This window comes from Megascapheus bottae, chromosome 5, assembly GCF_031878675.1.
Source record: "Megascapheus bottae isolate mThoBot1 chromosome 5, mThoBot2.hap1, whole genome shotgun sequence".
Lineage (NCBI taxonomy): Eukaryota > Metazoa > Chordata > Mammalia > Rodentia > Geomyidae > Megascapheus > Megascapheus bottae.
The window spans coordinates 30,379,069-30,610,105 of NC_143513.1; the positions used below are offsets into that span (position 1 = coordinate 30,379,069).

Below are 231,037 nucleotides of genomic sequence, written 5' to 3' on the forward strand. Positions count from 1 at the left end.
ATTATGTTAAGTGAAGTAAGGAAGTAAGCCAGACTCAAAGGAACATAGGCTCAATGGTTTCCCTCATTTGTAACAATTAGTACAAAACTTGGACTCACTTATAAGAGGTTTACAATAGCTCAAAACCTAGATAGGATGAGGCTAAATGAAAGTACCTCCAGAGCTATATAATGAGTGATTGTTGTTCTTAATGTACTATGTTATTTCTCATCTCTTTTGTTGTGCCTTGGTTATTCTCATATTGTTACAGTATCTTACCTTGTAATCTGGTATATTATCTATATGTTCATTTGTTTATTTGAAATAGGATATGGAAAGGGGGAACGAGATGAGAGGAGGGGGTAGGGGAACAAAAGGAAATGAGGACAAAAACATGAGAAGTTTGTGAAGTAATGTTCATTCTATCAGGTAAATATAACTGTAACCCCTCTATTAATTATAATAAAACATTTTTAAAGAAAGAAAGTAGTTGTACACCTGCCTGGTGGTGCAATGTCTTGCTTGCTAGTGCCTTTTCCAGGAATATGTTTTAAGCTTCAGTATATTCTGGATGAGTAAAAACAGCAAGAGTTTTGGCACCTGAATCCAATAAACATATCTAATGCATAAAACAAGAAAAAAGAGAGGAAAAGAAAAGTAAAAGGAAGAATTTTTCTGCATGGCAGATATTGAAAGGAAGGGTCAGAAAACATACTAATTCCCAATTCCTTTTAAGGAAAGAATATTGTTTTAGCATTCTGCTCTTTTTCCTCTACTCCCTATTAGGTTTTCTTGGCAGACTGCCCCTGCAGGTTAATTCAGTTGAAATTGTGCAGAGATGTTATTATATAAACACGTTTCTTCTATTCTTTCTTCTATGTGCCTAGTTAAGCTTAAGTTCAAATAAATGGAAATTCTCTGAGTTTTTTTAATGACTTTTACTAAGCAGCCATAAACATGGCTTAGCAGGTGAGACATATAGGCATTACTCCAACTTTATTTCATTTTATTCCCAGTAGTTTTCCTAAGCCAGGCTATCTATCCAAGGAAAGCAAAGATAGGGTAATTAATGATGGGAATCTGCTTTGCTCTCATAGCTCTAAGTTGCTCCCCTCATAGTCCATTCTTTTTATGTACCCATAGATCCTAGATGAAAGACATGCCTCTCCCCATTGGGCCCATTCTTTATAAGCATCCAAAAATGGAATATGAAGGATTGGTTTCCACCATGTTTTCGCCAGGGATATACAGATAGCAGGCAAGCCACCAAAGATAGAGTGCCTGACTCCAGCAGGGTCATCTATCTAAGCCTAGCTGTAAATCTCCCATTGTGGGCCCAACTGGGAAGCCCCCATATCCCTTGACCCAATGGCTTCTGCTCTCTTGCTTAGACCCCATAAAACCCCAGCTTCCATCCAAGCTCAGCCTCACAACTTCCAATCCTTCAGGAAGGTTGGTGCCCCGTGCTGTTCCTTAATCAACAGTCCTCAACTATTCTTCTTCCATTCTCCTCCATTTTCCTAACAGTTACTAGAGCTAGAAGGGTGTGTGATTCTCATTATGTGGGAAACATGTCAGCAGTCCTTAGAGAGTCAGAAAAACCACCAAATCAGATAGAGAACTAGTCTATGTGTTTGCCCTGAGGCCCTCCTAGAGTTACAGGGAACCCTATATATACAAGGTCACTACATAGATTCAATTGGCCACCTCATTTGTAAAGGTAACCCGTTATAATCACTGAGATTTACACAGCAACACCTTACTTACGCAAAGATCACTTAACCTAGAATGTCATTTGTCCCAAACCCAGGAGCCAAATTGGTCCTGGGAAATGAAATGAGCTGGAACAAAGTTCAGGCCTTGAGTATGTCATTCATGGGGAGAGACCTCCTCCAAAGCCAATCTCATTTCCATCCTATGTAACTCTAGTCAGATGACTATAGGATTTGTCAGCCCACAAAGGGATTACAAATAGTAAGTGCTTATCACTCGGCAGGTAGTGAAAGAAAAAAAGAAAAATGCAGAAAGGTAATACACATAGAGACACCTAGAGGTACCGTCTAGGGGTTAACAAACCATCACAACTCAGTAGTTTCTGAAAATATCTTATTGTCTACCCTATCAATAACTGTCTGTCATTTGTTGACATAAATGTCCTGTCTTTTTTTTTAACATGGCAACTTATATATCAACTTCTCTTAAAATCCCTCTCTGTTAGCTAAACTTGAAGCAATCTGAACGTATTTTGTCTTTTAGTGCCTTTTGTATTTGTGATCATGTTCTTGTGTCGTTTCTTCTCTTACATGTGTCTGCCTCCTTCATTAGACCATTGGCTGCCCAAATCGTTGATTGTCACATTGAAAGGTATTTGAGAAATAACTGTTTGGTGACTAAAGAAACATGACCATGGGAACATTTGCATTCTTTGATTGCAACATGTCACTTTAGAAACATGTCTTTAAACGTGGGAATATACCACAGTAGATGGCTAAAGGAAGTTTGCTTTCTTCTAGGAAAGGCAGAGAAAGGGAACCAAGATTTATTGAGAACAATCAAGTATCAAAAACACTGATCATCACAATAACATGGCATGATAGGTATGACTAGTGCTTACTTCACAGATGAAGAAACTGAAGTTAAGCAACTCTCCAATTTTATACAATTAGTGGCCAAGCCTGAGGCAAGTCTGGGGTCCACATTGTATTCTTGGATGGGAAAAGCTTCAATTATCTTCATTGAAGGAATCACACTCATTTGCTGTCTGGGATTCTGGATGGGCTAGACAGAAGAAATGGGTTAATAAAGAGATTAATTGGAATGGAAAAGGGGCTGGAAATTGAAGTTGAATCAAGTCTTTGAGACTCAAGGCCAGGTTCAAAGGGCAGACATGGGATCATAAAAAAGGCAAAATCAAAAGACAAGAGACCTGTGAATACAGGATCTGAGTCACTTTCAGCCCACTGCAATCTAGCTTGCACACCAAGCTTTCCCCAAACAACTCTTACTTAAGGCCACCAATGACTTCAGCACCTCCAGACCCAGTGCATGACAAGTCTTGGTCATACTTGACTTCCTTGTGATGTTTCAGTTTCTGATCATTTCTTCCTCTGTGAATCAGTGTTTATCCTTTCCTTCCCTAACCACACCTTCTCCAAGTTTTCCTTTTACCTATCGGTCTGTTCCATCTCAGATTTACCTGTCACCTCATTCTCTTATACCTCAAGGGGGTTTTCAAGACCAAAGTGAACCTTCCTAACCTTGAGTTTTTTTAGTCTTCCTTCTTTCTTCTCTCCTCTCCTCTTCTTCACATCTTCTCTCCTTCCCTTTCCTCCTCTCCTCTCTTCTCTCCTCTCTTCCTGTCTTCTCTCCTATCTATTTCTCTTCCCTCTTCTTCTTTCTTCCCCCACTCATTCTGTATCATGGTAAACATATACATATATATATTTTATATATATTGCCACATATTTGAAATATAAATAAAAATTAACAAGTCTTTAAATTTTTATTTCCTGGGCCATGCACAGTGGTATATGCCTGTAGTTGCAGTTACTCAGGAGGTAAAAGTATAACAATCATAGTCCAAAGCTAGTCTGGGTAAAAGTATGAAACCCTGCCTGAAAAACAAACTGAAAGTAAATGGACTGGGAGTGTGACTCAATTGCTAGATAACGTGTGTAACGATCATGAGACCTGGCATTCACATTTCCAGTATGGCCATTTTTTTTCTTTAAATTTCCAATCCTACACTCCAATTCTGAGCTTCAAACTTAATTTTCCAGGAGCCTTCTCAACATTTGTTAGTTGGATATGTCAAAGGAAATTCAAATTTAAGTATTTGAAATATCGACTCATCTCAATTTTGAATATTTTATCAATTATTCCAGTATCTGAGGATGAGCCACTAGAGATGCCTTTTTGAAACACAATGACAATTGTATTTTGTTCCTTTTATAATTATAAAATACTTCAGGTTTTCAACATGCTCTATGCTTTTCCTGCTTCACTTGACTTCTGCCTTGATTTCTAAGTCCATCTGAATCTATGCCAGGTCTGAATGTCTTTGCTTGAGGCAGCAATGACCTCCCTTCAGTTTGTAGAACACATCGTGCTCCATAGAGCTTCAAGGACTTCACATGCACCGGCTCCTGCCATCATGGTCTCACTCAGTAAACCATCCTTCACTTGATTAATTCTTAGATTTCAACTCAAATGAATTCAAAGCCGGGCTTGGTGGCTCATGCCTGTAATCCTAGATACTCTGGAGGCTGAGATCTGAGGATCAAGGTTCAAAGCCAGCCAGCCAGGCACTAAAGTCCATGAGACTCTTAACTCCAGTTAGCCACCAGAAAACCAGAAGTGGCACTGTGGCTCAAAGTGGTAGAGTGCTAGTCTTGAGCTGAGCTGAAGCGCACAGGCTTAGAGTTCTAGTTCCATGACCGACAAAAAAACAAAAAAAAAGAAAGAAAAAGAAAAAGAATTCAATTCAGTTGATTTCTGTACTTTTTTCCCATCATGTGCACATAATAAAATCTATACAAGATCTATAATCAGAGACCCATATATATTATATAGATGGGTTAATATTTTTCTTCTCAATGAACTACAAGCTCTAGAAGGGCAAGGCCCCTATGGATTGCTCATTGTTGAATTCCAAAAGCTAATACAGTCTTTTGCACATAGATGATTCAAGAGTATTTGTCAAACAAAGGAAAGATGCATACAAAGATAGAATAAGGATAAAAGGAAGAGGAGAGGAAGGAAGAAAGCAAAGGAGGAAAGAAGTAGAGGAAGAGAAGGAGGAAAAAGAGGAGCAGGAGAAAGAGAAGAAATAAAGAAGAGAGGGGAGGAAAAATAAGATGGAAGTTATGACAAGGTAAAAGGAGGGACGGAAAAGAAAAGAAAAAGAAAAAGGGAGAGAGATTAGGAGAAGGGAAGGATGGAGGAAAGAATATGGAAGAAGAAAAAAGAAGATGGAAGAAGAAAAAGGAAAGGAGAGAAAGGAAGGAAGAAAGAAGGAAAGAAAAAAGATTCCTGAAGAAGCAAGGAGACTTGGGTGTAGCCATACCAGTAAATGTCAGCTAGTGTTAAACAGAGTTCAGACTTGAAGTGAAAGAGATATAAACATTATTCATGGAGAACATGTGTCATTTATATGTCAATAAATGTCTGACTTCATCTTTATGTTTCTTTCTGTGACTTTACAAAGTTGAATTATTGCCGATCACTTTTGCGAGGCGGGGCGGGGGGGGGGGTGGTCATGGGGCTTGAACTCTGGGCCTGGGCACTGTCCCTGAGCTCTTCAGCTCAAGGTAGCTCTTTAGGTGCCGCCCTACTTGAGCCACAGTGCCACTTCTTGTTTTCTAGTGGTTAATTGGAGATTAGAGTCTTGTGTTCTTTAATGCCTTTGAACCATGATTCTCAGATTTCAGCCTCCAGAGTAGCTAGGATTACAGGGATGAGCCACTGAGCCCGGCTGTGTCATTTCTTTAAAAAAGGGGATATGGAGATTGCTGGTGGTTCATACCTGTAATCCTAGCTGATCAGGAGCTTGAGATCTGAGGATCAAAGTTCCAAGGCAGCCTATGCAGGAAAGTCCATGAGGCGCTTGTCTCAGATGAATCACACACACTGCTGCAAGTAGTACTGCAGTTCAAGTGGAAGAGTGCTAGCCTTGAGAAAAAAGAATTTTAAAAAAAGCCCAGACAGTGCCCAGACAGGCAGTTCAAGCACCAGGATTGAAAAAAAAAAATGAAAAACTAAGCAAAGAGGTGGTAAAATGTCTTCCCAGACTATGCCTTAGAGTTTTAAAGAATGGAAAACAACTTGTCAAAGGTACCATATAACATAACTCTAGATCATCTTGTATTCCTGATTCCAGCTTTTCCTTCCTAAATAAGAAAGACTTATTCAAATCCTGAACACCATCCCCAGTAAATTCGCCTTTCTCATGACAGTACCTAAGTACACCCATCCAACATGACTTCCCTACTTACCCCCATGGGACTGGGATAAGGCCAATCCACTCCCAGCTCCAAGTCAGTGACCCAAACCTGGATAGTCAGAGAATATGCCCTGATGAAATGGATGATTATAGTTATCAAATTCATTGAATTCATGACAAATATTCATGAACATCCTAACATAATTATTTGGGAGCATGCTCATCAAGATATTTTAACATGTGAATATTAATGGACTAAGTAGAATTAATGTGGATAGATTCTCTAGAGAAAACAAAAAAAGAAAAGCCAATGAGTATGTTATAGCAGGAATACACCACTTTTCCAATCCTGGTATCTGGACTTTTAGTTTCATATCGGTAGTACCCAAAATTCTCAGGCCTTCAACCCCAGAGTTGCATCGTAATTGTCACTGCTCTGAACCCTTCAGCCTTAGACTCAGTTATGCTGTTAGCATTTTATGGTCTCCAGCTTGTAGAGAACCTTCTGTGGGACTCCCCAGTTTCTATATCCTATAAGCCATTTCCTCCAATAAATCTTACCTCCCTCCCTATCTATCTGTCCTACTGCTATCTAGCAAAGCCTTGACTAAGCAAGCTGGTTTAAGTGACTACACAGAGCATGACCAACAGGCCAGTGAGATTAATTGTGGCCCTTTGTACCTAATAGGAAAGAGATGGTTTCTTTTCCTCTTTCCTGAGCTGAGCAGCCAGGAAGAATGTCTGATAGCTGATGGCTTGCAGTCCTCTTGATTTCACGAGCTATAAGTGGAGTCAACATACAAAGAAACAGTAAGGTAAGGATTGGGAGAAGCAAGATTATGCCAGTGTACACAATCAGAGAAATGGTACCTTTGTACATCAAGGGCAAAGCCATAGATGTTTCTATAATTGGTCAAGTGGAAAATATTTTAGACCTTATAGATCCTGTGGTCTTTGCCTTGGCTTTTCATAAAGGGGACAGTATATTTTCTGAATGTAAAGATTTCATATTATAAAAAGGTAGGATTGGCCTAGTAGTAGAGTGCTTGCCCAGATTGGACAAAGACCTGGGTTTGATTCCTCAGTACCACATACATAGAAAAAAGCTGGAAGTAATGCTATGGCTCAAGTAATAGAGCTCTGGCCTTGAGAAAAAGCCCAAGGATAGTGCTCAGGCCCTGAGTTCAAGACCCATGACTAGCAAAAAAAAAAAAAAAAAAAAAAGGATTGGGCCAGGAATGTGGCTAGAGGTAAAAAGCTTGCCTAGCATGCACTAAGCCCTGGATTCAATTGTCTTTTATCACATACACAGAAAAAGCCAGAATTGGTGCTGTGGCTCAAGTGGTAGAAGCTAGCCTTGAGAAAGCTCAAAGATAGTGGCCAGGTCCTAAGTCCAAGCCCCAGGCCTGGCAAAAAAACAAAAAAAGAAAAGAAAAGAGAAGGTAGGGTTCTGCTTTCTTGGGCAGGTCTTTTTCTGTCTGTCTCCTCACAGCAGAGGGCCTTAGAGCCAAAAACTAATCTCTACTCCTAGCTTTTATATTCTCCTCTAAATCCTTTAAGGTTTCAATCTCAAGATTTCAAATAGCCACATACATTATCCTGATGATTCCAATATTTTCCCCCAGCATGTAGACTTCCCCCTAAAGCTTATATGCCTATTGAATTACTCAGTATCATCTGTCTGAAGCAGGCTGGGTCCACGTTGAGACTTGGACTTTCCCCCTCCCTAACTAGTCCTTCTGTTTTGCAACTCAGTGAGGAACTCCATCCTGAAGCCTCTGATCAAAACAATCTTGAAGTGGTTTTTGGTTTCTCTTTCTCTCAGCAGCAGAATCCAATTCATCAATAATTTTTGGTTGGTCCTTCAGCAAAGTAAGTTCAGAATCTAAAACCACATCTTACCACCTCCATTCTGCAATCTATTGAGAGGTTGGGATTACAACCTCTTACCTGCTTTTCTGTACTTCATCACAGAGCTGTAAGCAGGATCTCAAAAGACAATTGCGTAAGTGTCTCCTTCAACCTTTCAGTTTTTTTTTTCATTTGCTTGGTAATAAAAACTGAAAACATTACAGTGGCTAGCATGTCAAGACCATGCAGGACTCCCACCAACACTATCACCACTCTGACCTGCCCCCCTCTATGCCCCTCTTTCCCAACCTCACTCCAGTCACACTGGGTTCCCCACTGTTGCTGGGGTATCCAAGACTCACTTTTGCACAATTAGATGCCTCATATTCCCATGCGCCTCTCTGACGCATTTCCACTCCTAGCGCCCTCTTCTCAGTGAGACCCTGTGGCTTGTCACACTTCAGTGCATTCTTTGGGTCCTTGTTGCACAATATCCGTATTTACTGGCCACCACTGGCTGTCCTCTGCCCATTATGTTGACCCTGATGGTGACACAGAGCAGTATCCAGCCTGCAGAAGGCTCTCCATAGGGGACCCACAAGGGAATGCAAAGCCACCATTTGGCTTAAGGAGAATCAGAACTGCTAAACACCATCTCCAACTCAGTCTTCTTCCTAACCCCAAAGTCTGGGACAAAGCAAAGGACTGTTCTCTAGAGCACCACACCCTACAGCTGGTATGAGAGGTGACGAGCCAATAGGTGCTCTCATAGTTTGGGTGGTGACCTGAGAAATATCCAGGTTGCTGCTAGACTTGGTCATTTCTTTGTGTAAAGTACTGTGGGGATGCTGGAGCCTCGCAGAGTGCTCTAGCTGTACAATATTATTTTGACCCGTAATTCCTCTTTCTCCAGATCAGGCAAGTTCCCTAAATGAGAATCCTAGGCTCTGGGATGAGCCCTGCAGTATTTCACACAGGATAAAAGACTCTGAATGAGATATAGCTTCTGCGATTTGCCTTTCAGTCTCATAGCTACATTTTTCAGAAGTAGCTACTTAATGTTCTCCACCACCACCCCCCACCTCCCTTATCTCACCCAGTGTGAGATAAGGTCACTGGCTATCTTAATCTTGATCTAAAATTTGGGCTCCTCAGGTTTCTAAGGCCAGGCAATGGTCCTCTCCCAGAGAAAACAGGGCCAGCTTCCCCTGAGGGCTCACATTGTGGGAAGAGGTGGTGATTAGAGGCTCCAGCAGAACCATGCTTTCTGTCTCTTCAATTCATCCACAGTAATTCCAGTCACAGAACTCCAGGCCAAAGAACCGGCCAGTTTGGGTATTCTGTGGTGGTGTGATATCCTGGGTATTTCTCTGGAAGCTTCCTAGCACCATATTCAAAAGGCCAGTTCTTTCCCTTTACGTTTTTCAGATAATAAGCTGTGCTTGGTAGCCAGAAAGGGCATTGGTGTCTCCTCACACGAAAGGCTGAGAATGGCTTTTCCTCAGTAAGCTCACTCAGCAAGAGCTGAGGGAAGTGGAGGGGGGGCTAAGCAGCCATCATTACTCCTTAATCTCCCTGCTTCAAGGTTCCTGCCTAGACAATGATTTCCAGAAGGACCCATAGGTCTGGGAGCCCAGGCCAGTGCTGTCCTACACAGTCCATACCTTGATGCCCAAGGAGGGAGAAGTTCCCCCCTGGCCACAAGCCTTCCCATGCCCTCAGTTCAAGTCCCAAGACCAGCACCAAAAAAATTTAGTTTAATTTAACCACCCAAAGGAAAGACATGTTTCCCTGAGGGAGAAGGGAGTTCAGTCATTTAAACAATACAGTTGCTAGGTATAGCTCAGGGGCAAAGCTCTTGCCTACCAAGTGCAATACACTAGGTTCAGTCCTAAGACTGAAAACATGAAAAGACAAACTAATAATAGCAACAATCCAGTTAGGAAAAAAAAAAAAAACAACTTTCATGATTCATGACTATAATCCTAGCTACTCAGGAGGCTGAGATCTTAGGATCACTATTCAGATCATGTAGACAAACATATCTGAAAATGTTATCTCCAATGAACCAAACCAGCAAAATGCCAAAAAAAAAAAAAAAAGGAAAAAAATGGAAGCCAGGCTCAAGTGGTAAAGTGCCAATTTTGGTTAGAAAAAGCCAAGCCCTGGGTTCAAGTTCAAGCCTCAGTACTAGCACACACACACACACACACACACACACACACACAGATGCAAACAAATCAGTCTTCTCTAACAAGATCACAATAAAAGACCACACAATTGCCTCTGGCTAAAGCAGAAAGAATTGACTCACTCAGTCCCATATCCTGAAGGCACAAATACTTAACTTACAGGATCTGTTTTGCTGCCAAGAGTCTCAGATAAAACTCCTTAAAATGAAAACCCACTTCTGATCTAGGCAGCATGCTGTAGGCAGGAGGCTTTAGGATTCCCCTGGAGGCAGCTAGTTCTCTCTAGTCTTTGCAGAGCCCTCAGAGCACTAAGTAGCCTTTCCCCATTCCGCATCTTTAGACCCAAGGGTCAAAGCCTTCTTCCTGGAAGCACATGTCCTCCCTCTCACCTATTCTGAAATGCCAGTGCCAGTGGAATTTCCAGAGTGGAGTCAGAGCTGGCTCCCCTTCTCCCCACCCCACACCCCTACAACCGCCCCCTCCCCACCACACACACACACATGAAGAGAAGCCGGATCCAAAGCCATCTCTGAAGAAAAGCAATCTGGGAGCTATTGTACAGAAGCACTGACTGTGCAAGCGCCCTCCAGCCGGGTGCCCAATGTGCCAGTTCCCTGCTTCCATCCCGAGGTCTCTATTAGCTTCCCATCTGCAGAAGGCGTGAATGCGGCCGGCGGATGCCAGCTCACATTTCACGTTTCGATGTTCATTGCCTTTTTCCCTCTTGCAGCTGCTGTAACAAATCACAGTGCTTTGGAAGGCAAGGAACAGTGTGGTCCTCAAAGTTCGTAATTAGAAATCTCACGGGGAAAATCGTTATTGCCGAGTTGTTGCCATTGCCATTGGGAGGCTGAAGGGCTCTTCCTTCAAAAGAAAATAATAATGACGACTAATTCTATGTTTTCGTGTTCCTAGAACCATGAGGACTAATTGAAGGATAATTCTAACGAGGCTAGACTCCAGACCAGGGTTCCATTGCTCTTTTGCATATAAAAATGTTTGAAAAATCTCCAGGGAAATGAGAAAAGGACAGAGACGGTGGCTTCGCTAGTGCCTATGTGCAAGGTGCTGTCTGTACATTATTTCAAGCAATAACTCTCCTGTGTGGCAAGCATTAATGGAATTTATAGTGGAGAAAACTAGCAATGTGTCTGGGAAAGACTGAAAAGGGAAAACATCTGTAGAGTCATATAAACATTATTTAACCAGACATTATTTAAACATTATTTAACTGTGGGCATTCAGGCTTCCAGTTAAATTTAACAACTAATGTGCAAGCTCCAATTTTTCAATGTTTCTATTAACTCAATTGAAAAAAAATTAAATGAGGCCCACAGACCATAGATGTATTCTGAACTTAGCCTGTAGATTATAGTTGTGACTTCCAGGTTTGTGCTTCTGGTAATATCATATTCTTGAAACAATTCCTAATACCTTGCACTAAATTATGGTTATTGGTAAAAAAAAATATTTTCTAAGGGGAAAGAATTGTACCAATTGAGGTAAACTTACTGAGATCCCTGCAAAAGGAAATTAATAATATTGCAAAAATGCTAAAATAAAGCATCCAAAAACGGGATTATACATTTTTTTGTTGTTAATAACAATATTATCTATTTGTCTGTCTATCTATCTGTATCTGTCTCTGCTATCAAACTATCACATCCATCCATCTTGAGACAGGGTCTCTGTATAATCCTTTTGTGTTTTTAGTTGAGCATTTGATTGTTCATTGTCTGTCTTGTTTTACATGAATCAGTTGTGTTTTCTTTACTTTTTTACATAGCTTTCCCCAGTTTTTCATTATACATTTACCCACACAGCCATATCTGCCTTGAAGCATCATTGAATTGTCCCTCAGATAGTACTAGCACCTCAAAATAACAGCAGAATATTCTCAGTTCTTCTCTGTGTCATTATATTGCTGCTGACTCTTACATGTAAGCATGTATTTCTATTTGTGGCTCTAGTTAAATATAATTAGGCTGTCACTACTTTTTAGATAATCTGTTATTGAGTTAATAGAAAGAAAAGTTGAGGCCTCTATTTTCTTTCAGTCATTCTCTGATATTCTTCCTTTATTTAGGTTCTGTATTTTTTTACCTTCCTCTTTCTCTCTGAACAATTTTATTCAACATTTCTTGCAAAGCATGTCTACTGGCAACAAATGCCTTCAACGTTTGTTTTCCTTATACATAATTTCTCCTTTAAAAATTTCTCTTGAGATTTGCATTAGAGCAAAACCTAGATACATAAGGCCATACAGTATGACACTAATGAAAGGACCTCTAGGATATAGAAACAAAAGGCATATAATGAGTGATTGTTGTCCTTAATGTACTATTTCATCTCTCATCTCTTTTGCTTTCCCTTGGTTATCTCATATTGTTACAGTATCTCACTTTGTTATCTGATATATTGGATATATGCATATTTGGTTATTTGAAATTGGATAGGAAAGGGAGGAAAACAAGATGAAGGTGGGGGTGAGGTGGAGGGAAATGGGGACCAAGACATGAGAAAGGGTATCAATGTATGTGAAGTAATGCACCTTCCATCTGGCGAATGTAATATAACCCTTCTATTAAGTACAATAAAAATTATATTGAAAAAATTTCTCTTGAAAATAATTTTGCAGGGTAAAAAAACTCTAGGTTTGAGAGGGTTTATTTTCTCTCAACATTGAATATTTCACTCCACTTCTTGCTTTTGTGGTTTCTCAGGATAATCTAGGGGTGCATTTCATCTTTTTGGCAGATATTTCCTAATTCCACCTTGGATACAGGTCACTCCCTCCCCATGGCTTCCTCCAGGATTTTTCTTTGAATTTCTGAAGTTTGGACACATTTTTTAGGAGAGTATGGACATTTATCTATCTTGTTGTTCTCTGGTCTTCCTAAACTTGTAGCTTGCTGTCTGGTATTAATACAAGGAAAATCTCACTTTAAATATTATTCCTGTGCTTTTTGTCTTTATTCTTTTATTTCAGTTACATGTACTTTACACCTCATGTAGCTATCTGACGGATTATCATGTTACTCTGTTCTCTCTTATTTCTCGTCCTTTTTCCAGTTTGGCATTTATTATTTTATTCAGTTTATTTTTTAGTTTTTGGAATTTTCTGTTAAGATAGCCTCAGGTGTGTAAAGTTCCTTCTTTATCCATATTCAGTTAACTAATAAGTCATTCAAGACATTTTTCACTTCCCTTACAGGGTTTTAAGAAGTATTTTATCTACAGCACTCATTTTTGAATCTTAGATTTTTCTGCTTTTTAGTTATATAGTCCACTTAATCTTGCATACTGTTCACCATTCCCATTAAAAGTGAGGCATTTAACATATTAATTATAGGTAATAAGAAAACAAAACAAACATCTACTCATTCGCTTATTGCTTCACCCTGCCCTGAATTCCTGGGCCCAAGATGTTCTTCTGCCTATCCTACTCCCAGCATTCACCACCACCCCCAACACACACACACATACACACACACACACACACACACACACACACACACACACAACTGGGACTACAGGCCTGCAATATCATCCCTGTTTTTTTTTCTGCCATTCAGTACTCTAGTTTTGATGCTTGTTCAGCATCTTCAACTTATATCTTTCATCATGTAATTTCTTTTGAAAGGGCAGATGTGATGTACTGGGTCAGAGGAGCTAAGAAAAAAGTGGTCTTTAGTCAGGTAATCATACAATATGAGGAACTGAGAGGCATTGCTATAATAAGTGTCAGGCTTACAGAGACCCTGAATGCTTGGACCGGAAAATTTGCACATGCTCTTCAGGCTTCCCTCCCCTCATATAGTACAGGATAGCCAAGGCAGACAGAAGCATATACTTCTTTTTTCCTGAGTAGGTTAGTCTCTGATAAAACCCTAGTAGATCTCCTATCCAAAATTATTATTATACTTGACAACTTGAATGTGCATTTTTTCCAGTTCTGGGGCTCGAATTCAGGGCCTAGGCACTGTCCTCTGACACTTTTTGCTCAAGGCTAGCTCTCACATGTTTTAGACATATGTCTGTATACATACATATATATGTGTATATATATAGACATATATATTGTGTGTGTGTATATAATAAAATATTTTATATATAAGTGAAAAATACTCAGTAGGTTAGGTTGAGTCTCTGCTGACTGTTCGCTGAGAAGCATGCCGATATTTTCCTCAGGTATTCACTGTGAGAATCTTGTAATGGATCCTGAATGTGAATGAACTTCACATCATCCTGTGAGCTAAAGAGGAACTGTTAGATAGAGATAAAAAGTGACAGAAGTAGCAGTGGCTGATATCGTGTGGTTCATTATGGTGATTCTTACTCCCATAGTACCTGCTCAGATGCTTCTTTATATAATGCTGTGAGTTCTAGCTGAATGGAATGCCCTGGGTGCCCATGCAACCAATGAAAATACGTAGGGCATTGCATGTGCAAGTCACCAAACAACCAGAGTAAAGCCAAGAGGAGGAGACATGGGAAGAGCTCCTGTTGTGTTGAAACCAAGGACTCTATTGGACTTATCTTTGGGCCCCTCTCCTGATGGAGGCAGTGTCTCATTACTTTCTTTGTGGCTTTCTTTTCACCTTCAAACACACTCTGTTTACTCTAAACACTTTCCTGCCTTTTGAAAGATGAATCCATTCCCCTAGAGGGCATCAGTCTCCCTGATGTTTCCTGCACTGAAGAATGTCCAGCCCTGAGGCTCAAGCTATGGGCCATTCCATTTTTCCCATACAAGCACTGCTTCCCTTAGGAATGCCTTCTACCAGTTTCTGGACCTGTGAGCTGTACTTCCCCTATGTCTATTCAGGGTGTCTCTGATTTAGTTGGCAAGGATTTTCCATGTGACTTCACTGTTGGATGTAAGGAAAGATGATGGCTTTTCAGTTTGGTCAGTGTTCTACTTGCTGTGTAGGAAGGAATGGCAACCCTGATTTTATACATTCTCATCTGAGCCTCAACTCCAGAGTCAAGGAAGCATTGTCATGACAAGGTATCATGCATGACACCATATTGTCCTGGAGACAGAAGCTGCTTCTTCAACACTCTGCAAGCCATGGGTGAAACCACAACTCAATCTCAAATACCAGTGATTTGACTCAAATGGAAAAGATAAATAGCTTAAAACACTAATTAGAAAAGATGGCTAACAGAATTGGTCTTGGAACTTAGCAGGGGCCACCAGAGGGGACCTGGCCTGCTCCTGTGTGGAGGATTTTTCAAGAATATAGACAAAATACTTTATGTACATGTTTGAAAGTAGGATAAGGAAATCTGTTGAAATTGTTTGGGAAAGAAGGAAAGAGGGAAAATAGAAGGATTGATAGAGGGGTTGAGCACAATCAAAGTTTATTGTGTGCATAATGGCTACACCAGAATGTAACTTCCATCTAGGCACCAGTCATTCACACCTGTCATCCTAGCTACTCAGAAAGTGATCTGAGGATCACTGTTCAAAGCCAGCCAGGGAAGGAAAGTCCATTAGACAATTACTCTCCAATTAACCACCAGAAATGGAGCAGTGACTCATGTGATATAGAGATAGCCTTGAGCACACTGTTCAGGGCCAGTAGGCAGGCTCTGGGATCAAGTCCCAAAACTCCCCCTCTTTTTCTCCAACCCCCCCACCCCAGATTAAGAAACCACTTTCCTCTTTTTTTTTTTTGTGGGTCTTGGAGCTTGAACTTGGTCTGGGGGCTGTCCCTGGTCTCTTCAGCTCAAGGCTACCACCCTACCCTTGAGCCAAGCCCTACTTCCTGTTTTCTAGAGGTTAATTGGAGATAAGAGTCTCAGGTCCTTTTGTGCTTGGACTGGCTTCGAACCTTGATCCTCAGATCTCAGCCTCCAGAGAAGCTAGGATTACAGGTGTGAGCCATCTGCCCTTGAAAAGTAATTTCTGTCAGCCTAGTCAGATAGTTTAAGACAGTCAATTACCAAGAAACTTGGGTACCTACTGAAGAATGTGAAATCACCCTGATTATTTTTTACATTACTATTTGTTTTTTATTATTTTTATTAATATATGGTAAGCCTGTGTGTTAAAGGGTCAGAGGGAAACAATGAAATGTTTGAGGTGCCCTAGCTGGTTGGCTGTTCAGCAAACCCCTCTTTTGGAATCCACCCTAGTATTGTGTCTGTGCACTGACTCTTTTAGTTATTGTTTCCACAAAGCTTGAGATGTCTTGAGAGCACATGAAAGTCAGATCATATCAAAGGACATTACAACCAACAGTTCTACAAAATGTTATTCCTGCATAGAGCTAGGGTGGATTCTGGAATCTATAAAACACCATTTGGACTCATGGTAGAATTTCTTATGTAGTACTAAAAAAAATCACTGTTGGTTAAATTGATTTAGTTCACTATGACTTGTGTCATATTTCTTGGCAGAAGGTTTTAGAGGTTTGTGGTCCTTGTTTAAGAACTTCATCACAGTGGCCGAGAGTTTGGCCTAGTGCTACAGTGTTTGCCTCACACCCAGAAAGACCCAGGTTCGATTCCTTGGTACCACATATACATAGGGTGGAGCTGTGGCTCAAATGGTAGAGCTCTATCCTTGAGAAAGCCCAAGGACAGTGCTCAGGCCCTGAGTTCAAGCCCCAGGACTGGCAACACAAAACAAAACTTCCTCATAGGTCCATTACTTCTGTCTCTACTCCATGGCCCACTGTTGTTTCATATTTGGCTGTTTCTGCTTTTTGCCCTTGTGTTTTATTTCTTCACAAACAGTTTGAAATTCTTGCATGGACTGTATTTTATTTCTTTACAAACTGTTGGAAGCCCTTCCTTGGAATATGTGCAGGGAACCAAATACTTGAGTTCAAAGTGTCAGAGGTTGCCCTAGTTATTAAAACAAGGGACAAATTGTTTACTCCAATTCACAGTGGAAGTTGCAGGTTCTCTGGAAGGTGGGGAGCCCTGTGCCCTGCATATGCCCTGGTAAAACTCCATTGTTCAGCATGCCAGGTACATGACTCAGGCACAAACCATGTGCTTGATGAGATGAGAGGATGGAGGTTCATCTGCTCTAGCAACAGAAAAGGCCAACCTTAGAGTCACACCTACTCTCGATGTGTGGTGCCTGCTAACTCAAGGAAATCCAGAGTTCCAACCAAGCTTGAGAATTAACAGCCAATCTTGTGAAGAAGGGAGGGTGAGGGGAAGTTTCTTCTATATAAGAAGCACCAGGGCAGGTTGGGTTTAGCAGAAGGTATTTTGTTGAATTCTAGTGACATCTTTAATGAACCCACCTCCTCCCCTCCGTCATTTCTCCTACTTGAATATGCATGGTTGGCCCACAGTCAGTGGGCTAACAGTCTTCCAACTCTTATGTGTCACGCTTTTATTTCAAAAACTTCACTTTCGCAAGATAATTTGCCTCATCTATGTGCTTCTGGTCATTTCCCCATAAATGAAATGCTGGGTATGTGAAATTCTCCCCAGGTATTCATGCACGCATTCAACAATTGTTATTCTTGTGCTCTCATCTTGGACAATTTGGAGAACGCATGATAGGATCTGAAAGGTTCTGGGAGCATTTCAGGTGCCTGAAACCCAGGCCACCCCAGGCCATTCTGGCCTGGTTGGTTGGTGTGTGTGTGTGTGTGTGTGTGTGTGTGTGTGTGTGTGTGTGTGTGTGTGTGTGTGTGTGTGTGTGTGTCAGCCGGCCTTTCTGACTTCTTCTGGGTTTGGATGCTAAGGAGGAGGTGGGGGGAGAATGAAAGGGCAGCAACCTCATCTGTGCCATTATCCAAGCTTGGCTCTGGGGCTCAGCCAGTTTCAGCCTGGAGTGGGTACAAATTTGTCTAGTAAACTAAAAGAAGAGAAAGAGGGAAGGGAATCCTGACACACATTTGACTGGAAGTCTCTGGGCCCGCGGAGGCGCACTGGAAATCTACAAGGGCAGGGTCCTGAAGACTTCAGCGTCCCGGGACACCCCACTCACAAGTTAAATCCCCAGGCCACGCGCTGCCCTCCGCGCACTGGTCGCCTCTTCCTCGGTTCTCGGCCCCGTCCATCACCACCTCCAGTTCGCCGCGTGCGGGCATTCATTACCCGCCCAGTTCTTCCTCCCCGCTCGCTTTCCGCTCCTCCTTGGCTCCTCGGGATCCCGGATCCCTCCTCCTAGGCCTGATCCCTCCTCCTCCCGCCCAGCCTCCCCACGCCCTAGCCGGCGCAAAGCTAGGCGTCTGGGCAGCTTCGCGCAGCCTCCGCCTCCCGCACCGTGTGCGCGACTGTGGTCAGGGCGGCCGCAGAGTCGGGGCCGCCGCCTCCGTCGCCTCCTGGATCGGACGATCGGCCACCTCAGAGGCTGGCCGGCGCGGTCACAGCCCCAGCCCACCGTCGCCGGACTGGTCCCGGATTAAGGCTGGGGAGAGGAACCGGTTTCTCTAGGGCAGCTATGCGACCCTTCAGGACGGCCGGCGCCGCGCTGCTGGTACTCCTGGCGGCTCACGTCCAGGCGACTTGGGCGCTGGAGGAGAAGAAGGGTAAGTACGCGGCCCGCCAGCCCCCCGCACCCTCTCCAGATTGCGCTCCGCGATCCTGCAGCCGCCCCGCCCGCGCCCCGGCGCACCGGGCTCGGCGTCCCGCCTTTCCTGTTTCCTTGAGGATCTGCTGCGCTCCTGGCGGGGGCCGTGGGAGGAACTGGACGTTCGGTGTCTGGAACCGGGCGAGTCTGCGCGGCCCGGGGAAGGGAGACGCGGGGCTCGGGGCTGCGCGCGCGGCGTGGGGACGGCCGCGGGAACACCGTGCCCTCCGCCGCTCCCAAACTTTCTTTTCCTGGCGGCTCTGCCTTCCTGCGCAAAACCGGCCGTCCCGGAGTAGGGGTAGGTGCAGGGCTGCGCCGGGTGGCCGAGGTCCCGCACGTGCGCCCCGCAAAACCAAACCGACGGGCCTGGCAGGCAGGAGAGGGGCTTAGCCAAGAGGTGGGGGCATCGCACCCTAGCCCCAAGAGCGATCGAGGAGGGACTCGCGTGGATCTGTCCAACCTCCGGATGTTCTGGGGCAGGCAGCGTCTTAAGCGGACTCTCCGCACCCCTTGGCACCGCCGGAGCCCTACTTTAACCGGGAACATGGATTCAGACCCCAAGTGGCGCCGCACTCCCGGTCCTGGTCGCGGGTCTTCTTCGCTACGACCTGGGAGCTGAGAAAACCTGTGTGGGTCACGAACCACCTGCGGCGTCCGGGAAGGGGTGGTGCTGGTGGTGTGACTGGTTTTCTCGTCCGCAATAAAAGGAGAGTGGGGTGCGATCCTTCGGGCCTCGCTGGGGCTGAACTCCGACTCCTCGACCTGAGAGCCAGCATCCTTCGTGGCCAGGTGCGCCCGACCCCCCCACCTGCCCCCCAGGCTCGGCGCCAGCTTGGAGGTCTCTCCCAGGAGCTCGGCGTCTCCCTGAGTCGGCCCCCAGGTTCCCCTCCTCGCCCCAAATCGCCTGCGTTTTCGTAGGTCTCCCCGTTTCCTGGTGGACCCTGGACAGAGGTGCGAAGATGGTAGCAAAGGAGCGGCTGCGTCTTTGAGCAGAGCTCACCAGGCGCGGGTTTCACCGTGGTCCGCCAGCACGGGCTAACAGTAAACTTTCTCCCCATTATCCAGATTTTTTTTTTTAACTTTTGGCCCTTTCGTCCTCTTCTTCCCCTCCCACCCCCATTTTTTAAGAGTTTGATGTTGAGCCAACCAAAATATTAAACTTAATTAAAGCAGAAATGGATTGATGTCCATGCTTCACGTGTGCCAACTATGCAGATGGGAACATGGACAAGTCTGGCTTCGCGATGGCCAGCCATAAACCCACTTGACATGAGAAACATGCCTCAAAAGGTTTAATTGCCCAATTTCAAAATCCAGCGGCTCAGGTTACAAGAGTCAGGTCCGCACTTGCTGTTGATGTCATTCCTATCAGAGTTGGGGCTTCAGGCTGAGCGAGTTTCTTGAAGGAGAAAAACCCAGAACTGTGCGATTCCCAAACTTCGCTGCTTACTGAAATAAGCGGGTGTGGAGGGGAGCCAAAATGGAGAGAGAGAGAGAGAGAGAGAGAGAGAGAGAGAGAGAGAGAGAGAGAGAGAGAGAGAGAGAGAGAGAGAGAGAGAGAGAGAGATTCCTCCACTTCTAGGCATTTTGTTAGTTCATTGGTATAGGGTGAGAAGCCAAGCAATGAGATTTTTTTTTTTCAAATTAAGGTCTTTATTGAGCAGTGAAGTTTGAGATCCACTGGCATGAAATAAAGATTCCTGGTTTCCAGATAGTCCCTGGGGGTGGAGGGGAACAGTTCTTTTGGATGATCTGGAGTTTAAACCATTCTGGGAACAGGAGAGAGGCAAATGCAGGCATTGTGATGTCAGTAACAAAAGATTCCTCTTTTCACCAAAGGAATCTCTGCAGTTTTCCTGGCTACCTTATTTAGCCTGAAGGACTCCTCCAACCCTCCCCCCCCCCCCAGCTCTTCTTAAGATGCCCAGAAGCAGCTGGCTCCTTAGATAACTGACCCTGGAGTCCTTCTGTGACATCGGCGCCTGCAAAGAGACCTATTCCCTATTTTAAATCAACCCAAAGTGCATCTCTTCTCTCCAGAAATGTGCCTGCCTCTTTCAAACAATTCTATTAGTGGTTTAAAAGTTGTTTCTAAGTGGAGGTGCTGGTGGCTCATACCTGTTACCCTAGCTACTCAGGAGGCTGAGATTTGAGGATTGAAGATTCAGGTTCAAAACCAGCAAACCAGCTCCTGCAGAACCTTGTGTGACTCTGACCTCCAGTTAATCACCAGAATATTCAAAGTAGAAATGTGGCTTAAGTAACAGAGCTCCAGCCTGGAGCAGAAAAAGCTAAGAAACAGTGCCTAGCCCTTGAGTTAAATCCCTAATATCAACACACACACACACACACACACACATACACACACACACACACACACACACACACAAATGCTTCTGAGAAATATGGATTCAAAGCAAGAACTCCTGAAGACAATAAATAATAAGAGTGTCAAACTCATGCTATTTTATGAAAGTAACATAAAATGATGAAAATCTAAAGGGACAATATTTTTTTTAAATATGAGATGGAAATTTTTTTCTCAAAAAGATTGTTAAATAACTCCATTAATTTAGTTAGTTTTGTTCGAAATTCATTTATTTCAATGAGGCTTTACTTATTTATTCTTTGTTCCAAGCTCTGGCATCACCTGTATCTATGCTACTCAAAACTAAGGACTTAGAAACACTGCTACATGTCTTTTTAACCTTTACATTAAGGGTGAGAGGTGGTGTTCTTGTTATCTATGGGGAAACCAAGGTAGAGAGAAGTAAAATAGTTTTCATACAGTTAGTCAGAAGCAGAACCAAGATTCCAATACCCCCAGCCTTCAAACTCCACCGATTTATTTCAGAAGAGTCAGGTCATTCTTGTGTAGTTGTGTAAGGTCAAATGCTGGCTGGAGAAAAGGAAGCAGGGAACAGACATATTGAAACGAGCCTGTCTGGCATTGCTTGTCTGAAGCTTGTAAGAGATGCTTGTTTGTTCAGTGGCCTTCACTCCTGCTCAAGAGTCTCAGTGATCATTCTGATTGCCTTTTATGGAGGTAGCTCACTTAATAAATCTATAGATGTGTGGCTTGATCATGTTGAGCATGAGAGAAGTTAAGGTGTTGCCTACAAGAGACTCCACTGAAGAGAAAAGGAAAAATCTACCAAAAACTTTGAGAAAGGAGCCTGTCCTGGCCACCTCCTCTGAAGACATTCTGACCCAGAAATTCTGAGCTGAATGAAAGAAAAACAAAAGTAGGAATTGTAATGGTAAGGAGAGTGAAGAACCAGCATCATCTTGGAAAATCAAGCTGGGTTGGGCTAAGAAGCCTATTTTACTCATTCTAGCTCTGAATAAATTTGGACAAACTTAAAGGCTCAGACTTCTTTTCAAAAATCATTGAATGCTTAGAATGTTTCAGTCATGAATTAAAAGGGAAGAAAGAATGGTCTTCATAATTTCTAGTATTGCTTTTTTTGTTTGTTTGTTTTGTTTTTTATTGTTTTTTTTTTTTTGGTGTGAATACTGTGGCTTGAAATGAGGATCTGCACATGGCGCTGTGTCTTAGCTTTTTCTTTGAGGCTGGAACTCTGCCACTTGAACCACATCTCTACTTCTTGATTTGGGGTGGTTAATCGGAGATAAGAGTCATAGATGTTCTTGCTCTGGCTGACTTTGATCCTCAGAACTAGAACCTGGGTGTGAGTCATGGGTACCTGATTCTACTACTGCTTTTAGAAAGAGGCATATATGATTTAGCAACTAATTTAATATTAGTTGATTATTCAAATGTAAAAAAGAGACCAGCACCTGGTTGTCTTAGCTTATGCTACGTCTATATTTATTTTAATGAATATACATAAACTGCACAGAGATGTTGTATAAATGAGTCAACACTGGATGATAGCACACGTACAGTCTGAAAATTCACTTACTGGTTTGTATATTCAATTTCATAATCCATCATTTCTCAAAAAACACACTGCGAAGTCCGAAGAAGTCACATAGAAAAACCCATTGTGCTGTATAATTAACTTGGTCCACGTGACAAGGCTCACATGTTTTGAAATGTTTTTAGAGGTAGTCAGTAAAGATGAAGGATTCCACCCTGTTTAGAAAGAAAATATTCTTTGTTTTTTCTTTCATCTGAGCTCAAGGGCTGGCAGCTAGTGTCTAAAACTTTTTGACAGGAGTAACAAATCAAGTCTGATATTAAGGGCAATTGGTAATTATGAATATTTAAGGGATTCTAGCCTTAGGTCCTGAAATGAGGGTGATATCAGGATGTTCATACTATTAAAGGGGAGGGCTACTCATGAACTATTGTGGCCTTTGTGATGTATGTGTATATGTGCACTTAATTTGACTTAGAAAGTACTAAGGAACAGTCCTAATTAAAGTTAAGCTTTATCAATACATGAGGGAAGTTCTAAGTTCTATATTCTCATATAGAGTGTCCCTTTAAACCCAGTTTTTGTCCATTAGGTCTACAGTGGATTAACTTGTTTTCCTCTATCATTTACAGGCATTTGAAATGATGGCAAGAAGCATTTTTAATCTCTGTTTATTGTTACTAGCACTTGCTCAGCTTTGTTTGCTCAGCTGGTGCTATTCTACCACTTGAGCCATCCTCTTAGCCCAACTTTTTACTGGCTATCTTTTTGGGAGATAGAGTCCCCTAGACTTTTCTGCCTAGACTAGCTTCAAACAATAATCTTATAAACCTCAGTGTTTTTAGTACTAGGATTACAGGTATGAGCCACCAGCACCCAATATACTGGTTTGCTCTTGAACCATCAATTCCTACAGAATAAAGTGAGAATCTTACTTGGTGTTCCTAGGTAATCCCTTTGTGAAAACAGTGTCACAAAGAGTCTTCTGATGTTTTGTTTTGTTTTGTTTTTCTTCTGAGAAGTGGTCTTCTAAGAAAATTCTAGCCATTGACTCTTTGGGCTATGTCTCAAGGTTATCTTCCATCAGGTCTATGGATACAAGCCAGTTAGATTTACCTTGGACAAGAATCTAGGCTTTAAGACTTATTCAAATAATTATTTTTGACTGCAACTTTTACTTTTCTGATCATTTGGTAGAACTTCCTGTATATATACATACACATTTTCAATCCAGGTGTCTAGTGTCTCCTCATCTAGCTGAGAGAGGGACTTGGGGACAGCAAGTAGTTCAGGGACATGTTTACTAACCTCTTTCAAAAACTGAGGACTGCATTTGACATTTTAAGACACTAAAGTCCAGTATCAAGTGTCTGGCCCTATTGACTAGCATCAGTGAATAGCTTATACTTAGAATACATTTTAGTCCTGGTGACTTTGGCAGCTTGCTTTAGAAAGTAGAATGTAATATATATCATGGGTGCTAGAATACCCCTTTTACGAATTCACGGGAACAGACCCACAGTCCAAGTTTCCATCTTGATGATATCTGCAACTTCTTATTAACAAGAGGCAAGAATTACAGTTTCAAAGACTGGGTTGTGTAGATGCCATCTTCATTATCTTAAATAAGCTCATAATTACATAGCTACCCATATACTAGCACACATAGCCCAATTTATTACAAATAAATACATGTGTTTTTGTCCTTTGATTGTAAGGATGAGTATTACTTCTTAGACTTCTGTTTACAGGTTTGCCATTATTTTTTAGTCATAGGAAGTAATTTGCACTGTTCTATCCCTATTTTGAGGTGGAAGACTGTGTCAAAGTTGGTACTTCTCCTGGAATTCAGTGAGCAGAAGAGAGAATGACAGATGTTTAATCCAAAAGAGTATCATGGAAGATACAGTATGATTCTGCACAGGATAAAGGATGCCTTCAGAAATTAATCTTTACTTTTAATTCTACCTGGAAAGGAGAATAGGAAGAACCCCCTGAATGCACAGGGTGACATATTCAAGACTTTATTTGGTTGTATGGTGGTTCTCTGGGAGAATGGGATATGAAGGTGATTGCATGAGGATTGTCCACTGCAGCACAGTGCTCAGCACCACTGGTCATTTCAGGGGGCCGCAAGAGAAAAATACAGACATCCACTCCTCTCACTGTGGCTTTGGACCTTCAGGACAGAACAGTCCTACAGAATCCTAAGCTAGGAACTGAGTAATACTAGCTGATGTTTTAGGAAGGTGACTCCATGGAAAGTGGGGGTTGGGGTTGTAGGGTGACACTGAAAACAGAGAGATGGGTGTCCACTACAGGAGCAAGGGAGATTCAAGTCACATGCCTTAGGGCAATCTGTATGCAGAACTGATCTGTAATCTAGGTAGAAAGTTAACAGAAGACAGTAAAGTCCAAGTCATCTCATGACCTGGAAGTCTGGCAGATACCGAATCTATTCACAGAAATTGGAAAGTTGAAGACATTACAAAGAAAGGAAGCCAAATGCAAGTGGCTTTTAACTGTGTTGAGATGCTATAAAATAAGTCAGTCTGGAGCCAAAGAGAAGGCTATGGGCTAAAATCATTGTGTCACTAGATATTTCTACTGTAGTTACTGTCTTTGGTTATAGGACCCCTCCCCCCACCCTGTGCTACTTTCCTGTCAAAACCTGTCACTGTTCACTGTCAGTTCAGTGTAGGGCCATACCAAGGGTCTGCTTCACTAAGTTGCTTCTAGACTAATCTAGGCTTCTGTTTAGTAATCTGATTAGTTCTGGTTATCAGTAACTGATAAATAATACATATAATACATTATGTAAATAAATGTATTAGAAACCATACAGTTTGTAAATCTGCATATGAGATCCTGTTTCTTATTTGAGTCAGCATCAGTTCACTCCATTTTGTACATTATTGACTGGATCACAAAGGGATCACTATTCTTTTTCTTCCTTCCTTACCACTTTTCTTCATCCCCTCCATCCTCTTCCTCCTTCTTCTAGTGGAACTAAGTAAGGTTCTTATGGAGGGCTTCATGTTTGCTAGGTGTGTGTTCTATTATGTTCTACTCCCAGTCTTTTTTGTTTTGTTATATTTTGGTTCAACCCAGGACATGCCTGGACTGCAATCTTCCTATCTATATATCCCAGCTGCTAACCATGATTCTTCTCTCTCACTTCCACCCTAGCCAAGTTCTAAGTAGTTGGGATTTCAGGTGTGAGCCGCCATGGTTGGCTCTGTCCCTTACCTCAGTGGCTTTTGAAACAATGCTATGTTCCTTCTAGCCATCCTAAAGAGCTTCTAAAAGAGAAAAGCATCTTCTGAACCCCAGATCCTTTGAATCAGAATGTCCAGGGGTTGGACCAGTGTTTCTATTTCTTCTTGTTCTCCAGGCATTTCTGGTAAATGATCCCATGTTACACAGGGCATGTAACAAAGAAACTTTGTCTTGGTTTTTAGACTCCTATTTCTTACTCATCCTATGATCTACAGGGTCCAGGAGCAGTTTTGGATTTCTGTAGTAAATAGTCTCAGGGTTGCATTTTATTGCATGAATTAGCCCAGTGGAGGTCTTGTGTGGTGGTGCTCATAATGTGGGTATAGACAGAAGTAGCAACACACAGGAAGCCAATGGAAATGACCCCCCCTTGAATGAGAGCCAAGTGAGCATGCATCTTGTGGAAATTCCTATGCAGGGGAGAAGGTGAAAACCAGCAGTTGCTAAGCTGTACACACATTTCCTGCAGAGTTCTACCTATACAGGAGGAGGAGGAATGGGCCACAAAGACTTGAGCGGGAAGGGAAACAAAAACATTTCCTAGCATTTCAGTATTTTATAACAGCTGTGATTTGGGATTTTAGTGAGAAATCACAAAAGCGATTAATGCTGTGATAGGAACAGTTTTTCAAAGGGACATTTAGCTAAGTCTCAGAAAGATTCTTGCCTGTCCCCTTTCCCCCTCGGGCAAGAGGAAAAGAATGTGGGAATACCAGTGGGCTCAAGCTGCTTCAAGTCTTGGGTTCCTTCTCATCTTTTTAAATGCCTTTGTCTGATTTGGAGCAGATGCTGGAGATTTAGGATTTCCTACTATATTATGTTTACTTCAAGGTCCTCAAGGTGACATAATTTATATTTTGAAATGAAAAAACAAGTAACAATTAAATGGGAACAAATGGCCTATACATTAGATTATAGTTGATAACTGTAAACTTTTGCTGAAACGGGGTGATATTTCCTTAAAACTAGTCATAAATAAGCAAACTTATTACTTCCACATCCTTTATTAACTTCTGCTATAGAAAGCAAAGACAGAAAAGTTTGCCTAATTCCAACATGATAAATCTATGTTGAATCACACTGAGCTTAGCAAATGTCTCCCAAATTGATTGCACAATGGCTATTTTTGTGTTTTCGGAAAATAGCTATAGGAAGTTGTACAGGTTTACCTGAGATCATTTACAAACTCAGAAACTGATTCCCAATAAGGGAGGATAAACTTTGCCTGCAGGTGTTATTTTTCATAACTCTCTATGAGTAGATGAAGGCAGAAAGACCAGTAGAGACCACTGTTTAGTTCATAGACAGGCTTCAAAGTATTCATAAAGGATTTAGATTGAAATCTAGAAGGGTAGCCAGGTGTTGGTGGCTCATGCCTGTAATCCTAGCTACTCAGGAGGCTGAGATATGAGGATTACAGTTCAAAGCCAGCCCAGGCAAGAGAGTCTATGAGGCTCTTACTTTCAGAAGTGGAACTATGGCTCAAGTGGTAGAGTTTACCAGCCTTGAGCAAGAAAAAGCTAATGGACAGTGGCCAGGCAGAGTTCATGCCCTAGTACCTGCACCCCCCCCCAAAAAAAAAGCAAGAAAGAAAGAAAGACAGGCAGAAAGAAAGAAAGAAAGAAAGAAAGAAAGAAAGAAAGAAAGAAAGAAAGAAAGAGAGAAAGAGAGAAAGAAAGAGAGAAAGAAAGAGAGAAAGAAAGAGAAGTGGAGAGAAAAGAAAAGAAAGAAGGCAAGTAGAAATACGATCTTTCCTTGTTAGGATGGTATGCATCTGCACAACTCTGGGTGAGGCCAGATGGCTTTAACAATTCTACTTTCTTCCTGTGATATCTTTATGACCATTTGCTGAAGTCTGTTTCCTGTAAGTACTCAGGTTTTGAATCAGACTGATGCATTACATATGGTTTTTCTGGTATGAGAAAGTGACATTTGTGAATAGACTATTTTTGTTTCTTTGTCCACACTCACATTTTATTATTGTTTAGTATCTCAAATAATAACAAATAATTTATGGGATTTGTGCAAATCCTAAAGAACGTAAGTGTCATGTGAATATCTCATCATGGTATAAATTTTCCAAAAAGAATTTTTTTAAATGTCAGAAACCTGCGTTTCTTTATTTGTCAGCCAACATTGAACACAAAAAAGCTAGAGATGGTCAGTTGTAATGTTTTTTTCTTCATTTTCATTTTCATTTCCGAGTTCATCCTCATGTTCACAGCCATTCTGCATGTACTTAAGGTTATGCTGAGCAGGATAAATTAGATGATCCATTTTAAGTTTGTTTCAGTACTAAATTGCAAATTCCATGTAGAGTTTTGCTTTTATTAAAGTATTTTTTAGCCAAATGCCGATGGCTCACATCTGCAGTCTTAGCTACTTGGGAGGCTGAAATGTGAGGACCAAAGTCAGAAGACAGCTCAGGCAGGAGCTGTCTGTGAGTGAGTCCCTTCTCTTCAATTAACCACCAAAAAGCTGGAAGTGGAACTTTGGCTTAAGTGGTAGGGCATCAGCCATAAGAAAAAAAACTAAGGAACAGTGCTTAGGCCCTAAGTTCAAGCCATAGTGTACAGAAATAAAGTTTATATTTTAATTTAGTACTTGAGAATTAAATAATGATTTTTATATAGAACCTCCTCCAGGATATCTAATTTTACCTACATTAATTAAGTTCATATAAATGATAGGAAAACAAAAGGTTCTCACTGAATAGTTACATCAGGATTTTAAATATGATTTAGTTCTGGACCCCCCCCCCCCCCGCTTTTGATTAAATGTGAGTTAGTAAAGACTCAGAAATGTTCTGGTTATAGTTATGTCTTGAGCTTTTAACATTGCTAACATTTCCTGATGAATTTTTAATTTAGTAGCCTTTAATATGCATAGAACATTTCTTTCTTTCTTTTTTTTTTTTGCCAGTCCTGGAGCTTGAACTCAGGGCCTGAGCACTGCCCTTGGGCTTTCTTAAGGCTAGAATTCTACCTCTTGAGCCACAGCATCACTTCCTGCCTTTTCTATATATGTGTGGTACCAAGGAATTGAACCTGGGCCTTTGTGCATGCTAAGCAAGCACTCTACCACTAGGCCAAACTCCCAGCCCTGCATAGAACATTTCTGTCAGTGAAAATAAAATATTGCTCCAATAATATATTATTTCTTTTTTCCTTCCTTTCTAGCCTCTCGCCCTTTTTCCCTCTCTTTCCTTCTTTTCTTTTCTTTCCTTTTTCTTTTTTCTTTCTTTTTTTTGCAAGCTGTGCAAGTTACTCTGGCAAAGACATATAATATAATTTCTGAGAATTTATACGCAAACTTTCCATGTTCTGGATATTTCTATTTTTTCTTTTTCAGTGGTACAAACTCAGCACATCACACTTTTAAAGCAGGTACTCTACCATTTGAGCCATGTTTCTGGTCTCTTTTTGTTTAAGTTATATTTTGTAGAAGACCTTGTATTTTGCCTAGGGCAGTCTGAAGGTGAAATTCTTTTCCCTTGTAATTAGAATACAGGACTGTACCATCATGTTTCAATTGGTTGTTGAGATGAAGTCTGCCAAGGTTAACCTTAAAATGAGAGCCTTCGATCTCCACTTTCTAAGTAGCTAGGATTACAGAACTGAGCCACCAAGTCAGAGTATTTGTGGCATGACTGACTACGTGTTGTACATTCCCTGAAGATGGAAATTTCTGTCCATATAGGAAGGTGAGGGACCCAGGCAGCACGAATTCTCCAGTTAACATTTAGATACTGCCTGCTTTTCTGGTCAATGCTGTCTCCCAACAATTCTCCCTATATCTCTTTGAGACTTGCAGTGTTTTAGCTACTGATATCTCCTACCACTTTGAATCCTATCCTGAATCAAAAGAATACCACAAAAGACTCCTTGAAACCAGTGGTTATATATTTGTGCCTCCTGTCTCCTCCCTATTTCTGTGTTATCTATTTATGTTCTATTTTGGCTCCTTACTCTGTTTTCCCATTGTTCTGAAGCAGTTTCTCAGAGTTGACTGACTCTCTCTCTCTCTCTCTCTCTCTCTCTCTCTCTCTCTCTCTCTCTCTGTCTCTCTCTCTCTCTCTCTCTCTCTCTCTCTCTCTCTCTCTCTGTGTTTCTCTCTCTGGCACACACACCCACACAAGTGTGTGTGTGTGTGTGTGTGTGTATGTGTGTGTGTGTGTGTGTGTATGTCTTAGCTGATCATTTAATAAGATATAGGGCAATACATTTGTAAATCTTGAAAACAGCATTTTAGACATTAGAAGTATGATTTTTGTTTACATGTTATATCATAACTTGCTGTAGATTTGTCAGACTAAACATACTTAGAAGAAAATGAAGGGAGACAGAATTTGATTTAATAGTTTGTTCAGTTTGCAATACCATGGTAATTCAGTTGCAGAAGTCTTTGCAACATTACTACAATTTAATGAAGTCACACACTAAACTCATTAGGATGTGAAGGAACTACTAAGAAAAAAGAAACAAACCTAAGAAATAGTGTGGTCCTTCAGAACCATCCAATGTCTGCATTAGACCTGTTATTCAAAGCCATTCTGGCTGGGGTGACATTTCTAGGCATTGACTTTTTAAATTTTGTGCCAGTACTAGGTCTTAAATTCAGGCTTTTGTGCTCTTTCTTAGCTCAAGAATGGCATTCTCCCACCTGAGCAATGCCTCTACTTCTGGCTCTTTGATGGTAAATTAGAAAAAAAGAATCCCTTTGATTTGTCTTCCAAGGCTAGTTTTGAATCTTGATCCTCAGATCTCAACCTCTTGAGTAGCTAGGATTGCAGGTATGAACCACAGGCACCCATTCTGAGCATTGATTTTTAAGAAGAAATTGTTCTAGTCACACACTTACTCACTTGGGGGAGCTTCACCAGTTCAATGAGGGGAATGGTGAATGTAGTCCGAGTGAGTGAGAAAAATTTCAGAATGCAATATTATGTTCTTTTTCTAGGAAGTAAGGAACTTTCTCTGATATTGTTTATTCCTGTCATAGTAAAACCTTGACAGGACTCCAGCAAGGATTCCCTCAATGTGTGTTCACAGATCATAATCATACAGTGACATAGAAAAAGTCCTGAGTGTCAGCCGAAGACTTGATAATCTTTTATTGCCCCTGCATGTGGGATTAGGCACTATCACTAGTAGAACAAGCTGATTTTGTTTGTATGTCTTGGAACTGGAAGCTAGTGTGTTGATTTCAGGGTGATTTTAATAATTGGGTCTCTAAGTCTTGCAACATTTACTTGGGCAAAAGCTATACCATTTCACCTTCAGTCAACAAAAGTCTGTTCAGCCAAGATAAAGCAGAAGATTGAGCAATTTGGTGAGATGAATGGCATAAATAGTTAGGTGAGTGATTGGGTTTTTCATTTCATTTTCAGCCTATAGAGAGCCTTGCCTGTTTAATTGGAAAACTAATGGTGTACCTGGTTTGTGGGGAGAGGAAGTTGAAAGTAAGAAAAGTCTCATTTGAGAGGAAGTTCAGTGGTATATTCTGAATCTATCTTCCTTTATGGCATAATATCATTTTTTAAGTCCTGGCTAGTAAAGCAGAGCTTGTAGATGTGTGGGGCAATAGGTACTAAATATTCATAATACTATTTGGTCCCTAAAACAAAACAGTCAACTCTACACAGAAATAAGTACCCAAGAATTCAAGGACTGATCCATGCAAAAGAGCCATGGAGAAATGGGGCGCTATAGTGAGGAGAATTGCCAGTAGCATAGTCTGTCTCTCAAGTTTGGGGGTGTTCATGTGTGTATATGTGTTTTCTTCTAGAACTTTGATTCTCATGATTTGAGGAGGCTGTACATTTCTCCAGCCAGGGTATGTGTTTAGTGAAATAGGATGAGGTGATGGCTAAGATGAGACATTGTGGTGAAGAATGCATGAGTGCTGAATATCGTTCTGCAGAAGTTTTCCAACCTGGAGAATTTTGAGTAGTAGTTACAAGTTGAATTTTTCGTTAAAGGAGATCATCAAAGTACCCAATAATGCTGTCGCAGGAATGCTGGTATCTGAGTAGTCACATGTAACTCATAGAATGTTCTCCCAAGCCATAGAAGACCCTGACTACGTTTGGGGACTACCTTTAAAAGTAACAATGGCTAATGAATGATTTAAAATGAAGCATCAAACACGCCAACTTAGTAGTGTCATCCTTACAGATACAAAGAGAACCATCAAACCATTGCAAGCCTCTAAGGTTTGTTTCATCCTCTGAGTGTCAATTACATATATTTACAACATAGTCGCCACCATTACCACCACTTGCTTTCTTTTCCTCCTCCTCATCTTCCTTTTTCTCTTCTTTGTGATCCTCCTCTCTCTCCCTCACTTTTGCTCTTTTAATCTCCTCCTTTTCCTTTTTTAGATTGTGTTTGAACTCAGGGCCTCACACTTTCTGGGCAGCTTCTGGACCACTCGAGTCAAGTATCTAACCTAACCTAGACACCTAGACATACTTTTACCGAGACTATACATACATACATATATACATATATATGTATATATATGTATATATGGAGCATGATCTGGCATGAGTTAGTCTCTGATCTTCTAGAAGAACCATGACTTAAATAATCAGGATGTAAATAATTAGAATATATATATGATCCATAGGAACAGATAACTTCCTCTCATGCTGTTAAAGTTGGCATTGGCATTTTGCCTGTCTTTTGCCATTATTATCATTATGTTTATTATTATTATTAATTTACAGTAGATGCTTCTGATATTTTATTATTAGTCATGTATGTGTCCAAAGGTCTATTTTTCTGGCTATAAAGTTGAATGCATTGTTATTTATTGAAAATGTAGAACATCAGCTAGAAGTCGGTGGCTCACACCTGTAATCCCAGCTACTCAGGAAGCTGTTCGAAACTAGCTTGGACAGAGAAGTACATCTCCAATTAACCACCAAAAGAGATAGAAGTTTAACTGTCACTCAAGTGGTAGAGTGTTAACCTTGAGCACAAAATCTTAGGGACAGCATCTGGGTCCTGAGTTCAAACCCCAGGATAACACCAAAAAACAAAACAAAAAACAAAACCCTGATTTTCTTTTTGCCTTTTGATGTTATCTTCTGTTTCCTCGTTTTTTTTTAATGGAGACATAGCATTATATCATACTCAGGCTGGCCCCAAACATGAGAATCTTCCCCACATGCCTCCTAAATGCTGAGATTACAGATGTGTAACAATACATGTGACAAATTGCTAGAAATTTTAGTTTTAAGGAATTACAGATTACCAAGAAGTTGCAAGCAAATGGGAAGAAGGTCACAGGGAAATTTTATGTAGTCTTTTCTCAGCCTCCACTAATTAGTAGCATACCAATATATACAAATATTAATGATATATTTCGTTTGACAACTTTATGCTTGGCCAAAAGCCATTTTAATGAGCAAGGAATAGAAAAGAAATCACAGCTTTCCACAATACTATTTGGTCTGGTAATGTCATGATTTTTATTTAGGCATTATCTGTACAGATTATCAAATGTTAATTGAAAATATATGGAGCCATACATTTTCCAGGTACATACATTTTTATTTTACATGTGCGTTACAGTGTAATATAAGTTTTAAGAATATATACAGTGCCTGCATACTCACAGGCAGCTGGTAAAGATTAGAAAAACTATAGGGAAAACCAAGATTTTATTAGGCAAGTCCGAATTGCAAAGAAAGTACTAAACTTTAAGTCAAAGCAATACAACTGATTTTGTTTTGGTATGAATAGCTCAAAGATCTCTTGAGCTCAAAATAGCCCCCTGGATATTGTGATATTGAAAGTAACACTTAGATTTCAAATTATGTACTAGATAGGGTTTGAAATAAGCTAGCAACAAAATAAACTATCCTTCATAGGATAGCAAGTAGCTATACAAACTCTGCACAGCTTAATCCCTCCCAGAATCAGGCTTCTGGGAGACACATTCAGAACCACGCAAGCAAAGAGAAGGAAATACCAACCCAGTGATGCAGGAACACTCCCAATTCACAGAGTGGTGTGGCAGGTTCCTGACTCTCCCTGCCTGTTTGGCATTCTAACCCTTAATGCTCACACCTCTAATGTTGCACAAGTACACATTGCATTTGCTATGTTAGCAGAGGTAGTTTAATTTCATAGTTTGATATAATTTGGCATAAAGTTATATGCATGTCTCATCTGCATGTTAGGTTGGCAATGTTATGGCATATGGCACTAAAAAGCTGCAGGGATATACAGACAGAGGATGATGTTTGTCTCTAAGGGGCAGCCCATCCCCCCTACACCCCCTCCCCATAAAACTAGCAAAGATTTTGGGCCAAGAGTTTGACCCAGTGGTAGAGTGCTTCCTAGAATGCACGAAGACCTGGGTTCAATTCCTCGGTACCATATACATAGAAAAGCTGAAAGTGGTGCTGTGGCTCAAGTGGTAGAGTGCTGGCCTTGAGAAAAGCCCAAGGACAGTGCTCAGGCTCTGAGTTCAAGGACTGGCAAAAGAAAAATAACTAGGAAAGGTTTGGACAGTGAAACTGCATGTGTGGTTGATAAGAAGCTTAGCTCTTAACAACTGTACAGAGTAGTGCACAGTTTTCTCAGGGCCTGTGACATACTTTTTCTCATTTGAGTAATCCAATTAAGGCTTAGCACAAGCATAGCCTCATTCCTTTTTTTTTTTGTGTGATCTCTTGATCAACTCCATGCAGTCATCCACCTTCCAGCTTCTGTGCTCACAAAGGACTGAATCCGTCCAGAAAGATCTGTGTATTCTCTTTGCACTTCATATACTCTAGCACATGATAATTTTTATCATCCACTAGTGGTGAAGCAAAAATTTAGAATTCCTTGAATGTTTTACATCTGGTATGCAACTGTTTTTTTTTTGTTTATTTGTTTTTGTTTTTTTAATGTTTAGAATTAGGGCTATACGCACAGGCTCTTCCTTAAGCAAGGAACGTTGGATACTGAGTGTTCCTGGAATAGGATTGCTTTTTAGTTTTTCTGCATTGGACTTGGAATTTTGTCACATAGGGAAGTTTGAAAAATGATTCTCCAACCTTTCAAGTCCAAGAAATTGGTACAGGAAATGTACAAAGTAGATTTTGCTTCTGTAACTTGCTGCTTGCGCGAATTCACAAAACTAGGTGTGTACACACTATATTTCTTTTTTTTTTTACTGTATTTTATTGTCGAAGTAACGTATAGAGGGGCTACAATCACATTACATTTCTTTAATGTTTTAACTGTCTGGCAGACTTGTAACAGTCTGAGACCTACAGCTAACGTTAACTGAAATTTAGGCTGGGAATGTAGTTTAGTGGTAGGCTGCTTGCCTAGCATGCATGAAGCCCTGGGTTCAATTCCTCAGTACAACATCAACAGAAAAAGCCAGAAGTGGTGCTGTGGCTCAAGTGGTATAGTGCTAACGTTGACAAAACAGGCTCAGGGACTGGCAACCCCCCTTCCCACACACACATAGAGTGAAATTTAGAAATAAGAAAATGGTGGAGTTGGAAAAGCTACATGGTTGTACAAATCCTTTGATGTAACTGAAGATTATTTTTTTCATTAAAAGGAAATTTTGGTAAACATGAAATGAGTAGATTAAACCTTTCCAATTCATTTCACCCATTGCCATTATTATCTCAGAGCTAGTTTGAAATGCTGTCGTGTTTTGTTTAAAAGCACATTTCTTACTTGGTATCTCATCGATAGCTTACTAAATAACCAGAGAGAATTTCTTCACATTTGGGTTTTTTTTTTCGTATTGACTGGTTTTTTTTTTCAAACTACTGTGTTGTTGTAACAACATGCTTTTTCCCAGAAAAATCTCAGGTTAACATTAAATAGGCACTGGATGTTTATCTGATCTTGTTTATAGGAGCTTGAGAAATTTTTAACCTTTGTATATACTTTACGGTATTAAGTAGGTGAGGGGTCACTGCCACATGTAGAATTTTACTCTAAATCTCAAAAAATGATCAAGTAGGGAAAGATAGAAGGAACAAGGAAAGAGAGACATTGATCAAGAGGCATTATACTTATAATGTGACTTTTGGGATTGAAACCCCTTTGTACAAACTACTTAATCAAAATAAGTACATGTAAGCAAATTACCAGCTGAAGTCTATTGGATCGCTCTTAGATGATGTTTGTTATTCATTGAGGATAATGCTTAACTTTGAGAACTTGGTGATCTGTCCTCAGGTTGAAAAGATCACTCACTCTGGACCATTCACAACACTAGAGGATGCTTACGTCAATTCAACATGCATCTCCATTGTGGATTAGTAATTGAGAGTGCACACACAGTGTTAGTCTTTGTCAATGGATGGAAGATGCATAGAAAATAAGAATGAGCCCAAGTCAGTGGGCATTCTGCTTGTAACTCCCAGCACTGTGGTATACACAGAGAAGACACTAGGTGAATATACCAACTGCAGATATTCAGTGAGCCTATAATTCTATTCCAAACAAAAATTTCAAATCCTAACCTACATTCATCCACAGATAACCATCACTGCATTCACAAAGGAAAAATACTTGTGACAGTAACTCACTTCTCTGACTTTAGCTTCTTGAGTAGCTAAGAATGGAAGGATTGTTATTTGAAGACATCACAGGCAGGAATGTTTATGAGACCACTCCCCCTCATCCCCCCACCCCCGCCTCAAACCAAGGATGCTGGCATGTACCTGACATCCTTGCTGTGTAGCAGGCTGAGATTGAGAGGGCTGCCGTTCCAGGCTAACCCAGGCAGAAAAGTATGTGAGGCCCCATAAGAGCAGGAGAAATTGGGCATGGTGACACATGTCTACCTTCCAGCAAAGAAAGGAAGGTGATTCATAGTCCAGCACAAGACAAGAAAACCCAACAAACAAACCTGGAGGCATGATCAGTGATAGGAGGCCTACTCAGCAAAGGCAAGGTTCTCAGTTCAAACCTGGTGCCTCAAGGAGAAAAAGGGGGAGGGGCTATGGTTGCAATAATCTCCATGTTTTAGATGTTCTCATTGACATCTTTATATTTATATTGTAGTAATCACACCTTAAATCTCTTATGTAAAGGGGTACATAGGCATTCTCTGAAAACGTGGGTAGAACAAATATTTTCTTACTCTATTTTCCCAAGAATTAATTTTAATGTATATTCATTTAAAAATGTGTATGTGAGGGAGGGGGCTTGAATTCATAAACTTGAATTCTTGTTCCTCTTACTTGCTTGTGGGTGGTACTCTACCCCTTAAGCCATGTTTCTAGTTCAACATTTTGCTAATTATTAGGAGATAGAATCTCCTAGGCTGTTCTGTCCAGGCTGGCTTTGAACTATGACCCTCCAGGTCTCAGCTTCATGAGTTGTTAAGATTATAAGCATGAGCCACCAAGCCTGGTGGTTTAAAGCTATTTGTAAGGAAATCTCAGGCACTGGTGGATCATACCTGTAATCTTAGCTACTTAAGAGGAAAGCCTGTGAGGCTCTTATCTCCAATTAACTGCCAAAAGAAAGAGAGAGAGAGAGAGAGAGAGAGAGAGAGAGAGAGAGAGAGAGAGAGAGAGAGAGAGAGAGAGAGAGAGAGAAAGAGAGAGGAACAAAAAAGTAGCTCAAGTGGTAGAATGCTAGTTTTGAATTTAAAAAAAAAAAAAGCAGCTCAGTGACAGTGCCCAGGCTCCAAGTTCAAGTCCCAGGGTTAGCACCAAAAAAAGTAAACAACAACAACAAAAAGCAGTAGTTGGGTTATTATTGAGTTACCCTCAAGAAGAAACAAATGCTAACTTAGTGTAATTACAAGTAGAGACCTGTAAACTGTCTAAAGTGTTCACCTCCACTCACTCAAGTAATGTAGGAACACAGGCTCATTGTTTCTGTTAAATTTCTGGTTCATATTAGTAGAAATTGTCAGAGAAAATGATTATGATCATGTGATAAAAGGTTATAGCTATGATAACATTAAATATTGTCTCAAAGAAAAGGAAGTTTGATTTTGATTTACTTTTTAAAAAACAACAAAAAAAATCCCTCTGAACTGGTCTCTCCAGACACAGCAGGAAGAGCAAGCCTGTCCACAGACCTGTGCTGGCAGTCCTCTCCCCGGTGTCTCCCCATCGGTGACAGCAGCACGGTTCATCATTGGATCTGCTCAGCACCCTCAAGACGAGAGGTTCATAGGCACTGTGACCTATTTAATGAAGCACAACCGAATTCCTGGGGCAGGGAAAGCAAAGTGTATTTAACCTTATGGCTCACGTCCTACATATCATGTGCCTTTGTATTTACATGAAGCCCATGACTGTAAAATTTCCTATTTCACTTTGTGTAGATGTAGGTGCAGGTCTCCTCACAGAAGGAAGAGTGGACAGCAGACTATGCATGAGGCACTAGGAAGACATACAGTTCATTCTGTGATATTCTGGTAATTTTCTTGATCATTTCTTTCTTTTTCTTTTTTTCTTTGTTGCTGCTGCAGCAGCAGCTTGAAGTCAAGGCCCTGTGTCTCACTTGGCTTTTTCACTCAAGGATGGTCTTCTTCTGCTTGACCTATACTTCCACTCCTAGCTTTTCCCTGGGTCACGGTGATGAGAATCTCTTTGGATTTCTCATTGTGGGCCAGTTTCAAACCCCAGAACCCTGAAACTAACTTAATAGAACTCTCATTTTGCTATTGGAAATGGAAATGAGTGTAGTGACTTTATGGGAAAGTAGTCTTTATCTGCTCACTTCTTTTTGCTGTTTGCAAAATGGAACAGCCCATTTTATGCTGCCAGGTAGACAGTAAACTAGCATTGTGCTAGTAACAAATACTTGAGTTAATCATTTAGACAATAAGGTCATTTTGGCTGTCAATTTTAGAGGATTGCATCCATGATCCAGCAATCCCTCTGACAGCACATTCTACAGATATGTGCGGTAGAACAAATGTCACTCCACATGACTGGAGTGAAATAGGAAGAGGAAGGGGTGGAGTCTTACCATTAGTATACTTCCAATCATATCAATTCTGCACATTAAGTTCCTCCTCAGAAAGACTCTACCACTTCCTATTTGGAAAGTCCTTGACAGATATAAAACATAGTTCTTTAGTGGCATATGTATAGCCTCTTTCAAACTGAATAGTTACGTAGTGACTATACATATATATGTATACATATATATACATATACGTATACACACATATAATATATAATATATATTCATGGCAGTAGTACCTCAAAGCTAGGAAAAAAAGATAAACCTAGAACTTGAGTTGTCAATCAGCTTAGTGGAGTCCAGAAAAAAATATGGTGTTCTAGACCAGTGGTTCTCAACTGGGTATAATCTTTCCCCTGCTCCCACTCCAGAAGTCATTTGTCTGAAGAAATCTTTATGGGGCCCATTGGGGCATGTTTAGTGGCCTCTAGTGGGTAGAGGCTGGAGATGCTGGCAAACATTTTATAAAATATAGGGCTTGTCACCACTCTGGAGGAATGATCCCTGACCCCAAATACTGCAGAGATTGAAAAAAAAAATCCCTTCTGTAAGCCAAGTCAACCATACTCAGCAAGTTCTTATCTATCTTCTTGAATGTTATGAGAGAATACAGCCGCATGCTTCATTCCAGTTGTTTTGCAGTTAATTATTCCCTTACTAGGTTTTGTGTGTGCCCAGAATTACACAGTAGCTAGCATGAAGTTTGGCATTCCTGCCTGGTTGCACTTGGGCCAACCAACATTCCACCTCCACCTGCACCAGCTTGTTCAACCTGAAAACTTACCAGTGAAAGCAAGAGCCACGTGAAGACTCCATAATTATACCTCACCATAAACTTGCTTAAAGGGAGTCAGTAAGGCCCTGGAGTTAGAAATTGGTTTGCTCCACTGTTGTAGGACAGACTAGGTTGAACATAAAACGTGCTTTTCTCTTTCCTTCTTTTTCTCCAACTTTCTGGCCATGAAGAGGTTATTAGGTAAAGAAATCTTTCAGCACACCACTCCCTCAGAGCCAGAAGAAAAAATCAACTTGTTCTAGCTGAGCCTTGTCATGGAGTGAGGACAGTTGCTCCATTCTCACATAGCCTTTCTTTTGGTAGCAATCTGCCCAAGGGTGAAAATGTATGTAATAGTTAGAGTTACACAAGTGAATGGTTATTGTGAGCCTGTGTCTCAGTTATGGTGTGTTAAAACAATGCTGTTTGTGCTAAGGTTTTGGATTGCTATATCTAATGGCCTAGTTAAAAAAAAAAAATTCCTCTACCAGACAGAGGTTAGTCAGGTCTGGGGCCACTTGCTGGTTATTCACCCTACCTCTGATCATGTTTTGAGATGTTGCCAGAGTCTTAGAATACCTTGAGCCCTGAAGGGGCTGAAAACTTCTCTAGGGACTTTTCGGTACATTGGGTGACCAAGGGTCCTGATAAAATTAGAGGCCAAGTTGAAAACAAAGGGCATTGTGAGCTTGAATTAAAAAACATCCCCACCCATAATGCCCATGTTCCATAAAGTACAATCATTTCTGGACTTTTTGTTATTCACGCTGTTACCATAGCTGACGTATATAACAGGTGCACAGTAAATATTTGTAAAGTTAATGAAGAGTTCAGAACTAGATGGGAACTTTATCCAACAAGCTGATTTAACAAAGGATCAACAAAGTTTTTATGACGGTCAAAGAGGAAAGGCCCCTTTCAAGGTCCTGTTCTTTGTGTGACTTGCTTGGCCACATGAATCAAATCTCCATTGTAGACATTGTGGCCATGTAGAGAGCATGTTCAAATGAACCATGCATTGGGCATTGTCACCCTCTGTGGTCTTGTGTTTGCTTTCTTAAAGAAAATCCAAAGCTGCTTAAAATTTAACCTTCAAGAAAAAAATCTACATCACCATTAGTTTTGCAATCTGTATTAAAAAGAAGCGCTTAGCTATCACAAAAGCCTCACACTTTCTGGCTATCAAGGTGGCCAGAAGGGCCTTCTAGAATCTTCTAGATACTCCTAGATCATGTTCATGGCAGGTTCCTCTCAAGAGACTCCAGTGTCAGAAAGATAAGGGCTGTCTAATCTGGTAGAGGTTTCTCAATGTTTCAGCTGTCAAATGCCACAGGAATAGCCCTTAGGACCTAGAGCTGAAGAAAGAATTGAGGGAGGTGATTTATGGAAAGTGCTTGCTATGTACATAGGACTTATAAATAGCTAACCATTTGATTTTTAACTCTTGAAGTGTGATACCCCTATCATTGCCATCTATCATGGTGGGAGACTTGGGCACATGAAATCTAAGTTAGTCCAGGCAGGGATGTACACTCTAAGTCTGAACTGTATACTGGATGTTTGAAGGCTTAATGTAAGAAAAATAATGTCAGAAAGGAAATCTTATTAAGGGCTTAGGAATAGTTCAAGGGTAGAGCATTGGCCTAGTTTGCTCAAATCCTTATATTCATCACACACACACACACACACACACACACACACACACACACACACACACACACACACACACAAAACCCCTCAGTCATTCTAATAATAATTACGCGGAAATGAAATTACTTTGGGTATATTGAGTTAAATAAAACATAAAAATCATTCTTCCCATCTCTTATTTTTAAATTAGCATAACTAGTGGAAATTTTGCATCCTGTATAGATCTCACTTTATATTTCTATTGGCAGTGAAGCTCAACTTCCTAAGGTCATATTTATGATGAGGAGTCTCAAAATGCACTGAATATTTTGCTAGATTCTTAAACATCTCCTGTCTCATCTACTTTCAGCTTTTAGGCCTGAATGTCATTTGTCCTTTAGGCTTATTTCACTTATATCTAAGAAAATATAATTTTTGCTTGCTTTCAATATTGTACTGTGTCCAAGGGAAGTATGACTTATTAGCCACAGGTGAAGTCACATGCAAGTATTTAATCTCCAAGGAGCCCTCAGAGAAAGCAGCCCTAACAGCATCACCAGCAGCTCACTGCTTAGAGGCATTGGGAGTCATTATAAAGGTCACTATTGGTCACTGAGTCAGTGTTTGCCAGTGGCATCCCAGAGCCCAACATTAGTGTTAATATAGATGTTCCTGGGAGAAGAAAACAAAGCAGCCCGTGTTAAAGTGTGCTTGGAAAGTGCAGTGTTGGGTTGACCACTCTCTGGTATGCATTTGTTATTAAAGAGTCTGAAGAAAAACAAAAATGGTGGAGTCCCTACATTCAATCCTTGACACTACAAAGAAGAAAAAAATTCTGAAAACCCTTTAATAAAAAGGCCTGTGTAACATTGTTACCTCCCACAGTTACTCAAATTTATTTTACCACAGAAACATTTTCTTTTTCAAAGAACACCTAAGAGGCATTTCCTCTAGCCCCACCCTATGAAACACAGTTAAAGAAACTCTCTCTAAAGAAATGAAAAGTCCATTCACATAAATAGTGTCTTTTAGGAAGAGAAATTGGGGTATTTTAAAATTTTGTACTTCATTTATTTATTTTACTTGTTTTCTTTGTTGGAAGAGATCAGTGATAAATGTTTTTCCCTAACAAAAGAATGAAGATACGGGAAGGCAGATTGCTGCTTTGTAAGACTACCCGTGATAGATAATAAAACACTTGGTGTATCCAGTGGTATTAAAAATAGAAAACAACTGAACAGGGCACCGGTGGCCTATGCTTATAGTTGTAACTTCTCAGGAGGCGGACATCTGGGGATCATGGTTTAAAGCCAACCCGGGCAGAAAAGTCCCTATGAGACTCTTTTCTCCACTTAACCACTGTGACACTGTGGCTTAAAGTGGTAGAGCACTAGCCTTGAGCAAAAGAGCAGTGTCCAGGCCCCTGAGTTCAAGCCCCATGACCAACAACAGCAATAACAGCAAATAGATAATCTAAAAAAAATTATGAAATGTCTGCCTTAGATTTGTAACTAGTCTATTTCTTGAAATTGGTTGAGACAATTTAGGGAAGTTACAAATAGATTAAGTCATAGCAGCAGTGTTCTGGAGATGACTGTATAAAAAGGCTTCCATTAGTAACCTTAGATACTCAGGAGGCTGCGATCTGAGGATCACGGTTCGAAGCCAGCCCAGACAGGAAAGTCGGTGGGACTCTTATCCCTTCTAAACTACCAGAAAAGCCAGACATGGAGTTGTAGCTGAAGTGGTATTGCCTTGAGAAAAAAGAGAAACTCAGAAATGGAGCCCAGGCCCTGAGTTCAAGCCTCAAGACAGGCACAAAACAAGAAAGAAAAAAAAAAACAGGAGGCTCAAAGCCAGCTGTGAGCCTTCTCAGCTGTAGTTGAGACTTTTCCCTGTCTTTGTCAGACTCTATGCCTGTTAATTGCTCAATATCTTACTTAACAAGGGGTCTTGGATCCTTTCTTCTCTCCACAAAATAAAGAATCACAGGCAGAAAAAGTGGGTGTACAGATAAAGTTTTTGGAAAGTGAGGGTAAGGCTCTTGAGTTTTAATTAGTAATGAAGAATATTTATAAGAATTTGGAAAATGACACACTCCTTGCTCTGTGACAAGATGTGGTAATATTGTAGTGTTATATATATTGGCCCAGTCATTATCATGGTCTTACATGGAGTTTGGACTTTGTAGATACAGAGTTACAGGTAGGTGCTGCTGAAATTATAACAGCTGGAGCTGTGGTCATGACCTTTGTGTGACCTTGGTCACCACCAAACATTACCATTGGAGATGTACATATATGTCATTTGATTAACCTTTGAGTAGAATAATCAAAGTAGCAGAGTATAAGGGTCAGAGCAGACTGAGGCTGTATTTCACTGGCTCTCTGGCCTTGCTTCAGCTTCAAGCATCAGATTCCTCAGCATTGTGATGAGAGGGCGGGGCTGGTATTGGCTCTTGAGACACTGAGTGGCAGGATTAGATGGGCAACTCAGAACCGACATTTACCATCTGTGGCATGAATACATGATGGATTCAAAATTCAACAAAGATTACAATAAACTAAATGACTTAGAGTAAGTTTTCTTCTTTTGAGCAACTTTATAAATTTATTTATCTTTTTGTGTCCACCCTGTGGTTTGAACTCAGGGCCTGAGTGCTATCTCTAATCATTTGTGCTTGCTGTATCACTTGATCCACAGTTCTACTTCCAGTTTTGGTGGTTAGATGGAGATAAATGTCTTTCTTTCCTGCATTAGCTTCAAACTTAGATTTTCAGATCTCATTCTTCTGAGTAGCTAGGAATACAGTCATAAGCTATCAGCACCTGGCTCAACTTTATGAATTTAAGCAACACCAGAATGCTGGTGGCATCTAAGGGTAGCAGATCCTGTCTAGCTCAGTTCTTACAAAGAGCATAGTCCTGTAGATAACACAAAGAGGCCACATATTTTAGCCACATAAATGTCTTATATTTTCACCAGAGATGAAACTAGATGCTCAAGATGCTATCTTTATTTAAAATTCTTTTAAAACTTTACTTTGCATAGTTATGCAAGAGGTTTCAATTTGACAAGTCAATTTATTAGTAGTATAATGCATCTTGGTCAATATCACTCCTTCCATCATTATTTCTTATCTTTAAGATGCTATTTTTAAATAATGATTTCAAGCCTTTGAAATAAGTAGCAATGCTGCTTATTTTCACTCTACACATGGAACAATATGCAACTCTTCATTCTGCCCATAGAATGTGAACTGTAACACTTTACACATACACACACATATTGATGAAAGAATGAATTCTACCCACCATGGAAATTATATCATGTCTATAGACTAGATACATGAATAACAACACTGAAATTTCCATAGACAGTTCAGGTTTAAGACTTTTGTAGGAAGCACACAGTACCTAGGATTTCAGAATAACTCAAAAGGACTTTAATCTCTTCGCGCAGTAACATTTCCTAACCAAACCACCTCCTTCCTTATGATTTCTCCTGATGCACCGAAGCATGAGTCTGACACTTAACTGCCCTGATGGTGCCCTAAAAAGGGCTAGCTATGTGCTTTGAAGCAGAGAAATGCTTGCATGTATTAATTAGCCTTTACCATCCCTCCAGAGAAGGAAATGTGATAGGTCTTCTGTAATTCGTTGTTGACAGTTGGATTAGGTGTTCTCTTGTGGGCCCTCACATGTGATGAGAGAAGCACACATCCTTTGCTTAGAGTTTGCAAGGAGTGCACAATCTTTCAAATGAGCACAGATCTACAAAGCAGACACCCATCTTTAACATACTTTAACATCCTACGCTGTTTGCCAAAGTGCCTCTGGAATGTGTCCTTTCACCATCACTCCGACCCAAGGCCCGCATCTAACTTGAAAATTGTTTTTAATTTGATAGGAGTCACCTAACATGAAATGTCCCACGTGGGCATTTTCAAGTGTCTCTGCAGTTCAGTGACATGAAATCAATCCACATGGCTGTGTGGCCACCACTGCCATCTACTTCCAGAACTCCTGTCATCTCGCCAGACTGCATCTCTACCCCATGACTGCACAGTCCTCCCTCGCTCTCCCTGGGTAACCACTCTGTAAATTCAACCTGTCCAGATGCCTCATATGAATGGCATCATGCAGTATTTATTCTTTCATGACTGGCTTGGTTCACTTAATTTATGGCCTTCAGGGTTCATCCATGTTGCAGCTTGGGTCAAAATTTTAAGGCCAGATAATATTCCACGGTCTTCCACTTGGCACATGTTTTCATTGAATACATATTGATAAATGGGTTATCTGGGAGGTGGTGCATGCATACTGTGAATTGTGATAAGGATCATGACATCCTCATCCCCATTCCTTACTTGTGAACCTTTTTGATTTCTCAGAGCCATAATTCTTTTTTTTTCTAAGCATCCTTTTGTATCTGGAAATGTATGTTTCCAGATACAAAGGAGGAAATAGGAAAATGAAGCTGGGCTCTCTGGGGGCAGAGTTCTGAGCGGTAGATTAGGCCAGTACCCAATCCTCAGGTACTAAGAACATAAGAGGGGCCAGATCCAATCTGGAAATCCCAGTGCCAGCCAGGCACCAGGCAGGGTAGGATAGGCTGGAGAGGCTTGTAGAGGACTCCCCCCGCACCCTTATACTTAGAAGTGTGGGAAGAAAGCCACCAGGAAGCCTCATGCATCACCTGCCGCAGCACAGGACACAGGACTTTCTCTCCTATCTTGGTTGCTCATTTTGAGCTGACCAGTGTTGAAAGAGCAGAGACAGATCAGAGCCATAATTTTGTGGTTTGGATAATCAGTCCATCAATCATAACCTATGCCACTTGTGTCAAGTTCAGGTCTATGGAACCCTGGGGAAACAAGGCAAGAGCTCTAGAGAAAAATGTAGAGAAACAACGGTCCTAGCCTCATCTGCCCTTACAGCAGTGGAGAGTGGTACAGGGGTGGAATAGTTGAGAAGCTTAGGCCACATAAAGGAGGAGCCAGAACCTTGGGACAAGGGTCCAGAGCACTGAAGAGGAGGAGTTAGGGCCCTGGGGAAAAGGAATCAAGGCCCTAGGAAGGAGGAGCCAGATTCTTGAGAAGAAGGAGGAGTCAGGGCCCTGAAGATAATGAACCCTGGCCTCAGGGAAGAAGAGGAAAAAAAGGAAGAGGCTATTAGGAGTACAGAGGGGAGTTTATGTCAGTCTTGACTCTTCTTGTTCTTGTTCCTGCTTCATTTAAGCAGGTCAAGTCTATAATCTCAAAACCAAAAGAGTGAGTTGGTAAACAGAAGAGGAAGACAGAAAAGATTCTCACCCTCGGGAGAGTCTCCTTCCCCCATTAAAATCTAAAAAATGGTGGGGTTTTGGAGAAAATGGCTGTTATTCTAGCTTGCAAAACTCTCAATGATATTTACTTTCTTAGGTTGAGGAGAAAAATGCAGTCCACTGCACATTCTTCAGGGCAGACTATTTTAATTATTACCAGTTTAATATGTATTTGGGTTATTTAAGGAAAATCCCTGTGGTTCCTTGATGGGCTCCGACTCTGTAAGTTCACATTAGAATAAATAAGATTTCACAGCTCGATTTCTGCAGAGACTTACTTACCCATCCATTTGCAGAATGGGGAGATCTCCTGAACCACGGGAAAGAAACCATGCACATCAAGAAATAAGACTGAGGATGCACTAGAAGTCTCTGGCACATTGTCAACTTCCCACTGCAACTCCAGTGTCTTTTGGCCTCCACATACTTTTCCAGTTTTGACAATCATTTGAGCTGCTCTCCTTTCTGTACATTTTCTATTCCCAGCGGCTTCAAAAAATGATTACAGAGCAACACAGATTTCATTACCCAGCTCAGTTTACACTCTTTTCTACTTGAAACCAGTCAGCCTGGAACTGATGATTCACATCTGTAATCATGGCTACTGGAGAGATTGAGATCTGAGGATCAGGGTTCAAAGCCAGCAAAAGAAGGAAAGTTTGCAACTCTTCATGTCCAGTTAACCATCTAAGAGGCCAGAAATGGAGCTGTGGTTCAAGTGATAGAACACTAGCCTTGAGCAAAAAATAATCTCAAGGACAGTGCCTAGACCTTGAGTACCTGGAACATGCATATAAAACAAAAACTTACGGACCTAGGGAGGAGTCCAAGTGAGTAGAGTAACAACCCCCTGCTAGACCACTCTGAACCCTGGGAGCCCCAAAGATGGATGTACCCTGATATGTTGTAGCCTATCCCCTTCTGCTAAAACTAGGAGAAATTTGGATTATGTAATTGAGAGATACTTGGAACCCAAAACAAAATGAAAAAAATAGCAGTGGCTGCAAATAAAATATGAAGGTTATTGAGTCTGAGAATTCCAACTGCTCTTGCTAGGCCAGGCCTGTTTCTCTGTCCAACCTAGAGGCCCTTTCTCTCCCCTTAGGGTGGGGCATTTCCAAGGAAATTGATTCCCAGCCATTCCCTTTCCCCTCCCTTTTTCGTTCTGTTCTTAGAAACGATCGTCTTTACAGTTAACAAATTTTGTTTGGGAGGGATCAAAGAGGTGTGTAGATGAATGGAGAGAGGAAGAGTGGAGAATACAGTCATATTCCATGTGCATATGTGAAAATGGAGCCCTAGTTCCAAATACTGAGAGGGGAGGCATTGATTGGTACATGGCACCCCTAAACTGGCATGTTGACTGGAAACCCCTTTGTACAAGTACTTAGGAATAATTCTAAAGTAAAAAACAAAACAAAACATTCTTTTGTTTGAAGCAGACAAATATGATCCTTACAAGATAGTAATAATGCCTTCAATCCCTAAGGAAGGGTTTTCAATTTCCCCAATATGGAAAAAATAAAATAAAAATAAAGCCCAGGTTTTCCTCTTTTTCTCTCAGTAGAGAATTTTCCACACATATCAGCAATTGTGGAGTGTGGGAAATGCCAGCCATTTCTGTCAGCTCTAAAGAGAGAAGTGTTAGCTGATGGGCTGTCTGTGCTTGCTCACTGCCTGCCCCATGCTCTCCTCCCCACCTTTTTTTTTTTCTCTGTCAGTTGTGGGACTTGAACCCTGGGCCTGGGCGTTGTCCCTGAGCTCTTCTGCTCATGGCTAACTCTCTACCCCTTGAGCCAGCACCACTTCCAGTTTTCTGGTGGTCAATTGGAGTTTAGTGCCCAGATTGACTTTGAACTGGGACCCTCAGATCTTGGCCTCCCGGGTAGCTAAGATTACAGGAGTGAGCCACTGCACCCGGCTCCCGTCTCTCTTTTTAAAAGGTGTCATCATTCCTGCTTATACCTGGTAGTACAGCCTCACTCCTTCAGACAACCTAACCCCATACCTCCAAGATTCTCTTTACGAATTAACAAGTACTTCAGCCTGCAAAATCAACCCCTACCTTGACCTTGGGTGACCTAGAAAAAATTTTTCAGAGTTTCAACCCTAATTTATCCTTCCTTTGGCATGTACAACGTGGAGTTAAGGTTGCCTAGAAAACACCACTCAAGGATTGAAAACCACTTTTAAGACAGCAGGAAAAGCCATGTTTGTTCAGTCAGGAGGAGCCTATGAATTTGAGCAGAGCATGGCTTTAATTGAGTGATGGCAGTAGTTCCAAAAATTACCCATGTTTTCCTGGCTTACCTATGGGGACTGGGGCTCAGAAAGAGGGCAGCAAAGTCAGCAGTTGGTGTGTGTGTGTGTGTGTGTGTGCATGCACATGCATGTGTATATGTGAAAGAGAAAGAGAGAGAGAGAAACAGAGAGAGAGAGATTCAGCATGGAACTCCAGTAATTACGTACTGACTATCTCTCTTGTTCCTAAAAGTGAGATTGTTCTCATGAACCACACACTCTGCAGCATGCTCTAATGTGAAAATCTGCTTGGTAAAATGTGGACTTGGGCTCAGGGCAAGGCCTAGCCTTCTTCTCCACACGCACACTCCTGGCATAGCGAAGTTTCCTCCTGGCATTTCCATCGCTGACTTCTGTTTCACTTCAGGACTCTCATTGCTGACAGCTTTCTCTCTCCAAATGCTCCTGGTTAGATGACACCTCTGACCCAAGGAGGCAGAGCATTTGCCAGTAACTCAAGCCCCTTTCGTGCCAAGCATTTGTCCAGGCTACTGGACCTGTGCTTGCCCTTTCAAGTTCGGCTTGTGTAGCTGCTTCACTCCTGCTGTGCTCTGCGGATGATCTTCCTACTCACTCCCACACCCATGCCCAGTGCTCTACCTCATCCACCTATAGATCTCCAAGCTGATGAATGCCTACCTGCTCTCACTGGTTCTCTGGGAAGTGCTGTAATGGTCTCTCCCTGGCTCTTTTCTCAGGGCCTCTCTCCAGGACTGCTAGAGCAATCTCCAAAACACTGCTTTCACTTTGATTACATTTTGAAATTACCTGGACAGCCTTTAAAAAAAATTAAAATGAGCGGGACACCAGTGGTTTATGCCTGTCACCCTCGCTACTCAAAAGGCTGAAATCTGAGGATTGTGGTTCAAAACCAGCCCGGGGAGGAAAGTCTGGGAGACTTTTATCTTCAATTAACCACCAAAAAAGCTGGAAATAGAGCTATATCTCAAGTGGGAGAGTGCTAGCCTTGAGCAGAAAAGGCTAAGGGACAGTGCCCAGGCCCTGAGTTTAAGCCCCAACATGCACACACACACACACACACACACACACACACACACACACACACACACACAATCTTTTTTTTTAATTTTTTTTTGCCAATCCTGGGCTTGAGCTCAGGGCCTGAGCACTGTCCTTGGACTTTCTCAAGGCTAGAGCTCTACCATTTGAGCCTCAGCACCACTTCTGGCTTTTTTCTACATGTGGTACCGAGAAATCGAACCTGGGTCTTCATGCATGCTAGGCAAGCACTTTAACCACTAGGCCAAACTCCCGCTCCCCTCCCCCCACAATCTTAAAATGGTCTCACACCTTGAGACTCTGTTATAATTGGTTTGCAATGAGATCTTATACATAGATTAGGGCTTGAACTCTGGGCTTGGGTGCAGTGACTTAGCTTATCCATTCAAGGCAGGCACTCAGCCAGGTGAACCACAGCTCCACTTCCAGATTTTTGATAATTCATTGGAGAGAAAGAACTGTGATGCTCAAATCCCAGTCTGCTGAGGTGATAGGATTACAGACATGAGCTAGCTAGATACCTTTTCAAATCTCCCTAGTTGGTGAAGTATAATAAGAATCAGTTATCACTGATGGAAATGCCAATCTCAGCATATTACCAGCCACTGTAGCCTTTGTCAAGTTTAAAACTGAATGTACCTGGATTCATTGTACACATTTACAATTCTATATTAACTCATTCAATCCACAGGCATGAGCTGTTTACATTACTCGATTACAACAATATATATAAAGATGCCTGTGGTTATTGCCCCATACATCAAGAACATATGAAACTTTAATACCACATCCCTCATCTGATTTCTCTCACTTTCCCCTCTTCTTTACTATCCCAACAACCCCATCCCCTCCTTCCACACAAACTCTACATTAAACCTCATTGTGAAGTTCTTGAAGCTTGAGCCATCACTTACACTTACCTGTGTTTTCTCTGCTTGAATTGAACTCTACTTCCTTGAGCCTAATCTCTTGAGTTTCTTCCATTCATGGTGCTTCCCATGGTGCTTAGCGTGAACTCAGTGCTAAGGAGGTGAACTGTGCTTGAATAGTCTCTGCATTCTTGCCTATGTAATGAAGCAGATCTCTTAGGTTTCTACCAGCTCAGAGCATACATCTACTCTAGAATTAATTGATTTGTGTAACGTTTTACCAATTAAACAGAAGGCAAATGGTCCATTAAAAAAATGTGGGAAACCAGATGGAATGAATAGACTGAATAAAAACATCTCATACCTGTATGGTTGAATAAAAGCAGTTCTGGCAGCTTAAGAACTTTTTGGAAAACTTGTGCATATTTGAAATATTTATGGACAACAGAATTTTTTGTTTATATATAGGTGTCACCTGGAAAATTAACCATCTTTTCTGCTGTGGACTAGTCAGGAAAGCATCTGCCAATGCAATTGTATTAACTATATGTGTATTTGGCAGTACTGGGGCTTAAAATCAGGACTTAAATGCTTGCTGGGCAAGCCACTCTGCCATTTGGGCCATGATCCCCAGCCTTCTTTTCTGCTTTAGCTATCTCTTTAAATAGCTTTTTTTGGTATTTGCTTGGAGTTAGCCATGAACCACTATTTATGCCTGCCATGCAGCTGAGATTAAAGGTATGAATGACCATGTCCTGCTTGAGCCAGGGCCTGCTTGAGCCATGGCCTCACTAGCTTTTTGCCGGGGTTAGCCTTCAACCACAGTCCTCCTGATTTTAGCCTCCACAACAGCTAGGATTTCAGGTGCCTATCACCATGCCCAGTCCACACACTTAATATGAATGACATATTTTGATTTAAAATTCCTACCTAATTATTTCATTTCCACTGATTTTTAAAAGGTATGTGGGGTGGGGGTGGGGTGGGGTGTTGCCAGTAATGGAGTTTGAACAAAACTCAGGGCCTGGCCCAATGCTGTCCCTTAGCTTTATCACTCAAGGCTGGTGTTCTACTATTTAAGCCACAGTTCCACTTCTAGCTTTTTTTTTTTTGCTGATTAACTGGAAATAAGAATCTCATGGATATTTTTGACCAGGCTTTCTTTGAACTATGATCCTCAGATCTCATCCTCCTGAGTAGCTAGGATTATAGGCATAAGCCAGTGGCCCTCAGCTCTCTCTTTAATGTTTTGGAAACTTGTCAGCTTTTGGTATGGAAATACTTTTCTAATATTTGTCGAATGACTAGCAGAATGAGAACTGCCAATTACATAAGTGTGAAAAATATCTGGGTGTTTGGGTTGGATGCAACTTCAATATGAGCCAACAGAGGGGTGTGGTATTTGGAGTCTATTAATAAAAAGATCAGTATTCCAGAACTCATGCCTCTTATTGCGTAGAACATGTGGACTACAGTACTTAATTACATTTCAAGCCACATTTTCAAGGGACCACAATGAGTAGGAGTTCATGGAGTAAGGGCAGCCAGGTGGGTGGAGAGAAGAGTTGGCCCAGAGATGGGGTTCTCATCACAGAGGACAGTTTTGTGTGTGATAAGGCAGCTGCCCTGAGAGCTGTCTACAATGGGGTGTGAAAAGGAAGAGACTTGCTTCCCTGGCTCCACAGAATAGCATTGAGATAAAGGCTTGGCCTTTAGAGTAAGGAATATTTTGGATTAACTTAAAAAATACTTCTGTAAATGACTTGGATGATCCTAAATGAATTCACTGTACACCAAGTTGTGACTATGTCATGATGGAAGTGTCTAAGCCAAGACAATAGCTGTAAAAGTATGGCTCAGATTGTAGAATGCCAGTGTAGCAAGCAGACGGCAATGAGTTCAAACCCCAGTAATGCTAGAAAAAGAAATCATCTCAACTTAAAAAGTAACTTGCTATCAGATCACATAAGTAACATCTCTTCAAATGAACTCCAGGAAATGGAGAGGAGAGTTTTTACTTTGTTGCTCTTTTTGTCTTATTTGTTCATTTATCTATCTTTGGGAAGGTCAGGAGGGGGTACAGAAACATCAGGACAAAGGGTGAAAGAATCCAGGGAGGAACTCACCAGACATCATGTGGAAAATGAACTATACAACTTGTGGGTGGGAATGGGAGGAAAAAACTGGGAAAGAGTGAGAGAAGGGTGACATCATCCATAAAAAATATACTCATTACATGACTTATGAATTGTCACCTCTCTGTAGATTTTTATAATAAAAAATAAAATATTGAAATTAACTTACTTAATATTGATTTAGGAGCCTAAAAATAAACTATGTGTCTGAAGGGTTCTAGTACCCATACAATCAACAACAAAGAATGTGTTCAGTCATGGTATCTAATCAGGGGAAATCAGACTTGTGATCTTCTCTTGGATTCCTTTCTGGGCTTGGCTCTGGTCCTTGGGTGACCATAGAAATCATGTGAGCACTCACCAAAACATGGGATTTAACAGAGGATTCAAGATCATCCGTGACATCTGGGGTACAGTCTTCACAAGGGATAACCAGCATTTCTATGTCCTAGGAAGCCAGTCCTGGCTATAGGTTGTGTTTCCTTTTTGCTCTGGTGGGGAAGAGTTAAAAAAAAAAAAACTTTGAGTGGTCCTGTGGCTCAAGGGGTAGGGTGGTAGCCATGAGCTGAAGAGCTCAAGGACAACACAAGGCCCAAAGTTCAAGTCCCACAACTGCCAAAAAAAATAAAAATAAAAAAAGCCAGATTCTATGGGGCCGGGAGTTTGGGCTAGTGGTTAAAGTGCTTGCCTAGCATGCATGAAGACTCGGGTTCGATTCCTCGGTACCACATACATAGAAAAAAGCCGAAAGTGGTGCTGAGGCTCAAGTGGTAGAGCTCTAGCCTTGAGAAAGTCCAAGTCCAGTGCTCAGGCCCTGAGCTCAAGCCCAGGACTGGCCAAAAAAAAAATCCTTTGGTGTTTCTAAAGTTAACTAATTATTAATTTATTATTAATAAATTAAAGACTTACCTTTTTTGCTCAGTTCTAGGTTTACAAAAAAAAAAAAAACTTGAATGGGTCCTCTCTTTTCTCCCTGTGGTTAACATCTGATCTTAAAGTAGCATATTTATTGCGGTGGCTGAACCAATAGATACCTTATGACATGATGTAATTATATGATTCATTGACTATATAGTTTACGTCAGCAGAGACAGCGTAGACATTCTACTCGGCATGGGTTTCCACAAACGTATTTATCACTATAGTGTCAGACAAAGTCATTTTGGTACCCTAAATTTTTCCTGTGTTCTGCCTAATCATTCTTCCTTTCACTTTTTTTGGTGTATTTATTTATTTATTTATTTATTTCCCATTTTTTTTTATTGTAATTAGTAAAAGGGTTACATAATATTTGCCAGATAGAAGGTGCATTAATTCACATACATTGATACCCTTTCACATGTCTTGGTACCCATTTCCCTCCCCCCCCCACACCCCCCACCCTATTTTTTTTTTTTACTAGTCCTGGGGCTTAAACTTAGGGCCTGAACACTGTCCTTGGGCTTTTCTCAAGGTAAGAGCTCTAACACTTGAGCCATAGCACGATTTCTGACTTTTTCCATGTATGTGGTACCAAGAAATCGTGCACGCTAGGCAAGCATTCTATCACTAGACCAAACTCCCAGCCCAGTGTATCTATTCTTACTCTCTGTCTTACTGTAGGCATACCATCGTGTGATAATACTAGACCACTAGCCTTTTGTACTTGCTCCATAAATACTTAATGAAGAAATATGTGCATGGATGCATGGATAACCAGTCTTGCAAGATGATCATTTTAAGATGACAGTTATAACCAGGTGTTGGTTGCTCATGCCTGTAATCCTAACTACTCAGGAGGCTGAGATCTGAGGATCTCAAAGCCAGCCCAGACAGGAAAGTTGGTGAGATTCCTATCTCTAATTCACCACCAAAAAAAAAAAAAAAAAAAAGCCAGAAGTAGAAGTGTAGTTCAACTGGTAGAATGCTATTCTTGAGCAAGAAAGCTCAGGGACAAAACTCATGGCCTAAGTTCAAGCCCTAGTACGCTCACTAAAGGTAAGGCAGTTATTCTCATGGAGGTATACTGAGAGGGAAATAGGCCAGATCTGTTTCAGGTGAGGTGTTAGAGGAAATAGTGCTGGCGGCACCACGTATGCCTCCCTCCCAGCACTAACAGGGCTCAGGAGTAATGTGCCAGGATCCTTTCAGTAACATATCTATTGGGGGCTAGTGTGTGTGTGTGTGTGTGTGTGTGTGTGTGTGTGTGTGTGTGTGTGTGTGTTCAGATTCTGGGGCTTGAACTCAAGGCCTGGGCACTGTTCCTGAGCTTTTCTGCTCAAAGAAAATGTTCTATGGCTGGAACTATAGTTCCACTTCCAGCTTTTTACTGAGTAATTGAAGATAAGAGTATCATGGGGCTTTCTTCCTTGAACTGGCTTTCAGCCATGATCCTCAAATTTGAGCCTCCTGAGTAGCTAGGATTGTAGGCCTGAGCCATTGGCCCCTGACAACGAATTTATTCTAATTTACTTCTGTCATTCTATGTCTTACAACTGTCCCTTTTATGTCACTTGAAACATTGAGTTGTCCTTGACATGTCATAATATTTCACTAATGTATTCTGGTTGGCTTAACCACTGTTTTCATGGGTTACTTTGTGTGGTTTCCTGACAGGTCTGTTTTCACAAGATTTTTTTTTTCCTTTTGAGTTATTTATTTAAGATCTAGTTCAAGAAGTGAAATCAACAGATTCTTTACAATATAATGTATAATGTACAATTGTATTTCCAAGGGTTCATCTTTTGCTAAGAAAATGTAATGAGATAAGAAAAGTTTAAATTGACCTTTAATATCATTTCCTTCCATCTTTCTGGAATTCCAACTATTTCAAGAATCTAAGAGCTAATGAATGTCTCTTCCTAGGTATAGACATAATAAGTTGTTCATGATTTTGCCTCTATCCAGGAAATCATTCTAATAGCTTTTCATCTCCTGTTATGGAGCCATAGATAGATTGTTATAAAGAGGAAGCTGGCTGTTTAGTAGACAGTAGAGTTTAAAAGACTGGGCTTATTACTACAGTAATAATTCAGTTCCTTGTGAAAAGTCAGTGAGTAGGTAATTGGAGTTTTGGAAGGATGCAGTGGGAGGTTGATGCCAATTCTTCTTGTTACCAATCTTGTGAATGTCATAAATCATGTATGTACTCTGGTTAGTAGAGTATAAGAGCTTATAGAATCATTGTTGCTTTTAGTTGTGTTACTCAGACTTGGCTAAATGTATTACAGTCTCATTTGCCATGTATCAATCTTACAGTGACCCTATAGACGGCACACACATTGGGAGAGACTCCTTATGCAGCTTAAACAAGATGCATGTGCTAGATGATCATTCCATCAGCAATATTTGTATTAGAAAACAACATACTCCGTGAGTGAATGGCTTTAGGACAATGGAAGATATTTAGCTTCTTTTACTTAATAGACCCCCTTCATGGTGGGAGTGTAGGTCTCTTGTGTGGATACAGATTCTGCCTTTTATGGACAATATGGGCTGAAATTCAGTTTTCAGATTCCCAACCCTGAGGAGGCTACAGGACCTTAGCAAACTGGCCCACCCACGAGAAGGAAAGCAGTTGTCCAAAAACAGGATAGCTTTTCTTCCCACTGTTCTCAGCTGCTTCCAATTAGCTCCACTGTAATAGTCCAGTTTGTGTCTTTATCACTACAATTCTCCCATGTCGATGTAGATTTTAAATCACAGAGGGAGAGGCAACAACAGTGGGTCTGATGTTATAACCTAGCTTTCTCCTTTGTTTCACCTCCTTACCCAGCATGCATCTCTTTTCTCAGGGAGCATGCCCTAAGCTAGATTTGCTGTGAGTGAGGCAATCATTTTTCCCTCCCATGAATAAGGTCTCAAAGGACATCATATCTAAATCATCACAAAAATATTAACATGTCTCTGTGTGGGACTTCATTTTCCATATGTGAGGTTTTGGAACGGTGACAAGTGAAACAGGCAAAAGATGAAACATCGTGGAGGTTAAGTTAGCTTACTAGGCAGTTTCTAACTTGATAGACATCATTTATACAGCACTATGGAAAAGGAACCATTGAAACGGCCAGAGTTGCTTGTAAGTGGAGGTAGAGATCCATTTGTCAGGGAATCGAGTGTTCAGAACTCACTTATTGTGGGGCTAGAGCTGAAGAGAGGCCATTGAGCTCTTAACCCAGTTACAGAGAATCTGAAACTTTAGAGGAGGAAGTAGAAGACTCCAGGGACCAAAGGAGGAATTTGATTCTGTGAAGATAGTGAAAGGTAGGAATTCTCCCCTTAAACCAAAGAGCCCAGAGGTGAGGAGTATGGGGAGAAGGAGGAACTTGTTTAGAAACAAGTCTCAAACCGAAGCCAACAACTCTCAGGACATACGAGAGGAGGAGACTTTATTTCTGAGTTCAGATTGATTTTCAAGGTGTGGTAGGGAGACTGGGGTGGATTCCCTCTTGCATTTCTATGAACTAAAATTGGGATGATACTCACATATGAAAGAGCTAAACAGTAGAGAAAATGGTGGACTCCACACCCCAAGTACCCCTTTCCCAGCCCTTTAATTAAGATTATAGCCCTAAGGAATAATTTGCAAATAATTAACTGTTAGTCCTTTATATTTTACTGCTCTGTGAGCATTTGTTTTCTCTTTCATCTCTGCTTGTTTGCATGGAAACGTGTGCTTGAGTTTCCAAATTCTTTGTGGTACTTACTTGCATCATTTTCTGCCATTTGGATCAGAAATTTAGCAACCAGGCAGAGCCACGAGTCTCTACACATTCCATTCTTATTTTACATGTGAGAGGTCGGCCTGGATTCCCCAAATCTTTGAAATATCAGAAACTGACTTGTGGCCTCTTTAAAAAGCTTCGGAAAATGTAATGTTGTGGTCTGAGTTCAGAAATTTGCCTTTCATACACAGTTTGTGGGTTCCTTGTTGCCTATATCAAGATGAATTTGGCAAGTTGTGAGTACTTGTCTCATGCCAAGCACTGTCTCATAGACCATTTTTTTCATGGTTTTTTTTTGGCCAGTCCTGGGCTTGGGCTCAGGGCCTGAGCACTGTCCTTGGACTTTCTCAAGGCTAGTACTCTACCACTTGAGCCTCAGCACCACTTCCGGCTTTTTGCTATGTATATGGTACCAAGGAATCGAACCCGTGTCTTCGTGCATGCTAGGCAAGCACTCTACCACTAGGCCAAACTCCCGGCCCCTTTTTTTCCTGCTTTTTAGGAGGTATTTGGCCTCCTTTCTGACTGGTTAGGAAGCCACAGAGCATCAGAGATGTGGAGTGGTTTCTTGAAAGACTCAGAAGACTTAAATCTAAGTGCAAGGCTGTGAGCAACACAAGAGTTTTCTCCACTCCACCATTCTCTTCGTTTAAAGTAAAATGGAAAGAACAGATGAGGGTAAGTTTTCAAAAAGAAGAGAAATTAAATCCATGTCCGGAAGCAAGGACTGGCTTCATTAAACAAGGTTCCATTTACCTTCTCTCATTTCCTTCTTTTTCTGCCTTTTGGCCCATTTTTGTCTTCCCCCAAGTTTCCTCCTTGATCTTGTTTGATTTCTCTTCCCTGGTGAAGTCATTGAAGACCCAGCTTTTGTTTCACTTTGGTTCACAGTGTAGGTAGAAGCACATGTGCTAATGTGATTGAAGCAAAACAGAATTCTCTGGACAGAGGTAGAATTGTAGAGGGGCAAGTCAGTCTGTGTTTCAGATGAAAAGACCAGGTGTGGGGGAGGAAATCAAATGAACAAAAATTTGGCCTTTAAAAACTGACCACTAAAACCTACACTTTTTGGAAACAGCCTTTTTTCCCATGAGATCCTACCCTAGTGTTTCACCATCAGCATAAATAGCAGTTACTCAGCCATCTGTGATGGTGCCATCTTGGAATCAGCCATCCATTTTTCAGTGTGGCCAGGTTAATATAAAGGACATCAGGAACATAGGAGAAAATGACTATGCCCATACTGGAGCTCTGTAGCTAAAGGAGAACAGGAAGATGGTGTGATCTATGAATGTGAGCTCTTCCTGAAGGGAACAAAATTAGGAGGAAGCTCAAATGCATTCTGAGATGGAGAGATTGTTCTGGATTATAAATCCTTACAGCAGTCTTCATAACAAAAAGTTACAATGTAGCTCTTGGGACTGTTTATTTATTTGGATTATTAGTATGTTTTCCTGGGCTTTTCACCCTAAATGAAGCCCTCAGGTAGTAAAAATCCAAAAGGATTTTTAAATGTGAAAATCCAATAAGATTTTTCAAATCTTGTTGAGTTATTAGCATGAACATAATAAAAGACTTTTTGTTAAAATAAGTCTTAAATGTACCCTGCATTCAAGAGTAAAATCCAATGGTATAATTCCTTTGAACAACTAACCTATACTCTTAACAAAATGAATACAAAGAAGCTAAAACTTGAGGTGTGAAGAGGATGAGGTCAAGGGATGGTGGATAAAAATTGGTAAAAGGAAGATTGGGAGAATGCAGTCATGATACTCAATGTAAATAAGTGAAATGTAACTAGGAAAATTGAGAGGATAGGTGAGATTGACAGGGATGAGGAGAATGATGCCAGGAATGATGATCCAGATACATTGTATTCACAAACTGAATTGAAACTTCTTCTTACTACTAAAGAATAGAAAACTAAATTCTAGTTCATAGAAGACTCCTCATTATTCAATACATAAAAGAAAAGATCTAAAGCTAAGTCAACACCAAATTTGATGTAGAAAAGAGTGTATCTCTCTCAATATTGAATTTGAATTCAATATTGTTTCAGATAAAATGACCAGGTATGGGGGAGGAAATAAAATGAACAAAAATTAGATTGAATTCAAATTTTAATTAAAAATGCCTACCAATTTATATGTAAACCCATAGATATAGATGATTCAAAGATAAGTATGATTCAAAGGTCATTTGACAGTCAAAATATATTATTTGCATTCTTGATACCTTGTGTCACATTGTTTCCCACCAATTTTGCAAGCTTTGTTGTATATACATGGAAATAATAAAATGAAGTGCTCATTGCTATCTCACTAATCCAGAAATAGATAGACTTTTCTTTTGCAGGGCACCCTGAATTGCTTTGTCAACAAGGACATGTTAGGATCTAGACGTCCAGAAAGAGCTCTTTGCTTTTTCACAATTCCTTTCCACAAATTTTGAAGTGGGGGAGATAAAAACACATATGAATGAACCAGAGATCTTAAGGTTATTTTGCCAACATATTTGTACTTTTCCCTCTTGTTGGGTTCTTCAAACTCTCACCTCATGCCCCATTTGCTCTTAATTTTGATATAATTTAGAAACCTAATATTTTCTACAGGATATAAAAAGGGCCTGAAAACTGTAAGAAGAGATAGTTAAGCAATTACATACCAAGGTAAAGGCTACTTAACAGTTCAGATAGAGCTCTTCCTTTGGAATGTTAGGAAATATCATTCACACTAAGGACATGTCAGAGGATAAAGGCCATCAAGAGCAGACACAAGTATAGTAGCCTTTTTCATTCATGCAACAGCAAATAATTCATGAAAACTATATCCCAGCAGATAAGAAAGTCCAATCATCACCCAGTCCGGGTGATACCCACCTTTTATGGAAAAGGTTCACCATGCATGATTCCAGAAACTAGAGGGCATAAGGTGAATGCTTTAGAAATAATTATCTAGAAATATCTCAATAATCATTATTCAGGCTTCCATAAACCCATCTGCGTTATCTGGAAGGCAACATTTTTTTTAAATTAATGATGGCATGATCACTGATAAATGCAAAAACTAGAGCTCTCCCCTCTACTATCTCAGAAGTGTAACTCTGGAATTTCTTCATCTTACTGCAGATTCTTGCTGCATTCTGGGTTTTCAACATATAAACACTTAGATGCCCTAAGTAAATTACTCCCTGCGGAGGAGGGAAGTGGATGTGAGAGACGCTTTGCTGGTGACTCATGTGCCACGTGGAAATTCCCTGTATCAGTGGGTTGCATGTATGTTTCTAAAGAGGTAATGACTTCATACAGCCTCTAATTTATTAATCCAGGAAGGTAATTTACTCACATGATGTATCTGGGAGGCTATACATTTGTATCCTTAAAAGATCAGTTATATTTCAAGATGGAAAGTACAAAGCAAGAATTAGAAAGTTATTACAAACTGAATGTGTTTCTTTTTTTTTTTGAACGTTTGTTAAAAAGTTTGGTCACAAAAGGAAAATGAAATAGCTTGAGGTCATAGCAAGGTGAATGGAATTGTAAACAGATCAACTCTTGGGGAGCATACACCCCAAGGGAGATTGAGCATCCTAGAGAGAATTGGAAAACTGGATGGTTAGCACGTCCCCAGGGAAGACTGAGCATTTTGTTTTCTTCCTTCTCTTGAGTCTGTCAACATGCTTTGATATACAAGGCAGAGTTGAAAGTCCTGGGAATAACATAGAAAGTGCAAGTTCTCCAGCTAAACGAAGCGAAGCGGGGTACTTCTGTTCTCTGCTGGCAGACATTCCTTTTGCTCCTGACTTGCCTTAAAACTATGGGAAGACCTTCTGAAATCCAGCCCTATTATGAAAACAATGCCATAACTGCTGAGGCAGGCTTTAAACTGCAGAACACTTGAGGCTTCTTCACACCTCAGTTCCGAAACAACAACCAGCTTTTAAAATACTACTGATTATTTTTCTAATACTGAATGTTGAATATTCATATATGCTAAGTAAGATCTTTACCATAAAGCAATGGGCCCCAGATCTGTACACTTGTTTTGGGTTTTTTTTTTGTTTTTTTTGTTTTTTTTTTTTTTTTTTTGCCAGTCCTGGGCTTGAGCTCAAGGCCTGAGCACTGCCCTTGGACTTTCTCATGGCTAGAGCTCTACCATTTGAGCTTCAGCACCACTTCTGGCTTTTTTCTTTCTATGTATGCGGTACCGAGGAATCGAACTCCAGTCTTCATGCATGCTAGGCAAGCACTCTACCACAGGGCCAAATTCCCAGCCCTGTGACTTGTTTTGTTGAGGATTTTTTTGTGTTGTGTGTGTGTGTGTGTGTGTGTGTGTGTGTGTGTGTGTGTGTGTGTCCTGGGGCTTGACCTCAGAACCTGTTTTGTGCCACTAAGGTTTTTTTTCCCCAAGTGCCTGGCTTAGATTTGCTTTGGATGCAAATTTTTCCTAGCAATAACTATTTATTAAAGTATAGCATGGTTGTGATTTCTGCCTACGGTGCTAAGATGTTCACTGTAGGCATCCAGAGAGAGATTTACCCTATAAAGTAGCACTCTTTCTTGCCTCTTTCCCATTTGAAAAGACTTTTTCTCCTTCTGCAGATGGTACTATACCCATTTGTTAACATTCCCGAGTAACCTTACTCTATTTTTTTGGTTTTTTTTTTTTTTTTTTTTTGCCAGTTCTGGGCTTGAGCTCAGGGCCTGAGCACTGTCCTTGGACTTTCTCAAGGCTAGAACTCTACCACTTGAGCCTCAGCACCACTTCCGGCTTTTTCTATATATGTGGTACCAGGGAATCGAACCCGGGTCTTCGTGCATGCTAGGCAAGCACTTTAACCACTAGGCCAAATTCCTGGCCTGTTTGTTTTTGTGGGATTTTGTTTTGTTTTGTTTTGTTTTGGTTTTGGTTTTTTTCTTTCATGAACTCAGGACAATGTGTGCTGTCCTTGAGCTCCTTTGTTCAAGGCTAGCACTCTACCACTTTGAACCACAGCTCCACTTCTGGTTTTTGAGTGATTAATTGGAGATAAGAATCTCCCAGGGACTTTTCTGCCTAATCTGGCTTCAAACCATTATCCTCAGATCTCAGTCTCCTGGAGTAGCTAGGATTACAATCGTGAGCCATCAATGCTCATGAAGTTTAACTTCTGTGTTTTAAAGAAATCAGAAGAAATAGAACTGCAGCCATAATAATATGGCATTTGATAAGAAACCAGTCATTATCAAGCCTTCATTTCAAACTTCCTAGTATCCTTATTTAAAATAATAACTATTTTGTGTGAGACATGCTGTGGCACATTGCTGTAGCCAGAGGAGACAGAACAAGAGGGCTTACATGAGGGTACTAAGCCTGCACTCCACAAATCTTTGTCCCTAGTAAGAAAAAAACAAAAACAAAATTAACACTTGAGATTACTACAGCAAATTAATCTGCCCAAAGCACCAATTATCTTTCATATGGCAAGATCTTTAGTTTGGTTTGCGAAGGTACACAAAAGAGAGTTCAAAAGCTTTGGCTTTATATATGTTTGAAAGATAATCTTAATTCTCACCTCACCCCCTCCACACAGTGTGCTGAGATGGGGTTCACAGGTGTTGGTTCTCTTTTACAACAGAGGATGCTGTAGATTCACAGGTAAGAGAGATTGGCCTCAGGACTGGCTTATCTCATGTAGATGTCAATATATTATGGCTGTTTCTCCACTAAAGACTGCAAAAATAGACAAGAAGTGTGTGAAGTCCAATACTTAGAAAATGATCCATCAAGAAAACAAACCCATGCAACATTCCAAACCTTGAAAGTAATAATAATAGTAATAATAAAAGCAACAACAATAATACATCCATGTAGAGATGAAGTCATAGAACTCCGCACAGGCCAATTCCAGAGGCCAGACAGTGAGGTTTTCATCTCTGCACTCAGTCAGACCTGTGTGTGAAGGGTAGCTCTTCCAGTAACCTGGGCTGCCTCTGTTTCCTCAGTTTCCCTTTACTTGCTGGGTGAGGGCTTTGCTTTATATAGTACAGATGGGTTGCTTTAGAGTCTGGAAAGCTCCATGATCTTCAGGTTGACCGATGAAGGTCAGAGAAAGGTCATACAGGTGATTCTAGCTGAAGAAAGGTGCTTTGAAGACTGTCTGGGGCACAGGGTGGCCAAAGACTATAACCAATGGCTAAGTGCTTTCAAAGCATTTAGTCATCAGTTTAAAATATATATTACTCAAGAAAATTCTTGAACAGATGAGCAAAAAAGTAACACAAAAAACTATCTAAGTTCCCAGAAAGATAATTGTGGGTGTATGAGAAAGAATCCCACATTTATGCTTCATTATTTTTTTTATTTGAGGCTTGAACTCAAGACCTGGGCTCTATCCTTGAGACTTTTTGCTCAAGGTTAACACTTATCACTTGAGCCACAGCTCCATTTTGGGATTTAGGGCTGCTTAATTTGAGATAAGAGTCTCATGGATTTTTCGTGTGTGTGTGTGTGTGTGTGTGTGTGTGTGTGTGTGTGTGTGTAAGATACTAAGATGCTAAAACTCTGCTTTTGTTCACTTCATCAATGCAAAGGATGATGGTGGTTTCACTGTTGCTTTTGTTTTGAAATACCAGAACAATAGTAATTCTCCATACATGAATATCCTCAATAATCACCCACTGTTCTGTTTAGATTCCATATTGACCTCAAACCTAATCCTGACCATTTTACCCCTCTGGAAAACAAAGAGGAGATTAAAAAATGTCGATGGCAGCCCTGTTATCTTTTATTTCAGTTGTAGCTCTTGCTCCCCCAGGCTTACTCAAAGGTAGTGATTTCCTAGACTAGTTATTTCTGCTAGTAGCAATTGTTGATTTGGAAATCGTGATTTTCTTCAGACAAAGTATAAAATGAGACCCTGAACAAGGCCAAAGCAAAACCTTGCTTGTGTCTAGGGCACCATGGTGATCAACTATCTGGGTAGTACTTGGTACTTACTGTCCTTGCTTTCTCCCAGCACTCTTTACTGAAACTGTAGCCCAAATAGAACTATGCAGGGTTCATCCACAGATAACTTAAATACTGAAATAGCTCAGCTGTCTACGAGGCACTATTCTCGCAGCATTCAAGAAAAAATATGGAGAAAGCCAGTTTGAGAATTTTTTTAGTCAACATTGATAACTGAGATGGGTAGGAAGCCTTATTTTTACTATACTTTTAAATGACTTCTCATTTTAGGAAATGCAAATAAACCTAGTGAAGATTATATGGGTCATTTTCCCCCTATAATTCAGAGGATGACTTGCGCCTGGTTGAGCTGTTGTGTACATGGAAAGAGAAATTATACAGCAAGCACTGGAGTCCCAGGCAGCCTTCACTCAGAAGCTAAAGGAGCTCCTTACCTAAGTGTGATGGTGATTTTTGTAGCTCATATCATGTGGAGGTATATATATGCCTAAGTGTTTGTTGAGTGAATGATAAATAGCCTCAAAAAGACAGAAATGTCATACTTAACCACAATTCATGGTGGTGCTGGTATAAGGTCATTATAAAAGGACCCCTTGCTCCACCTTAGATAAACTTCTTCCATGAGCCCTACAAGCCCGAGTAATCAGGGGTTAGTTTCCTACTGAACTTTGGCCTCCTCCAAAGGATGGGACATGTCCTTGTGAAAAAATGTCATGATGACAATAACAGGACACATTTTCATCCCTCACTCTTCTCCAGATACTTGCACCATTGTCTGTAGGAATTTAAGTAGACCATCTGCAGAGGACTGAGAAGTCATCTGTATCAGTTTTCAGTGACAGAATCCTTACAGGACTCCAAAAGTTTTGTCACAGAACTTTTTTTTTTTTTTTTGCATTTTTTTTAAATATGTCACAGAACTTTTAACACACCACTCAGGAATTTCTTCCCTGCCCCCACTCACCATCTTGATGATTTTTGGAAAAAATTTCAGAAATATTGGCTAGACACTGATGGCTCATGACTGCAAAGTTAGCTACTCAGGAGGATCTCAAAGCTCATTCAAAGTTAGCCTGGGCAGAGAATTACATGAATCTCTAATCTCCAATTAACCAGCAAAAATCTAGAAGTAGAGTGTGGCTCAAATGGTTGAGTGCCAGCCTTGTGTAAAAAAGACAAGTACATGCACAAGGCCCTAAATTCAAGCTCCAATACCAATACAGAATTAAAAATAAAATAACTAAAAAGATTTCAGAAATATATCACATACCAAGTAAGAAATTACTTGAGGTTTCTTTTTCTTTTCCATTTTCAGAAGTACTAGAATTTGAAATCAGGGCCTTGTGCTAGACAGGCAGGTGCTTTATCACTTGAACCATACTACTAGCTCTACCTGAGATTTCCTTTGCAGTGATAAAGGTACAATGCAGTTTATATTATTTTAAAAACATCACTCTAGAAAGGTACACATACACATACACAAATAAATACAGATATAAAGACTGATTTGTTTAAGGTAGAGTGTTACATGCCTCATCTTACTTTGTCTGAATGTTATATTTCCTTCCTATTTCAAGTTCATGTCAGAAAATTCAGACTTACATGCTATCCTTTCAACTAGTGAATACTCTGCTTTCCCTGCCATCCCAGTGCACAGAACTTCTCTTTAGTTCTTGTTAAACAGACACAAGCTTTGATATCTACAGTTACACTCATTTGAGGCCTCCAGTATCAGCTTACTTGTTGTCATTTGGCTATTCAAAGACCCTAGCCTCCTCAGCTTTCCCAAAACCTCCACTGCTTACTTCTTTTTGACGTTGCCTGGACAAATGTAGGAAAGAAAACCACAGTGTCAGATTTCCTTGAGTTCTGGGATGGTAAGTACAGACAGATACAAAGATAGGCACAACCATTAAAGGATGATAAGATGCTGAAGTCAGAAGGAGACTTGACAATTCTCCAGTTCTTTGGGTTCTTTTATAGATGAGAAAACAGACGTAAACATAGAAGATTTTTGCAAACAGTCTTCTAGTTGTTCAGTTAACTCCCTGTTTCCCAGCTTGTGCTGAATTTAAAAGCAAATCTGGGTGCTGATGGCTCACACCTGTAATCCTAGCTACTCAGGAGGTTAAAATCTGCAGATCAAGGTTCACAGCCAACCAGGATAGGAAAGTCTATGAGACTTATCACCAAATAACAACCAAAAAGCTGAAAGTGAAGTTGTGGCTCAAGTTGTAGAAGGCTAGTCTTCAGCAAAAATGTTAAAGAACAGGACAGCACCCATCCTAGGCCCTGAGTTCAAGCTCAGGACTTGCCTGCATGCACACACACACACACACACACACAGCAAGCAAATCTGAAAATGTTCAAAAATACATCACAACCTTGGGGGCTTGGATGGTTTGTCTTTCCGTATCTAGCAATTGACAGGACCTTTGGGGATGCTATTGCATTTGTCTTCACTTCCACATCATTTCTGGAGAAAAACAAAAGGAGACAGGGCAAAGAACAGTCATGAACCTAGCTGACAGGCTCTAAAAGAATCTCATTTAATCCCAGCTTTGTAAAGTTTTGCTTCATTCCATGGCAACATGGTATACACACCGCACACTGGAAGTTTCAGTGGCTCGGAGCAGGTAAGGTTTCTGCCAAATGCCTCTAGCAGGAGGAAATGTGAAGACAAGACTCAGAATTCACATGCTGGCCCTCCTGCTGTGTCTTGGGCTTGCTCTAAAGCTAATGCTGGATGTGGCGTAAATACTGTTCAGGCAGGTCCTGACACTTTGAGAAAGCAAGAAAGAATTTGGAGGAACATCCAAAAGCAGGAAGAACTTCTGAGTGGGTGAAGAAAAATCTCATCATTTCAGTTCCATTAGATAGGTGATGAAATAGTAAACCTCAGTAAAGAGGTTATGCATGTACTAATTTCTAAAATTGACCCTCTGTTTCTGTGCGTGGCTTTTAGAAACAAAACAAAAGAAGCAACCATTTTGAATATTTATTTTGTGTTATTTATAATTGCTTTCCCTATTCATTTTAAATTCAGATATTCAAAGTATAAATGGAAAGTTTTCTTCTGGTTCTAGGTAGATAGTTAGAGTATGTTAAAATGAGGGACCTGTATGCCAGATAGGGTTCAGGTTCAGTGTCAATTAAACAATTAAAGGACAGGAAAATGCTTAAAGCAGACAGAGTAAGTTTTTGAAAGCAAAAGAAACAGGAAATGAAACATTGAGAGGGACTCCTTATACAAGGAGGAGGTCCAAGAGCCAGGGGCATCCTGAAATCTCTCTCTTGAGGGCTACTCTATATAAGGTTCCTGGCCTCCTCTCTTCTAGGGTGCTCTGATTGGCCAAAGGGTGGATATGTGCTGTGGGGAGTCTTTTGATTGGTTCCCCCATCCACGCACATTGTCTAGTGAGCCACACCTCCATTGGTGTAACTAGTGTAGGAGGTCTAATTTCCTCTCATCAGCAGAGAATATACAGGTTTTTGGTGTTGTTGTTGTTGTTTGGCAAAGACATCTACTCTATTCAGTCTCATCATCTGTGAATGTTTCTTCTTTCGAAGCAGTTTCACCGAAGTGTGTGTGTGTGTGTGTGTGTGTGTGTGTGTGTGTGTGTGTGTGTTCATACATATGCAGATCAGTTTGTAAGAATAGAGGTTTCCTCTTTAATGTTTGAGGAGCCAGGAGTTTGGCCTAGCAGTTGAGTTCTTGCCTAGCATGTACAAAGTCCCGGGTTTGATTCCTTGGTTACCCCATACCCAGAAAAAGCCAGAAGTGGTGCTATGGTTCAACTGGTAAATCATTGGCCATGAGAAATCAGTGCCCAGGCCCTGAGTCCAAGCCCCCAGGACTGGCAAACAAAAAAACTGTTTAAAGACTTTCATTTCAAATCAATATAGAATCGCACGATTTGTTCTCAAACTATATTTGAAAGAGAAAGAAAAAAGAACTTTACAAAACTAATCTTAGAGGATATTTAGGGCACCTTGTACAATGTTCTAGAATGCAGCTTATCTCAATTAACAGCTTTCTGAACAAGGCAAAGAAAAATATTCAGTAACTTGGCAACATAAACAGAAAAGAGCCAATATTGCTGCACATTTTTCTCTTGGACTGGTTCAGAAACTACAGGAGAGAAAACAAGAGAAGCTACAGTTCTTCTTCAGTTACTATCATCATGACAGTGCCTGGTGTACACACTGCAGTTAATAATGTATGCTTAGGGGCTGGGAGTTTGGCCTAGTGGTTAAAGTGCTTGCCTAGCATGCACGAAGACCCGGGTTCGATTCCTCGGTACCACATACATAGAAAAAAAAAAAGCCAGAAGTGGTGCTGAGGCTCAAGTGGTAGAGTTCTAGCCTTGAGAAAGTCCAAGGACAGTGCTCAGGCCCTGAGCTCAAGCCCAGGACTGGCAAACAAACAAATAAACAAAAAAATAATGTATGCTTATTATCAAAACTTTTCTGCCCAGGACTCTGTGTGTGAGAGAGAGTGTGTGTGTGTGTGTGTGTGTGTGTGTGTGTGTGTGTGTGTGCGCGCGCGCATGTGCACGCGCGCATGGTATTTTGGAGAAGTATAATAGTCTTGCTTATATTCTCTACCACTCAGTTTTTTTTGTTCAAGGACCTTGAATTCAACTCTTATTTTGTATATGCCCTATGCCAAAGTAAGTAAAATGTGTATATTCTATAAAGTTCAAGTGCAAACTTATTTCTAAATTTACATCACTTCAGTTGAAATGTCATAGCTATTTTTAGCAAAGTAACTCAGAAGTTTGGGTGGTTTTGTTTTTTTAGACACTTGGCACACTTTGCCACAAATGAATGATTCTAGTTGAGTCTTAGATTTCTTTTTTAATTGGTGGCATTATCTCACAGGTAAAAGCAGGTACATTATAGTCATGCAGATGATGTGAAAATCCCAGCTGTCCCACTTGCCAGCTGAGAGACTTCGGCAAATGTCTTGAGCCATCTGTGCCTGTGTTTTCTGGTGAGCACTGTGGATCTAATAATAGGTTTTACTTCTGTGGCTCAGGGCCTGGCTGATGTGTGCTCGTGGGCATGAAAGGTTGAGTGCATGGTGTGCTGGCTGCTGTCACCAGTAATGGCTTTCCTTATTTTAAGGAGTTGACATTCCTTTAAAAGGCACTAGCTACATAAAGATAGCTTCCTTTCAGCTCATTTATCCATTCATTGTTTCCACTAATAGGGCCAGAAATGGTTCATCATTCTTCTTAGGACTGTTGTTTGGAGAAGACTCATGTATCATGCTGTATTTAAATCATTAATCACCAAATAGATTTAACACATCATTTTCTCCTGTTGTTCAGGGGCTGTGTGATTCTTAAAAGACGATAGTGTAGATGAAAATATGTCGTTGGTAGTCATCTGACCACTTTGAGCGTAACTGCTTTCTTTCCTAGTGCAATTGCCAGTTTCTAAAATTCCGCTTACAAAGGAATTTCACCGTCTCTTTTTAGGGACATAACTGAAGTTCAGTTCATTTCACTGTCTGGAAGATTTCCTGATAATCAGACTAAAATGTTCGCTATTCATAATGAAGAAAATCACAGCTTACTTATATCTGATTTGTGATGGGAGTCTGTTGAACTACTTGATCAGTCTGCTGTCATTTCCAAAGCTCTAGAAGAATATCACAGTCTGCCTTCACAGTCTACCTCCACAATATTTCCTTTCTGCTATTTGGCTATTTAATCATTTATGACTTTTTCAAATACTGAAAGAGTCTTTTAATGCAAATGCTTCTGTAATCAAAATTTGATTCCACAAAGTGTCAAGGTTAACACAAAGTGGGCAGGGAGTTTTAATGAGAACAAAATCAAATTCTCCCTGAAAGATTTCAATTCAGTGTAAGACCATGACAATGTTCCAGAAGTAATTCTGTAATTCAGAGCTGTATCCAATGTATGTACCACTAGAACATGGGCTTAGTCTCAAATCTCTCCAACCAGGACTTTGAATAAAATGTATACTGCATGCTACCTGAAAATAAGCAGAATGATGAGAGTGAACTGGGAACATAACTTAAATTTATATATATCAGCCATAGCTGTATGAACTTCTTCATGTGTTTCTCGGGAGGAAATCAAGGAATAGAACCTGATGTATTGTCTGAACCATTCCCTGTTCTTTTGCCACCCTCTTAACTACATAGAGAAATGGATGCTACTTAAGATTTTTATCAGTGTTTTTAGAAAAGGCAAATATGCTGTCACTTAAACAATACAGCATTAATATTTTTTCTTTCAAGACTGAACTTACAGGGATGCCATAAGGATGTGTCCCTTAGAATGAACAAGCATTCCACACCTTTATATCTTGAGAATTTAAAGAGCAATCATTTTGTTTAAACTGAGCTGAGCTATGCTCTTCTCTGGGATGGAGAGAGAGCTATGGCTGGGCACTCTGGACCCAAGGGCTGGTGTAGGATCTGTTGTAATGACTCCTTGTTCTTATTTGTTCACTACTTCCAGTTCTGTAGGAGTTTGAGGTCACATTCTGTCATTCCAGCTGAACTTTGGTTCATCTAAGATACACACTATTAACCCTATGCGAAAACAAAGAAGCTGGCTCCCCACCCTTGTCTGTCTCTGAGTCATGTTGAAATTGTTTCAGAATATCTGTTTTCACAATGAGTCCCTGTCCCAATTGAGGAAGAAAATTCAGAGGACAGTTTCTCTCAGAGAGCCTATTTTGATTACCCTACTGATGGGTCACTTCCTCTAGCTTTTTGTTATGACTGCTTCATTTCAGTTCTAGCTGGCTTGGGTTAGAATTGAAAGTTATAAGGAAATCATCAAAATGAGCACTGGCTGACAGTGCTCAACTAGTCTGTGTACATAAAATAGAAACAGAAAGTACTAGTTGTGAAAACCTGTTCACATTCAATGAGAAAAGATAGTAACGTCTTTCAAGAATTATTTCTAATTTTTTTAAATTTAACAAATTTAAGTATCTCCTTCTCTAACTTCTAATGGGTTTAACTTCATGAACATTGACTGCTTAAGAAAGCCTATTTTGATCTTACATATAACTACAGAAAGACTCATTCATTAATGTCAAAGGAAATTTGCAAAATTAATTAGTGCCAGGGCCGGAAGTTTGGCCTAGTGGTAGAGTGCTTGTCTAGCATGCACAAAGACCTGGGTTTGATTCCTCAGTACCACATACACAGAAAAAAAGCCAGAAGTGGGTGTTGTGGCTCAAGTAGTAAAACTCTGGCCTTGAGAAAGCCCTGAGTCCAAGCCCTAGGATTGGCAAAAGAAAAAAAAAAAGATTTGGGAAGGTTGTTTCAACAAAACAGTCCTTTCATCCAGAGTCTGAACTTGAGATTGTGTGGTATTTTTTTGAAATCTGTTTTAGAAATCTTTGGCTAAGATCCCTGACACAATAGTCACATTAGTGGAAAATGAAGTCAGTGAGTCTTTGTGCAGTACTTGTAACTGCAACTTTGTCAACCCCTGAAAAATTTTAAAACATTTGCAAGGAGCTGATGAAGGTCAAAGGGTGTGTGGAAAGCACAAGCCATAACACAGCTGCCTGAGAAAAGTGGCTTCTGGTCTAGATTCTTTCAAAGAGGAAGAGCAAATTGACACAGGAGATGTGGGAGCTAAGGGAGATAATGCTTTTTAGTATCTCCACCAATAAGTGTACACCAACTGACACTTTAAGACTGAACCAAGACTGTCTTTCATCTGTACCTGTACTGTGTTTCTTTTGCTCAGAGACTTCCTTTTGTGAATGTCCTTAAAAAAAAAAATCAACCTATTGACTTACAAATATCACAAGACAAATTCTTTTTTTTTTTTTTTTTTTGCCAGTCCTGAGCTTCGGCTCAGGGCCTGAGCACTGTCCTTGGGCTTTCTCAAGGCTAGAGCTCTACCACTTGAGCCTCAGCACCACTTCCGGCTTTTTTCTATGTATGTGGTACCGAGGAATCGAACCCGGGTCTTCATGCATGCTAGGCAAGCACTTTAACCACTAGGCCAAACTCCCAGCCCCATAAGACAAATTCTTATTTGGGGAGTTTCTGTGATCCAAATGGTTTATATTTAATCTCAGAATATATTCCACAATAGCAGAATACTATATTTTGAGATTGGTTAGCAAACCAATCTCTGATATCCCCCTGCCCCCAAGATGAGATACCCTTGTATTATGATTTTCCTAAATTTTGGGAGAAATGACTTCCTGATCTTGATTATAGGGGCTTACATGGAGTTTGAGTTTTTGTTATGGGAGGCAAAATGAAGCACAGTGGAGAGGACAGAGTGTGTAGTGGTGTCCGTCTCTGAGGCTCCCACAGCTGCCGTCTCTGGCAAGCTCCAAACTACACGGTGTACTCTGAGACTGGAACTCTTTTTTTTCCCCCTTTCCAGTTGGTTTGTAAATAGGATTGTACAAAAATCCATGCACATCAATGCTTCAAATCAGAATTTGCTGAGTTAAAAAGAGCATTAAATTAGATGGCTGGTCTTCAGTTGGTGGGAATGCAATAACATAACCGCATAACAATTCTTTACAAAAAAGATGAGCAAGCACACTGAGTGGTAATTTCCATTCAACTGGAAATGTCCAAGCCTGTTTATCTCAATTAATTGTCCCTGTCCACTTGTCCAGCCTAGCAATTGCCTATTTGAAATTAGTTACAAATAGGACATTTGCTATGGAAACATATCATTTACGATACTGCTGTGATTTATTATGACATTCTATCAAAATTATTTTATCAGCTTAAATTTACTATAATCCATAATAGATGGGAGCTTTTTGAGGTTTTCATACGACATACCTTGCTTAAATCCTGAATAAAAATACAATTCTTGCAGGGAGTTGCAGCTCAAACCTGTAATCATAGCTATCCAGGAGGATGAGATCTGAGGATCGTGGTTTGAAGCCAGCCTGGGCAGGAAAATCTGTGAGACTGTTATCTCCAATTAACCACCTCCCCCCAATTAACCACTCCCCCCCCAAAAAAAAATCAGAAGTACAGCTGTGGTTCAAAGCAGTAGAGTGCTATTCTTGAGCAAATAAAGCTCAGGGAAATTACCTAGACCCTGAACCCACATGACTAAAACAAAAATAAAATAAAGAATTCTTTTCATGATTTAATGAATCAGCAGAAATGGTTACCAAGTGTCAAATGTATCTCAAGTATACTTGAGTATATCTTAAGAATTGAAGTATACCTTACTAAATTCCTTCATTCTGCTTTAAACTGCAGTAAAAGACCGTTTTAGTATCAGAGCTCAGAGATATTAATAAAAGATGGTCTCTTTGGTAGATAGAGTCCCAATAAGCACTGTGTTTACACACTTGAATGATTAACTTTTTTAAGGACATTATATGGCCTGTACCTAGAAACACTATAGTCAAGAGAAAGAGTTCCCTTCTTTTGTTATCATATACTTTGATTGACATACACACACTCCCACAATTTCATCTCTTTTATCATGAGTCTTTTAGTGTTCAATGAAAAAACAAAAGCCCACCTGCTTAATCCATACTCCTTGCTTGCCCTAGTGAAGTCTCACTCCAAAGTAAATACATATTTTTCTTCTCCTCCCCCACTAGATCCATGGTCCATCAGAGTTCTGAGCAACCTGGTCCACATTTTACACCTCCATAATGCTGTCATTCTGTTATTGTCTTGTAGGTTGCTGATAACATGATGAATAAAGCAATAAAAATATGAGGGGCTATTGACCCATGGTCTGAGCCATCCTGTGCTTTGGCAACTAAGGTCACTGCTTTGGTAGGACACATAAAAGCAGAATGAAATTTAGACAAAATCCACTTTGGTGCCAATGTGAACAAATACTTTCAAAACTATGTATGAAGACGACATATAAGATCTCAGTAGGAGATACAGGAAATGTAGTAGAGGGGAAAGAAATAGAGAGATTTGTTCTCAGCAAAACATAATACATGCACATCTGAAATACCATAGTGAAACTTCTTGGTGTAATGAATACATGATAAAAAAGTGATAGAAAAGTAAAACAGGCAATACACCATGTGTATACCTACGCTAATGAAGAGGGAGAATGAAAATTAATATGGCCCACGGTTTGTTTGCATGTATGAAAAGAGAATAATGAAGACTGTTGCAATTGTTTTAAGAAGGGGGAAATTGAATAGGAAAGCTTAATAGAAGGGGTGAAGTTGATTGGGATACATGTACACAGGTGTGGAAATGTCTTTTCTACAATCCATTAGTTGCAAATAAAAGGTAAGTTTCCTAAAAACAGTATTTGAGTCAGCCCTCCCTCATTAGTCAATGTAGGTAAAATGCAAGAGTTTGGGTGATAATTTCCTCTAATAGATTTATGTCAAGCCTAGAATTTCAGAATTTCAAGCATAGAGGAAGTCTTTTTTATTTTGGGGGGGGGGTGTCTTGGGGTTGAACTCAGCTTGGACGCCGTCCCTGAGCTCTTCAGCTCAAAGCTACTGTTCTACCCTTGAGCCAAGCTCCATTTCCCATTTTCTAGAGGTTAATTGGAGACAAGAGTCTTCAGTGCCCAGGCTAGCTTTGAACCTTGATCCTCAGATATCAGCCTCTTGAGAAGCTAGGATTAGAGGTGTGAGCAATTGAGCCCAGCAGGAATTATTGATGATCATTTTTAGTAAGATGTGAGGGGAGGCTGTGAAGTTATTTTCTTCTGTCGCCAAAATAGTAGCTAACTAAATAGTTAGCATACTATCAATTGTACCACATTTATCTTCCTAAACTTTTCATAGCAGTCTTGTCATTTGCATGGAAAGGTAAAAAACCTATTCTCTCCTTGTTGATTTGGTAACACTGTTGCCTGTGCTGTGTCTTTGTTTGCATAACCTCACACTTTCTCATTTAATTTCTTCCCAAATGATTCTGAAGTGATTAAATGACAGAATACTTTCTCCACAGTGGAACCTATACAGGACAATCAAGGAAAGAACTGTTGTTCATATACTAAAAGCTCCAGACTTGGCAGAGAATTGGAAAACAGGCAAGGACAAGAGTGCCATGTCCTCAGGAAAACCTGGACTGCAGAAACTCCAGTGCTGGAGTTGGGGAATGCTCCTTAAAAAAAAAAACAAAACAGTTCCAGAGAAGTGGCTTTCCCAGGGCAGGCCTGGTTTTTCTTTCACACCATGGCAGTTGCAAAGAACCGGATGTTGCAGCCTGAGCTGGAACTGGAGAGCAGATCTGAGCCTCCTTCCAGCCTGTGTTTTGTTTAGGGAGCAAAGCTTTGCACAGCGCTCATGTTTCTCCAGTGAAGCACTATCTAGAGGGAACCAGTGACACTGTGGGTGTGGAAAGGGGAGGAGATGGACCGGCCTCTTGGGATAAAGTACACCAGGGTTCAGGAACAGTCTAGAATAATGTGCTGTGTTTTTGGTGGCTATGTAGAAACGTTGGGAGTGTCCTGCTTTGTGATGTTATCCCAGACTTAGACTTCCTTTTCTTTTTTTCTTTTTCTTCTTAAATGTGGGAGAGAAGGGACATCGGATGAGAGAGGGGAGAATGAGGGCTGCTTGCCCTCACCCCCAGTCACACAAACACAAACACCGTCCCCAAAATACATGACAGAACCAGAAAGTTCCTTCTTTACTGACAAACTGTCTCTAGAGGCATCAAGGCCACAGAGGAAAAAATATTGCTTTTTCATTTTACTTTTCCTACTGGTGGAGACACTGATTGTATTCATGCAAATAACACTTAGGGGAACTTAGGTTCTCTTCCTACTTCTCCCATCTGACTGGGCACACTGAGGAAATGAGTGCGTCTTTTCTTACTCGTACTCCATCCTGTCGGTTGGGAGCTGTTTGACACGATGTAGTATAATTGGGGTTGTGAAACTTCCACTCCAGGCTAATGTGAAGAGACACATCAGGCTTGTAAGAGCCTAGATTCTTCAGGGGTTCTCAACCTGGGGCTGTGCTTGGAAGAGTCAAGGCTCCTGTGAGATGGGATGAGATGGGACTGGGGGCCGAACATGAGGTGTCTGACTGGGAGATACAGTCCCGCCTCCTGCTTCTTCTCCAATGAGCAATCTAGAACAGCCATACCCCTGTCCAGTGTGTGCATGTTTCTGGGATAGACAGTGGTAGGACCAGGCTTCCTGACCTTCAAACAAGATCCCAGAAGGTTACTTCTTTCAGTGTTTTCAGAGGGTGAAGAGAAGATCAAGGCATCCTTCTGAGAGGCCTTGTGTTTAGATATAGGTTTTGCTGTTGAAGACAGGGACCACAATACCCAGGATTGAGGGGTAGAGGGAGGGAAAAGCATCCTTCAGAGGGCCTCCAGATGAGAGGCTAGGAGAGGAGGTAGAGGCACAGAGGGTGACTCAGAGTTACTGGAAGGAGTATTCTAGATAGGCTTGGCTTATGCAGATGACATAAGGGCTTTTGCTATTGAAAAGAGAAAGAACCTGAGGGGACCTATATATTTGCTGAATCAGGGCAGGGAGGGGGACTATTTACAAAAAGAAACTGGGGCTGCTAGGAGTGCACATTTTACTTTCCTCTTCTCATATCAGGGTTGTTCTGTGGGCCTCCTAAGCCCACCCCAGTACCTTTTTCTTCAGGATCAGGGTCAGAGTCCAAGAGAACATGGAGGCAGGCATTAGATCTTGTCTGCCATTTACATTATAATGTTTTACAGATTTTCTAAGCAGTTTGGGGTATTTAAAAATACCACACTAGTCCAAGTGCCAATGGCTGACACTTGTAATCCTAGCTACTCAGGAGGATAAAGTCAGAAAAGCTTAGTTCAAATCCAGCCCAGGCAAGAAACTCTGTGAGACTCTTACGTCCAGTTAACCACCAAAAAGTCACAAGTGGATCTATGGCTCAAGTGGTAGAGCACTAGTCTTGAGAAGAGCTCAGAGATAGCTCCCACGCCCTGAGTTCAAGTCACAGGGCTGGTATACACACACACACACACACACACACACACACACACACACCACAAATATTGCATTGTCTCAGCCTACTTTTGTTACTATAGCTGAACATGACACAACCTGGGTAATTAAAGAGAATGGAGCTTTAGCCTAGAGCTGGTAGTGCATGCCTATAATTCAGGAAGTGGTGGTTCAAAGCCAGCTTGGGTAAGAAAATCTGTGAGACTCTTCAGTCAACCACCAAAAAACCAGAAGTGGCACTCAAAATGGTAGAATGCTAGCCTTCATCAAAAGAGTTCAGGGCAAGTTCTCCAACCCCAAGTTCAAGCCCCATGATCAACAAAAAAGAAGAGGAAGGAGGAGGAGGAGGAAGAGGAGAAGGAGGGGAGGGATGCTTACTCATCTTGGGGTTCTGGAGACTGGGAGGCCCAGGGTCAAAGGCCTGCATCTTGGAAGGGTCTTCTTCTAGTAGAAAGTTCACAAGTCCTATGATATCACATGGAAAGAGGGGCCAATCCAAAAGAGAAACTAACTGGTGTGTATGACAGACCCTCTCTTAAGATAACCTATTAATCCATTAATCCATTAGTTTAGCAACCCATTAATGAAGGCAAATCCCTTATGGCCTAATCACATTTTTTTTTTGCCAGTCCTGGGGCTTGTATTCAGGGCCTGAGCACTGTCCTTGGGTTTTCTCAAGGCTGGTGCTCTACCACTTGAGCCACAACACCACCTCCAGCTTTTTTCTGTGTTTGAGGTACCGAGGAATTGATCCCAGGTCTTCATGCGTGTTAGGCAAGCACTCTACCACTAAGCTAAACTCTCGGCCCCCTAATCATATTTTAAATGGCCCACCTGGACCTGTCTTTTAGGTTCTCCCTGTGGGATTCCATTTCAGCATGTCTTTGAAAAAGGCATTCAAAATATACTGGAACTGTGTATTATTTATCCTAATCACAGACTCCTTTGGTGCATAGAATGGAATGCTAGACTATATTAAAAAAGGAAGAAACTCTGTCACGTAACAATATGGGTGAACCTGAGGCAATTGTAAGTGAAGTAATCCAGGTTTAGAGAGACAAGTATTGTCTAATTTCTAATTTGTATGTGGAACCTAAAATATATATTTTAAAATCTATAAATATATTACATATGTATGTAATATATTAATATAGTTCTATATATTTGTATATTTACATACATGGTTTTATGCATATATATGTATATATTAGGCTTACAGTGGAATGAAGGTTATCAGGACCTTTAGGTTGAGGACAACTGAGATATTGGTCCCAGGACACAAAAGTTTAAGTTCAACAGGAGAACAGTGTTCAAGAAATCTTCCCTACACCATGGTTAGTAGCAAGGTACAATATAATCCAGTTACCAGTGGAGTATATGAAGTCCTTACTCCTCCAAAGTGAAAAGTGAGGAAATAGCTATGATAATTAGCTGGATGTAACCATCCCACAGTTTATGCACATATACTCAAAACTTCAGTTTCTGTACCATAAATGTATGATTACTTAAAAATAAAATCAGATAAAATAAATGGTAGCCACTATAGCACCAACATGATAAGGACAACGTGAAACCCTCATCCAAGCTGCACTAGGACCCAGGAGGCAGCCAGTGACAACCATCATCTATCTAGAGGCTGAGTGCCCTCATAAAGACCAAGCTCCTACGTCACCATCCACACTAGAACAAGCTTTGGGAAATGGGCAATGAAAGATGGATCATTCAGCCCTGGATCATAAATGCTTAAGAAGTCCACATGATTGCCACATGTGTGCTATGGGACACTTCCATAGGTAGAGTACTTGCTCGTGGAAAAACTACAACAATTTCATTGAACAGAAAGAAATTTGCGGTGTACTTTTGCCTGGGTTCTGTGAGATAGGGAGTGGAAATGATTAACAAGGCAGTTATTGATTGTGGACTTCTGGCAGCACAGCAATATGATCTTTTGATGTAGTCTGCACCCAGAAACTTATTCACTGGATGCTGGATTGTGTGAACATTCTCCTTCCTCATCCACTGCCAGCCACAGAAGACTGCTATGCAGAGAGTGGGGTGCTGTGAGTCTTCTGGATTATTCATACTGTTGGAATGATGAAAGCTTGTCTTTGTTGAGGCTACCTTTCCTCTGTACAAGAGAGAACTAGTGACTCTGAACAAAGGCCACAACCTAAAGTGTGATACAGCCACACAGGAACCCAAGTCCCTGGAGCTGACCTGTCCCCTGAGACATATGGTCATTCAGAGGTAGAAACAGTGCTGAATTCTTGCCCACTTTTGCCCTAGCAAGGGGCAGATTGTGAATTACCCACTCACCCCGAACTAAAAGATTCTGTGCAACATCTTGGACTACTAGAAGGAGAGTGGGCCAAGAAGTCAGTTGGAAGTAGTACTCCTTTAAAAGCAAATGACAAGTTTTGTTCCTCTCTAGAACATGTTGTTAATGTTGTTCTACCTTATTCTGTGAGAGATTCTGGAGTTAGTTAGAGGCTCATGAAATTGGTGGGGTAAAGGTTCTAGTTTAATGGCTTCCAAATATTTGTTCAGTTTACCCATATAAGAAATGCATTTTTAATGCCCTGCCATAACCATCATAGCCCTATGCAAGGTTTTACCACCTAATCTTGCCTCCAGTATGGTATTCTGATATCATTTATTTTCTTTTATGTAACTCTGTTTACTTTCCTGGTATGCTGATTGGTTTCTACCTACTACAATTATTTTCTAACACACTATGGGATCCACACTTAACAGTTTGAAACCTCAGTCTAGTATATTCCTTCCCCTGTACATAACAGGACACAGAGACCACAGGTGGATGTGTAATTAAGCCAAGGTAACAGAGTGGCAGTCCATCTAAGAAAATATTCTGGGTACAGGTGGCTCACACCTGTATTCCTTGTGACTCAGGAGGCTGATATCTGAGGATCCTGGTTCAAAGCCAGCCAGGGCAGTAAATTCTGTGAGACTCTTATCACCAGTTAATCACCAGAAAACTGAAAGTTGGAGCCCACTAGCCTTCAACACAAAAGTTCAGATACAGTGCCTGGGCCCTGAGTTCGAGCCCCATGACTGACAAAAAATTAAAAGTGTGATATGTAAAGGAGCATGGGTATTTCTTATTTATCTTGTTTATTTCTTATCTATAAAGACTGTTTAATCTGTAAATAATTATACAGAGAGGTTTTAACTCGACATCTCAGTTTATAGGCATCTTGATCCATGATTCTCTCCCCCACTTATCCTGGCCCCATCCTTCTCAGGTCGTCTGGCTCCCTTTTCATATATGTCCACTGAACATTATGAGTATATTCATTCCTCTCTTCATCTATCTGCCCCCTCCCCTTAGTCCCAACCTCTCTCAAACAAAGTTGTTTCATCTTGCTGATCTTCATTTGGTCAAGCTATTAGTAACTTTGGATCCTTTTAGATGCCACAATATATAAAAAGGTAGTTTTTGAACTTCAAACATCCATAGAAAATACACAATCTTAAGATTTTTCTCTTTTCTTTTCTGTGCACCATTTCTTGCATAAACGTCTTTGTTTTAGCTTTGTTTCCTTTCTTCTATAATTTATGCAGAAATGCTTTCTTTAAAAATAATTACACACACATACACCGTAAAGTATTATAACCATAAAGAAAAGGTAAACTATGTCATTTGACAGAAAGGGGATGGAAATGGAGATGATATTGAGCACATAAGCCAATGCTGAAAAGCCAAGTATCATGTGCTAACCTAATTCCTATGAAATTAGGATACTGATGATGGGACTTGAATGTAAAAGAAGGTGTATTGGAAGAGCAAGAAGCCGGCAGAAGAGGAAGGATACTGAGGCCTAGATGAGGTTATATAAAGTATGTTATATAAATAGGTGTATATAGGTGTGTGTGTGTGTGTGTGTGTGTGTGTGTGTGTGCACAAGAAAACAGCTCTGTAACCTTATCAATATTTGAAAATAGGGGGAATAAAAGAGTATTGGAATGCAATAGAGGGGATGGACTTGTTGAAAATACACCATGTGTTTCTATGAAATTATCACAACTAGTTACTACAATTATTAGTTTGCTATTGTAAATAATAGTTTTACAAAAGAGAAAAAGATTAAAATAAGCTGAGCTTATTTTAACTCGGGTGGCACCTAAGTGAATGCTCAGCTACAGAACCACTCCCAAGAGCAAAACAGTGTAGATTCCCACTGCAATTATTTGCTAAGACTGAAGCAAGGATGTTTTTCTTCCTGTTTCCTGAAGGATTATTTCCAAGATTCTATTTTTCTCATCCTATGACTACCATTCCCTCAATATCACTTGACCCTGGACATCAGTTGTCAGCTCCTCCAAGCCTCTCTTGGGAATCTTCTTGGAGCCATTAGTTCAGGGCCAATGTAGAGTTTTTCATTCACTAAGGCTGCTGTAACTAGTCACAACAACATCAGAAATTTATTACCTGACAATTCTGGACCCCAGAAATCCAAAATCAAAGCACCAGCAGGGCCAGGATTTCTCAGAGGCCTATGGGGAAGGCTCCTCCTTGGTTTTCCAGTTGCAGTTTCCAGCCTTATAGATGCATTAGTTTTTTCTCTCTGCCTTCTTTGGACTAATCTCCTTCCCCCACATATCTGCCTGTCTCCATGTCCTCGTCTGGAATTCTCTCTTTGTATCTGTGTCCAGATCTCTTAGAAAGATTCTAGTTACCAAGTCCACTTTAAGCCAGTATGATCTCATTATTATTTAACTGTATCTTCAAAGACCCATGCTCCAAATAAGATATCAGAGGTTAGGACTTGGATGAATCTTGTGGAAACAATTGAACTCACAACACTTAAAAACATATGTACTCTTTCGTGGAGGCTTTGATTTTAGTGGTGTTAACCAAAGCAATGTTTCTAGCATTTATCAACAGCCTGAAACTGATTTCTAAAAAGATTTAAAACACCAGTCTTTCTTCCTGAGCAGTCTCCAGATAACAGACACCAGATCAAGCTTTGACCTCAAAAGAGGGCTCCTTTTGTATTTTCCTCATGACACCTTCCACATGGGTGGAGGCCACAGTCCAGAGAGTCTGTAACAGGTGCATTTCTTTATGTCAACAATCTAGACTCCTCTCATGAATACCATCTTGAGTGAAGGCATTGTGAGAAAAGACACGGTATAATAATCTATCTGAAGTGTGCCAAACAGAGGAGCCGGGACTTTCAATTTTTAAGGGTTCATAAGACTATAATTGTGGTATGCTCTCATCTGGAGCTTTTGGCTGTCCTCCAAGCTCATTCGAGTGTTCTTGGGTAGAATCTTGGTGCGATTGAGGGCTGGCTTCCCAAGTAAAGCTCACAGCATGTCCAGTTGCCTGTTCAGTATCAGTATCAGTATCTCCTTCCACACAGAAGTTCAGTCCATTGTGGATGTGCTTTCACTTGATCAAATTGGACCCACCTAGGATAATTTCCTTTTCCTTTCTCGTGAACTCAAAACCAATCCATTTAGGACCTTAATTATACTTGCAAAACTTCAGCTTTTTCATATCACTTAATTAGAGGCATAATATCTATCATGCATTTGGGTCAAGTTGCATTATGAGATAAAGACATAAAGCTTGGAAAGCCTCTGTGGATTAGTAGTTCTGACACTTCCCTGAGAAGAGATTTCTATAGGCACTTGTAGAAAGTCATAGTAACAAGAGAAGAAGAACCGGAGATATCTACTCTAGGAGTTTATGTGTTTGTTTTCAATCACTGTTGGGTCATAACTGAAAAAAAATCGTTTAAAGGAGGAAAGGTTGGTTTGTTTGTTTACTATTATTCTTGTGCAAAGGAATTTCAACTCAACATAGCATTTCATGAGTACAATGCATCTTAATCAATGTCACACCTTCCATCACTATCCCCTGTCTGTCTTAGCCTCACCCACCCCCTCAATTTTCCATTTTCTCATATATACACTGATACTACAACTGCATTCTCCCACACTTCCTATATTCATTCATCCAACTCCCTCCCCTTGAACTTCCACCCCCCCCATACACATATCTAAGGGAGGGAAGGTTCCTTTTGGCTCATATGTCATAGTTCTCAGTCTCTGTTTGGTTGACCCTCTTGTCAAGAAAGTGTATAACATGGTGGCAGGAGTATGATGGCAGCCTAGAAACAAGGGAGAAAACAGAATGGATCTGGAGTCTCAATTCTCCTTTCACAAGCACATCTCCAGTGAACTAACTCCTTCCCAGTAGGCCCCACCTCCAGTAGCACCACAGGCACTTCCCAAGAGAACTACAGGTGGCTTTTTAGTGCGTGGAGACATGTAAGATCCAAACTTTAACAGGTTCTAAAAGTTGTCTTCAGATATTTGGGGGACTCCTTTGGGGAACAGAGTTTTGGAAAAGGTTTGCAACCTTCTGGAGAGAAATAATAAGCCCTCCCTGGATACCCATCCTGGTATCTGGTATCCATGAGCTGCCGTCTATCGAGGTTCCCCAATGGAGTCACATGTCTGCTCCCAGAGGAGCCTAGCCCCATGCCCATCAGCAGGCAGGCACAATGTGAACATTCAATAGAGAATTACCCAGGAAGAAGGCACAGAGTCTTTGGGATGATTTGCTGGAAGGAAGTTCAAATGTAATGTATCCCCGTCCCTGGCTGTGTCTCTCATCTATCAGAGGGCCTGGGAATTCTCCAGAAATTTCCAGCACCCAAAGTAGACAATAGTTATCCTGCTTAGAATAAAACCATTTCCATAGGCATTTTACACTTAAAGAATGTCAAAGCCACCAGGCACGGTGGCTCACACCTGTAATCCTAGCTACTCAGGAGGCTGAGATCTGAGGATCGTGGTTTAAAGCCAGCCCTAAAGTCTGTGCAACTTTTATCTCCTATTAACCACTAGAAAATCGGAAGTAGGGCTGTGGCTCAAGTGGTAGGGCAGTAGTCTTGAGCTGAACAGCTCAGGGACAGTGCCCAGGCCCAGAGTTCAAGCCCCTGATGGACAAAAGAATGTCAAAGCTAAGGCCAGGAGTTTGCTGTAGTGGTAGAGTGCTTACCTAGCATGCATGAAGACCCGTGTTCGATTCCTCAGTACCACATGCACAGAAAAAGCCAGAAGTGGTGCTGTGGCCCAAGCACTGTGTTCAAGCCCTGAGTTCAAGCCCAAGGACTGGGGGAAAAAAAGAAAAGAAAGAAAGAAAGAGCTGCCCATCAAATTGATTAGTTGTATGGTGCTTATAGTATTAGAGAGGCAGCTCTGCCTTTTCTATTGCTCTGGTGTAAATTCTGTGGATTTTGCAAAACTTCATGTTATTCCTAATCTTTTGTATTTCCTTTCAATGCCTCTGTTTTTTTTCCAGAGACTGAGCATTGAGGAATGGAAGTCTTGTTGACTGGAGTTTAACTAACACTGGCTATCTCCAAATGCCAGATCTGCTATGGATTTTCTGATTCCTTGACTTTCTTTTCTCTCTTGCCAGGACTATTTTGTTGACAATGAGGATTTTTTTTATTTCTTAAAAGTATTTATGAAAATCTAATGATATAAAGGATAATGCACATGATCTGTGCAACATTAGTAATATTTTTCCTACTTTCTGAAAATGATTGCAGAAATATCTAGATAAGAATCCCTGAACATAAAACCAGACATGGTGGTTCATACCTGTAATCCTGAGATCTGAGGATTTTAGTTCAAAGCCTGCCTTGGCAGGAAAGTCCATGAGACTCTTCACCAATTAACCATAAGGAAAAGAAAAAACCACCCCAAAGTGGAACAGTGGTTCAAGTGGTAGAGTGTCAGTCTTGAGCAAAAAAAAGCAAATGACAGTGTTTGGGCTTTGAGGTCAATCTCCAGTACTGGCACAAAAAGAAAAAGAATTCCTTGAACCTTGAACATTTAGAATTACAATGATTTCGATCAATACATTTAAATCAGAAGTGTGTGAGAATTAGAGCAGAGGAGGACCTGACTTTCAGTGGGTGCGTTCTATCTGCTGGCACACATCTTAGTCGTTTTCAAAAATAAAGAAGTAGGGCATCAAAAATATCCCTAACTGAGGGCCGGGAGTTTGGCCTAGTGGTTAAAGTGCTTGCCTAGCATGCATGAAGACCCGGGTTCGATTCCTCGGTACCACATATAGAAAAAAAAAGCCAGAAGTGGTGGTGAGGCTCAAGTGGTAGAGCTCTAGCCTTGAGAAAGTCCAAGGACAGTGCTCAGGCCCTGAGCCCAAGCCCAGGACTGGCAAAAAAAAAAAAAAATCCCTAATTGAGAAATTGACTGGCATAGATTTGAGCTCCTGTACATAGCCACTAAACAAACTATTCTTTGTCAGTGCCATGATGTAGCAAGGATCACTCCTTCCCACTCCCATTTCTTAGCAGACAACACTTTTATTCTTTTTCTCAAACATAGTTGAAGTTACTTAACAGTATTAAAGTAAGATATGATTTGTACATGCTTACCATGTATCAGGCAGCCCTGTGCAAGGTAACTTTTAATGAATCCTCTCATTTCTGTATCACCTCACATTTCCCCACTGAGTAGCTCCAGTTCTTTATTTGTGTGGGTGTGGGTGTGTAGGTATGCGCGCATGCGCTCACACCAGTACTGGGGCTCACACTCAGGAACTGGGCACTGTTCCTCAGCTTCTTCCCTCAAGCCTGGCATTCTAACATTTGCGCCACAGCTCCTTTCCAGCTTTTAGTGGTTAATTGGAGATAATAATATCATGGACTTTCTTGCCTAAGTTATTTTCAACCTGTGATCCTCAGATCTCAGCCTCCTGAGGCTAGGATTACAGGTATGAACCAGTAGGGCCTGGCCTACAATATCACTATTTTAGTATCGAGGAAAATAAAGTTCCTAGAAACTGAATAATTTGACATCTTCAATAAGCTGACCAGTGTGGAATCAGGGAATTACCTTCCAACCCAGAATGAAGCTTATACTTACTAAGGGTTTACTAAGTAAGGGTTTAAGCTAAAACCAAAAAGTCTGTGAGATTATTTTGCTTACATTGGTGGGGGAGGGGTGGTGGAGAGAAAGGGAACACTGGAAAGATACATCATTTGACTCTGGAAAAAATATGAAGCCGTGGCTTTTCTGTGGAGCCAATGCTTTCCTGGCAGTGCTTTGGCGTAAACCCAACTATAGCAAAGTTTTCTGTTTTAATATGAGCAGCAGGATTACTTCTTTTTTCCTTCCTCTTCATTTTTCTCCCATTCTTCTTGACTCTGGCTTAGCTTTCCTTTGCTTTGCTTTGCTCATTTTTGCCTTGCTCATGGGCTTCAGGGCTGCTGGACTCCATCCCAGGAATGACCCCTATGCTGGCAGTCAGGTCTTCCAGGCCAGAACTTCCTTGCAGGCAGAGTGAAAGGTGTGGCAGAGGGCAGCTGCGTAGCGAGGGGCCCTTCTTTTCCTTCTGAGAAAGACAGTCAGAAATGGGGCTTGATGGGGCCAGGGCTTGGAGTTTTCCCTTTTTCTTTTGTTTGCTCTTTCAAAGCCTTGTGCCCCCCGCTGGGATCCTGACCCCATACAACCTGCCTGGCTCTCTCCACTTCTCACCCAAGCCTGCATTATTTGCATACAATGCTATCCTAATATTTCTTTCCTCCCCAGACAGGAAATGAGAGAGCCTTTTTTTTTTTTTCAGGGACATTCAGGAAGTTATCCAGAGTTATAATGGCCCATTATCTAATGGTCAGTAGTTTACTTAGGCTTTCACTACTTCCACTGCCCACTTGAGACAAGGGAAAACATCCTTCCTTCACCCCTGCCCCCAGCCAGCAAAGCACTGTCCAGAGCCAGCTGCAACCAGGCCAACAGTGCTGCCCTGCTCTGTCCTGAGTCCTCTGCAGGACACTGGCTGAACCACATCTGCGGGCAGCCTCCAGGTCCCTTCCTGACAGCAGTATCCTAGGGTCCTTTTCAGAGGTTTTTCCACTTTTTAAAGCCTACGATCTGTCTGCGCATATGCTCACTGTCCCTTCACTTAACACAGCATTTCAGCTAGTGGCTCAGGCTTATAATCCTTTGAGGATCATGGTTCGAAGCCAGCATTGATAGGAAGGTCCATGAGATTCTTATTTCTAACTAGCCACTCCCTCCTCCCCCACCCCCCCAAAAAACCAAGCATTTCTCAGAGAACTGAGCAACAACATCAGCAAGAATGCTTACTGAAAATGTGGGTTCTTAGCCCCTCAGCATTTCTCATACCCATGTGCATTTTTCCCTCCAGTGGTTGGGATGTTGAGGAAGGGGAACAGAAATGTATGTTCCAACCATCATTGTATGTAGCACAGGATATGAGCTGTGCTTTTATCATAGTTGTCGTATATTGCAGAACATTTAAAATATGTGGGAAAATATGTTTCATTGGCTCTAATATTTATTTATCCACAAAATCAAACTTGAAAGGCAAAATAAGGAGGCTATATTTCTCCAATGTCCTTTATAATGCCAGAGGTCTGAAATCTACAGCAGAGTCTATCAGGTTTTAAATACCTACTTGTTTGTTTGTTTGTTTGTTTGTTTTGGATGTTTAGCAGTACTTGGGTTTGAACTCAGGGCCCTTGTGCTTCATAGGCAGGTTCTCTACTACTTGAGCTATATCTCTAGCTGCTTGAACACCCATTTAAACCCAGCCTGTCAGACACATTCTTACTCAGTCTGTGGCCAGGATTCCCTAGTCTAGGCTGAAGGAGGCTTTTGCGAAGCAGAATCTAATGAGCCAAGCATCCCATTCCCTCTTTTCTGTCTCTTCTTTGTGTCTAGGGCCACAGAAAGATGCCAACAGGAGTTAAGCTAGACCTTCTTAATCCTTTAGACAAAAGAAGGAAAAGATGCTTGTATTGGGAACCAATTTAGAACACAGAATTGTATGTGGGCATGACATTTCCTTACTCAAATCCTAATAGAATTCAAGATCGTCCACTCTCCACACCCTTTGTGGTCCTCATTTTTTCTCACCCACAAACTTAAGCCACATAGAAAGAATGGGCAGCCCAGCCCTCAAGAGCCTGAGAAGAAATCTTGGCTACCCCACATTCCTCTTCAGTTTGCCTCTACAGGGAAGGTGGGATAGGCTCAGAGGAAGACACTCCTTCCTTTACACAAAAGACCCCAGAGGACGACTCTGCAATCCAGCATATGAAACAGATGTGGACACTTTGAGTGCCACAGTCCTCTCTGTGCAGACCTCCTGGTCAGAGGACATGGGAATAATTTCAGAGTAATTTCAGGTCAACTGCCAGTCATCTGCACTTGCCAGGTGAATGCCTAGCACGAGAGTGTGCTAAAGTAATCCTTCATAACAATGCAGATTCCAGGGACATTCTTGTAGGCATGTGACCTTTGTGATCATCTCCACTTTCCCTGTGGTTATCAGAGGAGCCGCCTTTGCTCTGCTTATGAGACCTTGGCAATGAAACTGAAGAGTTCTCCATCTTGCCTCAGTCCTTTTAGCTGGGAAAATATCCCACTCTGGAAGTTGGTTTGTTTGTCAGCCTGGCTGCTCCATTCCTGTTTTCTCCCTCTTCTCTCAGTACCAACAGCTTTTTTTCCCCTGTCTCTACGTATTTATTTGATTGTATTTTAGTTATATGATACAAAAATTCCTCTACTTTGTAAAAAGTTCAGTTGCAGAAAATTAGTAAAAAACCAAACCAAACAAACAAACAAAAACACTCCCTTGAGTTTCTCATGCACACTCAGGGATGAGGAAGGTATTTTTCCAGATTTATTTGTTTGTTTATTTCACATGCATATATGTACAAATAAAAGTAGATTGTGGTGAGACTAATAGGAGTGACTGAACAAAATGCATTATACTTAAAATCTGCCTGTTAAATTAAAACTCCTTTGTACACTTGCTTAAATATTTTTAAAATACATTGTATAAGCTGGGTGTAGTGACTCATTCCTATAATCTCAGCTACTTTTATTTTTCAAAGTTAATTTCATTTTGTCTGAGGGTTTTCCAAATTATAGTAGATATAAAGTGACCTTGTTTGTGTGACCACTGCCTGTCTGTAACAGCCATTTAGATGGTTTTAGCCTGAACATTTATGGAGTCCTGCCAGCAACCCTGTTTATACCTGTTTCAGTGGCACACAGAGGTGGAGTTGGCAGGACACCTGAAAGAGGTGCTCTTAGAGTTTTCACCTACTTGGAAAAGGTGTCACATACAAGAACCCACAGTTGTTTTTTTTTTTTACACACCTGTCCTTACCTTCTTAACCTATTTTAAAGCCAGTCACATCATAGCAAAGAACACATGTCTTTGCATCCTCCCTATGTCATACCTCTGCATGTGTAAAAATGGATTTTTTTCTTATATAGTTGGAATGCCATCATCACAGGTCAAAAATTAAACTCATATCTCTGTGTCCCCCATCAGCCTGTCCTGCTGACATCCAGTGACTCTTACTACTTCACAGCATGTCAAAGCTTTTTTGAGCATTTCAGTTCATATGTATGTATGTCTTCCCATTCCTCTCCACCCCCAACCTCTAAATTGCATAGGTCTTGTTTGATGAGGATGAATCTAGTAGAAATCCTATGAACGAACTAGGCCAAGGCTAAGAAGGCTGGAGCGGGACTGGCCCAGACACCTGCTCTAGGAGAGCTAATATTAAGGAAGTCTTTTTTTACTATCCCCTTTGTATCATGTCTTGAATTGGCCACATTACTTAAGACTAAGAGATAATAGCTAGATAGATGATAAAACTACAACATAAAGGCATTTACAACAGTAGGAAGCATATTACTTATTATACCACCAATCATATTGTTTGAAAGGTTCAGCTTGCTTTTTTAAAATACACATACTAAAACCTAGATTAAAAGTCAAAGCCTCAGAATGCTAACATAGGGAAAGCCTTGTCTGTTGCATCCTTGTAACTATTAAGATGTTTGGAATATACCTTGTGTTGCCTTCTTTTTAAACTTCAGTTCTTAAAAATAATCCTAAAATAGTTGGACAAAGGAGTTTCAGTTTAACATATCAGCTTGATCAATGTCTTAACCGATGCACCCTGATTAATGTCACCCCTTCCATAGTTCTGCCTCATCTCCCCCAGCACTATCTAGAGTATACCTTTTAAAACTATACTTATTTTCAATCCACCATGCTGGCTTCAAGAATGAAGCCAGTAAAAGGCAACATGCTCTTATTTGTGGAAGAAATCTTTCTTTTTACATTTAAGGAACTAAAAAATACATTCTGATTTTCAAGAACCCAGTCTGTGTAAAATATACAGAACAACTGGGAGCTGATATCTCACGCCTGTAATCCTAGCTACTTAGGGGACTGAGATCTTAGAATAACAGTTCAAAGCCAGCCTGGACAAGTGAGACTTTTATCTCCAATTAACCATCCCCCTTCCCCCCCAAAAGACCTCAAACAACAACAAAAAGAAAACTAGAAGTGGAGCTGTGACTCAAGTGACAGAGTACTGTAGCCTTGAGCAAAACAAGCTCAGAGTCAGCACTCAGGTCTTCAGTTCAAGCCCAGGACCATCACAAAACAAACAGAACCTTGCCTTTTTGTATACAGTTTTGTTGTTGTTGTTGTTGTTGTTGTTGTTTGGAACAGGAAGGAGGGATTTTCTTTTTCTGATCATGGGGCTTAAGCTCTGGTCTTGGGCACTTCAGCTTAAAGCTAGCACTCTACCATTTGAGCCACAGCACCACTTCCAGCTTTCTAGTGGTAATTGGAGATAAGTCTCATGGACTTTCATGCCCAGGCTGGATTTGAACTGTGAGCCTCAGATCTTAGCCTTCTAAGAAACTAGTATTACAAGTGTGAGCCACCAGTGCCTGGTTACAGTTTTATTTGTAATGTTTTGTTGTTGTTTTGTTTTGTTTTTAATATAAATGATGCCTTGTAGGTCTAAGACTCTTTTACTTCTTAGACATGACCTCATTTGCCCTTGCTAAGTGATAGAACAGAAGCAATGTTTTGACCCAGTTTCTAAAATAGACTCTGTTCTTCTACAACAGCAGAAAGCCAAGGACACTAAACCCCCCCCCCTCCCCCTTCACCCTGACTTGGCAAAATGTGCCTTTCCCATTAAAAGCATCAACTATCTAATGGAATTTGATGAATCTCTATCTAATTATCAATGATGGGATAGGAGGTAATTTCAAACTCATCCATCTGGAAAGGTCCTAGTGATTGCAGTCAATATTTCCTAGTGCAGGAAAAGATGCATGGAGTAGGAAATGAGTAGCAGCCAGGAAAGGAGAGGAGAAAGAGGAATGGGGGAGACACAGCGTCATCTGCATCTTCTCCTGCCTAACTCTGGCATGTGTTGTCCTTTCTTGCCACCTGCCAGAGAACAGGGCCAAGGAGAGATGAGTGATTCAAGAAATGCCAAAGCTCTTATCAAAGTTCATTGGGAAAAAAAAAAATCTAATGTCCAGTCCTGACTCTTGTTAAGCAGAAACTTCTGAGATACTTATATCTGGACTAATTTCTCACGGGGGAACGTGAACCTTTGTAACCCAATAGGAAGACCCACACTTGGAAGATTTCAAGACGAGCACCTTCCTTAAACTCTTACCTCTCTACCTACAAACACATACACACACACACACACACACACACACACACACACACACAGAGTTTGGCAGAACAATACATACTCTCCAGAAGTTTTACTAATGACTAACCCAGGCTAACATTCTCTAGCCCACTCTTATTTCCTTAAAAAACAATGCTGTTAAAATCCACTAAACTGATTTTACATGCCTTTCATTTGCAGCGTTCATTAATTTGTAGTGAGCAATACTAAGGCCAGATGGCTGAGTTCTCCTGCATTACCTACGGTCCTGCAGTTCTAAGAAAAGGATGAGGGAGGAGGATGGGACCAACAGGGTGATATAAGAGGAAGGGGTAGTATTGTGTACACCAGCTCATTCTAGCTCTTACTTTTGCTTTGACAATTCATGAGTGCTTACAATATGCATTTGAGGAGCTCAGGAAATGCCCTGGAGGGTGAGATTAGGTGGTTCTCTGTGAGACTGAGCATTCACCTTAATTATGCCTACAAGATTTGAATCAGTATTCAAGCTGCCTTCTTTGCAGCCCTGTATAAAGTGTGTTACATTCCGGATCCAATTTCCTTGTTATTTCATAGTGTAGGGCACTTGTAAATCAAATCTAGGTCAAGAGCCCAGCCCTCTTCAGTTCTACCTCTCCCCCCCCTCCCCTGTATACATGCACGGGTGCACACACACACACACACACACACACCCCACACACGATCTACTCTTTTTATTTTCTACAACTGTCTTTTTCTGTATTTATTACAATATTATCATGCGGTATTTTGAAAGAATAAGAAAAAGGCTTTCTAATTTGATATCACACAACATACCTGTATGGAATCAAGCATGTAAATCTAGTCCTACACTCATAAACAAGCTTGTAATATCAAATGTTACTGAGCATAATAACAAGCAGATGAACTGAACGTCATTCCTGTGCTGGGCTAATTACAGCTGTGCCACCCTGGCGTCAGCTGCACTGGGCGGGGCCAGGACACAATAGCTCCTGCAATTTGCTGATAACAAAGGTGGTTTTGATGATGTTGCTAAAGATCTGTCTGTTTGGGAGATCAGGTTAGAGATTTGGAGGGTTTGAACTACAGCATTTTGAAGAATAATCAGTTGGAGAATTGAGATCTGAAGTCTGAAAATTCACACGGACAAAATGGTTTTGTTGACTCATTTTATGTACCCTGTTCTTACCTGTCCAGTATTTTCCCTAGCCCTTTCTATTTCAATCAAGAGTCTAACTTTGGGATTGTATTGCATTTAAGTGGTAGAACATTTAGCAAATACATAAGGTCCTGAGTTCCATCCCCCATCCCCATATACCACTACACAACAATATACACACAAAATAAACAACAAATAAAGAATCAATCGAAACCTAAAGAAGATAAGTTCAGTGGACCAGAAGTACCTCCCTGAACCAGACTTTCTGGTTTCTTTTTTTTTTTTTTTTCCTTAACCTTTTTGGTGTCAGTACTAGGGCTTGAATTTAGGGTCTGAGTGCTGTCCCTCAGCTTTTTTGCTCACATTTCCACTTCTGGATTTTTGCTGGTTCGTTGGACTTTACAGTCTCACAGATTTCTCTGCCAGAATTGGCTTTCAACCTCTCTCCATAGAGCTAAGCCTCCTGAGTAACTAAGGATTTTAGGTGAAAGCTACCAGTACCTTGCATAGCTATTTAGGGTGCACAAGAAATTAATTTCTAATATCAAAACCCCGCTCTCAATGCATTTCTTCCAGCTATGGGCTTATTACTTGATGTTTGGATCTGGTTCATGTTTGACTGGTTGCTAAGTGTTCTGGTCCTGTTGAAATTGCTCTGGTACTGGGTTTGTTCAGAAGGCCTGGGACAGGGAGATACACTGGACGCAATGCAATTGGCTCCGTAAAACATTACTTGTGTGGCAGATGATGGCAAAAACATTCATGGGACAGCATCGACAACCACCAAGAACTTCAAATACAGCCCAGGGGAGGCATTTGTCATATAAAAAGTAAAAGTTATTCTACAGAGCTATGGATTGGCTCTATGCACTCATGTTTTTTTCCCCAAAGTAGGAATAGTTGGACCTAAAAGAGAGCTTATTTGACATCTGGTGATAACATGTATTCATTTGGAAATGAATCCATGGAACTAGATTTCCACTGACTAATGAGGAGAAAAATGAATTGTCTTAACCCAGCATGCAGCTTCTTATCCTCAGGAGAGAGAGTAAGAGAGCTCTTGGTTCACCATAAGAGGCAGCTGCCTCTTGCAAATGCCAAGTTCATGTGGTTTGCGTCAGCTTTTCCTGAGCAGTGGTGGGTTGCAGGCCACGGGTCTGTGTAGGGTTGGCCTCCAGCTGTGGGGGTGGGTGGTTACATGGGAGAGTCGCCTGTCTTATTAAGAGACACAATCAGAAACAAGTTTCCAAGGGCAAAGTATTTGGACAATCAATATACCAGTTTAGGAAGAATGCCTAAATTGGATGTGCAGAGAATGTAGCAGGAAGGACCTACTCCAATACATACAAGTCCTCAGTAGATACGGAGAGTCCATGACACATACAGGAAAAGGGAGCTATTACAAATCATTGTAACCATTTACTTTCTGCATTCATCTTTCTTGCATGCAAACTACTCCTAGACTACATTTATGTGGTCATATCTCATATCCATTGGGATGAAGATATGTGCCCACTGCTGTGTTGATGAGTGGGTTCACAGAGGCTCCCTCCTTGAGGGCATCTAGGCATGCACCATTATTATTATTGTTGTGGTTATTGTTATTTTATCTGACACTACTAGGTTTGAGTTCAGTGCCTTGTATTTGCGATATTCTGTCACTTAAGCCATACCCTAGCATTTGTACTTTGGTTGTTTTTGAGATAGGTCTTACTTTGCTGCCTGGGTTTGTCTGAACCTCAGTCCTCCTTCTTGTACACTTCTCATCAGAGGTGGGACAACATATCCATGACACTACCATACCCAGCTTTTCCTGTTGGAACTGGGTCTGACAACCTTTTTGCCCAGGCTGCCCTGAAACTGAGATCCTCCTGATCTGAACTCTCACATAGCCGAGGTAACAAGTGCATACCACCACACCCAGCTTTATCTGCTGAGGTGGAGTGTCATGAACTTTTTTTTTTCTCAAGCTGACTTTGAACTGCTATCCTCCCAATCTCAGCTTCTCAAGTAGCTAGGATTACAGACATGAGCCACCACACCCAGTTCACTCCCATCATGCTTAATAGCTGACGAGGGAAGAATTTCAGGGAGATTTAGCAGATTCAGTGTCACACAGAAAGGAGAATACTTTGAAACTTAAAATATGTTACCTGGTGACACAGAACTAAAGGATATTTTTAAGAAAAAGATGTGTAGAGTGCTATTCTCTTTCCTTAGTCCCAGGTTCTAGATTTTTACATTCTCTTTCTGTGCTCAAGGTGATTGGAATTCTCATGGTCTCTACAAACAAAGCCTCTTTCCTGGAAGGGCAGCTTCTCAACCAGTAAATCCACCTACATTGGAGTTGCTTTTGGGTCCTGTAAAACACATCCTGAAAACTTGGACTAAGCTAACTCCTGGAGATATGGACAGTATGTCTTTTTTTTTTTTTTTTTTTTTTTTTTTTTTGCCAGTCCTGGGCTTGAGCTCAGGGCCTGAGCACTGTCCTTGGACTTTCTCAAGGCTAGAGCTCTACCACTTGAGCCTCAGCACCACTTCCGGCTTTTTTCTATATGTGGTACCGAGGATTTGAACCTAGGTCTTCATGCATGCTAGGCAAGCACTTTAACCACTAGGCCAAACTCCCGGCCGACAGTTTGTCTTTTAACATGGTTAAGGCAGAAAAATGCAGGGCAGTGGTGAGCAGACCTAGAAAATCACCAAAGCCTTTTGCCAAGTTTTAAAGCAGATAGAACTCCTCACCAGCAGGCTTATCCCAGGATTCTTTTGTCTTTGGTTTTATTTCTCCTAATTGGCGGGGGTGGGGAGGGAGTTGGCAGAGTAGGTGGAGAGAGACACACAGAGATGGAGTCACAAAGAGAGATAGATACAGAAAGATGGAGGAAGAGATGATGTTACATGGTAAGCAACGTCAGGGAGCTGGATTCTCCCTGAAGCCAAAGAATTTCACCCCCACTTTCATGTCCCTCATGGAGGCATTCCATGCTGGGCTTTGAACTGCACACTCAGAATTCTGCATTTAAGTCTCTCCTACCTTTCCCTGAAAAAGTTTAGGTGCCACAAAAACACAAATATACTCCTGCTCAATCCATCAACTCCCTTTTCTACATGTTTATTCAGTTGTAGATGCAAATAGTTGAGTCACACTACCTTTCTGCCTCTCCATCCCTTTTTCTTTACACTTCTAAGACTGTTGTGAAGATTGCATATGGAGAAGGGCCACACAGCAAGTCCACAGCCACTGTTACTTATTTTTCTTCTCTCTTACCTATAAGCTGGACACAGGATTTGCTTAACTAAAGCAAGTTAGTGGTGCTCAGATAGGTCTGATCTCTGGGAACAATATTACTTACTCCCATTATTCTAAGTCCTACTCATGATACAGGGTAGTGGTGAGAATCTGGTTCAGTTGAGCATCTGTAGTCTTTTTTTGTTTTCTTTTTGTTTTTGCTGATTTGTGGACTGAGAGAAATAATATCTGGCTCAGAGGATCACACGTAGAAGCATTCATAGATACATACCCACAGAGAAGCACACACACTGATGCACAGAGACCTACAGAAACACACAGAAAGATACCCCCCAAATATAAGGTAACCTGAACTAGTTATTATTTCTATCTACTTGTCACCAAAGGGAAAATACAGACTCAATTATAGATGCATGAAGTCTTGGCTTCCATACCCTCTGGTCCTAAATCTAATCCTGCTCATCAAATTCCAAAGCCCCACCTAAGCGTTTCTCCATGAAAATTTTCTCTCATAAGAACACACAAACCTCAAAGGGTTTTAGCTGTCCAGTTGTTCACGATGGTACTTGGTAATGATTGAGAGTCCTGTAAAAGAGACATGTGGGTACTGGAGTGTGTTTCAAGAGTTAACTCAGCAGTTGCCTATGAACCTGAACCTTTACATGAACAGGAATAAGTTCTCTTTGGGATTTATGCTTATCTCTTTTCCTTTATGAAAATAATATTAAGCCATAGGTGTTTGATCATGGAATTATTTAAATTTAATGAATTTTAGTTATGTTGATTTTACTTCCAGGAAGACACGAGGGACTAGAGAAGCCACAATATTTTTTTCAATGTGCTGTAAAGTGATTGGTCAGGTGTTTGGTCCAAACCTCCTCCTCATTAAATTTCCCTATCACATCTGTAATACAGGCTCCTAAAAATGGTAATCCTTCTGCTCCTTGACACTGGTGACAGTGTTGTCATATCATCTGTCAGCTTCAGGCGGCTTGTCAAGGACCCTGAGTGGTGACTTCCTTGTTAGAGACAAAGCAGCAAAGAAGCCAGAGGATTTCTGAAACTGATTAATTATATAGGACTCTTGGCATTTGTGCCCATAGCTCTTCTTCCCTTCCCTTCCCTTCCCTCCCTTCCCTCCCTCCCTCCCTCTCTCCTTTCCCTCCATCCCTCCCTCCCTCCCTCCCTCTGTAGTATATAATGTATGGTTGTTAACTATGGTCAACTTGCTCTGTTATAAATAACAGAATTTACTCCTTTTACCTAGATATAAATTAGTATCAGTTGCAAATGATACATTATATTCTTATTTATGGCTTAATAATATTCCATCATGTATATGTGCCATATTTTATTTACCCATTCATTCACTGAAGGACATTTCTGATGATTCCCTATCTTGGTCATTGTGAGTAATTCATAAGCCTAAATCACTAATTCTAGATTTTTAAAAAAAATTGTGTTACTATAAACATGATTTACAAGGGTGATGTTGCCTTCCATAAGTCAGGTAATGATTTTCTTTTTGAACAATGTCACCCCTTCCCTGGCTCTTTCCAGGTTTTTCCTCCTATCCCTGCCCACAAGTTGCATTGTTCATTTTCAGCACAATGTTTAGTGAGTACCACTGCTACATTTGTTCACCCTTTTCCCCTCCATTTCTGTGCTCCTCTTCCCCTCCCAAAGACAGAGAAACCAACAAAACAAAAAGAAAAGAGAAAAATCTCTTGTTTCCATTTCCTGGAGTTCATTTCATTATTATTATTATTATTTGTATGTGGGGGGAGGGTCATGAGGCTTGAACTGGGCCAGGGCACTGTCCCTGAGCTCTAGGCCTGGGTGGTGTCCCTGAGCTTTTTAGCTCAGGCTACCACCCTACCCTTGAGCCAAGCCCCACTTCCTGTTTTATGGAGGTTAATTGGAGATAAGAGTCTCAGGTCCTTTTGTGCCCGGGCTGTCTTTGAACCTTGATCCTCAGATCTTAGCCTCCTGAGTAGCTAGATTACAGGCGTGAGCCACTGCACTTGGCAATAGATTTTGTTTTACAGGATCAAAGGCATTGTGCCTTTGTATGTTTCCCTTAAGAAGACCTCCCTGTGGTCGCACTGTACACAAATGCCTGGAGTCCTTTATAATTAATCATGTTTCAATGTATTTCAGATCTAGCTTCTACATGTGAGAGAAGATGTGATTCTAGAATTTTAATACATAGTGAATTTAAAATTTGTTGAAAATTCATATTTTTGTGTTCTGCCATAACTTTATAGGCCAAAAAGGCTATAGCTTTCACAAGAACCCCAAGTATAAGGCCACACTTGCATGCCCATTTCCTTAATGCCTTACTACCTGGCATGTGGAATTTTAACCTCTTACTTTCTGCCCAAGGCCTCTGATCTGAAGGTAGTGGGAAGGGAGACAATAATACTTGAAGGAAGAAAACCTCAATGTTAGAAACTTCCCCATCCAAAATTCCTCTAGAATTAAAGGGAAATAATGAATTTGTAGTAAACCCTAAACATCGATCAAATAGAAAAGCAATTGATAAATTTCACTGTGTTTGTTGAGATGATACTCTCTGTGCAGTGGATGAAATGAAGTCCCCTTCTAAGATCCTAGGATGATCCCAGAGTGACTAGCAGGGTCTCTTAAGAGATTTGTGTAAAGAAAATATTCTAGGAGTTCTTGGAATTTCTTGATTATACATATCTGCATTGTATATGATTTTGTCTCACGTTGAGATTCACAATTCACAAACACTGTGTGTGCTTAGGTAGTCTACCAGAGAAACATGGAACAATAACATAATACCACAACTGAGCATGCTGTGCTCAGAACACAGATGGAGTCTCTAACTTCTCCCTACAATACCTACAGTGTGTGAGAATGGTAAAGGGGTGACTGATCGAGAAGCATGTATTCGTAAACTACATTGTTAAGTGGCAACTCCTTTGTGCAACTACTTAAACTACAAAAAAATTACATTAAAAATGAAAATAACCTACAGGATTTATTTATGTGCACCTAAGTGCATCCAGTTCTTATTCTTTATGCTCTGTATTCTTGATCTTATCCCCAAACTTCTCAAAAATGACATTCATCCTTTGATCTTCCCTACTTTAAAGAATACTAAATATTATGTTTTCTTGAAGAATGTTTGAAAAATGATTTAAAATATAATGAAAAGATTCCTCCCCACACACAATTAGTATTCTTTTAATATATACTCCATAGTTGTTCTTTGGTCTCATTGCTACAGTGAAGAATCTTCATCCCCGAGGGTTCATTTGTCTGCAAAAGATAATATTAGAAAACATGAGAGGTCAGTGACCTTACTAGAAATTGAATTCATTGGTGTTCAACACTTAAATAGAACATGTTCCTCTGAATAATGAAGTCTGTGGCTTTCTGCAGGCAGTATTATAAAGGGATGGAAAGGTGTACATCTCTAAACTGCTGCTCAGAGATTTGGGGTGTTTTAGTCAATAAAAAGACAGTGTCAAAAATTACATAAAGGAATCCAGACACCAGTGGCTCACACTGGTAATCCAAGCTATTTAGGAGGCTAAGATCTTCGGGTTGAGGTTTTTGAAGCCAGCCTGGGCAGGAAAATCCATAAAACCCTTGTCTCAAATTAACCACCCAAAGCTGAAAGTGGAGCATAAAAGCTCAGGGATAGCACCAGGACTCTGATCCCCAGCCCCTCCCCCCCCCCCCCCCCCCCGCAAAAAAAAAAAAAAAAAAAAAAAAAAAGAAAACAAGAATAGGCAAACCAGCCACTCTGCATTGTCAACCTTTGGGGATTTGAGGCTTTATATTCCTTCCTCCTTTAAAAAAAAATCGTTATGGTATCCAGACAATAAAAAAAAAATCACTGTGGTAGTTGAGATAATATGCAAATAAGTAAAGCACACAAGGTACTCAAATGTGGTTTGATGTCTGACACCCAGAGTTTCCTGCTTTTCCTGGAGAGGAAGAAGAGGGAACCTCACCCAATCCATTGGGGTGAGGGGTCTCATTGTGGTCTTAGGCCAAGTGAGTGAGAGCATTGCTTAGCCATTAACCGCTTTTAGCACATGCTCCTGTTGTCTCTCTTAAAGGTTCACTTCTAATAGCGGTCTGTGTTCTCTCACCTCCACTATGATGTTCTTCTCCCAACTCCTGGTGTGTGGTTTTTCTCTGCAGGTGTCCAGAATGCTACTGAGCTCCATCTTCTCCTATATCTCATTCAATGACACAGAAATTTCAGATTATGCAACAGGTGCCTAGGCTGGAGTAAGCAGTCTCGTTGGATTTGTGTCTTGTTTCTGGCCATGGCATGAGTAGTTTTTTCAAATGCAAAGTTCTTTTTAAAGCTACTACTTGTCTCTGAGCATAGAAAGCACCACGAGCACTGTGACTGCAAGCATAATTGTCCTGTGAATGAGATGATAAAGTAGTCACTTGAAATAGCTGAGCAGGGTACTTGTTCCAAGGTGCCAGCAGGAATACAGAGAGGCTGATTGGAATAGAGCTCTGGACATTTTGTTGCCTAGAGAGCTACAATAAGAAGGCCAGTCTGGTGGGAATGGGGGTAGTGTGCCCACAGCTGACAAAACCTGCTCTTGTCAGAACAGCCAGTTGTTACCAGCTGGTCTGCCCTCTGTGGGCATACCGGTCCTTGCAGGCTGTGAAGTGCCTTGGTACATCCTCAAACACTGACAGCTCTGTGTGACTGCTTCCAGGATCTGCTCTGTGAGAAAGCATGGTATGTGGATTTCACAACTACACCCTTTCTCTTCTGCCAACTTCTTTGAACAGATGTGGAATTAAAAACAAAAATTAAAAAAAAAAACACTCAAGGGGATCCTTAAGTTAATACTATAACTACATACCTTTTGATAAAAAGATATACTAAAGAATTAAATTTAAAATATCAGAAATAAAACTGATGTAGTACTTAAATTAACATAATCATTGTAAAACTGACATGTTACCTACATTTCTCTTTACAAGGTGGACTGCATCTCATTGTTTGAATTCTTTCTTTTCCTCATCTCTCCTCTCCCTCTCTCGCCCTTTTCTCTTTCCTCCCTCTGTTCCTCTTCTGCTCTTCCTCCCTTTCCTTTCTCCTGGATTGAAATGATCCTCCGGCCTCAACCTCCTGAGTGGTTAGGACTGTAAGAGCGTACCGCTATCGCCAGCTTGAAATAAGTTCTTGATTTTGTTATTTGTCTAAAATAACCAAATGGGAAACAGAGCTCTGCTCCCAGTTCAGCAGGCTGTCTCTCTGCCACAGGAGGTCACTGGTCATGATAGGCTTCGTGACCAATCTGAATGGAGACCCCCCCCCATCCTTCAGCATCTTGGGTACCCCTCCAGAGTAACCAGTTCTTTTCAGCAGAGACCCCCCCCAGAAGCCTCACATCTCAGCCAGGCCTCTCCTGGGGGGCAGAATTCAGTGATACTCAGAGGTGGAGGAGAGTTGCTCGGAACTTCCAAAGCCTCTTACCTAAACTGGCCTGGGATGTCTGACCTAGTTTTCCAGTTTCAATTATGTCAAGTACTTCACAATGACAGTAGCTGCCATGAGGTCCCCCTGAGCTCACTGTCATGAGGTTACTTCTGCCACAGCTGTATCGTGCGCACAACAACCACCTCTGATTTAACAGATGTTCTCTGTAAACAGATGCATTAATTACATCTTGAAAACATCACTCACTCTAGGTCCTGTGGGTTTGGGCGCAGTCTTGGAGGTAGGCGGGAAGGCCCTCAAGAGACCAGGGCAGGCAGGAAATTCGCTCTCCCTTGGCTGTTTTCTGAATTGTCTTAGAGCCACCACAGCTGTTTACTGCAGCGTGACCCTGCTCATAGCTGTGGTTTGGGGCAGCTTTGAAAAGGGACTTCCGCCTGCTTCTGCTCTCCCTGGAGCGCCCTGTGAGGAGAGGAATGCCTGCCTAGATGTCCTTGTCAGTCTTGCAAGGCACTGTCCTTGGGGTCACAGAGCCCTTTAGGGGGACATGGAGGCAAACAGGCCACCTGACTCTACTCCCAGTGTGCCCTGGAAGTCAGCAGCAGTAAGGCCTTCCATAGCACACATACCTTCATTAGACTCGGGCCCTGGTGGAGCTGAGGAGTCCAGGGGAACACTTTGGACAACAGGAAACTTAACCATAACCAGAGACAACGCAGTGCGCTTTTGATGACTCCAACAACTTGGACAAAATAGTGATTATTAATGTAACTCTAGCCCTCCCTCACCTTTATTTTAGCACTTATGACACTAGTTTTTATTGGGGTGTGTGTGTGTGTGTGGTGTGTGTGTTCTTGGTGCCAGTGGCTTACCTTGAAACCAACTGAGTGTGTTCTTCCGGAGGCTGAGCAGCTCCCTCCCTCCCTGCAGTCCTGTGACAAGCTCCACAAGGGCTGCCTGGAAATTAGCCTGGACAGAGACAAGGGAGGAGAATGTCAGCTGTGGTGCCTCCTCGATCCTGCACACCACACCCCACATGTGTCTAATTGGGGTTTGGGACCAATAGTATCAGTTGCCCCTTTGAGAATCAATACTGTTATCAACAGTTCTTCATTCTTGCTTCTGAGGTCACCTTACATGCCATTGGTACTTCAGCACGTACACGGTTGTGTTTGACATTGTGTCTAGAGCTTTACTTACTGAATCATGATAAAATATTGAACAAGGTAATGTTCTAGACTGTGATACCAGTACAAGCCATCTACTTAAAAATCAGTCTTCTTATCACTATACTTATTTAACCTACAGTTAATCTACACAATCTTATAAGCCAACCCACATTTTCCTTTTGTGTATGTGTGTATGTATGTGGCTGTTGCTCTAACCGAGGGCTTCACGAGTGCCAAGTGAGCACTCTACCTTTGTGCTATTCCCCTGGCATCCATTTATATCTTTCAAAGTGCTGTTGAACCAGAAGAAACTTTCCTATAACATCCTACTCACGGAGCTCATTGACTCCAGCTGCCATTCCAAACTGGCACTTGTAATCCCAAAGTGAAATAAAAGCATATATACACAATATGATATATAACATACACACCATATAATCTGAATTTACTAGACTCCCCTAACGTAACAATAACTCATCTGTCTTTAAATGCATACACATCAAATTTTAACCATATTCAACATTTTAATTTGTTCCTGAGATCACTATTTATCCAGATATTATTTTTCTTTTTGAAAGTTAGAGCAAGTTTCTCTGTCAACAGTTTCCTATCACCTTCTGAATGTTCTGGGATTTCTCAAGTTGAATATTGGTATTTAGCAATTTTGGTTTATTTACTTCCTGGCGTTTTCCATACAGACTGGAAGGCTTAGAACCATATAGTAAAGAACAACAGTTGTGCTAGTCAGGAAAATGCTGGATAACAGTGTTATAGAGGATAGTCTCTTTAGTAAAAGCCCTTCTAGCTTGTCATCCTGATATTACAGCCTCACAGTTTGGACTTGAAAAAAACAACTCTTTATGATTCCATCCTTCCCCTTACGCTGACAGCAAGAACCCCACTTGCCTGACTTTCACCCTTCCACTCAGTGTTCATTACATTTGCCAAGAACTCATTCACCACACCCACCTGTGACTCTTATCTATCCCTGAGATTAACCCGAAAGGACACTCTATGGAGGCTTTCCTAATCTTGAGTCAGGTGGGTTTGCTCTTTCCAGGAATGCTGGGCCACCTTACCTCCAAGGGGTTCTCTACTCTCTGTGGTTGGTATGTCTGTAGTTGATCCATCTGGTTCAGGTAAAGGCCTGTGCCTCGATGCACACTTGGTAAAAGTTCCTCGTATGCACTGCTTTGGATAGAGTCCAGCTCATCAAGCTGGATCTGAACATTGAACTGGGAGCCCTTTCTCCTTCTTCTCAGTCAAAGTAATAACATCAGTGCAATACCTTTCTTTATCAAAAGTAAGATTAACTCTATATAAAGACTTGGGAAGAGTTTCCCCTTGTGCTTCGATTTTTAGAAATAGAACAAAGGGAACAAAGCAACTAAAATATATGATATATGGTACTATGATTATAATTATGATATGTATGATATATACATGCCATGCATATATCATATGGCTATAACCATATACATACATGCACGTTATATACTTCATACATAAACATACATTATATAATAGGTAGTATATGTAATATATACATATGTAGTATGTGTGTATCCACACTAGTATCTCTAAGTATCTGTTCACTGATAGATTTTAAATTATGATTAAAGGGACCGGGAATGTGACTTAGTGGTGGAGTGCTTATCTAGCATGTATGGAGCCCTGGGTTTGATTCCTCGGTACAACACACATAGAAAAAGTCGGAAGTGGTGCCATGACATAAGTACTATAGTCTTGAGAAAGCCCAAGAACAGTGCAGAGTCCTGAGTTCAAGCCCCAGGACTGGCAAAAAAAAAACAATTAAAATATTGAAGAGCTTCTTATCAAAAATATTCATAAAGCATACCACAAAGCTGTTGACTATTCATCAAAAATAAAAATCAAGATTAAGTTTTCTTCAAAAAACAGGGGAGGAAAATTGACTCAACAGATTTAGCCGTCCTTGGTCTTCGAAAGAAGAAAAATTCATATAGCACAGTAACAACAACAAAAACCATTTGCTTTGGCTTCTGTAAATTTTTATAACAACAACTATTATAGTTTCTTCTAAAGAAGAAGCTCGAAAATGAGGGAATATCGAAGGAAAAAAAAGCAGAAAGAATCCATAAACATGAGCCATCAACATCCAACTAACAGAAATATTCTTATGTGATGCATTGTATATATAGCAGAATATAACAAAAAGAGAAACAAAGCTACATCACCCCCTCTCCAACAACATTTGAGACAGGATACACACATTTCTCAATCCTCATTTGCATGCTCCATGAAGGAATGAAGGCTATTGAACCCTCACTCTAAATCACTAGATAATTTGGGTTCTGTATTTTCATAGTGCTTGTTTCTGAGAATTTCAGTGAGTCCTTCCAGTGGTCAATAACTGCCTCTTCTACTCATCTGTAGAGGAACTATATTTTTGCTTCATAAAATTCCTTGCTCTGCTTCTTTAGTTTGAAGTTTAGTAGCTTTTTTTTCCCCCATGCATGGTGGCTCACACCTGTAATCCTAGCTACTCAGGAGGCTGAGATCTGAGGATCAAGGTTCAAAGTCAGCCCGGGGCACAAAAGGACCTGAAACTCTTATCTCCAATTAACTACCAGAAAATGGGAAGTGGGGCTTGGCTCAAGGGTAGGGAGGTAGTCTTGAGCTGAAGAGCTCAGAGACAACACCCAGGCCCAGGGGTAGGGTAGTAGCCTTGAGCTGAAGAGCACAGGGACAGCACCTAGGCCTAGTTCTAGCTCCATGATCCACCAAAAAAACAAAGAAATTGAGTAGTTTCTGAGGCAGCAATATGGCCCGTGGTTGTTTATCAAGCTTCAGTCTTTTCCTTTCCACATCACTCTGTAAATCCAAGAAGACACTACATGTGCTGTGCTATCCACAGGTCTACAGGTCCTCAGGATATCTTAGAGGTCAAGTATTAAAGTCATTTAAACTACTAAAAACGTATTTCATGGAAGGTGCTATACATGACGAATGTGAATTGCAGACTCATTTTAAGATTTTAAGATGTCCCTCAATAGACAAATGAATCAAGAAAATGTGGTATATCTACCATGGAATTTTATTCATCCATTAGAAAGAATATTGCATTATTTGCAAAGAAATAGAAGGACCTGGAAAAAATGCCATTAAGTGAAGTAAGTCAGGCCCAGGGAGATAAAGTTTGCATGCTTCCCTTAATAAGTAAAGACTTCAGGTGATAAGGAAATGTACACAAGTGTATTAACTAAAATATGGTAAATTCAAGGGAAAATTCACAGTGAAATTCCTTAGGGAATTAAGGCTAAATCAAAGTCCAATCAGGAAAGTACTAGAAAACAGTTACTTGAAATGGATGAGGTGAAGTCAAGGGGAGGGAAGTAGGTAAATGAAAAGAGTTGAGAGAGAAGTGTGAGAATGTTGAAAGGGATGATGCTGATGAAGACTCATTATATTCAGAAACTGCATTGTTGAATGGCAACTTCTCTTTGACTTGAAGATTTTATATATATATATGTATATGTATATGATAAATACCTAAACAAACACAATTTTTTCCAAGTTTGTATTTTTATTGAATTATGTAATTGACTTAAATCCTTACTATAATACTTTACCACTTAATACCTAAAAGTGGGCTTATGAAATTACATGTTTTATTTTTAAGAGATGAGGTCTCAGCATATTGTTCTCTCTGGGTGTCAAACAAACCTCCAGACTAAGCCTCTACATACCTCTATACCTGGTTCTAAAAATGTACATTTGAAAGTTCTTGTCCCTTCCGCAGACCCCAACGCTGACATTAAAGCATTACACGCCAGGCAAATGTTCTATCGCTGAGCTACATCTCCAACTCTAAAGTTAGGTTTTGCAATTGATACTTAGAGATCTTGTTTAAAAATCTCAACAGGAATTATCTTCAACTCATAATTCAAATGTTCCTGAACTGGTGCTTATAGTAAGTAGATGGAATATATACATTAGGTAGAAACATTATAAATGTGAAAAGCTTGACCATTCTCATTGTTTACACTGAGCAGTTGATGTAATAAAGATCAGTGTTTGTCTTCCCTGTGTTTAACATCTTCTTTCTCCTGACTTTTCTTTCTGACACTAGTAATATATGTATTTGCTCCATTTCCATTGTAGGCCAGATAGCAAGGAAAATTAACCCAAAAAACATGTTACCCCTCAAAATGCCAACAAGGTTTTGCCATTCAACTATACCTATCTTTCCAGATTGTAATGATTACATTTAAATATTTAACATGTAATTAATTTCATGAGAAATATTGGTAATATAATGTCAAATATGTATGTGACAAGTAGGTGTGAGATTGGAGAATTCAGTGGAGTTCTTGCTTTCCAGAAACTCATAATGTCCTAAACAATGACACTGCAGACAGCATACAGTGCAGAGTGCTGCAGCAAATCCCTTTGGTTCAGAGCACAGTTGATTTAATGAGGGCCCAGATTTAGGAACAGAACAATATTTGCATTTGAAATTGGAAGACTGTTTGGCAGAAATACTTACCCATGCCATAGAATTTATGCAATCAGTCCTGTCTGCTTTCTCCCCTGTTATCTAGAGTGAACTACTAAAAAGGCAGGACTCCTTGTGAACTGAGCAGCTTGCAAACTAAGAAAAATATTTAAATTCCATATAAGTGGTGCTGGATTATGCCCGAAAGTACCAATAAACAAAAGAGAACTCAAACTGCTTCCCTGATAGGAAAGATCTTTTCCTGGATCCTACTGGATCCAGCAGAAAGAAAATCGATATTTCTTCTTGTGTGATTATCCATAAAAGATGAAATTGAGCCAAAAGATATATTCTTTTCAAGCTGGCAGGACTTCTGAAAAAAGTCTGTGCTTCATTGTATGACTTATTCCAAATGCAAGTATCTCCAATCCTGAGCTCCTCTTACTTTTCACATTAAGAATATGACATGAGTATGAAGAAATGGCCACATGTGGACATTCTGAGCTACGTGTACCATAAACTTGCAAGATAGGCCAGCAGCTGGGATTGGCTGGAAGCTTCATAGAAGTCCCACCCTTACCCAACTCCATTCTCCACCCCAAACTACAACAGGCTCACATTGCATTTCAGAATGTTCTTTGAATGCCCCTTGTTTATTAATCAATAGAAGAATAGCAGTATCCAGGAGAAAGAATCTGCTTTGTCCACTTGATCTGCTTCCTATTAGCCAGACTGTCTTTAGGATAACATTATGTTCATTTCTTTGTATTCAAAGTTACATTGTTTTTAATTTAAAAATTTTATGCAAATATGACGCAAAGTAAAAATCCCCATGAGTCTACACCCTCAACACTTGAATTAAATTATAGCTCCTCCAAAATTTTATCTATTGTGTTATATGTGTTTATACCGATTTTTGCAATAATAATAGAATCATACACTTGAAATAGTCATTTATAGTTTCTAATCCATAATCAAAACTATGTACTCAAGGTTTCTTTTTTTCTGTTTAACTTTATAATATTGTAACCTGTGCATATTTTCCTCTTGATTCATAGAGACTTATCTCATTCTTTTAATAACTGCCCTAAATTTGGGTGTTTAAATGAGCCTTGTTTGTCTATGTATTGTTGGACTGTTGGTTTAGGTTACATTATGTTTCTGTGAGGTGATTTTTGGTAAGACATCTTGTTGAGGGCTTTGAGTGCTCCATCTTAAAAAGTGGAAAATCTGTAGTTAAGACTGAAAAAATGTATCTGTACGTTAGATTTGTGAATGGAAAGAATTGAAGTTACTGTGACAGTATCGATGAAGGGCAAGAATTGCCGGGAGTTTAGCCTAGTGGCATGCCTAGCATGCACAAAGACCCGGGTTCAATTCCTTGGTACCACATACATAGAAAAAAGCCAGAAGTGGTGCTGAGGCTCAAGTGGTAGAGCTCTAATCTTGAGAAAGTCCAAGGACAGTGCTCAGGCCCTGAGCTCAAGCCCAGGACTAGATAAAAAAAAAACCAGAATTGCAGATATGATAGCCATCTTCAAATTGCCATGGAGCCACCATTCTAAAACCAGGATCTGATATAACCAAATGGCAGCATAGGACATAGTGAATGAGTAGAATTATGGCAATACTAATGAACAGATAGACTCCTTGGAATCAGGATTATTTGAACTCCACAGATCATGTCAGACAGGTGTATAAGACTCTTTGCAGAAGAAATAGAAGCTAACAACGTGCCTGTGTCATAGAGCTTGTGCTTTAGTGGGGAAAAGAGAAATGCAGCTGTGAATATGTAAATAGCATGACAAATTCTCTTGACACCTAGTGCTCAATGTCATTAAGATGGGATGAAGTGACAGAAGTTAATGAATGGAAGCTGTGGGATTGAACAAGACACATAGCGAAGACCCAACCAGGGGACAAATTGGCTTCATGAGCTGTAAATTCTGAGTCCCCGGAAGTTAGAAAGGGAAATCTTCATGCACATAGAGGATTAAGTTATATGGTTTGCAAAGTCACTTAGTTTCTTTTTCAGCTAAAAATATTGATATAACCCAAGCGAAACTAATCTGCATAAGCTCATATTTTCTCCTCAAGTATCCACTGCTGTAGAGCAAAGCTAAGATCTTGTTTCTTAAGCAAAATGTATCTAGACAAATGAAACATAAATCAGTGCTATTTCTTAACTCCTGGCTGGTAACTGAATTCAGTCTGGTTTTGATCTTGAGGTGTGGCCTCATGGTCTTCTTCAAAAAACAAAGAAGAAGGAGGAGGAGGAGGAGGAGGAGGAGGAGGAGGAGGAGGAGGAGGAGGAGGAAGAGGATAGTGCTGGCTGGTTGGGAGAGCTGCTTTGCCAGGGACTATACTAAAAACAAGACAGGACAGGTCTGAGGCAGTCATCAAAGCTAGCTTTTCTCTTTTCCCATGTATGAGTCACTGTTAGTCAGAATATCAACTTTGCAGGACAATTGTATTCCGTTTTAGACCTTAAAATGATACTCCCTCCTAGTTTAGGAATGAAATGTCTTATGTCACAAATTCGGCCATTTTTTTGTGGCCTAGGATTCTGTTTATGTTCGTGGAAAAAAAAAAAAAGATGTGTCACATAGTTTAAAAAATAGCAAAGGGAAGAACTGGAGGCGTGGCTCGGGTGATAGACAGCCAGCCATGAGCTAAAAACTAGGGAGAAAATGAAAGCCAGAGCTCATACTCCTGCACTCACCCTGTTACCAACACAAAACCACTTTCCTTTTCAAGGAGTACCCAAATAGTTCTCAGATGAACTTACTTCCAGGAAAGAGAAGACTCCTCTTCTGATGGCTGACAGTGTAGTTGTTATGAGTCAGAAGACTTATACTGTACAAGGCAGGAGAATTTACTGAAAGCATGTTGGAGAGGGGCTCAAAATGCTGCAAAATATAAACACATACTGAAGTTTAACACTATAAGGTATTGCTGGGAGGCAAAGGAGGAAGATTCAACTTTTATGAACATTTCCAAGCCAAAAAAGTTTAAAACTTTGAAAATTTAGAAATATATAACTTTAATTTAAAACTTAAAAATATGTACATTATAATTCTGCCAATACTTCTATCTAGAAGTTTGTTCCCCACTTTAGTCTTCAGTGAAGTTTGGTTCCTAAGAAAGACAAAGTCACATTTTCTCACACACAGACTGAATTAACATAGTGTATTCTTGGTTATCAAAATATTCCTGTAGCTTTGGGATTCTGAATCGGTGAATTTATAACATGTGGAAAAGCATGACAGAACCCGTACCAATTCAGGCTTGGTTCATGTTTATGGAACCTCTAGAAGTTCATGTTCGCCTGAACAGCTTCTGGCAGCGGGTAGTTTTTTTTCTTGGCTTCTTATATGTGTCCTGTAATGCACATGTTAAATGAAGGATATTTTTTAAAGGGGGAGGAGGGAGAACCCTAGATAGATTGTATCCCATGATTTGAAATGCTCAACATAGTAAATTTAAACATGGAATAATGGAAAATACAGTATTCTGTTTTTCCTATGTCTATTTCTATGCATATAGAAGACAGCCAAAAAAAGAGCAAGGGGGTTGCTGTGACATGACTGTTCTGTGATAAAAACAAAATGGAATTATCATCTGGATTCCTGCAGCTAAAGCTCCTCACCTTGCCCTACATACCAAACAGCAGGCAAACGCTGGGAACAACCCAAGATTTTCAATGACATCAACCTTCATAATTTAAGGCCTTTATTTTTGATGCAAAATCTTTGATTATTGTTATTAGATTATTTATAATACAGCTTTTCCACAATTGTATCTAAAATTGTTTTTAATGCATAAGAGATGCCTCTTCAATCACCAAGAACCCGGGACTGAGGCAGCACTCTGTCCTTTAATTATTCAGTATCTGTGGTTTTTCCTGTTCCTATCCAGAAGTAGAATTTCAAATTTGCTTTTCATGCCTTCCTGGGTACCAATTTCAGCCCTTTTTTCTTCTTCCCTGCCTCTTGCTGGCCCTCAGCCACCAGACTCTACACAGTAACCAGCTGGCCCCTGGCAGACCTTGGGCCCAGGTGTGAAGGAGCTGGAGAAGTATTTTGAAACCAGGATAGGAGCGATTTCATTTTCCATTGATACTATGCAGAAGTGAAGGGGATCCAAGAGCCTTCAGAACAGCTTCCTCCACTGAGTGGAGTTTTGGGGGGGTTCCAGGCCCGCAACTGCTTTTATTCTTGGAAGCATCATTGTTGCTTTTTTCCTCCTTCCATTTATATCCCAGGAACTGATTCAGAAACCATAGAAATTGGATTTGGAATCACTAAATGCTAGCAGACAGCTGACTGCACTCTTCCCAAGAAATCCTGCCAGCTGGACTTAGGGTATCAGTGGTGCCCGCTCTCTGCAATGGTCCGGCTGCGTTCTCTAACTTCCATCTCAGCAAAGCGCACAAAGTGTTTTGCTTCATTCTTTACACATTTTGTGGTTTGGGGCTCCATCAACCAGGGTATGTTCTGTAGACCACAGTAACTGGTTTCAGAGCAGCTGCCCAAGTAGACAGGTTTCATCTCGTTTGCTAGACTTTATTCTTGTTCTTTTCTATAACCTCACACCTTTTTTGTTGTTGTTGTTGTTGTTAATTAGACTTGGATTCCAGTCTCCTAATCCTGTTTATACCGCCTGATTCACACAGCTCTGAGTAGGACCCACCGGGTTCCTTTTGAGTAAAATGGTGCCAGAGAGTACATTAGGAAATTTATAATTGTTCAAAATATGATTTTAAAAAACACTAAAAATTCTGTCCTCTAAAAAAGAAACTGCTTTATGACAAAACATGAGCTGGCTTTAACCTCAGGAGTAAGTTTAGTTACTCGAGTGAAAATATGATCAAACATAGACAAGTGTTAACTTGACGCTTTGTGCTCTATAGTAGGGAGGTCTTTGATAAAAGATTTTTTTCAATGTTTGTAGCCCACCAGGTAAAAAGTTCTTTAAGTACCCTATTTAGGAGGGCTTTGGGGTAAAGCCAAGAAAAGGAGGCATTTTTGAAAGAGGAAGAAGATAAGACATGGACTGTTGATAACATGATAGTCTGTGACAGGAAGTGTCCACCTTACCTCACATTCTGGAGTGTCACCGAGAGCTGATGTGAGGATGGGCACTCTGGATCTGGGAGAAATTGAGGGATGGACTTTTGATCTCCAACTAATACTTGACAACTAACACTTCAGGTTGAGATGGACGCAGACGAGCCACACCCACAGCTGATGAGACACACAGGACTCCCAGTTCTGGAGAGCAGCCATAGCCATCCAGTTGTGTGCTGGAAACTTCCTTTACAAACCATGTCTTCAGTTAAACAGTGCTTGACAGCCGACTTCTGAAACCTTCTAGGAGTCATGATGATGATTCACCTTGATATCGAAACTATTTTAGGGATGGGTTAGTCATGGTAGTATAACAGCTGCAGTTCTATGTGCTTTCCTCATGTAGACATTTCAAATTCCAGGCTATCCCCCATGGTCTGAATGAGTAATCAAAGACAGATGTCAGCACGCTGCATGGCGGGAGACAGAAGTCTTCACCACTAGGAAAGCAGGCAGACAGGTGACTAAGGCAGCGAGCGGGTGAGGAAGAGTTTGTGGCTCCAATCTGTAACTTAGAATGAAACAGCAGGTGATTAGCTGGGGGCTGTCACTTTCAGGTAAGGGCCACAGCGTTGTCTAGATATGGCCTCAGAATCCGATCCGTGGTACTCTGTGGCTTCCTGCTTGACAGCTGGAGAAACCTCGAATAAGGGTTGCAGCTGGTCAAGCTCTGAGTAAAGCATCCCCTCTCAGCTTCAGTGAACTCCCTGCAGAAGGAAGGAAGGCTCTTCCTACCTGCTTATGAGGGTTGAGAGTAGGACTGAAAAAAATGATGGATGTGAATGTTACTTTAAATGAGATATCTTGATATATCTTGAGAGTCGCATTTATATTCACTATGAAATCCAGGGGCACATTTTAAGGGCCCAAAGTTACCTAGTGGCTAATAGTGGACTACCTTGACTCCTGAGCTCTTTTATTATAACTCGTAGTCTTACATCAAGTTGCAGTCAGCCCCAAATTCCTGGACCCCATAACCATTGTCTTCTAGATAGGAATCAGTTTGATTATGATGATTCAGACAGTCATGAAAGAGGACAGAATTAAGATTCAGTGATTATGAAGTTATTTCCTTCCCAAATAGAATGAAGGGATGATTGAATGATACAATGTTGATGATATTTGGGAATGCCCAACTATGGTAACAATTCAGTAATGTGTTACAGTTTCAATAATTCTGAGAATGGTTCCCTAGTTTGATCACTTATCACCCATGTGACTTCCTCCATTGTTTCCCCAAGGGGATCCCATGGTTGAAAACATCTGACAGCTCTCCTCTGCCCCATGGGGTATTTTTAGTTTCATTGTTCTTCAGAAGTACAGTCTTTGATGTGGATGAATATTATGCATTCACCTTGCAGATCAGGAAATCACTTTCTCTTCACCATTTCAATATTTTATTCAATGTGCCCCTACCAATGAGATTTTAAAAGAAAAAAAAGTCATTGCACATTTCAGTTAGGTTCCCTCTTTGCTCAAAGAACATAGCTTAGCAATCCAGCTTTTATTCCATACTCTTGCCCTGTCATTTTATGAAACTTCAACTTACATAGCTTTGATAAAGACCGTAAGGTAATTTAATAAGAAGCACAGTTTTGTTTAGGCTATCCAAATACCACGGAATTCTAGAGAGCCAGACTGCCATGAGGGCTTTGAACACACTAACACCTGACACCCCCTTCCCAGTATTCTGTTTTAAAAGTTCCTCGGGTATAGCCAGATATGTAGCTAGGGTTTTATATTCGATCCTAATGGAATTTTTTCTGTTTCCCTCTACATTTAATATTCTCTTCCTCCATTGATAATGTAAAACAGCCACTCTGGAATACAAGAGAAATAGAAAGCATGATGCAATAAAATTTAAAAATATCAGAAACAACCATTATTGATATGTTAATAGTTGGTATATATCACCTATCTATTAACAGAATATCACAGATTATGGTAGTACACAACTGTAACCCCCACTGGAGACAGAGGCAATAATAAAATGATTTTGTTGGCCTTGGCTTCAAAGTGAGATCCTGTTTCCAAAAACGAAGAAAGAAGACAACAAGTGAGAGAGAGACAGAGAGGAAAGATAGGGGGGAGGAATACTTCCTGAGATTCTCTTAATTACCTGTCATTTAATATTTCAAAGATACATAGTTTCTGGTTATTGGTGGCTTACACCTGTAATCCTAGCTACTCAAGGGTCTGACATCTGAGGATCACAGTTCAAAGCCAGCCTGATCAGTAGTTTTTCAAAAAAAACTACCAAGACTCTTTAAAAGTCTCTTTAAAAGGTTGTAAAGGGGATTTTCTTTTAAAAAAATAGTTAACATGTACATTACAGAAAATGCACATACAAGCAAAAAAGCAAAGGCAGCCATGGCATAAGCCATTCACTGATATCTGATCTTCTGTGTATACACACAAGATGCATTTTAGGTAATGGAGATCATATTCATGTGACATGCTATTCCACACATTGTGAATATTCAGCAATTCAGGATCCCAAAGCTGCATGAATATTTTGATAACTTGAAATATATTAGAACAACTCCACCTGTTTGGGAAAAAAAAGATTGTAATTCTGTCTTCCATGGGAGAAAAATTTCACTGAAGCCAGAAATGGCAACCAGAAGCATTGGCAGAGTTACAATTAAAATTTCTTTGTAAAATGAGACATAAAACCACAGCTTTATATTTCAAAGAGAGTTCATGGTCATATCTGAATATTAAAATATTCACAAGAAGCTGTGTTCCCGCTGAATTAATGCAACCTTTGAATATAGCTCTCATCAATATGTAAATTTGAGCAATCCTGCATACACCTCTCCTGTCAACATTTTCCTCCCTTCTACCACTAACCAGTAAGTCCTAATAAGCATTTTTCTTTTTTTGCCAGTCCTGGGGCTTAAACTCAGGGCCTAGGCACTGTCCTTGGGCTTTCTCAAGGCTAGAGCTCTACCACTTAAACCACAGCACCACTTCTGTCTTTTTTCTATGTATGTGGTACTGAGGAATCAAATCCGGGTCTTCGTGCATGGTAGGCAAGCACTCTACCACTAGACTAAACTCCTGGCCCTAGAAATAATTTTTAAGTACATAGTTTATTAATATTATTCTTCTTTTTAGAGTCACATGAAGTCTTCATTTGATTTTTCAAAATTTACCAGTTAAACTATAACCCACTAAGAGTCTACTTAGACAAAAGTATGATGAAGTAGTGGCAAACACTTTATAGTGTTTACAGTATTCATTTTGTGAACAAGGATGATTGAAACTGTCTCACGCCTACCAGGATTATTGTTTTTTAAAAAAACTAAATATATTGCCTACCCAAAACAAATATTTAATCAATCATTGCTGTTTTCACAAATTCCTTTTAACAAATATTTATTGTCCCATATTGTATTTAAAGAAATTTTATTTGTCATCACCTAATACTTGAGCTAATCATTCTTTTTTAAAATAGATTCTGTAATCAATGGCAGAATGGAAATGTGACTCATAGTCCAAAATACAGGTGTTTTCCTAGAAGTCTTCCTGAAGATCTAGCTGCTATTTAGAGCATTAAACTCCACATTACCAGTCCTGGGTTTTCCTTCACATCCTCATGTTTCTACAATTTGGACTCGGTAACTTATTTATATGGCATCTATCTAGGTCATCCGTAACTTGCTTTGTTTTCCATTTCACTCCTACATATATAGCAACATGCCAATGTCTTTGCTGGGTACTTCTACTAGCTGGCCACGTCAAAGATAAATGGACAGTGGTGTCAGTAAACCTCATAATCTTAGGGCAATCATGTATTATTGTGATTGTAAGCTTTAAGTTGCAATAGGTCTTATGTAGGAAGATGAATACCCACAGCCACCCATTACCATCTGTAGTTTGAAATAGAAATATTCCCAAGCAAGGATTCACAGCAATAACAAACACTAACATATTCTATTTGAATGGGGCGAGGGAGACTGAACTATGTGTTCATAGTTTGAAAAACTAGAAACAGGCATTCATGATGCTACAAAAGTAAATATTCTCCTAGGGAAAGAAAGATTAGCAGTATCATTTCAAGAAAGAAACAATAAATAACTTGGGTATGTCAGAAATCCCCTGACCTCCAGCTCTGGCAAAGTCCAGGCCTCCTAGGCTTTTTAGTTTCTTCCCTGATGTGGACTGTTGACATCTCTGGTGCTCATGTTACAGTCTCAACCTGCTCTGACAGCTCCCCACAGAAACCATTACACGGCACACTTCACCTTTTGCAGGAAAGAGGCTGAGAAATATTCCTCATAATATCTGCACTCTGTCCCACGCCTCCCAGACACTCAATCTGCCAGTCCCCAAGCACAGCTGCCATCTAAAATCCTGAGCCCCTACTAGCTACTCCATTCTGGCCAAGCAGCATTTCTTTATAGGGAGCAACTTTCTAGAATTTTTGAAATAAACTTTCTACTCCAATGTAAATAGGGCCAGAGGTATTCGATTTGATGAACACCATACAACAATCTGCCCTTTGGAGCTAGTATCAGAATCAGGAGAGCCAGTCATTACTAGGGCCCCTTGTGATTTACTTTCCTTCTAGGGTAGGATAACAAGCCCTCCTCTAATGCTTGCAGCAGAGTCAGCTTCACCTGCCCTTGAACATCATACAAATAGAATCATGCAGTGCAATCTCTTTTACCTGGGTTTTCTTTCACTCAGCATTATATTGAAATGATTCCTCTGTGGTAACATGCAGCTATATTCCATCTTGTAACTATAGAACTCCACAGTAAGAGAAAATACCAGTTATCCTCATTGATGGATATTTGGGTTCTTTTGCTCTTTCTGCCATTATGTGTCTGCAAATAGCAGTATGTTACTGATACACACTGTGAATGGTTTTCTTTAGGTCCAGACAAGTAAAATGTTGGGGTCACAGGGTCCTGATAACTTTAGGAGCAATGGTGGATTTTTACCAAAATGTTTTTCCAAAGCCATTATGGTAAACCACACTTCACCAGCAGTGTTTTGGAACTTAGGTTGATCTGAATCTTTCTCAACCTTTATTATTATTTTTGCCTTCTTCATTTTAGCCATTCTGATGGGTATGCCTCCTAAAAATATCAAATGATTAAAATTCTCCCTTCATTAAATTTGTAAGTATAATCTTTAGTGCTAAAGAAACCACACTGAAAAATACAAGAGACCCTGAAGAATACATCAACTCTAGAGGCAAGCAAGGAAGGACCTTAATTTGACCTCTCTCATTGTGAATTGAATAATATCTCCGAGCCTCAGTCTCCCATTTTGTGAAATCACAAACAGTCATAGGATGGAATGAAGAGATGTGTGTGTGAGTGTGTGTGTGTGTGTGTGTGTGTGTGTGTGTGTTTGCTGGTGCTTGGACCTGAACTCAAGGCCTGGGCTGTCCCTTAGCTTTTTCACTCAATGCTAGTAGTCTACCACTTAAACCATATCACCACTTGTACTTTTTAATTTATTTTTATTTTTTGGTAGTTAGTTAATTGAAGATAACAACATAAGAGGATGGTGATTTTTTCTGGGAAAATTCCCACTATGTAATTCTACATTCAGTGAGTGCCTTACATTCAGCTGCAAGAAGCAAACAAGGCAACTTGTCAAAATGAATGGCTGCTAGCCTAGACTGCTGTCACTGAGGGGATATTTGATACAAAGCAACAGTTACCCTGGAGGAAATAGCTCTGAATGATGCGTTAACTCCCCCAGGGAGAGGGGCCCCTTTCTATTCCTCAGACCCCTATACAATAACCCAGAGCAGCCGCAGCAGGTGTCTTACTGCGAGCTTGAACTGTGTGCTCACACTTTTTGGAAACTTCTCACCAGAAGCATCAAGGAAGCTGTGTGGAGTTCTCATGTGTCTGTGTAGTAGTGACTATAAAGTAGAGAGAGGACTAGAGCAACCATGATGAAATTGGGCATTGTGGAGGTTGCTGAAGTTTCCAGAGAATGGATTTTACTGACAGAGAAACTGAGAAACCACCATGCTGGGGCAACGGGACTGAATGTTGAGTCAGGGATTTGTATAGAACTGGGCTTTGAAAAAAAGAGGAAAGAACAGAATCCAGACCAGGCTATAAATGACACTACCAGAATTGGTGGAATCTTACATAGCAAGAGGTTGCTAGAATTGCTTTAACATTATTATCAGTGTGTTTTTTAAATTTCTGGCAAAAAATAATGCTTTCATAATAAATCTTTTCTCCTTTTTTTAAAAAATAAAATGCTTAAAGGGAAATTAACCCTTCTAGTTTTAAGCTGTGATACTAGCACAAGACTCAGGACATAACTAGAGGTGCCACCATAAAGACCAAAGGGGAAATCAGGGTTTCTGAATGTGCCACCCTTGGCTCCAGGACAAGATTATCACTTTAGGATGATTCATTCAGTGAAGCCACTGGTGATGGTTATTTGAGTAGACTCTGTTTCTGAAAGGCAGAAACAAAGTTTCATCACAGGAGTAGTAAAACCATCCTTCAGAGATTCAAGGTAGAGCTCTGAGGTTTTAATGAGAGGAGATGTAGGTGGTTGGTGGAGGTCACCAGGACACCCCATCTCCATTTACTTATGGATGGCTGCCCAGGCAAAAGATGAGGAAGCTGATAGCATATCAATGGCTCCCTGAAATGCTCTCCCAAGCCTTCCTTATAAATGTTTTTTTTTTATATCAAGCAAGTAGAAAATTTGATTGTTTTTCTTCAAAAGCATCAAGCAGGAAAGCTAGAGGTTAACTATAAAAAATAAATTTAAGATTGCTCTTATGTTTATTTTTAATCCTGTATTTTTCCTTCAAAAAACAAAGAAAAGAAACTTGGACCCAATAGGGGGATTAAGGAAGCCTGAAAGTGCTGCTGGTCATTCCATTCTTGGACATTTATGTAAAAGATCACAAATCAGGATAGAGTAAAGCCACTTACACAACCATATTGTTTGCTTCACCATTCACCTTAGATTAGGTATGGAAGAAAGCAGCCCAGAGACCCTTAAGTCCTTGAGTGGATGAATGAATCAGGAAAACACAATGCATTTTATTTATATATGCATATATATGAAATATGTATGTAACACATATATATGACATATGGTAGACACATGATATATATGTGGTTTCTATAAAATATGTATATGTTTTACATATATTGTGTATAAAATGTATTTACATATATGATTTTATTCATCCATCAGAAAGAATGATGTTCCATCATTTGCAAAGAAATGAATAGACCTGGAAAAATTAGACTAAGTGAAGTAAGTCAAGCCCACAAAGACAAAGGACACATTTAAGTTATAAGTATATGTGTAAACATACATGACCATACACATACATACATAAACATATTAACTAAAGTATTGTATATGCAGAGAGGATTCCAATGGTGGTAATTCCTTTGACCAACAAATTTATAGTCTAACAAAATGAATACCAGAAGCTTGAAGTGTTAGAAGAGGCTGAATTCAAGGAGAGGAGGGCAGACAAATGAAGAGAGGAATATGCAGAAATATGCAATCATAATATTCAGAGTACATATGTGAAAATGGAAGTAGGAAAATTGAGGAGACAGCTGGGATTGGGATGGATGGGTGAGAAAGATGTAAGGGATAACATTGATCAAGATGCATCATGCTCAGAAAGCGTGCTAGGAATGCCGAAACTCTGGTTCACTCAGAACCTCAGACATCTGCATGGAATCAGAATCCCCAGCGATACAGATGTTCATTGGAGTTCAAGAATCATTGATCAAATGGGCTTCTCACCTACTATATATGCTACTGATGTCAGTGATCTACTCGAGCAACTAGATCCAAGTAGGAAAAATCTTTTGCTTTCTTAGAAGCTCAGATGGGCAGCAGAGCTACCCAACTAAACCAGAAAGTTTAACTTCCTTAGTCATTCTGCCACATTGCTGTGTTTTGCGGGAGTTCAAGTTCTGTCCTCTTTGCCATCCACAGACAGGATGACCTCTGAGTGTTCCTGATAACACCTACAAGACAAAAGACTTTACCTAAGGCTAAGAGGATTCTGCTCTCCTTCCTGACTGTGCTTGTCTGGCTGTAAGCAGATGGCCAAAAAGGGCTAATTGGGGATGACTGTCTACTTCCTGGTATTCTGAATGAGTAACTTAGCTTGGCTAGGTTACCTACATAGCAATTGAGCAACATTATTAATGACAAAGGAAGTACTTTCTTGGTATGACAAATAATCACTTCCATACTTTTGTAGCAGAATTATTCTCATTGGTAAAGAATGGACTACAATAATGAGGATTAACAGTGTGTAGAACCATGAGTGTGTGTGTGTGTGTGTGTGTATGTGTGAATGTGTGTGTGTATGTGTGTGTATGCATTTTCTCTTTTAATCATCCAGTGGGTAGTGGTGAGTCACCTGCAATGACTCAGGTTTGTCTTCCTTCTTGGACTATCTGCTCATGAGTGTAAAGACCATTCACACTTCTAGTAACAAGCACAGAGCTCGACAGACTTACACCTGGGTTCATAAACATGACAAGAATGATGAATTCATTTGTTGACTTTAGGACATCATTGACTTATCTGAAAACATTTAGAGTCAGTCTTATTCATAGAGCTTCTTCCCTCTTCTTCTTCCTATTGTGATTTTTTACTGCTATTTTTATTAGAATTGCATTTCCACTGGCTATGGTACCTGTAGACTTAATAGGTATCACTATTAGCCAGTGGCTCACACCTGAAATCTTAGCTACTCAGGAGGCTGAGCTCTGAGAATCACAGTTTGAAGCCAGCCCAGGCAGAAAAGTGACTCTCATCTCCAATAAACTACTCAAAAAGCCAGAAGTGATGCTGTGGCCTAAGTGGTAGAGCACTGGCCTTGAGTATACAGAGGTTCAGGAACTGGGCCTAGGTCCTGAATTCAAGCCCCACAAAAGTCCCCCCCCAAAGGATCATTATTAATATGAAACAAATCATGATGGAAATGAGCCAAATGGCATCATGGTTAGAAGCTCACAGGTGTCATTTTTGGGACATTAGATAACACTTTCCTGGTAGAGTGAACTGCCTGTTTGATACAAGTTAGAACTTTGCTGGACTAGTTTATAGGCCAGAGGGAAAGAGATAAGTAGATCTTCCCGTGAGAGGTCATCTGTTTTGAAAGCCTGGAAGATTCCATGAGCTAAATCCAGGTATTACGACATAGGGAAATGCCTCAGATGGTGAAGGGAAATAAGTCTTTATTTAATGAGAAAACAAAAATTCTTCAAGCGGCCCTCTTTGGAAATCCAAGATAATACAAACCTCCAAGCTCATAGACATTTACAGCCCTTAATAGAATTGGGGTTAAACTCTGATACCAAGGAGAAAGTAAACTATTTCTTCAGCAATCTTTGGCAGGAAAAAGCTGTTCCCCTCCTCCCCTCGTCTCTAAACTTTCAGAAGCCACCAAAGAGAAAGGGAGAAGGATTTCGAAATGTGGTTTCAATGGACCTGCAGGTTTCTTGTCTTCTCAAGTGTCTTCTAGGTGGCATCATCACCTTGACTGTGGTAGAAACATTCTGCCCCAGAGATTCCTTGGCCTGCCTGGGGATCAGGGTGCCCTGTCTTCTGTCTCTGTGCCTTAGTCTTCTTCTTTATCCCAACCATAGCCACCAGGTGCTTTCTTTCTTTCCACTAGCACCTAGGGTTCAGCGAATTGCCACTAAACGCAATCTAGGAATACAGCACGCTATAGCATAATAAACGTTTATTTATGTTTTCTGTTTTGAAATGCCAAACTTTTCTGGGTAACTTTAAACTATGGTTTATATTAAACCTTCTCCTTTACAGAAGAGAAAAAGCATTGAAGTGATGCATTCTGTCTTAACCTGGTAGGAGTTCTCCGAACACATATATGTGAAGGTGGCCTTGACCGAGAGTCAGAGGCATCCATTTGGTGTCTCTTCTAGATAATAGGATTCTTCCTGTCCAGGTCCAACTACATGCTTGGTTAAGATTGACTTAGACTGTTAGCATCTGATGCCTCTCTTTAATCAACATTAAAGGTCTTTTCTACCCCAAAAATGATTTGGGGGAAATAGAGCTCATTTTCTGAAAGACAATGATAGGCTTTCATCGGAAGCTGCTTCTCTGGTGCCAACTGAGCCCTAACTGGACACACAAAAGCCTCCACCTCTGAAACCTCACACACCCCATTCCTCTCATTCCTCCTACCTTCCCAGCTAGCCCTGCCTTATTCCTAGGCACACTAGTTCCCAGCTACCCTATGCATGAATTGCTTGAGCTTTTATGGCAGATTCCATTCAGCCTTGCTCCCTCTTTTTAAATAGCCTTGACACCTTTTTTTAAATAGTCTTACATCATCTGTGCCTCTTTGCTTCTCCAAGCCCATACCTGAGACAGGGTACATATACCTTGGGCTACTGAAGACAATAAAGATACAAACACACACGCACAGAAAGAAAGTCACACAACCATGTTGTTTGTTGCCAGACAAATGCAGAGCCTCCTGCCTGACCAAAAAGGTCCTTGAAAAAGCCACCATCCCCTTTCTTTGGTTAGTGTTGGATCATCTGTCACATTGTGCAGGAATACAGAATGGTGGATGGTTTGGGTTTTGTATTTCTGTCTCTGCCATTTCCTTTTTTTTTTTTTTTTTTTGCTTAGCCTTATCCTATATGGCCATATGTACATAGCTGTTGAGCTATTATGATCATCTGTTAGGAGAACCCTAAATGTATACTAATTGTTACAAATGAGGGAAACCATGGAGCCTATGTTTCTTTGGGTCTGGCTTACTTCATTTAATATGATTGTTTTCCAAGTCTTTCCATTTCTTTACAAATGGGTCAATGTCATTCTTTCTAATGGCAGCATAGAATTCCATGGTGTAAATATACCACATCTTCATGATCCATTCATCTACTAAGGGACATCTGCAAAGCCTAAGTTTTATAAAGACTTGTTCTTTGAGGAATAATTATCTGTGCAGTTAACTAAAATTTTTTTCCAGCATTTACCCATAAAAATCTGACATATGGTGAGGGAGACAAGGATCCAAGGATCACAGTTTGAAGCCAACCTGGTCAAAAAGGAAAAAAAAAAAAAAAGCCCATGATACTCATCTCCAACCAACCAGCAAGCACCTGGAAGTGGAAATGTAGCCCAACTGATAAGAATACTAGACTAGAACAGAAAATTTAAGAGCATGAAGCCTTGATTTCAAGCCTAGTGCTGATCTCTCCCTCACCCCCACAAACTGATACAACCATTTTTATAAACAAGTATAAAGAAACAATATAACTAAAAATATTTCACACCTCTACTCCAGAATGTATGTCCAAAAACCATCTTTTTCTCATGTTTGTTGGTTTTTACTTCCTTTTTGGAATGGTATCTATAGGAAAATATCGATTTGTACTTGAAATACATCTATAAAATATCTTCAGGAGCCAGGCACAGGTGGCTCACTCCTGTAATCTTAGGTCTGAGGCTTTAGGTCTGAAGCTCTAGGTCTGATGCTCACTGTTTGAGCCTCACTGAAGCCAGCTCAGGCAAGAAAGACTTGTGAGACTCTTATTTCCAATTAACCACCAAAAAAAATTTAGAAAGCTACAGTGGAGCTGTAGCTCAAGTTGTAGAGCTCTAGCCTTGAGCATAAAAGATGAGGGACAGTGCCCAGACCCGGTATTCAAGCCCCAGGACTGGCACAAAGAAAGAAGAAAGGGAAGGAAGGAAGGAACAAGTACTTAACAAGCCCCTTAGGTGGAAACTGCTACCCACCAGATCCTCTGGCTCTCTTAACTTGGTCATCAGACTCTGTCTACTGTACCCACATGGTCCTTTAGTCTCCCACTCCCTCTACTGTAAAACCTTCACCTCTAGCTCTACCACATACAGGGGCAGGCTACTCACCCCTGAGAGCTCAGCTGAATGGCCACTTGCTCGAGGAATCCTCCCCAGACCTCTTAGACTAGATTTCTGTATTCTCTGAGCATCCCTACTTCATAAGCCCTGCTGAAGTTCAGGACCAGCTCACACAATGACTTGCTGTATGTCTGTCTCCTCCCCGCTGCATGGTAAACTTCATGGGGCCAGAAACAGCCTTGCACGCATCCCTTGCCATGACTCAGACTACGGTCATTGCTTTACGTACACGGATACTACAGGGACAGTTGTGATTCCTTACAGGGGTTGCCCATGTGTTTTTGCATCTACTAATACTTCTGCCCAGCAGGACACACTCTTGGGTGGGACATGACCTGAAATTACATCCAGTGAGAGGTCATTTGCCTGAGGTGACACCACTGTGACAGAGCTGTGTTGAGATGTAGACATGAGGAGATGAAATCTGTGTGAACACATGGCATTCTACCACAATGGGCAGTGTCGTGTGCATACACACTAGTAGATACTTTGTGCACATTTGCTGAATGGTGAAGACCAGGGCTGCCTGAGTTGGCTCTGGTCAATTCCCAGAAAAATGAAAGGGGCTTTAAATTGGGGGTCACTGTCAATAATTTCCTTACTAAATTGATGTTTAATAGCTTTATGTATGCATGAATTGGAAGCGCTAGATTATTTGCAAGTATAGACAATAAAGCACTTTTGTTGTGTGCTATTTTTTTGTTTACCAGTCCTGGGGCTTGAACTCAGGGCCTGAGCACTGTCCTTGGACTTTCTCAAGGCTAGAGCTCTACCACTTGAGCCTCAGCACCACTTCCGGCTTTTTTCTATGTATGTGGTACCGAGGAATCGAACCCGGGTCTTCATGCATGCTAGGCAAGCACTTTAATGACTAGGCCAAACTCCAGGCCCTGTTGTGTGCTATTTTTAAGGGAATAAGTGAGCCATTCATTCTACAAAAAGAATTGTCTAATTTAGGGAGGGTACAAAAGTTACTTCTAGGCACTGGTGGCTCACATCTGTACTCCAGGCTAATCAGGCAGCTGAGATCTGAAGACTCGTTTGGAGTGGTCTTGGCAGACAAATTAGAGGACTTCTATCTCCAACTTATCAGCAAAAGGCTAGAAATAGAGGTATGGCTCAAGCAGTAGAGCACCATTCCTGAGTGAAAAAGAGCCAAGTGAAAGCAGGAGGCCTTGGGTTCAAGCCCCAGTACCTGAACAAAAAAACTTACATAGCCGCAGGCATTCAGTAAAACCACACAGCTCCATATAACTTCAGATCAATTCTAAGTAACAAATGAATGCACTTGCTGTGTGTAGAGAGGTGCGTGTGTGTTTCCACTGATGAAAGCTAATTGGCTCCTAGTGAAGAAGAGTTCTTATTCTTCACAATACCAGAATTTGCATCTGAATGATTCTGTGAAAATTTCAACATTGGATCTTTCTTTCTTTTTTCAGCTTAATTAATTAATTAATTTCTTTTTTTTTTTTTTTTTACAAATTCAGTCAGTGAATGGCTTGGGTTCTGCTCCCCAAATTTTGGCTTATTTCCAAATATAAAATTATAATTCTACATAATCCTATCACAATGATCTGGGTCTCATTAGAAGTTGCATGAGGATCCTAACTTCCCCAAGACAAACAGCCAAGACGTTAGTAGTGGGTTCACAAACATTCTAAATTTTTAGTAACCAAAAACTCTGTGTGTTTTTTCAATTCCGTGAGAGGAAGCATTACCACATTTTCCGAGGGGGAGGCACCTATATTCTTATTTCTTCACCCTCTCGTTCCCATCCCTTCAGCCATACCGCCACCCACACAACATCTGTAGTTCTTAAACTAAAAGCCCAAATTATTGTAAAGTTAATTGAGCTTACAAAGAAATGCTTATGTAGAAAACCTTCTTGGCTTCAAGAGAAAAACAAAAATCTGCTTTGAGTACTTATCCAATAGTCGAGAAATTAGTTCACTGGTAGGGATTCATAGAAGCCTATGGGTGTGATTCCCCTCTTTAGCCACAAGACCTCTTGCTTGTAAAGACTTGACAGTGTGCCAGAATAAACAACTTAAGGATGAATTAAGATATAAAGTACACACTTAACCATTTTTCACTTTTCCAGTTACTAGCCTCATCCCTGGTCAATCAACTTTCAAAAGAAGACTCATAGCTTGCTTTAAAAGAGGGCTTACAATTAATTGAAATATGTCCATTTCACCAGGCCTCAGGCTCCAGCCACAGGCATGGCCACTGGAAACCACCGCACACAGCACTGGCCCTGTAGAATCATGCAAAGCCCCAGGTTGCCAGTAATGACTGTTTTTGTCAGATTAGGTAGGACAGCCAGAGAAGACACCAAAACAACAAAAACAAATGGTTTCCATCTTCTGGAGTAAAAATTGTTGAGCCTGAATTTAGTGCTCAGACATACCAGAAGGATAAGCAACTTTCATTTGTAGTTGTTTTCTAGGCCTGGAGACATGACTCCAGCCACCTGATCCCATTTTTCCTCTCAACTTCCTTAATCACCACGAGTCTTCTAAACTTACCATCCCAGCAATTGGATGAAGTTTCTTTCCTTGTGGTGCTTCTTAGGGGATATGTATCTTGTAACTCAGGCTAACAGTATCTGCATTACACTGCAGAGTCTAATGTGTGTGTGTGTGTGTGTGTGTGTGTGTGTGTGTGTGTGCGCGTGCGTGCGTGCGTGTGTGTGTGTGTGTGTGTGTGTGTGTGTGTGTGTAAGAGAGCTAGTTGGAGATTAATCACAGTCTTACAGGTGTACAGATTTGTCTGTCTAGGCTGGTTTCAAACCAGGATTGTTAGATCTCAGCCTCTTGAGTAGTTTGGATTACAAAATGAGCTACTAGTGTCCAGCAGTAGCCGTACTTTGGAAGACTTTTCTAGTGATCAGGAAGTCCTGTGTGTCTCCTTGTAACTCTCTAATTGTCCCGAAGGGAAAAAGTTCAAATAATATCTTATAAGACAAAGAAATCTACTCAGATATTATAGTAGAATTATCATAGCAGAGCAGCTTTACCTATAATCACTGTTTCACATATAAATGTGAAGACTACAGGAATCCTTAACAAATACAAAAATTATAAATGGGTGTGATAGGAATCTAAAGCCTAAGAGAAACTCAAGCAAAGAAAAATACTTCCTCATGTAGGTTTGAAAGGAATTTGCCATCTGTTCCACTCTTGTTTTTTTTAATCATTTGTTTTCAATTTTTTACTATATCTAAATAGTTACTCAAAATGTTTTCTGTTCAAAATATCAGTTTGTGAGTACAACGCATCTTGACCAATCTCATGTCTTCGATTGTTCTCCTCCAGCTCCCCAACCCTCCCCATATCTTCAATTTTCCAAATAATTTTTTTATTTTTATTTTTTGCCAGTCTTGGGGAGTGAACTCAGGGCCTGAGCACTGTCCTTGGGCTTTACTCAAGGTTAGGGGTCTTCCACTTGAGCCACAGCACCACTTCCAGCTTTTCTATATATGTGGTTCCGAGGAATTGAACCCTGGTCAATGCGGGGTACAGAAGTGAACTCTTAGGCATACGGGTCGAATGCTGTATGATTAAGATATACCCCAGGTCAATCCCTACTATTAATAGCTGGACTACATGTCTCATTTTTACTACTTAAGTGCTGTGTTTTCATCAAACTTTTAAAATAATGAACCAAATCTGTTGGAAACTTATATATGGTACTGTTACAGATCAGTAATTCAACAAGATTTATCTTTGCTTGCTCGTTCTGTTTCTCCAAACAATAAAGCAAAGGCAAAGGAAATAGAATGTTCTCAGATGATGTCTCTTTAAAGAGGAGGGCCATACTGTGAAACAACAGAGTGCTTCCCCAGAAACGCTGCATGAGCAAGTGTGTTCACAGGCTTCTTCAGTGGCAGGATCTGAGAAGCCTGGAGAGGAGGTTGTCTTGAAGGCAGCCCACACACATGGGATTCTGGAGGCCTGGCGAGGAGAGGAAACTGTGGGTAGGCACTGGGGTGAGAACCGATTGTTGTCTGAAAACTTTCACAGGACCAAGGATAGACAGAACAGATCGAGTGACATCTTCACAAAACATGGAACTTCCAATCAATGTAAGCAACAACACAGTTACCAATACAGCAGGGGCTGCTGGGCAGCCTGAATTTCTGTATCAGAAATCTTTCTTACTTTGAAAAATTTCCAGATTTTCCAACATCTTTTCAAATGATGAAGTGATTTTTTATAGATAACTAAAAAGTTAAAAGAAACAACACAGAATGATGTATACTTCTGAATTCCAGTTTGGAATTTCCAATGATCCTGAAGAAGAAAATGCAAAATAAATAGAAATGGAAGAAAATCGAAAAAGAAAATGTTAGGATGGCAAATAATTAAGATACAAAGTAAGGAATATTGAACTATCTTCCCCAGAAAACTTGAATGTGGTGATTTCTTTCTTCACTGAGTTTATGTGGAGAATTGTTCCATTGTTTGTCTTGAAATGTTTATAATTATTCATGTTCAAAATCACCTTACCAGAGGCCTAATATACTCCTTCAGGTTACTGAGTACTGATGCCTCACCCTGGGAATTATCTTTGTACTGTCTTATTGGATGTTTTAGAGGAATGAACAAATGAACAGAAGAATGAACAACCTCCTGTGCCTCTGGAGTAGATCACAGAGCAGGTGTACTGAGCCCTTGCTGATTGGCTATAGTATCGTCCTGACTCTTCCTGATCCTGATGCTCTCCAGTTATGCATGGCATTCACCTCAATTCTAGAAGGACAACTCAGCCAGCAAATGAACAGCCCAGTGTGGGAAATATGACTCAGTCTGTCATTAGGGAGTCAGTAGAGTGGAGTCTGAATGGGATAAGAAAGAGAAGGTATGGGAGTTGGGTGGGGACTGTGCCCAAAGTAATGAAATCTTGTCACTCCTGCTTCACTTTGCCTCCAAGTCACCTTGCTAGGCACAGACATGGATTGTAAGGGCGTCTCTAGGAAAGGAAATGCCACACCCTGATTGGGATTACTCAGCTCACTTATTTTAAAGACATATCTAATTGGCCAACAGGCATGCCAAGGCCATGTCAGGGCTATACCCCGGGGTCAAACTCCCACCCATCACGGCCCATTTGTATTTCCATACTGTGTTCCCTTCACCATTCCTCTCCCATACAAAGAAGGAAGTTAGGTCACAGGTGGCAGGCAGGTGGTGGTAACGAAGGGCAGTCTGGAGTTTCAACAGAGCTGGCTCCTCTGACGTCAAACTGTCAGGTTTGAAAACTGTAATTATTTTGGGAACCAGCCCCATTGGACTTTTATATGTCCCCCTCCCTCCTATGGACTCTTTTCTGGGCTTATACTCTATGGTCTTCCCTTTGGCTCTCTTGTGGCTACCCACCTGTTCCCTGGTCCATGCCCTTAAGTCTCCTAGCTTCCTGTGGCAACAGCCAGATGAGCAAACTTAACTTTGTTTCAGGGTTCTTCCCATGGAGTTGTGTGAACTAGCTCGTAAGTCCCTCATCTGCAGCCAGGTGACAGGAGCTCAGGCACTGTTTTGAGGATCAAGGCTTTGGAAACTGTGAATCTCCTAGCCATGTAGATACTGTGGTTGCTCTTGACTGATGGGCACCTTACATATGGGCTGAGGTACCTGACCCAGGAGATGAGCAGGCTCTGAAGAAAGAGGACAGATTCACTGAAAGAGGGAACGGGCGACATTGCCCAAAAATAAACAAATCCTCTACCTGACTTATGTAACTGTAACCCCTCTGTATATCACCTCTACAATAGCAATTTTAAAAACAGTGTAAGTAAGAGATTTTGGCTTTCAGACCTTTTGAAAGGAAGTGGTATTACTCACTGCAAAAGGATGTTTCTGCAGAGAGAGAAAGCCCCGAACATGAGTAGGCAGTAGTCTCCAGCTTTGAGACTAGAAAAAGCAGAACTCAGGCCGGAGATGAGGCACTTACTCTCTAAGAAACAAAAACCAGGCACAGCACATTCACTTACTGTTTATGTACAGAGATTCTAAACCCAATCCAGTATTTCATCATTTTTCCTCTAGGATGCTCTGTTCCCATGCTTAATATTCAATCAACGAATATTTCAGCCACATCCAGATCCAGTTCTATATGAATAATACACTCTCCTTCCTCCATGAGTTTTTGTTCCTTGTATCTATGTCCATTTGTACAAAACAGTTGAGGAAAGTAGCTACTAGGAGAGAGTGTGGCCAGGCTCACAGTAGATACTAAAAAAAAAAATGGCACTTAAATAAAAGAACAGAGGTTTACATAAAATGAAAAGAGATTTGAAGAAAATAGGTCAATGGGTATTCCTTTGTGAAATCTCTTTACATGTTTTATTTATTCTTTTTGGTATTATCTTCAAGTACTCATACAAAGAAGTTTCAATTCAGCATACCAATTTATGACTACAATGCATTTTAATCAATGTCACCTTGTTCATTGTTCTCCTCTATCTTTTCCAATCCCACCCAACCCCTTAAGCTATTTCCACATATGTGCATTGAATGTTATGATTATATTCATCCAGACTTCCTCTCTCCATTCATCTGCCTCAACCCAGCAACATCACCCCATGCCCCCACCCCACACACCCCAACAACACATCTCAACTTTCTGGTATTCATTCTGTTAACCTATGAGTTAGTCATTCACAAAAGAGTTGTGTCATTGAGTATAATATACTTTAGATGATATGTTTCTGTGTGTGTGTGTATATATATATATGTATGTATATATATGTGGTGTGGTAAATGTTTTTGTATGTGTTTAGAAATTAGATTTAACTTCTACATATGACTATCTCAGTTCAAACCCAGACTGTTACTCCAATTAACCACCATAAAAACCAGAAATGAAGCTATAGTACAAGAGGTAAAGTGCTAGCCTGGGCACAAAAGCTTAGGGACAGTGCCTAGATCCTGACTTTAGGCCCTAGGATTGGCACAAAAGAGAGAAAGTGAAAACAGTGTAACTGGTTAGAGAGTATAACAAATGATACTGTCACAGGCTTCTTGTTGGTAAACAGGAGTTTGATGACTTCACTGGAAATGTAATTCACAGTTCATCATTAAACCATACTTCCTGTGAACCACAAATTTCAGCCAACTCCCAAGAGACTTACCCAATATTATTAGACAGTCCTCAGGTTTGAACACAGGACCTCATACATGCATTCAACCAGTGGCTTTTTTTTTTTTTTTGGTTATTTATGGGGCTTGAACCCTGGGCCTGGGTTCTGTCCCTGAGCTCTTCAGCTGAAGGCTAGAACTCTACCACTTAAGCCACAGTACCACTTCTGGTTTTCTGGTGGTGGATCGGGGAGATAAGAGTCTCATGGACTTTAGTGCCCAGGCTGGGTTTGAACCATGATCCTTAGATCTCAGCCTCCTGAATAGGATTACAGGCATGAGCCACCAACACCTAACTCCGCTGGTTATTTCTTTTTCAGTCATGGGGCTTGAACTCTGGGCCTGAGCACTGTCCCTGAGCTCTTCATCTCAAAACTACTGCACTACCCCTGGAGCCACAGCTCCACTTCTGGTTTTCTGGTGGTTAATTGGAGATAAGAGTCTCAGGCTTTAATGCCCAGGCCGGCTTTGAACTGGGATCCTCAGATCTCTGCCTCCTGAGTAGCGAGGATTACAGGCTTGAGCCACTGCACCAGGCTCCAATGGCTATTTTTTTTGCCAGTCCCAGGCTTGGGCTCAGGGCCTGAACACTGTCCTTGGACTTTCTCAAGGCTAGAGCTTTACCACTTGAGCCTCAGCACCCATTCCAGCTTTCTTCTATGTACGTGGTACCAAGGAATTGAACCCAGGTCTTCGTGCATGATAGGCAAGCACTCTATCACTAGGCCAAACTCCCGTGCCTCCATTGGCTATTTTTTGAGAAAGGGTCTTTCATACTTTTATTTTTGTCTAGATCCGACTTCAAATTGTGTTGCTTCCATTGTCAGCCTTCTGAGTAACTAAGATTAAGTGGTGAGCCACTGGCGCCGCCTGGCCCATTTTTAATAATCATAAAGCTGGTTTGGAAGTCTTCTAAGGGCTAGAAAGAGAGTCATGGGGGTGTAAGTCAAGCAGTTTTGATGTTCTGTTTCCCAGCTCAAAAGAGTTGTTATTTTAAAGTCTTTGGCTTGTTAACTTAATTAGAGTTATTTTAGTTGTGTTAGACATGCCAAAGTTTGGCATGTTTAGTCCAGTAGACATATTATAATACACATGGCAAGTTATCAAAAATTTGCCAGAACATTTTGTGTATTACACATGCACTTGTTTCTAAGGTGCAATGAAGATTCAAATTCAGTTGAGGATGATTTATTATTTGTGAAATAAAATACAGTAAAATAAAGAATCGTCTAGAAAAAACAAATTTTTTTAAAAAAATGAAAAAAATACCTTCATAGCTATGAGACTTTCCTATTCCACAGAACTTGGGATACAAGCTGCAATGAAAACTTAGATGTCACTTTTGTTTTATAACTCACAATCAAAGATTTCCTACTTTCCTACTACTGCCAAATAAATACGGTGTGACTTGAATAATTTTGTCAGTCTAATACTTTTATCATAATTTATAACTCTGTGTGTGTGTGTGTGTGTGCACTAAACCTTGGAATCTAGGCTCTGGTCTTTAGCTTTTTAGCTGAAGGCTGGCACTCTACCACTAGAGCCACAACTCCACTTTGGCCTTTTTCTCTGGTTATAATTGAAGATAAGAGTTTCAAAGACTTCCCTGCCTGGGCTGGTTTTGAACTGTGATCCTTCCATATCCACCTCCTAAATAACTAGGAAAACATGATTTTTTAAAAATGTTTTTTGTTTTTGTTTTTGTTTTGAGACAAGCTCTCACAATGCAGTTCAGGCTGGCCTTAAGCTTTCCAATCCTCAGGCTTTTGTTCAGGTGATAAGTTGGGCACTACCATGCCCAAATTACAGCTTTGGATTTTTGGTTTGGTGTTGTTTTTGTTTTGTTTTTTTTCAGTGCTTGGTTTTGAATCAGAACCTCATATTCTGTAGAAAATCATTGATCATTTGAGAGATGCCTCTGGTCCTTTTCCTCTTTTTTGCTCATTTTTTAAAATAAAATCTCCTGCATTTGCCAAGCTGGCCTCAGACTGCAAACATACTATCTGTATCGAAGTTGCTTGGATTATAGATATGCACCATATGCTTAACCTTTGAAACACTGATTTATGGAATGAATTTCCCATATGTTCCTCAAAGCCAACATTAAAAATTTATTTGTAGATTCGATTTGGGTCCTTTCCAATTCTATCATCAACTTGAAGAAATAAGAAAAACATATAGACACACTATTCAGAATGACTTTATATATTACTGTATATATAGGCATTTTAATATACTTGCAAAGCATATGTGCCTTAAAATTTATCAAAGCCAAAAAATGATGAAGCCTGATATAATGACATCTCTGGCAAGATCTCTTTGAATCTCATACACACACGCACACACACACACGCGCGCACACACACACACACACACACACACAAACATATACCATTATGTAAAGTCATTCTAGTTGAGTATTACTTAAACTTTTCCACATCATAGTGTGGAAAAAACTATCTGGCTTTTAATGTTTAATTATATGTTACTTAAGCTAGAAAGATTTTATTATAACCAGTCAGAAAGTTGTGGAGATTTTTACTGTTTCAATACATACTGCATCCTGAGCCTACTCCTCCTTCAGACATATAGAAATTGGAAAGGGAAAGAAATCTTCACCCAGCCAGGCATGGTGGCTCAGGCCTGTAACCCTAGCTACTCAGGAGGCTGAGATCTGAGGATCAATGTTCAAAGCCAGCTCACGCACAAAAGGACCTGAGACTCTTATCTCCAATTAATGTCTAGAAAATGGGAAATGGGGCTTGGCTCATGGGTAGTGTGGTAGCCTTGAGCTGAAGAGCTCAGGGACAATGCCTAGGCCTAGGGGTAGGGTGGTAGCCTTGAGCTGAAAGCTCAGGGACAGTGCCCAGGCCCAGTTCAAACCCCATGACTCACACACAAAAAAAATAGAAATCCGGGGCCGGGAATTTGGCCTAGTGGTAGAGTGCTTGCCTAGCATGCATGAAGACTGGGGTTCAATTCCTCGGTACCACATACATAGAAAAAAAGCCAGAAGTGGTGCTGAGGCTCAAGTGGTAGAGCTCTAGCCTTGAGAAAGTCCAAGGACATTGCTCAGGCCCTGAGCTCAAGCCTAGGACTGGCAAAAAAAAAAAAATAGAAATCCTCACCCATCATCCAAGATTATAGTCATGTGGTCACTTGCTAACTTCACAACACAATTAAAACCACAGGCTGTCATGTATGTGCACTTTGTATTCAGTGAAATTGTATGCGTTCATGTGTCTGTGTGTATGTTTCATTTTTTAGTATCCTTGGGGGATATTGGTTCTAGATCCTCTATGGATACCAAAATCTATGGGTGTTCAATTTGCTTGCATTATAGAGTATTTGCATATAACCTATACATCCTTTTCATTATCGAAAACTAAAATAATGTTAGCAGTATGTAAATAACGTTCATAATATACTGTTTAAGAAATAATGACAAGGATATGTGTACATATTGAATACAGATGCAATTTAATTTACTTTATTCTTTTTATTTATGTGTGTGTGCACATGTATATGTGCACACGCTAGTTCTGGGGCTTGAACTCAGGACCAGTTCTCCCTTAGCTTTTTCACTCAAGGCTGGTATATTACCACTTGAGCCAAAACTCCACTTCAGGCTTTTTTTTTCTTTGTCAATCCTGGGCTTAAGCTCAGGGCTTGAGCACTGTCCTTGGAGTTTCTCAAGGCTCGAACTCTACCACTTGAGCCTCAGCACCACTTCCAGCTTTTTTCTATGTATGTGATACCAAGGAATCGAACCCTGGTCTTTGTGCATGCTAGGCAAGCACTCAACCACTAGGCCAAACTCCCGGTCACTTCAGGCTCTTTGATAGTTAATTGAAGATAAAAGTCTCACAGACTTTCCTGCCTTGGCTGGCTTTTAACTACAACCCTCAGATCTTGGATGCTTCCTGAGTAGCTAGGATTTACTAGCTAGGTGTGAGCCATCAGTGCAATTTTATTTTTTCAATTGTTTTATGTTTGTGGTTTGGATACATAGGTGGAGAGAAATGGATCCTAAATATATAAATAATAATTTAAATAGTGGTAAATGCTAGGAAGGAAAGATAATGGGATAATGTGACATACTGTAAGCTAATGATGGTGCCAGACAAGTCTTTTCTGAATGGATGTCTGTTAAGTTGAAACCTCAGTGACTAAAAGTAGGTGAAGATGACCAGATTAAGGGAAAGGAAGGAGAACAATCCAAGCAGATAGGACAGCTGTCAGTGGGCAAAAGCTGGGTTTGGTTTGAGGAAAGTACTTGTGTAGACGGGCTCCAGAGCCAGGAAGAGAAAATAAGTGAAAGAAAACAGGACCTATTTGATCTGTAGACCAGAGAGGCAAGCTTATCTTGATTCTAATTATACCAGGAACCTTACGGATGGCTGAAAAAAAGAGCTATGGGATGTGATTCCTGCTCTAGACAAGGTACTCAGTGAAAACTGGGATCAAAACAGAAGCAAAGACAAATTTTGAAGCCATGGTGGAGAAAATTGCAAAAGCCCAACTACTTTGGCAGCTACGAATGTGTAATTGAGAAAACAACAAATTAAAACAATTATGAATCTACATGGGTATTTCCAAAAGTGTCGGAGTGGATTTAGGCAACTCTGGAAAAACTTGTTTAATTTAAGGCAATGTCTTAATCACTAATTGAGATTTGCCCAGGCTTGTGGGCAAAGAGAGCTATATACCCCATAAAGGCACCTGAAAGCTAACATCCATCTCATAAAACCAGGGGCACTGAGCACTGAAGGGAAAGCAGATTGTTGTTCTTTTTCAGTTACGATAAAAATGGAGAAATCTCTGTGTGTTGGATATGTGCGCGGGAACTGGGGCATGAACTTAGGTCTTTGAACTCAGGGCCTTGAGCTTCCACTTGACATTACGCTCAAGGCTAATCCTATACTACTTGGGCCACAGCTCCACTTTGACTGTTTAGTGATTAATTGGAGATAAGAGTCTCATAGACTTTTCTGCCCAGGCAGGCTTCAAACCCCAATCCTCATACCTGAGCCTCATAAACAGCTAGGATGACAGGCATAAGCCACCAGACCCTGAGTTGACCTTACATGTGCCAGGATAATGCTCTAATAACTTGCCCGAATCTATCAAAACAGACTAAGTGTAACTAAATAAGGATTAATTTCCAAAACACCAAGCTTAGAAATAAACTTCATAACAAAGGGCAATACTGTTTGATTCTGTTCATACAAAGTTCCAAAACAGACCAACTCTCCTCTGAAAATAAATTAAGATCAGGTGGATTCATGTGTGTGGTACAGCATAGCTAGAGAGTGGCGAACAGGTACTGTTCTGCTGGTCTTCTCTGTCAGGATAGAGTTTAAGTTGGACAAGCATATGCATTTGATGAAACTCATCAAATGTGATGCTTCTGCAGCATCTGCTTATAAGTTTAATAATAAAGTAATGCTTAAGGTGCATGTGAAAGAAATCTACAAGCTGGTCCTCGATCATTTAAAATAAAAGCGAGTTGTGTGTCATTCCTCCGAAAATTAAAGAAATCTTTCTGAAACATGCTCCACACCTAGACTCTGGTGTAGACTGTGCTCACCTGGCTGACTTGAACAGGGTGGCTGGTATTTAGGGTGACATGGAACACAGCTGATCGGTTAGAGGGAAGGCTACAGGCCATGGTCAGCTTAGAAAGCAGCTGTGCTTCCATGAGGTGTCTGTTGAAAGATCATCTGTTTTTGTCAAAACCCTGTATCTCGATCTGCCCTGACATCTCTACAAACTGAGAAGTGGTGCATTACAATGGTTACACCCCTCCTTCAAGTTGTATCTGCCATCAAACATCTCTGACTATGGACATTGGGCCAAGTCAAAGTTGTGATTGGAACAATCGTAGAATCCTCTTGCCTCTGCAGGCAGAGATAGGGAATGTCTTAGGGACTTGCACAATTCCTGTGTTAGAGTCCTCTTCACTACCACTGAAATTGAATGAGAATGGGAAGGAAGAAGAGGGAAATCCCCACAGCATTAAAGAGGATATAAAGATTACTTCACAGTTAATGTTTTTGTAGATACCTTGGAAACTATAAAATAGAAATGCATTTATTTAATTGTTTAATTATTAATTTATTTACTTGTTTGTTTATTCAGTGCATATACTGGGGCTCGAACTCAGGGCCAGAACACTGTCTCTTAGCTTTTTCATTCATAGTTGAGCCATCTGAGCCACAGATCTACTTCTGGCTTTCTCTTTCTTTTTCTTTTTCTTTTGTGATTAACTGGAGATAAAGCTTTCCAGACTTCCCTGCTTGGGGGTAACTCTGAACTGCAGTCCTCACATCTTAGCTTCTGAGTAACTAGGATTTGCAGGCATGAGCCTGCTCTGTTGAGCTTACACATTCATTTCCAAAAATGTTTCTGATTTTATGTACTGCCACCAAGTAACTTTGTGCGTTGAGGTAGAAGCTTCACAGACAAGGGCCTGGCCAGCTCTGAATCGAATGTCTAAAGCCAGAGGCTATATTTCTTCACTCTTAAAATAATTTTGATTCAAAGTATAGTCCTTTAACAAGCTTCCTGCTTCAAAAGTCCCAAGCTTCTTTGTTTTGTTAAGCTTGCCTAAACATGCCTTTCAAAGAGCTAGGCTTGTAAATATCATTTTATTATAACCCTTTCCTTTGCTTTCAAATGCAGACTGCCAGGTACATATAGTCCAACTTCGCTGCTTAAGTCCAAACGGTTTTTGGAATGTGTTTGGTATCTTGACACATGAAGCATTTGCATGAGGCCCTAAGGCACTGGACCCACCTGTGCTGGGTCTAGAGTAACAGAATGATTACTCAAAAATGTTGTTTCAGTCTTCTTGTTTTTTTCTAACTATTCTATAATTTGACTTTTGATGTATTCTTTGATACTATTTCTTTAGAAGAATAGTCTTAATCTCCAGTCAGGTGGGCATTATTTGTTGTTTTTGTTTATATCAGTTGTGGGCCTTGAACTCAGAGCCTGGGTGCTGTCTCTGAGCTCTTTTGCTCAAGGCTTAGCACTCTACCACTTTGAACTATGGTCCCACTTCTGGTTCTCTGGTGGTCAGTTGGAAAGTCTTATGGAGTCTTTTTTTCTGCCTTGCCTGGCTTCAAACCATAATCCTCAGATCTCAGCTTCCTGAGTAGTTAGGATTAAAGGCCTGAACCCCCACCCCAGTTGGACTTTTAAGGTATGCTTTTATCATTTATTTTTACATCTGTAGTATTGTGGTTCAAAACTATTGCTTAGCGTCATACAAAATACCGTATAACAAAATGAACTCCAAGAAATGGAAACAAGAGGGTTTTTTTTTTCTTTGTTGCTGTTTTGGTTTCTTTTTCCTTTGTCTTGTTTGATCATTTATATTTCTTTGGGAGGGTAAGGGGAGGCACAAGAATGCAGGGACAAGGGGTTAAAAACAAATGAAGCAGCAGTATGCACTAGAAAATGTGTTGAAAATGAACTATACAATTTGTGGGTGCGGATGGGAGGGAAAAAGTGGAAGAGACAGGGAAGGGATGGCATTATCAAAAAGGAATGTACTCTTTATCTGACTTATGTAACTCTAACCCCTCTGTGCATCACCTATATAATAACTATTTTAAAAATTTAAAACAATGCTAAGAAATTTCCTATAATGTTATTATGTATGTCAGCACTCTTTGTACACACAACAATGTGACATGCTAACTTTTGGCACAGCAAAAATATATAGCTAAGAACTTATACCCCAACTATATCATTAAATAACCTTGGTATTTATCTTTGTCTACTGAAGTTCTTAAGACTATTCTGTCTTTCCAAGGTCTGCTTTAGAATGTTCATTTCTTTCCTCTTTAACATGGTTTAGTTTGTATATTTTTCTGTAACACAACTCCATGCATGATAGGGAGAGAGAGAGCTCTTTCTTATTATGGATTATATTTTATATACATTTAAATATCTCTTATTGCCTCAGCCTTGCATGTGCTTGGATCAGAATTTATGTTGTAAGTAACTGATGCATCAGTTGTGTTATGGTAGTGTAGTTTCACGATTTTATTCTGCATTTCCTCAAAATCTCTTTTCCCTTTTGTTTCAGTTTGCCAAGGCACAAGCAATAGGCTCACCCAGCTAGGCACATATGAAGACCACTTCCTGAGCCTGCAAAGGATGTTCAACAACTGTGAAGTGATTCTCGGGAATTTGGAAATTACCTACGTACAAAGGAATTACGATCTTTCCTTCTTAAAGGTTAGTTGAACGAAAGCAGCTACCTTATATAAATATAGAGAGAATATAATATGTGTAGAGAAAAACCTTGGCAGAATTTAGTGTAGGCATTCACTTTTGTTGTGGCAGGTATAAGCCCAAGGAACTACAGGTAAGCATTTTATGAGGTCACTTTAACAGCTCCAGTCCGGGTTATGCTGGAAAAGAAAACTGAGGAAAAACATCACCTATCATTACAGACTCACATGTGAACCCTGGCCATCACTGCAGTCCAGATTCACAGCATGCCAGGTTTAAAAAAGTAGGCATAAGAAGCCACGTACCAATGGTGCATACTTGTAATCCTAGTTACTTGGGAGGCTGAGATGTGAGGATTGTGGTTCCAAGCCACACTGAGCAGGAAAGTCCATGAGTCTCTTATCTCCAATTATCCACTAAAAAAAAAGCCAGAAATGGAGCTATGGCTCAAGTAGGAGAGCACTAGCCTTGTGTGAAAAAGCTCAGCACTGTAAACTGAGCACTGTAAACATACACACATGCGCACATGCATGCACACACACACACATACACAATTATAATAAAAATAGAAATGCTTGGCTTTGCATCATGTACTCATATTGTTATGCTCATAGCATAGCAGATTTTGAGCTGAGTGATTTACAAAACTTCACAAAATTCCTCATTTTGTAGCAGTAAGTGCTAGTGAAGTTGACCAAAGCTAACTGAAGATTTCAGAGTTTGGTTGAGTGGTAATTGACTTTCATAGGTTTTGTTTGACCTTTTCGTTTGGATTTTCCCTCCCATTTTTTCTCCTTTCCATCCCTCCTTTCCTCACTTCCTTTTTCTAGAAAATTTTGGGAGATAGAGCCAAAATAATTTCTCATTCTCTTTCTCACTAGGGCAGTGTTGCACACCAAGTGGAGTGAGAGAGTGGATTACAACGTGCTAACTACTGCACAGTCTGCCCAAACAAGGCTTCACTCGCACACGTGGGGAGATGAGTGTGATTTTTATCACATCTGTTTCCCCAGTGAAGGTTTTAACATTTGTCCACTCCTCATGTGACATTGGTGTGAAATCAGATGTCCTGGGAGCTTCTGAATCCAGTTTAGCTGTGAGACAGAAATAACAGGTGCATGTTTTGTCTTCCTAGACCATCCAGGAAGTTGCTGGCTATGTCCTCATTGCCCTCAACACGGTGGAGAGGATTCCCCTGGAGAACCTGCAGATCATCCGCGGAAACGCACTCTATGAGAACACCTATGCTTTGGCAGTTCTGTCTAACTACGGGACGAACAAAACAGGGCTGCGGGAGCTGCCCATGAGGAACTTACAGGGTGAGAGATGGATGTCAGGGAGGCGTGCCATCTGGTTATTTTACCTCTGAGAAGGCTTTGTTTTCATCAGACACTCCCCAAGTGTTTGTGTGGAAGTGACAAAAGGGAAGCTTAATAATGCTATGGAATTGGGAGATTTCAGTTAGGTACCAGTTTTCCCATGGCTGAGGGGAAATATTAAGAGTGATGAAAAAAAGGAATCTGAGTAAAATAGAAAATGAGTACAGCCACTGGCCTGGACTGGAATGGAGGGTTTGTGTGTGTAGTGAAAGCACATGCTGCCAGCCTTACACCTTTAGACACTGACCTAACATGTAAAAGACACACTTGTACCTCATGTGCTTTAGGGCTGCAGTCCAAGACCTCAGCAGATGTCTGAACTGCAGGCTAAACCAAAATCTATACTTGCTATGCTTTTTCCAATACATGACTGCTTATGATCATTTAGTTTATTAGTTAGGATCCAAAATAATAGCAACAAATAATAAGCTACACAATTACTAGAATAATGCATAAAAACTATGTGGTGGTCATTACCTGTTGTCATTCTTACTATGCAATAATAATTTGACTAACAAAGCTGCCCGGGAAAGGCAACCTACTGTGTTTTACAAAGCCTGCCCGCATTTGAGACAGTGCTATCTATATAGCATGTGAACTAAGGACAAAGAGAAAAGGTGTTGTAGAAGTTGGAATTCTCTTGTGCTCTATTCTTAGGAGACTCCTATAAGAGGAAACAAGATGATGGTAGAAAAGAGATATGCTTGTAATCCTAGCTACTTAAAAGACTGAGATGTAAGAGTCATGGTTCAAAACCAGCCTAGGCAGGAAAGTTCATCAGACTCTCATCTCCAGTTAGTCACCAACAAGCCAGAAGTAAAGCAGTGGTTCAAGTAACAGAATGCTCTCTCTGAGGAAAAAGAACTCAGGGACAGGCCGTGAGTTTAAACCCAAGGACCATATAAATACATACATCAGACAGACAGACACACAGACACACAGACATATATACATACATACTGGAGATAACAGTTGAGCCCTTTCCATGTAGAAGGTTAAATTTGTTAACTTCGCATAATACCACAGCCTTCCTTCAAAGCAGATGTTATAAATGAAGAATTGACAATAGGTATCACTCACAAAAACCCTATGGTAATGAAGAGAGAGCCAGAAATGGACTCCAATATTTTCTAGACCCTGCTGTTGTTGGCCTTCCCCACAGTTCTGTTGAGGAGGTCCTGTTCTCAAGGGCTGAGGGCCAGATGGAGTCTGGCCTGAGTGACAGCTGCCTCATCGGCAGGCTGCGCTGGGATGGGGTTCTGCATTGAAAGCCAAGAACAGAACTGGTGATCACATCTCTGGGTCCCCAGTTTCCTCCCTATTAATTAACTGCCTGAAGAGTTCCTACACACCACTTTTAACTGCTTAGAACACCCACCATGCAGTTTCCATGCCTACACTACTACTTATCTGTACTTTGCACACATTTTGTGAAGTGGCCTGTTACATTCCTTCTGTGTGCCTCCTTCTGTCTTGTTTACACATGTCATGACATCAGGCTGCAGCAGATTGTGTCTGCCTCCTAGAGCCAGACTGTCTGGGTTCCATCCCTGGCTCCATCTCTCAATCCCTCGCCAACCAGACATCTCTGGAACACCTTCTTTGCCTCTGTGTGACTCAAAACCCTTGTTTCTAACTGTGCATGACATATTTGCAGCTTTGAGAATACTGTGCAAGTGAAGCATGAAGCAGTGGTTTCAGAGGTCTTGGTTGTTTATATCTGTGGGGGTGGGGAGATTATTTCTGGGAATGAACCCAGATCTTCACACATGCTGAGCATACACTTAACACTATACTACTTACTCCTCCAATCCATATATATTCTTTTAGTGCCAGTACTTAGACTTGAACTCAGGGCCTTGGGTCTATCCCTTAGCTTTTTCACCTCAAGGCTGGCACTCTACCATTTGAGCCACAGCTCAACTTTTATTTAAAAAAAATTATTTTAAATTTTATTTTTAAAACAGGATTCTATAGCTCCAAATTCTTTATAATAGTACCCTGTATAATTAACCTAGTGCCTGCCACAAAGTAAGTGAGTATTCATTCAGTATCAAAAGCAGTAATAAAATCAGTTGTTTTCCTTGTGCCTTTCCCTTAGAGGTGACTCCTGAAGTTCACTCTGCCCTTCTGACTCTTCTACTTCCCAGGATGGCTGATGGCTCTAGAAGAGTCCCACCTCTTTCTTCTATCTCTTGTCTTCATTCTCATGGCAGTCTGAGCTTCCTATCCTGCATTTGCAGACCTAATTGCTTGTAACTAGCCCCCCACAAGTCTGTTCTCTTGAGCATCATGCAGTCACTCCTGACATCCACACCAGCTCCCAGAGTCAGGCCTTCTTCTGCAATCTCTTCATTCTCTCTTATCCATGAGCAAACTGTCCACCTGTCCCCACTCTGAACCTTTGCTCTAGGTCTGCTGTCTTTAGGAAGCCTCCAGCACTCCCAGCTCTTCATTCCTATAAACACGTGCCTGAAGGTGTCATAAGAGATCTTATTCCTTCCAGTAGCTCTGCTGGGAGAGTCCTTCCTTACTCGTGTTGGCACTTTATGTACATGATGCAGCCACTCCCTGCCTGTAGGATTCTGAATGTTATTTAATGCATGAATGGGTTTTTTCCCCACATTTAATGCTAGTCATTGGACCATTGTGTGGATTCACACACATGATTCTACATCAACCACTCTAAGGACAAGCCTTATGGCAGTGGTCTCCTGTAAGCTTGAGGCTATTAAATGGTGTGACATATCTTGCTGGAGACATTCTAAAAGAGGAACTAGCAAGTGAAATTGTTTCTGCAGATTCCAAAACAGCTGTCAAATGCCTTGGATGCATAAATCATCTCATTTTTTTGCCAGTCCTGGGCCTTAAACTCAGTGCCTGAGCACTGTCCTTGAGCTTTCTCAAGGCTAGAGCTCTACCACTTGAACTACAGCACCAATTCCAGCTTTTTTTCCTATGTATGTGGTACCGAGGAATCGAACCCAGGTCTTCATGCATGCTAGGCAAGCACTCTACCATTAGGCCAAACTCCCAGCCATCTCATTTTTTTTTCTCTTTGCAGAACAGGGGTTTTGAATTCAGGGCTTTATGCTTGCTAGGCAAACACTACCTCTGAATCATACCTTTGACCCTTTTATGTACTGATTGTTTTGAAATAAGGTCTTTTTGCCCAAGTACATGTCTGACTGGTCATCTTCTTTTTTCAGATGTCCTCCCACTTCTAGGATGACCATTGCACACCCTCATGCCCAGCTTCTCCCACTAAGACGTGAGCTCTGGAACCTCTTTTGCTCAGGATGACCTGAAATTATATTGCTCTCACTCTCAGACTACAACATAACTGATTTGCCAAACACATTGGTACTGTGATCAGCTATTGCTTCTACCTGAGCTAAACCATGATACCCCTGATCTTAACCTCCAACGTATCCAGGATTACAGGGTGAATCATAGTGCTCTGTTTATGATAATTGATGCAACATTCTCCTTTAAACAGATTTGACTTTATTGTAATCCCTAGGGGGTTTTGTTCTTCCTTGAAACAATTAGCTCTATGCATTTCCCTGTTTTTGTGTCTTCAGTATACATACAAGTTGATCTGATCCCATATCAGATCCATATTCTTTCCTCTAGTGAAACTCTTCCAGCAGCAAGTCTACCTTGTCCTGGAATTCTGTGCAGTTGTTATGAATTCTGCCTGACCCATCTGCCCTTTCCATTATCCGATCATTCCAGTCTAGTCAATCTGCCGCATCCCACCATCTACATGCTATGTGCTTCTTCTCCCCCGTATTTCTAAACTCATCATAATTCAGAGCCCAGTTAAGGAGAAAGCCTGACTCTGCTATTATGCTATCATAAACGGTGTTTTCATCTGTCTCACAAAATTTCCTATAGGACTGAACATGACACTTTGTACACTGACATCTTTCTAACAGAACCAGAAAGGCAAAGAAATGTGTAGAGACTTCTTGGGAATTTAAAGGAGGTAGAAACTCTGCTTAATATGGTTCTGTCCATGCAGAAATCCTGCTTGGTGCTGTGCGATTCAGCAACAACCCAGACCTCTGCCATGTGGACACCATCCAATGGCGGGACATCGTCAACTACGAATTTCTAAGCAACATGTCAATGGACTTGCAGAGTCACTTGAGCAGCTGTAAGTGTGTGGCACCTGCAGTTGGCGTGGATGTACAATGTGGAAAAGAGAATTTATCCTTAAGTCACATTAACTACACTGAAATCACAATCAATTTAAAAAAAGATCTGGTCACAGCTGGAAATTTGGCCTAGTGGTAGAGTTCTTGCCTAGCATGCATAAAGACCCAGGTTTGAATCCTCAGTACCACATACATAGAAAAAGCCAGAAATGGTGCTGTGGCTCAAGTGGTAGAGCTTTAGTCTTGAGAAAGACCAAGGACAGTATTCAGTCCCTAAATACAAGCCCCAGGACTAGCAAAGAAAGAAAGAAAGAACGAAAGGCTTGTGTAAATCCTACAGAGGGGACATCTGGTCACTAGGAGAGCTTTTGTGTAAGACACAGGTAAAAGTCAAAAGTTAATCTTTCAATTTGTATGAATATATTGAATTGGGGTTGGAGAAATGGTACTGGGGCCCGAACTTAAGGTTTTTTCTTTGCCAGTCAAAGGGCTTGAACTCAGGGCCTGAGTGCTATCTCTGAACTTTTGTGCTGAAGGCTAGCATTCTACCTACCACATGAGCTACATCTCTACTTCTGGATTTTTTTGCTAGTTAGTCAGAGATAAGTGTCTCAGGGATTTTTCTGCCTGTGCTGGCTTTGAGCCTCAATCCTCAACCTTCTGAGTAGTTAAGATACCCAAGGGTAACTGTTCCATCTGTCACTCAGAACTGGACACAGAAGGAGGTAACAGGTTGCATACTAGAGGTATGACCAGATTAGATACCTCACCACTATAGTGAAAGACGCCAGAGCCAGGTGCTGGTGGCTCACGTCTGTAATCCTAGGTATTCAGGAGGCTGAGTTCTGAGGACCATGGTTCAAAGCAGACCCTGGACAGGAAAGTCTGTGAGATTCTTATATCCAGTTAACCACCAGAAAACCAGAAGTGGTGATATCACTCACAGTAGTAGAGCACTAGCCTTGACTGAAGAGCTCAGGGACAATACCCAAGCCAAAAGTTCAAGTCCCACAACCAAGCACAATCAAAGTTCAAGTCCCACAACTGACGGAAAAAGAAAAAGATGCCAGAACATTCTCCAAACCTAGGTAGATTGCAACTCAGCCCTTAGCTTCATTTAAATTCTCATATATGTATCTTTGACTAGTAAAGAACTATTGGCTAACTCAGTTTCTACAGATGGAGTGTAAATAATAAAAGCAGTGCATCGTTTTTATGGAAATCTATTTCATTACCGTTTAACCCAACTGAGAATAAGAAATCTAACTAGAGGTATGGCTCAAGTGGTCAATCATAAGTGAAAAGCCAAGAGATAATACAAGGCCATGAGTTAAGTCACCAGTACTGGCATGAAAGGAAGGAAGATGGAAGGAGGGGAGGGAGGCAGGAAGGGAGGAAGAGAGTGCGCACAAATTTGAGCTTTTCCTAACTACAACAGTAGCCAGAATCTTATGAAAGGTATTATTAGTTTTTTTACCCTTCTTTCACTTATACTGAGATATGAATTTAACATCTAGATTTATATTCCAGGCCACAAATGTGATCCAAGTTGTCCCAATGGAAGCTGTTGGGGTGCAGGAGAAGAAAATTGCCAGAAACGTAAGTCAGTGGACAATGTCTGTGTGGAGACCTGCCAAGGTCAGGACACTGTGACCCCTTTCCTGCTACCATGCAGGTAGATAGATTTTCATCCCTGAGAATCTGCAAATTCTTTCCTGAGTACAGCGCCACCTGACAGCCAGTCATGAATGGTAGTCTTGTGAATGTCTTAATCTTGAAATACCTTTTCATGTGGTTGATCCAATGTGGACATTTGGAGCATGTCATCCTGTCACAAACACGTGGAGGGCAGCCACCTCTGCCCTAGTCATTGCTTCTGGACAATAGGTTTAACATCTTCTCCTAGGAATAAAAGACTTACCTATGCTAGCTTTTGTCATACCCTTCTGTCTTCTCTTCTGCCCTCCCCTTGTCTGAGCATGCTGCCTATGTGGAAGTTTTTCCAATGTTTCTGCAGAAACTGTTATCATTATTATTATTACCATTGCTATTATTATTATTATCCCTTCTTTGGAAAAGAGACTTTCATTTACCTAAATATGCTTAATGACCAAGGAATTTGTGAGTAATCAGCACTAAGAATGAAAGATTCTCTATAAGTTTAATTGTGATATAACTACTGAATTCCTTTAAAAATTATACTGCCTATCAGGTGCTTTTGAATGTTTGCTCTCTGTATTGCCAAAATCTCAATCACTGTTTTCTAATTATTAAGATCTAGAAGTTTGGGACTTGATCTATCTACTACTCTCAAGTGATTAAAAATAAATATGAGCCAGGTGCCAGTGGCTCACATCTGTAATCCTAGCTGGTTAGGAAGCTGAGATCTAAGGATCACAGTTTGAAGCCAGTCTGGATAGGAAAGTTTTTGAGATTCTTAACTCTAATTAACTTTCAGGAAAACAAAAAAAAAGCTTTGACTCAAGTGATAGAATGCAAGCCTTGAGCAAAAAACGCTAAACGACAGTATCCAAGCCTTGAGTTCAAGCCTCAGGACTGACACAAGCAAACAAATACATATATATGTGTATGCAAAAGGGATACCATAAGAAAGGGCATGATTTGATACCATTGGCTGTATGATGCTGCCTGGGAACTTAAGCTGAGAAATCACTAAACCCCATCCTTTCTCCCCTCTTTTCCTCAGCTATTTGTAAGTGTTCTGTGTCCCTAGAAAATGATCTTCCATCCTATGATTCAGCTCACTGGCGACATTTCTTCTTTTTCAGTCACCAAAATCATCTGTGCCCAGCAGTGTTCACGGCGCTGTCGTGGAAAGTCCCCTAGCGACTGCTGCCACAACCAGTGTGCTGCTGGCTGCACAGGGCCCAGGGAGAGCGACTGTCTGGTGAGACCCAGCTTCTATGGAGTCAGGCTACTCCTGCTGTGTCCCTACCTATCTGCCAACTGCCACAGGGGCCCTTCTGTGGTATACAATCATCCATTGACATCAGTAGGGGCAGACACTGCCTTTTCTTAATGACCTCTTACTCTGTGGTCACCGGAAACAAATAATCTGACCTCTCTTTCTTCCCTTGTTAAGTAGTCTGGATGGCATATTTCATCTTCAGGATTGGCATATAATAAGCACTAATATTAAATGTGTGTGTTACTCTTGAAATAGTCACAGCATTGCCCTGTACTTTTTTACTTCATTCTGTTATAGATCTAGAGAGTTCATGGTCCCTTTAAGACACCCAGCCACAACTGAGACATGCCTTTGAGAGCATGACATTTGGATTTCCTGATCATGATCCCTCTGCTCTATTTAGAACAGCCTTGATGCCTCACATTGCACCCCCCCCCACCCCGCCACATACACACCCAAGGTTTCTTGATCCCTTCCCTTTTGTCCCTAGAAGTGCAAGACTTTCTAACAAAGCCTGGTGCCTCCTTGGGGGTGAACAGCACATGGTAGTTGCAAGTCATGAATATTGTGGAAGGCCTGGAGATGTCAGGGCTGAAGGAAGGATTCCTGAGTTCAGAAAAAAGTGTGGTGAGCTACTCTCTGGCTCCAGAAAAGGAGGTCCACCCTAAGCTGGGTCCTAGAATACTCTATAGTTTCAAAGAAGGGAAGATTCATGAATTCTAAGGGCTGGACCCAGGTATTAGGGATTTTGACTTGGTTGATCTGACTGATTCTCATGAACAGAAGCTCCAGGAAATCCTGTACATGAACTTCTTAGGAAAAACTGTTATATATTTGGCCTGGCCTTCTCTGCATTCTTTCTTGTCAAGATTTTCTGTTGTTTGGTAATCAGTTCAGAAATGTATTCATGAGTGTTCTTTATAAAGAAAACACAGTATAAATTGAGTTTAAAAATAACACCATCATGCCTGGAGTTTGGCCTACTGGTAGAGTGCTTGCCTAGCATGCATGAAGACCTGGGTTCAATTCCTTGGTACCACATACATAGAAAAAAGCTAGAAGTGATGCTGAGGCTCAAGTGGTAGGGCTCTAGCCTTGAGAAAAATCCAAAGACAGTGCTCAGGCCCTGAGCTCAAGCCCAGGACTGGCAAAAAATAAAAATAAAAATTAACACCATCCCACAGTTACTACTACAATATGTGAACTCCTTTACCATCTGTAAATCATAGGGATGTGTTCTATACAACTATAAACCTGACACCATGACAGCTGGGGCAGTAGATTTAAGAACAAACACTTCCAGAGCAAAGCCTTTCTGATTGTATGCTTTGCTTGACATGTCCACTCTAATTGATGCCTGAGGACTGAGAACTCCATGCTGAGCAACTGAGCTTTTCTAACCTGACATCAAAACAATGCTGTCCTTCATTCATTTGGGCACCAGTGTCCTTACTCAGCTTGACAAGCAGTTTTTTCTCCTGTGACAGGTCTGCCACAAGTTCCGAGATGAGGCCACGTGCAAGGACACGTGCCCGCCACTCATGCTGTACAACCCTACCACCTACCAGATGGACGTCAACCCTGAAGGGAAATACAGCTTTGGTGCCACTTGTGTGAAGAAATGCCCTCGTGAGTTCTCATATGGGAAATGCTTTAACTGATCCATGTCCTCTTTGTTGCTCTACTGAAGCCCTGGATTCCCCTAGTGTGCTCATGATCACCTATTGTCAAACAGGTGACTCTGCCTATCCGTGTGTGTATGTGACAGGCCAACTCATAGGTAGCCCCAGAATACACTGAAGCTGCCACCAGCAGAAGGGTCTTCTCTATTCATGGGGCACTGTCATCTGTCCAATGAATAATTTTAAAAGTTCATTCTGAGGGTCACTAGTGACCCAGCCACATAACAGGAAAGATCTCTCTCTGGCTTCCACTCCAAAAATGGAGAGCCCACAGTACTGTCTCAGAGTGTCTAGTTGTCTGATTAACACAGAACCTCAGACAGCCCCTCATTATTTTGGTCCTGTTAACAGACCTCAATCAGACAGGTTAACAGATCTATTTTCTTGATTGGTGAAATTTCTGGTGAGAAATGTGCCTTTGGGGAGTATTGCAGCTCTGTTTTTGTCTTGCCTTGGTTTGGATTGGTATTACTTGAATTCTGCTGGTCTAATTTAGTAGCTGTAAACACCAGTCTTGATCAAGATGGGCTATCTGCATAATCCGACTTGTTGAATTGAAAGCACTTTGTACTACTTCTTAAAGGTAATAATAAGTTTTAAAATGCAAAAAGATTTTTGTTTTTTATTTATAGAAGGGAGACTAAGAAAAGTTTATAAAAGAACAATTATGAGAGGGAACATTTATAAGGATGAAAAAAATTTAATTTTGTAAAGAACAAAAAATAGACAAAAATTGTGGGACAAGAGGGAACTATGTTGAAAATAAACTATACAACTTTAAGGGCAGGGAATTCAGGAGGGAAAAATTGGGAGAAAACTAAAGAAGAGGTGATAGCGTTTAAAAAGAAAATGTACTCATTACCTGACCTAGGTAGCTGTAACCTGTCTGTATATCACTTTTAAATAAAAATAAGTTATACAGAAATACACAAATAGAATCACCCATTGTAAGGTGAATTAAAAACCAGTATAAACTGGCCACAAGTATGATGCAGAAAAAGCTTTAAAAATGTGGGGACTAAAATGATAAAAAAAAAAAACACATTCACAGAAGCACAATTATACTAATGTCCTGTAATATTTTAGAGAGATGGATCTGAAGAACTCAAAATGGAAACATTATGGACTTCCTGAACATAATCTAAGCATAAATATTAACTCGAGTGAGCTAACTTAAGGGAGAGAGGAGGTCAAGGCAGGGACTGAGGTACCTAGCTGAGAGGCAGACCCAGCTTTTCTTGTTACCACTCAGCACAGGGATGCTTTGACACACCACACACAGCCCTGTAGGGGAAGAGATGGGTGTCAACAACAGAGCGAGATGAACTTTCAAGTGTAGCCACTTGGGGAGAAGGCTGGGCTTTGTTTAGGTTCTCTCATGTTTAATGACCAGTCCACAATCTTCCTTGTGAAGACAGATCCTTTATAGAGGAAAGTTGGCTTCAAGGAGATATTTTAAGCTTGGGGACAAAAGCAATATCGATTTCCTCCTTCCCACATCTATTCCCTGCCTGGGGTGAAACACCTGTATTTATCCAGGTTGCCATCTTAAAAGCTCTTCAACTGGATTCTTTTCTATTTGTAACCTTTCATTCTTTGTATTCAAAGTAAAGTCAACGGAAGGATCAAGAACCCTTGTCATCAGTCCCCATAAAACAAGACATGAGGATGTTGGGAAAGGTCAGGAGCACCTGCCACCACCTTCATCACCTTCCTTTCATTGTTTCCTCTTAGGAAACTATGTGGTGACAGATCATGGCTCATGTGTCCGGGCTTGCGGTCCTGATAACTATGAAGTCGAAGAAGATGGCGTTCGCAAGTGTAAAAAGTGTGAAGGGCCCTGTCGCAAAGGTAGGGAGTCTACAGATGTAGGCAAGCTTTCTCCCCTCACCCCAAAGTGGGCCACTACACCCACCTCCAAATGAGCACATCTTTCTCTTCTAGATGGAAAAAAATAAATGTTTGTTTCTTTAAAATACAAAACAAAAAGCCATGCACCTGCAGCTTATACCTGTAATTCTAGCTACCCAAGAGGCTGAGATTTGAAGGATCAAGATTTACAACCAGGCAATGGAGCAGAAAATTAGAGAGACCCTTATCTCCACTAAACTACCCCCCAAAAGCTAGAAGTGGAGCCATGGATCAAGTGGTAGAGCACTAACCTCTGGGCAAATCAGGGCCTGGGACAGTGGCAAGCCCTGAGTTCAAGGCATCCTCACGTACACACACGAAGATGAAGGTGCAAACCTAGGTTTTAGGAACACAAAAAGGCAGAGTCGGTTTGGCTTGGGGGATATCTGTGGTTAGAGAGGGGGCCAAGGCATATTTGCAGCACTGGACTGCCCTGAGCAGAAAAGGGAAGGCAAGCATCATTAAGAGTAGCCAGACTTAGCCCCAGTGGGAACCCTAAAGAGAATTTGAACCTCTGAGAGTTGTGACAAGAATAGTGTCTACTTTTGCCTTAATATCAAATCTTGTACATAGGGCCCTGGGCAGGGTAGGGGTTCATGAGGCCAAGAATTCCATTCCTGCTCCCCTCTGCCTAGAAAACTCCTATATTCTTAATTCAACAAATATAAATGGATTTTTTTTACATGGGAAGGGGTAACAATGTTAAAGCAGTAATGTACATATTACCTTACGAATATAACTATAACCTTGATAATAAATATATATATATATGGAACTAACATCTCTCTTAACAGTTTGTAATGGAATAGGAATTGGTGAATTTAAAGACACACTCTCTATAAATGCTACAAATATCAAACACTTCAAAAACTGCACTGCCATCAGTGGAGACCTTCATATTCTGCCAGTAGCCTTTAGAGGGTAAGTGATGCTGACTTACTTGTGCAGAGAATGGTGCATGAAGCCTCTTGTCTTGTGGTGCTCGTAAACTACTGATCAGCTATCTTTCTGCTATTTGTTTCAGTGACAACTTCACCCATACTCCTCCTCTAGACCCAAAAGAACTGAATATTCTAAAAACCGTGAAGGAAATAACAGGTTTGTACTGAGACATCCAGAAACAGAAGTAGGAAATCAAAATGTTATAGACATTTTCTTTTATCTGGACATTAAAAATACAATTTCTGATCAGGCACTAGTGGCTCTAATACTAGCAACACAGAAGGCTGAGATCTGAGGATCTGAGTTCAAAGCCAGTCCTAGCTGGAAAGTCCATGAGACTCCGATCTCCAGTTAACCCCTTAAAACCCATAAGTGGAGCTGTGGCTCAAACTACTAGACCACAAGCCTTGAGTGAAAGAGCTCAGGGACAGCTCCAAGGCACTGAGTGCAAGCCCCATCACACACACACATACACACACACACAGACACAGACACACACACACACACACACACACACACACACACACACACACACACAAATACAGCTTCTGTAATTCTACCAATAATGGCCAAGTTCTTTGATAACTTTTTAAAAATGTACTTTTCCCCATGTGCAAGGATGCAACCAAACCAGCCAAAGCTGGGGCCACACGTGTATTCTTTAGGTCGCCCCAACTCAGCCCAGCAGTGCTGATGGCCTGGGAACTTCACTGGCTAGAGAACAAAGAGGAACAAGATGAGGGTCATGGGGGCCTTTAAGAATCAGAAACTAAACTTCCAGCTTCCATTTGTCCACTATCAGGCTTTGGGATCATGGCTACTATCTGAGTTCTATATATTTTTTTTCATCTCTAGAAAAGGAAATACTTCAACTTGAATAACAAGGTTGATTTTGGAGTTTTGAATTCAATAACGAAAACATTTAAAACACTTCATATGTGGTAACACTTTGATCATTGACAGTTCATGAGGTCCCATCTGTATGTAGGTGGTTCATGGATCCAACCTGACAATGTGGATGGTACAGGGTTGCAGGGCAATGGAAAGATGCTATTTCAAACTTCTGCCTTAACTTTCATGTTCACATGTGCCTACATCCTCAGAGGAGAATTTTTAAAAATCTCATTCAGGGGCCAGGAGTTTAGCCTAGTGGTAGAGTGCTTGCCTAGCATGCACGAAGACCCAGGTTCGATTCCTCAGTACTACATACATAGCAAAAAGCCAGAAATGGTGCTGTGGCTCAAGTGGTAGAGTTCTAGCCTTGAGAAAGCCCAAGGACAGTGCTCAGGCCCTGAGCTCAAACCCAGGACTAGCAAAAAAAAAATCATCCATTCAGTCAAGTGTTCACATTCCTGCCCATATGATAGTCTCAAAAGAATACTAGGCAAATATCTCCTAGAAATAAGAGTATTGTCAAGTATTATGTGTCTGAATCTTCCCTCTTCTGCCTGTCTAGGGTTTTTGCTCATTCAGGCTTGGCCTGAAAACAGGACTGACCTCCACGCTTTTGAGAACCTAGAAATTATACGTGGCAGAACAAAGCAACAGTAAGTTGACATCAACTGAAACCTGTTAACTTATTGTCTGGCTTTTGACTTGTAGAAGAATTTCAGAAATAGTACCAAGTTCCCCCACATCCTTAGTGAGAAGTCTAGTAATACCAGGCTCATTACTGTGTGGTAAACTTCAGATCCATGCTGTGACTCCTCGAAACCATAGGCCTTCCCTTTAAGAAAGTCCTCCAGCCTACTTCCTGTTACCTGGGCTTCCCTGGTCATATGATCAGGGAGAGGGTGGTTGCAGGTCTCCTGCCTAGGCCACCTGGAACCATGCTGCGGGGAAAGAAGAGGATGAAGGGAGAAACACTGGGAAGGAGAAGAGCAAGTGGCAAAGAAGGAGCTCCAGAATTGTACTTTACACCTTTCTCATTAAACACTTAGTTATCAGCTTCTGTGTTCAGTTTGATGTTAACTGACTCGTTCATCATTCTGATGCCAAATGAGCTTCCTACAAATACAGATCTCATTCCTGTGGTTTCTTATCAATTGTAAACCACAACTCAAGTCCCACCTCACCCCTCCACCCTCACCCCACTCCGTCCACCCCCAAACTACACACAAAAAGCACAAGATTTTCTGTGCTCTGGTTTTACCCAGTCTCCCAGCCTTATTCCCATCACATTTTTAGTGATCCAGCAACATCTGGTGGCTCTCAGTAGTCAGCCTATTTCTTTTTGCGATTCAAAATGCATTTCCTTTACCAGATCCTATAGTGATTAGCTCTTATACCATATCGTGATTACCTTGTAAAGTCTTAGTGCCATATTGCATATGAAGACAAGTCGGCTGGCCCTGCTGTCAAGATCTTCTCCCAGTCCTAGACATTATTGCTCAGGGAAAGCCACCCTTTCTAGCTATCCATGTGCAAAGCTGGTTAAATGTCTTGGCTGCAGTAGTGATCACTATAGCTGAATTTGTCTCTCTGGATTCGAAGAATCTGCTAGCCAAAAGTTCCCTAAGAAGAGATCTGTATTTAACATACATAGGATTCTGGCTCATGGTGCCACAAAGGTTTTTCATTAAATACATGACTGGATAGATGAGTGAGTGGAAAGATGAACAGAAAAACCTTTGAAGTGCATTTTGATACTAAGATAACCAGAACTTGTTCTCCATTTCCAGACCAAATAAAAATGATAGGGCTGGATATGATGGCGTATACCTATGGTCCCATCTACTTTCTAAGCTAGTGGGACAGTTAGTTAAAAAACCCTATCTGAAAAAAATAATTGAAACCCAAAAGTACTGGAGGTATGACTCAAGTAGTAGAACAATTGTATAGCAAGAACAAGGCCTTGAATTCAATCTCCAGTCTCAGAAGTAGTAAATAAAACAGATTAATGACCTGAAGACATTGATTCATTCTACCTTTCTAAATGAACCAAACCTGGGCTTTTCCTTGAAGGAGCTTATGAAATCAATTGCTGTTCTAATAATCATAATACTTCAAAAGTAAAATTAAGGTTTTAGTGACATGTCACTTTCATCACTGTTCATATTCTTGTTTTGCTTCTGCCCAATTCAGTGGTCAGTTTTCTCTTGCGGTTGTTGGTCTGAACATATCGTCCTTGGGATTGCGTTCCCTCAAGGAGATAAGTGATGGAGATGTGATCATTTCGGGAAACCGAAATTTGTGTTATGCATATACAATAAACTGGGAAAAATTACTTGGGACTTCAAGTCAGAAACTCAGAATTACAAACAACAGAGGCAAAAAAGAATGTGGTAAGTAGGCAATTTCCTTTTTGATTGGGTGCAGAGTTTATGTGGGTCTTTTATTTTTAGGTAGAATAGGAAAGGGACCATTCCCAAACAATAATGTTTTCCATTCCTTAAGCCAATTAAAATCTGTATATTCCTAATTATGAAGTCATCGTGTGAAACTCATCAGAATTGTTTTCAGATGACTCTAATTTCATAGGATAAATTTGTTGATGTTTAGACTCCTCATCATTTGTAATTTGAAGAACTAAGTTTAGCATCAGAAATGATATTACATTTTAGATATAGGTTGCCACCTACTATATAGTTCCTGATGACTGTGTTTACATACACACACAGACACATGCCCGTGCATGCGCGTGCATGTGCAAGAACTGAAAGACAGCTCCCACAAACATTTCATCCTCTGATTTTGGAGCTCTAACTCCACTTTTGGAAATGGCTGATGCAACCAGCTTTTGCCAAGAGCCTGGCTACTGGCAGAACAGGGTCTCATTTCTCATGCTGGTCTGGCTCTCCTGGGCTTTGGGAACCTATCACTTAATCACTTTATGCTTTAGATTCCTCATCCTTAATAGTGCTTTTCAGGGAATCTTTAAAAATTCTGTAAATGAAGCTCTGCACAAAATTCCCTGTTGATTCTATCAGTCTGCTGTGGCGTTTATCTTCAGAATGCCACCAGTGATCCGATCCAGTCGGCAGTGGTATCTCACAAGGGAGGGGAGCCTCTGTGCCTTGCTCCTTTCAGAAGCACCTCGTGTGTCTAGAAAAAGCACTAAGATGGATGGTGCCTGTTCTCTCTATTCCATAACTCGGGCTTCATGTGTCTTCTTAGAGGCCACAGGCCGTGTCTGTCATCCCTTGTGCTCCTCGGAAGGCTGTTGGGGCCCAGAAGCCAGAGATTGTGTCTCCTGCCAAAATGTCAGCCGTGGGAGAGAGTGTGTGGACAAATGCAACATCTTTGAGGGGTAAGGTACTGTTTTCATAGCTCTACTGTTCTTCAGGTTGATTCTTCTTTCTTTTTCATTTGTGGTTAGGCTAAGGTTATCTTTGATTTGTTAGGGCATTTGGGTTGTTTTTTTTTTGTTTTGTTTTGTTGCATATTGTTGCATCAAGATAGAAAATAAGCGAAAGTTTTTTCCAGCCCAATTATGTAGTAAATCCTTTTTTTCCTGAAAATGCCTTAAAAAATTTCAACCTACGCAATGGTCCCAAGACAAATAGAACAATTACAAATGAGTGAGCTGGCCATGAGCAGGCCATTGGCCTTTTCTTTGTAGGCCTGGTATGTGGAAATCTATTAATACAGAATATATGTGTTGGTTATTTTTTGCCAGTCCTGGGCTTGAACTCAGGGCCTGGGCACTGTCCTTGGGCTTTCTCAAAGCTAGAGCTCTACCACTTGAGCCACAACACCACTTCTGGCTTTTTCTATGTATGCGGTACCAAGGAATCAAAACAGGTCTTTGTGCATGCTAGGCAAGCACTCTACCACTAGGCCAAACTCCCAGCCCTTGTTGGTTAATTTTTATTATGTGTGTCCCTCTCATATACTGAGCACTGAACAATGCAAATAACTAAATCTAAACAGAGTCAAGGAAAGAAATGAGTCATATAATCTTTGTTGAATTTAATTGCAGCCAATAGCAAGTACAGCCCTAGATACTCTTAGAATCTTGATATGAATGTGAGGTCATGAGATGAGAATCAATAGTGGTTAAAATAAAGTAATTAGAAGTTAGAAATAAAAATTGACAAAAAGGGCAAAATTTATGATGGAAAAGAGTTCCTGGAATTTCAGATAGCTCTTAGAAATTTTTTATCTGTTTCACTGAAAGAGTGTAGGCTAGCTAGAATTCAGATTTCTGGTATGTTTGGACCAGAATGGGAAGGCCAAGTTTAGTTCAGAAACAATCATTTGGTTGATAAGATCATGAAAATTTGCATGAATGGTAGTGCTAGTTCAACTTCAAGTAAGAACTGTGGACACAATCATTACTGCTACAAATAGACATTTATATCCTATTTTCACTCCTTAACTCTCTTAAGACACAAGGTAAGTAAATTAGTATCCAGAGGCTCATGTCTTTTTCTTAGGTGTAGAAATGGATTCCTGGAGCCCAACAGCATCTGTTTCCTTTACAAAATTGGTTCTTTGAGCAGAATATGACTCAGAGAAAAACCAGAAAACAAATCTTGGTTGGTTTGGTTGAATTAATGTCATGTCTAAGGAGAAAATGTATAGCACTCCATGTAACAAAGCACTGTAGTCAATTATAATGCAGGTTTCAATCTTAACAATTGCTACAATTGTATAGTCTTTCCAATAAAAAAATAATTCAGCTTCTTGCTGGGTAGCAGTGGCTTATGCCTGTCTTCCTAACCTAGAAGGAAGGCTAAGATCAGATGAGCACAGTTTGAAGTAAGAAGGAAAGTCTGTGAGACTCTTATCTCCACTCAACCACTAATGGAGCTGTGGCTCAAGCACTCGAGTGCCAGCCTTGAGCAGAAAAGTTAAAGGACAGCTCCCAGGCCCTCAAATCTAGACTCAGTCATGATGAAAGAAAGAGAAAGAGGTGGGGGAAGGAAAGGAAAGGGAAGAGAGGGAGTTAAGAAGAAAATCAGTTCCTTGCTTAACTTTAATCTGCATATTAGGAGGAAATGTAAAGATATTCTAGGGTAGCTTTTTACACTTCTGTGTTCAGTACTTACTGCTTAGAGTAATAGACTTTGAGTAAGTTGAAGTGTCCCTCCTTTCTTTTCCTGTCATATAATGTCATAACCATTTCTGTCCAACCTCAGTATCTGTAAAGCTGATATGAGAAAAGGGACATTTTATAAGAACTTTTTTCTTCCATATTTGGTTTGCTTACCTAATATACAGAAAAATGTAGGAAAGGAAAGGTGTTTTGATTGTGAATGAAGGATAGAGGCTCATTATTCTAGAAAGCAATAAGAAAGGATTTCATTAATGAAATCAGTGCATTATATTACAGGGTTATCTAAGTGTCCTGACTCTCTTTGACTTTTATCTAACATTATTTTGAATTTCAGAATGAAGTGGTAACTTTGTCTCAACCTCTCAAGAGGTGGTATTAAACAATACTCTTCTTCCTTCTCTCAGGGAGCCAAGGGAGTTTGAGGAGAATTCTGAATGTATCCAGTGCCATCCAGAATGTCTACCACAGCCCATGAACATCACCTGCACAGGCCGGGTAAGGAGAGGCCCCTCTGCAGTTACCCATCCCTGCTTTCTGGGTAAAAGCCTTCACAGGTTCATTGATGATTCGAGTCATCCTTATCCAAAAAGGATACCCATCCAAGCCTACCTCCCAAGGGAGAAGTGGGAGAAATCTGACTGCTATGACAAAGTGCTTGTGTTTGAGGAAAAAGCTCACCCCCACCTGTGGAATGCCTTTGCTTTTCCACTTCAACATCCCAAGCACATTAAGTTCTGCCTGTTCTCTTTTCCCTGTTACTGAAGTCTGTGCTGAGCATCAAATACCATCAAATTGAACATTAAATTCTTGTGTAATGTTCCACTTGAATTCAAGAATTTCAAGAATTTTCAAAGAAAATCCTAGGAATTAAAAATAGCTGGGTGCTGATGGCTCATGCCTGTAATCTAAGCTATCCAGAAGGCTAAAATATGAAGGTCTTGGTTTGAAGTCAGCTTAAACAGAAATGTTTATGAGACTCTTATCTCCAGTGACCCAGTAAAAGTCAGAAGTGAGGGTGTGTCTCATGTAATAGAAGCCCAGTCTTGAGCAATAAAGCTAAGAAACAGTGCCCAGGCCCTGAGTTCAAGCTCCCAAACTAGCACAAGAAAAAAGAAAATAGTTTCTTTCCTACATGTTCAGTTGCAATCTTATAAGTTACAATCTTGTGACCTCCAGTCCCTCGTAAAACAATAGCATAATGGTCTTAATTCTTGAAAGTATGCATACACAGAGCTCTATTTGGATATAAGCAGCCATATCTAAATCTACTAAATGAAAACATTTTTCAGAAGTTGTCACTAAAGCAGGCATCAGATAGCAGGACCAGGTTCAGAGGGTGCTAACATGCCTGGTTACAGATGAGATCATTCATTTATAGGTTTGCATGGCCTTGGCTTAAATGTTCATCCTCCTAATGAACTAAGTATTGATGCTGAAAGTCGTCCAGCTGCCTAGCTCTGAGTATCCTCAGCCTTTGAGAGGACAAAAACAAGACATTTAAGGAACATAGCCAAGGGAACGCCTTATCCCATAGTAATACTTCTGCCCCCTTGTGAAGTATGAGATACACACCCAAGGAGACCCAACGCATTCATCTACTGTCCATTCTCTGCCAGCACTTACTTTGCCATGCTACCTTTTGGACCCTGGAGAAACATCAGTGTTGGTTTCCTTAAGTGTGCCTCAAAAGACCTGTTTTCTCTCTATACTTCCTTTAACTGTCAAATAAAATATGCAAGAAGGACTGACCAGGTAGAAATGAAGAACAATAATGAAGGAGTGGCATTGATCAGGAGGCATTATACTCATAAATTGACATGTGGTGTGGAAACCATTTTGTATAACTTCTTAGAAATAATTTTAAAAGATAGGCAAGACTGACCAAAAATGCTGGAAATATACATGTAAACCAATATTAAGTGGAATTTATTGAAGTATAGTTTCTTTTATGTCTGCATAGTATGTGCATTTATCTCTCCTCTATTAATATTTTCATTTACATTACAAAATTTTATTGAGTATGGGGAGACGTCCTCAGGACTTATATAGTAACTAAATGGTAATTATTATACATTGGGATTTTTGTTGTTTTTTTGTTTCATTTGCTTGTTTGTTTGATTATATTTTATTACCTTTACATAGTTAAGCAAAAGTTGTCTTTCAGAAAATCAGTTTATAAACCTAATGCATCCTGATCAATGTTACATTATTCTTTAAAATAAATTACATACCCCACATGCAGTTAGATGTTATCTATAATTAGAATGAATGGAAATTGTATTTGAATCGGACAGATCTGTTCTTAGAATGATCCAAATCAATGAAGAGCACTCATAGGCTTGTCTCATACTCTATGGACTTCTATAATATTTGGCTTCCCCCCCCACACACACAATAAATAAAAAGTAACTTCCATTTTGACATTCATAAAGACTTTTTTCCTAATGCAGGGACCAGACAACTGTATAAAGTGTGCCCACTACATCGACGGTCCTCACTGTGTCAAGACCTGTCCAGCGGGAATTATGGGAGAGAACAACACGCTGGTTTGGAAGTATGCAGACTCCAACCGCATCTGCCACCTCTGCCACTCCAACTGTACCTACGGGTGAGTAGGAGTTCCAGCACTGTGGACAGAAGACCCCAAAGCATAGAATATTTCCTCATTTGTAAAGCCATTCTAGGAATATAGCTCCCAGATTTGTAGGCAGATTTGTAGATTACAGATACCTGTGTGAATCCATGAACCAAGATGTTTAGTCCCCTGGTCACTCAGTCTGAGAAGTAATTTCCTTCTGCCTGTCAGAGGTTTCTTGCAGAAGGACTTTTGTGCCTTTGCCTGGATTACTATTTAGGATGAAGACTGGGTTGTGTGTGCAAGCTTAATAAAAGGTATTACTGCTTGGAATCTTTTTAACAACAAAATTATAAAGCAAATTGACTGCTAAGTTGTCACCATGTGAAGAAAAATTATTTTGAGCCAGACACTACCGGTAGCTTAGACCTGTAATCCTCAGGAGGCTGAGATCTGAAGATTGCAGTTTGAGGTCAGCCCAGGCAAAAAAGTCTGTGAAACTCTTATCTCCAATGAACTTCCAAAAAGTCAGAAGTGGAGTAGTGGCTCAAGTGGTAGAGCACTAGCCTTGAGCCAAAAACTGCTCAGAGGCTGAGCCTAAGCCCTGAGTTTAAATCCCAGGAAAGTACAAGAAATAAGTAAATAAAAACTTACATTCACTTGAATTAGCAGAATTGCTTTGATTTTACCTATCTTATTTTTGGGAACAATGAATTTAGCAATCAAACCAGCCCACAGTTGACAATCAGAAGAGGAGTTGATTTGTCAGAAATGCCATTTCATATTTACTCATTATTTATCTTTATCTTTTCTTTTCTTTTTTCTTTTTAGTCTGTAGCAGAGCTTGCACTTAGAGCCTCAAATTCTCATTTGGCTTTTTTGTTCCCAAGTGGCACTTTACCCTTTGAATTTCTATTCAACCTTTTTATAATTTTTTTTATAAAATTTTTTATAAAAATTAGAGATAAGAGTCTTGCCGACATTTTTCCCCAAAACTGGCCTTGAACTGTGAGTTATTAGGATTATAGGCCTCAACCATAGGCTCCTAGCTTACTTGCATATCTTAAAGTGCTCGGTCTTATTTGTAATATTATCTTTCTTTCTCTGCATCTGTCCAATGCTATTGTGTAAAAGCATGTCTATCTGAATAACTGAACCCATCTATAAACAGGGACAGTAATATGGAACAGTCCATAGGGTTTTGTGACTTTGAGTTAATATGTGATCATGGTGAGCAGTGGGTCATTTAGTGGCAGCACTCTTGATAGTAATGGCAGTCACTGTAATGAGATGGGATGAACAGTAGTGGAGGGGGTGATGAGGTGGGAGTAACAATGATGATGGTGATGATGGCTGGCATGAGGAAGCATCTAATAACAGAGATGGTGGTGGTGGTGGTAGTGGTGGTGGTGGTGGTATTGGGGTGGTGATTGTACTAATGGTGGTAGAAATTGGGGATGGTATTAACAGTGGTGGTGGTGATGGGGTAGGAGTAGTGATGTCGACAGTGTTAATCAGGTGGTAGCAATGAAGGTAGTGGTTGTGATGAGTTAGTGTTATGGCAGCACAGACCAGCAAAGATCCTGATCACATTTAGAGAGGATAAAAGAATTTATTGCCAGCAACTGGAACTAGGTTAGTTCCAAAAAGAATCAGATCCCAAGGAAGGTGAGAATCTGGGTTTCATACAAGTTGGTTACACACACACACACACACACACACACACACACACACACACACACACCAGGTCATTAATGAGAAAGATAAAAGTCAGGTAAGGATCACATCAACTCCAGGCCAGGTATTCAATTTCCAAATCACCTTATGGACTTCCTGTTGTCAATCCAATCGATCCAGAGAGCCCCATCTGGTCTGCCCAAAGCTCACATTCCAATGGACAGCCTCACCTAGCCACATTCTGCAAAATGGCCCTTGGGTTACTAGGGAGAGGTGACTGTGTCTACTTCCGGTAGTAGTAATAAGGATGACGCTAGTGGAAGTGAGGAGGTAGTAGTAACAATGGTAATGATGGTTGTGTGGGTGATGGTGGTTGTGAAAATGTGGCAGAAGCAACAATGCTGATAGTGGGTGGCGGTGCGGATGTCATAGGAACAACGGAGCCGGTGGCTGTAATAACAGTGGTAGTGATGGTGAAGGAGTGGTGATAACAACTGTAATGGTGACAGGATGAAAAGAACAATGTTGACAATGGTGAGATGGTATAAAAAATAACAGTGATTATGATTGTAGCTGATAGTAGCAATGGAAAATAATTTCACTTGTGACCATTAACATAATTAGTCAATTACTTGGTCATCTCATAAAATGTGAGCTTATCTGTCTCCCTTGCATCTCACTCACCATAGCTTCCTCTAAGGCATTCCTGCAGTTTTTAATGTTGCTTTCAGGAGTTTCTTGAAACATCACATAGGAGTCAAGCTGCCAAGGTGTCATCTCCAGACAGTGTTCCCAGTGTGTTCTACTCAACATCAGTGCCAGCATACTGTTGAGCAGAGATGCATTACAGGGACAATGTAATGAGGGGCAATATTAGAGAAGGTTCAACCTTTATCTGTGACCAGCTCATTCAAAGAATGTCTCATCTCCCTCTTTGGCTTTTAAGCTTGTGTTTGGTTTATGAATGGAAGACAAAGGACATTGCAGAGGCAAAGCTCCATTATCTGATGAAGTGGGAAATGTAGAAGGAATGTGGAATCTAGGCCCTCAGAACTAAGAAGAGCAAGGTGTAAAGAAGATCAGAGCCTGAGAAGCAGGAATAGAACATGTTTAGGACTAGCTGGGGATAAGGAGGTTAGTTCACTGGTACAATGTATACTTAGTATGTCCAAGGTCCTGAGTTCAATACCCAGCAGGGGGAACAAAAAGGTAAGAGATGTTCAGGACCCGATGACATTGCCCAACAAGCATTCCCCTGGTCATCCTCACATATTTGAGGTAAAGTTATTCACAGTCCATGCCATGTTAGTCTCAAAGCAAATTCATTAAGCCTTTTTAAACAATCATGCTATAGTCAAATAATGACGGTCACCTGCCCCACTGTAATGGGAATGCAGCAGCTCATCCTAAAACACACATCTCTGAAACAATTCTGCCTTTTGCATTAAGGATGTCCTGGTCACTAGGCTTCCTCTTGTTTCTGGCTCTCTGGGTCTGTGCTCATCATGGCCAACTCCAAGCCTTTGAGACTTGTGCTTGTTGGTCTCGCTTCTTTTCCATTCTGCCACTTCTTCTCTTGGGCTTCTGGTTCTTTCTGCATCCCCTATCCAGTTTCATTCTTATCTAATCAGGCTCCTTTGCTCCTCTTCCATCACCCCTGGAAGTAAGTCCCTCCAACACACTCTCTCATCACCAGATGACTAGTCAAAGCAGACTTCTCATAAGCTCCTTGTCATGTTTCTCCTCTTAGCTATCCCCATCCCCTCTCCATTCTGATATTTAAAGCCATGACTGAGCTTTGTATGTTTGTGTTACCTTCCAGTGATGACCTGGCTGATTCACTCAAGGCCAAAAGAATCCCTGTCACAGGCAGACTCTGAAAAGTGCATAAATTGACAAATGTATTAATGAACAAATTAACTCAATCCATAAGTTAATTTGATTAATAAATTGATTCAACTAACAAGTTGACTTAATTGATGAAATTAACATATTGGTTAATTAATAAAGTAGCATGCTTATTAATGAATTAACAAATGAAATTACTGGATAATAAGTGACCACCATCCCAACGTACAGATGCACTGAGAGTACAGGAAAGTACCTTACTACACATTGTCTTCTGATTTAAAATTTTTTAATTATGAAAACAAATTTTAAATTATGAAACAAATGCCAAAGAAGTAGAATGAGAAAAAATTATCTGTGTATGTATATATATTTCTCTTTCATCTCTTACAGATGTGCTGGGCCAGGGCTTGAAGGCTGTGCAATAAATGGGTAAGAATCACAGCTTTGGGGCTAATTGGCAACACCCACTATAATGAAAGGTCTATATTGTCTTGTCTTCCAGCCTTGGCAAGTTCTTATATCTCCTCTAGTTTAGCCTGGGGTCCCTGCAAAGTTGCAGTTCCACCCTCCTGCCCCAAGGGATGCCATGCATCAGTTCAGGGGATGCCATGCTAGATGGGCTATCACACACTGTCTCTCCTGCTTTAGTTATATCACTTTTGCCAACGGATGCTTTGTCTTAGCTTTATTCCTTTCCCTTTTCTCACTAATGCCATCATAAATCTGTGTTTAAAAGGTTTTTCACAACTGTGAATTATGGTTCACACCTGTAATTCTACCTACTCAGGAGGCTGAAATTAGAGGATTGTGGTTCAAATCCAGCCCGGGCAGAGAAGTCCGTGGGATTCTTATCTCCAATTAACCACCAGAAAATGTGAAGTGGCTCTGTGGCTCAAACTGATAGAGTACTAGCCTTGAGCAAAAGAGCTCAGAAACAGTGCCCAAGCCGTGAGTTCAAGTACTACAACTGACAAGAGACAAAAGAGATTTCTTTTTTTTTTCTTGAAAGTAGAGCTCAAGTAGTAGAAAGAAAAACAGCTGAGCAAGAGAACAAGTCCCCAAGTTCAAATCTCAGGACCAGCACAAACAAAATTAAATTAATAAATAAAAAAAACATAATAAAAATTTATTTCATTTTATTTTTTGCCAGTTCTATGGCTTGAACTCAGGGCTGGGCACTATCCTTGGAGGTTTTTTTTTTTTTTTTTTGCCAATCCTGGGCCTTGAGCTCAGGGCCTGAGCACTGTCCTTGGGCTTTCTCAAGGTTAGAACTCTCCCACTTGAGCCACAGTAGTACTTCTGGCTTTTTTCTATGTATGTGATACCAAGGAATCGAACCGAGGCCTTCGTGCATGCTAGGCAAGCACTCTATCACTCCGCCAAACTCCCGATCTGTCCTTGGATTTTTCTCAAGGCTAGTACTCTACCACTTGAGCCACAGCACCATTTCTGGCTTTTTCTGTAAATGTGGTACTGAGGAATTGAACTTAGGGTTTCATGCATGCTAGGCAAGCACTCTACCACTAGGTCATTCTCCCAGCCCCCGAAAAATTTAGTACTGTCTATGTAAAACTAGGTAATATGACTATTCTCAAACTAAAACCCAGGAAGTCTGAGAGCTCTTTCCTTCTTCAGCTAACCTAAGATGACACTATTCTTACTCTATTTCATCTCAGTATCATGTTTCTTTCCTCCCAGGGCAAAAACAAAACAAAACAGAAAACTTGGTTTCAAACATGAAGAAAAAATGTTGATTCCTTTTGTGTCACAATCCTACAACTGCCTTTGGGTTGATTTTATGTTAGAAAAGTATTCCTTATTACCCATTGAGTTGGTTCCCACAAGCTATCATACACACACACACACACACACACACACACACACACACACACACACTGTTAAAAACGATTCAATAAAGTTATCTTGGCAGAAAAAAAAAAAATAGTCCTGTCAGTTGTGAGTCATCCTGTGATCCTAGCTACTAAAAAGGCTGGAATCCAGAACATTATAGTTCTAGGTTACCTCAGGCCCCAAAAAAAAAAAAAAAATTACGAGACCTCAACAGAAAAAAAAAAGTTAGACATAATGGTGCGTTTGTCATCTCAGCTAGGCAGGAAGCACAGATAGGAAAGAAGATTGTGCTCTAGATTGGTTTGAACCAAACTCAAGATCCTATTTGAAAAAATAAAGTAACAAAAGTAAAAAAGAGCGTAGGGACAGGACTCCAGGAGTGCCTGCCTGACAAGCATGAGGCCTTGACTTCCAGCCCCGGTTCCTCCAAAAACAAAAATAACGTAAATAAATAGTGTTTAATAAACGGACTTCCTTTCTTTGTGTGATTGTCTGAAGTGTGCCCCTGACATGGGCCAAACTGGTGGCGCCTCTCCCCCTTCCCATCCTGAATATCCATGCCCCAAAAGATGCAAGCAATGCCGGCGCCATCTACCAGCAAACCTCCTTCTCCTTCCTTTCTCCCACTCCTTCCAGACCCAAGATCCCGTCCGTGGCCATCGGGATCGTGAGCGGCCTCTTCTTGATGGTGATGGTGGCGCTGGCCATCGGGCTGTTTGTGCGCCGGCGCCGCATTGTTCGGAAGCGCACGCTGCGCCGGCTCCTCCAGGAGAGAGAGGTGAGGCAGAGTATGGCCGCCTCGGGGTTGGGGGGAGTGAGGGGGTCGGCATCTTCTGCTCTAGAGAGGAAGAAGGACCTCCTTTTGAGAAGCTGTCCCTGCAATTCTGGACCTTAGATGAGGTTTTCGGCGTGGTTTTTCAGTACCTAGCACTCATGATTCCAAAGAGCAATGAGTGAACTACTTTTCAGGATGGGTTGGCCCTGTTGCTTGAGATCGGCGGCAGCGCATGGTGGTGGGAGGTGGAGTGAAGCCACTCGCCTCATTTCAGGAATCAACAAAGAAAGAAAGGACCAGGACCTGCTGTCATGGTGGAAGGGCACAATCCCCGTGACCTGAAGAATTCCCATTCGCTCCTATCTCACAAAGGTTCCACCACCTGGACAATCAACAAAGCCTTTAGCAAATCAATCTTTGGAGGACACAGACCCAAATCATAGCAGATATATAATTACATTATTACTAAATAGTTTTGATGATTAAAGAACTAGGACAGAAACTCTGAATGTCTAGTTGTCCAATGCACGATTGCCTGTTGGTCTCTCCTTCCCATAAATGTACTGGTTTCTAGGCCAGGCCACTGAATACTTACCAGGTTGAGTAGCGATCTGCCTAAGGGACAGGCTCTGCTGTTTGTACAGGAGAAGGCTTGTGAACAGGCAGCCTGTGAGGGCCTGTGGGTGGGATGCTACTTTGGCTGATTTCACTGTCCACATACCCAGCTGTTTGTTTTGTGTTTAGTGTTAGCCTTCATATTGTCATTCGCCAACATCCACGTGTGTTATGGGGCCCTCAGGTCGCTAAAGTGAGCATGGATAAAATTTTCCTCACCATAGTGTTTCAGTCTAGGTTAAAAGAAGTTATCCGTGGTTCCTTTCAAACAGCACAAGTGCCTTATTATAAAACAAACGGGGCATCTCTCCATGGGTTAACAGACTCTAAATCTTATAACATACACATTGCACGTTGGCGTGGAGGAGAGAGCTAGCATCTCAGGTCTGCTCCCTTCTCTTTCACAGCTCGTGGAGCCCCTCACACCCAGTGGGGAAGCTCCCAATCAAGCCCTCCTGAGGATCTTAAAGGAAACAGAATTCAAGAAGACCAAAGTGCTGGGCTCTGGAGCATTTGGCACTGTGTATAAGGTAATGTCTCTGGTGACAGGTCAGCACTGGGGCTTTGGCAACCACAAGACTAAGCATACCGCTGGGGGTCTGTATAAGAGGACTCTGAGGCCTTCAGCATGGCATAGTGGTAGAGCGCTTGCCTAGCATGCATGAAGCCCCGGGCACAATTCCTGCGTACTACATAACGGAACAAGCTGGAAGTGGTGCTGTGGCTCAAGTGGTAGAGCACTAGCCTTGAGAAAAATCCAAGTATAGTGCTCAGGCCCTGAGTTCAAGCCCTAGGACTGGCAAAAAAAAAAAATTAAGAAGGCTCTGGTCCTTAACATATCATTAATTTCCATCACCATCTATACTTGGTTTTGCTGAATCCTTGAGAAACTTCATTGTCTTTCCCAAGTTAATAGAAGTTGTTTATGAGTATAGTGGCAAATAAGTAGTCTTGTGATACCAAAAGAAAACATTCTTTGGTACTAGTCCTGGGACTTGAACCTATAACCTGAGCACTGGTCTCTTTGCTTTTTTGCTCAAGGCTAGTATTCGAATACTTGAACCACAGCTCTACTTTGAGCTTTTCTGATGGTTAATTGGAGGTAAGAATCTCATGGACTTCCCAGGCTGCCTCCTAAGTACCTCAGAGCCCTGCGTGGCCAAAAACATTTGGATGGAAGGTGTTGTTGACTTTTGGTAAAGTGCACGGCCAAACAGATGAAGACAGATTACATGAAATATCAGATCAAAAAAATTATCCTCTTAATCTATATCTTTCTAAGATCCTCCTTCTACAGAATCTGTTTTCAGTTAAGCCAAGATCCAAAATCTTAGACCCACTACTGCCTTTACAACTGACACAAATACAAGTTTTTTTTAAGTAAAAAACAAAAATCCATAAATACTCTAATAATTACTCTTTTTGCCTCCTGCCAAAAGACCTGCTGTCATCAGCAGAGCTTCACAATTGTCTCTCAACCTTTAGAACTGTGTCACTGATTCAGATTTCACAGAGCAGTGTAGTACATGGTAAGAAGATTATGGGCTGATGTCTACCCGCTGTGTTACTACCCTGTTTGATTGTTTCACAGGGACTCTGGATTCCAGAAGGAGAGAAAGTTAAGATTCCCGTGGCTATCAAAGAACTCAGAGAAGCAACATCTCCAAAAGCCAACAAAGAAATCCTTGATGTGAGTATCAGCTTATTCTGGAGCTGTCCAAAGGCCCTGAATGTCAGCACCCATCTTTTCTGCCATATTGTTGTATCTTGGATGTTTTTCATCCTCCAAGCATGCTTTTCATACATTTTTGTTTTCATTCTTGCTATAGAAGGTGCAAGATTCACCTGTTCCATTCTAATCTAAGCATGTCATTATAAGCATGTCATTATTTCTAATTCTGAAACTTACATACAGAATGTAAATTCACTCTAATTACCTTGTCTTTGAAATGGATTTTTTTTTTTTTTTTGCCAGTCCTGGGCTCAAGCTCAGGGCCTGAGCACTGTGCTTGGACTTTCTCAAGGCTAGAGCTCTACCACTTGAGCTTCAGCACCACCTCTGGCTTTTTTTTTTCTATGTATGTGGTGCCATGGAATCGAACCCCGGTCTTCATGCATGCTAGGCAAACACTCTACCACTAGGCCAAACTCCCGGCTCCTGAAATGGCTCTTTTAAAGGCACCAATGATTTACCATATAAAGCTTGGTCTATAAATTGCTACAATTATAATTGCTATAAATTGCTATAAATTTTCTGTACTTTCTTCTAAAATAATTTAAATGTTAATCTTCAATGACCACTGGTTGTTACTTCCTAAAGTCTTGGGTTTATTTCACAAGATTTTGTTTTGCTTTGTTTCAGTTCTCCCAAGCTTTCTCCATATTCTTTAGACCTTTCTTAGCCAATAGTAAGGCTGTGCCCTGTTATGAAGAGGCTAGTTTAAAGTGGCAATCCTAGAATTGGATAAAACCTTTTTGAAAGACTAGCCTTGGCTTGCTAGAGGTAATGAAAATTCCTGCTGCTGTCCTGAGCCAGAGAAGGTAAAAAAAAGAGAGAGGGAACTTAGGTGTGAGTTAGCAAAATGAGTGAGCTAAAAAAAAAGGTGGGTGCTGCCTGTTTCCTCAGATATCTAAATAATTGAGTTTAGCTTAGGATAAAACCCCCTTCTATCTGACCTACAGACTATATAGTGAGCAAGCATAAGCCTTTTCAAAATGTGTTTAGATATGATGAATTACCCTCTAAACTTTAATTTTCTCCAAGTATTTTTCTATTCTTTTATTAGAGTAGTAAAAACTCACATTAAAACACTCTAATAAAAGATGATATATTACCACAGCGTGGTAGAAAATCTTCCATGTTGATGATACACTTATCAAACACAATTATCTTTCATCTTACTGGTCTACAGTCAGGGTCCAAGTGCTGGTAACATAATGCCAGGTTCCATTAACACAACTACAACGAACCGACATAGACCAGCGTTTGTGAAGTTTCCTCATTTGTCATCTCTAGCCTCTCACCTTTACCTGCCAGATTTGCTTCCTTAATTCCTTTTTACATATTCAAGGAGGCTAATAAGCAGCCCAAATAATATTGATATGTACATAGTAAGGACAGGCTGGAAGTAGTCTAAACAATAGCTGTGCATTGATAAGGCAATCATTTGTACTGAACAGTCTCTCTTCCACCAGGATTTCTTAATTAGAGGAAATCTGCATTTGTGTGGGTGGAGATGAGGTAGAAAACAAGGACTTAAGGTCAAAGAAAGGAAGAGTTAAGTGCCTGTCATCTAACAGGCCTTCTTCTGCCACTTTATTCTCCTCCTTCCTGATCTTTTCTCTCCATCTTGTTAATTCCTCAAATGTCAGCTGTTCCAGCTACGACATGTAATGAATAATTGACCTGGGGTTTCCCCCTTTTCTTGTCCTAAGGTTTAGCCTGCCTGGATCTTACAAATCATCCTTTATGTGCCAGAACTAGGGAGCCCCATTCTGACACCAGACACTGAAGGAGATAGTTTCCACAAAGAGAAGCAGAAGCCAAAGTGGCACTGTGGCCCAAGTGGCAGAATGGTAGTCTTGAGATGAAAGACCTCAGGGACAGTGCCCAAGCCCAGAGTTCAAGCCCCATGACCAACTAAGAAAGAGAGCGAGAGAGAGAGACAGAGACAGACAGACAGACAGACAGACAGACAGACAGACAGAGACGGAGACAGAGACAGAAGCTGTCGGTGACTCACACCTATAATCCTAGCTACTTGGGAAACTGAGGATCATTGTTTAATGCCAGCCAGGGCAGAAAAGTACATGATTCTCCTATCTGCAGTTAACCATCAAAAAGCTATAAGTGGGGCTAGGAATGTGGCTTAGTGGTAGAGTGGTTGCCTCACATTCATGAAGCTATGGGTTCAATTCCTTATTACCACATAAACAGAAAATGCCAGAACTGGTGCTGAGGCTTAAGTGGTAGAGTACTAGCCATGAGCAAAAGAAGCTCAAGAACAGCGTCCAGGCCCTAAATTCAAGCCCCAGAACTAGGGGGGAGAAAAGCTAGAAGTAGAAGTATTGCCTTAAGCAAAAAAGCTAAAGGAGAACACCCTGTCCCTGAGTTGAACACCCCTACACCACACACACACATACACACAGAGAACCAATGACTCTAAGGCCATTTCAGCAGGTGCTAAAACAGTATAACTAATCTTGTTATATGGCAACCCACAGCCTATGCTTTTTTGTTCTTTAAATACTGGCATGTACTTATAAATGTTTCCAGTAATCCAATATTCTGTGGCCCACCCACACACTCTAACTTCCATTTCACATATGACAGTCAGTGGCTTAGTTAACTAGTAACCATTTGCAGGAGAGACCCCAAAACACATGCCAGAATTATCATAGACTTTCCAAGGTCATCCAAGTCTCATGGACAACAGCCATGCAGCAGGACTCAGACAATAGCCATCAGGGTTTCCAAGGGTGACCTCTGCCCACCACTTGTTGGTTTAGAGACTGTTGTGGAATACCAAGCATACTTGCTGAAGGTCATGGTGCACCTTCATGAATTCCAAGATAAACAATGAAGAACAAAGCTCACTTTGACTTCTACACACACCAAGTAAGCCAACACACGACTACACAGCTACACAGCACCTCCATTGTGGCCTGGGGAGTGAGCAGGAAATGACAGCCCATTCTGTTGGTCTATCACAGTGCCCTGGCAGGACTCCAGGCTCTGTGTGGCCTGACACCCGTCCACCGCCCCCCGCTCTGTTCCCCTGTCATAGTTCCAGGTCACATCCTCACTGACCCATGAACAGATGGATGGCTCATACTACTCTGCTCTGCTGCATTTTTTTTTCTCCCCTCTGAAATGAATACAATATGTACCCAAATTCCAACCAGCTCTTGAGAAAACGGGAACTGCCAGGGGATTTCTTTAGCATTATGGTTTTATAGTAGCCCAGATTTGAGGGGGAGAGACATTTTTGTGCTTTTCTGGCAATCCTATGGCCTATTAATTTTTCCAAACACTTTGCAGTTTAAATTTAGAACAGGTAGTGGAAAGCCAATGTGAAACAGATTTGTGTGTGTGTGTGTGTGTGTGTGTGTGTGTGTGTGTGTGTGTGTGTGTGTGTGTATGTGTGATGCTTAAAACTTTCAGGTAGCCCATTAAGCAGAGACCCTGACAGGCACCATGATTTGTTTCTATAAAGGCTCAGGGGTTAGAAAGCCCATCTGGGCCTGGTCCCGACATGGTAAAGTACAGCTTCATGCTGACTATTCCTCTCACTGGGCTGCATTTTTCCCTTGTAGTCATAATGACCTTACACAAAACACTGACACTTCCCAGTCCTACAACTCTATAAATGAGCACATTTTGAACAAAAAGTTAGTTCATCACTGACTCTATAGGTATTAAATATTATCCTGTACTTTAATGCTGTGAAACTAAAATATATAGATCCAGTTGAGTGTTAGTGGCTCACATCTATAATCCTTGCTACTCAGGAGGCTGAGACCTGAGGATCAAGACCAGCCTAGAAGGGAAAGTCTGTGAGACTCTTATTTCCAGTTAACCACCAAAAAAGGCCAGAAGTGGAGCTTTGGTTCAAGTGGTAAAGTGCCAGCCTTGACCAAAAAAGCTAAGGGACAGTGGTCAAGCCTAGAGTATATGCCCCAGTACCAACGCAAAAACAAAAACAAAAACCACAGTTCCTATCAGAACACAGGCTCTGCAAACTCAAAGAAGCACCCTTTACAATTGTGGGGTGAAATTGGCAGCAAAACAAGCCAGAAGTTGCAGGTGATTTTGCATCAAGGAGTACCAGTCATCCTAGGACTGAGAATGCAGCTATCTCTCATAAATCTTGATGTAAAGGATGTTTTATAAATCACACAAATACATACATACACATTCAGAGAATGCTCCAAGGTATTGACCTTTCTGTGTCAACAAGGCTTTGTCCAAATAGATAATTGGACTATCAGATTCTCCCCAAATTTTACCAAACCTGGGGGATGGGAGAATGAAAATGTTCCCCTAAGTGGATTCTCAGTATTCTCTCCTGAGGGAAAGCTTCCAGGTACTGGAGGCTCCACTCTAGAGAAGTCACCTAGAGAAAGAGAAGATTGGAGGTCTCTGGGGCAGATGCCAGAAAAAAAATCAGAAAGCATGGGGAAGCGTTTAAGGAAAGAAAAATAGTTTGGTCATATTTGTATTTAAATATATACATATAGGCTAGGGTAGATCTCAGTGTTGGAGTGCAGTCCCAGTATGTGTGAAACCTTAGGTTCAATCCCCAGCACCCCAAAAATATCTATCTATCTACCTACCTACCTACCTACCTACCTACTTACCTTTCTATCTACCAATCTATCTATCACCTATCTATCTGTGTGTATCTGATTTGTATGCATACAAATCATCTACATTAATTCCTACCATACTTCTACAATATCTGTCCCAGCCTCCTTTGTCTGGATTGTCCCACATTTCCACAGCCTTCCCTGACCCAGGATGCATTTCCTTCTTCGGAGAGCCACTAAACTTGCCTAAGCCCACATTCCAAACCCAGGAGTTGCTGAGATGTGAAAAGAGCCTGAACTCACTCTCCTGCAGTCTATGTGGGCTCTTTTCTCCATCACATCCACATGAAAGGTCACCATCACTTGTATTTCAAAGAGAAAGAGAATTTATGGGTGGAGGTGGAAGATTCCTTAATTCTCTGTCAGACAGAAGAGAGGGCTCCATTGTGTGCCTCAGTTGTAAATAACTTCAGCTTCCTCAGCTTCAGAATAGTGAAAGGGTCTGTCTTTATAGCTCTGTCAAGTGAAGACTCCTGGCTTGGCAACCAGCATGAATGGCATGGGGGAGGAGGGGGTGGGCAGGTGCATTGTGCAGAACAGCGTGGTTTTCCCATCAGGAGACTTGAACAGACCACTTTTCTTCAGAGGTAGTCCCCAACAAGTTGTGGGGTCTGGAGTCACTGTGCATTCAGTGCTCTGATCCCTTGAAAGGCTAAAACTGATTGTTCTTTGCAAAAGGTGCTTTGGGCAAAATCCATTCCCCAGAGGTCTTCTTGGCTTGGAAGCTTTCACCACTGTACCTCCGCAGTCATGAGATTCTAATAAGAGAAGCAACACATTGCCTAGAGTGCACTTGGCCCCTAATCAGACTTCCACAATTCTACATCAGCCCCTCTAGACTTTGCTGTGGGGACACTTTCTGAGGAAGATATAAGTAGTTCCCCTAATCAGAAATGCTGAAGACTCTTGGGGTTCCTCCTTTCATCCTACATTTTTGCCAATGTTGCCTGGGCCTCTCCATGCACTCACATTGATGGCCCATCTCCCACAAAGTGTCCTGTCAGACCCCAGCTCTGATTGTAAGTCCCTGACATGAAGTATTTTTGAAGGCCAACTTATCTGGCATGAGGACCCATTTTAATATCCAAACTCATGTTTAGGGCCAGGCACTGCTGGCCCACACCTGTAATCCTAGCTAGTGAGAAGGCTGAAATCTAAGGATCACAACTCAAAGCCAGCCTGGACAGAAAAGTTTAGAGACTTTTACCTCCAGTTAATCAGAAAAAAAGAAAAGAAAAAAAGCTAGAAGAGAAGTGTGGCTCAGGTGATAGAATGCCAACCTTTTATTTTTGAGGGTGGGGGTCAAACCTGGGACTTGAACTCAGGGCCTGAGCACTGTCCTTGGACTTTCCTCAAGGCTAGCACTCTACCACTTGAGCCACAGCACCACTTTCAGCTTTTTTTATGTATGTGGTACTGAAGAACTGAACCTGGGTCTTCATGCATGCTAGCCAAGCACTCCACCACTAGGACAAATTTCCAGCCCTAGAATGCCAACCTTGAATGAAGCTAAGGGAGGACATCTTGGCCTTGAGTTGAAGTCCCAGTACTGGCAGGCACACACACACATTTACGCACACACATACACACACACACACAATTTAAGCCATTCATCTTCATTACCTAGAACTTTAATTGCTTCTCCTCCCTTCAGCCACCATGGGGGAGCCTTTCTGACGCATCTGCTGTCCTTGCCTCACAGGAAGCCTACGTGATGGCCAGCGTGGACAATCCCCATGTATGCCGCCTTCTGGGCATCTGCTTGACCTCCACCGTGCAGCTTATCACACAGCTTATGCCTTTTGGCTGCCTCCTAGACTATGTCCGAGAGCACAAGGACAACATTGGCTCACAGTACCTTCTCAACTGGTGTGTGCAAATTGCGAAGGTAAATGCTCAGGGATGAAACCCAGGCCTGATGTTTCCATTCAGCAGTCACTTCTGCTGACTGTGTGCTGCCTTTAGCTGCAAGAGTGATGTGGACTTTTAGTAAGGGTTCTAAGGACAGCAGCAACTGGGGGAATTGGAGGGAGGGGAAATGAAGCTATTAGGTAACTATGTTTGCCAAGAGGGTGTGTATGTGCATGTGCGTGCGTGCGTGTGTGTGTGTGTGTGTGTGTGTGTGTCTGTGTCTGTGTCTGTGTCTGTTTCTGTGTGTCTGTGTCCGTGTGTGTGTGTGTGTGTGTGTGTGTGTGTCTGTCTGTCTGTGTGCAAGTCATATGATTTTCTTATATTAAGTTGACTGGCTTATACCCTCAATCAGTGCCCACTTTACCTGATGTTGGAAGCCAAACAGCCTTTGTTAGATGCTCAGTACAGTTGATGTGGTGTTCTTGTTTCTCTGGAGTTCCTTCTGGTGAATATTTGTGGTTGGAGATCAACTTTCCTCTAGTCAGGATTTGATAGCAAGTCAAACCAACCAAGTCCTGAGGAGAGGGCAGATGCCATGGCTAGAGGCTCAGTGTACAGTTTTGAGAAAGTTGCAGTGGGGAACGGGTGTTCCTGCTATATGGCAGGGCCTCCTTCCATGTCCCCTGTTGGCAAGCTTGCTCCAAAAACAGAGGTGGATGGTGAGAGAGGGCCTAACAGCTCCTACCTACGTACTGAGGATAAGCGCAGAGCACTTCACAGGCTCCCAGAGAATTTTCACTTCCAACTTTTCCCATCTCAGTATCAGCCCTGAATTGACTTTTGGCATCCAACTTGCTAAATTTGATATTTTTCCCCTAATACTATCACTCCATTAGATTTAAGGAATTTGTGGGCAGGTGTTATCTATAAGAGTACATCATTGTCCCCATCTCCTTCAGAAAGTCAGGGCAGGGTGTTGGAGGGCATGCCTGGGACCAATGGGCCCCTAGGCCTGGCTCACTTCTCATTGCTCCCGGGCCCCATCATGATGGCAGTTGTTTCTAATGTTGATGTATGAGGTAGGCTGAACTTGCCTCATCCATCTCCAAACAGATGTAGACGATAACTTACAGAACGACCAGCATATGTTCTGGGCCCTTATTGCCTAACTATTGCCCATGACACCACAAATTCATTTCTTTCTTTGAGCTATGAATCAGGCTAAAGCTAGCTTGCTCTGATACCCCAGAAATTCTTTCCTAAGTGATCCTGCCTGGTTACCTAAGACAGAGCACTGTTTTCTTGCCCTCCTTTGAGGCAATCTCTGCTACTGGGTTTTATTTTATCTGTAGTATGTATTGCTCCTTGGGAGGATCTGATTTGGTCTTGAATTTTAGGCTGCCTTCCCAGCCCGTAGTGTTAGTGCTGGCTATGTCCCCAGGCATGTAGGTCTATCAGAAGCTGGGGCCAGCTCTTCCTGATGCCCACTTCATCCAAGAGTGCCCAGAGTCTTAGAGTCTCGGGGTTAGCTTAATTATACTGAAATTACTTAGCCCTTGGAATTCAAAACAGAACAATAAAAAAATAAAAGTTTTATGTGGAGAGATAGCCTTAGTCAATGTGAAATGTTGATGTCACTCTTTTTTTTTTTTTTTTTTTTTTTTTACCTTGAGAGGAAAACATTCAGGTAGGTGTCTCCCAGTAGAAAATAGGCTTACTGGGCCAGGAGTTTGCCTAGAATGCATGAAGATCCGGGTTTGAGTCCTCGGTACCACATATATATAGAAAAACGCAGAAATGGTGCTGTGGCTCAAGTAGTAGAGCTCTAACCTGAGAAAGCCCAAGGACAGTACTCAGGCCCTGAGTTCAAGGCCTAGGACTGGCAATAGAAAGAAAATAGGCTTACTACCATATGTAGGTGGCTCATGCTTTTAATCCTAACTACCCAGGAGGCTGAGATCTGAGGATCAAGGTTGGATCCAGGGCAAAAAAGTTCTTGAGACTCTTATCTCTAGTTAATCACAGACAAAGCTGGAAGTGGCAGCGTGGCTCAAGTGGTAGAATGCTGACAACTTTGAGCAAAAGAAGCCTGCCAGTTTAACACACTATAATATCAGATCTTGATTTCTGGCATTTGTGAGCTGGTGAACTAGATAGGCCTTTTAGCATCCAGTCTATGGAGAGCTACTCTGCCACCTGTCTTTCTGGGAATAAGGCAGTCTCTTTGACACCGCCACACACAGTACATGTTGGGAGCTCACTGTTTCATTTCCCTTTTCATGCCTCCTTTGGCTACACTAGATTGGTAGTGATTATATTCTAACTTGGAGCTCTGCTTAATTTAGATCTGCGTAAACTGTCATCTCATTGCAGAACAGTTTCTCTTGTCCCAGGTCCTCCTGACCTTGTGGAGGAGCTTTTACAGGGGTTGAATGTGTCCCCTGATGCTTCTCTACATTATATTATTCACAATTTCAATGTGATATTTAAAACTACCGTGGTGCTATTATACTGTGCTTAGGTTTATTTTGATTTGAAGTCCTTCATCTAATGGGAAGTTCATTCCTGTCTGTGAGAGACTCATTTGTTAATTCATTGGGAAACTTTATTCTTCTAGGTTTGAATACCCTTGGTGGTATCTGTCCCTGGAGAAAAAGGAAAATAATGGTTTACCAATCTGTAAAGAGAGAACTTTGCTCCTGGGTTAGTGACAATGTATCTGAGTACTAAATAGCTTTCTTTTCTAAGGTGAATGTGGCTGGAAAGAAACAAAATTGTTTCTATTTTTAAGAGGGATTTATTAACTTTTAAGTGTCTTGTGTAGATACACAAAGGCATGGACATCTTGGACGTTCCATTGGTATTGGTGAACAGCTGGCTACGATTATGGAAGATCATTATCCCACTGAAATGACTTTTTCAAAAGCTATGACAATAAAATTAATTTTTAAGCTATAATGATTGGACTAAATAAAAAGACAGAAAAGAGAACAATAAAAAATTAGAAGCCACCTTTGGAGGAATCCAGTATGGAATATCACATTTCTAAATGTGATTAAAAACTGGATTTTGTTCGCAAAACTCAACCAGAGGAGCCTATAGAGATGTGAAAGAATGAGTCTCCAATGATCCTGAGACCTGAGCTTATAGGCAGCTTTCACTCAATCAGACTAAGTGAATTGCTCAAGAAAGTATATCTACACTTTCATAGGTGCATAGGTAACTGGTGATCACCAAAATGTATCAGATTGACCAGACAGTGTCATGAGGTGTCATCAGTTCCATTTAGCAAACTAAACTTCCCTTAAACCTTTCAATGATCACTCTTTCCAAGTCCTATAATAAATAAAGTTGTTGAGGCTGTGATTCACCTAACATTTTCCCAATCACATTGGATAACATAGCTTTTCATATCACTCAGAGTAAGCTTTCACAGAATTCACTTTTCAGACAAACCCTGATCTGGCTCTGTAATACAATAAATGATAGCTATGTAAGGACCTAAGACCTTTACTTACATACTAGTAAAGCTTGCAAGACAGCTGATAGGGGTTGGGGTTCTAGTAATACTGATTTATCGGGGTCATTGTCTACCATAACTCTACATAAACACCCAACTTCAGTTAGCTCAGTCAATGCAATAATTGTTAACAGGATAAATATTTTTTTAAAGAAATCAAGGGCTAGAAGTTTGGCCTAGTGGTAGAGTGCTTGCCTAACATGCACAAAGGCCCGGGTTGGATTCCTTGGTACCACATACATAGAAAAAGCCAGCAGTGGTGGTGTTGCTCAGATAGAGCTCTAGCTTTGGGAAAATCCAAGGACAGTGCCCAGGCCCTGAGTTCAAGCCCCATGACTGGAAAAAAAAGTTCAAATAATTCATTTTTCAAATACACAGAAAACTGTGTTTTCTCTCATCATACCTTGATAAGAAGTGTCAGTGTACATGAGGGACTGGGTGTTGTAAGGATGGGTTGAATCATGTCCATACAAGGAGAAGATGACTTCATTCTGAGACAGCCAGAATATTCCAGACTGCTTCTACCTGTGAGTGTTATAGGAACCAGACTGTCAACTTACACAGTAGTCTCCCTTTACCTGAGGGAAAGCAGTCCAAAACTCCCAAAGTATGCTTGAAATTATAAACAAAACCAAACCCCATATATACTGTATTTTTCCTATGCATAGCTATATGAGGTTAAGCTCAGTAAATTAGACACAATATGACATTAATGAGAATAATGTTTTTAAAAACAGTTATAACAATACAGTTGTACTAAAGGCTACATAAATGTGGACTCTTTTATCTCTAAATGTTCTTTTTTTGCTTTAGGTCTTCACGATTTTTTTTTTTTTTTTGCCAGTCCTGGGCTTGAGCTCAGGGCCTGAGCACTGTCCTTGGACTTTCTCAAGGCTAAAGCTCTGCCACTTGAGCCTCAGCACCACTTCTGGCTTTTTTCTATGTATGGTACTGAGGAATTGAACCCGGGTCTTCGTGCATGCTAGGCAAGCACTCTACCCCTAGGCCAAACTCCCAGCCTTACGAATATTTAGTATCTAGAGCACTCAATTATTTTTTGGATCACAGTTTACCAAAAACAGCTTAAACCATGGAATGTGAAGAATGGATAAAAAGATACTACTGTCATGCATCCAAATCGTAATAGAGGAGCAGGCATGTAAGAGTACTTAGAACAGAGCTTTCATCTCTTTGTTTAGATAGGAATACTAGAAGAGATCCTAAGTTATTCTAATTACCATCAAAAAAAACCCCAAACATGACTTCCTATTTTGGCTCCAGTAGCTTCACTAGAATGAAAGGCTAAAAAGGCAGATCGCTGATCCAATGCCCAGGTGTTTATGTTACTTGAATTCATTTTTCTTTTTAATTTATTCTTATACTAGTCTAGCAAAGAATTTGAGCCAATTTTTATTAACAACTTAAAATGATTATTCTATAATACTGTATATAACTAAAAAGCCAAAAGTTGTATAAAAATGACTTAAAACATACTCATCAACTTTCAGGTATCTTACTGAGTTACTCCTTTGAGCATTTATATTTCAGTGTTAAGCATCATGTGAAATATTGGAGCTGGGCGCGGTGGCTCATGCCTGTAATCCTAGCTACTCAGGGGGCTGAGATCTGAGGATCAAGATTCGAAGCCAGCCTGGGCACAAAAGGAACTGAAACTCTTATCTCCAAATAACCTCCAGAAAATGGGAAGTGGGGCTTGGCTCAAGGATAGAAGGGGTAGCCTTGACCTGAAGAACTCAGGGACAGTGTCCAGGCCTAGTTCAAGCCCCATGACCCACAAAAGAAAGAAGGGAGGAAGGAAGGAAGGAAGGAAGGAAGGAAGGAAGGAAGGAAGGAAGGAAGGAAGGAAGGAAGGAAGGAGAAGGGAAAGAAGGAAGAAAGAAAGAGAGAGAGAGGGAGGAAGCAAGGAAGGAAGGGAGGGAGGGAGGGAGGGAGGAAGCAATGAAGGAAGGAAGGAAGGAAGAGAAATACAGGAAAGAAAGGCAGAATGTCTTATCTATTCAGTTTCACCAGTGAGTGAGAGAGATCCATACAGAGCCATGGATACAGCGGGGTGTCCAGTGGATAAAAGTTGGAGCGAGGAGGACCAGCCTTTCCAAATGCTCCTGGGCAGTGAGGACCAGATCTGTGGCCGGATGGAGTCTATGTGTCAGCCAAGACAAAGCACTGGGCTAGGCTCTGGAAAAACAGACTTGGCAGACTTGCTCCTCCTCTAGGAATCCTGGGGCCCTGCATATCAAGCAGTGCAGTGGCTATGAGTGACAGGTACTCACCCTGTCCTGGTGGGTCAATGAGAGAGAAGATGGAGAGCTGGCCAATGAACCAATGAATGAAGACACTTGGGGGAAGGGAAACAGAGCAAGCTCAGGATGTAGGGATATTTCAAGAGGCAGAAGGGAGCTGCAAGAGAGAAAAAGTGTGGGGAGAGATTCTGAAGGACCAACAAGATGGTCCAAGCTCATTACTATGCAGAAATTTGTTCATTACCAGACTTTTTTGAGTGCTAACATTGGGGCTTGAACTGAGAGGCTCATGTTCTCACTTGGCTTTTTACTCAAAGCTGGTGCTCTGCCACTCAAGCTACATATCCACTTCTGGCTTTTTGTTGTTAGTTGGAGGTAAGAATCTCTCTGATTTGTTTGCCAGGCTCAGAATTGTGATCCTGAGCAGTAGTGCCATGAGCCACCAGCACCAGCTATCATCCTACTATTTAAAGAAGCATAGCTGGAGACTACTTGAGATAAGATGGCAGCCTCATTCAAGGGCATAGCAAAGAAGACCAAGAAGAGAGATGGTGGCACTCAGGAGAAAATGGAGCCAATCACTAACAACTGGAGAGGATTCTTTGCTGAATGTCATCTAGATGTCATGTTCATTGATGTGCAGGTCCCTGGGTAGTTTATATGGATTCACTCATTATTTCTATAGATGGAGAAACTGAGGCATGGGGCCTGAAAGTAACATACCAAGGTCTCAAGACAAGAAGCATCAAAATCAGGATTTGACAGCAGACAACATAGCTCATTCTTCGTCTAGTCTATGCCATAGCTTAAGTGACAGCTTACAGCCAACATTTCTCCCTGCTAGCAGCATCTTATGCTGGGGCTACACCATCTGAGTTTGTAAATAAGCAATTCTGACATTTTCTTGCCTGTTCCAGGGGTTGGGATTCAATATGGGTAAGCCAGTGGACCCTTCTGGTACTTCCAGCCTCACCTAGTACTACCTACCATTTCCAAGCTGGCTAAGTCTGTGCTCACTTAGGATTTTCCGCGGGGTAGATTATAAAACAGAAGAGAAATGGGTGCTGTTCCAGAGTCTGTTTCTGAACTCTGCCCAAGACTTGTAGGATGCAAACAGCCCTTGGGAAAACAGTCTTTAAAGGTCACACCCCCTCACCTCGCCCCCAGTCCTTTCTTGTTTCATAGGGTACTGGGCCAGAAGAGGCTTTGATATCCTTGTTTCCCTAGGTCTGTCTGTTAGATGTTAAAGTTTCAGTGTAAGATTCCTCTTTAAAACTTAAAAATTTCAACTGCTCGTTCTAGCTGTCCTGTCCTCATTTTAAATAATAAATAAACATAGTAGATTCAATTAAAGTGAGAAGAATCGGGAAATGACTTCCCAAGGGACCCCACGGGACCCCACTGGAGAGGGGTACAGACAGCTGCTGATATTACTTCCTGTGGGCCTCTGTTTAGATTCTAAGAGTTTATAAGTAATATCACAGCTCTTATCTGGAGACTGGTTAAAATATAACTCCACTGGGGCATTGAGATAGCTTCAAGAGTGTGGGACAGAGACCAAGAAAAGAACGGAATTTTATCTCAGTTCAAATGGGTCTAATCTCTTTGTTCCTGATTTCAGACCCTCTGACTGTAGTGAGTTGGGTGCTCCATGGAATGTGGGAGTTCTTCTCAGGCTTTCCCAGGCCTTCTCCAAAGATCGCTGGAATTAAGTTGAGCTGTTCCTTTAAATCCCAGAGCTGGAGTTGCAGGGAGGGAAGGCAGAGCTCTGTTGGATTTATTACAATTGTACAATGGCAAGGCTCATTCTGAGGCAGAGGGCCAAGGTGCTAGAGGGTTTTTTGTTTTGTTTTGCTTTGTTTTTGGTAACCCAAGCCACTTCAGCTCAGCAGTCAAGTTTCACTCAGAGGCCAAAGCAAGGGGTGAGGGACATAGTGGTAGGCTGCAGTCCCTGTCATCCTCTGGGGTCTGAGGACTTGTCTGAGATGCCTGCAACCTCCAGCCTCTGAACTCTGGTTCTAACAAGAAAGCCATGCAGGCACCTGGATGGAGAGATCTTTTGCATGGATGTGTTGGAAATGGCTGACACATCATTGGTGCATGAAATCAGCTGTTATTATTATAATTCATTCATCTGCTCACTCAAACAACTGATTATTTTGGACTGATGGTCAAAATATATCCTAAATCCTTTTTTAATCATTTAAAGGACCAAATGAAAGTTTGTGCTGAAGAAAGAAGAAAACCAGAAATTTGGGGGGGAAGAAAGGAAGGAGGCTATTGCTGAGTGGTCTAGGGATTGACGTGTGACTTGATACTATAGGTTTGTGCTCCTGAAGAAGAAGGATGAATGAATGAGAGGAGAGGAAATGAATGGGTAAAGGAGACAGCAAGGGTAAGAGTGAGAAGGAAAGGGATAGAGAAGAAAGAAAAATAGACAGGAAGAGAGAACCAGTGAGCTAATACAGCTGGAATGCAGAGGTTAGGCCTACTCAGGCAAGAAGCCAAGCATAATCAACCCTTTTCAATCAGGGAGGAGTTCATCACATTTAATGAATAGAAGCCTTGCTCTTTTATAATAAAAGACAGGGGTACCAAATCACAGAATACAGCCACCATGTCTTAAATCAAAGGGGAGACAGGAGCTGAGGAAGAGCCAGCCTTTGAAGAAAGATCATAAAAGCGAATGGAAAGGGGGAGAGGGAGACCTGTGTTTGTTAGCAGTTTCTCAGCATCTGTCCTTTCTATACCCATCTCATCCTTAAATAATAATTCCCTAACTTGGAAAGCTATATCACAAAAGAACCCATTAGTTTCCTCATGAATAGACCTGAGTCTGAGTAGTCTTTATTTCCTGGTACATTGGAAATCTTGAAAAGAGAAAAACTAAAATTGAACAATATCTTTAATAGTTAAGAGCTTTTTTAAGTAATAAAAAGAAGCATATTCTATATAGTCATTAGACATGGAAAACAATTGATTTTTTGACAAGAAGAGGAAAACATTGTAGCTCTCAGAAATGACCCTCAGCCTGGCACGGGTGGCCCATGCTTATAATCCTAGCTACTCAGGATTCTGAGACCTGAGGTTTGTAATTCAAAGCCAGCCTTTGAAAATCTATGAGACTCTTATCACCAATTAAAACATCAAAAAGTCAGAAATGGAACTATGGCTCAAGCAGTAGAGCACTAGCCTTGACAAAAGCACAGGGACAGCTCCCCAACCCTAAGTTGAAGGCCCAAGACAGGCAGCCACACAAATATGCAATGACACTCAAAAACTAATTTCTGACAGCAGCTTTGTGAGATTCTACTTTCATAGATGAGACCTTCATCGTGTATTTGTAATTTTGCTTTAATAAAGCAAATCAGAAATACTTACCTATTGCCTACACATTTCCATTCCGTGCACTTTGGCAAGCTCTTCTGTGCAGCTCATATTCAAGAGTTCATGTATGTTGGCCCCAAAAGAATTTGGAAATGTGGCCTGCTCTCCTGGTTCAAACAGAAAGGTTCACATGTGAGTAAGTAGGAGAGAATGAAGAAGACTGCAACAATGTGACCGTGCCCCAGCTTCCCCTACCTGCCTGCCTGACCCTGGAGAAGATGGGGCTGGAAGCCAAAATGCAACTGTTGTAAGGCCCAAGAGAGCTTGGTTTAGCTGGGCCAACACACAGCAAGCAGGATTAGAGGTCAGTCAGCAAGGACAGAGGAACCTGTGACAAGGTGACCAGAATATAATAGGCAAGGAAAATATTTTTAGGAGTTCACTGTGCACTGGATACTTGCAAGAGTAATCCCAAATATGACTTCTTTCTCATTGTCACCATGGACATACTTACTATTTAATGTCTATAGGTTCTATATTATTATATAGAGTTGTGGTGCTAGGCAGGGAGATGGTGGGCATCGTTACCTTGTAGAACCATATGCGATATCCCTGGGGTGCTGAATATCTTTATAAAATTAACAAACTGCCAGGTGCCAGTGGCTCACATCTGTGATGTTAGCTAGTCAGGAGGCTGAGATTTAAGGATGACAGTTCCTTAAATCCAGCCTGGCAGGAAAGTCCATGACTGTTATCTCCAATTATCTCCAATTAACTAGCAGAAAACTGCAAGTGACACTACGGCTCAACATTGTAGAGTGCCAGCCTTGAGTGATTTGTCACCCAAGGACAGTGCCCATGCCCTGAGTCAAGCCCCATTACCAACAAAAGCATAAATAAAGAACATCAGAAAGTAAAAGTAGACAAAATGTCTTTGTGGGAAATGAATCATCTAAAGGAAAAGATAATGAGATTGTGCCATAAATCCACCAAGAAACAGTGCTTTGCCACAACTTGGTGAGGTTGACATTATTATATAAAGATCCTATGAGAAAGTAAAGCTGGCAGGAGACACTGGAAAATTCCAGCAATCATCAAGCACTGCTCTATGCCTGGCATCTGAGCTCTTGCTCTGTCACGGGCTCCTTTTTATTTTATGTCTTCAGTGTGTGTGTGTGTGTGTGTGTGTGTGTGTGTGTGTGTGTGTGTGTTACTAGGACTTGAACTCAGGGCCTTATACTCTCATTGGGCTTTTTTGTTGCCCAAGGCTGGCACTCTACCACTTGAGCCATACCTCTATTCTGACTTATGGGTGGTTAATTGAAAATGAAGAGCCTTATGGGCTTTTCTGCATATGATGACTTCAAACTGTGATCCTCATATCTCAACCTCCTGAGTGTCTAAGATTACAGATGTTGAGCCACCAACACCCTGGTTCAATCGATACTTGTAATAATAGTTACCAGCTACAAATTACTGTGTCCATTCAGTGAAAAACAAAGATGCCCTCAGCATGGTTCCTGACATCAATAAGTGCAACAGGAGAGCTTGGTGTGAACCAGACATTAAGCGCTGTCTGTCTTCTCATTGTCTGTGACAATGAGAGTCTCCTGAGCAACTCACTTCTTCCTCACTTCGGAGTCTTCACTATTTCAGGGTATGAACTATCTAGAAGACCGGCGCTTGGTACATCGTGACCTGGCAGCCAGGAATGTCCTGGTGAAGACACCACAACATGTCAAGATCACAGACTTTGGGCTGGCCAAACTGCTTGGTGCTGATGAGAAAGAATACCATGCAGAAGGGGGCAAAGTAAGTCGCTGACTGCAGCTCAGGAACCATTTTCCTGTCAAGAGACCCAAGTCTCTACTTCTTTGCGGTATTTTCTAACTGATATGGGGGCGTTTACCAAACATTCAGGGTGAGGTCACAGCGAGTGCCACCACTGCCCAGGTCTAGACAGGGTAGTCTTTTGCTTTGGGAATGGGATTTGCTAGTAGAGTGAGTAGAGGGAGAAACCTTTCTGCCTGTTTGCTTTTGTTTTATGCCAGTACTGGAGCTTGATCTCTAAGCCAGGGCACTTCCTCTTAGTTTTGTTCATTCAAGATTGATGCTCTACCACTTGAACCACTGGTTCCATTTCCAGGTTTTTTTGTCACTTGATTGCAAATAAGGTCTCATGGCTTCCAATCCTGATCCTCATATCTCAGAGTGCTGAGTAACTAAAATTGCAGGCATGAGCTATTTCTCTGCTGGGCAATACTTTCTAAAGCCAAATGCTGTCAATTTTATCTGTAGGTAGTAGCTAGCACACGTTAGGTCTCCACCTCCCCCTCTGGGATTTAAGTACCCTTCAGAAAAATAGGTGGAGAATGTTGTGATTGATTTGATGACACAGTATATATCCTAAAAGCTCCCCATAATGTTATGGCAATTCTCTACAGTCTCTGTGGCTCCCCTGGCAGTGAGGGGAACTTCTTGCTTTCATTTCACACTGACCTGTATGGTTCTGAGCAGCCATCAATCCTATGAATTTAGTCCCTGAAAACACACTCAAACACTGGAATTCTGGAGCCACTAGGTTGAACCAAGGCTTTCAGCTTACCAGAAAAGTACATGGTCCAAGAGGCCCAGCATAGGTGTTCATAAAGCAGATTCTTGCGTCTCCTGACACAAGCCTGCTCTCTGGTAGACTTATAATCTCTTCTTGCTGGTGGGGTGTCCTTAGCCTGAAGCCAGAGCAGGAAGGATCACAGTCATTTGTAATCTCCATTAGAGGGATTTAATTATTTTAAACAGGGGGAAGTTAAATAGTTGTCATTGCTTTCTCTCTCCCTATTCCAAGGTGCCTATCAAATGGATGGCTTTGGAATCAATTTTACACCGGATTTATACCCACCAAAGTGATGTCTGGAGCTACGGTAAGTTTAAATCTTGATGCTAATGAATTTGTACTGAAGCTGAGCACGCATTTATTATTGGTTAATTTACATTACATGCTCTGACAAACAAGTCTTTTCTTTCAAGACAATGGACAACAAGAATGTAGTATTTGCTGCCTGTCTACTGTTCTAAGAAAATCCAACATTGGAAAGTAAGCCTAACTAGCATACTAAACATTGCTCAAGAAATTTTTGAACTTGGTGTGGCAGAGAAAGGATCGTGGGAAGAAGGTTGAACTAGAATTTGGGACAGGTCTCTGCCTGTAAAAAGCAAGCCAAGCATGAATTCTTGCTACAGATTTGAAGTGAACACAAGAGAGATAACAAAGATGGCTTCAGAGAAAAAAATTACCAATATGTTTTCTGGTGAACTGATTACATGGCTGATGTTTCCTGTAATGCCTGGTATTCTCTCTATATTAGAGAAACAGCTAAACTCAGGATGACGATGAGGATGGTTACAGGGAGAAAATATAATAAGGTAATTAGCAGTGTGCCAGTAACTCACATTTGTAATCCTAGCTGTTTAGGAGTCTGAGATCTGAAGACTGCAGTTCAAAGCCAGCCCAAGGAGGAAAGTCTGTGTTACTCTTATTTCTATTTAGCCACCAGAAAGCCAGAAATGGTGCTGTGGCTTGCATGATAGAGCACTAGCCTTGAGCAAAAATGCTCAGGGACAGAGCTCTGGCCCTGAATTCAACCTCCAGAGCCAACAAAATAATAATAATAATAATAATAATAATAATAATAATAATAATAACTGCTTCTTATTCTAAAAAGAGCTATAACATCAGGACCTGACTCTGTTTCCCCCTCTGAATCCCAACGCATCCAGACTCAGGGCCATGTCTCAGCCTCACACAATGTCCCCTATTCCCAAACCTGCATCTCATATTTCTTCCTTGTGAAGAGCCAGGAAGAGCCTCCCCTGTTAAGAAATGCTCACGAAGGAGTATCAATATTTGAGAAATAATGCACCTACTACCTGACAAATGTAGCTGTAACCCCTCTATACATTACCCTGACAAGAAAATACAATTTAAAAAACTGCTCACTGTTACATGTCCTTTTCTGCTGTGCTGGAAAGTCAACCTATGTGACCATACTTTGTCCTCAAGTTTCAGCCAGAAAAGTTGAAAAACATTTACCATTATCCTCAACCATTTCCTACAACAAGAGTGATAGAAGGCAAAGGGCACCTGACCTCCCTGAATACTTGAATTTGAGGAGGGCAATATTGACAGAAAGAAAAATTACTCAAATCACCCACTTGTTCCAAGAATGTATATTATATTCATGAGCATTTTTTCTGATAGGATGTGTACCTAAAGTCTGAGTTTCCTTAATTAATAACACAGAATGAAATAAACATATTCTGCTGTCATGTTACCACAAGTCATTTTCAATATGTGTCAGCTCTCTAAGAGGGGACTCCTGGGTCCTGCCATTAGTCATTTCTGTTGTACCCATGAAAGCTTGATCCCTACCTTCTCAGTGGACAGATTGACAATAGCAACCACTGGTCTTCTCCTTTCCCATTCCTCACCCCTCTTCTCCTCTCCTAAAGTGTACTGAGCTTTCACTTCACTGCCTCTCAGTCATCTTTCTTTGCTTTTCTAATAGCTTTCAAATGAAATCCACACTCCTAACCATGGCTAATAAGATTATGAGCCATCTGGCTTGATACCTTTCCAATGCCATGTGACCCAGGCCCTCATTCAACAGCCTGTGACCAACCAGTGTATACCAACCCACCCTCCACATCTAAGAATACATACTGTTACTCTACCCTGCAGCTTCTGGGTCTGGACAAGGCAAAATATTCATTTGGATAACTTTGGGGGCATAGTAGGTCTCCATCCTGATAATGAAGAGAAAGAATTCTTACCATTTCTAGTCCATCATCCACCACACCTTGTAGGTGCTCACCTCTCTCTTAACACTTGTTTCAAAACCTAAAAAAATATCTGCTTTTCCAAAAGAACTCATGCATGTTTACAAGTCTAAGTTTGGGCCAAGAGTGTGGCCTAGTGGGAGTGTTTGCCTAGCATGCACAAAGTTCAAGGTTCAATTCCTCGGTACCACATACACAGAAAAACCTGGAAGTAGTGCTGTGGTTCACATGGTAGAGCTCTAGCCTTGAGAAAGCTCAAGAACAGTGCCCAGACCCTAAGTTCAAGCCCCAGGATTGGCAAGAAAAAAAAAAAGAACTCTAACTAAGCTGGGTACTGGTGGCTCATGCCTGTAATCCTAGCTATGCAGGAGGCTGAGATCTGAGAATGGAGATTTGAAGCCAGCCTGGGCAGGAAAGTCTGTGAGACTGTGGAAGTGGTGCTGTGCCTCAAAGTGGTAGAGTGCTAGCCTAGAACAAAATAGCTCAGGAACAGTGCCTAGGCCTGGAATTGAAGCCCCATGACCAACCAAAGAACAAGAAGGAAGAGGAAGAGGGAGTTAAATGGGAGTTAAATTCATCCATTTGAAAATGAAGTATTTTTTTTCACTAAGTCTTTATTAACTGTGGTCTATCCACTTGATAGGCAGATAAAGTGAAAATTGAAGTCAAATTACCAAAAGCTGTAGAAGAAATATTAATAAATGTTCTTGCCCCCAGATGATTATTTCCTTCCCTTTTCAGTCTTAGTGAAATTGAAGAAATTTCAATGTTGGAATGGCCTTCAGAAACTCCAAGCAGGTCTGGAGTGCAATTTGAATATTCTTTATTCAAAATGCTCAGGACACAAAGTATTCTAAATTTGATAATTTTTCAAATTAGTGAATACTTGCAGAATCTGTCAGCTAAGTTTTACTCATTCGAAACTACAAAATCTGAAATACTTCAAACTGGAAAATTTGGGAACAGAAGGAACTAAGAAAGGCACAAGCTCCCTAGAGCATCTGTACATTTGCAAAGCAGGAAATCTCTTTGAAAGAGGCATGTGGATGGAAGGGCCCTCAGAACTCATAAATTCCCTGGAAAAATAAAACTATATAAATAAATAATGAACAAAAAAAGAAGACACCAATTCTAAAATTATCATTACTTCCATTTTTTATTCACAATAGTTGTTTAACTTTTGATAAACCTCATTTATTTATGAGATTCATATGTTTATCAAAATGTACATAAGCTTCTTTAATCAGTATTTATAATTATAAAATATTCAGTTGAGCCGGGAATCAGTGGCTCATGTCACTGATATAATAGATATAATATAATAAATATAATATAATATAATAGATATAGATAGATAGATAATAGATATAGTAGGTATAATCCTATCTATTCAGGATGCTAAGATCTGAGTATCATGGTTCAGAGTCAGCGTAGGCAGGAAAGTCCATAATATTCTTACCTCCAATTAACAAGCAAAAAAGTCAAAAGTCCAAGTGTGGCTCCAGTGATAAAGCACCACCCTTAAGCGAAAGAGCTAACAGGCAGTGACCTGAGGTTAAGCCCCAGGACTAGCCCATGGATGTGCACGTATACATGCACTTATACACACACACACACACACACACACACACACAGACATGCACACACACCCTGCAGATTATTGCTCCATTTGCAATCAGCATCTGTCTTTCCACTGCTACAGACACAGGTATTTGGGGTAGATGTGTCAGTGTAATGCTCTGTTCCATGATGGACCTGGACTTTTGCAGTTAGAACTTCCATTATTCCCTTAATGGTTTACCATGTACTGGTTAGTTACTCTTTTTCCAGACATTATGCTAAACATTTCAGCGTATATCTTCCTCAGTCCTCACAGTCATCCCTCTGAGGCAGATAGGCAGATAAAGTGAGCATCGGAGTCAAATTACCAAAAGTTGTAGAAACAGAATTTCAAAACACTGAACCACAACAATACCAAGGAGTAAATACTATCTTTGCTTGTTTTATCTGCTCAGGAGTCACAGTTTGGGAGCTGATGACCTTTGGTTCCAAGCCTTATGATGGAATTCCTGCAAGTGAAATCTCATCCATCCTGGAGAAAGGAGAGCGCCTTCCACAGCCCCCCATCTGCACTATTGACGTCTACATGATCATGGTCAAGTGTGAGTAACTAGCATAGTCATTCACCACTGTGTCGCTGACCTTGGCACGCAGAGTGCTTTATGAAGCCTGCAAAGGCATTGCTGCTCTTAGCCAAATAGCCAAGGCCTCTGTTCCCTGAAGAAAGGTCATCACATTTTTCAAACATTCACAAATACCCCCTGCCAGCATTATTCAGAAAACACTCGCTTGACTCATTGAACAGTGTGACCTGACATTTGCCTATGTTTACAAGCAAATAAATAAAATTGGAGTCTTCTGTAAACCATTACACTAATGTACTCTATTCTCTTGAGTTGCTCGATGAAACACAGAGTAGCCTTGCATTTTGAAACCTGGTACCAGAGACCAAATGTTTTTAAATATCTAATGCTGAGTGACTTTATGAGGCTGATAGAATTAACATTTCTGCTTCGGATTAAACCTTTCAAATAGCAAACTCATGTTAAGTTTTCTGTTGTGTAGCATTTAAATGTTCTAACTGAAATAAGAGTGCGTAATTTGCCTGATGCCATTATTCCATTGGGACTAAAAGTGCCCTGGGCTCTTCAGGCAACAAAAATGTGTAATAAGCATTTGTACCAGATAGCAGCAGGGACTAAGACAGATCCGAGCTAATGTAAATATCCATGCCTTTCTGAACTTCAAAACACAGAGTTCATCTATTTTCACTGCCTTGGTTTGGACTGAGAAAGCTGGATCCAAAGAGGTCACATGATTTGTCACAGGTCACATTACAGTCTGGCCTAAAATAGCTTGATAGCCTGCTAATGGAAAATAAATGTGAACCCTTAAGAGACCCGAGGGTTTCCAGTCTACAGCTTCCCTCCAGCTTGCTGAATCTAGATTTAGATCACTGTGTCATCAAATGCAACCTCGTGGTTGTCAAAAGTATCCTCCTAAGGAAGGCGCTAGCCTTACAAGGTCTTGAGTTTCATCCCCAGCACTGTGCAATAAGTAAATAAACAAATAGGGATGCTTGGAGACAGTTAGCTTGTCACTTGTGTGAATGATGACTGAGTATAAAGTGCCATAAAGGAACCAGAGTGGTGACATCCCAAGTCCAAGTTCCTTACATCCTTGATGCCTTTCAAAGTTGCATCTGGTTTGAAGCTTCAGTGGAAACCACAGTGCTGAAGATGAATGTGAAATGGGATCTTTAAGAGCCTGGACACAAAAAAGCAACAGCATCATGCTAATACTACACCACTAAAGCTGGTAACTCAAGATTACTAATCCTGTGCAGAGGTGGGAAGATTAAAGGATTCAAAAATACTGTGTTCTCATGATCTTTTTGAACAGTAATCGGTGCTCATGGGGCAGCACCAAAAACTCTAATCACAAAGATTAGATTTCTTCATCCATCGCTTGCTGTTTGTCGAGCAGAATTTCCTCTGAAGTGCTTTTTCTAAGCAACATTGTCTTTATCATTTCTCCCAGGGTCCTTATTGCTCTGTTTTTCTTCAATTCCTTTTCTCAGGCTGGATGATAGATGCAGACAGTCGCCCAAAGTTCCGTGAGCTGATTCTCGAATTCTCCAAAATGGCTCGAGACCCTCAGCGCTACCTTGTCATTCAGGTATCAGGCTACAGTCTGCACATCCATTGGCAAAATCTCTTCAGTGAGCATCACTGGGCCCTGTCCTGTGCCAACATGGTCCCTTGTTTCTGGGGCATGCTACCATATCCCATGCATTACAGCAGCCTCAGTTAAGGCACAGACGTGCTTAAGAACTAAGTGGGATTCAGTAATGGGTAGCATTCTCCCAACCCTTTGTAACCATCCTATCTAAACTGTCCTATGCAGACACAGCCTCCTCTTCTGGCTCCTGTGTCATCTCACATTTCAATTCAACAGTGCCTAGCATGGTCACATAGAGAAGCAGGACAGCCTGAGTGTCTCACCACCATGTTGCCTTGTGTCCTGCCAAGTTATTTCTTTACCTACCTTGGGATGAGAAAAAGAAAGTTTCCTCTCCCCTTCTGAGATTTTTTCTTTAATCAGAGGGGGCTTGAACTCTGGGTCTGGGCGCTGTCCCTGAGCTCTTCAGCTCAAGACTACTGCCCTATCCCTTGAACCACAGCACCACTTCCAGTTTTCAGATAATTAATTGGAGATAAGAGTCCCTCAGACTTTTCCAACCAGGCTGGCTTTGAACTAAGATTCTCAGATCTCAGCCTTCTGAGTGCCTAGAATTCCACCCAGCTGATCTTTTAATGTTTTATTCCAGGGTATCCATAGTTAATGGGAGAAGTACTTACATTTCAGAGAACCACAGAATTTGAATTATATGCAAACTCAAACCTATAAGACACCTTCTCTTTTTATTTTTTTTAATTTTACTTATTTTTCTGGTACAGTCCTGGGGCTTGAACTCAGAGCTTGGACACTGTCACTAAGGTTTTTCTGCTGTCTTTTCTTTTGTTTTTTGTGGGTCATGGAGCTTGAACCAGCGTTCTGGGCGCAATCTCACAGCTCTTTTGCTCAAGGCTAGCTCTCTATCACCTTGAACCGCAGCACCACTCCCAATTTTCTGGTGGTTAATTGAACATAACAGTCTCATAGACTTTCCTGACCAGATCCCAGTCTCCTAGGTTGCTAGGATTACAGATGCGAGCAGCTCCTGGCTGCTGTCACTAAGTTGTTTGTTTTGGGGTTTTTTTTCTGCTCAAGTGCTCTACCACTTTAGCCACAGCTCCGTGGCCTTTTTTATGGTTAATTGGTGATAAGAGTCACAAAAACTTTTCTGCCCAGGCTGACTTTGAATCACAATCCTCAGATCTCAGCCTTCTGAGCTCTGGCATGAGCCACAGGTGCCTAGTGAGGCACCTTCTTTTTTTTTATTGTAATTAGTAAAAGGGTTACATGATATTTGCCAGATAGAAGGTGCATTAATTCACATACATTGATACCCTTTCACATGTCTTGGTACCCGTTTCCCTCTCCCCCACACCCCCCCACCCGTCTTGGTTTTTCCCCCTTCCCTATCAAATTTCAAATATCCAAATACAAATAAATTCAATATATCAGATAACAAAGTGAGATACTATAACAATATGAGATAACCAAGGGACAGCAAAGGAGATGAGAGACAACATAGTACATTAAGGACAACAATCATTCGTTATATGGCTTTTGTTTCAATATCCTGGAGATGTGAGGCCCCTTCTTACAATAGATCCCTAATTCAATATTTAAGTGACATATTCCAATAAGAACAAAAGGCAACCTCTATCCCAGTAGTAACTGAAGATAAACATATAGGCACCTTCTTATAATAGATCTCATACCCTAGTAGTTAGGAATAGAATAGCATGTCTATGGCCTTTTCTAATGGCCCTAAAATCTCTGCACCAGGGGGATGAAAGAATGCACCTGCCAAGCCCTACAGACTCCAACTTTTATCGCGCTTTGATGGATGAGGAGGACATGGAAGACGTTGTCGATGCTGATGAGTACCTCATCCCCCAACAAGGCTTCTTCAACAGCCCGTCTACATCTCGGACTCCTCTTCTAAGTTCTCTGGTACAAAACACCTCTCTCCTCCTCCTCCTCATTCCTCTCTTTCCCCACCCGGCTGTGTCTACCTATTTGAACACATTGAGCTGAAGAGACAATGGCAGCCATCTAATAGATCACACGTAGACAGAAGGGAGTAAATATTTTAATCAAATGGTCAAGTCAAAATCAGAACCATATAAATGTTGTAATATTTCTATTTTATTGAAATAGCTTGGGAGTCATCTGTTCAGCTTTAACCAGCCCTGTTTTTTCTAATGATTCAATAATAATAATAATAATAGTAAGCATCTTGAAATATTTCCATTCTTGGAGACCCTGCCTCTGGCCTTCTGTGTGAATGGGTGAGAATGTGCACATGTACCATGATGGTTCTCTGTCTCTTTTTTTCAGAGTGCAACCAGTAATAACTCCACTGTTGCTTGCATTAATAGAAACGGGGTATGTATGAACACTTCACAAGCCAGATTAACTCAGTATCATGTCTTTATTATTTACAGGAAAAAAAAAAGATTTTAACCGCACAAGGACTGACTTTTTTCCTACATGTTCTTTCCCCCAACATTACTTCCTTGCCAGCAACTATCAGAGGTCACAATGTTATTCAAAATAGTAACATGTGTGGCTACATCAATTTTAACTAAGGAAAATACAGTACAAACAGTGAAATACAGAAGTTAGTTCCTCACACAAGGTGAAACGTTTGGTAACCACATGTGGCATGTGGCTACTATACTGAAGAAAATCTGGTGACAGAACATTTCATCTCTTAGGACCCACCATCCCCTGCTGACCAAAGCATTGCTTCTTACTCTGCTGACTATTGCCCAGTGGTTTGGATGTTACCTTGGGGCTTGTCAGAAATCTACATTCTCAAGCCTCCAAATTACTGAATTTGTGTTTTGTTTGTAGAAATAGTTTCATAGTATAGCCCAGGCTAGCCTGATCCCACTTGCCCTAGCCTCTCACTGCTGAATTTCAGGAAGACACCCCCTCACTCCTCCTCCTGGCATGAATCTGCATATTAATGAAATTATAAGTGATATTTGTCTGCAGTGAAGTCTGAGTATCACTGATTAGAATCCCACTGCCTAATTTCTTCCCCAGCAGAGCTGTGCTGTCAAGGAAGACAGCTTCTTGCAGCGGTACAGCTCAGACCCTACTGGTGCCTTGACAGAGGACAACATAGACGACATTTTCCTCCCTGCACCTGGTAAGTACATGACTCAAGACAAAGTCATAAGCCTGAGCTTCCCTGCCCCATCCAGCAGGCTGTGATTCTCATTACCTGGGGTCTATGCTAGTTGTTTCCTTTCAGCTGGTTCTAGAGGTAAAGACTATGAAAAACTTTTAGATATGAGTAAGTAATGAGTGAGTACAGAATGGCTAAATATGAACAAGGCTTTTGTGTTCAGTTCAAGCTACAACTGGGTTTGCTTAAAAAACGGATCTATAAGTTTTCTGGATCTATGTGCATGCATGTCTATACAGATTTGTATGACACATACACACTTAGACATAACCTTTTTGGGGCCGGGAGTTTGGCTTACCTAGTATGCACGAAGACCTGGGTTCAATTCCTCGGTACCACATACATAGAAAAAGTCAGAAGTGGTACTGTGGTTCAAGTGATAGAGCCCTGAGAAAGCCCAAGCTCAGGCCCTGAATTTAAGCCCCAGGACTGGCCAAAAAAAAAACTTTTAATTTACAAAAGATATGGATGTTCAAGAAGTACAGAAAATAACTAGCTGAGTGTAGTAATGTATTCCTACAATCACATCTACTTAGGAGGCAGAGATAGAAGGATCATGATTCCAGGCCAGCCTAGGCAAAAATAAGATCCTATAAATAATATTCAGGGCATGGTGATATACACCTATAAGCTTGAGAGGTGGAGGTGAAAGGATCTCTATCTGACACTATCCAGGACAAAAGTGTAATATCTTACCTGAAAGATAAACTATGGCAGAAAGGGATGGGGCATGTCTCAAGTAGTAAAGCACTTCCCTGACAAATGCAAAGCCCTGAGTACTGACAAAATAAAAAGAAGAGAAACAAAAGAAAAAAAGGGATGACAGGAAGGGAGAAGGAGGGGAAAGGAGGAAAGGCGGGAGGGAAGGGGAAAGGATTTATTTTTCAGTGGTTCCTAGGGCTCCTTTGCGTTTGGTCATTTCACAGCGTTCACAGGAGCCATGGAATCTTATTGTGGGATTCTGGGTTCATGTTTTCCATATTACTTCACCTCTCCTTTCTTTCTAATTTCAGAATACATAAACCAATCCATTCCCAGAAGGCCAGCAGGCTCGGTACAGAACCCTGTCTATCACAACCAGCCCCTGCATCCAGCTGCCAGCAGAGACCCCCACTACCAAAATCCCCATAGCAATGCCGTGGGCAACCCTGAGTATCTCAACACCACTGCTCAGCCGACTTGTGTCAACAGTGTATTTGAAAACCCTGCCCACTGGCCCCAGAAGGCCAACCACCAAATTAGCCTGGACAACCCTGACTACCAGCAGGACTTCTTTCCTAAGGACTCCAAGCCCAATGGTATCTTTAAGGGTCCCACGGCTGAAAATGCAGAATATCTACGGGTAGCACCACCCAGCAGTGAGTTTATTGGAGCATGACCATGGAGGGTAGTAGCATCAGCCATAAAAATCCCAGACTCTTCAGAGACCCAGGACCAAGTCATGGCAGCTATTCTACTCCTGATAGACATGCTCATCTTAACTCTCACAACCCATGAACTGGGTTTACCATATTAATTCTGAGTAGCCTTTCTTTTAGCCCGGACGTACTCCTTCCCTTTGGGAAGCTGCAGGTACGTTCTTTGGCCTTCAAACTGTGAAGCTCTCACAAAAGAAAGCATCTAGCAAGATACCCATTTGAGCAGAGGTTATGGTGATATATATATATACATATATAGGCCTATATATAGGCCTATATGTGTATATATATTCATATATCCTGCTTGGAAATAGTTGGGATGTTTAATTGCCATTGTGGATATTGGTTTAGTGGGTTCTTCTAAGGCAGAAGAAGCTTGCTTGAAGTACTTGCTACACCAAGTTATTTCAGGAACCAAGTTATTTCCTTGGAACCAAGGAACATGGGCTCCAAGTCTTCCAGCCAGCACTTGAATCCACCAGCCCTGCTTCAAGACTCTTCCATTGAAAGACAAGTTAAATGTGCAAGACGTTCTGTATGTTCTAAGCAGGTCTTCTCGGTACTATATTAACTCATGGAAGGTACTATATATAGGATAAACCACTTTGTCCCTTCCTGGGCAAAGAAGAAATGAAAATAATTCTCTCTCAGACTAGACTGTTTTTTTGTATAAACGTGTCCATGGTACTTATTTTCATTAATTCACCAATGTTTTCTAATTATGAATGTTAAGTTTACTATGTTTCTTTTCCATTCCATTATCTTTCCCTGTGTTGGGGTCATAAAGAAGATGGTACATCAATGAACAACTAAGATTGTAGGTTTTGTTCCCTCCGCATTTAGACAGACACCTTTAATTAAGACAAATTCACAGAAGATTCTGGATCCAAATTTTAACCTTGACTGAACTGTGTCAAGTTGTCTAAGGGTGTATATCATGAGACCTGCAAAATGAAGCTGCTCTTAATGCTTATTTTACCTTTACCCATCTATAAGCCAAAATTAATTTGGACCACTCATGGAAATTAATCTTCCTTTCATGTCACTTCCATAGGTTATAATTGTAAGGGCATGTGTTTCCCCCTGGTAGGCCACCCCAATACCTCTCCAGATCAGTATGCAATAAAAGCTTACGGTAGGTCTTTTCTCCAGGTGCCAAGACAAGATAACATGTATAGAAAGGAACTCAAGTAGTAAATAGGCAAGTAGAGTTTGAAGTTGATATACAATATTTTCACAACCTCTATAGATGTTTCTGGGAAGATTTTTATCCTAACACAATTTCTTTATAATGGGAGGATCTAGCTAGTTGCTTATCCTTGTAATCCATTGGTTAAATACTTAGTCTGTATCTACTCTTTTCAGTGTATCAAGGAATAAATCCCTGATTCTGACATTCTTCTGGGTAGACAAGCAAGAGCTCCATTAGACATTTAAAATATCCAGGGACTTAGCAGTAAGGAAATGGAAAGTATGTTCCTAGCAGAAGAAGCCATGACCAGGAAAGCAATTGCCAAAGGAATCTATTCATATCAGTCACTCTAACATCGTTCCTTTGGGCCTGGGAATTAGGCTTGTAGCATCCTCCAACTCCCTAAATGTTAACTCCCTCCTGGGAATTTTGGCCTCTCATCTATTTAAAAAAAAAGATTAGTGAAAAAATTAAACACTATTTTTAGAACCTGAGGTTCCCTGGCCTTGTCAGCAAACCATTTCCATTATCTATTCACCTCAGAACAGAAAAGAGAAATTACAGCCAGATGTGTCTTCAGAACTGGGAAACAGATTAGGTAGCATTCTGCTATCTTATCAAGAAGCAGATGATTGATGAGGGGGAGTAGATATAAGTCAAATGATGACAACAAAATTCTAATATTTTTGTACTTTGTCAAAACTCTATTCAAGCTTTCTTTTCTTCTCCTGTGTATTTCCATTCTCCTGCACAAAATTTGCTATAGTCGCTATTAATCTTAACATTGTGTTCTCCCAAAACGTTCTCCTTCTGTCTGTGCAGGGAGAATGGGGTCTGTGGGAGTTGCATGGAATCAGTTGCTCTCTTGGGACCCCAGTGGCTAAAGTGGGTAGGACAGGAGAAGGGCAGCACAGTGTCCATAATTTGCATATCCTAGCCCTGATTTCACAGCCTGTACAATGTCTTCTCCATGTTTCTTCATTGATAGCCAGTCCTTCATACTTCCCAGACTGTCCACCTGCTAGCTCTCCCTCAGCCATTTCCTGGAAGATCACTCTTCATAGGCTCCACTTCAGATCTGGCCTTTAGAAACAGTTCAAGTTAAAGTGAGTCAGGATCTAACATTTACAATGAGCCATAATCCATACCATGCTCTCTCATACCATCTGTAAGGAGTCCTTATCAATCAGTGTACCTTCTGACAATTGCTTAGCACCTCCTGACAGAAAAAGATGAAATCATTCAACTCTACACATTTGCCATGAGTTCTGATTGCCACTGCTTTTCTAAGTAAGACCCCTGTGCAGGCACCAGATGGCATTATAGCAGATGATATCAAAGTTTAGGAATCTGCTCAGGGTTTTTAATTCTGTGTCTTAGGATCCCACCTCTATCCTCAAACTACAGACATGAAAGAGCCATAGTTAATGTAAGCACACAATGAACGTGTTCTCAGGCAGGGCTATCTATGGGAATCTCCTGTGAGAATCCTTTGGATTCTGATATGTCTTTCAAGTTAAGCTCAGGACTTTGGAAAGCACTGATTCTGATGTGAACCTGAGGTTCAAACATTTCATGGATGTAAAAGAAGGGCCTGAGAAGGGAGAGCCTTAGCACTTGTCTGTGGCTTTATCCTAAGAGATATACGCATGTCAAACCTCTCTGGTATATATGTGTAGGATGAAGCCATTGGGTAAGAAGGACTTGTCAATTCTCTCTCTCATTATAAACTAAAATGACCTGTGGGGCATCAGCAGTTCCTGCAGACTAATCAGAGGTTCCACCATGCATTTCTAGTAGACAATCTGGGTTGAAACCCTCAACTCCAAGGTTTTCCCAGAGACCTTCTACAGGTCTTTTACATGGTACATCTAAACCAGGCCTAAAGTCAGGATTGAATGAAAGAGATGGGGTAAAAATTCCTATATACCATGAAAAGAACAATTCTTAGGAGCTGGTACATCTGAGATTTGGCCACTAGTGAGCTTTTCTGAATTCTGAAAAATAGTTTATCCTGAAAATAGCAAATACCAGACCTAAGTCTTAGCAAAGCCCAGGTTCACGTTTGCATTTTCCTAAGAAGTTGGAAAACAATCACTTCCTCTTTCATTTTCCCCCTTTGAACAAGCTATTTCCTCTTAAGATGCAGCTGTTGAAACTGCCACTAATCTCTACCTTGCATTTCTTTCTTTTGATAAGCACACACTTCTATTGTAACATAATGATGTGTTTATATTTCCTTGCCTGGGGAGAGGGGCAGGTGCTGTAAAATCTTAACTGAACTGAAATCCCTGCCTCTTTTCCCAGCCACACCTGCCATACTAGAGACAAACATCTTTGTACTATTAAAGACACATTCAGAGAGGATTTTTTTCATTGTAAATCTATTTTTGTAACTTTTTTTCTTGCAGGATAGGATATATGTCCTCTTTATGTAGCACTGAACTTTGTAAAGTATATTTTTAGGAAATTCATTTTTTTCTACTAAAAGAAACCATTTAGAGACTGCAATAGAATCAAACTTTAAAATTGAAATCTTTGTTTCTATGGGTTAAATTAATGCAAGAGAATTGCCTTTTCTCTTATGGAAGGCACAGATTTCTTGGAAAGCTAAGCTAGATCACTGCCACAGTAAATAGCAGAATCCCCATTTTGCTATTGATAGAAAGTAGACAGGAGCACATTAGTTTAATACTAGTATGAACTGGGCTCTGCTGAGTCTGTTTGGGGACAATGTGGATGGAAATGGATCACTAGAGTACTCCCTTCTAGAAGAATCCAACAGTATGCCAAACTCTGCCCTTTTAAATGTAAGAAAAGCAATAATATAGCACATTTGTTTGTATATACTAATCTGACATTAATACAAATTATTTTTATATGTGTATTTACAATTGATAATAATTTACCAATATAGACTAGAAATGTCTGGAAAGCCATAATAATGTTTACCATGTTTGATTACTCGCTGTTTGTGAACTCCTCCATCAATCTTACCAAGTACGAGTATGACTAGGCTAAAGAGGAGTTATTTCAACCTTGGCTGCACCATAAAATTGCCTAGACAGATTTTAGAAACTCTTGAAGCCCAGCTATGTCAGAAACTATGTATTCCTCTTGAGGGGTGAAATCCTGGCATTTGTACATTTTCAAAGATCATAAGTTCTTTCCAATATTCAGTGAAGGTTGGAAACCACCAGCTCAGGGGTTAGCCCAGGTACTTGGACTGGCAGTGACTTCTGCAGATGTGAAAACTCGAAGTCACGAGACAGTAACATGTCTGTCACAGCTGTCACAAGGAGTCAGGAGCCTGGTCCAAGTACCAGGGTCTAGCCAAAGGACTAACGCAAAGGAAGTATAAAGCAGACCTCTTGCATTTCCTAAGCTCTAAAAGTGGATTGGTAAGATGAAAAGATTGAATATTCCTGCAATGGACAATGTTGCCCCCTAGAGCAGCCATGTTTTTATCCAGCAGGAAAACCTAATCTATATTACAAAGGGAAAACTTCAAGAAAATTGAATTGACTTTTATGGAAACAAGAACCTATGAAAATTTGTTCACTCAATAAGATTTTTATGTTCTTTTCATAAAATATACTTGGGATGAAAACTGAAACAATCCATTGTGGGTTTCTTCTTCTTCTTTTTCTTCCATGTACATCTGTAAAACCATACTATGTTCTGTGTGGTCTAAGTCTGTCATGGCTCATTATTAGCCATGGCTAATTATTAGTCATTAGGACTTCAATCCCTACTACCTGAGGAAAAAAAGTATACACATTGAAGATGGTTTTTTCCTTATTTTTTAAAACTTCTGACCTGATTTGGCTACAGAGTTATCATGCAGCATGGTGTAATTGCTTGTAAATTAACAGGTCCCATGGATCTGATGACTGGTATTAAAAGCAATGATGTAACTGATTAACATCAGATAGCAATAACTTTATGTTAGTAACTTCACAAAATAGCTTTATAGCTTCTTTATGTGGTATGTTTTAACCAGTACAATTTTGCAGTGGTAAAAGCAGTATTTGTACAAATGGAAAGCAAGATTCTCTTTTATATGGTTTCTACTGTTGATCAGAATATGTCGATTGTATATTGAGTATTAAAAAATTACATGTATATTATCATTGTTCTTTTCTTTCTACCTTTTAATAGCATTGCATTCCTTGTTAATGCAGTGTTCATTTTAGTAATTATTCATATCTCACTGTATATCTTCTTTCTTAAAATGTTTCTTATCTACTTATTTACTAGTGGTATTGAGGTTTGAACTTGGAGTCTGATCCTACACAAATACCTTATCACTTGAGCTACCTCAGAAGCCCTTTATGTTTTTGCTATTTCAGATAAGGTGTTGAGCCTTTGCTGGAGACCCCTTTGGACTGTGATCCTCCTATCCCATCTCATAATTAACTGGGGTTACAGGCATGGACCACCACACCTGGTCTTTTTCTTATTTTTGTATCTATTATATTTTTTGTCTATTTGTTTTGCAGTTCTGGGTGTCAGACTTAGGATTTCTCACATGATAAGCAAATGTTTTATCACTGAAACATATACCTCTGACCTTTTCTCCCTTATTTTTATTTATTTATTTATGTATGTATGTATGTATGTATGTATGTATGTATGTATGTATGTATTGCCAGTCCTGGGGCTTGAACTCAGTGCCAGGACACTGTTGCTGAGCTTCTTTTGCTCAAGGTTAGCACTCTACCTCTTGAGCTACAGTGCCACTTCTTACTTTTTCTGTTTATATGGTACTGAACCCAGGTATTGAACTCAGTACTTCATGCATGCTAGGCAAGTAAGTACCCTACCACTAAGCCACATTCCCAGCTCTTTCCCACATTTTTATAAGCATCAATTCTCCATACAAGAGCCTTGGATTTTGACAACCAAAAAGGTACACACAATGTTCCTTGATCAGACTCAACTACTCAACCACTCATCTTCATCTCTGCTTCTCAAGTCTAGTTAACCAAACTTCACCATTCCGTTCATACATGCACATGAAGTATTTTGACCCTATCACGCTCCTTCCCTTTCTCCATCTGCCCTCCTTGTACCCACTAGTAGCCGCACCCTAAACAGGACCCGTAGTACCTTTCTGCCATTCGTTTTTCTAAGTATACGTTAATTGTTCAAAGGAATTTTATTGCGTAATTCCTCACAGGCCTATTCGTACATTAATCCTATTTACTCTCTTTCCAAACACCTCTGCCCCCTACTATTCAACAGCACTCAGTGTTGTTTAAAAAATTTTGGAGCATATTTTGGTGTTGGGGGAGAAGGGTTTATACCTAGGATTTCCTAGGATATAATTCTACCACTGAAACCTAACCCTTATCATTTAAAATTAAATAATAAACTTTAGTTTTAGAGCATGTTTAGAATCACAACAAAACAGAGCAAAAAGTACAAGTTGCTCCCGCATACTTCCTGCCACACGCAGCCAGTCTCTCCTGTCACTCGTGCTCTTGGCTGTGAGTGGGCTCAGCACCTCCTATTCTCCTCACACAGTTCCTCTGGTCACCATCACACCACAGTCCTTCCAAGCTTTTCAGTCTCAACACAGGTGTAGACACACCACAGACACTCGGCTACTGCACAGAACTACTTCAATAATGAACGAATAAAGAAAGAGTCAGTTATGTAATTGTAAAAAAAATATTGAGGAATAAAGAAATGTAACTGATGAAACGAATGACACTCATGAAGAAGAAAGAACGACTTCTGGAAATGCAGACCCCAGTACCAACCAAGATCCCAGTGCCAAGGGCCAAGGTGGGAGAACACAGCACAGGAAAGGAACCACTCACTTGATAGATGGTTGCAAAGGGCTCACTGGGCACCTGGGTACCAAACACAGAGGAGCCAACACCCCTGGCCTGATGGGCAGTCCACAGCCCAGTTAGCTGCTTTAACTGCAGCAGATTCTGACTCCAGAGAATGAGGGACCTTCTGGCCCTGGTTTTCCCTCCACCAGCTGGTCCCCACACAATGCCTTACCTTGTTTCTTTTATATGAGAGAACCCTGAGCAGGAAACTGGGCTCAGCTAGCTCCAACTCACCCTTCCATCCCCCAGGCCTGCAAAGCTGACTCTAATCAATTCCAGAAAAATCACAGCTTTGTTTCTATGTTATTCATTCTGGACACCCTCCTGCTGAGAGAAGCTGGGATTCCATGTGGATGGAGGTACATCAGAATAACTAGGTCCATGAAGAATAAGCAAACCAGGAATTTCCCAGCCTTACCTCTGGGACTATCATCCACCACAGAGACCATAAACCTTCCTGCTTCCTGTCCTCCCTTTCTCCACTCACTGCTTTCCTTCCTCCTGAGCCTCTATATTCTGACTGCTGGGAAAACCCTGGAAGCTTCGTAAGCACATAGGGTTTAGTAGAACCAAAGCCTTTGGTTAAGGTCTTTAGCTCCACAGGTAGAAAAGCAAGATGCAGCAAATGAGATGGACCAGGGGAGTATTCTGGGACCCTGGCCTTCTGGAACCTGAAATGTGACCCTAAGTGGGGATCAGAGATCATAGTCTCAGTTCCCTTAACCTCGCTGAAAACTCATTACCACCACATTCTTGCCGCACCTCATAATTCTTGCTGAAGCTCAGTGCAGCAGGCTTTTGAGCTGAAGGGATTTGCCTCTGGGCCAATAATCTTATAATAATAACTTATTTAGAAGAAGAAAAGATTTCCCAAGGGCTAGAGGTGGGGCTCAAGTAAAGCATTTGCCTAGTAAGCAGGAGTGAGTTCAAGCCCAAGTAGTAGAGTGCTTGCTTAGAATGCAAAAAGCCCATGGGGCCGGGAGTTTGGCCTAGTGGTTAAAGTGCTTGCCTAGCATGCATGAAGACCCGGGTTGGATTCCTTGGTACCACATACATAGAAAATAAGCCGGAAGTGGTGCTGAGGCTAAAGTGGTAGAGCTCTAGTCTTGAGAAAGTCCAAGGACAGTGCTCAGGCCCTGAGCTCAAGCCCAGGACTGGCAAAAAAAAAAAAAAAAAGAATGCAAAAAGCCCTTGGGTTTGAGTCCTCAGTACCACATACACAGAAAGAGCTGGAAGTGATGCTGTGGCTCAAGGGGTAGAAAACCAGCCTTGAGAAAAGCCTAAGGCTTAAAGCCCGGAGTTCAAGCCCAGGACTGACAAACAAATCCCAAAAGAGTCTAGGAAGGATGACTTTATTGCTCTTTACCTTCTATCCAGCACTTGTTCCAAGCTTAGGCCACTTGCCCTAGTGGCAAGTTCTAGGGGGACCCTTCTATCTCTGTCAAATGGGACTTTTTAATACAAATGCAATTACTTGAATTTTAAAAATAAGTATAAATTATACAAGAGTTTGGCTGTGATTGTTATTATTCTTTCTCAACCCTCAATTTTAACTTTGATTGAAACCAAGTATAGTGACCAAATTTCTACCTGTAATCCCAGCACCTGAGGAGCAGAGGCCAGGAGGATCTGGAGTTCAACGGGCCTAGCAACATATTAGACCCTGTCTCAAAAGAAATAAAAACAGGCAGGGTTCTGTTGGTTTGTGCTTGTAATCCTAGCTATTCAGGAGGCTTAGATGAGAGAACTGTGGTTTAGAGCCAGCCCAGGCAGAAAAGTCCATAAGAATCCACCTCCAATTAACCAACAAAATGCTGGACTAAGGCGTGGCTCTGGTGATAAAACACCAGCCAAAAATGAATATACAAACCAAATGAGAACATGAAGCCTTAAGTTTAAGCCCTGGTAATGGCACACACTAAGGATAAAAGCAAAAAGATTGGATAGAGAAGCAGTGAACTTACATGAGGAATTTCATCACACCAGTCCTCACAATCAGTGAAAAGTATTGCAAGGAGCCTCTGAATAGACAGACACAATTTATATATGTATGTTCTTAGGCATCTCCACCCTTCTGCTCCCCATCAATGACACTGAGACCTCCAGAAGACACAAATCTTGGGGTGCACAGTCAGTGCCACGCCCTTAAGTCCTCCTACAGCCAGATACTAGATGTAAAAAGAAATAGAAGCTCTCCCTGAACTGGGAGTTTGGCCTAGTAGTAGAGTTCTTGCCTAGCATGTACAAAGACCCAGGTTCAATTCCTCAGTACCACATACATAGAAAAAGCCAGAAGTGGTTCTATGGCTCAAGTGGTAGAGCTCTAACCTTGAGAAAGCCCAAGGACAAAGCTCAGGCCCTGAATTCAAGGCCCAGAACTGGCAAAAAAATAAAAATAATTTTTTAAAAAAGCTCTCCCTAGATCCTATTCTTAAAAATTGCCCTTTCTGGGTCTGTGCCAGGGACAGTTCCAAGTCCTAGACACATTGCAACATGTTCAGATCTGCAGGAAAAGTACACATCAGTTCCACAGTGCCCACCCCCATGTGCTCAACAATGGCTCAGTTCTGTAACTCAATCTAAGGCCTCTTGCCTGGGCATATATATCTTCACCTCGAAGTTAGGAAGAAACCTAGTGAACCCCGGCTGTTTGGGCCAGGAGTCCTTAGGTTCCCAGTACCTGTACACGGTACACACAGAACCAGGTAGCTGGCTCTGTGTTCTGGTTGCTCTTCTTCAGGGAAGCTGGCAGACCTGCAGAGAACAGAGGTATCTTCCATCCAGGTTCATCACTGAATGTGGTACTTCCAAAGCATATGAAAATTGGGAGGTCATGGCCTCTAGTGTTATACCTGCCTCGTTTCTTCTTTCTTTGAACTACTGGTGCAATTAAAGAAATGCAATGACTCTCTTTTCAGTGGAAGTGGGGGTGGGGCTAGGGGTGGGAAGCAGCTACTCTTCTCTCTGCTTGGGTCCACTCATTACACCCTATTTCCACAGAGGTTGTTTCCCCCACATATTTCACTTTTCTAGAACCCATTTCTTTGGTCTTTCTTCCTTATAGAAGGTTATCTTTTCCTGAACATAAGCAGGCTTGGAGTGAAAGGCCAACCAGAATATCTTACATTACTACCTACCATGTGTTTCCTGTCCTTACACTCATCCTGGGCTGATCAATCCCACAAAGGAAAGCTGCTTGGACACAGGCTCTCATCATCAAGGACAAAGAAACAGGGCATGTAGACAGCAATGTGTATCAATAACATAGAAAAAGTTGGAAGGGCTTTTGTAACTACTTAGAGGTATTTTTAAAGAAATTAAAGTGATAATAGAATGAAGTAGTCATGTTCACTAGATCCAAATGCTTTTGAGTATTTTTGTCAAACCTTCAAAGAAAAGCAAAGAAGAGAAAGACCAGAGTTCTACAATTCCCATTAAGGATTCTCCCTAATAGCCAAAAGACCTCCTAGGAAGACTTGCTTCTTACAGTTTCTACCACATCCCAATAGTGCCATTCTAGGAACCAAGCCTGTAACACATGGAGCTTTCAGAAACACTTTAGATCTAAACTATCGAAACAAGAAAAGACAAATCATTAAATATGATGTACTTACATTGCTACAATATAGTTAACACAAACTCTGACCCATGCCAGTGGGCAAAACCTAGCCAGCAAGCTGATTGTAACAGTCAAGTTTTATTGGAACAAAGCAACATATTTATGTGTTTTCTATGGCTGTGTTTGCCATACAATGGCAAGGTTGCAGCAGAGATTCTATGACCTATGAAGCCAAATATGTCTATCTGGCCTTTTATTTTAAGAAGTTTGCCAATTTCAAGACCAGAAAAATATTAAAACAAATAAGAGAATCAGTAGGACAGTGATGTATACATATTATAGATAGCCTATAGTCCATCAGTCATAAACTAGACAACCAAATAAGAAAGATAATTCCACTCAAAATAGCCCCTAAGATGAAAAAATGGTATGAATAAATTCAATATGCAAGAAGAAAATGAAAACAACTAAAAACTGTTGAGGCGTAAAAAACAATTAAAAGATATATCACGTTCATGGGCATAGGGATGTTATAAAGAGCCCAATTGTCTCTAAATTCAATGCTATTCAAATTGCAATGGTTATTGTGGGAAATATGAGATTTAGAATTTCAAATACAGAACAGAAAATGTGTCAGAGTAGCCAGAAACTTTTGGAAACAATTCAATAATAACAGCAATGATATAGCAATACAGCCTAAAAATATAAAATGAAAGCAATATAATGCTAGCATCGGCATGAAAAATAATCACTAGGAAAAATTTAGAAATTTGGAAATAGACATTTGTGCATGGAAATATAGTACATGTTAAATATAATATTTCTAGATATTTAGGAATGGAAGTGTACATAATAAATGGTTTGGGAAAAGACTTCCAAACACTGGAAGTAGACTAAGAACAGACTAAAATCCTATTTCATACCAAATTCATTAACAAATTCAGATGGACTAAAAATCTAAACATAGAAAAAAATATTGGGCAGAATCCATGAACATATTTTTAAACCTTAAATGGGAAAGCAATTCAAATAGATAACACAAAACCCTAATGGCATAAAGAAAAGGATGGTTGGCAATGTAACCACCTAATTATGTTTTACAGAAATAATAAATAAACACTATATTCTAAGAGTGAGAAGCTTTGCGGAATATCAGTAATTAATATCCCAAAATATAGCAAAATTCCAATGAATGTATAATAAAAGCTTATACACCCCACTAAAATTTTGCAGTATATGAATGGACAATTTATGGAAAAAATTATAAACAACATTTTATGAACTTGTGTTCAACCCCACTAACAAGAAAATGTCACTCAGAAACAAAATGATAGGACCAAAAGCATAGCATAGGAGTGAGAGTGCTCACCTAGCAGGCACCGAGCCCAGGGTTCGATTCCTTGGTACCACATACACAGAAAAAGCCAGAAGTGATGCTGTGATTCAAGTGGCAGAGTGCTAGCCTTGAGTAAAAAGTATCCAAGGACAGTGCTCAGGCCCTGAGTTCAAGCCCTAGGTCTGGCAAAAAAAAAAAGTGATTTGGTTATTTGAAATAGGATAGGGGAGAGGGGAAAATAAGGTGAGAGGCGGGGGTGGGGGAGGGAAATGGGGACCAAGACATGAGAAAGGGTATCAATGTTTGTGAAGTAATGCACCTTCTATCTGGTGAATATAATGTAACCCTTCTAATAATTACAATAAAAATATATTTTAAAAATCTGATAATCACTTTTTCTATATGCTTCGATGAAAGTGTAAAAAATAAACTTTTTGGAGGATGGCTATAATTAAAAGTGATATAGGGCTGGGAATGTGGCCTAGTGGAAGAGTGTTTGCCTAGCTTGCAAGAAGCCCTGGGTTCAATTCCTCAGTACCACATATACAGAAAAAGGCAGAAGTGGTGCTGTGGCTCAAGTGGTAGAGTACTAGCCATGAGAAACCTCAGAGACAGTGTCAAGGCCCTGAATTCAACCCCAGGACTGGCAATACATATGTATATATAAATATATATATATATATACACACACATATATAGGCAAAAAATAAATAAATGGAAACAAGAGCTTAATTATAACTGACTGTTATTCTTAATGTATTATGTTTTTCTTTCTTATGTTGCCCTTTGGTTAATCTCATATTATTACAGTATCCCACTTCGTTACCTGGTATATTATATAGATGTTTACTTGTTTATTTGAAATAGGAGGGGAAAATGAGGGAGGGGGTGGGGGGATGGAAATGGGGTCAAAAACATAAGAAGGGATATTAATGTATGAGAAGTAATGGACCCTCTATCTGCACTCGTGCACACACATACACACACACACACACACACACACACACAAAATGTATTACCAAATTATTAGTCCCATTATGCAAGGATGGGAATGAGAGGAAGTTATTCTGCTTATAATTCTCTTTCTTGCTGTTTTTCCTCAATAATATACCTTGAAGACTTTTATGACATAAAACTGGTTCATTCTTTTTATATATTGCATAATATTCCTTGATGAGACCATAAATTATTTACTTCCTTGATGGATCTTTGATCATTTATTGCCAGTATGCTTTTGTAAAAGCATACTGTTTTATATTCTGTCTATGTTCTTCAATGAAGGCTTTCTTAAGAATACTGCAATGAGGGTTTGCCTTGACAAATGACATGGAGATGTAATCCAACAAGAGACTGTCAGATTGCCAGGATAAAACAGGACTCATTTTCTTTTCATCCTCACTTATTATCAATTATTTTAATTAATGCTGATTCCACTGTGTTTTTTGTCTTTTTTGGAGGGTTTTGCATTTTTCTGGAGAAAAACAATTAAATATTCTTTCTTTTTTTGTTGTTGGTCATGGGGTTTGAACTATGGGCCTGGGCACTGTCCCTGAGCTCTTCACCTCAAGGCTACCACCCTACCCCTGGAGCCACAGCCCCACTTTCAGTTTTCTGGTGGTTAATTAGAGATAAGAGTCTCACAGACTTTTGTGCCCTGATTTTGAATTATGATCCTCAGATCTCAGCTTCTCAGGTTCCTGAGTAGCTAGGATTATAGGCATAAACCACTGGTTTCTTTCTTATATTTACATAATATCTTCTTTTCTATAAAATATAATAAAAAATTAAAGTAAAACCATATTTTACTGTATTACTCATTTTTATTTTTTAATATTTTTATTGTAATTAATAAAAGGGTTACATGATATTTGCCAGATAGAAGGTGCATTAATTCGCACACATTGATACCCTTTCACATGTCTTGGTACCCATTACCCTCCCACCCACCCCCCCATCTTGGTTTTCCCCCCTTCCCCATCAAATTTAAAATAACCAAATACAAATAAATTCAATATATCAGATAACAAAGTGAGATACTGTAACAATATGAGATACCCAAGGGACAGCAAAGGAGATGAGAGATAACATAGTACATTAAGGACAACAGTCATTCGTTATATGGCTTTTGTTTCAATATCCTGGAGGTCCTTTCAAAGAATTTATTAATGTTGATTTTTACATCATATTTTAAATGACAAGTTTAACAAACAAGTGTTCAAGGAGAGAATCTCTATTTACAATCACTGGGACGTAGTATTTAGAACTTAAAATTAGGCTAAGGGTTTGTATGTCATAGAAACATATTAATTTAAGAAATAAAACATTGTCTATAGAGTCATAGGTTTTTATGTCTATATGGTTATGTTTATATTTCCATTACCATGTCCATCGCTTTAGGTATGCAGTTATTGAGTCCTCGCTCTTGTAGTCTTTGGATTTAATAGCCACATATTAAGGATACCATGCGCCTTTTGTTCCTTAGGTCTTGACTTGTCTCACTCAACATGATTTGCTCTAGATTCATCCATTTCCCTGTGAATGCCATTATTTTATCTTGTCTGTTGGCTATGTAGAATTCCATTGTATATATATACCACATTTTCTGTATCTGTATTGAGTTATAAAAGCTCCTGATAAATCCAGAATTTTCATTTTTGAATTTTTGAATCACACGCATTCCGTATGTTGTGCAGATCTCTCAATGTCTAAGGTGAAAATAACTTTTTTAAATGCTTACATGGAATTCATCTATTCTTTGTGGAATTTGCTCTGTGTGTCTTGTCTCAGAAGGTCTTTCTTCTAGAGGACTCAAATGTGATCCCCTGTGTTTGCGCTCTATCTGGGGTATTTTCCTTTTCAGTTTGATGATTGTTTTCAATACAGCATGCCCCCTAGGAGCTAGTTCACACATTCTCAGGATAAGGCTGATTCACATATCCCAGGCACAGTTCTCAGGTGGGTTTCCAGAACTGAATCCTAGCCTACCCTGAGAGCTATCCTTACCTCCATCTGCTCACATCCTCCAGTATGGTCTTCTCTATAGGCTCCCAGTACCCTAGCTCCCAGTGAGAAAAATCAATGGAAGTATTCATTCCAAGTGCCCCACTGATTTTCATTTTCCAACACTGATTTCAGAGAGCCAGCAAAGAAATGGCCTGTGCCACCACCCACGGAGGCTGAAAACTGAGGAGCGGCCTGGGACTTCAGTGGTGGGAGGTCCACAGGAATCCTGGACAGCTCCTGAAGATGTTTTCCTGGTGTTTCCTGGCAGAATAATATGTCCCTGCACAAATTAGGACCAGTGGGTGGCAGGGAGTGGATCTCAAAAATGTTGGCAGGCTCTGTGTAGGTCTGGATAATCATTATTCATACAAGCACTCATTCTACCATTTGAGCCATGCCCTGGCTGCCTTTGCTTTTGTATTTTGTTTTATTTTATTGTGTGACAGGATCTCTCTACTTTTTCCCAGCTGGCCTCAAACTCACCATCCTGCCTCTTCCTCTGTAGTATCTGGGATCACAGGTGTGGACCACCACACAAATGGACAATTTTTTTTAAAGAATTATTGGGCTGGACATGGTGGACTCACAAATTCACACTGGAATCCCAACTATAAGAAGTGTTCTCGGGCCGGGAGTTTGGCCTAGTGGTAGAGTGCTTGCCTAGCATGCATGAAGACCCGGGTTCGATTCCTTGGTACCACATACTTAGAAAAAGCCAGAAGTGGTGCTGGGGCTCAAGTGGTAGAGTTCTAGCCTTGAGAAAAATCCAAGGACAGTGCTCAGGCCTTGAGCTTATGCCCAGAACTGGCAAAAAAAAAAAAAACAGAAGTGTTCTCACATGGGAGAACACTTGTCTAACTAATGCAAGGACCTGATTTTAAACCCTAGTATTTCCAAAGAAAAAGGGGACTGGGAAAGGAGGAAGGAGAGAAGGAGGGAATTACCACAACTCCATTGACTACCAGGACTCATACATCATACTGAAGCAACAATCCACATTGACATACCTTGCTTTTTCTAGGACCAGATAAGTGTCTTCACTCCCCCAGGATGCCTACAAATTCTGCTAGGATATCCTATTTCTTTAGAGTCAAAGCACAGGCTTTTCCTGCTTTACTTTTATTTAGAAGTAAGAAACATTTCCATCGTTGTCAGACCCTTTCCTGAACAGTCTGAGCCAGAATGTTGAGGGACATGGCAATCTCAGGCCCAGCTCACCAAAGAACAAGGAAGATCTACTCTGGATGCAAATCACAGCTGCCTGATTTCAAAGACTCCTAAGGCTTCCTATTTCTGAGATACTCACATCTGTCCAGATGCAGGAAGCCCAGAGTCAATGCAGCGAGCTGCTCAAGCTCACCTTCAGATACCAGACTGTTCCTATACCACTGTTCTTATAGGTCTCAATGGAATCACATGTATCTTTCTCAGTGATTGTTGTTGTTGTCATTATCACACCATGACTGCATCACCTCCTGGTAACAACTTAAGTTTCAAGTGAGAAGATGAGGGAATGACAGAACATGAGGGAATCTATCAGGGAGCCTAGAAGACCCATTATGGATAGTCTCCCTGAATTGCAGCCTTGAGAGCATCCTTTTAGGCCAGCTGCACTTCCACCCACATGGACTTGAACAGTAGCTCACTATCTGAGCATCATGAGACCTCTGCCAGCTCACACAATCAGAATAAATGTTAGTAGAACATAAAGAGCAGACATTTTACTTGCTAAATAATAGGCTGCATGCTACAAAGAGAAGTCTGTTGGAAAACAGGACTATGGTAAGAGTGATCATTGTCCCATCACAGTACCTGTCAGGGAGGGTAACAACCTGAGGCTTGATATAGGGAGTGCCTAGGTGAGTCCAGCTATGTCTCAGAAGAGCTAATGGGGAGAGAAAAAGCAGAATGTAGCCTAAGGGAAAGAGACTGAGAACTGGGACTAGGCACAAAAGGCTAGAGAGTAGCTTTGGTGGATTGCGAGGAGGGAGGGAGAAGGAGAGAGATGGGAAGGCAACTAGGAGAACAAGACATAGGTCATTTACCAGCAAATTCCACTACTTGGCATTTACCCACCTATCCAGAAACAAGTACATACTAAACCCACTAGCACAACCATGTTCATTGCAGCACTATTTACTATAGTAAAGATATGGAACCAACCCAGATGATGAGTGGATCAACAAGATGTGGTATTTATACACAATGGAATTCTATGCTGCTGCCTCATTTGTAAGGAAATGGAAAGACTTAGAAAAAATCATATTAAGTGAAGTAAGCCAGACTCAAAGGAACATAGGCTCAATGGTTTCCCTCATTTGTCATAATCAGTAGAAACCTTGCATTCTCCTAGCAGAGATTTACAATAGAGCAAAACCTAGATATATAACACCATATAGTATGACATTAAATAAAAGGACCTCCAAGATATAGAAACAAAAGCCATATAATGAGTGATTGTTGTCCTTAATGTATTATGTTATCTCTCATCTCTTTTGCTGTCCCTTGGTTATCTCATATGGTTACAGTATTTTACCTTATTATCTGATATATTGTATATATGTTTATTTGGTTATTTGAAATCTGATAGGGAAGGGGGGAAAACTAGATGAGGGGCAGGGTGGGGGAGGGAAGTGGAGACCAAAACATGAGAAAGGGTATCAATGTTTGTGAAGTAATGCACCTTCTATCTGGTGAATATAATGTAACCCTTCTATTAATTTCAATAAAAATATATGAAAAAAGACAGGTCATTAGAGTGCCCAACTATATATAACATTAGAGGAAACATGGAACATCACAGCTGTAAATTAAACCTGAGCTAGCCTCTGGTATATCTCAGAACTGTTAAGAACAGATTTGTTTTTGCCAGTCCTGGGCTTGAGCTCAGGGCCTGAGCACTGTCCTTGGACTTTCTCAAGGCTAGAGCTCTACCACTTGAGCCTTGGCACTATTTCCAGCTTTTTTTTTTCCCCTATGTATGTGGTACTGAGAAATCAAACCCAGGTCTTCGTGCATGCTAGGCAAGCACTCTACCACTAGGCAAAACTCCCGGCCCCAAGAACAAAGATTTTAAAATGAATAATTCTAGATTGATTCCATTCACGGGATCATCGTAGTCTGATCTTCCTAGAAATGGCCAGGCTCCTGTTTAAGTGACTACACTATGGCAAAAATGTCCAGAAGGGAAAGTTTACAGAATCCTAAGAAATATCCCACCAGTTCCACCTTCCACTTTGTCAGTCTCCACTCCGCCTTCCACTGCAGGAGAGCAGACAACTCCTTTCCCTTCTGCCGTCTTGTACTCACGTGGTGCTTCATCCTTCCTGGTAGCTCTGGAGGATAGGCAGAGAAGGGCCTTTCTTTCTTTTTGTCATCCTAATCCTCTTTCCATCTTTTTAACTTGGGTTTTCTTTTTGTGTATGTGTGCCAATCTTAGAACTTAAACCTGGGAACTGACCCTAAATTCTTTTTGCCCGAGGCTACTATTCTACCACTTGAGCCACAGCTTCACTTCTGGGTTGTTGGCTGGAGGAAGCGGGGAAAAGAAAGCATGAGCCCTGTGGTTAATAGGAGAGACTCACAGAATTTTCCAGTGTGTGCTGGCTTTGAACCTTGATCCTCCAGTCTCAGCCTCCTGAATAGGCAGGATTATAAGCATGAGCCACTGGCACCCACGTTTAACTTAGATTTTGATCCTCCTCAATGGTGCATATGTGGGTACTTTGACTTGTTTTCATATCATTATCTCATTCCATATAGGAGAATTTCAACCACTAGGGAAACCCAGGGAACCAAAAAAAGGAACTGTGCAAATTGTTTAGGCTTCAGACCCCACACAACCAGCAGTGTCTACATCCCTTCATGTTACTGCATGCCTTCAGCTCATTTTTCTTGAGGTGCAGCAGCCACCTTGCCATTGGAAGATTTGTCAAGCATCTTAATTTATTTGTTACATAAAGACTTTGTTGTGGGCCGGGAGTTTGGCCTAGTGGTTAAAGTGCTTGCCTAGCATGCATGAAGACCCGGGTTCGATTCCTCGGTACCACATACATAGAAAAAAGCCGGAAGTGGTGCTGAGGCTCAAGTGGTAGAGCTCTAGCCTTGAGAAAGTCCAAGGACAGTGCTCAGGCACTGAGCTCAAGCCCAGGACTGGCCAAAAAAAAAAAAAAAAGACTTTGTTGTATGACTTTCCATCCATTATATATTACAGTTTTCTTTCTCTTACCTCAGTCTTCCAAACTTTTTTCACCCAATGGATTATAACACTGCATAGTTATTATGCACATTTAATACACAGTAAGGAAAAGTGAGCAAGCGTGGAATTTGGGGATTTTCCTGCCCAAACATAATTGGACATAAGAATATCATTTTTAAGCCAGGCACCAATGGATCACACTTGTAATCTGAATAGTTGGGAGGCTGAGAGCTAAGGATCATGGTTTGAAGCTAGCCCTGGCAGAAATGGCCAAAGACTCCAGTTAACCAATAAAAAGGGAAAAAAAAGCTAGACTGAAGGCTTGCTTAAATGGTAGAGTGTGATCCATGAGTAGAAAAACTGAACAAGAGTATAAGGCCTTGAGTTTAAGTTCAGGTATCATAAAACACACACACACACACACACACACATCATTTTTTAGAAATTTATATAAAATTATTGAGATGAAATATCTTGCTGAATTAAAATTACAAAGCCAGAAGTTTTCTATTCAGGAGTTAGCTTGATATGACATCTCACTCCCAAGTTTTGACCCACTGCCCAACATACAAGTAAGAACATCCCCAATTGCTTGCACCCCTCTGAGCTCCCTCTTGATTTTGATATATATCACAGTTCTAGATATATATTTATCATATTTACAATCTCTGAAAAATGTAGATTAGTCACAAATGAATATAATTCAAAATAGCATGTTATTTTATTTTTACTTGTTTTTTATTGCTGGAAACAAAGTCTTGGTTTAGGCAGTTCTGTTATGTGCATGAGATGGCACGTATTTTGTTGAGGCATCATGAATCCCTTTGGATCTCTAGTTTCTTTTACTCTCAGGCAAGGGATGATGATGATGATAACTCCAGGTTCTGTTCCTACTGGATGTTAGCCTGAGTGGCATTCTGTCCTCCAGGCTGAATTTTGTGGTGACTCACCTCTTCCATGCATAATGTCAGGCCTCCCTGGGGAAAACACCTCTCCTGTCATGGTACTTCCCTTACGTGGGAAGTAAGGGCTGCCTTTGTGTGTGAGGGCTGCTGTACAAGATGTGAGCTATTTTAATAGGTCATAAAAATTGTTATTACTCCTCTGACTTGGAACAGCCCTGTAGAAAACAGAGTCATGTTAAATAGGTCCTTTTACTTCATAAGTGTGCATTTAGGTTAGTTCTATGATGATAACATCACAGCTTATATTACTAAGAGAGTGGTTCCATCAACCCAGATGGAACTTGTGATCAATTACATGTCCTTTAGTTTTGAATGCACGTAACCACCCTCAAATTGCTTCTACCCATCTGGCCTCAAGAAACAAAACTTCACAAGAAAGTGCTTAGTGCTTGCAGCAAATTTTGAGCACAGGGCAACCTCTAAATTGATCTAGTCTGGTCTCAGACCGGAATCACTCATCATGTATGTTAGAGAAGACCCATGCTCTCTGTCAGTTTACTTGCCTGTAAAGGACACTACTGCATCTGCTGGCTCATAATTCTAGCATCCCTTAGTTTAGAGATAAGTAGAGCCTTCCTGGCAAACTTGAGGCCGAGGACAGTGTTTGAGCTGCACTGCTTGCTCTATGTTCATCTTCGTGGCGTGCTCAGCAGCCAAAGGTGCCCCCAAGTTTGGATTGGAGATAGACCAATAGGAGTTGGCAAGGGATGGAAACTTCAGTCTTCCTTTCTTCCAAACAACAAAATTCACTGCTTGTGCCTAGCCTATCCATATGCATTTGCCAGTAACAAAGACGTTTTTGAGGCAGCTTCAGAAATGTAAGCTTCTGCTGACTTGACAGATTCTAAAATGAGAAAGTGAAAGAAATACTCTATACCTGTTTCCGCAATGAAGAAGAATTGTATTTCACTGACAGACAATGAATACTAAGTAATGGACTCTACCATTCACTCTGAGTGAGATGTTAGGCAAATCTTGCATCCTCCTGTACAATGAAGTGTCAGCAGAGGTCCTTGAGATCACACTAATGGTCTGATTACCAATATAATACAAAATATTTACAGGTATATGCATATATACACTAGCAAGTTGACTAAAGGATGATATGCTCAAAAGAAGACTCCAATGGCATAACTCCTCTGAACAGCTAATGAATAGTTAAACAAAATGAATACCAGAAAACGGGAACATGCTTTGCTCAGAGAGGGGACATGAAAAGGAGAGGGAAGCAGAAGAATGGAGAGAGGAAGTGTGGGAAAATACAGTAGTTGGCTACAGATGGGACTGGCAAAAGATGAGCAAGAACCAAGGAGGCAGTGACATTGATCAAGGTACATTGTACTCATATTGTGACTTGCTGAGTTGAAATTCCTTTCTTCAATTACTTAAAATATGTTTAAAAAGAAGTTTAACAAATAGGAGAAGCTTAGTGCTGATAGTTCACACCTGTAATCCTAGCTATCTAGGAGGCCGCGATCTGAGAATCATGGCTCAAACCCAGCCTGGGCAGAAACATTGCATGAGAATATTATCTCTAATTAATCACACACACACACACACACACACACATGCACACACGCACACGCACACACAGCCAGAAATGGACCTGTGCCTCAAGTGGTAGAGCACTAGCTTTGAGCACGAAAGCTTAGGAGAGCACACAGACCCTGAGTTCAAGACCACAAACAAACCCCCCCCAAAAAAAAGGGAAAGGAAGGGAAGGGGAGGAGAGGGGAAGGAAGGGAAGGGGAGGAGAGGGGAAGGAAGGGAAGGGGAGGGGAGGGGAGGAGCAAAGGAAGGGAAGGGACAAGTTAAATGTCTAGAAAAAAGTATCACTGGGCCAGGAGTGTGGTCTAGTTGTAGAGTGTTTGCCTAACAGGCACAAAGCCCTGGGTTAGATTTCCCAGTACCACATACACAGAAAAAGCTGGAAGTGTTGCTGTGGTTCAAGTGGTAAAACGCTAGCCTTGAAAAAGCTCAAGGACAGTTCCCAGGCCCTGAGTTCAAGACCCAGGACTAGAAAGAAAAAGAAGAAATTAACATCTGAACTCAGATGTCATTTGGTCCATGTCTAAGATATCATCTTCACTGTGTTGGACCAAAACACTGAGGCTAAACACCATGCCAAAGTCAAGATGTCGGTAACATTCCAGTTCACTGATGAGGAAACTACATTCAGAGGATTTTTTTTTTGCCGGCGGGGGACGGGGGTCTGCATCAATCATGAGGCTTGAAATCAGGGCCTGGGTATTTACTGTTCCTGAGCTTTTCTGCTCAAGGCTAGTGCTCTACCTCCCTTTCCTTCTTTCCTTCCTCTGTTCCTTCCTCCCTCCCCCCCTCCCCCATCCTTCTCTTTCCTCCTCTCCCATTTTTTCTTTTGTTGAGTATTAGGAATAGAATTCAAGGCCTCACACTGGACTTCTAATGTACAGACACAGCTAATCTGTCTCTTTAATGCCAAGTATTCTGCAAAATGCCTACCCCACTACAGCTTAATACCAAACATTAAGGGGAAATTTTTTAACTAAAAGGATTCCAATGCCATGTACAATATTTTTTAAAGGATGTTCTCTGTCAGGAAGAAGAAGTACAAGCTGACACAATATACAGTATTTGAATTTTTAGTTTACCAGCCTCAAAGCACAACTTATATCTCTTGGAAAGTGATGACAACCGAGTTATGACAACAGAGCAAACAATCAGAATGGAGACAAATCATATCTCATGGCTGCCTCCTCTTCCTTTCTCTCTCTTTCTTCCTTCTCTCTTCTACTTTGGCTCTTAGAAGACAAGTCAAGGGATGGAGAGGAAGGAGAAATAAGTACATGTAGAAGATGGCCCTCAGCCAAATGTCTGTCCAAGATAGTTCCAAGCCATGGGCGGCCAAGATGGTGCTAGACCAGCTCTCTGGGCCCCAGCTGGGATTCTGGAACAAAGATGAGCTTCATTAGCAGATTCTCTGTGGTCAGAAGTATCTCAGCAAGGTGACAGAGAGCCAGGTGGCTCTGTCCATAGAGACAAGAGAGCTAGAAATGCCAGGGCAGCAGATGCTAGTGTCTCGCTGAACTCCTGCCAAAGCTGCGCTTGCTGTGCTGTTCTAAATGCACAAGCTCTCCATCAAGGCATCAATCTGCTCTGCTTTCCAGCGACTAGCCGACACCCTGCACAGAATGAAAGGTCATGCTAGACACTCACACTGGAGTGCTCTGCAGCAGAACACCTGCCCAGGGTGAAGAAAACCCTCCACTTGCTATTTTGTTGCCACTCCCAGGATACTCTGATTCTATTCTTCTCCCATTTCTCCCTGTCCATTCTTCCTGCATTCCTGATTGAGGTTCTGTCCTTCCATCACTATTTTCCATCTTTCTCCATATAAAACACACTGTCTCTGAGTGCCAGTGGCTCTCACCTATAATCCTAGCTACTCAAGGGATTTGAGGATTATGGTTCAAAGCCAGGCCAAGCAGGAAAGTCCTTGAGATTCCTATCTCTAGTTAACTACTCAAAAAGCTGGACATGGAGCTGTAGCTCAAAGTGGCAGATCATTAGCCTCAAGCACAAAAGCGCAAGGACAGTACTCAGACCCTGAGTTCAAGCCCTATCCCTCCCAATCCAGCCTCCAGCCCTTCCCTTCAATTTTCTTAGTTTCATAACATATACATTGAATATTATGACTACCTTCTCTCCCCGCTTCTCCTCTTCATTTGTCTATCTTCTCTCCTTTGTACAACTTCTTAGAGATAATAAATATGATTTTTTAAAAAGCTACTATTGACTTTTGGTACAGTTTTGAAAGAATATCAGTTCTTATTTTTAAAACCTCCCTTTCCTAAATTAACTGCAAATAAGTCAACCATGATCACGTTCTATAATACATGGGGTAGATTTGTAAAAATACAAAACTAAATTTTGTTTGAAAATACTATTGGCCCATGTTTTATAAATATGTAAATGTATTGTTATTGTAAGTTAGTTTAAATTTTTCTTCCTTTTAATTCATTTTTACTTCAGTAACTATGGATAGGCTTACACTCATATGTAAACAGAAGCTCTTTGAAGTCCTTCAGGATTTTTAGAGGGATACTGGAGTTTAAAATCAACCTTTGTGGGGCCAGGAGTTTGGCCCAGTGGTTAAAGTGCTTGCCTAGCATGCATAAAGACCCAGGTTAGATTCCTCAGTACCACATGCATAGAAAAAAGCTGGAAGTGGTGCTGAGGCTCAAGTGGTAGAGCTCTAGCCTTGAGAAAGTCCAAGGACAGTGCTCAGGCCCTGAGCTCAAGCCCACGACTGGCAAAAAAATAAAAAAAAATCAACCTTTGTAACTTACTAGCTCTACTTCTTCAGCCATGCATACAGCCTAATGATTATTAACACTGAGAAGGAAGAATGAAGATGTGGCAGAACACTTGCCTAGCAAGTGCAAGGCCCTGAGTTCAATCCCTAGAACTGCCACACACGAAATAATTTTTCAAAAGGAGAGGCTCCTAACCAGAAAAACTAAAACAAGAATAAAAAGGAATTCTGACATCAAAATGCTTAAGAACAAGGGCATTTGGTAAAGGGGGGAAAAAGATGTTTTTTCTCCTTTCTAAGAATTCTACAATAATAGTCATTTGCTGATGAACTGGAACTCCACAAAGGGTGAGGAGAGAGGGCACTGCATGGTATTTGAAGTTGCTCTTACTTCATGAACACCACCAATTGATGCAGAATGTATGGCACTCCAGAGGCAACAGGGCCTTGAAAGGGAGAACCTTGGCTCTGCCATGAGCTTATCACGTGAACTCAGTAAAGCCTCAGGATTTTCTAAAACGAATATCATATAATAGTAGTGCAGTGACTTGCCCACTTCATGCACATACACACACACACACACACACACACACACACACATACATATACACACATACACATAAATATATGTACCCACACTATCTTGTGACATAGTAAAATCATAGTCATTATGTACTATTTTAAACAAGTCATGTGACCTGCACTTTTTTTGCCAGTCCTGGGGCTTGAACTCAGGGTTTGAACACTATCCTTGAGCTTTCTTAAGACTAGAGCTCTAGCACTTGAGCCACACCACCACTTCCAGCTTTTGTCTATGCATGTGGTACCAAGGAATTGAACCTGGGTCTTCATGCACTCTAGACAAGCACTCTTCAATTAAGCCAAACTCCAGGTACTTGCTCATTTTTTTAAGTGTATGAAATTTCTTTTTTTGGGGGGGGATTGCCAGTACTGGGGCTTGAACTCAAGGGCTGAGCACTGTCCTTGGGCTTTTTCCTTAAGGCTAGCACTCTACCACTTGAGCCACAGCACCACTTCTGGCTTTTCTATGTATCTGGAACCAGGGAATCACCCAGGTCTTTGTGCATGCTAGGCAAGCACAATACCACTAGGCCAAACTCCCAGCCTGAAATTTATTTTAATCAATATAAAACATGTGACTTTAAAAAAAATAAAATCACATAGTGTCAGGTACCGGTGGCTCACATCTATAATCCTAGCTACTGAGGAGTCTGAGATATAAGAATCATGTCTTGAAGTCAACATGTACAGGAAAGTTAATGAGTAAGACTTTCATCTCCAATTAACCAACAGAAAATTTAGAATGCATGAAATGTATGGGTACAGCAATAGAGTATCAGCCTTGAGCAAAAAGAAAATCTAAGCAAGAGCACAAAGCCCTGAATGCAAGCCTTGTACACACACACACACACACACACACACACACACATCACATACTATCATGTGTTAGTCAACTTTCCAGCACTATAATAAATACTTGACATAATCAACTTATTTTTTAAAAATGTTTATTTTATTTTGGCTCATAGTCTTTAAAAATTATTCCAAATCCGACTTTAGCACATAGACACACATAAAGAACAATTCATGCTTCTCTAATTTTCATCAAATTTCCCCTCTGCTGAAAAAAGCTTTGCTCATATTCCCAAAAATCTGTCTTCATCACATACTCGGGAGCTATTTACTCATGAGTTATTTTCTATCTCTCCCTCTCCCCTAAATTATGTGCAAACCAGCTTAACTCTGATAATGTTTTGTTTGTTTCATTAGTTGGTTGCTTGTTGATAGTGGGGCTTGAATTCAGGGCCTTATGCTTTCCCTTTGCCTTTGCCCTTGAGCCACACCTCTACTTCTTGCTTTTTGGTGGTTGAGAACAGACTCTCTCAGGTTCTTTTTCTTCCTGGGCTGTCTTCAATCTTCAACCCTCAGATCTCAACCTTTTGAGAATTTAGGAGGACAGGCATGAATGCCGATAATTTTTCATTTGAGAGATTGGCAAGAGATATAGTCCTAAGAATAGTATCTTCTTTGATCAAAAGCTTTGAGAGAAATGGGGAAAGCAGAGTCCTGTGAAGGTTTTCTTATGGAGATTTAATTATGTTTTGGCTTTATTGGGGCTTTGCAACTTTAAGTTTCAAAATCTTGGAAGAGGAACAGCTAAATAGCAAGAACTTCTGCTCTGTTTTACCATTTAGAATAACTACAGAATCATCTTCTCTTAGATTATGACCTGAGTATAAGGTTAACTGAGAAGAATCAGGCAACATCCTATTAAGCAGACAGATTGACCAAACAGAGGCCTGCCTGGGCCACCTGAGAACTATGGCTAGTACTTCCCTCCTCATGAACCCAAATCGTTTAGGCCTCAAAATCAGAGGGTATCTCTCCTCTGTTTGTAATCATGCCTCCCTCCAGATCCAAGGAGCTTTGGTCCGAGCTTTGAATCATGTCCAAGGACCAGGGCTTGGGGTAAGCAGGAGAGAGAGCACTTGATAATTTTGTCTGAGTTTTTCATTGATTTTTGTCTAAGTTGAATGAAGAAAGACTAGGAGGCCCAGCAATCACCTTCTTCCTAAACAAAAGCAGTTTAGCAGCATCCCTAAAATCAGGAACATAAAAATTGACAATTTCTTCTCCATCTACACAAGAAAACATTTTGAACTTTTTTTTCAAATATCAAGCTGGGTGGAGACTGGAAGGAGGAACTGGAAGGAGAGAATGTGAGAACAGAAGACCCTGTACGAAAGGAAATGTACTCATTACCTGACTCATGTAATTGTGATCACTCTGTACATCTGTAGATCACCTCTATAATAGCAAGAAAGTATATTAATAATTTTTTAAAAAGCATTCCAAGAAGGAAGAAAAAAGTATCAAGCAAGAGCAGTACCAAAGTTCAAACATTTTCAGGCAAGCAGGGCCAGTTAAATATAAGACTCAATTCAAGATCTGAGAAGGAAAATCAAGGGGTCTGAATGGGAACTTTGTCACCAGTATTGTGATTTTTTTTTCTTGCCAGTCCTGGGTCTTGACCTCAGAGCCTGAACACTGTCCTTGGGCTTTCTCAAGGCTAGAGCTCCACCACTTGAGCCACAGCACCACTTCCAGCTTTTTTCTATGTATGTGGTACCAAGGAATCGAACCCGGGTCTTGGTGCATGCTAGGCAAGGACTCCACCGCTAGGCCAAACTCCCGGTCCCTGATGTGTGTGTCGTGTGGTGTGTGTGTGTGTGTGTGTGTGTGTGTGTGTGTGTGTGTGTGTGTGCTGGTCATGGGTCTTGAATTCTGAGCCTGGGCTCTGTTCCTAAGCTCTTATTTGCCCAAGGCTAGCACTCTAGCACAAGAGCCATATACCTCTGGCTTTTGAGGGCTTCATTGGATATAAGAATCTCATAGACTCTTTCTGTTCAAGATCCTCAAATCTCTACCTGACTAGCTAGAATTACAGCCATGAGCCTCTTGCACCTGGCTCCAATATTCTTTGCTACCAAAAAAGGAAGGGAGAGCAAATGACTGATTATAGTATTTATTTCCTTTTTTTCATGTGGGAAAAACCATAGAAATCTTGATAAAGTAAAATTCAAAGTCATCCTCAAGTGGAAAATATTAAGTTCTGTTCTGATATTAAGTGTCTAGAACAAGTCATGCTAAGTGAGGTAAGCCAAGCACAAAGATGCAAATGCTGGGTAGAGCTCTAGCCTTGAGAAAGTCCAAGCCCAGGATCGGAAAAAAAAAGAAAAAAGATGAAAATGCACCTGTTTTCTTTCATATGTGGAAGCTAGAGCTAAAATTAATTGAACATGATAATCCATGCAGGAATGCAGGACTCCAGGCATTCAGACACAGTCAAACTACAGGAAGGAACACAAAGGTGTAACTTCTATGAACATTTAAAATGCTGTCAACTGAAATGAACTCCAGGAAATGGAAATATGGTTTTGTTGTTGCTGCTGTTGTTTTGGGGTTTTTTGTTTGTTTGTTTGTTTGTTTTTGCCAGTCCTGGGCTTGAGCTCAGGGCCTGAGCCCTGTCCTTGGACTTTCTCAAGGCTAGAGCTCTACGACTTGAGCCTCAGTACCACTTCCAGCTTTTTTCTATGCATGTGGTACCGAGGAATCTAACCTGGGTCTTCATGCATGCTAGGCAAGCACTCTACCACTAGGCCCCTGTTGTTGGTTTTTGTTGGTGGTGGTAGTGGTAGTGATATTTGTTTTTGCTTTGTCTTTTTTTTCCCTTCTGGGTAGCAAAGCAAGGACAAGGAAAGAGGAAAAGGATAAACAAATGCAATCATGCTATTCAGTATACACTATGTGGAAATTGATCTTTTATAAATTTTTGTAACTTGTATGGGGATGGGAGGGGAAAGTAAAGGAAGGGGTGGCCTTGTGCAAAAATAGAAATGTACTCAATATCTGATTTATGAAATGGTAGCCCCTCTGCCCAATACTTTAATAGTAGCAATAAAATTCTTTTTTTTAAAAAAAGGATATTTCAGGGCTGGGAGTTTCGCCTAGTGGTAGAGTGCTTGCCCAGCATTCATGAAGACCCAGGTTCGATTCCTCAGTACCACATACATAGAAAGAAAAAGCTGAGAATGGTACTCTGACTCCAGGACTGGAAAAAAAAAAGAACAATTCATGTAAAATGTAGAACTTGGAAAAATGCATCCCAGTTTAAATAAAATATTGCAAGGGAAAAATAAAATTTGCTTTAGGATTAAAAAATAGACAAAAGATATAGCCATTCACAAGGATATGTAACAATGGATTTTAAACATATTAAAAGTTGTTCAGTCCTCCTTATCATTAAAGAAATGCAAATTTCTTTTACTTTTTTTTGTTTTACTTCTTTTTTTTAGACAAAGGCTATTTAGGGAATACAGTTTAATTACCAATAAGTAACAATTTTGCCAGTCCTGGGCCTTGAACTCAGCTTCCTGAGTCCCTAGGATGATAAACCACTGGTGCCCAGCTCAGCATTGATTTTTTTCAATCCAAACATGTCAATTTATGAGCACAATTTTGATCAAAATTACCCCTTATCTCATTCTCTCCCATCCATCTTAGCCTCACCCATTCCCTCATGCCACTGGTTCCATTTTCACACATGGACATTGATTTTTTTTGGCCAGTCCTGGGACTTGAAATCAAGGACTGGGCACTGACCTTGGGCTTTCTCAAGACTAGTGCTCTACCCTTGAGCCACAGCACCACTTCTAGTCTTTTCTGTTATGTGGTTCCAAGAAATCTAACCCAGGGCTTCATACATGCTAGACAAGCATTCTACCACAGTCCCAGCCTGGACATTGAATATTATGACTATTTTGTCCCCATTCCTAGAGAGAGCATTTAAAAGCAGAACTAAAAACAGGAGTAAAAATATAAAATGAGGAAGGCGTTAGGAGCTATGAGCCAAGTGAGCTAAGAGTGTGGAGTGTAAAGGCATGGCTGGAAAGAACCAAGGCTGGGGAGGCACACGTGACAGGGCGAGCTGCTATCTGTTGGCTGTTGGCTGCCTTGACAGATTCTTGGGCTTTGGTGAACTAGGATACCTTGGGTAACCAATGAGGTTAAGCCCTGCAGTGCAGAAACCCAAGCAAGTCCATGGGAGAGCCATTTTAGCAGCCCTACACATGGATAGATGGAGATGCCCCAGCTCCACTCCCTGGAAAAATGGAGGTGCTTCTTTTGTAGAGTATACTGGGGAGTGAAATAATCCAGATTGCCTTTGACTGGGAAGCAGCGGTGAGACTGGAGTGGGGGACAGGAAGAGACTAGGGGACACAGAGGCTGGGAAGAGAGATCCACTGTCCACTTTCCCAGTGGTAGTGGAGAAGGGGCTAGCCTCAGCACCTGAGGGGAAACGGCAGAAGGACACATGGATAAAGTGAGCAGCTGTCGCATTCGCATCTCCTCTGGACCTTCTGTGTTAGTAAGGTTTCCACCCCAGCTGCAAATCCACACTGGATGTGAGACGCATAAAGGAGGCGAGGCTCTTTCCAGATCGTGGTCCTTTCTGTGGATGAAATTCAGTTTTACTGGGACTGAGTTCCTGGGAGGCGAGTGTCAGACTCGGGTTTTTTTCCCCTGTACTCATTTGACATTTCTGAAGACTCTATCTCACACTGCAGCAGATAAAAAGCCAAGTTTGTTGCTCTACTTGGCCTCTGAATCTTACTCTGAGAATCCTGACTTTGGGTCCTCTAAACCATTTCCCCAATATACTCAGAGTTCATGAAAAGTATTTTTCCTCCATCCCCAAGTGATCTCTTAGGTTTCTTAAAGTGCATATTACAAAGAGACCCTTCACCTAACGGTCTGGCTTGGGAAATGTAATCAGTTTACACTTTCGTGTTTTGATTTCTTCCATCCATTCTAAACAATGTTAAAATGCACAATCGTGGCTTCAAAAGTCCAGCTGTCCAGAACACATTTTAAATCCAACCACAGATACTGGCAGTGTTCCGATGAAGGACAATGAAGACTTCTGAAAGCAAAAATGGACGGGATGAATAGAATAGTTTGTACTTTACTGGAAGTCAATATTCCTTGCCCAACAATTTTCCTTGGAGAGCAAGTCAATGTCCTCTATCCTAGTGAATCACCACCACTGTAACAGTCAGCCAGCCTTCACCATTTCCTAGCCTTGCTACAAGTTCTAACAAATCCCTCTAATTGTCATGGAGGATGCTGCAGATAGTGACTGCAAATAGATTTACCTACTTGGTTTTGTGTGTGCGTGTGTGTGTGTGTGTGTGTGTGTGTGTGTGTGGTTTTCTTCTTTCCTTCCCTTCTTCCCTCTTTCTTTCTTTCTTTGGTGGGTTGTGGAACTTGAACTAAGGTCCTGGGCACTGTCCCAGAGCCTTTTTGCTCAAGGCTAATACTCTACCACTTTGAACCACAGCATCACTTCATGTTTTCTGGTGGTTAGTTGGAGATAAGTGTCTCAGGGACTTTCTTCCCTGGGCTGGCTTTGAACCATAATCCTAAGACCTCAGCCTCCTAAGTAGCTAGGATTACAAGTATGAGCCATTAGCGCCTAGCATGATTACTTATTATTAATTAAGTTCACAAGGTGTTTTTGTTTTGTTTGTGTTTGTTTGTTGTTGCTTTATTTCAGTTTTGCTAAAGGCTAGATGAAAGAAATTTCCTAGCTTATGCTCTCCAGTTGGCCTTACGTTTTTTGTTGTTTTTGTTTGTTTTGGGGTTTTTTTGTGGGGGTCATGGCGCTTAAACTCAGCCTGGGCACTGTCCCTGAGCTCTTCAGCTCAAGGCTACCACCCTACCCTTGATCTAAGCCCCACTTTCTGTTTTCTAGAGGTTAATTGGAGATAAAAGTCTCAGGTCCTTTTGTGCCTGGGCTGGCTTTGAACCTTGATCCTCAGATCTCAACCTCCTGAGTAGCTAGGGTTACAGGTGTAAGCCACTGCACCCAGCTGTTCTTATGTTTTTTAAGCTCTTTTATTCCCAAATATTTGACCCATTTTGTACAGGCTAAATGTCTCCCCAACTTGCCTTTCCCAGGCTCTTGCTATCTATGCCTGCTGTCAAATACTGTTTGGTTTTTCCCTCAATCCCTGCTATGCACTGTCCTTTCCACCTTCATTGAAATCACAATTCTCTATCTCCTTTCTTAACCTTTCTTGGCCTTACTGTCGTCTTCATCCCTGACTTTCACAGTTCCCTCTCACCCATCCTTGAAATCCTTTTACTTTATATTTCTTGGCATAAGGTAAAAAGAGAATATATGTAAGCACATAATCCTATATTCTTAATTAAGGGTGGACTGTGAAAAAGAAGTCAATGAGGGAGAGAGAAGAAACAGAGAAACAAGCAAGGGAGTATTCAGAAGTAAGAAAATTTCAGGAAAAGTATGGGTGGCTCAAGATAAAGATGGAAAATTGTCTGGTGAGACAACTTAAAAGGTAGCTGGCCACAACCCCTGGGGAATTAGCTCAATGAAAAGTTGACCATATCAGCACTCAGGTAGTTTTCAGAAGCCACCTACA

General features: G+C 40.9%; 1 protein-coding gene across 1 annotated transcript; it reads left to right on the plus strand.

Annotated features, from left to right (window-relative positions):
• Positions 1 to 18,242: 18,242 nt before the first annotated feature.
• Positions 18,243 to 201,261, plus strand: Egfr (epidermal growth factor receptor). Its single transcript, XM_090332854.1, has 28 exons — positions 18,243 to 18,470; positions 139,605 to 139,756; positions 140,889 to 141,072; positions 145,160 to 145,294; positions 146,826 to 146,894; positions 148,085 to 148,203; positions 149,712 to 149,853; positions 151,641 to 151,757; positions 152,612 to 152,738; positions 152,842 to 152,915; positions 154,216 to 154,306; positions 155,844 to 156,043; positions 156,876 to 157,008; positions 159,165 to 159,255; positions 161,211 to 161,368; positions 165,254 to 165,292; positions 167,351 to 167,492; positions 168,512 to 168,634; positions 169,696 to 169,794; positions 176,176 to 176,361; positions 187,089 to 187,244; positions 188,278 to 188,353; positions 192,284 to 192,430; positions 193,909 to 194,006; positions 195,786 to 195,953; positions 196,341 to 196,388; positions 197,055 to 197,160; positions 198,213 to 201,261. Exons 1-28 carry the CDS (start codon positions 18,383 to 18,385, stop codon positions 198,575 to 198,577), a joined length of 3,633 nt encoding a protein of 1,210 aa, XP_090188980.1. The 5' UTR covers positions 18,243 to 18,382; the 3' UTR covers positions 198,578 to 201,261.
• Positions 201,262 to 231,037: the final 29,776 nt, after the last annotated feature.

Coding starts and splice junctions, on each gene's coding strand:
- Egfr (XM_090332854.1), top strand. CDS start 18,383: ATGCGACCCTTCAGGACGGCCGGCGCCGCGCTGCTGGTACTCCTGGCG. Junction 145,295..146,825: donor GCAGAGTCACTTGAGCAGCT/GTAAGTGTGTGG, acceptor TTTATATTCCAG/GCCACAAATGTGATCCAAGT. Junction 152,739..152,841: donor CTGCCAGTAGCCTTTAGAGG/GTAAGTGATGCT, acceptor TATTTGTTTCAG/TGACAACTTCACCCATACTC.